The sequence below is a fragment of the Triturus cristatus genome, chromosome 9, assembly GCF_964204655.1.
Source record: "Triturus cristatus chromosome 9, aTriCri1.1, whole genome shotgun sequence".
Lineage (NCBI taxonomy): Eukaryota > Metazoa > Chordata > Amphibia > Caudata > Salamandridae > Triturus > Triturus cristatus.
In genome coordinates, this window is record NC_140592.1 from 716,161,720 (window position 1) to 716,450,077 (window position 288,358).

Genomic DNA, 288,358 nt, shown 5'->3' on the forward strand with positions numbered 1-288,358 from the left:
CTATAACATGTGTGAAACCTATGGTTTTTTCAGTGAATTTGCAAGGTTTTTTAAATGCTAATTCCTAACTATAACGTGTGTGAAACCTATGGTTTTTTCAGTGAATATATATATATATATATATATATATATATATATATATATATATATATATATATATATATATATATATATATATATATATATATATATATATATATATATGTAAAATAAAAAAACATAGGATTGAGGTACATTAGACTTACAAATTTTCATTTAAAAAACCTTTGAAATACACTTGGAAAACCATATGTTTCAGGCATGTTATAGTTAGAAATTAGCATTTAAAAAACCATAGAAATTCACTGATGACGTTACATATATCATTCATGACATGGTCAGTGACATCACTGATGACATCTCAAATGACATCACTGATGACATCACTGATGACATCATCCACGTGAAAATCTGATGCATCTCCTCACACCTGAATATAACCTTTGATACATCCACTCTAAAATACAGACTACCATTTTTGAAAAAATAGAAACATCAATACCAGTTACTTAATATGACTGATTCCTAGGTCTACACACACATCCACTCATTCACCCATACAGTCACTCATACATTCAGTCACACATCAATACAACACTATCAAATGCACTCATACACCTATACAGACACTCACACACTGCCACATATCCAGAGTTACTCACACACTTAGTCAGTCATGCAAAGAATCAATCATACTTCCATTTACTCACCTATACAGTTATACAGACACAACCTCACTTATTCATACAGATACTAACACATAATTACTCTCTTATAGAATCACTGATACAAATACACACTCATCCATGCAGCCACTCACAATTACTGATCTCACTTATAGTTATTTATATACACTATCACTCACATATACTGCCTCTTACATATGTAGTTACTTGCACATGTACTACTGAGACATCCATTCACTCACCAACACACCCATACACACACTCACCCACCCATACAGCTGTTTCCACATGCACTTTTGAACCCATACACCCAGTGAATCAACCACTCACACATCTATGCACAGAGTCACACACCTCCCACCCACACACACACTCAGGCAGCCATACAAATACTCAGGCAAGCAATCAATAACCCAGATAGGCACTCATGCAGCTACTCACCAACCCATTCAGCAGCTTACACAACAACAGACAGACTGATATGGACTTTCACACAGTTTAGTCACTAACCCATGCATTCAGGAAGACACATTTAATCACTCACTTATACAGTCAGTCCGTATCTACTAAATCCTCCATACAGACACTTATACGCCCACTCATTCCTCAATACAGCTTGGCATAAATATAAAACAAAATTAAACTTTACAGAAACACCCAGTCACTGGATGATGTCATCAGCGATGTCACTGACTATGTCATGAATGATTTAATATGTGACGTCATCAGCAGTGCATTGTGGGGGTGCAAGTTATAGTTAGCGGAACTAACTATAACGCCGGAATTTCTATGGTTTTGTACGAGTGAAATGTCCAATTAACTATGACGTTCCTGAAACCTGTGTTTTTTTCAGTTAATATATATATATAGTAGTTATAGTTACAACCTATTATCCATAGGAAATCCACAACATTCTATTTAGAGTAACTTTGGCGCTGGTTGACGAATCTTCGCGAAAATTTCAAAACTCGTGGACCGCTCTGGTTCGCTCCTGTCCTGAGAGTCTCAGGGTGATTCGTCAAGCGAGGGGCGAGAAAAAAGGGGGGTCCAAAAACGTGTTTTCCCCATGCAACTTTCCATAGGGACCTTTAGTCGAAGCTACAGCCCGAACTGCTGAACGAAATTACACCAAATTTGGCAGAAAGGTAGACCTTCAGAGTCGTGCCTTTTGCTTAAATGGTGTAAATCCGTTCAGTAGTTCCTGAGAAAATCAAAAGTAAAATCACATATATATCTGGGCGGAGCCTAACCACACATCTCATTGTGAATTTTACAGTGAGTGATAAAAGGTTATACTAGTGTATGATGAGGTGTATCAGATTGTCACGGGGATGATGTCATTTGAGATGTCATCAGTGATGTTACTGACCATGTCATGAATGATGCAATATGTGACATCATCAGCAGTGCATTGCGGGCGCACGAGTTATAGTTAGCAGAACTAACTATAACGGAGGAATTTCTATGGTTTTGTACGAGTGAAATTGCCAGCTAACTATAACACCCCTGAAACCTATGGTTTTTTCTGTGAATTTCTAAGGTTTTTTAAATGTTAATGACTTCTGCCTGCTACCATAGCAACAGGTCATGGAACACTGCTGTGAGCAGAGAGGTCATAAGTTCAGCACACAATGTTTCTAATCCAAAGAGCAAGAGTGCTTGACTTTTCAAACCTAACAGCAAATCCAAAGTAATGTTCTGTGTGAACACATTTTTCTGAACCAATACAAAACATGCTTGTAAAAATCTAAACATACAGTCTAGTTTTAACTGTAAAATGGTTTGAATCAGCCAATCAGTTCTTTTTAAAAAAAAAAAAAGTATGTTAGCCTCCATTTTACATCTATCTTTCTTTTCATATTGCCATTCTACTGAAAAACACCTTCTGAGTGCATCCAGATCTCCTTGAAAGATGTTCACAGTGTGGATTGTAGGTCACAGCTATGTCTTCTGGAGTGAAAAGTTTGCAGAAAAAAGAGGTAGTGTGAAAGACCTTGCTTTGCCAAATGTAGACATTAAATGGATTGGTCAGAGAGGGTTAAAGTGGCTCCAATTAATGCCTTTGGTGAAAACCTTTCTACATCTCCCACTGCCTAACCTTATTATTGTGCACTGAGGTGGAAATGACCTAGGCACTTTAACTGGGGTAGGTCTGGAAATGCTTATTAAGGACACCTTTGTGCAATTGATGTCACTCTTTCCACAAACTGCCTTTGTATATTCTAATATATGCCAAAGGCAAAAGTGGAACTGGTCCAACCAATATTGTCCGCAGATTGAGAAAGCAAGAAAGCACGTCAATATGTCTGTTTCTGCTTTCCTCAGAGACTAAGGTATGGGTTCTATATACCACAACAACTGGCGTTACAACATGCAAGACATTTATAGAGGAGACGGTGTAATTTCAATGATGAAGGGAACAGAGTCTTCCTCTTGAACTTTAGACTCTGCATCGGTACTTACTTATAGGTACAAAAAACACTCCATGAACACAACGGCTCTTTTTAGAGCCAACCAACATCCAAACATTTCATTTTGATTTTTAATTCTATTTTTTTTATTTTTTTTCCCGCTGTACGCTTACCGTACGCGTACCCCGCGATTTAAAAAAATATATATTTTTCACACTTCTGGGTCCTTTTTGAACCCCCTGCAACTCTCTACCTTGCCCCCTTTTCACATTCTCCACCTTTGTTTTTTAGTGTGAGACACACAAAATGGCGGCCGACACTTCCTGATTTCGACCGACTGGAATGTAACAACCAATCAGAAATACGCTCGTGCACGGCAGCGTGCGCGTATGGTAAGCTTACCGTACGCGCACGGTGCGCGCTTATAGATATATATGTACTTTTAACTGAAATATTCTCAGGAACCACAGAACAGATTTACTTCAGATATTCAAAAGGCACATCCCTGACCTGAGGACTACCTCTCTGCCAAATTTCAAATAATTCTGTTCAGCCGTTCGGGCTGTACCTTGGACTAAAGGTCCCTATGGAAAAATGCATGGGGAAAACGCGTTTTGGGACCCCCCTTTTTTCTCGGCCCCCGCTTGACTAATCCCCCCGAGACTTTCAGGGTAGGAGCGGAGCGCCCCACCAATTTTGAAAAATGTGCGAGGATTCGTCAACCGGCGCCAAAGTTATTCAAAATAGAATTTTCAGATTTCCTATGGAAACATGGTCCTAACTATAACTATCTACTGGAGACCGCCAGTAGATTATATATATTACCTACTGGCGGTCGCCAGTAGGTAGTTATAGTTAGGACCACGTTTCCATAGGAAATCCGCAACATTCTATTTTGAATAACTTTGGCGCCGGTCGACGAATCCTCGCGAATTTTTCAAAATAGGTGGGGCGCTACGCTCCGCTCCTACCCTGAAAGTCTCGGGGGGATTCGTCAAGCGGGGGCTGAGATAAAAGGGGGGTCCCAAAACACGTTTTTCCCATGCATTTTTCCATAGGACCTTTAGACAGGGCTACAGCCCGAACGGCTGAACAGAATTACTAGAAATTTGGCAGAGAGGTAGTCCTCAGGTCAAGGAAGTGCCTTTTGTAGGTTTGGTGTAAATCTGTTCAGTAGATTCTGAGAAAATAGCCTTTAAATCAATATATATATCTGAGCCAGCTTACGGTGCGCTTACGGTACGCTTACCGTACGCGTACGGTGGCGTGCGCGAGCGCGATTCTGATTGGCTCTTAGATCTTAGTAAACATTCGAATCGGCCGAAACCAGGAAGCGGCAGCCGCCATTTTCTCTCTCGCACTGAGAGTGATGTTTAAAATATAAAGCACAAAAACATGTAAAGGGGCTGTTTAGACAGCTCCCACACACATAGCCATGTTGAGGGAGTCCCCAAAGATCCCCCAAGGCCAAAAACGGAATTTTTATTTTTTCGCTAATTTCGCCGATTACGCTTACCGTACGCGTACGGTAAAAAATTATAAAAAAAAAAATATATATCCACACTCTCCCCACCGCGTGTGCAATTGCTGCCTGAAGTGCATCAATTGTGCATGGCTTATTGTAGCTTAGATAAATTAAAATATTTTAAAAAAAAATAATAAAAAAAAAATGTATCCACACTCTCTCCACCCCGTGTGCAAATGGTGCCCGAAGTGCACCATTTGTGCATGGCTTATAAAATATACGAAAAATTAAAATATTACCTTTCTAAAAGAAGTGCATCATATGTCCTCCATGTGCGCACGGTGCGCGAAGCGCATCGTGCGTACATGGCCTATCTAGCGTAACGTGGGCACGCGGTGCGCGTAGCGCACCGCGTGCCCACCGTGCGTGCACGGTGCACGGCACTAACTGCGTAAAGTGGGCGCGCGGTGCGCGAAGCGCACCGCGTGCTCACTGTGCGCGCACGGTGCGCGAAGCGCACCGTACGCGCACGGAACGAACTGCGTTAAGTGGGCGCGCACGCCACGAATGGCGTAAAGTAACTTAGCATTTAAAAAACCGTACAAATTCACTGAAAAAACCATAGGTTTCACACACGTTATAGTTAGGAATTAGCATTTAAAACACCTTGCAAATTCACTGAAAAAACCATAGGTTTCACACATGTTATAGTTAGCGGAAATTTTACTGATAAAAAACCAATGAAATTCCCCCGTTATAGTTAGTGCAGGCAACTATAACTCACGCGACCGCAATCTTCTGCTGATGACATATGTGTCTTTATGAAAAAAAAAATATTTGTAATATATGTATAGCTAAAAATGTATGGAAGAAGACATGGGCAAATAAGTGTCTAAATACAGTATTAGCATCAGCAGAGGATTGCGGTCGCGTGAGTTATAGTTGCCTGCACTAACTATAACGGGGGAATTTCATTGGTTTTTTATCAGTAAAATTTCCGCTAACTATAACATGTGTGAAACCTATGGTTTTTTCAGTGAATTTGCAAGGTTTTTTAAATGCTAATTCCTAACTATAACGTGTGTGAAACCTATGGTTTTTTCAGTGAATATATATATATATATATATATATATATATATATATATATATATATATATATATATGTAAAATAAAAAAACATAGGATTGAGGTACATTAGACTTACAAATTTTCATTTAAAAAACCTTTGAAATACACTTGGAAAACCATATGTTTCAGGCATGTTATAGTTAGAAATTAGCATTTAAAAAACCATAGAAATTCACTGATGACGTTACATATATCATTCATGACATGGTCAGTGACATCACTGATGACATCTCAAATGACATCACTGATGACATCACTGATGACATCATCCACGTGAAAATCTGATGCATCTCCTCACACCTGAATATAACCTTTGATACATCCACTCTAAAATACAGACTACCATTTTTGAAAAAATAGAAACATCAATACCAGTTACTTAATATGACTGATTCCTAGGTCTACACACACATCCACTCATTCACCCATACAGTCACTCATACATTCAGTCACACATCAATACAACACTATCAAATGCACTCATACACCTATACAGACACTCACACACTGCCACATATCCAGAGTTACTCACACACTTAGTCAGTCATGCAAAGAATCAATCATACTTCCATTTACTCACCTATACAGTTATACAGACACAACCTCACTTATTCATACAGATACTAACACATAATTACTCTCTTATAGAATCACTGATACAAATACACACTCATCCATGCAGCCACTCACAATTACTGATCTCACTTATAGTTATTTATATACACTATCACTCACATATACTGCCTCTTACATATGTAGTTACTTGCACATGTACTACTGAGACATCCATTCACTCACCAACACACCCATACACACACTCACCCACCCATACAGCTGTTTCCACATGCACTTTTGAACCCATACACCCAGTGAATCAACCACTCACACATCTATGCACAGAGTCACACACCTCCCACCCACACACACACTCAGGCAGCCATACAAATACTCAGGCAAGCAATCAATAACCCAGATAGGCACTCATGCAGCTACTCACCAACCCATTCAGCAGCTTACACAACAACAGACAGACTGATATGGACTTTCACACAGTTTAGTCACTAACCCATGCATTCAGGAAGACACATTTAATCACTCACTTATACAGTCAGTCCGTATCTACTAAATCCTCCATACAGACACTTATACGCCCACTCATTCCTCAATACAGCTTGGCATAAATATAAAACAAAATTAAACTTTACAGAAACACCCAGTCACTGGATGATGTCATCAGCGATGTCACTGACTATGTCATGAATGATTTAATATGTGACGTCATCAGCAGTGCATTGTGGGGGTGCAAGTTATAGTTAGCGGAACTAACTATAACGCCGGAATTTCTATGGTTTTGTACGAGTGAAATGTCCAATTAACTATGACGTTCCTGAAACCTGTGTTTTTTTCAGTTAATATATATATATAGTAGTTATAGTTACAACCTATTATCCATAGGAAATCCACAACATTCTATTTAGAGTAACTTTGGCGCTGGTTGACGAATCTTCGCGAAAATTTCAAAACTCGTGGACCGCTCTGGTTCGCTCCTGTCCTGAGAGTCTCAGGGTGATTCGTCAAGCGAGGGGCGAGAAAAAAGGGGGGTCCAAAAACGTGTTTTCCCCATGCAACTTTCCATAGGGACCTTTAGTCGAAGCTACAGCCCGAACTGCTGAACGAAATTACACCAAATTTGGCAGAAAGGTAGACCTTCAGAGTCGTGCCTTTTGCTTAAATGGTGTAAATCCGTTCAGTAGTTCCTGAGAAAATCAAAAGTAAAATCACATATATATCTGGGCGGAGCCTAACCACACATCTCATTGTGAATTTTACAGTGAGTGATAAAAGGTTATACTAGTGTATGATGAGGTGTATCAGATTGTCACGGGGATGATGTCATTTGAGATGTCATCAGTGATGTTACTGACCATGTCATGAATGATGCAATATGTGACATCATCAGCAGTGCATTGCGGGCGCACGAGTTATAGTTAGCAGAACTAACTATAACGGAGGAATTTCTATGGTTTTGTACGAGTGAAATTGCCAGCTAACTATAACACCCCTGAAACCTATGGTTTTTTCTGTGAATTTCTAAGGTTTTTTAAATGCTAATTTCTAACTACAACGTCTCTGAAACCTATGATTTTTTCAGTGAAAATATATAGATAGATAGATAGATAGATAGATAGATAGATAGATAGATAGATAGATAGATAGATAGATAGATAGATAGATAGATAGATAGATAGATAGATAGATAGATAGATAGATAGATAGATAGATAGATAGATAGATAGATAGATAGATAGATAGATAGATAGATAGATAGATAGATAGATAGATAGATAGATATTCGGCACTGGGTAGTTCTAGTTTATGTCAGCATTTCCATAGGAAATGCCTTTTTTTGTTTGCTAAACAAATCTTCACAAAACTTTCTAAAAACAAAATTCTACTTTTTGTCTAGTTTGTGCATGGAAAGTTTCGGGGTGATCCATCAAGCACAAGGCAGTAAAAAAAGGGGGTTCCAAAACACAAAACCTCCATGCATTTTTTATTGACTTTAATGAACATCACTACCATATAAACTGCTGAACGGAATTACATCAAATTTGGCAGGAAGCTAGATCTTGGTCTTGAAACTGTGCTGGTTGTGATTTGGTGTAAATCCGTTCATTCGTTTTTGAGATATTAAGCTAAAAAACATATTCGTATAGCTGGACGGTTGGGTTCGAGAGACTCCCATGAGAGTCTCTCGTACACAGTTTGAAAAAATAGAGACTTCTAATTGGCCCAAGGTTTTTTTTTTTTTACCTTCTGGCAATTTTGCTCTTGCGGGAGCAAGACTCTGATTGGCTGCCTGCAACATGAGGGAAAATGTTGCAGTCTGCCATTACAGAATTCGGGGACTTAATCCCCTGTTCTGAGGTTAGTTTAGATGCACATAGAAAGGGGACCCCAGCAACAATTAAGAGCTCCAGAGGGAGTATAGATGAGTTCAGTTTATAAAAATTATATGAGGGGCAGGGTAAGAATTCCCTTCCCCCATATGCCCTGTGAGGAGATGGGGCATTGGGCCCCCGAGCAACCACCAAAATAATATATATATATTTATTAAATCGCAATCCTGTGGGACTCTCAGGACCACGAGTATTTTCTAACAAACATTAAACATCTGTCAGCGTTTAATTATATATATTATTATGGGAAGGGGACATGCAGCCGTCCCCGAGCTACGGTTGGGCACTGGGGACCCCATCCCCTTGGGCCAAGTATATAAAAAAGGAGAGGGTGCATTCACCCCCTCCACGAGCCTTAAGAGGCCTGGGACCCCGTCTTAGGAAGGTAGGATTTGCTGAGGGCATTTCATTCCAGAGCGGAGAGAGTGCAATGAGCACGATAAGGCCTATGGGCCCGCCGGCAAAGGCGAATGGTAGGCAAAGGGGAGTGTTGAGAGAAGTGCGGAGAACCTGTAGGTAGAGTATTGTAAGTGTAGTGGCAGGCCAGGGTGTTCTGGCAAGAGAGTTGAGTTTTCAGCTCCATTCGGTTCAGAATTGGGCAACAAAATTGGAGGTGCATCCCGCAGTGAGGGTGAGGGGTGACGATGGAAGATCTGTGTAGACGAGGAAGGGATCACCACGTTAAGTGGATGGTCCGTGTCATTAGGACTAGGATTTGAGATACTCTGGGTGAGTTTCTTAGGGTCAGCCTTTTGATGGAGGGTAGTGTCGGAAGAGTAATTATTTGAAGATGATCTCAGGGTAAGTGCCTCATCACACAGATTGCAGTGGACTTCATTAATTGCAGTATAACTGAACGTTGAGGAGAGAGAGCCGGAGGTGACCATCTAGAGGGCAATTGTATAGGGTGAGTGCTGGAGGGTGAAACTAGGTTGCTGGTTGTGTGCGGTGGAGATCGAGCATTGGTGATAGTAGGAGAGTATGCAGTCAATCTTGAGTAGGGTGGGGCAGGGCGCTCTAAGCTATGAAGTGGGTCCATGTTAGAGGTCCTGTGATTGACTCTCATTAGCAAGAGTGGTGAAGGAGTACCGCTAGGAGGAAGGGCATCAGCTCTAGGATTCGTTGAGGCGGGACTGTGAGAGGGGCCTGCAAACCTAGGCAAGGCATGTGTATTATCAAGGATAGTATTAGAAAGGTTGCACGTTAGGGAGGGCACGAGAGAAGTCTGTAAGGAGGGTATGGATCGGCAGTGTGTTTCAGAGGACGTGATAGGGTTGATGGAAGTATTCTGGGGGGTCTGGGGGATGGAGGACTTTTAGGAGGAAGACGGTGAGATTGTTCAGGGAGAATGAGCTGTGTAACGGGGAGAGGCAATTGGGGTGTTTGGCCCAGTTGTGTGAGCAAAGTGGCCATAGTACTGAAATGCATCTCAAAGATGTTGAGGTGAGGGTCAGATGCTTGTATGAGTATATTCCCAGACCTATATATGGATATATCAATTTCCCCATTAAACGAAAGGGACGGGTATGTCGTCAGTTTTATTCCATACAGAATTTAGATTGTTTTAGTGACAGGAAGGTGGAGAAGGAAGATGTTTTTCCATTTAGCCGAATGTTTGGAGTAGAATATAAAGTTGGTTTTCTTTGTGGCATTAGCCAGGCTGAGCTAGGTATCCACTATTAGGGTTTCTGGGTGGAGTTTCAGTAATTTAGGTTTGAGATTTTTCTTAGCGTTCTTTGAGATATTTATTGGATATATGATGCTCCATGAGTTAGGGCCAAGACTCACAAGAGCACAGTCAGGGGGATTGTGAGGGGGTTTTGCTGGAGACATGTTCATTACAAGAATAGTATAGTTGCAGTCTTATGCCTGGGAGGCTTCTGTTAGAACGCCACGCTGTAATGGGATTGCCACTACATATATAAAAGAGCTAAAAATTAATTTCAGAGCATTAGGAAAAGTCAATATTGGGCATCTCACTGACTTTTCCGTTTAGGAGTGGTTATGCAGAGGAGCACCTCTGTGGTGGATGAAGACAAAGGGTTAGCAGGAGCCATCAGGAATTAATACTGGGTGGGGGGAGAAGAAAGATTCTTTTGTTACAGTGATAGAACCAGTAGTTGATAATGTGGGTTCTGTGAGTGAAGGGTTGTGGAACACCTAGAGTACTGTTGAAATATGTCCAACTATTTACGGATCGGTAGAATTCTTCCTAGTGAAATGGGTAGGGAGTCTTTCTTCTGTTTCAAGGAATTGTGCCTGCTTAAGGAAGAAAGAAAAGAGTCCTACTTCAGTTTTTATTAAGACCTGAGCTTAGTGAGGCCTTTTTCCCTTTCAGTAGGGCTGCAGATTGCTATCTTGGGAAGCCAAGCCTGAAGGTAGAGTGAAGGGAGGTACTCAAAATGGAGGGCAAGTTATGGCCCAACACAAAAGGACCCCCACCCAGGGGCGATCACAATGTCACGATGTTCACAAGAGAAAGGAAGAAACACTCATGCATGCTTGAAAGGCTTTCTCCCAGCATATGATTTATTCCAATTTGCCCTCACAGGTGAGTACAACATGTGTTGCATGGAGACTGCACCACCCCTCAAAGTAAAAAGGGGGCCACAAGGCCACAGAACTAATCCAAGTCTGTTGATGGAGAAACAGACATGCATAATCGCCAAATAATTATTTCTTCAGAGGCCCACTGGAGGGCTAGAAAAAGGAAGTTAACAGCTTAAGAAAGCGCAGAACCTACTAAAGGTAACAACTGAATTGAAAGGCAGGATAAAACCCACTGGAGGGAAACAAGCTTAGACTACATGTCACAGTATGCAACGCATGTTGTACTAACCTGTAAGGCCCACTGGAGGGCAAATTGGAATAAATCACATGCTGGGAGAAAGCCTTTCAAGCAACACTGCACAGCCTCGTGAAATGCCTGTGACCAAGGAGCTGCTGCTCCAAAACGCATTAGACTTTGAACAATTTCTGAAATAAAGAATGCTGGTTTGCTTTAATTAATCTGTTTGAGAGTGCATCTTCAAACAGAGGATAATTTGAAAGCATATATAAAGCATATATATGAGGTTTGGATTGGTTGACTGGTGGTATACTTCAGCTTTTCTTGAGCCATTTCTTTGGCTTTTCTCAAGTAAGGAGAGTAAATCTACATGAGATTATCAACTTCAATGCAATGTAAGGAGTGTTATTTTTGGACATTTTGAAGGTACTCAATCTAGGAGGATGAAGAGACAAGTCTCCCCAGCCCTGAATTGAATTGGCGGTCTCTTTGCTGTACAGCAATACTAGTTCACAGAGGAAAGCCCTGTAACTTGCCAGGTTGCCGCCGTTGGAGGGGAAAGCAGGAGCAGGACAGGACCACAGGCCCCAGGCTCCCTCATGACTGCCACAGCCGCAGACGCCCGCATAACGCGCACGGAGGCACTTTAAAATCTCAGCAGGGCTCCCACAGCGCGGGAAGCCCTGTAACTTGCCTGGTTGCCGCCGTTGGAGGGGAAAGCAGGAGCAGGACGGGACCACAGGTCCCAGGCTCCTTCGCGGCCGCCACAGCCGCATCACGCACCCGGAGGCGCTTTAAAATCTCAGCAGGGCTCCCGCAGCGTGGGAAAAGCGCGGGCGTGTCCAGGCCGCGCCTGGCTAAGCCCAGGCCAAGGACGGGCCCGTCTGCGCCCATCCGAGGTTGGAAGAGGCTGGGCCGGGCCACCCCTCTTGATCCTGTGATCGGAAGACATAATTCACCTTTAAGACTAATTTAAAACGTTATGACTTTGCACCACGGTATAACGGCATAATAAGCGAAATGGGAAAAAGGAAATTGGCAGTAACAAACAAGGAGAAGCCCGCGGTTAAAACAGCACCGATAACAAATTATTTGAAAAGCGCAATGAGTATTATTAATAATGAGATTGTCCAGGTGGAGGAGAAACTAGCTGCAACCAAAACGGCATTGAATGCCGTCCAAAAAGAGACTAAATCTGTTGCGGTGGAGGATGGTGAAGATAGCACTGGTTCCGAGCTTGAAGCACAGGTCTCAGGCGCCTAAAATGGTAGGACAAATAGTAATCCCATGGATAATAGCTTTGACTTTTCTAACTTACCTACGACAGATTTTGCAATTAGGCCTGGACCCTGTGTATTGACAATTTCCCCATAAATATCGGTAGTATCCAACTCCAATTCACCAGAACTGATTTCACCACCTGCAAAGAGGCGTAAGCAGCAAACTGCACCAGCAGCGTTAAAAAACAGCTTTCAGAAATCCAAAAGAATGGGGAAGACATCAAAAACAGAATGAAAGAAACTCTCTGAAAGGTCTTGAAGATGCAGCACTACATATGCAAGGCTCAGAGACACTCTTCAAAAAGTTACAGGGGAAGATAGATACCATCGAGAGATGAGTCATGTCTGAGATAAAAACAGTGCAAAAAGATATCTCTACACTAATGGAACTGGTCTCAGCTTTGCGGACTTCAAATGTTAACAATATATGCCCGAGACCCACGTCTAATAGGAAGGATAATGAATCACAGCAAAATGAGCAAAGCTGCAGTGGTGAAGTAGTAGAGACTAATAGACATCAACCCCCTGTATTGCAAAGTAAGGAAGTACCAGGATCTTCTAGATTACATTCAGCTACTAATAGAATAAATGGCAATCTACAAAATGGTAAAAATAATACTCAACTGATTGATAGCCATCATCGATCGAAGCCGCACCAGGGGGGGATCTTTTAGCTTGCCCCACCAAGCTACCCCCTATGTTATTGTCTTAAAAAATGTCCCAAGACTTCGTGAAAACTTTATTGAAACATCTGACTTACTGAAGAAGGTTGTACACTAGTTCTCCAATAACACCCACTGTAGCCCTAGGCTTTTATTCCAAAAAATAATCATGTTAAGAAGAGTAAGTTGGGTGGGTAAAGGGGAAAAGTTATGTGAGGGGGATTGTATAGTAGTAAATTTCCGCCACCCTGAAGTGGTAGGACGTGTAGGTCTCAGCAAAATATTCTTGGCGATATGATGACTGTAACAACGGCATTATTGCTTTACCTCTTGGATATTTCTACAGATCTAGTCCTGACCCATCCATTCAAATAGGCAGAACGAACTACACCCCTGTTAATTTTAGGTTACCACTTATGCTAAATAAGTTTGCCCCCCTTGAAAGTTGCAGCGAGGTTGATTGACTGGATTCAAAAACCATAAATTTAGATGATAGTTTTTTTTTCTCTAAATCAACTAGTTATACCTAGGGAAGAAGTATGTAAGACAGTGGTGAAGTTGAACGAAGGTAATCCCTGTATCCCTTTAAAAGGAATGGAAGTAAACCCTATGGAAGCGCTGCAACTAAATGTTTGTAGTGATCCAAAGGGCGTTGCTTGGCTGGCTGCAAGATGGCCGCCCTCTGAGTGGGCTCTGCCGGCCAAGCTTAATAATCCGGCAAAATCCTGCAGGCATCCGCACCTTACCTGCACACCAACGCAGATTGCTGATTCCGTTTCATGAGAGGTGCCGAACCATCACACTGCTGACTCCTGGCTGGGTTCTGCGGCGGAGTTACACCATCTGCAACCGTTGATAGGCCTACGTTCTGGAGCCCGCGAGAGTCTGCCTTTCCTGATCTGGGCCGTGGCGGCCTACTGGCGTCACACACAGCCGATGCCCGTTCTGGGAGGGCGATCGACATTACCGGGTGAGTGTCGCCACCTCTGGGGCTTAGCTGGCGGGGTAGGGGGCCCGCGGGCTGTTCCGCCTGGCCCGGGGGGCCGCAGCATAGGCACCAACGCTCCTCTACCGTCTAGGCCGTTCCCTGCAGCTGCCGCGGGCACCCGGGCTTGGTGATGCGAGTGGTAGGCCCCCGTGGCTCCCTGCTGGTGCTGCCTCAGTTTGGCGGGCGCCCCCCTCCTCCACTGACTGCACTTCTGCCCCGCCGAGCGGGAGCTGTCTGCTGATGTCGTCCGCCTGATCAGCGCCTGGCCCATCTATTTAACCCACCTCCCCCGGCCCCGGTGCTCCCATCGAGGGCTGTGTTGCGGGGATCGGGTCCCGGGCCTGCTGCTGCCCCGCTGGGCCTTTAGCCTGGCTGTTGTTTGAAAAGGGGTTGTGCTGCTGGGGCTTAGCGTATCCACCCCCACACCAGTGCTGGGCTCTTCTCGCTGCCTTTGGAGCCTACACGAGTGAGATCTCGGGTGGAGAGCCTCTACTCCTTTGCTGCCGGGCACTGTAGCCCCAGCGAGTTCCTGGGGCAGTGCTGGCCCCGGGATTATCCTACCACTGCGTGCTACACCTGGATGTGCCTTTTTCGACTAGCCTGACCCCTTGTGGACTGTTGAGCGCCCCAAAATCTTTTGATCCCTGGTGTTCTGTGGCCTGGACTTGCGGTCCGGTGAGCGACGAGCGGCCATTAACGACCACCTCAGGGGCGTGGTGACTGTCAGCTCCTCTGTGTCTCCCTTACCTCGCTCTCCATGACCTTGTGAGACTGGCAGTTCTCCTGCGCAATGACCTTCTGATGCTGGCTAGGGCTCCTGCTGGCCTTCCTCCTCTGCCTGTTGTTAAAGCGGGAGGCTGTCAACATAGAGACTCTGGTTGCTCTACTAACTCGCGGTCTTAGCCGCTCATTGCTTCGCATTTTCCAAGGGGTCCTCTCTCCGGAGTGCAGCGGCCCCCATTGTGGGGGTTTGGTTTGGCTTTTATTCATCTCGTACCATCTGTTGCAGGCGGACAGCGTGCCCCTGTCGGCATTTGCTGCCCACTGCCTCTCGTAAGCCTTACTTCTGTCAGCTGGGTCTATCATCATGGGGAAATTGGACCCAAAACAGCCCAAGATAGCTTTTGAGCTCCGAAGGTCCTCTCGACAGGACGGTACTGGCTCTGAAGGCGCCGACTCTGCTGCCACCATGGACGTTCCCCCTAATCAGGATGACGACCTTAAAGCCATAATGCTTGATGTCAAGTCAACCGTAACTGGTATCGCGACTCAGCTGGACCAACTATCAGCCCGTCTGGACTCAGTAAATGCCCGTGTTGACTCCCACGACAATCGTTTAGTCCATGTCGAGTCCAGGGTGTCGGACTCCGAGGATGCTGCCACTCAGGACCATCAGAAGCTCCTCCAGGTAGATAAAATCTTGGCGGTCATCCGGGAGAGGAATGAGGATTTGGAGGCCTGCTCCCGCCGGAGCAACCTCCGCATCACGGGCCTTCCGGAGTCCACCAACATCTCTCGGATGGAGGACTTTGTAGAACAACTGATCAAGGAGCTGTTCGGCGATGTCCTCTCCCCGGTGTTCATTGTGGAGAGGGCACATCGTTCTCTCGGTCCGCGTCCTGGTCCTGGGCTGCCCCCGCATCCCATCATTGCTAAAATCTTGAATTACCGGGATCGGGACGCCATCCTCCGTGCGGTACGGTTATAGCGCAGGCAGACTGGCTATACTGCTGCAACCAGACGAAGAAGCTGTCACCAAATTACCGACTTCGTCTGATACATTTCAAGTATTTGCACAGGCTGTACCGCACCACCGCTCAGCTCCACAAGCTTGTGCTCATTCCAAATGACACTTGTATGCGTTGTGCTGCCCTCGTGGCGGATTTCACACATTTAGCATGGCTATGCCCTAAGGTCTTCGACTTCTGGCGGGGGTGTGTTTCACTGTCTCGGACATTACCAGCACTATAGTGCATCCCGACCCTCCCCTTTGCCTTCTTGGTTTTGTAAAATTCTGTCCAGATGCTTCTCAGTGCCTGATAGCGATGCTGCTGGTCCTGGGCAGGCGTAGGGTGGCTATGTGTTGGGGTCGCAGGCCTGCTCCTAGAGTAGAGAGCTGGCTGGAGGACGCTTCTCGGTGTCAGACTCTGTTAACGGAGTTCTGGGACTTACTACCCGCCAAGCCCCGACCCATTGACATTTGGGGCCCTCTGGTAACCTACCTCCACTCCCGCACCCCTCCCAGCGGCGCTGCTTCTCCCGCGCTCCCTGCCGGCCCTGCGCCCGCGGCTGCCACCGGTGTTGACAGGTGACTGCCTCCCCCCTCCTTATAGGCCTCCCCCATCCCGTGGCGCTTCCCACTGTTGCCATTACAATGTGTGATCCCCATGTGGCAAGGGACCTTCGTGCAAAGATGATCATCACCCTGTTTTGCTAACTCTAAATTATATTACAGAGTATTTATTTATTTTATTTAAACAATTTATAGAGCCCGCAAATACCCGTGGGTGTCTCGGCGCTACGGACAATATGGGGAAGACGTTATTGAGGTGCTCATTGATTAAAAAGCCACGTTTTTATAAGTTTCCTAAAGGTAGTTAGTGTTGGACATATTTTTAGGTGTTGAGGAAGAGAATTCCATAGCTTGATGGTGGCAATGGTGAACATCTTGTCACCCCAGGATGCCTTATATGTGCGGGGGACCTTTAGCAGGTTAGCAGTTGAAGAGCATAAGGTTCGATGGGGCACATGGGCACGAAAGGCTTTTTTCAAAAATTCTGGTCCTGAGTTGTGAATGGCCTTAAAGGCAATGCAGAGGGCCTTAAACTTGATGCGGCTAGGTATTGGTAGCCAGTGCAGATTGCGAACCACCGGGGAGATTGAGTTGTACTTATGAGTCCTGTTATTAGTCTGGCGGCGGCGTTCTGCACCATCTGCAATCTCTTGATGATCTTTTTTTGGGCATTCAAAAATAGGCCGTTGCAGTAGTCAATTTTTGAAAATACTAGCATGCTAACCAGTGTTTTTCCTGCATTAGGGGGAAGGAACGGAAGTATTTTTTTTATCATTCTGAGGGTAAAGAAAGATGATGAGACAATGGTGTTTGTGTGGGCTAGGAAGGATAGCTTGTCATCAAATATGACCCCTAGGTTTCTAGCTTTGGGTACAGGAATAGGTGGAGGTCCCAAAGTGGTCGGCCACCAGGTAGGGGACCAAGTTGGATGTAGTTTGCCAAATATCACTACCTCCGTTTTGTCGGAGTTGAGCTTTAGGCAGTTCTCATCCATCCAGGAACTGATAGCAAGCATGCCAGTTTGGAAATTGGCTGCGATTGCTTCTCCGTCTTTGTTGATTGTACGCACCAGCTGTGTGTCATCGGCGTAGGTAGTCAGCCTAATTCCATGGGTTTTAATTACCTTGGCCAGGTCCGACACATTGATATTAAATAGTGTTGGACTCAAGGATGATCCTTGTGGCACTCCACACGGGAGGGTAAATGGAGGAGAGTTAAATTCGCCGAGACTCACCAACTGAGAGCGATTAGACAGGAAGGAGGCCAAAAGTGCCTTTGCTTTAGAGTTGACACCTAAGTTTGAGACACGGTCGATCAGGGTGGCATGATCGACCGTGTCAAAGGCCGCTGATAGATCCAGCAATATCAAAATTGCTGATCCACCATGATCCCTAGCGGCTCTGATTTCATCTGCTGCCTTAATAAGGGCAGTTTCCGTCCCATGACCCCTTCTGAAGCCAAATTGTGTCTCATCTAGAAGATTGTTTTCTTCAATGTAGTCAACCAGTTGCGTATTCATTACTTTTTCAAAAACTTTAGCTGGGAAAGGGAGGTTTGTGATAGGGCGGTAGTTTTTGGTGTCCAGTGGGTCTAGATTCTGCTTTTTCAGCAGCGGTTTGATTGTAAACCGAGACAGAGTAAAGACAACCCCCATTGCAACTAATATTAAAACACAAGGTAAAAATGGGATATCGATAAAGTGGACAGGCATAGATCCCACAATTTCTGTAGAGAATATAATGCAAAAAAAATGACAACCATATAAAAAATGTTTGGATACATTATCTAGTAACATAGATATTGATTCGGCCTTCCAAAACATCTCTGACTCAATCTCTAATGAACTGAAAGTTAAAAATAAGAAAAATAGCGATGATTGTCCGCGTTGGTACAACCATCACTGTTCTAGATTAAATAGAGATTTGAAGGAAGAATTAAAAAGTAAACCAAGGAATAGGGAAAAAAATTGTTGGCTTCAGAGGAACTATAAGCAAGCCTTAAAGTTGAGAAAAATTGAAATAAGGGAGAACACTTGGGATAATCTGATCCAAGCAGCCGAGACAAAGAACTCTATCCTCTTCTGGAAAACTATCGATCAGCCCCCGTTTAAAGACTCTTCTTCGGCAAGGGTTGACACACTAGTTACACCAGCAGAATGGTTAATTCACTTAAAAAATATATTTAATCCCTCACAACAGTTGTTCGAAATTGAAGAAAATCGCTATATTACTTTGACAAACAATCCCAAGATAGAAATAATCACCAGAGAAGAGATAAATATAAATACAGCTTTAAAAATAGTGCAAGTGGGAAGGCTGCAGGGCCGGACGGGGTCCCAATTGATGTTTTTAAACACAATGAAGAACTCTGGTCACCCATCTTAGTTAAATTGTTTCATGCTATTATTAATGGGGTGTTACCATCAACTTGGGCAGAAAGTGTGATTGTCCCTATATTTAAAAAAGGTGATAGAGGTAGCGCAAAATGCTATCGGCCAATATCCCTTCTGGATTTCACCTCTAAACTAATGGGCAGAGTTCTGCAAGCCAGGTTGGAATGCTGGATAAAAGATAAAAACATCTTAACAGATGCCCAGTATGGTTTTAGAAGGGGTATTGGAACGGTGGAGCAATGCGTAAATCTTGAGCGCTTATAGGGAAATACACACTGGCCAAAAAAGGTTTACTCCATCATTCTTTTGTCGACCTCTCTAGTGCGTTTGACTTGGTAAACCATGCCAAGCTATGGCGAAATTTAGCATAGATGGGTGCCCCCGGCGATATTATAAATTTTTTATCACAGATATATGCCCATTTAACCTCAAAAATACGCCATGGCCAAAAGGGGGAATGCACTACGCACTTTAGAGTTACTAGAGGAATTAGACAAGGCTGCATCCTCGCTCCTCTTTTATTCTCCCTCTATATTAACAGTATTGATCTTTTAATACAGAGTCTGCAAGCTGATGCCCCTGTTATTGATAAACGTGTTACCCCAGTTTTATTATATGCAGATGATGCAGTCCTAATATCCAGGACTGCAAATGGCCTCCAACTTTTGATACATAACTTTACAAATTTCATGATCAAAAGGGACCTAAAAATAAACCTGAGCAAAACATTGGTCATGACATGTGGGAAAATGAAAACAAAATGTAGAAACTATAATGTTGGGGAACTCCTATTGAAAGAACATCTACCTTCTCTTATCTGGGGTTACTTTTTAATAGCAAAGGACCATGGACTGCTCATGTAAATTCTTGTAAATTAAAGTTTGTGAGATCAAGTGAGGCTCTTTTCAGATTTTCACAGAAAATAGGGAATAAGCCTATACGCGAGATATTAAAGCTTAACGGGAGCAAGTGCATCACAGGGGTTTGCTATGGTGGAGCGCTCTGGGGTATGGCTGATATCTCCCCATTACAAATCCTCGAGAATAAGTTCTTGAGAAGGGTCTTATTGGTCCCAAATTCAACACCCACCTATATAGCACATAAGGAGCTAGATGTACCATATATGAGTGACCTGATCAATGTAGCTGCCCTCATATTGTGGCATCGAATTTGGACTAAAGAAGAAGCTCTCTTTACTAAAGAAATAATTTTGGACTGTCTTAAACTAGATTATTACAGGAATATACCATGGTTACAATATATCTGCAGTCTCTTAGCAGAGTGCAACATGGAAATACATTTCAAAGATCCCGTGAGCATCCAGGTCCATAGTAAAATGGAGCTCAAGAGGAGTTTCTTGAAATCTAGAGAAAATAAGAGGGTCACTGAACTTAGCATAAAATCAGGTGTCAAACTCTACTGTGAAGGACCAATCTTTTCTGGGACCCACCCGTATCTCATCTTTACAAGAAATGTACAGCACAAATTTTACTTGACAAGATTAAGGCTGTGTACACTTTCCCAGAGATGGGTAAGTGGAGCCGAAATCTACCAAAGTGCCCGTGTGATGGTAAAACCCCCCAGAGTACTTTGCATTTTATACTTTGTTTTAACTTTTACAGGGGCATCAGAAAATAGTTTTTACGACCCCTTTTTATCATTATTAAGCTGTACACTTACAAGTCTGCTTTTTATCATGTCTGTAATTTGAAAGATGCATCAATATGTAATGCAATTATCCTTTTCACACAGATGCAATTAAAAGGAGAACGGATCTTACATATTTGAAATTGCTAAACTATAAACTTTATTAGACAGAATTTTTAAACATCTTCCTATTATATATTTTTGATATAAAGTTTTTAAAGGTAATGTGCTGATGTTTTAAACTCAATTGTATGTACTTTGTTGACCTCTTGTGATGACCCGTAATCCATATTGTGTATACTTCATATCTAATGTCATATCTTGTTTACATTTGTAATGAAATGTGCCCCGTGAAAATCCGTGATATGAATTGTATTTTTATGATGAAATGTTTTTATCTGTAGAATGCTTTAATGGATAAATATCTATATACCGAATAAAGCTTTTTGACTTTGACGTATAGATATATTACCTACTGGTGGTTGCCAGTAGGTAGTTATAGTTAGGACCTATTATCCATAGGAAAATCATAACATTCTTTTCCCAATAACTTTGGCGTCGGTTGACGAATCTTCGCGAAATTTTCAAAACTCGTGGGGCGCTCCGGTCAGCTCCCATCTTAAAAGTTTCGGGGTGATTCAGCAAGCGGAGGCCGAGAAAAAAGGGGGGTCCCAAAACGTGTTTTCTCCATGTTAATTCCCATAGGAAACTTTAGACACGGCTAAGAGCCCGAACTGCTGAACGGAATTACACCAAAGTTGGCGAAAAGGTAGCCCTTGGTTCAGAAAGATCCCTTTTTGTTAAATGGTGTAAATCCGTTCAGTAGTTCATGAGAAATTAGAAAAAGAATAAGTTTCAATATCTGGGCGGAGCCTAACGACACATCTCATCGTGAGATCTGATTGGCTGTCAGCACTTCATCCTGGAACTACTGGCAGCCATCTTGGGACCAATATACATGATTGCGCCCCATTGAAATGCATTTTAGTGAATCGGAGATTTTGAGGGTTACCAAAAGGAGAACTGTAAAGGGTGACTTTAGTTACATTAGAATTCATTTGTTGATGGTACCATACTAATTTCAGGAATTGTGGTGTGTTCGAAGGTGATTTTACCCTGTGAAAAACCTTCTGCTGGGATATCATGAATCATGTTTGAGAGAAAACTGAAGCTAAAATGAGAGCATATTTTCTGTAAATTCACATTATCTTTCTCAGTCATGTGAGAATGAAGTCTGTCATTCTCAGTAAATTATGTACATCCAACAAGGGCAGAGACTGTCAGTTGATTCCTTTGTGTTCTACTGCAGCTTCCCAGAGTGTTCTAAAGACCAACTAGAGCGCTAACAGCCTTACTTATGACAAAAGTATGGCACACCTGAATCCATCTTGATTGGAATAAACTGGTAACACTTAAAACATTTAATTTAAAAAGGAACAAAATGAGGGGGTTCATTTTGCCATAGAAATTATGGTTAGTGCTGCAGGAAAAAAATGTAGGGCATATTTTAAGTGAGATCTCAAATCCTCTCCTATTTCATTAGAAAATTCTGACATGCAGACTGAAACCATCACTTTCAATACCAGCAGTAGACTTCCAGTTAACTCCCTGGTGAGCAGTAGCTTTACTACAGTGATCTAATGAACAACTAGAGTGCTAACATTCTGAATTTATGGCAAATGTGTGACACATCTGAATGCCTTCTTGATGGAATCAAAGTAAAAAACTGAAAGCATTTCCTACTGAGGAGACTGCAGTAAATGCGGAAATTAAGAAACTTCATAACAAATAAGTCTCCCAAGATGGCCACCAGAGAAAAAAAGAGCCCAAATGTAGCAAAACTGTCACCCAGATGTAGCCCACATATAGCCCAATGACAGAAGTTTGCAAAACACTTTTAATTTTTAGTTTTTCTGCAGTTTTATATAGTGCAGACTGATCAGGTATTGGAGCGTTACATCTTACTTATAGCGTATTTTGCACAAAGTACATGAGATTGATCTTGCGAAACATTGAAGTTTACGATTCCGTTAACCTGATGTTGCTCAGAACCGGGCTTTGTAACACCCGTTTTTACCTCCTGGTTTTAATTAATTCTCACTGTATTGTATTAGGAAAGAGGATTTACTGTTTTTATGTACACTTTTATGATCTATGTTTCTAAATCGGATCGAATAAAGTTTAATGAATTCTATGGCAGGACGGAGGCGAGGATTATGCATATCTTTCCTCACTTTTATTTGCATAGCAGTTCAAAGAAAACGTAACACAACAATCAATATACAAAAGACTACACAACCCATGAACCATTAGGGGGGTAGTCTCCAAGGCAACTATAGTCCAATCATATCACAGTCCATCGTATATAATATTGTGACGTCCCTTCCGCTTCCTCTTTCTTCACTGCTCCTCAGTTAAGTGCATTCCTTACATTCTTGGCTTAATCTGACGTTGTTGCTGTTTGTAAAGCGGTTTCTTGTGCACGTTATTAGCATTATTGCCTTGGTTTTGTTTCATATTCCCTGCGCAGCAGGCTTGACCGAGAGCGTTCTCCCCCTCGCAGTTTCTCCCGCTGTGCGCTCTGCACGCGGTGAGATCCTGTCAGGCGTGTCTGGTCCGAGCGAGGCATCTCCGTCGAGCGCTCCCGCTGGTCTTTACGTGCGTTTGGGAATCCGGTCACTTCATTAGTGTCCGCTTGATTCCTAAGCAACCCTCGCCTAATTTTGACACCACTGCGCGGTGATTTCCCCACACGGCCACGTTAGTGACCGGCGCCACCTGGTGGTGGTAATTGGTATTGTGCCTCAGTCTATTCTTATAACAGCTTCGGGGAAAGCCCAGCTGTTGGAGCACCGGCGAGGGGGCTGCCTTAAGGATTTTAAAGGCATTTGTTCTATGCTCACACCCTCTGCTATCATGTCTTCTCCAGAAGACCATTTTTACTCCTCCTACCAGGAAGTGGAGGAGGAATGGCCCCCCAACTTCTCCCTCCAGCAGTGGACCAAGCCCTCTCTCTGGCTATTTCTAGGGCGCTGGCTCCTCTTAGGGATCATGTTGATAAGCTGGCGAAAAGCATCCCTGGGGTGTTCAGTGACCCAGATCTGGTGGTGGCGGGTCCCAGTAGCTCCCAGATGGGGAATAAAAGGGCCGTTAAGCATAACGCGGGGCACTTGGAAGGATTTGATATACTAACGGAGACCTTCCTCAAGAATGCGTGAACGCTAAAACATGCACACTGCTGGGAGGAGGAGGAGTCCGGAGAAAATTGCGACGCTGTCACTATTGTAGACCCCGACGGCGAGTTTCCCTTAGAGGGAGAGGGTGTATCGGAGGACGATCTCTCCTCCGATGAGGATAAGGACTTGGGGCGTCCCTGGCATCCAGAGTCCCACTCCTCTCAGTCCCGGGTTGGGGACGGGGTCCACTCGGACATGTTCGAGCCTACCCAAATTTACCATTCTAAGTCGACGGAGTGGACCCCTGACACCAAAGGGGCAGAGTATGTGGTGGGGAAAATCCATCAACCCCTTGAAAGGGAGGTCAGGAATAGGATGAGGGGAGAATGCCCCAGGCCCTCACTGAAGGGGAAGGTGGCACACACGCCTAAAATTGATGAGAAATTATGTACCTTTTTCTCCAAGTATATGAGGGATCCCAAGAAAGGAATTGATAGGTCTTGGACGTGGTACGGTCCTTGACCCAAATTATTAGTCAGGATCCCCTTTTTCCACGGATATTGTGGCTGGTTGGGCGTACTACCCTAAACCCTAAAACACTACTCCCTGCACTACCCAAACACCACTACACTACCCTAAACCCTAAAACACTACCCCCAGCACGACACCCTACACTACCCAAACATAACTGCACTACCCTAAACCCTAAAACACTACCACCAGCACGACTCCCTACACTACCCAAACACCACTGCACTACCCTAAACCCTAAATCTACCCCCAGAACAACCCCCTACACTACACAAACACCACTGCACTACCCTAAACCCTAAAACACTACCCAGAACGACCGCCTTCACTACACAAACACCACTGCACTGCCTTAAACCCTAAAACACTACCCCAGAATGACTCCCTACACTACACAAACACCACTGCACTACCCTAAACACTAAATCTACCCCCAGTGTGACCCCCTACACTACACAAACATCACTGCACTACCCTAAACCCTAAAACACTACCCCAGCACGACCCCATTCACTACCCAAACACCACTGCACAACCCTAAACCCTAAAACACGACCCCCTACACTACACAAACACTACGGTACTACCCTAAATCCTAAAACACTAGAACCCAGCACGACCCCCTACAGTACACAAACACCACTGCACTACCCTAAACCCTAAAACACTACCCCCTACACTACACAAACACCACTGCACTACCCTAAACCCTAAAACACTACCCCAGCACTACACCCTACACTACACAAACACCACTGCACTTCCATAAACCCTAAAACACTACCCCCAGCACAACCCCGTACACTACCCAAATACCACTGCACTACCCTAAACCCTAAAACACTACCCCCAGTAGTACACCCTACAGTACCCAAACACCAGTGCACTACCCTAAACCCTAAAATACTCCCCCCAGCAGTACCCCCTACACTACCCAAACACCACTGCACTACCCTAAACCCTAAACCACTACCCCCAGCAGTACCCCCTACACTACCCAAACACCACTGCACTACCCTAACCCTACAACACTCCCCCAGCATGACTCCCTACATTACCCAAACACCACTGCACTACCCTAAACCCTACATCTACCCCCAGCATGACCCCCTATACTACCCAAACACCACTACACTACCCTAAACCTTAAAACACTACCCCCAGCATGACCTCCTACACTACACAAACACCACTGCACTACACTAAACCCTAAAACACTACCCCTACACTACCCAAACACCACTGCACTACCATAAACCCTAAAACACTACCCCCAGCACAAACCCCTACACTACCCAAACACCACTGCACTACCCTAAACCCTACATCTACCCCAAGCATGACCCCCTATACTACCCAAACACCACTGCACTACCCTAAACCTTAAAACCCTACCCCCAGCATGACCTCCTACACTACACAAACACCACTGCACTACCATAAACCCTAAAACACTATCCCAGCACGACCCCCTGCACTACCCATACACCACTGCACTACCCTAAACCCCAAAACACTACCCCCAGCACGACCCCATACACTATTGCACTACCCTAAACCCTAAAACACTAACCCAGCATGACCCCCTACACTACCCAAACACCACTGCACTACCCTAAACCCTAAAACACTACCCCAGCACGACTCCCTACACTACCCAAACACCACTGCACTACCCTAAACCCTAGAAGAAAAAAAAAACACCCCATGCCCAATCCCCCTTACCTCTCACTCCTCGTGGCTTCTCACTCCTCGTGGTTCCTGCTTCACGTAGTCTCTGAGGGGCGGTGCACGTCGTTGTGAGGAAACGGAACAGCCTCTGTTTCCTTACAACAACGTGGATGGTCTACATGTTTTTTAGAACGCATGATCATTTACCATACATACCTTTACAACAAAATTTGTTGTAAAGGCATGCGTGGTAAATGACCATACGTTCTAAAAAAATGTGTAGTGATGACTTCGCGAATCGCGATGTACAACGCATGTAAGGTAATGCATGCGTTGTAATGGTATCACAAAGTAAAAAAGTTGTTGTAATGGCTGTTTACCGATCGAAGCTGGCCCCTGTTCTTCAGTGAGACGTTTATTTGATTAATTAGCAGGAAGGAATGTGTTTTTTTTACCAAAAAGTGCATTCCCAGCTGTTGTATTGTGAAAGTGTCCGCGTGGCCTGGTTTCACTTCCGGTGAGAAAGTGGAAGAGTCTGTTTGGATCTAAAGGAGTTCTATTGTTGGATGGGGCCTTCGCGACATGTCACCAGAAAACATAGCTAATGGAAAGCGTCCTCCCTGAAGTGTGGAGCAGTGCCATGAGAGGTCAACGAGTGTGCGTCCCACCGCAGTATGACCGTACCGCGTGACCCATGTGCCGCCTCCAGGGTACGGGAGGCAGAAGCCTGATCGCAGGTCCTCTTGAAGACCATTATAGCACTAATTCTACATTTTGGTACTTGGGCATTTTAACTTTGTTGTTCCTGCCAGATACAAAGAGAAGATCCTGTGTTATTCAGTCCCCTCGTTACCTTTTTTGTGGGTTGTGGTGCTTGTCACTTTGCTGCCCCACCGGTGCACACGACTGGGCACCCCATCTCGTGTGCCATCTGCAGGGCCTCTGCCCTCGGATCACTGGTTTCGGTTTCCGGAGTGGCAACATAAACAGTTGCTCCCAAAGGACTAGCCTGAACACTTAGGTGGATATCCTCTGCACCAGCATTCCATGGAAATTCTTTCCTAGCTCTCCCACGTCGACGAGGACGTCATAATAGCAGGGCTCCGCTCGTGACACCGTATGACGTCATGTGAGCCATAAGAGGACCTCATCGGCGTTCCACCCATTTTCTCTGTGCCAACGAGGCAAACAGGCGGACCGAGAAATTTTCACATGTATACATAGTATAATAAATATATATATATTCACTGAAAAAACCATAGGTTTCAGGGGCGCTATAGTTAGTTGGACATTTCACTCGTACAAAACCATAGAAATTTCCCCGTGATAGTTAGTTCAGCTAACTATAACTCACGCGCCCGCAATGCACTGCTGATGACGTCACATATTACATCACTCATGACATGGTCAGTGACATCACTGATGACATCTCAAATGACATCACTGATTACATCATCCAGTGAATGTGTGTTTTTCTGAAAATTAAATATGTTTTATATATGCATATCTCAAGATTGATGGAAGAGTAAATGGGTATATAAGTGTCTAAATGGATGATTTTTTTGGGGAAAATTGATTATATAACTGACTGATTAAGTGTATCCTAGTGAATATATGGGTTAGTGAGTAATGTTTAAATATGTAAATATCTGTATCAGTCTCTCACTTTGTGTATAAGTGGCTGCATGGGTTGGTGAGAAGCTACATGAGTGTCTATATGGGTTATTAGTTGGTTTTTTGAGTATCAGTATGAGTATCTGAATGGTTCGGTAGGGGGTATTACTTAGTGCATAGATGCATTAATGAGTGACTCACTGTTTGTATGTGTTGAAGACAGCATGTGTGCAGGACTGTATAGGTGGATGAGTGTGTGTATGGGTTTCTTAGTGAGTGAATGACTGTCTCAATAGTGTCTTTATGAGTAACTACATATGTTTTAAACTAGTATATGTGAGTATTGGTGTATATAAGTGAGTATATGTGAGAGTGAGATATTGGAAGAGTTCCTGTACAAATAAGTAGGTGTTTCTATAAGTGATTGTTTAAGAAAGTAAGTATGTGTACGTTTCTGTAGAAGTGTGGTAGTGTGTGTATAACTGTATATGCAAGTAAATGGATGTTTGATAATTTGTTTGCATGTTTGACTATGTGTGTGAGTAACTCTATGGATGAGTGGCGGTGTGTAACAGAATGTATAGGTGTATGAGTACATATGATGAGTGAGTCCATGTATGAGTGACTGTATAGGGACTTTTGGTGAATGAGTGGATGTGTGTGTAAATCTTGGAATTACTGAATAGGTGTGTTGTAACTGGTATTGGTATGTCCATTGTTTTGAAAATGTTAGTTTGTATTTTTGAGTGTGTGAATCAAAGGTTATATTAGGGTGAGAGGAGGTCTGCCACTCTATCACAAGGATGATGTCATCAGTGATGTCATTTGAGATGTCATCAGTGATGTCACTGACCATGTCATGAGTGATGTAATATGTGACGTCATCAGCAGTGCATTGCGGGCACGCGAGTTATAGTTAGCTGAACTAACTATAACGGGGGAATTTCTATGGTTTGGTACGAGTGAAATGTCCAATTAACTATAACGCCCTTGAAACCTATGTTTTTTTCAGTGAATATATATATATATATATATATATATATATATATATATATATATCATGCTCCAGTTTGCCCAAAGCCTTTGAGAAAGGAAGTCATTTCCGAAACGCGTCAGGCCAGGCATCCCAAGATGTGATGGATGTAAGGATGTACACTGTTGTCTGAGTGCACCCTCGTCCTTTGGGCAAACTGGAGCATGATGTATTTGCGGCTGCCTACGCCGTAGAGGAGTGCACCATCGCAATTACAGCGGGCATGGAGCCGTATCGCCCGGCACACCCATGATGCAACAGCACCGAGAATTATCCATTCACGCCTTGGGACCCATCTGAGGGCATGCAGAAGGTACTCCCGCCCCACGATACCCATTTGGGACTACATTACCCAGAATGCGATATGCTAAAGACTCATTTGAGCAGCCTATGAGATGGCTCAAGACTCTTTCACAACAGCCTATCTGAAGGTGTTTTATTCAATAAATGTGTGAAAGCAGACGACGTGGTGAATTTTGTGTCCGAGCCTTTGAGAAAGGAAGTCATTTCCGAACGCATCAGGCCAGGCATCCCAAGATGTGATGGATGTAAGGATGTACACTGTTGTCTGAGTGCACCCTCGTCCTTTGGGCAAACTGGAGCATGATGTATTTGCGGCTGCCTACGCCGTAGAGGAGTGCACCATCGCAATTACAGCGGGCATGGAGCCGTATCGCCCGGCACACCCATGATGCAACAGCACCGAGAATTATCCATTCACGCCTTGGGACCCATCTGAGGGCATGCAGAAGGTACTCCCGCCCCACGATACCCATTTGGGACTACATTACCCAGAATGCGATATGCTAAAGACTCATTTGAGCAGCCTATGAGATGGCACAAGACTCTTTCACAACAGCCTATCTGAAGGTGTTTTATTCAATAAATGTGTGAAAGCAGACGACGTGGTGAATTTTGTGTCCGAGCCTTTGAGAAAGGAAGTCATTTCCGAAACGCGTCAGGCCAGGCATCCCAAGATGTGATGGATGTAAGGATGTACACTGTTGTCTGAGTGCACCCTCGTCCTTTGGGCAAACTGGAGCATGATGTATTTGCGGCTGCCTACGCCGTAGAGGAGTGCACCATCGCAATTACAGCGAGCATGGAGCCGTATCGCCCGGCACACCCATGATGCAACAGCACCGAAAATTATCCATTCAAGCCTTGGGACCCATCTGAGGGCATGCAGAAGGTACTCCCGCCCCACGATACCCATTTGGGACTACATTACCCAGAATGCGATATGCTAAAGACTCATTTGAGCAGCCTATGAGATGGCTCAAGACTCTTTCACAACAGCCTATCTGAAGGTGTTTTATTCAATAAATGTGTGAAAGCAGACGACGTGGTGAATTTTGTGTCCGAGCCTTTGAGAAAGGAAGTCATTTCCGAAACGCGTCAGGCCAGGCATCCCAAGATGTGATGGATGTAAGGATGTACACTGTTGTCTGAGTGCACCCTCGTCCTTTGGGCAAACTGGAGCATGATGTATTTGCGGCTGCCTACGCCGTAGAGGAGTGCACCATCGCAATTACAGCGGGCATGGAGCCGTATCGCCCGGCACACCCATGATGCAACAGCACCGAGAATTATCCATTCACGCCTTGGGACCCATCTGAGGGCATGCAGAAGGTACTCCCGCCCCACGATACCCATTTGGGACTACATTACCCAGAATGCGATATGCTAAAGACTCATTTGAGCAGCCTATGAGATGGCTCAAGACTCTTTCACAACAGCCTATCTGAAGGTGTTTTATTCAATAAATGTGTGAAAGCAGACGACGTGGTGAATTTTGTGTCCGAGCCTTTGAGAAAGGAAGTCATTTCCGAAACGCGTCAGGCCAGGCATCCCAAGATGTGATGGATGTAAGGATGTACACTGTTGTCTGAGTGCACCCTCGTCCTTTGGGCAAACTGGAGCATGATGTATTTGCGGCTGCCTACGCCGTAGAGGAGTGCACCATCGCAATTACAGCGGGCATGGAGCCGTATCGCCCGGCACACCCATGATGCAACAGCACCGAAAATTATCCATTCACGCCTTGGGACCCATCTGAGGGCATGCAGAAGGTACTCCCGCCCCACGATACCCATTTGGGACTACATTACCCAGAATGCGATATGCTAAAGACTCATTTGAGCAGCCTATGAGATGGCTCAAGACTCTTTCACAACAGCCTATCTGAAGGTGTTTTATTCAATAAATGTGTGAAAGCAGACGACGTGGTGAATTTTGTGTCCGAGCCTTTGAGAAAGGAAGTCATTTCCGAAACGCGTCAGGCCAGGCATCCCAAGATGTGATGGATGTAAGGATGTACACTGTTGTCTGAGTGCACCCTCGTCCTTTGGGCAAACTGGAGCATGATGTATTTGCGGCTGCCTACGCCGTAGAGGAGTGCACCATCGCAATTACAGCGGGCATGGAGCCGTATCGCCCGGCACACCCATGATGCAACAGCACCGAGAATTATCCATTCACGCCTTGGGACCCATCTGAGGGCATGCAGAAGGTACTCCCGCCCCACGATACCCATTTGGGACTACATTACCCAGAATGCGATATGCTAAAGACTCATTTGAGCAGCCTATGAGATGGCTCAAGACTCTTTCACAACAGCCTATCTGAAGGTGTTTTATTCAATAAATGTGTGAAAGCAGACGACGTGGTGAATTTTGTGTCCGAGCCTTTGAGAAAGGAAGTCATTTCCGAAACGCGTCAGGCCAGGCATCCCAAGATGTGATGGATGTAAGGATGTACACTGTTGTCTGAGTGCACCCTCGTCCTTTGGGCAAACTGGAGCATGATGTATTTGCGGCTGCCTACGCCGTAGAGGAGTGCACCATCGCAATTACAGCAGGCATGGAGCCGTATCGCCCGGCACACCCATGATGCAACAGCACCGAGAATTATCCATTCACGCCTTGGGACCCATCTGAGGGCATGCAGAAGGTACTCCCGCCCCACGATACCCATTTGGGACTACATTACCCAGAATGCGATATGCTAAAGACTCATTTGAGCAGCCTATGAGATGGCTCAAGACTCTTTCACAACAGCCTATCTGAAGGTGTTTTATTCAATAAATGTGTGAAAGCAGACGACGTGGTGAATTTTGTGTCCGAGCCTTTGAGAAAGGAAGTCATTTCCGAAACGCGTCAGGCCAGGCATCCCAAGATGTGATGGATGTAAGGATGTACACTGTTGTCTGAGTGCACCCTCGTCCTTTGGGCAAACTGGAGCATGATGTATTTGCGGCTGCCTACGCCGTAGAGGAGTGCACCATCGCAATTACAGCGGGCATGGAGCCGTATCGCCCGGCACACCCATGATGCAACAGCACCGAGAATTATCCATTCACGCCTTGGGACCCATCTGAGGGCATGCAGAAGGTACTCCCGCCCCACGATACCCATTTGGGACTACATTACCCAGAATGCGATATGCTAAAGACTCATTTGAGCAGCCTATGAGATGGCTCAAGACTCTTTCACAACAGCCTATCTGAAGGTGTTTTATTCAATAAATGTGTGAAAGCAGACGACGTGGTGAATTTTGTGTCCGAGCCTTTGAGAAAGGAAGTCATTTCCGAAACGCGTCAGGCCAGGCATCCCAAGATGTGATGGATGTAAGGATGTACACTGTTGTCTGAGTGCACCCTCGTCCTTTGGGCAAACTGGAGCATGATGTATTTGCGGCTGCCTACGCCTTAGAGGAGTGCACCATCCCAATTACAGCGAGCATGGAGCCGTATCGCCCGGCACACCCATGATGCAACAGCACCGATAATTATCCATTCACGCCTTGGGACCCATCTGAGGGCATGCAGAAGGTACTCCCACCCCACGATACCCATTTGGGACTACATTACCCAGAATGCGATATGCTAAAGACTCATTTGAGCAGCCTATGAGATGGCTCAAGACTCTTTCACAACAGCCTATCTGAAGGTGTTTTATTCAATAAATGTGTGAAAGCAGACGACGTGGTGAATTTTGTGTCCGAGCCTTTGAGAAAGGAAGTCATTTCCGAAACGCGTCAGGCCAGGCATCCCAAGATGTGATGGATGTAAGGATGTACACTGTTGTCTGAGTGCACCCTCGTCCTTTGGGCAAACTGGAGCATGATGTATTTGCGGCTGCCTACGCCTTAGAGGAGTGCACCATCGCAATTACAGCGGGCATGGAGCCGTATCGCCCGGCACACCCATGATGCAACAGCACCGAGAATTATCCATTCACGCCTTGGGACCCATCTGAGGGCATGCAGAAGGTACTCCCACCCCACGATACCCATTTGGGACTACATTACCCAGAATGCGATATGCTAAAGACTCATTTGAGCAGCCTATGAGATGGCTCAAGACTCTTTCACAACAGCCTATCTGAAGGTGTTTTATTCAATAAATGTGTGAAAGCAGACGACGTGGTGAATTTTGTGTCCGAGCCTTTGAGAAAGGAAGTCATTTCCGAAACGCGTCAGGCCAGGCATCCCAAGATGTGATGGATGTAAGGATGTACACTGTTGTCTGAGTGCACCCTCGTCCTTTGGGCAAACTGGAGCATGATGTATTTGCGGCTGCCTACGCCGTAGAGGAGTGCACCATCGCAATTACAGCGGGCATGGAGCCGTATCGCCCGGCACACCCATGATGCAACAGCACCGAGAATTATCCATTCACGCCTTGGGACCCATCTGAGGGCATACAGAAGGTACTCCCGCCCCACGATACCCATTTGGGACTACATTACCCAGAATGCGATATGCTAAAGACTCATTTGAGCAGCCTATGAGATGGCTCAAGACTCTTTCACAACAGCCTATCTGAAGGTGTTTTATTCAATAAATGTGTGAAAGCAGACGACGTGGTGAATTTTGTGTCCGAGCCTTTGAGAAAGGAAGTCATTTCCGAAACGCGTCAGGCCAGGCATCCCAAGATGTGATGGATGTAAGGATGTACACTGTTGTCTGAGTGCACCCTCGTCCTTTGGGCAAACTGGAGCATGATGTATTTGCGGCTGCCTACGCCGTAGAGGAGTGCACCATCGCAATTACAGCGGGCTTGGAGCCGTATCGCCCGGCACACCCATGATGCAACAGCACCGAGAATTATCCATTCACGCCTTGGGACCCATCTGAGGGCATGCAGAAGGTACTCCTGCCCCACGATACCCATTTGGAACTACATTACCCAGAATGCGATATGCTAAAGACTCATTTGAGCAGCCTATGAGATGGCTCAAGACTCTTTCACAACAGCCTATCTGAAGGTGTTTTATTCAATAAATGTGTGAAAGCAGACGACGTGGTGAATTTTGTGTCCGAGCCTTTGAGAAAGGAAGTCATTTCCGAAACGCGTCAGGCCAGGCATCCCAAGATGTGATGGATGTAAGGATGTACACTGTTGTCTGAGTGCACCCTCGTCCTTTGGGCAAACTGGAGCATGATGTATTTGCGGCTGCCTACGCCGTAGAGGAGTGCACCATCGCAATTACACCGGGCATGGAGCCGTATCGCCCGGCACACCCATGATGCAACAGCACCGAGATTTATCCATTCACGCCTTGGGACCCATCTGAGGGCATGCAGAAGGTACTCCCGCCCCACGATACCCATTTGGGACTACATTACCCAGAATGCGATATGCTAAAGACTCATTTGAGCAGCCTATGAGATGGCTCAAGACTCTTTCACAACAGCCTATCTGAAGATGTTTTATTCAATAAATGTGTGAAAGCAGACGACGTGGTGAATTTTGTGTCCGAGCCTTTGAGAAAGGAAGTCATTTCCGAAACGCGTCAGGCCAGGCATCCCAAGATGTGATGGATGTAAGGATGTACACTGTTGTCTGAGTGCACCCTCGTCCTTTGGGCAAACTGGAGCATGATGTATTTGCGGCTGCCTACGCCGTAGAGGAGTGCACCATCGCAATTACAGCGGGCATGGAGCCGTATCACCCGGCACACCCATGATGCAACAGCACCGAGAATTATCCATTCACGCCTTGGGACCCATCTGAGGGCATGCAGAAGGTACTCCCGCCCCACGATACCCATTTGGGACTACATTACCCAGAATGCGATATGCTAAAGACTCATTTGAGCAGCCTATGAGATGGCTCAAGACTCTTTCACAACAGCCTATCTGAAGGTGTTTTATTCAATAAATGTGTGAAAGCAGACGACGTGGTGACATTTGTGTCCGAGCCTTTGAGAAAGGAAGTCATTTCCGAAACGCGTCAGGCCAGGCATCCCAAGATGTGATGGATGTAAGGATGTACACTGTTGTCTGAGTGCACCCTCGTCCTTTGGGCAAACTGGAGCATGATGTATTTGCGGCTGCCTACGCCGTAGAGGAGTGCACCATCGCAATTACAGCGGGCATGGAGCCGTATCGCCCGGCACACCCATGATGCAACAGCACCGAGAATTATCCATTCACGCCTTGGGACCCATCTGAGGGCATGCAGAAGGTACTCCCGCCCCACGATACCCATTTGGGACTACATTACCCAGAATGCGATATGCTAAAGACTCATTTGAGCAGCCTATGAGATGGCTCAAGACTCTTTCACAACAGCCTATCTGAAGGTGTTTTATTCAATAAATGTGTGAAAGCAGACGACGTGGTGAATTTTGTGTCCGAGCCTTTGAGAAAGGAAGTCATTTCCGAAACGCGTCAGGCCAGGCATCCCAAGATGTGATGGATGTAAGGATGTACACTGTTGTCTGAGTGCACCCTCGTCCTTTGGGCAAACTGGAGCATGATGTATTTGCGGCTGCCTACGCCGTAGAGGAGTGCACCATCGCAATTACAGCAGGCATGGAGCCGTATCGCCCGGCACACCCATGATGCAACAGCACCGAGAATTATCCATTCACGCCTTGGGACCCATCTGAGGGCATGCAGAAGGTACTCCCGCCCCACGATACCCATTTGGGACTACATTACCCAGAATGCGATATGCTAAAGACTCATTTGAGCAGCCTATGAGATGGCTCAAGACTCTTTCACAACAGCCTATCTGAAGGTGTTTTATTCAATAAATGTGTGAAAGCAGACGACGTGGTGAATTTTGTGTCCGAGCCTTTGAGAAAGGAAGTCATTTCCGAAACGCGTCAGGCCAGGCATCCCAAGATGTGATGGATGTAAGGATGTACACTGTTGTCTGAGTGCACCCTCGTCCTTTGGGCAAACTGGAGCATGATGTATTTGCGGCTGCCTACGCCGTAGAGGAGTGCACCATCGCAATTACAGCGGGCATGGAGCCGTATCGCCCGGCACACCCATGATGCAACAGCACCGAGAATTATCCATTCACGCCTTGGGACCCATCTGAGGGCATGCAGAAGGTACTCCCGCCCCACGATACCCATTTGGGACTACATTACCCAGAATGCGATATGCTAAAGACTCATTTGAGCAGCCTATGAGATGGCTCAAGACTCTTTCACAACAGCCTATCTGAAGGTGTTTTATTCAATAAATGTGTGAAAGCAGACGACGTGGTGAATTTTGTGTCCGAGCCTTTGAGAAAGGAAGTCATTTCCGAAACGCGTCAGGCCAGGCATCCCAAGATGTGATGGATGTAAGGATGTACACTGTTGTCTGAGTGCACCCTCGTCCTTTGGGCAAACTGGAGCATGATGTATTTGCGGCTGCCTACGCCTTAGAGGAGTGCACCATCCCAATTACAGCGAGCATGGAGCCGTATCGCCCGGCACACCCATGATGCAACAGCACCGATAATTATCCATTCACGCCTTGGGACCCATCTGAGGGCATGCAGAAGGTACTCCCACCCCACGATACCCATTTGGGACTACATTACCCAGAATGCGATATGCTAAAGACTCATTTGAGCAGCCTATGAGATGGCTCAAGACTCTTTCACAACAGCCTATCTGAAGGTGTTTTATTCAATAAATGTGTGAAAGCAGACGACGTGGTGAATTTTGTGTCCGAGCCTTTGAGAAAGGAAGTCATTTCCGAAACGCGTCAGGCCAGGCATCCCAAGATGTGATGGATGTAAGGATGTACACTGTTGTCTGAGTGCACCCTCGTCCTTTGGGCAAACTGGAGCATGATGTATTTGCGGCTGCCTACGCCTTAGAGGAGTGCACCATCGCAATTACAGCGGGCATGGAGCCGTATCGCCCGGCACACCCATGATGCAACAGCACCGAGAATTATCCATTCACGCCTTGGGACCCATCTGAGGGCATGCAGAAGGTACTCCCACCCCACGATACCCATTTGGGACTACATTACCCAGAATGCGATATGCTAAAGACTCATTTGAGCAGCCTATGAGATGGCTCAAGACTCTTTCACAACAGCCTATCTGAAGGTGTTTTATTCAATAAATGTGTGAAAGCAGACGACGTGGTGAATTTTGTGTCCGAGCCTTTGAGAAAGGAAGTCATTTCCGAAACGCGTCAGGCCAGGCATCCCAAGATGTGATGGATGTAAGGATGTACACTGTTGTCTGAGTGCACCCTCGTCCTTTGGGCAAACTGGAGCATGATGTATTTGCGGCTGCCTACGCCGTAGAGGAGTGCACCATCGCAATTACAGCGGGCATGGAGCCGTATCGCCCGGCACACCCATGATGCAACAGCACCGAGAATTATCCATTCACGCCTTGGGACCCATCTGAGGGCATACAGAAGGTACTCCCGCCCCACGATACCCATTTGGGACTACATTACCCAGAATGCGATATGCTAAAGACTCATTTGAGCAGCCTATGAGATGGCTCAAGACTCTTTCACAACAGCCTATCTGAAGGTGTTTTATTCAATAAATGTGTGAAAGCAGACGACGTGGTGAATTTTGTGTCCGAGCCTTTGAGAAAGGAAGTCATTTCCGAAACGCGTCAGGCCAGGCATCCCAAGATGTGATGGATGTAAGGATGTACACTGTTGTCTGAGTGCACCCTCGTCCTTTGGGCAAACTGGAGCATGATGTATTTGCGGCTGCCTACGCCGTAGAGGAGTGCACCATCGCAATTACAGCGGGCTTGGAGCCGTATCGCCCGGCACACCCATGATGCAACAGCACCGAGAATTATCCATTCACGCCTTGGGACCCATCTGAGGGCATGCAGAAGGTACTCCTGCCCCACGATACCCATTTGGAACTACATTACCCAGAATGCGATATGCTAAAGACTCATTTGAGCAGCCTATGAGATGGCTCAAGACTCTTTCACAACAGCCTATCTGAAGGTGTTTTATTCAATAAATGTGTGAAAGCAGACGACGTGGTGAATTTTGTGTCCGAGCCTTTGAGAAAGGAAGTCATTTCCGAAACGCGTCAGGCCAGGCATCCCAAGATGTGATGGATGTAAGGATGTACACTGTTGTCTGAGTGCACCCTCGTCCTTTGGGCAAACTGGAGCATGATGTATTTGCGGCTGCCTACGCCGTAGAGGAGTGCACCATCGCAATTACACCGGGCATGGAGCCGTATCGCCCGGCACACCCATGATGCAACAGCACCGAGATTTATCCATTCACGCCTTGGGACCCATCTGAGGGCATGCAGAAGGTACTCCCGCCCCACGATACCCATTTGGGACTACATTACCCAGAATGCGATATGCTAAAGACTCATTTGAGCAGCCTATGAGATGGCTCAAGACTCTTTCACAACAGCCTATCTGAAGATGTTTTATTCAATAAATGTGTGAAAGCAGACGACGTGGTGAATTTTGTGTCCGAGCCTTTGAGAAAGGAAGTCATTTCCGAAACGCGTCAGGCCAGGCATCCCAAGATGTGATGGATGTAAGGATGTACACTGTTGTCTGAGTGCACCCTCGTCCTTTGGGCAAACTGGAGCATGATGTATTTGCGGCTGCCTACGCCGTAGAGGAGTGCACCATCGCAATTACAGCGGGCATGGAGCCGTATCACCCGGCACACCCATGATGCAACAGCACCGAGAATTATCCATTCACGCCTTGGGACCCATCTGAGGGCATGCAGAAGGTACTCCCGCCCCACGATACCCATTTGGGACTACATTACCCAGAATGCGATATGCTAAAGACTCATTTGAGCAGCCTATGAGATGGCTCAAGACTCTTTCACAACAGCCTATCTGAAGGTGTTTTATTCAATAAATGTGTGAAAGCAGACGACGTGGTGACATTTGTGTCCGAGCCTTTGAGAAAGGAAGTCATTTCCGAAACGCGTCAGGCCAGGCATCCCAAGATGTGATGGATGTAAGGATGTACACTGTTGTCTGAGTGCACCCTCGTCCTTTGGGCAAACTGGAGCATGATGTATTTGCGGCTGCCTACGCCGTAGAGGAGTGCACCATCGCAATTACAGCGGGCATAGAGCCGTATCGCCCGGCACACCCATGATGCAACAGCACCGAGAATTATCCATTCACGCCTTGGGACCCATCTGAGGGCATGCAGAAGGTACTCCCGCCCCACGATACCCATTTGGGACTACATTACCCAGAATGCGATATGCTAAAGACTCATTTGAGCAGCCTATGAGATGGCTCAAGACTCTTTCACAACAGCCTATCTGAAGGTGTTTTATTCAATAAATGTGTGAAAGCAGACGACGTGGTGAATTTTGTGTCCGAGCCTTTGAGAAAGGAAGTCATTTCCGAAACGCGTCAGGCCAGGCATCCCAAGATGTGATGGATGTAAGGATGTACACTGTTGTCTGAGTGCACCCTCGTCCTTTGGGCAAACTAGAGCATGATGTATTTGCGGCTGCCTACGCCGTAGAGGAGTGCACCATCGCAATTACAGCAGGCATGGAGCCGTATCGCCCGGCACACCCATGATGCAACAGCACCGAGAATTATCCATTCACGCCTTGGGACCCATCTGAGGGCATGCAGAAGGTACTCCCGCCCCACGATACCCATTTGGGACTACATTACCCAGAATGCGATATGCTAAAGACTCATTTGAGCAGCCTATGAGATGGCTCAAGACTCTTTCACAACAGACTATCTGAAGGTGTTTTATTCAATAAATGTGTGAAAGCAGACGACGTGGTGAATTTTGTGTCCGAGCCTTTGAGAAAGGAAGTCATTTCCGAAACGCGTCAGGCCAGGCATCCCAAGATGTGATGGATGTAAGGATGTACACTGTTGTCTGAGTGCACCCTCGTCCTTTGGGCAAACTGGAGCATGATGTATTTGCGGCTGCCTACGCCGTAGAGGAGTGCACCATCGCAATTACAGCGGGCATGGAGCAGTATCGCCCGGCACACCCATGATGCAACAGCACCGAGAATTATCCATTCACGCCTTGGGACCCATCTGAGCGCATACAGAAAGTACTCCCGCCCCACGATACCCATTTGGGACTACATTACCCAGAATGCGATATGCTAAAGACTCATTTGAGCAGCCTATGAGATGGCTCAAGACTCTTTCACAACAGCCTATCTGAAGGTGTTTTATTCAATAAATGTGTGAAAGCAGACGACGTGGTGAATTTTGTGTCCGAGCCTTTGAGAAAGGAAGTCATTTCCGAAACGCGTCAGGCCAGGCATCCCAAGATGTGATGGCTGTAAGGATGTACACTGTTGTCTGAGTGCACCCTCGTCCTTTGGGCAAAATGGAGCATGATGTATTTGCGGCTGCCTACGCCGTAGAGGAGTGCACCATCGCAATAACAGCGGGCTTGGAGCCGTATCGCCCGGCACACCCATGATGCAACAGCACCGAGAATTATCCATTCACGCCTTGGGACCCATCTGAGGGCATGCAGAAGGTACTCCCGCCCCACGATACCCATTTGGAACTACATTACCCAGAATGCGATATGCTAAAGACTCATTTGAGCAGCCTATGAGATGGCTCAAGACTCTTTCACAACAGCCTATCTGAAGGTGTTTTATTCAATAAATGTGTGAAGGCAGACGACGTGGTGAATTTTGTGTCCGAGCCTTTGAGAAAGGAAGTCATTTCCGAAACGCGTCAGGCCAGGCATCCCAAGATGTGATGGATGTAAGGATGTACACTGTTGTCTGAGTGCACCCTCGTCCTTTGGGCAAACTGGAGCATGATGTATTTGCGGCTGCCTACACCGTAGAGGAGTGCACCATCACAATTACAGCGGGCATGGAGCGGTATCGCCCGGCACACCCATGATGCAACAGCACCGAGAATTATCCATTCACGCCTTGGGACCCATCTGAGGGCATGCAGAAGGTACTCCCGCCCCACGATACCCATTTGGGACTACATAACCCAGAATGCGATATGCTAAAGACTCATTTGAGCAGCCTATGAGATGGCTCAAGACTCTTTCACAACAGCCTATCTGAAGATGTTTTATTCAATAAATGTGTGAAAGCAGACGACGTGGTGAATTTTGTGTCCGAGCCTTTGAGAAAGGAAGTCATTTCCGAAACGCGTCAGGCCAGGCATCCCAAGATGTGATGGATGTAAGGATGTACACTGTTGTCTGAGTGCACCCTCGTCCTTTGGGCAAACTGGAGCATGATGTATTTGCGGCTGCCTACGCCGTAGAGGAGTGCACCATCGCAATTACAGCGGGCATGGAGCCGTATCGCCCGGCACACCCATGATGCAACAGCACCGAGAATTATCCATTCACGCCTTGGGACCCATCTGAGGGCATGCAGAAGGTACTCCCGCCCCACGATACCCATTTGGGACTACATTACCCAGAATGCGATATGCTAAAGACTCATTTGAGCAGCCTATGAGATGGCTCAAGACTCTTTCACAACAGCCTATCTGAAGGTGTTTTATTCAATAAATGTGTGAAAGCAGACGACGTGGTGAATTTTGTGTCCGAGCCTTTGAGAAAGGAAGTCATTTCCGAAACGCGTCAGGCCAGGCATCCCAAGATGTGATGGATGTAAGGATGTACACTGTTGTCTGAGTGCACCCTCGTCCTTTGGGCAAACTGGAGCATGATGTATTTGCGGCTGCCTACGCCGTAGAGGAGTGCACCATCGCAATTACAGCGGGCATGGAGCCGTATCGCCCGGCACACCCATGATGCAACAGCACCGAGAATTATCCATTCACGCCTTGGGACCCATCTGAGGGCATGCAGAAGGTACTCCCGCCCCACGATACCCATTTGGGACTACATTACCCAGAATGCGATATGCTAAAGACTCATTTGAGCAGCCTATGAGATGGCTCAAGACTCTTTCACAACAGACTATCTGAAGGTGTTTTATTCAATAAATGTGTGAAAGCAGACGACGTGGTGAATTTTGTGTCCGAGCCTTTGAGAAAGGAAGTCATTTCCGAAACGCGTCAGGCCAGGCATCCCAAGATGTGATGGATGTAAGGATGTACACTGTTGTCTGAGTGCACCCTCGTCCTTTGGGCAAACTGGAGCATGATGTATTTGCGGCTGCCTACGCCGTAGAGGAGTGCACCATCGCAATTACAGCGGGCATGGAGCCGTATCGCCCGGCACACCCATGATGCAACAGCACCGAGAATTATCCATTCACGCCTTGGGACCCATCTGAGGGCATGCAGAAGGTACTCCCGCCCTACGATACCCATTTGGGACTACATTACCCAGAATGCGATATGCTAAAGACTCATTTGAGCAGCCTATGAGATGGCTCAAGACTCTTTCACAACAGCCTATCTGAAGGTGTTTTATTCAATAAATGTGTGAAAGCAGACGACGTGGTGAATTTTGTGTCCGAGCCTTTGAGAAAGGAAGTCATTTCCGAAACGCGTCAGGCCAGGCATCCCAAGATGTGATGGATGTAAGGATGTACACTGTTGTCTGAGTGCACCCTCGTCCTTTGGGCAAACTGGAGCATGATGTATTTGCGGCTGCCTACGCCGTAGGGGAGTTCACCATCGCAATTACAGCAGGCATGGAGCCGTATCGCCCGGCACACCCATGATGCAACAGCACCGAGAATTATCCATTCACGCCTTGGGACCCATCTGAGGGCATGCAGAAGGTACTCCCGCCCCACGATACCCATTTGGGACTACATTACCCAGAATGCGATATGCTAAAGACTCATTTGAGCAGCCTATGAGATGGCTCAAGACTCTTTCACAACAGACTATCTGAAGGTGTTTTATTCAATAAATGTGTGAAAGCAGACGACGTGGTGAATTTTGTGTCCGAGCCTTTGAGAAAGGAAGTCATTTCCGAAACGCGTCAGGCCAGGCATCCCAAGATGTGATGGATGTAAGGATGTACACTGTTGTCTGAGTGCACCCTCGTCCTTTGGGCAAACTGGAGCATGATGTATTTGCGGCTGCCTACGCCGTAGAGGAGTGCACCATCGCAATTACAGCGGGCATGGAGCCGTATCGCCCGGCACACCCATGATGCAACAGCACCGAGAATTATCCATTCACGCCTTGGGACCCATCTGAGGGCATGCAGAAGGTACTCCCGCCCCACGATACCCATTTGGGACTACATTACCCAGAATGCGATATGCTAAAGACTCATTTGAGCAGCCTATGAGATGGCTCAAGACTCTTTCACAACAGCCTATCTGAAGGTGTTTTATTCAATAAATGTGTGAAAGCAGACGACGTGGTGAATTTTGTGTCCGAGCCTTTGAGAAAGGAAGTCATTTCCGAAACGCGTCAGGCCAGGCATCCCAAGATGTGATGGATGTAAGGATGTACACTGTTGTCTGAGTGCACCCTCGTCCTTTGGGCAAACTGGAGCATGATGTATTTGTGGCTGCCTACGCCGTAGAGGAGTGCACCATCGCAATTACAGCGGGCATGGAGCCGTATCGCCCGGCACACCCATGATGCAACAGCACCGAGAATTATCCATTCACGCCTTGGGACCCATCTGAGGGCATGCAGAAGGTACTCCCGCCCCACGATACCCATTTGGGACTACATTACCCAGAATGCGATATGCTAAAGACTCATTTGAGCAGCCTATGAGATGGCTCAAGACTCTTTCACAACAGCCTATCTGAAGGTGTTTTATTCAATAAATGTGTGAAAGCCGACGACGTGGTGAATTTTGTGTCCGAGCCTTTGAGAAAGGAAGTCATTTCCGAAACGCGTCAGGCCAGGCATCCCAAGATGTGATGGATGTAAGGATGTACACTGTTGTCTGAGTGCACCCTCGTCCTTTGGGCAAACTGGAGCATGATGTATTTGCGGCTGCCTACGCCGTAGAGGAGTGCACCATCGCAATTACAGCGGGCATGGAGCCGTATCGCCCGGCACACCCATGATGCAACAGCACCGAGAATTATCCATTCATGCCTTGGGACCCATCTGAGGGCATGCAGAAGGTACTCCCGCCCCACGATACCCATTTGGGACTACATTACCCAGAATGCGATATGCTAAAGACTCATTTGAGCAGCCTATGAGATGGCTCAAGACTCTTTCACAACAGCCTATCTGAAGGTGTTTTATTCAATAAATGTGTGAAAGCAGACGACGTGGTGAATTTTGTGTCCGAGCCTTTGAGAAAGGAAGTCATTTCCGAAACGCGTCAGGCCAGGCATCCCAAGATGTGATGGATGTAAGGATGTAAACTGTTGTCTGAGTGCACCCTCGTCCTTTGGGCAAACTGGAGCATGATGTATTTGCGGCTGCCTACGCCGTAGAGGAGTGCACCATCGCAATTACAGCGGGCATGGAGCCGTTTCGCCCGGCACACCCATGATGCAACAGCACCGAGAATTATCCATTCACGCCTTGGGACCCATCTGAGGGCATGCAGAAGGTACTCCCGCCCCACGATACCCATTTGGGACTACATTACCCAGAATGCGATATGCTAAAGACTCATTTGAGCAGCCTATGAGATTGCTCAAGACTCTTTCACAACAGCCTATCTGAAGGTGTTTTATTCAATAAATGTGTGAAAGCAGACGACGTGGTGAATTTGGTGTCTGAGCCTTTGAGAAAGGAAGTCATTTCCGAAACGCGTCAGGCCAGGCATCCCAAGATGTGATGGATGTAAGGATGTACACTGTTGTCTGAGTGCACCCTCGTCCTTTGGGCAAACTGGAGCATGATGTATTTGCGGCTGCCTACGCCGTAGAGGAGTGCACCATCGCAATTACAGCGGGCATGGAGCCGTATCGCCCGGCACACCCATGATGCAACAGCACCGAGAATTATCCATTCACGCCTTGGGACCCATCTGAGGGCATGCAGAAGGTACTCCCGCCCCACGATACCCATTTGGGACTACATTACCCAGAATGCGATATGCTAAAGACTCATTTGAGCAGCCTATGAGATGGCTCAAGACTCTTTCACAACAGCCTATCTGAAGGTGTTTTATTCAATAAATGTGTGAAAGCAGACGACGTGGTGAATTTTGTGTCCGAGCCTTTGAGAAAGGAAGTCATTTCCGAAACGCGTCAGGCCAGGCATCCCAAGATGTGATGGATGTAAGGATTTACACTGTTGTCTGAGCTCACCCTCGTCCTTTGGGCAAACTGGAGCATGATGTATTTGCGGCTGCCTACGCCGTAGAGGAGTGCACCATCGCAATTACAGCGGGCATGGAGCCGTATCGCCCGGCACACCCATGATGCAACAGCACCGAGAATTATCCATTCCCGCCTTGGGACCCATCTGAGGGCATGCAGAAGGTACTCCCGCCCCACGATACCCATTTGGGACTACATTATCCAGAATGCGATATGCTAAAGACTCATTTGAGCAGCCTATGAGATGGCTCAAGACTCTTTCACAACAGCCTATCTGAAGATGTTTTATTCAATAAATGTGTGAAAGCAGACGACGTGGTGAATTTTGTGTCCGAGCCTTTGAGAAAGGAAGTCATTTCCGAAACGCGTCAGGCCAGGCATCCCAAGATGTGATGGATGTAAGGATGTACACTGTTGTCTGAGTGCACCCTCGTCCTTTGGGCAAACTGGAGCATGATGTATTTGAAGCTGCCTACGCCGTAGAGGAGTGCACCATCGCAATTACAGCGGGCATGGAGCCGTATCGCCCGGCACACCCATGATGCAACAGCACCGAGAATTATCCATTCACGCCTTGGGACCCATCTGAGGGCATGCAGAAGGTACTCCCGCCCCACGATACCCATTTGGGACTACATTACCCAGAATGCGATATGCTAAAGACTCATTTGAGCAGCCTATGAGATGGCTCAAGACTCTTTCACAACAGCCTATCTGAAGGTGTTTTATTCAATAAATGTGTGAAAGCAGACGACGTGGTGAATTTTGTGTCCGAGCCTTTGAGAAAGGAAGTCATTTCCGAAACGCGTCAGGCCAGGCATCCCAAGATGTGATGGATGTAAGGATGTACACTGTTGTCTGAGTGCACCCTCGTCCTTTGGGCAAACTGGAGCATGATATATATATAGATATATATATATATATATATACACACATACATACATACATACACACACACACATAAACACCACCAAAATTCACAAGTTGTAGTTCTGCAAGCCAATTAGAGGATTACCCTGTGCCATGCACTGCTTAGGACCTCACGTATTACATCACTCATGACATGTTAAATGGAATAATTGATGACCTCACTGATATCATTCAATGAGTGTAACAGCTTGCTATACATTTATCACACTGCGGGCCATATTCTCAAGGAGCCATCGCCGAGTTAACGGCACTTTAACGCAGCCAAAGCCGCGATAAATTCATCGCCCCATTCACAAGCTGGTGTTAACAGCCGATAGTACCAGTTTCCCGTGAAAGCATCCGCAAAAAACATTGCCACAGATAACCCCGGCAATTATCGCTAATGAGATGCAGAGTAGGCGTTCCCGAGCAAAACGCTGCGACAACACCACTCCTCAACATTTTCAGCCACTAGACAGATCTGCGAAAAGACCACGAAACATGCGATAAGGTGCGTTAGCTGCAGGAAACTAACACCTGCTCTGACCTGGTGTAAAGTCGGACGACAACTGGTAGCAGCCAAGGAAGCACAGCCCAAAGCCAAACATGAAGAACAACAGATGCTCCCGAGCAACTGAACATGCAGCCCGGACACCCAAGAGAGCCACAACACCTCCATAACTACCCCAACCCCCCCCCCAGACACCCGCCGCCCCCCCGACCAACACTGAGGCAGCGCAGACAAAGAGAGCTACCCTCCAAAAATGCACCAACCATACAGACCCAACACCAGAGAATATCATTGCCCACTACATGCTCAAAGAGACAACCCTCATCCTGACCACCATTCCCACAGTCTGACCGTACCAACACAGCGAACAACCAACATCCCACCCCAGACAAAGCTGATGGCCGTGCTGCACCTGTTGGCCTCTGGTATCCTCCAACCAACATCCGCCTGAGATGGAGGAGTCACACAGCCAGGCCAATCCAAGTCCCTCACAACAGCCATGGTATCCCACCATTTATACTTCGCACACGCTGCGCAGGAACAGCCTGAGACCAAGCAAGACATGTACTCCACAGCTGGCTGCCCGCACGTGTCAGGGAGCAATTGACTGTACACATGTCCCACTAGTGGCCCCTGGCAACACTGCACACAATAAGCGCCACAGAAAGCTCAGGTATCCCACCAAGGTGCAGGCAATAATGGATCACCAGGGAATCCCTGCCAACGCCACCGCAAACCATCAAGGCAGTGTGCATGATTCCCACACCTTCCGACAGTCCATCATCAACCTGCGCCACCAGGATGGCACCTATGGAATTGCACTGCTCGTTGCCCAATACCAAATGCACACACCACACTCCTCAACTCCACAATCATGCAACACACGACACAGGAAATACACACGTCACAAGCTCACATACAACATGCACACCCACCAGACACGACAGCACAACTCAATATGGGAACCTGGGCCAGCCATGTACAATAGCCATCAACGGCATGGCACCTCGGCCACACAATAGCAGAATGTCCGAAGAGGTGGGGACCAGGCATGTGCGAAAAGGCAAGTGACCTATGAATGAGACTGTACACTACGCCAAGTGTGGGCCGTGGATGTGTGGGCCAGACTGCAGTATGTAGACCACGCACATATCCATGCCGACACACACAGCTGGTGTTTGGAGTGTAGTGGACAATGACGCAACCATGTCACCCCAGCCAGTGGGGACGATCGTGGAAATGTAGCTTGTTACGTCCCCCCGTGAGCGGAGTGGGCTGGCCCAGCGTATGCCAGGCCAGCGTAGGGGTGTGAATAATAGGAACGTAACTCTGGGCATGGTCCTCTTCCGGAATGCCAAATGTCTCTGCCAGGGCGGTGCCTCTCACCCCGCCACAAGGCCGACGCCGTGAGCGGTAATACCAGCGATCCTGTGTGCCTGCTGCACCCCGGGCCGCAGGTCCCCATACCAGTCCTGCACACCCAGGCATCAATGCCCACCAGCCGACGTGCCGGTGCAAGCTCCAAGCCCGAGGCCCCCAACCTTGGCAGAGTCCTCAAACCATCACGGCCTCTGCGACACTGGTCTGTGGAACTCTTTTATCCTTGACATACTCCACCAGCATACACAGCGAGCAAGTAGGACACACATTTGGAACGGAGTCTTTCATACATGGTCCGAGTACGCACCTTATTGCAGAGTTTACTTCACTGTACTCCCTTCGATGTGGCCACACCAAGATTGTGCCTGGCAACCCAACTACACGTGTCAGTGGGTCCTTGATGACTACACCTTCGGCCTACACTGCGGCACAGCAGGCCTCACGCCAATCCATTCCAGTCCGTACCAGGCAGGACACGTTATCATCGCAGACTGAACACCCACACAGCTCTGGTGCCACTACCAGTCATCCACAAATGTAATACAAATGACATTCCAATGTCGTGTGTGAGAGATCCAGGAGGAGTTCGCTGAACCACATCTGGGCCGCGCTGACCGCTGCCTCCGGCCAACACTGCGGCCCACACATTTGTTACGGAATCTTCATTACACCATGGCAGAGAATATTAAGTATGGCTGAGTGTATGGCACTATGTACCCTTTGATGTGGTGCCACCAGGACTTAGTGGTACATCACATCCGCAAGATACTCTGTGCCCACTCGGACTACTGCTCTTGGACTACGCTGCGGGCGAGTAGGTCACACCATTCGAATTCAGTCTTGGTTTATTTATGGCTGACTTGATGTCATAGTACAGGCCTCAACGCAGACTGCATCCCCTTTCAGCCCCGGTGCCACTAAGTCTGTGCCCCCGAAACCCATGGACACTTTCTGGTTGAACTTTGGTGGCGACTGAGTCCATGGACTTGGGGTTGTCGTCGCCATCATGTCGGTGATACTGACCTCGTGGCTACAACGATGCCGCAGCATTCCACTCCACCATTTGCTGCTTCCGGACAGCTTCAACCTCTGCATCATGCCCTGGAGGACACCTTCAACTGTCCCACGCAACACTCCGCCACATGCACCTCAGACATGGATGAGGGCCTGCTCAGCTCGCGTGGCCCATCTGACTGCACCACAAGTCACCGTCTTGTGGTGGGGTGCCTGTGCCGGCAGCAGTGCGTCTGGGGCCACTAACTCTGTGCTGGTCAGGCTCGGGACCCCTTCTTCTGAGATATTGGATGGGCTCTGAGGCCATGGCCTTGGGGTCATCAACGCCATGTGTCTGTGGCCCTTGCTCTCCGATGCCTCTGGCCTCAAATGCGGCTCACCATGGCTCACACATCAAATCGAGTCCTGACCGGCCCGGACGTCGCATCACCGTAGGAGGCACACGTCACATCGCCAGGGGCAAGTCCAACCGCCAACTGCCAGTGTCGAAATGGTCGTACTGGCAGACTAACGGAGTTGCTTGCACCTGTCATGGCTGTTACGAAAGGACCCAACAAATTGCAGTTTGCGAACAGCCCTACAGACAGCAAAAAAACATCTGAAACGGACGAAATGGGAAAAAAGGAAGGAACAGAACGAAGACCTATGGGCAAAACTCCATTATGAAGGGAAGCAGAAAAACAGCTCGAAATTCTGGCAAATGGTTAAAAAAATAAATAACCCCGACCACCGGGGTCAAAACTCACACATACCAGAGGAGGCTTGGACAAAATATCTGTCATTGCATTTTAACAATGAGGACATCACAGAGGGAGCCGTAACACACATACCTCGTGCAGTAACCACGTGCCCCAAAATCGAAGGCAAAGAAACCAGCCGCATACCCACAAGACTCCAGGAAAAACATGAGAATGGATCCAAGATCTCACCTAAGCTTGATAAATTAGTACCAATGGCAGAAGTTACGATATGTGCTGACCAATGGCAAAAATTAATTACCCCAGCTGACGTACAACGACAAATAAGAAGAGGGCGATTCGCGGGAACACCGGGCCCAAACGGTATTCCACCTATGTTGTATAAGGAAGACGTGGAATTTTGGAGCAAATCATTGGCATCTCTATTCAATAGTCTAACTTATAACCAGATACTTCCCGAGTCCTGGTATGGGTCAGTCATCAGCCTGATCTATAAGCATGGTAGTAAGAAGCATCCAAATAACTACCGACTCATTGCATTATTAGATGTAGAGGCCAAATACTTTGCAGGTATAATTCTGGAAGAGTTAACAACATGGGTAGCTGAAAAATCCATTATCCCGATCACTCAAACAGGATTCTGTAGAGGCCAAGGCACCACAACCAACATCATGGCGCTGTCCCTGCTCATGGGACAGGCCAAAGAGTCTAAATCACCTTTATATCTCACATTCATCGACTACACTGCCGCATTCGATCACATAGATCGTAACAAACTTTGGCAGAAACTAAGCCACTGGGGGATACCGAAACATCTCTTAATACTACTTCACTCTAACACTTGGATTAAAATCAAACTTGGAACAGGAACACACCTTTCGAAACCTATCAAGACAACAAAAGGACTAAAATAAGGGTGCGTACTGGCTCCTCTTTTATTTAATCTTTACTTGGCTGATCTACCAGGAGAACTTGACAAATGCTCCAACCATGCGCCTAAACTCGGGTCAATTATCCTCTCCAACTTACTATATGCAGACGACTTAGTGTTAATAAGTCGAACCCCAACGGGCCTTCAACATCTTTTGAATGTTGTATATACCTTCTCTGAAAGAAATGCCCTTCAAATAAATCTTAAAAAGACCAAGGCCATGGCTGTGAATTATAAGAAAAAAAGGGAAACTCGTTGGTACCTGAATGGAGAGCAAATGGACCTGGTAACAACCTATAAATACCTGGGAGTAATCCTGGACGCAAAAAACACGTCCAAGCCACAACTTGAATCCCTACGAGGGAAGGCGACTATGATCCACCTGGCCATCAAATCACTAAAGGCAAAACTTCCCGATCTTACACTTAAACCCCTCCTTCAAATACTGCGTGCAAAACTGCAGCCGACCATCACATACGGGAGCGAATCCATGCATGGGAAGGATGCTGTCCTACTGGACATACTTATGGCCAAATCATATAGGGCCATTTTCAATCTTCCCAAATACGTTTCTCCTGCTCAGATTCGGCTGGAATTTGGAATAACTAAACAGACAATAGGAAGGCAGTGCGCGTATGCAGGAACCTGGCACAAGATTCGCACCGCTGAGAACGGCTCCCTAAGTTCCAACGTATGGGGGGAGCTATTTCGTCACCAAAAGTCATTGGCTAGAGACTATCTATTGGAATCACTTCAAGCCTTTGGCCTAAAAGACTTATGGGAAACTCCAACAGACCACCTGACCTTTAAAAAAATTGCAAAAAAGTCGGCGCGCATTATCTCAGTAATTGAAGATGAGAATGATCTGGCGAAAAGAGCGCATGGTTGGATTACTCTGGGTGATTACGGGCCAGTACAACCACAAGTATACCTTAGTACTGGCATGAAAATAAAAATCAAAGAAAGGTTTCTGAAATTACGCCTCGGAGTAATTCCTATACTCCCACATTTGCCACCTTGGGAGAGGAATAACTCCTCAGAACAGTGCCGGCTGTGTAAAACTGGCAAGGAGGACATTGTTCAAGTGATCTGTATTTGCACTAAATTGAATGACATAAGGCATAACTTACTACGCCCTTTTTTTAAGCAGTTTGGCACGCCGACTTGTAGACAAGCTGTAAAACTGTGTTTTAACCCGAAATATACCAAACTGAATTGCCAGGTCGTAAAGTTTTTCGATTTAATGTGTAAAAGACTTAAGAGCACCTGACGACAACTAAAAAAAAAAAAAAACTTTTTAAGGTTACTTAATTGATCTTAAGTACATTTTTAGCCAATGGCAATGTATCAACGAATTTTAACCCACTTATTTCGATGTTTTTATGATATTTTGTAAAGATTTTAACTAATCATGTACAAATAAACAATTACCTTACCTGTCATGGATGCCATCTTCTGCCTGATCCCCTGCTCAGCATTCCAGGTGCCACAAGCTCAGTGCACCATGAATCGTCGTCCATTACTGTTTTGGTTATGTGCTGTGGAGAGCTCACACAAAAACAACAGTTGATGGACAAATTGCAGAACAATGTCATACATTCACCCCAGTACAGAGATCTGGGCCTAAATCCACCGTCTTTTTGCTCTGGCTTGGCAGTTCGGGCTGGACTGTTCCTATGAGGCACAGGGTCAAGACTGACTTGCATATGGCTGGGTTCAAACAAGAATGGCATGGTGAGCAAAAAAAACGATGGACTTAGGCCCAGATCTCTGTACTGGGGTGAATGTATGACATTTTTCTGCATTCTGTCCATCAACTGTTGTTTTTGCATTTGTCACCCCGAGTGGGATGGGTATGCCCAGACGTGGGTCCCGTGCTCTCCATGCCACTGGAATCAAGCTATCCTGACTGAAGAGGGGTGAAACCCCGAAACCAGTCATAGGATGCTTATTTCCAGTCCAGGGAGGACCTGGCTTGGCAGTTCGGGCTGGACTGTTCCCATGAGGCACAGGGTCAAGACTGATTTGCATATGGCTGGGTTCAAACAAGAATGGCATGGTGAGCAAAAAAACGATGGATTTAGGCCCAGATATCTGTACTGGGGTGAATGTATGACATTGTTCTGCATTCTGTCCATCAACTGTTGTTTTTGCATTTGTCACCCCGAGTGGGATGGGTATGCCCAGACGTGGGTCCTATGGAGAGCTCACGCTGCATAGTCACCTCAGGCAGCGTGGGAGACCTGAGATGAGGATGAGGACGATGATGCAGGTGTGACACCCCCCACCACTGCAGCTGCATCTGGTATGTCTAGAATTGACACAATCCTAGACATTTTCATCACATGAGGGCGCTCCGCTCTGGGGCCCCAACCTCAGAGCACTGAAACTCAGGGACACTTCTGTTTGTATGTTGTGTGACCTCTGTACTTGCTCCGGCTCCCTCCATGTTGCTCAGCAGTTGACTCTGTTATGCAGGTATTTACTGTTTCCAATGCACTGGTGTCCACTGTTCAAGTTGTTGCCAGCACCAAGCATTCCGTGCGGGCTGGCTTATACTCACCTCACACCCATCCAGCACAGGAGTCACTATACATGTGACCCTGCCAATAAAGGGGCTTGGCGCACGTGCCCGTAGCCAGTTCAACATGACCTCTGCGTGTGCCCCTGTGGTCTTGTTGTATGCATGAGGGCCCTGGGCCAGAGGACATTACATTGTTCTGTGTACAGCGGACGCGGATATGCCACCGCAGGCAGCAGGTTAGGGCTTTGACATGTAGCTTTGTCGTCACCCACTCAATTCGTAAGGGGAGTGGACATGGGCTGTTTTACGCAGAGCCAACGTGGGTGTGTGACTGATATGTGCATCACCCTAGGCGTGGTTCTGTACTGGGAATGTGCATCTGCATGGGTCTCTATGGCAGTGTGGGTCTCCTTTGTGGGGTGTAGGTGGTCCCTGAAGGGTAATGGACACCCATGTATGTGATCTAGTTCACCTTTCATGGGTTCAGACCACACCCGCTCCTGTTCGGTCACCTCCTTCTGTCGTTCTGACACCTGGCATTGGGGTCCCATGTGTGGGTCGGTGAAGTGTTGTGAGACTGCCGTGCTTGCGGGTGCTTCATGCTGTGTGGTCTGTTGCAGGGCCTGAGTTCTCCTCTAAGTAGCTTGTCAGCACTGGTTCTGGTGGTTGGTTGCGTTGGGATGTCCATGGCTGTTGTAGGGCGTCGGTGTCTAAGGTGTGGTGGTCGTCTCTGGCATCACTGATGGGTTGTCTGGTCTGACCTGCTGGAGGTGTTGTTTATCCCTTTGCAATGTGAAGGGGAGATGCATGTTGCCATTGTGTTGACATTTAGGTTTGTGCATTGTTCTTGTAGACATGCAGACTCTGTGACAATGTACATTGTGACTGTTTGGGTGGTGCTGGCAATTTGAGGGGGACAGTGGACATTTGAACGACATGACTGATGTGAGGTTGTACACGTATAGATGCATCTCACAGTTCCCTGCTCTGTCATATGTGATTGGCCTGTTTCTGCGCATGGGTGGACAAAGGTGTGTCCCTGTTCTGCAGTGTTGGTGTTGCACAATGTGCCACATTGTCATGGGATGTGCTGTGATTGATATGTGTGTGTGCTGCAGTGTGTCATGGGGATGGGGGACATGGCCCTGGGTTATTGTGGGTGTATAGTGAGCTACACATCGTTGTGCACGTGTGCCATTGTGCCCATCTCCCCCCCGTCTCCCCAGTCCCTGGTCTTTACTCACACTGTCAGATCCTCCCAAGCTGTGTCCACACTCCCGACTCCTTGCACAGTCTCCACACAGTGGACTGTGGCCTCCGTTTCCTCCAGCTCCTCCTGTGGCACAGGACTCCCCCCTTCTGTCGCAGTTGCTGCTTTCCTGTTGGCAGCAGCTTTGTGCCTGGGTTAGATTTTCACTTCATGCCAGTGCCTCTTGGCCTCCTTGACACTTCGGCTGCATTCAAGTTAGTCTGATTGTGGCTCAGTTGCTGGTTGTGTTCTGTCACCTCCATGACGCTGGTCTTGTTTACCTGCGAACTGCACCCAGTCTTCCTCTTCCTCTTCTCCTTGGCCTTCCCCGAGCCAGTTGTTCCTTGCTGGTGGTCTGTGGGTCTTGTGGGGTTCACGTTGGCCTCTGCGCTCGGTCATGGTACATCCATGTTGCTGCGCACTTTGGATTGTTTCTGGTGTGTTATTTTTGTGACTTTTATAGTGCATTTTCCTGCCAGTCGTGTGGGATTTGCAGGCCTGCCGCTAGATTTCGAAGATTTTTGAATCACACTTGGCTTCACTGCAGCTTTTTTTGCGTTCGTGTTTCACATATTTTCAGCGTGGCGTTTTTAACGCGGCCATTTGATGCGTTGTCTGGTGACTATCGCATGGTGCGCCGGCTTGGGAATACCACGTTAATGCGGCGTAATTTCCCCGCGATGGACTGCGATGTTGGGAGTTGCGTTAAGTAACTTTTGCGATGATTATCACATGTTCTTGATAATATGCCCCTGAATGTATTAAGCGAGCTACCTTTAGAGCAAATTTTATATATCTACTGTACTGCTAATGAGTGTAAGCTTTTGCAACATGCTTAGTCTCCTAATGGGGCTTGTGTGCCAAGAGGGAGTGGGCTCAAGGTGAAGATTTCTTTACAAGACAAAAGCTGTATGTAGTAGAAACTTGACTACCCTTAGCTCACTAATCCCACACAAGGTCAGCTACCCGCAAATGGTTCAGTGCAGAGCAAAGGCTGTGCATAGGGCTTGGCCTCCTAAGGGGCCTAGAGTGTCTTGAGGGAGTAGGCTCTCCATGAACAGTTGCACACAGGGCGAAGGTTGTGTGTCGTAGGAGCTTGACCACCATGTCTGAAAGGAATGGGCTCTTCATGAACAGTTGAATATAGGTTGATGTCTGTAACAAACTAGGAGCTTGGCTATCTAAGGGGGCTGGAGGGAGTGGGCTCTCCATGAACAGTTGTGCACTAGGAAAGGCTGTGCATAGTAGAGGCCTGGCCACCTAATGGGGCTTTAGTGACTTTAGGAAGTGGACTCTCCTTGAACAATTGTGCACAGGACAAAGGTTGTGTGTAGAATGACCTTGACCGCCTAGCAGGCTTTAAGATCCTGAAGGTAGTTGCCTCTCTGTGAAAGGTTGCATGCAGGGTGAATGCTGTGGGTAGTAGGCGCTTGAACAGCTAATTGAGTTTCAGTGCCTGGATGGAGTAGATCTCCTTGAATAGTTCTGTACAGGGTGAAGGCTCTGTATAGTAGGGGATTAACCAATTAAAGGGCTTGGGTGCTGGAAGGAGGGGGCTCTCCGCGAACAGTTGTGCACACGGCTAAGGTTGTACATATTAGTGGCTTGGGTGTCTAGAGGGAATGGGCTGTCCCTGAAGAGTTCGGCACAGGCAAAGTCTATGGGTAGAAGAGTCTTGGTCACCTGTGAGTAAAGTGATGTATTATATGGTGTGGTTGTGACACCTCACTGTGTAATACACTCACGATACCACCTTGGGTCCTGTTCGGCTCGTTTGTAAAACCTTTCCGTCAACCCTGGGTAGCTGTGGCTTCGAGCAGCAAGGCTTTGACAAAGGAACAAGTGTAAAGCATTTATGGAACCAATCTTTTTGTTAAAGAGATTCAGAGTAAAATAACACAGCACCACGCCTACAACCACTGGCCGGCAGCGCTTACATCATATGTGATTACACAGCTGCATGCCTACAACCCTAAGGCTGGTAGCGTCAAGAGAATTGTTTCTTGATTTTACAAACACTGTCTCACAGAACTAAAATAGGAGAAATAGAACTTGAAATAAAGAACCCCACCCCTCTCTTAAACCCGCACCAGTCTAACCCCCCCCCAGGTAATGAAAGGGTACCTAGATGCAGCCTCATAGCTTCAGCCACAATGTGGGTTAAGAAGCGTCTTGCGGTAGCAATTGTAGAATTTGTAAATATTTGGGACATGTGATCTCCCTCATTTCTTTGGAAAGCAGTTGTAGAAAAGAGGCCCATAGCTCAGCGCATGACTTCTTTGCGGTCAACCACCAAGGACAAACGCTCCATAGCCAACACTAGCCATAGTTTCTGAAGTCAAGCTCTAAAATCAGGAATAACCAATGTCCCCCAATGGGATAAAATCACTTGTCATGCAGCTAATAAGGCTAACGCAATCTGTCTGCCCCTCAGAGAGCGAAGGGGAAAGGTCAAAGGGTTTGACAGCCCCAGAATGGTATATGCCGGAAATCTAGGTAGGGAAGTATAGAAAGCCTCATCCACGTTCTCTAAAACCACCTTCAAATAGTGCTGCAGTTTAGGATAATGCCATATTAAATGCACTAAAGATCCGGTCATCCCGCATCTCCTCCAACAATGTTCAGATTTGCTTTTATCCCAGCTGTGTACTCGTGCTGGCGTAAAGTACCAATACAATATCACCTTGTATGCTGATTCCATACCCACTGTGTTATGTGCTGTATGGTACGCCGGATAGTGTATGTCAGCCCATTCTTTGTCGGGAGAGTGTCCTTTCTAATTCTGCCTCCCAACGCAATTGCCCCTTAGTTTGCCTCCCCTTGTTGACTGCAGAGAGCATTGAGTATAACTCAGAGATGAGGCGCTTATCGTCTTTCTTACATACCAACCATTTTTTAAATGCCATGAGCGGCCGGGATGCCCCCCTATGGCAGGAAGGCAATTTAACCCCGTGTCTCAGTTGACAATAGGGGAACTCATCAGATGGAAAGAGATCAGTCATGCCTCAGCTGTTCGAATAGAATCAGTCCCTTTGTATCAAACAAGGATCCTATCCTTTTGCAGCCCCCTCCCTCCATCTTTCTAACACTGCTGAGTCACGCCCCGGGGGAAATCCGAATCGTCCACTATTGGGGACATTGGAGATGGAAAAGTGGTCCAGCCATTCTTGCCCACCACTGCATCCCACACCTTCATGGTTGAGAAAGTAACAGGGGAGGAATACAGTCCCCATGCCCTGTGTTTAAGGTGAAGCCAGATCTCTCGCCATACATTTGCCCCTGCCACAGATTGGTCCATACATTTCCAGTGTTTTTCAGAGAGGGGCGGATGCACTCTACTACGTATCAGAGGTTCGATGCCTGAAAATATCGGTTAATCATAGGAAGCCCTGCACCCCCTCAATTCTGGGGAGCGTCGTTTGGGCCAGCGATATGCACAGATTTTCCCTCCCCATACACATTGATTAGTGACTGCAGTTGGCCAAGCGCTTTCGGCGGTGACGCCATGGGTATCGTTTGAAAAATTTAAAAGATGCGAGGCAAGATCGTCATCTTTACAGCAGCAATTCTCCCAAGCCAGGCCATCCGGAGTCGCGTCCAGCTGTCTAGTGCTTTTGTTGTTTAGTCAAGCAAGGTCGCATAATTTAGGGTCGTGGTTCTAGGAATAGTCGGGGCAAGCTGGATACCGAGATACGAAATATCCTGTTGTGTCCATTGGAAAGAAAACTGGTGCTGAGTATTTTCTACTAGGGCATGCGGGATCGAGATTCAATATTTGCGATTTATCTAGATTGACTTTTAAGCCCACATCATCACCAAATCTGTTTAGTTCGGCGATTAATGCTGGCAGGGTAGTCTGAGGATTAGTAAGCGAGAGTATGACATCAGTATACAAGCTGACCTTATGAATGTCTTTCCCAAATCTTATTCCCTCTATTCGTGGATCTTCCCTCAAGCGTTGCGCAAAAGGCTCCATATATAGAGCGAATATATAATTGTCCCCCTGGTAATCGGGAATGCAGCGGAAGTCGCCCCATTCTCTCAGACAACGGGCCCAGGAGCCCGGTATATGCAGTTGACCCATTTTATATACTTTTCGCTCAACCCAAAGTACAGCAGAGTGTCGAATAGATAAGACCAACTCACCCTGTCGAATGCCTTCTCTGCATCTATTGCTAGAAACAGTGCTTGCTTACGTGATCTCTGAATATAGTCCATAAGATGGAAAAGGCGTTTAGTATTATCCCCCCGACTGGTAGAATAAAACCGGCCTGGTCAGGATCTACCAGGTCCGTCAAGAACGGATTTAGACGAGCTGCCAAGATACTAGCAAATATTTTCGTATTGATGTTTAATAACGAGATGGGTCGGTATGACCCACATTCAGTTGGGTCCTTAGATGGTTTTTTGATTACCAAAATAGCCGCTTCTGACGTGGAATCTGTCACCGATCCGGTCTCCAGGAGTGAATTGAATAGTCTAGTCAAGAAATTTGCGAGCTCCTGACAGAAAGCCCTCTAGAATATGGCAGAAAAGCCGCCAGGGCCCGGAGCCTTCCCAAGTTTTAGACAGGCAATTGCAGAGATTACCTCCTCTATGCATATTGGTTGATCAAATTGATCTGCTGTAGATTTTGGCAGACTAGAAAGTGAACAGTTCTCCAAGTAGGAGCAGGGGATCTACCACTGGGGGATCCTGCCCGGTATAAAGAGTGTGGTAGAAGATTCTAAAAGCGTCTATTTGCAGATCAGCATAGACCTCTCCTCCTGAGGGTCTTTTAATCACAGTTATCAATGATGCCAACGTTTTAGCCCGAAGCCTCTGTGCCAATAGCTTGCAACATTTGTTGCTGCTGAGATAAAATGTATGCTCTAGCCTGAGAAGTGCGTACTCTGCCCTATCTAGATCTAGCCGTTTCAATAGAAGCCTCTTTTTTCCCAACTCTCTCCATACTCTCAGAGCCCCCGTTTTTTTACGTATGGATTCCATCTCTGCCACCTCGCATTTGAACGCCTGTCGCTTTTTCCGACGGACCTTATTCTCTGCAGCAGAAGTTGCGATAAATTCCCCTCTCAGTACCAGCTTCAACGCCTCCCAGACAGCCACTAGGGAAGCAGTTCCCACATCATTGATCTGCAGATATTCTATCAGCTTGGTTTTTACCGCAGCCACGACTAGGGAGCCTGCAGAAGGCTTTCCCTAAAGCACCATCTTGGGGGGTTTGTTTGGCCATGATTTGTGTCGATTGTAACCGAGATTAATGCATGATCAGACAGAGATCTAGGTTCTATAGAAGAGTCTGCTAGCCGGGGCACAAGTGACTTGGAGTCAAGGCACACCCCTAATACGTACATTATTTCGTCGGGAGCGGTTCTCAAGGTCCTCAGCATGTGCCTGCAAGTCTATGTGATCTCCTCGTCCCTACTAGTGTCATGCTCCTCTAAGGTCGCCATACGCTCCCCCACTTCTTCTATATCGCGTCTGATCCCTTTCAGGTCAGTGGAAAGCTGGCCTTTCATTTCTTGGATATCCTCCTTGAGGGACGTGAACAACGCTGTCATAAATGCTTTGGTTGCCGGGCCATCAGCACCCTCAGCCGCCTCTAGCTGGCACTTCTTACTATGAGTACCTCCTGCTGGGCCACTCACCCCAGGTTGCTTCAGGAGCATAGCCTTATCTGACCTGTCCTCCTTTGCATGCGCTGTGGCCATGGCAATGTATGGCACCTGGTAATACTCCTTCAGGTGATTGAGCACCTGCTGGGTCCCTCAAATGTGTGCTCCTTCGCTAGGTCTTGCTGCGCCTGTCGCTCTCTTCAGTGCCCCTCAGGTTCTTGGTGTGGTCCCTCAAATCAGCCCCCTGTGATCACCCAGGGCGATACCGCTGTTAAACGTTTCATCCGTGGCCGATCACCTGTTGTGCTCTGCTCTTTCACTCTGTGGTCGGGACTCTGGGATTGAGTAGTGCACAGTCTCTTGATTCAAAATAGAAGTGCCTTAGGTGTGTGCTCCCATGCCTCCTTTTATCACCCTTAACTTCTGATGCCCAGGTTCTCAGGTCTCGTTTCTCCCCTCGGACAGTGCAGTATGGAATTGACCACAGTCTCACTACGGGAGGGGTGCAGGATTTCATGGGGCTACAATTTTCTCCCAAGGTGGTACGCCTGTGGCTTGGGGATCCATCTAAAGCTATGCAAACGCTTCTAGGCCGCGTGGAGGCCCGCTTAGAATGGCGGCTTGAATGTCCCTTCGGCTCCTTCGCAATGCGTAAACTCCAGGAGCCGTCGCTGTGCAGAATTCTTACCCGATCTGGTTCCCCTCCGCTGCAGTCCCTTCTGCTCCTGCAGCACCTAGCACTTCCCAGTGTGCCACATGTGGCAGTTTCTTAAAGCTTGACTTCCTCTGGGCATTGAGTGTCGAGCAGTAGCTGCGAGCTTCCAGCTTCGTCTGCAATTTCAGTGCCCCCAGAGCCGGATATTGTCTGCCTCGGCATCTGTGAACCCCCTGGCCAGTCACCGCGTGCTCCAAGTGCCTGTATCGGTTCGCTGTGAGGGAGGTCAGGTGAGCCCCCCCATGCGGCAGTGATGGCTGGCTCTGCTCCTTCCCCACAGGCTCCGCTTGCCAATAGAGCCACCGGGGTCCCAATCACTCACCCGGTGGGCCCCGGCAGGCCCGAAGAGCAGCTCACAATCCTCCTCTGGGTCAGGTACAAGATGGCAGCCGCCGATCGCCGACCCTCGTAACCAATCCCCTCTGCCACTGGCTCTTCCGCTATCTGTCCCAGAGAGAGAGGCGCCGCTCAGGAGCTTCACTGGGGGCTTGGGCACCCCCCCCAGATAAAGCCCTCATTAGCTGCAGGAACATGCAGTGTCTCCCGAAGTCCGGTCACGGGCCGCCGATGCTGGCACCATGATGGCAGCCACCAATCGCCATCTGCGATCTTCGGGAATCCAAGGATCCATCCGTGCACTCAGCGATCCGCTGCCAGGTGAGTCCCAGAGGCCCTGGGGTCGGCGCGGACACCGCAGGGCGCCAACACCCCTCCACTATACTGGACTGCTTCTCCGCCTGCCCCCGGACCTCCCGGCCTCCGTCGCTCTTCCCTGCTTTAGGCCTCACCACATCTCAGCATCCGCTTCACCGGTCTCAGGCTCAAAATCGTTGCCTCTCCGGGTCGTGCCCGCACCACCGGAGTTCTGCTTTCAGGTCTGATTCCCTTGTATGAAATTAGGACCGGGAATGGCGAGAAATGCAATGCCGATGTGTGACGGAGCCGGAGGAACACAAACGTGCGCCCTATCCAGCCACCATCTTGGCCACGCCCAGTGTAAAACATTTAGAGGTACCAAAACAACATATAAAGTCATTCAACACAAAAGAAACCCAACACCAATTTACAACAATAGATTATATTTTTTCTGAACTTTTAGACACCAAAATGAACAACATCTACAAAAGGGTTCCGGAGATATAGATTTCTGAGTAAATGTAAATCACTGAAAAATTCAAACAAGCTTTGATAACTGCAAGGTTTGTAAAACATTTTAAGAGTTGTGTTTGGCTACTCCGGCCAGAGTTGGACGACCAACTCCAACAAGGGGTAGGCCAGGAAGGCCAATAAGGAGTAGTAGGACAGTTATCTTGTGAAAAAAGAAGCCTGAAGTCCAGGTCCAAGCTCTATGTGCAAACCACCATAGACTTCAATGGAGTGGTCCTAATGCATGGGATACAGGATGCTGAAGATGCTGTGCAGTTGACAGGGATCATTCGGGGGTTTCTCCTTGCTCCATGGTCTTTGCGGTGTGACTTTGGCCACAGGGGTCGATGTCCCTCAAAGTTCTCTTTGGTCCGACAAAAGTTCAGCTGCCACTGGACTACTGGTCTCCGGTCACAGTGAAACCAGACATTCGCTATGGTGAAGGCCAGTGTGCGTTATGGACGATTAAACTGCACTCCCAACGATTCTCCCAGGTCCATCAGACTCTGGTGCAACTTTTGAGCAGCAGGGTTTGTTCTCCCAGGATGCTCAGTGGCAGTCAGTGGCGATCAAGCAATTATGGCTACTGACTTGCCAAAGTGGGCTTCTTCAGATTTTATGGACCTGGTGCTGTAACAGGAAGTCGACCAACTGTCTCTTGGAGTTCACCTCTTTTGTCTGGTGATCAGGAGTGACTTTTTCATGAGCCAGGCATCACAAGCACAGTCCTCTCTTTGCTAGCCTGCAAATTAGCAGGTGCAGTCTAGCAGTTGGTGCAGTCTCTCTTGCCAAGTCCAGGGGACAGTAGGGCAGTCCTTCTTTAGTCCTGTCTTCAGTTCAGGCATGCTCTGAGGTCTGGGTGGCAGGGATGCCGTATTTATGCACAGAAAAAGCCCTCATGAGATATTCAGGTTACCCAGTTAATGGGCTACCAGGTCCTCTCCTGCCTGATGAGAACTTCCAGCAATGTGTGGTGTTTAGCTATCCCAGAATACACTATTCTTCCCACTCTCATGAGCGCTGAACCTTTCTCTCGGTGTGTGGAGCTTAGTAGCCCACCCTAGAGGTGTGGCTATCAGAGGGCTACACGTCCATGGAAAACATGGTTTGGCAACTGGTTTCTGCTCTCTGTCCCCAACACCAACTCAACTACCTGAATGAAAGAGCAGCCCCTCTTGTATGTGACCACCATTTGCCCTTCAAGGGAGAAGCTGCCTTTTGGGCTCACACCTTGTGTGGCTGTCTGCCAGATAGAGGTATCACTTTTTCTAAAGGCAGGCCTCTATACTTCCTGCTCCTGGGAGTTGTTCAAACTTCTCCCCAGGAGGGCACAAGGCTGTCTTGTGTCCAGCATCTGTGAATGGCCACTGAAAAACTTGGGCAACAGAGTGGCAACCTTCTAAAAGTTCTATTTCTTTAGAAGTTACATTACAATCAACTTGGGCATCAAGTCAGGTTTACTGCAACGATTAATTTGATACCTTGGAGTATCAACTTTAGTAGTCCTACTCAGAAGTTAGCACAGCTGAGTTGTCAGCGTGTAAACTTCTACTCGCCAATGGGGCTACTAGCCTCTCCACAGTAAAAACGACAATTTGGGATTTTTGCTAGTAGGACATATTAAAATACATGTCCTCCTTTTAAATTTTCAGCACCCTGCCTTAGTGCTCGGTAAGCCTGCTGTAGGGGAGACAGTTATTGAAAAGGGGGTCTGAGCTTTGCCACTAGTTTACATGGCAAAGTCCAGTTAGAAGTTTAAAACTGCTCTTCCACTCTTCCAGGTCCTTAATAGCAGTTTGGGAGATATGTTTTCACATTGGCACCATAAGTGTAGCAGCCTTGGTGGGACACTTTAACTTACAGTCCCTTTGTACTCTTGGTACCATACACTGGGTGGGGACTTATAAGTATGTAAAGTTCTGCCGACTGGTTATAAGCCAAATAACCATATACTTTTAAGGGTCAGAGCACTGGCAATAAGGTCCGGGTAGCAGGCCTCAACGCACTCTGAGTTAAAAGACCAGCAGCATCAGTCCAAATCTTTGAGGTGGCCATTAGAAAATTGTATTTCCTTGCACCACCTAAGTGGTTTGAGTGCCTGGACAGAGTGGGCTCCCCGTGAACATTCCAGTACAAGGCAAAGATTGTATGTAGTAGGAGCTTTTCCATCTAAGAGGCCTTGAGTGTCTGGAGGGAGTGGTCTTTCCATGAAGAGTTGTGCACAGAGCGAAGGCTATATAGAGTAGGGGCTTCACAACCTCACAGCACTTGGGTGTCTGAAAGTAGTGAACTCTTCATGAAGAGTTGCATATAGGGCAAAGGATGTGCATAATAGTTGCCTGGCTTCCTAGCAGGGCTTTGGTGTCTGCAAGGATTAGTGCTGTGATGATGAGAATGGTGTATAACATTAAAACAAGGTTTTGAAATATGCTGTTACTTGTATTTGTAAATAAATTAGCCATTCATATATTCTTGAACAATGTCTAGTGTCCTATAGTTTTTTTTTTTCTGTGCAGGAATATCAGCATTTTTTTTAAACTGCTCTATGTTTGATTTTTTTAAAGCACTGTATCATTTGCCCTATCACATCACCTTGTTTAGAGAAATGTACAGATAACTAATTTATTGGCAAGAGTACCTTAAATTTTTCTTAATTTCTTTAGAACAACCCACTGATTTAATATACAACCTATGTAACTGTCGCATATGGTCCCTGGGTAGGGGAAATGAGCCGCTGTACACGAGAGTATGGGGGTTTCCTTTCTTTATTGACTAGTTTAACAGACAACGCAGAGGTGGTTGTGATGATGTCTTCCCCCTTTTCCAGTCTTCTTTCGGAACGCCTCCTACTGGTTCTGGCTCTCCCTCCGATTCTCCAAGGTGGAAAGATGTAAAGAAAACAAAACAAGGGGACACACGGGTGAGATGAAGGATTTTAAACCGGATGGTAAAGGGATTAAGGGAGTGAGGGATCACCGGGGCTGCCACCACGTTATATTCACAAGAACAAAATAATGAATATTCGTAGATGAATGTGAGGGGACAAAGAACGAAACGTAACGGCGTCCAAAAACACTCACACCCCTGTGACCACCCCAGCTCACACTACCCAGTCCCTCCCCGCGGAAACGTAAAGCCCAGGACTCGGTCCCATACCTTTCCCAGCCACGCTCCTCCAGGAACGTGGCGGGGCGAATCGCGTTGTCGTTTGCCTCCTGGCACTCCAGTCTCCTCGACTCCTCTCTCTCCGGTCTCTCTAACGTCCTTCGCTCTCCTCTCTTCACCACCTCTGACTCTCTCTGGTACTCGCTCTCGCTCCCCTTCTCCAATCCTTTCGCGCCTCTGTCGTCTTCCGGGTCTCCTTTACTCTCAAGTCTGTCCTCTGATTGGTCTACGGCTGCTGACGCCGGACCTGCACATCCCGCCTCCTTAAAGCTCCAGTCCACGTTAAAGGAGCCGTCAGTGTCCTGTGGTCGGGGTGGAAACGAAGAATCGTTAATGTCTCCACCCCGACCTTCCTCTGTAACGACCCCGTGACAGTAACGTATCTCTGCAACTCTTTGTATAAGTGTGCAGTGTTTAGTTTGTTATTCTAAAGTATTCTTTGGATTAAAAACTTGAGTAGTAGTGGTAATGTACTCTAACTTTTATCACAATAAATAATGCTGGTCTTCAGCTCAACGCTATTACCGTTTTATATATGCATATACATTCAGGTACTTAATGATTTTCATGTCTCTGCAGCATTTAGTATTTCTTTGCACATGTGAAATGATTTACTGCATTTTAAAATAAATTGAATAGCAGGAGCTTGGATGATGTCATCAGTGATGTCATCAATGTTGCGATATCAGTGATGTCATTGAATATGTCATGAGTAATATATGAGGTAATAGCAGTAAATGGTAGGGCATAAGTTAGTTCATTTGCTTAACTATAACTGTGAATTTCAGTGAATTTTGCGTTTAAAACATCATACTGACAGTCACTGTCACCCAACTATAACATCAAATTATACTATGATTTTTCTGTGAATTTCCAGGGTGTTTTATTTTTTATAAAGTATAGTCAAAGCTAATTAACAAAGGCAAACAAATTTTCTCTTTAGATTTTGTTGTGAATTTACAGTAATATGTTTTAATGTTACAACTTGGCGGCTTATTTTGTTTTTTTCCACCTTCCATGCTCCCATGGTACTCCTTTAGGACGGCTACAACCAGTGCAAGGCCCCAGTGGTAGTTTTGTATGTGTTTTACTTCCTGTTCTAAGTCTCACTGGAGTATCGCATAAACTGTAGAAACATTTTTAAAGTTATGCTTAGTGTAAGAGTAACTTTTATTTAAGTTTGAGTCCGGGCTTTTCTTATGGAGTCAATTAATAAAGATCCGGACAGATTTTGTGAAATTGCTCCTTTTTTGTGATGTTGAGATCTGACTGTATTGGATTATAGTACTCCAGGACCCATGACACTCATGAAAGACATCGGATTAGCTAAAATCATTGCCTTTATCCCCTTCAACCTCATTTGGGATTAGCTCTTTGGTGAGATCACATCTTGTGCTGCATTCATCTAATTGTTTTGCATTTTTTACAACTTGTTTTGGGTTGGGGGCTTCACCTTTGTGATTATGGCTTCTGGAGATGAGAGGAAGAGAGATGGAGGAGCAGCAGGAGACTGCTAGGACGACCAAATCATCTCTGGTGTTGCAATTCTTCACTATTCCTCTAGATAAGAAGACTTTGGCCATCAAAACTATTCCGTGTACTATCTGGGACAAACATTTTTCAAGAGGTACTTCAAACAGTCACATGGCACTTCATGAATGTTTAAGCACATGCGGCGTGCCACCCTAAATGACTTGAAGGAGCTGAGCGCCAATGGAAGGCCCAGGAGGGCCGGCAGCACATGGGTCATTTATTGCAGAAGGTGCAGCAAGGTTGTTATTGCCGGGGAGCCAATTGCAGAGGTGAGAGACATGGCTTCAGAACATCAGTGCCCCAATAGGGTTTTGTGTGTGCACTCCCCAATTTCAAATGCCCTGGTTTTTAAATCTAAAATATTTCAATAATACAGAAACAAAATTGTAAAAGCTTTTAAATACAAAGGGGAAATAAAGATTCTTCTTAGAACCCCCTTTTTGGTTTAAAAATAGATACATTGGATGTTATTAGTCATGTGTGTCTCGATGTTAGAGAATCATAACAGTTGACTATAGCAATCTATGCACAACAATGAAAGGTAAGTTTACTGCTATACATGGAAGTAAAAATCAAACACTTGGAAAAGTTACCCAAACCTAAAGCAAAATCTTTGAAAATCTGGCAAAAATCTATTGTTCTAACGCAGACCTAACTCAAAATACAGGTTGGTATTTATAAACTAACACAAATGACAATCACAATACTCCTGTGGTACCATACACGGTAAATAATCTATTTTTACAGGTATTTAACTGGTATTGCGGGATCAATCTAAAATTAAAAAAATATATATTATTCCACCCCAACGTCCCTTCCAAAGGACAGGGAAAAAAGGATCACGGCAATGCATAGTGACTGTTTTATACCTAAGGAAGCTTCAATGAGATTTAGTGAGTTAAAGTGTCTAAACTTACTAAAGCAAATGGAAGGGTGCACAGTAAGAAATTTGTAGTCCAGTAAAAATTCAGCGTATATATTCCGAATAAGATGTTTATTCTTTTTCTTTTTATATCTAATTTCAACAGCATCCAGCCAACACGTTTCGCTCCAATTACATTTAGAACTTTATCAGGGCTTAATATAGTAGAGCACTAGAACGTTTCTTTATATACACATCGGATGTATAAAGTTTCAACCAAATCATACATTTTTGTGAACTGGTGTGAATTTAATCATCATGTCCCGTGATACACGGATCAAAATATATAACATTCCGATATATACCTCAATAAGTATCCATTCTCCCATACAATATTGCAACAGGAAAAAAATTATTAGCTTGTTGTAAGAGAATATATACAGAACAAACACCAACCACAGCAAGTGTTTGGAGGTTGACTAGCTGCAAAGGGTTCAGTACAGGGCAAAGGCTGTGCGTAGTAGTAACTTGGACCCTCATCAATGGGATTTTGATGTAGGGCAGCGCAGCAATGTACCCTGCTGTGCTGCCCTACGCCAAAATGAAAAGGCAGGAATGCACTGTATTTATGTAACAAGGTGCATTCCTGTCCTTTTTTCCTGAGCTGGTGCCATTTCGACAGCCTAGCGCCAACCTTGGCACACTTGCACCATGGTGCAAGGGTGCCTCCATTGCATGCTGGATTGGTTTTGTGCCGAAGGGACACTTTCCTGCACAAGCAGCACACATAGAAAGAGGAAAAATCAAGGAGAAATAAACCTATTTCTCCTTGTTACGCCTCATCTTGGAAGACTTACAGATTTGGTGCTTCCCCAGGTTCACATGATTCTGTAAATCTGGGGGAGCGTAAAAATCTATGGGTTTTCCTTGGGAACATCCAGTGCAACGCCCATGAAATGCCTCCTGGGTGGAGAGTGATTTGCACTGCGTTGCCTTACTCAGGATTTGTGAGCCCACTCAAAGCCATGCAGGGTTGCTTTGCGTGGCTTCATAAATCTGATTGAGAGCACTGTGTTATAAATGTACCACTATAAGTGGTGTAAAAGTGACGCAGGGCTCTCATTAAAGCCCCCTGGCCACCTAATAGGGCAAGGTGTCTATATAGAGTGGTTTCATCATGAAGAGTGGTGCACAAGGCAAAGGCTGTGTGTGGTAGGGGCTTGGGTACCTGCAGGGATTGAGCTCTCTATGAAGACCTCTGTACAACACAAAGGCTGTACATTGTATAGTAGACTTGACCATCTGCATCTAACGGATTGCGCACACAAGGTCAGCTATCCACAAAAGGTTCAGTACAGAGTAAAGGTTGTGCGTAGTAGGGGCTTAGTCCCCTAAGAGGCCTAGGGTGTATAGAGGGAGTACGCTCTCCGTGAACAGTTGTGTTCAGGGTGAAGGCTGTGTGTAGGAGCTTGACCATCTAAGTGGGGTCAGCCTTTTAAATAGAGGCCGCCGCCTACAGTCCATTCCAGGTGTGTAAATCTGCAATTGTCCGGTGCTGAGAAGGGCTTTAAAGCAACCAGAGAGTTTTCTTTTTTTTGTTTTTCAGGCCCGGCTGCTAGGGAAGAGCTTAGTCTTAGGACTAAGTCCAGTCTTTTTTTGTGAAATGACGATCAGTGCACATGGCACGCTCACCGCATTTCACTGAAAGTCATATGAGCCAATCGGCTCAGTTTACCTTTACTGAATCTGTAATCAAGGGAACATCTCAGACGCTAAGCACCAATTTGAATGGGGAGAGAAGAATTTATTGTTCAGTTAATAAAAACTTACAATGCAACACATTTTGCACTTTTCATACATAGTATCACAAAGTAACTTTATAAAAGCACAAATTTAAAAATAAATGGTTATTCCCATATTTAAAACAATTTATTCGTAGTTCAAAACCACCTAAAAACATTCTGCCAAAGTGCATTTACAAGGGACAATATGGTCAGTGTACAGAAGATGGGAAACATTAAAGCTGGCAACAGACGGGACGTGGGTCCCTTGCTCACTTTGCCACTGGATTCAAACTAGCCTGGCTGATGAGGGGTGTTACCCCGAAACCGGTCCCAGGGTGCTTGTTTCCAGTTCAGGGAAGACCTGGCTTGGCAGTTCGGGCTGGACTGTTACCATGAGGCACAGGGTCAAGACTGATTTGCATATAGCTGGGTCTGAACTGAGGTGGCGAAGTGAGCTAAAGAACGATGATGGATTCAACCCAAATCTGTGACTGGGGGTGAGTGTATGAAAAGTTTCAGAGCTCCGTCCATCATCTCCTTATGCTTGCTAATGTAAATCAGACCTGGAGAAATATCAGCGAGATACAAATCGAACATAAGAGGGGCCAAGACACAGCTTTGTTTTAGGGCCGGCCATTGTTAATATTTTTTTCAACATTTTTGTGCCTTGGCCCAAACTAACTCTTATCCATGTATCTGTGTACAATAATTGGATCGCTCTGAGTAGAATAGGAGAAATTCCCCAATTTGATAGTTTAATCCAGAGGATGTTACTCTGCAACGCATCAAAAACAGATCGGGAGTCAACAAAACACAGGTGAAGGTTCATCGAGCGACGCATTGCTTGTTCAATTGTAAGTGCCAGCAGTTGAATGTTGATAGATGTACCAAGACATTTGATAAACCCAGTCTGATTTTTGGGCAACAGGTTTTTAGATTCCACCCAGGTCGTGATATCTGCCAGCAGACATTTGGCCAAAAACCTGGCCGCACAATCCATAAGGGCTATTAACCGATAATTGGCGGGGTCCGAGGTTTGTCCGGCTTTGTAAAATAGGGGCCATAATTGATCTCCTCCAGTTATCCAGAATTTCTTGACTCACCAGGATAGGATTAAATGAAGTTGTCAGATTCTCCGCCCAGAATTGCAGGTTCTGTTTATAAAGTGCTTGAGGGAGGCTGTTGGGCCCCGGGGCCCCGTCCCGATGGCTATTGCTGATGATTTTTTCCGCCATTATGGAGTGGACCACCATGTGCAGGACTTCTCCGGAATTATTTTGGCTAGATGTTTTTAAAGATCTGGTTACAGTGACTGTACCCCCGCACATAGCACTCAGGTGTTTACTCCAAGCTTCTTCTGAGATAATTGATATCGAGCATTGGGTTTTCCAATTGGTAGATTGGTTAACTAGCTTCCAGAATTCTCTTGAATCTTTGCATTTGGAGGCATGGAGAATTTTACACCAGTACTGGTCAAACTCGGTTTTTGTTTGGGACCATACCGCTTTTCTGTATAGCATCCTTAGTTTTGGTAAAGTCTCACTTCAGACGCTTGAGGGTGGGTTGATTCTTAATACCCTCAGAGCACGATTCAACTTCTTTTTGGCTATTGTAAGGTGCGCTGAAATTTTCCTAGGAAGAGGATTCACTATTGTTGTTTTGGCTGTTTGACGGGCAACATTTTTCTCTAGTAGGAGCATTGAGAATTGTTCCCAATGATTCAAACGATTTGGATTTGCATCAAGTAGTTTTTCTCACAGATCTCTAGTTTGATGTTCAACTTTCTTAATGCAGGCTACCGACCACTGTAGTTTTTTAAAGTTTTGCACCGTAGCATAGCCTATTTCCAGGGCAGATTGTTCCTGTAGAACAAGTTACTTACCTTCGGTAATGCATTATCTGGTAGAGACTATCTAGCTGCAGATTCCTTACCTTTGAATGTCCAAGGCGTCAGGCTGGATGCGGAAACTTTTGCTGAGCAATACCCCTTGCGAGCGACGGAGAGTGGCTCCATTCGGCTCCGCGTGACGTCGTTGATGTCGGTAGCGTCAATTATGACATTGCGGTGCCTACATAGGCGCCACCCAGGCACGAGGACATCAGTACTTCTTGTTTTTCCACGCCAGAAGCGCAGACACACGAAGTGACTAACGTAAACATGTGCAAAACTAGGGCCCTGAAAAGGTAGAAACCCTAGACCTGCTACATCAGTCCGCAAAGCGGGGAGGCATGGGTGGGCTGTAAGGAATCTGCAGCTAGATAAGAGTCTCTACCAGATAATGCGTTACCGAAGGTAAGTAATTTGTTCATCTGATAGAGACTTCTAGCTACAGATTCCTTACCTTTGAATCAGATACCAGAGCCATACCATCCCGGCGGTGGGTTGCTGACTCATGAACTAAGTCTTGCAGGACTAAGCGGCAAAGTGCCCCTCCCTGCGCACTTGACCATCAAGACAATGTTTTGCGAACACATGCAACGATGCCCACGTTGTTGCCTGACATGTCTTGGACTGGGACACCCCGAGCCAAGGGCATAGTCGTAGACTTTCCCCTGGTGGAATGGGCCCTTAAACCCTCAGGGGGCTGCTTCTTCGCCAAGGCATAACAGATTTTAATGCAGAGAACAACCCAGCGAGAGATGGTTCTTTTCTGCACTGCGTTTCCCTTCTTTGCTCCCACATACCCCACAAAGAGTTGATCATCCACCCGGAACCCTTTTGTGCGGTCAAGGTAGAACAACGCCGCTCTTTTTGGGTCCAGACGGTGGAGACGCTCCTCTTCCTTAGAGGAATGTGGGGGATTAAAGAAGGTGGGCAAAGTAATGGATTGGCCCAAATGAAATGGGGTAACAACCTTTGGTAAGAATGATGCCCTGGTGCGAAGCACCACCTTGTCTGGAAAGGACATAAGATAAGGAGGACGAGCTGGCCGACGCGGCCCCGCCCACTCAAAACTCCTGCACTGCGGCGGAATTTGCGCCGCAGTTAAGGAGTTAAATAAGTGAGAACCAAATTAAGGTCACATTGTGGCATAACAAAGGGTGCAGGTGGAAATAAATTAACCAACCCTTTCAGAAATCTATTTACAATAGGAGATTTAAAGAGAGAAGCTGGTCTGGCAGCCGCAAAAAAGCATACAGAGCAGAAAGTTAACCCTTGAGAGTTCCCAAAGCAGAGCCCTGCTGGGCAAGGGTAATAATGAACAAAAAGGACAGTAGAAAGAGGAGCAGAAAGAGGGTCAATAGACCTTTCTGTACAGTATAATACAAATGTTTGCAAACCGCAGACGTATACCGACTTAGTGGAGGGCCGCCTGGCTGCCAGAATAACATCACAGACTTCTGGAGGAAGGTCAAAAGCCATCAACTGCCAGCGCTCAATCTCCACGCATAGAGGACCATAGTTGACAGGTTCGGGTGGAGAACCCTCCCCTGCTGCGGCGACAGAAGATCCTCCCGAAGAGGCAGCCTGATCAGAGGATCGACACTCATGCTCAGAAGCTCTGGATACCAGACTCTCCTTGCCCAGTCTGGCACCACAAGGATGGCTTGGGCTTGGTCACTCCTGATCTTCTTCAGAACCCTGGGCAGGAGTGGTATGGGCGGAAAGGAGTACAACAGGCCTGGCCTCCACTTGTGACGAAACGCGTCGCCGAGCGATGGCCGCCTTGGAAACTCCAGCGCGCAATACTGCTGACATTGCGCGCTCTCTTCAGAGGCAAACAAATCTAACCAAGATTCTCCCGACTGCTGAAAGAGACCTTGCGCCACCTCCGACTGGAGACGCCAATCGTGATCCTGAAGGCATCGTCGGCTGAGATCGTCCACCCTGGCGTTCAGAGAACCTGCCAGATGTTGAACCACCAGAGTTATGCCCTGCTGTTCCAGCCATGCCCAGAGATGCAGGGCATCTCGACAAAGGTTCTACGACCCCACCCTGCCTTGCATGTGGCAGTACCACATGGCGGTGGTGTTGTCCGTGAACACCTGCACTAACTTCCCCTAGACAGAGGGAAGGAATGCTTTCAATGCCAACCGAATCGCTCGAAACTCCAACAAGTTTATATGGAGCACCGTCTCCGCCGGAGACCAGTGACCCCTGATTGCCACCTTTCCCATGTGGTCGCCCCATCCCAGAAGTGACGCAACCATCATGACTGTGAAATCTGGTTGGGGAAGGGAGAGAGGTCTGCCGTTGATCCAATCGCGGTCCGTTAACCACCACTGAAGATCCTTCCCAGTTCCTTCCGAGATCTGAACCACGTCGGTGAGACTTCCCCGATGCTGTGCCCATTGGAACTTCAAGTCTCACTGCAGAGCCCGCATACGCCACCTGGTGTGTCTTACCAACAGGATGCAGGAGGCCATGAGATCCAACAGCCTCAGAGTCAGTCTCACCGAAATCCAGGATAGAGGCTGAAATATCAGAATCATAACCTGAATATCCTGGACTCGCTGCTCGGGAGGATAAGCCCGAAACTGCACTGTGTCCAGAACTACTCCGATGAAATGGACTATCTGAGAAGGAGTCAGGTGTGACTTTGGCACGTTATTAGAGAACCCCAGCAAATGCAGGAGGTCCACCGTAGTCTGAAGGTGGGAGACAACTACCTGGGGTGAGGACGCCTTCAACTGCCAGTCGTCTAGGTAGGGGAAGACTGAAACCCCTAACCTGCGCAGATGAGCTGCGACCACCGCCATCACCTTGGTGAACACCCGAGGGACACTAGTAAGGCCAAAGGGGACCACGATAAACTAAAAGTGATCGTGGCCTACCTTGAACCGCAGGTAACAACTGTGGCCCGGAAGGATGGGAATGTGAAAATATGTATCCTGCAGGTCCAACGCCACCATCAAGTCTCCTTGGTCTAGGGCAGACAAGACCTGAGCCAATGTGAACATTTTTAATTTCTCCTTTTTGAGGAAGAGATTGACGGTCCAAAGATAAAAAATGGGCCGAAGCCCCTTGTTCTTCTTCGGAATCAGAAAGTAGCGGGATAAACAGCCACCACCTACTTCTGAAGCTGGGACCCTTTCTATAGCTCCCTTGGCAAAAAGAGCTGTAACTTCCTCTTCGAGCAACTTCAAATGATCCTCCGCCAGCTGTTCCTGAGTTGGAGAAAAAAAGGAAAGTAAGAGGATAGCCCTCCAGGACGATCTGCAAGACCCACTTGTCTGTTTAGATCTCCAGCAGGGGAGATGATGACAAATTCTCCCACCCACTGGAGTAGTGTGGTCCTGCAGAATCAGCTTAGAAGTGCTTGGAGGATGCGGCTGGTGGGGGGTAAGAGTGTGGCCGATGACTTCTGGCCTCCATTCCGAGGCAGAATAAACCACATCCACGCACTGCTTGGGTAGTCTGAGCGTAAGGGTGGCTAGGATAGGGCTGACGAGGCTGGAAACCCCTTCGTTGCCACGAAAGGGACGAATGGAAGACTGGCCATGAGGAGTGGATGAGAGACCCAAGGATCTGGCTGTAGCTCAAGATTCCTTGAACGTGACCAGGGCAGAGTCTGCCTTTTTCCCAAAAAGGCGGGTTCCATCAAAGTGCATGTCCATCAAACTGGACTGGACATATCCAGAGAAACCAGTTGTACGAAGCCAGGCGTGGTGCCTCAAGGCCACCGTCATTGAAATTGATCTGCCCAGTGAGTCAGTTGTAACCAAACCACATTGTATGGTGAATTTTGCTACAGCTCTCCAGTCCTTGACAGCTTGGGAGAGCACAGTCCGGGCCTCCTCTGGGACTTTGGGCAGCACCTGCGCAACCGTATCCCAAAGAGAATGGGGGAAACCGCAACCGTCTCCCAAAGAGAATGGGGGAAACGGCCCAATAAGCACACGGTATTCACTGACCGCAATGCCAGACTGGAGGAAGAAAACATCATCTTCCCAAATGAATCCAGTCTCTTGGATTCCCTATCCGGAGGGGCGGAAGGGAATGCACCCTGGGAAGTAGAGGCCTGCACCACCAAACTTTCTGGGGTGGGGTGTTGGCTGAGAAACTTTGGGTCGCCCGGAGCTAGGCGATGGCGGTGTGCAATCGTCCTATTCACAGGAGCCCCTGTGCTAGGCTTGGACCATGTTCCTAGAAGGACATCTGTACGTGCCTCATTAAAGGGCAAAAGGGGTTCAGAGGTGGACCCCCAGGTTGAAGCACTTTGTTCAGGAGATTAGTCCTGACCTGCACTGAGGGCAGCTCCAGTTCAAGGACCTCAGCTGCCCTCTTAAACACCATGGCATAGGACGCCCCCTCCTCAGTAGCCACTGTAGGTGGAGAGAGAATGCCAGTGTCTGGGGAAGTATCCAGACCACTGGCTTCCCCACGTTCCCCATACCAGTCCATAGTCTCCTCAGAGACATACTGGTTCTCTAATGGGTCTCCAGACTCCTCCCATTCCTCTACTGAGCCCTCCAGCACATCCACAAAGTGCACAGGCGACAACATAGAACCCTTGGTTTCTGTCGGAGTCGCTAGACGCCATTACGGCTCCGTGTCGTCGGGGATGAGGATGGGGCTTGCGCCACTAAAGGGCGACGTCGCAGGCTCCGACTTTAGGGTTCAATGCCAGGGAAGGTTGCATTGGCACGACCGGCGTCAAACCAGATCGGATCCCTGAGGCCCCACCGGTGCAAACTGCGTCAAACCCAACGGGGCCCTATCCGACCCCGCGAGACCCGAGGGCTCACCAATGGGGTCTTTCCACTCAAACATGGAGCGCATGGCCTCGTAAAAATCTTTAATTTGAGCTGGAGTCGCTCCGACTCCCGGAAAGGGAGGGAGGCGCAAAGTCGACTCCGGCTCTGCAGAACCGTGCCTAGAGCGTCGGTGCTCCTTACCTCTATCGATGACGGACGCCAGTTGAGGTGAAGTCGAAGTCCGTTTGGACTTCTTCTTCTTGTGCCTCTTACCAGAGTGTCCAGATGACCTCAAATGGGAGGAAGAGGACTTGGGGCTTCGTGAGCAGTCCCGCGACCTCTTCTTCGAACGGGACCGTGACCTCCTCGGAGTCTCGCTTAATGGTGTCGACTGCCGGGCCGCAAGGAACTTCACCACCCGCTCCCTCAAGGTCTTCGGAGCCATCGCCCGACAGTCTGAACACGAATTCAAATCGTGGTCGCGTTCAAGACACCACAGACATACGCGGTGGGGATCGGTAACCGACATCATGCAGGAACAAGTCCTGCATGGTTTACAACTTGTCATCCTACCAGACATCCCTTGTACATGAAGTCGTACTCAAAAAATGTCGACAAAAGCAGAGAAAAAAGCCTGCCAAAAAGCAGCAGAGGGGTAGCTCTTCCCGGATTGGTGCTTAACTGGCACGGAAAGAACCGACGTCCGCCCGCCTGGGTGGTGCCTATGTAGGCACCGCAACATCATAACCAACGCCAACTACATCACGTGGAGTTGAATGGAGCCACCCGACGTCGCACACAAGGGGTATTGCTCAGCAAAAGTTTCCGGATCCAGCCCGATGCCTGGGAAATTAAAAGGTTAGGAATCTGCAGCAAGAAGTCTCTATCAGATATGTAATATTTAAATTGAAACTGATCATTTGCATCTGATGGTCGCTTTCCAACCTATTGCCCAATCCGTAGCTTATAACCATCTGATATAGAGGGAGCGATACTAAGGATTAATCTAACTGCGTGGGATTTTACAGAGGGATGTGATGGCTGTGCCAGACTATCCGAAGACACCCGGCCATTCAATACTCGTAAACCCAAATGCTCCAGGTTGCTTGCCACTTCCCTGCCTGTTGTGTCAGACCGTTGTTTAAAGTCTTGAGAGGGCAGAATATGCCAAATATGGTCGATAATATCCATTATGTGATCCCTGGGCGTAACCTGAAAAAGGTTCATATTAAAATCACAAGACAAAAGCATTAGGGCTGCTGGGCTAGTGGAACATTGGGATGATATAAAACCCAATATAATTTTAATTTATTATTTTTTTCTAGTTGAGCGGGATGAACGTAAACGTTAATTATCTGCAAAGGTGACACACTGAACGGGTGGTTGGCCCAAACCTTTATCACCAGTACATTTGGATGGTCTATCTTCACTTCTTCAGTCTTGATGTCAAGGTCCACCGATACGTACAGCGCCAGACCCCCTGCAGCACACCCCATTGATTTTATTTTAATTGCTGGTTTGCTGTAACAAATATGCTGGTAGATAGATTTCTTTTTGTGCCCATGTCTCTTGCAGGAGCACTATGTGAAGTCTTGTAATAAAGGATAGAAAATCCTTATCATCCCTCTTTGCAGAAAGTCCCTCAATATTCCATGCACAGGTAGCAACGTGGTTCGCTTTTTGTCCGGTTAGCGAACTATTTTTCTGTCATTTACAAACTTTTTTGTGTGGCCCAGAAGAGAGTGCACTCGGAAGCCAAGACCAGTTATAGTTTTGGTGTGGGGCTTGGCATACCTTCCTCAGAGCTTTTCTCTTCCAGGGGAGCTATGTTGGCACTACACGATGAAATTGATTGACTCCTTGCCCCTTTTAAAATTTAAGTTGCCACTGAGTGTCGATTATTCGTAGGATTTTGTAGACTTTTAATCTCTTCGTGGTAGCCCGGTCTGTCCCCCACGCCTTCTACCCAGGCACAAACCTCACAACCTTCCAAGTGGAGAAACTGTGGATAGGCTTCCGCCTAATCTCTTGACATGTCTATTCCCCAGTTTGCAAATGCCTCCTTTTCTGCCCACACTTGGTCAGCTAAAGTGGTTGTTGCCCAGGTAATCAACGTCGGTTCTTCACCACCCAATATTGGTGCATTTAAAAAAGTGACAGAATGGATATCAAATGACTGACTTAATGTGACTTAACGCTGGTATTTCTTTGGCCATATGTATCATTGTCCCTTTATTTATTCTGTCAAAATGACCCCTTGACTTGTATTTTGGGAGAAATGTCACTTTACAGAGGTTGTTAGGTGGACTGATGTACAATGACGATGCTCTTAAACTTGGCTGAGCAAACTACTACCTGTTGGGCAATGGGTCCCTGCTCTGATATTGTTACGACACTGCACTGTCTTGCTCGAGATTCAATTTTTGTGTTTTTTCTATACCGACTTCATGGGTGGTAGACTTTTCGGTAGAGGTTAGTTTGTTTCCATCTTTAGTGGGCAGGGCACATGTATTCATATCTGTGTTTGTATTGCATCGTGCTGTATCGGCCCGGTTCTTTGGGCCGTGATGATTCTGATCTTGATCAGCCCCTGTTATAGCGGACCCCTTCTTACCCAATCAGGAGAGGGCTGACTGCCATAGATTCTGGTCCACTCATCAATCATTTACTTTCCTCATTGTTTGTCCTTTAGCTGGAGTGAAATTCGAATTAACCCCCTTTTCATCAATGCGTGACTCCTCTACGGGATCTTCTTGCTTTTCTCGCAGAATAGCAACTGACTTTATAGCTTTGCTAGAAAAATAGGGAAATCTTGCCCAAGTTGTCAAGGGTAATGTTCCTCTGGGCATTGATTAACCTTTTTGCTGTGAGTTTTCCTGAGTCTTTTACGCTGTCTTTTTGAAAGCTGGGCTGGTTTCCCTTGTGAGGCACACGTTGGCACTGAGCGTACCGCTGAGGCTCTCCTTCCCAACACGATGAGGTCTGATTGGTGAGGTGGTGAGAGACTAGCACTGGGGTCCAAGTTGGTAATCTGTCTGCTTGTTGACGGTCCTTCAGCTTCCATACCCTGCTGTTCCCTCTCCGTGCTGGTTATCTCCCCAAGACCTCATCTGCTTCAGATGACTTTCTGAGGGGAGCTTTGTTCCCAGGGCCCCTCCTGTCAGGATTAATTCACTGTGGAGGGACTGTTACGGCAGTGTTGGTTTTTAGCTGCCCCACGGACTCTGCAATCACAGTTTCTAGCACCCCTGGGAGCAGTGTCAGTTTGTCCAAAACTGGGCCACAGCCACAGGCAGGAACACACTGGACATCGAATTGTACCCTTTAAACAAGCGAGTTGAGTGCTCCAATTTTTGAGTCAATTAAACTAATGTATAGAGCCATTGTATTTAAAAGATCCACCTGAATATCAAGCTTGCTTGTTTGCTATGTCAAGGAATTAACTACTGATTGAAATGAATGAAGGAAAATCTCCCAGCTATTGCTTTCTTTTCCTTTTTCCCTGGGGTATTGACTTTGAGGAATGTCGGCCTGTATGAAAGTAGCAGAGGTACCAGATGGTTGGGGGGGGGGGCTGGCTGCACAGGACTTAGGCCCAGCAATGCTGCTTCCACTGTCTGGGTATCCCCCTGGGGTGATAAGAAGACCTTGTCTTGTTGGGCCTATTTCTCCAGGGGTGTTGTAATGATGTACTTACCTATTAAGGAGATAGCCCTATCTGTTTCCAGGTCTGACCCCCGGGTATGGTCCATACTGACCAGGCTACTCATTTTGGTCTTAGAACTAGAAGTGTTGTGGAAGATGTGATGATGCACCTCAGCTACGACCTAAATGTCCTTCCCTGGTTTGAAGATTATATTTGGCTCCTTGCCGCTTTTGGGTATTTATATAACAATTGGAGCATTAATCACTCATTCCGGGATTTTGACCAACTCCAGTTGCGATGCCCCTAGCTCACTGCTATTCTTAATCTCATGTGCTCGGATACTTTTTGTTGCCCATGATTCCCTCTGAAAGGAACCCTTTTTTATTTTAGGCCCCTCAGTGGGGACGGGCACTTTGGATCCACCTGTACGTTAAGGGCTACTTTCAGGCTCAAGTTGGACTCATCTAGCAGGAGTGGCTGTATCGAGCTTTGAAGACCGATTGTGTGAATATCCTCATGGTATATAAGTAAGGCATCAACTGGGTTCTCTACAAAGTCAGATTTATTTTGCGCTTTTCCCTGCTGTTTGTGGCTAGAAGCTAGAACTTCAGAGTGAGGAAATTCAAGCCCTTCTTACTCTACCAAGCCCGGCTCCTCAGCGTTCCTGTGAGACACTGTTTAATATTGAGCCATTAAGCTGCTTCTGTCTCCACTGAGTGGCTACTGGCACTCCTCTTGTTCTCCCTGAGCGCATGATGGAGGGATAACAGGGTTGGTAAACTTTGGGACACTGCTGATGAGAGCGGATTAGCTTGACTTGTGGCCTCCTTCCAGTGGGTCTCACTTGGCTCTGATTCGTTCTTCTGTATCGCCTCTGGCTGGCCCTTTTTCCTACACCTCACTCTGAGCAGATCCCTCCTCCCTTTGACCCAGTCCTCTAGGGCCTACTGGGGGCCGTTGCAATCTGGCTCCTTCCAGCACTTCAGGGGCTGCAGCGGAGGCAGTAACCGGAGGCAGAGTCCTATTACTCCTACTACACCCACGTCTCACTAGGATGTAGACAGGAATTAAGTAGAGAGAAGGAAAAAATTTGGCTGGCATAGAGCGACAGGAAAGTATAGAAGGCCATCTTACCTCCAGACTCCAATGAAGTGCATGAGGTCCTTACTGCCCATACAGCGTAGCCTGGAGTATAGCAGAAGTGTAGTTGAGGTGTAGCTGGAGAGTAGCTGAAAAGGCCTCTGGAACTGCACTGGAGCTGAAACTAATCCAGTTCTTTCCCCAGTTTTCACACTTTGGAGTTTAGCTTGAGTTTAACAGGAACTGTGGAACTCGAGGCCTACGAATCCATGAACTAGGACTACTACTTATTTTATTTTATTGGGAGGTGGGGGGTAAAAAAAACGTTCTGGCTCCCAACAATGAGCCACTGTGCCCACTGAGCTGGCTGGATGAGTGGGGCCCACCCAGCGAGACCGCACCTAAACCTGGTCGGGCCACCTCCGCGAACCACCTGTGGCTCCCACTCTGTGGCCGCCAACTACCAGCGGCTGCACTCACCCTTAACGCCGTGGGCCGAACCCAGCTGCCAGCTGGAATTGGCAGCAGCAGACAGACAACCTCAGTGTGACCCGCGAAGGTCGTGTAGCAACTCCAGGTAGTGGATTGCAGACACAGATTATGGGGCAGCAGGGGACTGAAGCAGGCCGTTTGCCTCGCCTCTCCTCTCGCAGTGGAGAGAAATTCCCCTTTCCTATGATTTCCCTACCTAGTGGATCCCTGCTTGGGGGTCAGCACAGAAGGGCGATACCAAAACAGAGATCCACCCACTAAACAACAGGGATAATAATTGCGGTAGAGGGAAATCGCCCCCCTTGGGCATGGGCTGTGATCCGCCCCTGGGCCCCATTAGTTTTTCTGTCACCCCTTGGGGATGGATGGTGCATTCACCTCCAATCGCCCCACTCGGGAGGGGGGGGGGGGAGAAAGCCCACTAGATGCCAGAGATTTTTAGACTGCAGTATTGTTTTGGAGGTGGGAGAGGTCCCAAATGTCATGGACATGTGCTCTTGTCATTAGAACAGTTAGTCTCATCTTTCTGTCCCTGCAGGGAGGCAGATGGGGTGTGCATTCCGTATCGGTTCCCCTGGGGGTAGAAAGGCCACTAGACACCAGGTTTTTTTTTTTTTAAGCAGCTGTATTTGGAGGGGGGGGGAGGGGCCCCTTGGGCATGGGCCTGTCTTCCCTCTCTGACCCAGGCCTGATTAGTCTTTTACCCCCTGGGGGTGGATGAGTGTTCATCCCCAATCCGCCCCATCCCCAGGGGTTCTGCAGAATGCCCACTAGACAAGACACTTTTCTGGGGGGGGGGGGGGGGGGGCAGACCTCCCTGTTCATGGGCCTTTGTTCTCCAACAGGAACCAGGGATTTTTAGACTGTAGAATTGTTGTAGGTGTTGGAGAAAACGCCTCCCTGGGTATAGGCGTGTGCTCCACCCCAAACTGGGCACATTTAGCCTTATTGCCTACCCTACCCCCCCCCCCCCCCCCCGGATGGATGGAGCTGCTCACACCTAATCTGCCCCAATGTGAAGCTGAAGGCCCCTAGTTCACCAGCAATAAGAGATTTAAAAAAAGGAAGCAGTGAGAGGGTCAACTCACCAACGCATCAGGCTGTATCCACACCCCAGAACGCACCCAACAACCTTTTTCTTTCAACCCCTTGAGGGTAGATTGAGGGAGATTACCTGCAATCTGTCCCCTGTGTGATATAAAGCCCACTAGAGACAAGCATATATTTTATTTTTGTAGAAAAATCATATTTTGTGTGGGAGACCACCCTGGTTTAAGACCTATCCTCCAGCCGTAAAACCCCTCTCCATTAGCTCTGTCAATAGGGGTCAGTACTGACACACCTGCATCCCTAATTCCTCCCTTGTTTTGTTCTTTTTTGCTTAGTTCTGTGTTACCTGGTCCTGGCCTCTCTCAGTGCTAGGTGTTAGGATAAGTGGGGAGTCCAGCGGTCAGGGGATGTGTCATCCTGTTGACATGTGTGCCGTGGCCTTTTCTGTGTTTTTAAGTTACATTAGAAAACAAGACTTGCTGTAGGTTATCTTGGTCACTCTTTGTGCACTACCGGGTCTGATGGAAGCACAAGACAGCAAAAATAGGCCTGCTTATTGTCCAACACGAGTTGTTCAGGCTGTTTTAACTAAGTAAAAAATGTTTTCTTTGTCGGAGGCTTTCTGAATGAACATGACAGTTGCAATGTGGCCATTAGGGAAATTACTTTGCAAGTATTGTCTTGAAGGAACAAGAGGAGATACCATAGCAGTAGTCTTCGAGTACTTCTTATAATCTGAACAAAAGTATTGTCCATCTTCCTGTGTATCAGCACAGGAGAAGAGCCCCTCCTCGTTTCTCAGACAACCATGCATTAAGATAAAGGTGACTGGTTCCGAATTATGCAAATTGATCAGTTGCTGGCAGGGTGCTGGAATAAATCATTCCAACTTATGGAGTAGAGGCATAACCAAATAAGCAGGGAGGCTTTACACGACTGAGCATATAAAAGCAAACTAATACAACTATGCTGTTAAACAGCTTTTCTTTTACATTTGAATAAATACATTTGCTAAAATGTGGTTTCGGATAAAAAAATCTTATCTGTCAAAGAGAAGATGGATTTGTCTCAGTTTAGTCTTTGCATATAGAAAGAAAAGAAGAAACAAGTTACTTACCTGTAACTTTGGTTCTCCAGTATTGGTAACTTTCATAGATTCCCATAGCTTGTATCATTCCCCGTCGTCGGAATGGGAGTCTCGGTACCCAAAATAACATAGCAGTAGGTACAAAAGAGAAAGAAAAAAGGCCTAGGTCTCATTCCCTTTTGTAGCATATCTACCTCTTTTTGTAAAAGAGACCGAAATAAAGCAACAACCAATCAGATTAGCCTCACCCCACAGAACCTTCTTGAGAGAACCTCAGATTTTCGTAGCCGTTGTGTAAAAGTACAACCAAACCTGCCGAGGGCTGAGCTTTCCCAGGGGAGGAGGGTGGGCGCATGGGAATCTATGAAAGTTACCAATACTGGAGAACCAAAGTTACAGGTAAGTAACTGGTTTCTTACTGCAGTATTGAAACTTTCATAGATTCCCATAGCTTCTATCAGAGTAGCTAGCAATAAGAAACACATTTTGCTTCCCTGAGACATCTCATTCTCCATAACTATACATCACATTACTTATTTTTTTTTTTTTTTTTAAACATACAAGTACCATGCAATCACATAAGAAAGACACACAGCAAAATGTGCAAGAACCATAAGAAAGGAAGGAGGGAAGAAAGGAAAGCTCACCACTCAATGGAAGAGGTTCCTCAGGACTGCCTGGCCCACAGCCGTGTCTTCCTGTGCCAAGGTCTCCAGGCAGTAATGTCTTGTAAAAGTGTGCACGCTGCTCCAAGTTGCAGCCCTGCAGATGTCTTTAATCTGGACCCCCGCAAAGAGAGCCGTAGAGGAAGCCATGGACCTTGTTGAGTGTGCTCTAATCCTGCCCTCTAGAGGCTTGTCCGCTGCAGAATGACAGAACTGTATAGCACTGGAGATCCATCGAGCAATACCCTGCTTGGACAGGGGTAACCCTTTGCGGGGAGCACTGAATGCAATGAACAATTGCGAAGATTTTCTAAAGGCTTTAGTACGGTCCAGATAAAATTTCAAGCACCGCTGCACGTCCAGCGAATGAAGTGCCCTTTCCGCCGGTGTGGACGGCTGAAGTAAGAAAGCCTTGAGAATCACCGGCTCATTTAAATGAAAGTTCGAAGGCAGCTTTGGTATGAACTTTGTATTAGTCCGTAGAATTACTGTATTCCTTTTGAATTGGAGGAAAGGTTTCTGGATTGTAAGAGCTTGTAATTCCCCAATACGTCTTGCTGAAGTGAGAGCAAGAAGGAGTGCTAATTTCCATGAGAGGAATTTCAAATCCACTCGATGAACCGGTTCAAAAGGAGGCTTCATCAGCTGGGTGAGAACCAAGTTCAAATGCCAAGTGAGAGGCGGAGGCCTCACGGGAGGAAAAACTCGAAACAGTCCTTTGAGAAATTGCTTGACAATTCTAGAGGACCAAAGAGACGGCCCAGAGGCAGTGCGTCTGTAGAGAGAAACTGCAGCCAAGTGAACCTTTACGGACGAATGAGCCAAACCTGCCTTAGCCAAGGACAGGAAATAAGGAAGAACTTGATGAGGCTGAGACAAAAAAGGATCCACACTTTGCTGATGGCACCAGATGCAAAAGCGTTTCCATTTGAGATGGTAAGTCGTTAGTGGAAGGGGCTCTAGCCTGAGAGAGAACATCCCTTATTTTGTTCGAGAGAGGAAGATCTAGGAACTCTCGCTGCTCAGGAGCCATGCTGAGAGGTGTAAGGAACGAGGATCCGGATGCCAGATCTGGCCCTGGGACATCGTAAGAAGATCCGGAATCATCCGTAGAGGACGTGGAGGGACCAGAGAAAGGTGGTGAAGCTCCGTGAACCAAAACTGCCTCGGCCAAGCCGGGGCTATTAAGATCATTTTGCATGGTTCCGTCTTGATCTTTCTGAGTATCCTCGGTATAAATGGAATGGGGGGGGGGGGAAAGCGTACACAAATGCGCTTGACCAAGCTATCGAAAGCGCATTCCCCAGCGATCCACGATGGTGAACTTTGCTTGCGTAAGACTGGTATTTTCTGTTTTCCGGGGTTGCGAAAAGATCTACTGAAGGTTTGCCCCACTGGTGAAAAATGTCCTCCAAGACCATCTGGTTTAGTTCCCACTCGTGGCTGACGGATGAAAGCCTGCTGAGCCTGTCCGCCTTTTCGTTGAGGACTCCTGGCAGGTGTTCCGCTGTGAGCGATATTCCGTGGAGGATCGCCCATTCCCAAATCCTCTGGGCCTCCTGCGACAACGGAAGAGATCTGGTACCCCCTTCTTTGTTGATGTAAGGCATGGCCGTGGTGTTGTCCGTGCGGATGAGAACCGCTGAACCCTGCAACCGCGGCAGAAATGCTTGAAGCACCAGACGAATCGCTCGGAGTTCCAGGAGGTTGATATGAAGGAGGCAGTGCTTGGGTAACCAATGCCCGCTGACCTGCAAGTCCTGAAGCACCGCACCCCAGCTGTCCAGCGAGGCATCTGTTGAGACAACGTGAGGAGCTGGATTGCTTACGAAGGATAGACCTTGGGATAAATTCTCCTCCTGTGTCCACAAGGCGGCGTCCCTCATTGCCGCAGTAATCACCACCTTGTCGTCGAAAGAGCCGTGAACTTGTTCCACTGCATGTCTAGTTGCTCTTGAAGAGATTGCATCCGTAATCTGCAATGGGGTATCAGAGGGATGCATGAAGAGATCACTCCTAGAAGGTATTTGTAACGGTGTACTGAAAGACACTTTCTTTTTTTCAACAGATGAGCCAAGGACTTCAGTTTTTCTTGTTGAGAGACGTGTCCAAGATTGCCCCTAGGAACCGTGCTCTCTTGGACGGACAGAGCGACGACTTCTCCCTGTTGAGAGTCAGACCCAGATTGCTGAACAGAGTCGTACACGCCCAGACTGTCTCCTCCGCTATTAGCCTGGACGGAGCCTTCAGCAACCAATCGTCCAGGTAGGGGAAGATTTGATAATGCTGCTTCCTGAGGAAAGCTGCTACCGGTGCCAGCACCTTGGTAAAGATCCTCGGGGCAGAACGAAGTCCAAAGGGTAAAATCCTGAATTGGAAGTGGCTCTTGGCTACTGTGAAGCGTAGAAACCTCCTGTGGGCCGGATGAATAGGGATGTGAAAATACGCATCTTCGAGAGTGGCCATGAAATCTCCCGGGTTGAGGAGACGCAAGATATCCTGGAGAGAGACCATCCGAAAGGATTGACTGATGAGATAGGTGTTGAGCTCCCTGAGATCTAAAATGGGTCGCCGGCGTCTTCTTGACCAGGAAAAACCTGGAGTAGAAACCGTCCACCCTCTGAGACAGGGGAACCGGTTCCACTGCTCCCTTGCGGAGCATCTGAAGAACTTCGAGCCCTAGGAGACGCAGATGTTTTGAAGGCATAGCAACAGGGGGCTTGGAAGGTGGTATATGAAGAAACTCCAGCGTATGACCATCTTGAATGAGGTTGAGCACCCAACGGACTGATGTTATCCGGGTCCAGTTGTGGAGGTATTGAGACACCCTGCCTCCCACAGGTGTCAACGGGGAGGAGGCTACAGTAGGCAAAGCCAGAACGCTGCTATTGTCTCTTGGAGGGGTCACGTGCCTGGCGATTCTGTTTTCCTCTAGTGTTTGAGCGAGAGAAAGACGAGGTCTGGCCTTGCCGTTGTTAGTACTCTGGGCAATACGACAGACGTCGAACCATAAGAAGAGTACCGTTGCTGTTGGTACGAGCTTCTGTAGGACGTGGTACTCTTCCCTCTGGCCCCACGGAAAGGAACTTTACAATACTTAAGATTGCCTAGAGACCTCGCCGTCTCCGTATCTTTTTTAATGTCCTGGAGGGCATCATCGACATGTTTCCCAAACAATGCCTCGCCATCAAACGGGAGGTCCAGGATCTTGTTCTGATCCTCTGGTCGGAACCAAGTCGCCCGGAGCCAGCCCTGCCGACGAAGAACAGCTGCACCTGCCAGTGCACGGAAAGCTGTAGTGGCGATGTCCATGGCGCAGCCAATCACCTCTGCCGACGTAGCCTGCCCCTCCTGAAGAATTTTATTGGCCTCCGTCTTGGCCTCCGATGGGAGCTGTTCCAAATAAGGCGAAAGGTCGCACCATATTTGGCGATCGTACCTGCCGAGGATCGCCAACGCATTAGCTGCCCGTACTAGAAGACTCGCCATAGAGGAAAACCGTTTACCCGCATTATCAAGGCGCCGGACTTCTTTATCGGGAGGGGTGGTGAGTGGTGCAGAAGGATTACGTGACTTACGTTTCGCCGCCTGGGATAGTACCGAATCCGGCTGACCAATCAAGGACGCTGGACTATCCTCAGGTGCCTTGTACTTCTTTTCGAGGCGCGGCAAAACCGGAATAACTGTAGCCGGGTTCTTCATCGCCTTCAAACCCTCGTCCCAGAGATGGTCAACAATGGGAATGGAACAAACCACTTTCCTGTAGAGCTCCTTAAAATCATACAGGAAGCATTCCGTTTGAACTGACGGCATAGGAAGCTGGAATCTACTGGAGGCTCTTTCCATCAGCTTGTGAAAACCCCCAATATCTGCCGGGGAGAATCCACCGGATCAAGAGTAGGTGAAGCAGGATCCGGGATTACATAGTCCTCCCACTCAGCACACTGATTAGACGTGTTGCCAGTATCCTGATCCTCGTCCGAGGAATCATCATGAACATCCGGGACCACTGGAGGTAAACCTGGACTGGAAATTTGCAGTTGTGAAACCACCGGAGACGGATGTCCCAGAGAAAATTCTGTAGGAGCCGACGGAGTAGGCACAGTATGCACTGTAGAGAAAGTCGAAGGTGGAGGAGGAGGAGCGTGAGAAAACCTCTTCTGATAATCCTGTAACATGCCCTGGAGATCTGCCAGGAGCGAAGAGGGAACCGCAACCATACCCTGGCCTGAGCTGTCCTGACGACCATAGGATGGTAGATAGGAGTACCCAGGCGTGTAGTCGCCCTCTAAATCAGTGTCCTGACATTTAACCAATAGTTGTGATGGACTATGAGCATAGCCACAAGAATCCTGATTATCCCCATCAGAGTCCTCTTCTTCAATCAACAGTGCGGGAGGCAAGGGGGCCACCCTCCTTGGTGATGTCATGTCAGGTGTTGTGCGTTTTAAGGAAATTGTAATTCTCTCCGTCGACGAGGTCAGACGGTACCGTCGGCGTTGAAAATGAAACCATCGTCGACGGAAGCTGCACCGTCGACGGCTGAATCGTCGGCGAAGAGATGGGCGTCGTCGACACGGTCGTCGACGAGACCGTCGACACTCCTGCCATCGTCGTCATTGTCGACGTCGTGATAGCTCTCGTGGACAACACCGTCATCGCCACCACCGTCATCGACACCCTCGTCGTCGCTATCGTCGTCGACACTCCCGTCGACGCTGACGTCGATGTTTGAATAGACGGCACCGTCGACGAGCCCGTCGACGGCTGGACTTTCTTCACTTGAGGTTTTGAAGTTTGTCGACGGAGTCTTCAGCGGCGTCGTCGACGATCTAGAGTCCTTTTCTGACTTCTCTGAAGATAGAGAAGAGGGCTTCTTAAACGCCTTCGTGGATTCCACCACTGCTGGGGCAGTAGATAGTCCTTCCCTCTCCTTTGCACCATGGTGAGGAGATTCACTCGGACTCCGGCTCTCAGACTCACGGAGGGTCTTTTTTGAGGCCTTAGCAGGGTGTTCAGAGGATGGTGAAGGAGAAACCCTATCCCTTTTCACTGACCTACGAGAGGAGGTGCCAGATGATGAGTCCTCACTATCACTGGACAGAGCACCCTTCCGTGACTTCACCTTCTGGAGCCACGTGAGAAGGCGACCCTCACGGTCCCGGAGGGCCTTTCTAGAGAAGGTGCGGCAGATCTTGCAATTCGCTGCCTTATGATCCGGGTACAGGCAATAAATGCAGTCCTTAGGCCGGTCCTCCACGTAGAGCCTCTTTTTGCCACAGGTGGAACGAGGCTTGAAAAGGGCTTTCTTCTCCTTGTCAGACATTCTTGAAGGAAAACAGCAACAAAGTTTGAAGAAAAATATTTTGAAAAAAGCAGTCAGAGTTGAAGTGAGCAGAGCTCAAAGGAGACTCCCCAAGCACAACATGCGGTAGAAAATCTGAGGTTCTCTCAGGAAGGTTCTGTGGGGTGAGACTAATCTGATTGGTTGTTGCTTTATTTTGGTCTCCTTTACAAAAAGAGGTAGATATGCTACAAAATTGAATGAGGCCTAGGCCTTTTTTGCTTTCTCTTTAGTACCTACTGCTATGTTATTTTGGGTACCGAGACTCCCATTCCAACGACGGGGAATGATACAAGCTATGGGAATCTATGAAAGTTCCAATACAGGAGTAATCTAGAAGTGTGTCTCACGCCACACACTTTGAATTAATTTTAAATATTCAGCTTCCTTTTAGTTTTACCCCATGACAGTAGGTTGTGCTCCGTCAGTGCCCTTTCTTTCAAATTTACAAAGCAAACCTAGGAGGTCACAACCATGGAACAAAACCCTTGAATGAAGCAGTTTTGTTCTTTTCTGGCTACTCATTTAACCAACAAGATAAACTCTTCTCTTACAGCTGACATAGGCCCTGTCGCAATCACCTTCTCACCTAATATTTTTTTTTTTAAAGGCAAACCTCCTGTTACTAGCCAACAAAATCTGTTTCATCTCTTTCACTCAGAGTTCCGACATTTGAGAGGGAAGTAATGTGTGCTGGCTACCATTAGAGACGAGTTCTTCATGCCTGTTGAAAAGTATATGATGGTTTGATCCTTCTTGATCTCTATGTGACTTGCGATACCATACACAACCATAATATTAATTATTCCACCTGAAAGTTCCTGGTTTGGAATATGCTGAAACGGCGTCCTGGACTCTTTCCTCTCCAACCTCACCCAGCAAGTACACCTCCAACCTTGTGGGTCAATGTGCTGTGCCTCCAGGCATCTGCCCTCTCCTAGGTATGTGCTCCTTCCTCAGCTGCTAACTCTGCTCAAAGTCCATTTCTGACTGTACTCTGACATATGCAGACATCATCTTGAAAAATGATTCAGAGAACAAACATAACATCACCAACTAGACCACATCCCAACTTTGAATGAGAAAAAGCTTCCTTTGTTTAAGTGGAACAAAACCAGTAATGCTATTCTAAGTCAACTACAGTATGGCTCTCTTCCATTTAACTCACTCTCTTGTCGAGTGCCCACTCCTATTACCTCACAGAAGGTTAATTCTGGGATCTTTATCACCTCAAATTTCTCATCCACCTTTCTTGGGTCAAAATGCAACTCTCCTCGCTTTGGAAAATTCTTCCACTTCAGTAAACCGATCATCGTATTTATCTCATAAGATGTCTTGAGGTGATTGGATTACTGCTTTGTGGGTTATTCAAGCCTTCCACAGAATCCTATGAAAAGGCTTAAAGAACTCCAAGTTAAGGGCACTCAGGTGTACCAGAACGTAGACATGATCACTTCAAACCAGCTCTGAATGCAGCCTATTACCCCGCAGTAGACTGCAAATTCAAGACACATTGCATAGTTTATAAACACCTACTGGAAAAAGGGCCTGTCTGCTTCCAAAAGAGGTCTCCCCATTACATCTGCACCAGAAACCTTCAATCAGAATCCTTGAACTGGTCCCTTAGTGTTCCATCAATCACGCACACTGCAGCCATCCCTACGAATCAAGAGTTGTAAACTTTGGATCACACTAGTGCCCCACCTCAGACCATAGCCCAACTGCCTACTTCTTAAAACTCAACTAGTCGGATCATTTTAAGAAGTCCTTTCCCTGGGTCCTCGATGAATGCCGGATAAGGGTGCTCCCAGGATCCTGCTGGACTAACAGCCACTCAGTTCCCTGATCTTTGGTTTTGTATAACTCGGGGCTCCAAAGAGATCACAACATGACAGCTAGTAATTTACAAAACAGTTAATTAAAACATAAGAACCATCTGCTCATACTCACATGAGAAGGCACGCTGGAAAGGCGGAAACCATTATAAAATTCTTTCAAGATCATTATTTAACAGGCATTTTATTTTCATACAAAAATTGGCATTTTACTGTCATACAAAAATGTTTAAAAGATTAATTAAGAAGGTAGACATTGAGCTTAAACCAACCCGGTTGAAGTAGAAGACATTATCATAAGGCACGGATTATTTTTAACTTATGTAAACCACATATCAAACATAGGGCGACCATGATTAGGAACGAAATAGGAACTTGTACTTCAAAAAAAGATAGTCTACACATCTTGACAGTGTATGTGCACATAATAAAATGAAGACAGGCACACACAAACCTTCTTTCTTGACTCATCAAACTGTACAGCACCACCTGACTTCGGTGTTCCATCGAATAGGATTCCTTTCCAGTTTTCAGCTCCAGAGGCATGACTTTAAAATTAGAGCTACATCGTCTGTTGATCTTCACCCCTGCGGTTACATCAATCTTCCCTTTTAACCCAAACCTAGGGGACCAGATATTCTCTTCAATGTCTAGAAAGTCTGTAACTTGGACGTGGCAGGATGAGTCTTCTTTTCTGGCATCACCTGGCAGCTTCATGATCAACTGGCGTTGATGGGTTTGGACAGATGTGTGGAAATAGTCATCAGCCCACTTGGTAAACGAAGGCAGGTACTCTTCCACCTCTTGTAGTATTTCCGTCTGGTTCATATTCAATGGGTACATGTTTTCTAGAAACTTGGGGCCATCGACAGTTTGAAGAGCAAGGTCTTGTAACTTGTCCTGCGCAAACCTGTGCATGGGCCTTTGTTCTCCAACAGGTACCAGGGATTTTTAGACTGTAGAATTGTTGTAGGTGTTGGGGAGAACGCCTCTCTGGGTATAGGCGTGTGCTCCACCCCAAACTGGGCACAATTAGCCTTACTGCCTACCCTACCCCCCCCCCCCCCCCCCCCCCACCCGGGTGGATGGAGCTGCTCACCCCTAATCTGCCCCAATGTGAAGCTGAAGGCCCCTAGATCACCAGCAAAAAGATATCAAAAAAAGGAAGGGGTGAGAGGGCAAACTCAACAAGGCATCAGGCTGTATCCACACCCCAGAACGCACCCAACAACCTTTTTCTTTCAACCCCCTCCTCCGGAGGGTAGATTGAGGGAGATTACCTGCCATCTGTCCCCTGTGTGATGTAAAGCCCACTAGAGACTAGCATATATTTTATTTTTGTAGAAAAATCATATTTTGTGTGGGAGACCACCCTGGTTTAAGACCTATCCTCCAGCCCTAAATCCCCTCTCCATTAGCTCTCTGTCAATAGGGGTCAGTACTGGCACACCTGCATCCCTAATTCCTCCCTCGTTTTGTTCTTTTTTGCTTAGTTCTGTTTTATCTGGTCCTGGCCTCTCTCAGTGCTCTCCATCAATAGGGGTAAGCACTGGCACACCTGCATCTCTAATACCTCCCTTGTTTTGTTCTTTTTTGCTTAGTTCTGTTGTACCTGGTCCTGGCCTCTCTCAGTGCTAGGTGTAAGGATAAGTGGGGAGTCCAGAGGTCAGGGGATGTGTCAATCTGTTGACATGTGTGCCGTGGCCTTTTCTGTGTTTTTAAGTTACATTAGAAAACAAGACTTGCTGTAGGTTATCTTGGTCACTCTTTGGCACTACCGGGTCTGATGGAAGCACAAGACAGCAAAAATAGGCCTGCTTATTGTCCAACACGAGTTGTTCAGGCTGTTTTAACTAAGTAAAAAATGTTTCCTTTGTCGGAGGCTTTCTGAATGAACATGACAGTTGCAATGTGGCCATTAGAGAAATGACTTTGCAAGTATTGTCTTGAAGGAACAAGAGGAGATACCATAGCAGTAGTCTTCGAGTACTTCTTATAATCTGAACAAAAGTATTGTCCATCTTCCTGTGTATCAGCACAGGAGAAGAGCCCCTCCTCGTTTCTCAGACCACCATGCATTAAGATAAAGGTGACTGGTTCCGAATTATGCAAATTGACCAGTTGCTGGCAGGGTGCTGGAATAAATCATTCCAACTTATGGAGTAGAGGCATAACCAAATAAGCAGGGAGGCTTTACACGACTGAGCATATAAAAGCAAACTAATACAACTATGCTGTTAAACAGCTTTTCTTTTACATTTGAATAAATACATGTGCTAAAATGTGGTTTCGGATAAAAAAATCTTATCTGTCAAAGAGAAGATGGATTTGTCTCAGTTTAGTCTTTACATATAGAAAGAAAAGAATCTAGAAGTGTGTCTCACTCCGCACACTTTGAATTAATTTTAAATATTCAGCTTCCTTTTAGTTTTACCCCATGACACTAGGTTGTGCTCCGTCAGTCCCCTTTCTTTCAAATTTACAAAGCAAACGTAGGAGGTCACAACCATGGAACAAAACCCTTGAATGAAGCAGTTTTGTTCTTTTCTGGCTACTCATTTAACCAACAAGATAAACTCTTCTCTTACAGCTGACATAGGCCCTGTCGCAATAACTTCTCACCTAATCTTTTTTTTTTTTTTTAAAGGCAAACCTCCTGTTACTAGCCAACAAAATCTGTTTCATCTCTTTCACTCAGAGTTCCGACATTTGAGAGGGAAGTAATGTGCGCTGGCTACCATTAGAGACGAGTTCTTCTTCATGCCTGATGAAAAGTATACGATGGTTTGATCCTTCTTGATCTCTATGTGACTTGCGATACCATACACAACCAAAATATTAATTATTCCACCTGAAAATTCCTGGTTTGGAATATGCTGACATGGCGTCCTGGACTCTTTCCTCTGCAACCACACCCAGCAAGTACACCTCCAACCTTGTGGTGCTGTGCCTCCAGGCATCTGCCATCTCCTAGGTATGTGCTCCTTCCTCAGCTGCTAAGTCTGCTCAAAGTCCATTTCTGACTGTACTCTGACATATGCAGACATCATCTTGAAAAATGATTCAGAGAACCAACATAACATCACCAACTAGACCACATCCCAACTTTGAATGAGAAAAAGCTTCCTTTGTTTAAGTGGAACAAAACCAGTAATGCTATTCTAAGCCACGGTTGCCGTGTGCTCATGACGGAGCGGTTCCGTCATGCCACGACCGTTGGCGGCCGCTCCGCCCACGCGGCGCTGTGTTCCCGCCTGTGCGGGGGGGGACAACGCAACTGGGCGGAGTCATGACGGAACCGCTCCGTCATGAGCACAGCTCAACCGTGGCTCATGACAGAGTGGCTCTGTCATGAGCACAGCGCCACCGCGCTGCCCCCCTGCACCCCCCAGCGCTGCGGTGGAATTCCCGCCGCAGCGAAGGGGTTAAGAAGTCCTTTCCCTGGGCCCTCGATGAATGCCGGATAAGGGTGCTCCCAGGATCCTGCTGGACTAACAGCCACTCAGTTCCCTGATCTTTGGGTTTGTATAACTCAGAGCTCCAAAGAGATCACAACATGACAGCTAGTAATTTACAAAACAGTTAATGAAAACATAAGCACCATCTGCTCATACTCACATGAGCAGGCACGCTGGACAAGCGGAAACCATTATAAAATACTTTAAAGACCATTATTTAACAGCCATTTTATTTTCATACAAAAATTGGCATTTTACTGTCATACAAAAATGTTTAAAAGATTAATTAAGAAGGTAGACATTGAGCTTAAACCAACCCGGTTGAAGTAGAAGACATTATCATATGGCACGGATTATTTTTAATTTATGTAAACCACATATCAAACATCGGACAACAGTGATTAGGAACGAAATAGGAAATTGTACTTCAAAAAAAGATAGCCTACACATCTTGACAGTGTATGTGCACATAAGAAAATGAAGACAGGCACACACATACACGTGTGTGTGTGTGTACGTGTATGTGCAAGTGTGAGTTTGTGCGTACACTACAAAAATGCAATATAGTAAACTGACAAAAATAAATAATTTCCAAAGAGTGCATAGTGAAAAAAGTGAACCCCAAATAACGAACAAATGCATAAATGAATCATTACTGTTAAAGTTCATGCTCCTGGGTGGACATAAAGTTATGTATACCACCCAACAATTTGAAGGGATATTGATTGTGTACGAGATTCTAAGTATACACACATACTAAAACATCATAATTTCCATAGAGTACACACCAAAATCAATCAGAGTCCAAGTTCAGTACAGAAATGACAGCTTGTAATGTGGCACCACGATGGCTCAATTACCATGCTGTCCAAGGTGTGCTCCGATTGGTGATGGTAAGTAAGAAGACTGATCAGGGTCGAGACAGAAGCGATCTGAAATAAGCATTGGGGTTCAGGGAAGAAATTAGAGAGCATGTGATTTGGGGCATTTCATGAGGAAAATGTTGGGATGAGGTTTAGCTGTGAATGTAGTGCATGATGGAATGTGGATCAAAGAGCAGCTCTGATCAGGTACTGAGTTCATCTAACAAAACTCTAATAGGTCACAAGGATAACTACTGAACTATTTTATCTCTTAAGGGTAGAAATTACATGTCCAACTGACCAGAAACAAAATGATGCCTGAGCTGCTTGGAAGAACATGAAACAGATTCAACTCAACAGAATTAACCTCTCTCATGGTAGGCACTACTGCAACTTCTATGCAGTTAATAATCTGCTTGGTGTGCACCTGCAGGGAGATCAAGGACCATACCTTCCTGGTTTAAATGGCAAAGCATCTTCTCCAGTGACACATAGCGGCACAGTGCCCCAGCACAGCCCAACATGACCAGCTTGTGCTTGGCCCTCGTGAGGGCAACATTCAGGCGCCGCCAGTCTTTCAAGAGATCACCTAGATGACCATCGGTGTTGCTACGAACAAAAGACACAATGATGATGCTTTTGTCCCTGCCTTGATATTTGTCTACAGTGTTCACTTCCACCAGACCGAGGGCTGGACTGTCGAACAAGTCTGAAATGACTTTTAACTGCTGTCTGTATGGAGCAATTATTCCAATATCTCCGGCCTTACAACCAGCACGAATGAAGAGGGAGGTAAATAAAAACACCAACCTGGCTTCAGTCAGGTTACTAACCCCCCCTTTCTCAGTGGTCTCTGGTGCAGGAACATTTTCAGTGTTCAAGAAACAGACTGGATTGCTGGGCTCAAGCACGTGAAGCCACCACTTCTCACAGCATCCAGTCAACAGTTCCCTCTCCAACTTGAGGTCACTAAACTTGGGCAGATGAACTGTCGCAGTGGCTACTCTTTCCGATCCACACTCAAGTTTCCCTTCATAGACCATCTTGTTACTGAGTGTCATAATTTGGCGGTTCATCCTGTACTGCACTGTCAGCTGCACCACAGCATCCTTGTTTTTTTCCAGTCGCTTAAACAAACTTTCATTCATTCCAAGATCTCGTGCTTCAGAATTGAGCACAAGTGGGGGCAGCTGCTGATGGTCGCCCACCAGAACAAAGCGGTCTGCATGGAAAAGCGGACCAAGGCAAATGGGTTGACTAATCTGTGATGCTTCATCCACTATACAAAAGTCAAATCTCCTCCGAGTGAAAATTGGATGGTTCGCTCCCATGCACGTAGTTGCAACTACAGGCTGGCTGCTGAAGAGCTCCTCCAACTGTGCTAATGAATTAATTGATTGAGAACGACATACTTCTTCCTCTGTGAAACGCCTCACATCTGGATGAACTTTCTGAGCCTGTCCCAAGCGCAAAAATCCAACTTTAAACTTGGTCAACTTTAGCAAGATGTTGTCGACGGCTGAGTGCGTGTAACTAGTAAGCAGCACACTGAAACCACAGGCATAGAGAATCCGAACCAGACTACATATGGTGGTGGTTTTTCCTGTCCCAGGCATACCCACAATGAGAGTGTAATCCTTCGAAAGCAAAACTTTCTTCATTGCTTGCTTCTGAGGCTTGTTAAGACCCTTTAAGATGTTTGCTACAGTTTCCTTTGCATCGTGAGGAAGGACAGAGCTGAGATGTAGAACAAATTGAGGCACACAGAAATCAATAATCAAATTGCGCAGCTTTTCACTGCCAGTACTGTTTTCCATCAGTTTGGAAAGATTACCTACATGTGTATCTAACCCACCTCCACCCTCATCATGATCAATACGAAATAAAGTGTCTGTGGGAAGCTTGGTCAGATTTCGGTCAAGGGTGCAAGTGATGTGCATCGTACTGACCTCAGAAACATATCCCGAAGACAATGCAAGCATATTTTTCTCTTGCCCGCTCACAACAATCCTGTCCCCAATTACAAGGTTGGTTCCTGGTAAGGTGCCACTTTTACGCTGAAAGTAGTGCAGGTACTGACCTTCTGAAATAGCTTGAACCTGTCTGGTTCGAATTAGATTTGCAATGCAGGTGCCATCTTTTTCTCTTTCTGAGGCAGACATCATCCAAATATTTCTGCGACCTTTTCTACTCTCTTTGCATTGTGCCTCCAGGGAGCACATGAGGTACCAGAGGGAAAAATACTGTAAATGTGTCGTTTTCAAGTGCTGAGTCTCTCTCTCTACAACAGGTTTCATTTCAGAAGGAATATCGTTGTCCACCATCTGTTCTTCCACAGCTCTGTTATAAAGGGAACAGTTTCTTATTTGTGAGCAATATTTACATGCTTGATGATCATTGATTATAGGGGGTAAAGGGGCTAGTTGCACCTGTCCAGTTCCGGACTCCGATTTTCTCACAGTATTGAACAAGTAAAATGCCAGCTGGTTTCGCAACTTTAAGAGTTCTCTGCGGTCCATGTGATTGGCAGGCACTGGATACATGGTACCGGTCTTGAGATAGAGCAGAAAGCCAGCTTCTGGATCTAACCTTCTTTCTTGACTCATCAAAGTGTACAGCACCACCTGACTTCGGTGTTCTATCGAATTTGATTCCTTTCCAGTTTTCAGCTCCAGAGGCATGACTTTAAAATTAGAGCTACATCGTCTGTTGATCTTCACTCCTGCTGTTACATCAATCTTCCCTTTTAACCCAAACCTGGGGGACCAGATGTTCTCTTCAATGTCTAGAAAATCTGTAACTTGGACGTGGCAGGATGAGTCTTCTTTTCTGGCATCACCTGGCAGCTTCATGATCAACTGGCGCGGATGAGTTTGGACAGATGTGTGGAAGTAGTCATCAGCCCACTTGGTAAACGAAGGCAGGTACTCTTCCACCTCTTGTAGTATTTCCGTCTGGTTCATATTCAATGGGTACATGTTTTTTAGAAACTTGGGGCCATTGACAGTTTGAAGAGCAAGTTCTTGTAACTTGTCCTGCGCAAACCCTGAAACTGTTGCCCTCTGGAAAATGTCATGAAGCATTGTACCAAGCAACATTTGACGAGATGCCAGGTCATAGACTCTAAATTTCTCACTCAGCACAGCTCTTCGCATGCACCGAATGCTGTTGGCAATGCTAGTTCCGGAGATGAGGAAGTCTGGGTACAGGATAAGAAATCCAGAGTCTCTGTCAATTATCCACATGTTGTTTGACTTTATTTCTCCTTCAAGATGAATGATGTCGCCTGGCTCTATAGGAAGAGACTCCCAGTCATTCTTCAGAATGCATGTTTCTGTGTCTTCAAAAGTCGGAGATGCTGTAATGGTGAGATGTTTCTCAGTCTGTCCGCCATATTTTGGGATTTCTTTCACAGACAGGACACAGTATCTGTTGTTCAGACCCTTGCATAGTGTGGTACCAGTGAAGGCAATTTTTTTCTGTATTTTTTCCACACATTTTGGTTCTTCTTCTATGTCGGTGAAGCTTTTCTCCATCAGTTCTTCCAGCAGCCATTCTGGGTCTGTATCCATCGTGGCACATTCAGATGTCCCTGTTAATTATCAAGTTCCACCTCTGCAATAACACTTGCCTGGAAAAAACACAAAAGATAAAATAATGAAAACATTGAACTTTCTGCCAAGAGAATATCAAAACGCAGTAGGAGAAGCTATTTGTAAAAAGATGTGTTGCAAACAATTGTAGAAATGCAACTAGCAGTCACCACTCCATGCAGAAAGACCCCTGGCCTCCTAGTAACTGCAAATCTGTCACCCATCTACATAAGAACCCCACATTATGATGGTATGAAAGAGTGTAAGCTTTCATTGTTTTGACACACACTGCATATCTTGAGCGAAAGTCACTCTCCAAGACCTCCTCCAATGTGCATACTCAGCCAAACGTAAACATAGCTGCCAATTTTCCCAGATCCACTCTTGAATATCTGCCCCAGTCCAAATTTTTCCTTGTTTGAATTCTTGGACTGGTTGGCCTGATTTACTAATGGGATAAACAAGAATACCAGGCCCAGAATGCAAAGAAAAAACACTAGACTGGAATATAAAGTCACACATGGACCTAGGAAATTTGCTGGGATGCCAGCACATGGGCAACGGCCATGTTCAGTATACACAGGCAAAACTGCACATCCTTGGCTATGACCACACACAGTCTCGGCCAATCTCTGCACCCTTCACCAGACTTCTACACCAAGCTCTGCCTGCCACAACACTGCACACCACGCCTCATATTGCAAGCCCTCTATGGGCATTTATAAGCACATCAGGTCATGCCCAGCACACACAGCCATATACTGAAAATGCTGAGGCTACACAGGCAAGCTCTGAACACTCTACCCCACAATAAACACCCATAGCAATGTTGTGCAGACTAAGTGACACAACTGAGCGAAGGTATGCAGATCTTCGGCCTCTGAGGACCAATTAGTAAACCTAGCTGCTCCTTTAGAGTGATAGGTAAGTGGAATATTAGTTCCTTTTACGCAATTAAATACTGTTTGAAGCAACAAAAATAAACTTGATCCAACATAGTTAACTGTAAACAGTTAAATGTAATAATATTTCCACCGGTTCGACAGTAAGCCCAAATGACACGAGAAAAAAGCGGATTGCTCCCTCATGGTTGCATGCTGCAATGATTTTAACAAAGGGAATAACTCTCCCGATAGTCACAAAAGCTCTTCAGTGTCATTTTAATTGAACACCTTGTATCATGGCTTTAGTTAAATCACTTTATTAAGCCAAATATGCAAGAAAAAAATTGTCATGGCATAAACCTTATATACAGGTGCACAGATTATAGTTATATTATTTATTACCATTGCTGTCTCTAGAATCATGGCACTTCTCACTTAATGATAAAAAGTAGCATATTACACTATGAACAACAGCATGCGTAAAGAATCTAAGCCACTTTTACATCTCCCATACAGACAGCAGTGGCTGTCTACGATTAACCAAGAACGCTATATATGTTTCCCTGCAGTACACTACAAAATAGTGGGCTTTTCGTCAGATTTCCTTCAGCCATTGGCTGTGCGGCTGTCCATAGGGCGAGCACAGCTCCAAGAAAAAAATACGACCCATTTGTTATTGTTTTTAGAGTTTGGAAAGACCTGGTCGTGACACTAAAAAGGACTTTGAACAAAATCATATGTATTCATTTGGACCATGGCTTTTCTGTCCTTGTTTACTTTCATTATTATTCTTGGATCATTAACCCAGCTCTAACACACATACGACAGTGCTTTCTTTTTATATTTGCTGTTTGAAGTATGTACAGATAAGGGCTAAAAATACTTGCTTGAGGTGATTTTGCTTATATGTGTACCGGCAGGGACATCAAAATACCGGTGATGCCAGTAAAAAATAAAAGTCAGTTGCCAACCATAGTTGTCCATAAAGCCACTGAATTTTGTGTACGTTTATGTGGACCTTTAAGCCATCTCCTGTGGTAACCTCTCCACCATGCTGCTCGTCCACTGCCTTTTTGCACCACTCCCAGACAACCCCTTTTTCTCTCTCCACCACCCCAGATTAGGATGAGGCCCCTGCTCTCTCCTTCCTCGTCCCCTATCTTGCACAGCAGGCTCCTATTTTGGTTTTGCCAATGCTTATTGAATTGCTTTACAAGCATGGTTTTGTAATTGTATTTATATAGGGCTTACGGCCCCTGATAAGGCATCAAAGTGTTTTTCGGCTAGTAGCGCGCTACTCCAGAACCCAAAAGGATTAGTGGTGGATTAGTATAGGGAAATATGAGTATAGTATTCGTATAGGGAGGTACAAGTTAATTTGAGCCGTGGACATAATTGTGAGATCACAGTAGTAAGTTGAGGTCTGGGATGAGTAAAGGAGAGATGGAGGAGGGAAGAGCCTGTAGAAAAGGATTAGGGAGAAAGAGAATCTGAGTGCAAAATTAGGTTTGGGACGAGCCAAGGAGAGAGAACATATGGGGGAATTTAGTAGGGTCGTTTGGGAGCTCAAAGTAGTAATCTGATGATTGGGGTGAAACCGAAGGTGTAGAGGAGGGAGGGTTATTTTGGATACCATAGTAGTAGAAAGGGTTTGAGATGAGAGAGAGTGAAGATAGAGGATACATTGATTGAGGTGTAGGGTGATGGTAGGATAGAGAAAAGCTTTTGAGAGTATTTTTTTCTTGTACACTAGGCCTAAAATAATAACTATATAGATACATGATTACATAATAAGGGAATATATGTGCTCTTGAGTCATCTACAAGCAGCAGTCAGTGCACCTGTTTGAGCATCAACGAGCAGCCCCCACTTCAGGTGCACCTAAAATGAAGCTGCACTCCTGCAGTGGAGCCTACAAGGAGCAAGCAGTCTGCACTCCGGATGGGACACCTACAAACAGGTAACGCGGACACTCGGGCAATGCTCGAGGGGCCGGTATCAGAATTCCAACTGTGGGCTGCTTTTTTGAGCAGCCTGGGGTGCCGATTTGGCAGCTTCTGCGTTGTTTGATGCCGCCAGCGGCCCAGTGGGTGCCTGAGTGGACTTTCTGGAGGCAGATGGGCACCCATTACCTCCTTTTTCTCAACGGCAGAGGTGTCACTCCCTTTCTCTTGCTCGGCCGGCCCATTAATATCTGAATATTGAGAGGGGGCCTGAGCAAAAGAGGCCTCACTTGTTTTAAGGTGTTTCACCAGTGTAAACGAATCTGTGCATTTTTTTAACCCCCCCACCCCCCCATTATTTTATAAAATTTCGCCGAAGCAGGGTTTTGCGGAAAGGCAATATGCAAATGTGGGACACTTTTTTTTAGCGTGCCCGGGCCGATTTTTAATCCCAATCCAACCCTGCCTACAAACAGACTATCCTACTGAAAAGGCAGCCCTGCTCCAGAAGCACCCACAAGCAGCCTGCGCTACTAGAAGCAGGATGTCTCCTGTAAGCACCCTACACATCTGCTGGGCACCTGCAAACTTCCTGGACTCCTGTAAAATTCACATAAGAGCTTGCAATCCTGCGTGAGCAATTTGAAACAGGTTTCATTCCTACAGGAGTACATAGAAGGAGCTTGCTGTCCTGTAGAGGCACCCTCAAGTAGCCTGCCTTCCAATAGGTGCTGCTGAATGATAGCGCACTGAATAAAAATGTTGCCTATTGGTTAATCCAATTTATGCCTCTTTCCTCCACCACCCTCACTCTCGCAGTTTCTTTTCATCACTCCTCTTTGTCACTGTTCTTGCCTTTCTCGTCCTCCCTTTGCAAACATTGACAAAGTCAAAGCATTTCATAACAGCAGCTGTGCATGTCCGCGCATATAAAGTGTCCTTCTTACATGGAGTTTTGAAAATATAAGAAACTCCATTAAACAATGACCGCATAGCCACGCAAGCGCTCTGTCCATCTTGTAAGAGTTTGAAGCTCCTGTACTTCTGGGGTGCTCTGTGGCTGCAGGCGGGTGTGCATTTTATCGTGCTTTGGATGTATTCCGGGGTTTTTATCAACGTGACCATTTATTTTTATTCTAAAATACCGAATGGAGAAATTCTAAATGATAGCCAGTTAAATTATCTGTAATACATTTTATTTAAAAAAAAAAATGCCCAAGCAGCTGCCACAGGAACGCATCATCATACAAGTAACACATTTCAGAAGTAGCAACAGCTCTCCCGGATATTTTTACATGGAGCCAGACACTGTCCACGCCCCCATTCCTTCCCTTTCCTCTTTATTTGGTCTTGATTCTTTCTCATCCTTATATTTCCTTTCCGTTTCCTCTCGGAGCTCGAGGTGCTCCAAAGGGCCAGCCTTGGCGCAAGAGCTCCATCTGCCGCTCACCTTTGTTAATTTAGAAAGCATGGCCAGAACAACAGACTGGGAAATACAATTTGCTTTCCCCAATTTCTTGAGTACACATACTTTTTGGGAGTGGTGACCTACGCACCCTCTAGTTGCATTTCTAAAACGCCCTTCAGATGTTTAAACGAGTACCAGTGAATATCTAGAAGGGCTTTTAAACATGCAGGGCGAGTTCAAAATACGCGGCCATGCCGCTTTCCATATAGTTCATGTACAGTGGCTAGTCCATTTCCACACGCTTCCGAATTATGATTAAGTGGGGAGAGAAGGTTCAGGGACTACGATCTGCCCAAACTCACTAAATGTGGGTATATCAGGATTAAGACTTGGTTCCAAACCGTATCTGACCCGATATTGCACATCAAGTAAAGCTCTATAAACGATCACGACCCTAGCTCTAAACTTATATTTTCATACAACACATACTCCGTGAAGTAGCAACTGATCCCTGTGAACTGGTGTAAAAGCTGCAAGTGTAAAATATATATACCCATATACACACACACATATACATACATACATACATAGGCCAGAGAAGCGGTAGAAAAAGAGAAGTGTCTAATTTTCTCATTATTTTGCTTGCATCTTCTAAAGGGGCACGATCATTAATTGTTAGCATTTTAATTTTGTTTCCTGGAAGCAGAACTGCGAGCAGCAGATTAAAGCTCGTCGCCGCAATGTAAATATTCTTCTGCTTGTGTCTTGCAAATAGAAACAAGCATTGGCAAAGGCAAATCGCTCCAAAAAGATGTGTGGGCAAATACAGCAGTCATCTTGTAAAGGAGTTTCAAATAACACGAAAGATGAACCTCCTTGCAGGCGTGCGTACATGATCGGTGGCAATGTTGTAAGACAGTTTATAAACGTTTTTACCAGATTGCTGCAGTAGCTACGCTGTGTATACGTGACAAGGACTGCCCAAGTGGCCAGAGTGAGTGCATATATCTTAAAACAATAGTCCAGTGAAACTCATTCGAATGTGAACATCTTGTGATTACCTTTGAGGGAGTCAAATATTAAATCCATTCGGACTACTTCAATGCTAGTATAAATCTAAAAAATAGGCCCAGGATAAACTTGGTTTCCATCAAAAATTACACTATACCAATTATATGGCAAAAATATATTTTGGCGTCAAAAGTGACTGTAGTGCAGACTGCAGTGCTCAGACTGTGCATCTATTTACAACATATAACATAAAACACACCTTTCAAGTCCCATTGGTTGTCTATTGTAGTGAGGTTAACATGCCAGACACCACAGGAAGGTAAGAAACGCCAACTTTGAGCCAGCAGCATAATGGACACTTCTCAGCTGGCCAGGGAGCCAACTGGCAAAACCAGAATGTTCAAGCAGGAACACCACCAGAATGTCAAAACAAGATTCTAGATGGCAGGGGAACTTGGAAAGAAGGGAAGGGCCAAAGCATGCACCTTAAGTACAACACATCTTCCTCCCTTATCAGAGTAAAGAAACAAAAGGAACTTAAAGTATAACAAAAAGAGAAGTTAGGAAAACAAGGATTAACAAAACGAAATCATTCAAATGTGCAGGTGCCCTGCGCCTTCACAAGCTCCTAACAGCCTGGGAGCTCCCCCCCCCAGAAATTGGCAGACACACCATTGGCATCACCATCATCCCCTCCCCTTTCACTGCACTCAGAAGGGAAAACAGTTGAACCAACATCTCGTGCTAACATGTACCCGCTGTTTCCACTGACAACACTGTCAAGAGTGACAAGATTTCCGGGGTAAGTTGCAGTATTCTCAGGCGCATGCGTAGCCTTCTGATACAAGGCCACACGACGAACATTTCCATTTTTCACCATTCTCCAAAACCACAAAGTGTGGAAAGGCACACTTAACTCTAAAAGGTCCTGTGAACTTGGAAAGGCCCTTGTTAAACCTCCCCGACCTAACCTTGACTAAGTCTCCTTTACTAATGCGAAGACTTCCAGCACAACAATCACACAAAGGTACTCCACTCACCTCCCCATCATTTGTTGGCCACTCTTTAATCCAAGTGGGGACTAGCTCAGAGTCTGGAGACCTTCCATGCATGAGCTCAAAGGGAGACTTATTGCTCTAATTGAGCTTGGTGGTGCGATAAGCCCACACCATTTCTTCCACAATTGTTTGGGCAACCCCTCCACTCACACACGCCATCTGAATGATCCCCTTGACTACAAGGTTGTCTCACTCACAAAAACCATTCCCCTGAGGGTTATACAAAGAAGTGTGATAATGTTCTACCCCACACTTAGTAAGAAAGGTTTGCATGTCACATGAAGTTAGTTGTGTACCATTGTCCGCAATGATGACGGAAGGGAGACCCTCTTCGTGGAACAAACATTTAAGAAAGGCAATAGTGCTCTCTGTGGTGATGTCCCTCACAAACTTCACACTCAGCCATTTGGAAAAACATCAATAACAACAATGGCAAACCTATCACGAGAGGGAAGCTCGTCCATGGGTCCAATGAAGTCTAAACAAATGCTGTGCCACACTTTGCCTGGGTCTCTGATGTGACCTATCTTGGCCCTGGACACCACTCTAAGCCTTTTCTCCCCTTCCTTGCCCACAGAGCATGTCTCGACCCAGGAAGTCACCTGTTCCTCAATACCAGGCCACTAAAAGTTGGCTTTGAGGCAACGTTGGGTTAAGGTCTGGCCCAAATGCCCCTCATGAGCGAGAGCTAAGAGTTTAGACCTTAGGCCAAAAGGTGGAACAAACCTGCCCCCTCCATCAGAATATTGGCACCACACACGGATATCTACTCCAAAATTTTGACAAAAGGACGTAGAGACACAAGCACACAGCTTTCACGCCTGGCACCCAACTTAACTAAGTCTATTACAGCTTTAAGAACATGAAAACCGCAACTCTGACAGAGGAACCCTCAAACACTACAGCACCTGAACTGCTATCCCTCTAATATTCTCACCCCTCTATTTCTATTGGGGTTCGTGTGCGCACTAAAAAGGCACCCTCTGTCACAATGCAAGTCCTAATTGGACCATAATCATGTAAAACAAAAGCACAGGTGCACCACACGTTAATTACAAATTACAAATGTACATGGATATAATTTGTATACAGTCTAGTACTTGTACAAAAGTTCTTTTTATTCCAAATTTATTTTCTTAAAACGTGGTCATATACATGAAAATTTCCACATTGATACAGCCGACGCGTTTCGTCCTACTTGAGGACTTCTTCAGGGCATGAAGTAGCTTTAAGTGGGATGATCACCATCGGTTCAAGCGATAAACGGAAATTCCAAAAAGAGCTGCCAAGGGAACTACCTATCTTATGTTCCCCCTGTAAGTCACAGTTATTTACTTTCTTCCGGTCAGCTCCTTTCCAGTGACGTGCTCGATGTGAATGCGCATGCTTACAAAGACTTTCACACAGAATAATAGGACTCTCTGACTTTCATATATTTGCTATGGCTTCTGTTATTCAGGAAGCCTTCTTAGGGCTTTTAGTGGCAACAATGCGTCCTCACTTGACAGTCTTTAAATTAGAGAAGCGTAAGCTTATGTTGAGTGCAGCAGTATCGGGCAATGACGTGCATTATGTGTGTGGCCTTTTGTGTGCGCTGCCACTTCCATCGCGCTGGCGCCCGACAGCTCATCAATCATGTCTGCTATTTTAGACCGTGTAAAGGAGGCCAAGCAGGGTAAGTTGTAAACGAGTAGTTTAAATCTACAACCAAGGAGCCCACGACCAGCCATCCTGCTCTCTTCGTAAACATCACACCAACTCTCCTGAGAAACCTCATCTAGAGACTGGTGCCGGAAGTGGAAAACACACTGAGTTAACATCTGTAAACATTGCGCAAACTCTGCATAGTTGGTAGCAGCCACATGGCTCACACAAATACCAATATCACATTTAAATACAACCGACAAATCATCTTCCTCTTCAGAAACAATAAAACAAAGCTACATTTAATATTGCAAAAAATGTACATAAAAATCCCTGAAGCGAGAAGGCATGGAAATATTGCGAGTAGACCTGCTACATGCATGGCAACATTTTAGAGCAGGCAAGTGGGTAATTAAAAAAACAAGCATTGGCATAGCCAATAGGTCTCACCTTTGGGAACTTGTAAGTGTTTAATTATCCAGCACAATATCCTTGGTGCAACAACTTCAAGTGTTGCATGGCTAAACACTTAAAAGGTCCCAAAGGAGAGACCTATTGGCTATGCCAATGCTTGTTAAGCAATTGTCTTAAAGTTGTGTCAGAAAAGCACTGTATGAACTTAGAATAATATTTTAGTAGACCCATAAAGGACCTAAACTAATCTTTATCCGTGAGTGCCGGGGCCAGCTCAATGGCGCCAAGTAAGTTATTTTTAGGCTTTATCCCTAGCGCTGAAATTTCATAGCCCAAATACTCAAACTGTTCCACCAAGAAAGAGCATTTCTCTTTGCGTAGAGTGAGGCCAACCTCTGCAATCCTGTGCAGCACCGATTTAATAACCTGGTTGTGTTCAACAACAGTCTTTCCAAACACGAGGATATCATCCTGAAAGAAAACGGCCTTATCAACACCGTTCAAGATTTCTGTAACCATGCACTGAAACACACTGGCAATCCCGAAAGGCAATCGTGTGAACTGAAATGTACCTTTAGTGGTGATAAACGCCCTTAGATGCTTGGAACTCTCATAAAATTTTATTTGATGGTACGCACTCTTAAGGTCAAGCTTGGAAAAGAACCTAGCATCTTTCAGGGTGGAAACAAGCTCGCCTATATTGGGCAAAGGAAAAGTATCTGCAACTACGCACCTGTTCAAAGACCTCATGTACACACAGAACCAGAGTTTGCCATCTGCCTTCTTGGTGATCACAACCGGAGATACCTAGCTAGAGGCTTCTACCGACTCAATCACCACACCACCCAACATCTCCTTTATGAGAGCCTTCACCTCATCCCTCACCACTAAGGGTACCCTCCTCAATTTGTACAGAATGGGTAAGGTGTCCTTCTTTAACACTATTTTGTCGACAATTCCCTTAAGTAACCCTAACTCTCCCCTAAAAACATTCTAAGCCTCTTTAAGAATGTCTTCCAGACACTCATCGTCCAACACCATAACTTGTGAGGGCGCCCTGAGATTCAGTATAATGTGAAGATGATATTGGTGGATCCAACCTAAAATGGGGGGGCCCATCATCTGCCACATGCACCTTGCCTGTAGTGGACCTATTGGAGAATACAATCTGAGCCTCGAAATAACCCAAAAAGTCTATGGACTCCCCCCGATAACCAGCAGGTGATATGCAGCAAAGATCTCTCTCCCCAGTTATGCTCAAACATTTTCTTAGGAATAATGGTGTACCTGGACCCTGTGTCTACCATTAAGGAAACTTGCCGTCCGTCGACTGAAAACAGAGCTTTGGGCCCGTTTCTCCTTTTATCATTGTCAACAAGGTCATCATCATCGTCAATACTAAGTATTCTGTCACTCTGATCCCTTTTCCAAACCCTACTATCTTGGATAAGGGCTACTCTAGCACGTGATCTGGTTTTGCACATCCTAGCGAAATGTCCTAACCAGCCACACTTAAGGCATTCTTTGTTTGTCGCAAAACAGAATTTAGAATCAGAAACATGCCCACTGCTACCACACCTAGAGCAGGATTTTGCAAGTGGTTTGGTAAAAACACTTTTCTTGCTAGTACATTTGTTTTTGTTCTTCAGTAGTGCTACACTACTAATATTGTCATCTCCTTGATCACTCCCTTCACACGCATAGTTATCAGGAATTTCCACTATGTCATGGCTAGGATTGTTTCTGTAGTTCTTTCATACAACACTCAGATTGTTCTAGGACCATTGCTAAGTCAAGGGCTACTTTTAACGTGGGATTCTTAGCTGCCCATAACCTTCATTGGATCTTTTTATTGTTACAGTGAATTGGTCTCTTATTGATTCGTCAGCCATGGCACCGAAATTACATTTTATAGAAAGTTCTCTCAGTCCGACAACAAATTCATCAATAGATTCTTCACTCGATGGTGGGTATAACATTTTTAACGATTCATCACCAAATTTTCTTCTTTGGCATATCTAGCTTCGAGCCTATATACTGCTTTCTTATATTCATCTGTCACAGGTTCTCTATTTGCTTGTAATGCTTGTGGGAGATCTCTGAAAATATGTTGGCCCTCCTTACCAAGAGGAGTAAAAGCGCCTTCTTCCTTTTGGCACTTAATTCTTGGCCATCTAAAGCATCTAAATAATTTGCGAGGATGATGATCCAATACTCCCAAGGTATGGAAGGAGTACCAGGTTGCTGCAAAAAAATGAGGAGGTGGCACAACAGACTTGTGAAGCAGACATAATGAGGAGTAATAAATAAAATGGAGATACTTTTAATTATAGTACCTTGGAGTGACACTGGATAAAGGTGTGCACATCACTGTGAGATACATGCGATAACTCACTCAATTAGAGGTGAGACACACTTGTAGGCAGACGAGCTTGGAATTGAGTGATTCACAGGCAAATCACAGTGTGTGTGCCAATGGAAAAAATTTAAAATACATATGGTGTGCGTATCACAGCTGAAACACGCACAGACGTCGAGAATGCCAAGCCTGAGGTGTGCGTGTCACGTTGAAACACGCGCCAATGTCGAGCACGCCAAAGTGAAGTGTGCTTGTCACCGTCGGAGCACACACTGATGCTGAGTCGAAACAAAAACAGGACGTGCAGCCTGGCGTGCGGAGGAAGCGCTCTCTGCATACTCGAAGTGCAATTTGACTTGTAAATGGCCACTGTATGCTTTGTGTGATGATGTCGAGTTAAGGCAGGTTGGCAGCTGTACTGGTGACTTGCTAAAGGGTTAGGCACAATGCCAATAGCAAGATGGCCGCTGTGTTTGGACATGTAATGATGTGAGTTGACCGGCAGGGCTGGCAGGGCAATGTCACGGGGGTCGCGCAGGAGACCATAGAAGAACAAGGAGGGTCCTCACCTCTCTTTTTTGTTTAAAAGTCTGATTTTTCTTCTTCTTGGTGTGGGGTCCCAATCGATGATGACGGAGTGATGTGGTCTGAAGTGTCCGCTGCTGGGCTCCGCCAAGGAAAACTGTACATGACATAGCAAGGACTCTCCCAGCCAGCGCAATGAAAATCGTCGCCAAAATCTGTAGTGAAGTTAATACACTGGACACCACAGGAGGGTAAGAAACACCAACTTTATTTGAGCCAGCAGCAAAATGGACACTTATCAACTGACCAGGGAGCCAACTAACATAACCAAAATGTTCACGCAGGAACAACACCAGATTGTCAATACAAGATTCTAGATGGCAGGGGAACATGGAAGGAAAGGAAGGGCCAAAGCATGCATCTTAAGTACAACTTATACAAAGTTCGTTCTTATTATGATAGTGTGAGCTCCTAGAGGGCCCCTTATATATTATTTAAATCTGTCAACCAAAGTGGAGGGATTGTCAACGTTTTGAACCCATTTAATTAGAAGAGTCTCTTAAGGACAGTCATCCGACTACCAAACCTGTATACGAGGATGACAGAAACCAGATATATCCTATGTTCAATCCTACTAAGTTACTCATTAGTATTCTTTTATACGCTACTCACCAAATTACTTGGTAGAACACTAGCGAGGCCAGAGTCCTTCCCTTAATCTCCAGTCATCCTGGGGAAAATCTGTTTGACCTGTGTTACAGTCAAACTCCAAATCATAGCCATCACCAATCCAAGGCTAGCAAGGGGGATCAACAACCACAAATGTGTGCTATTGTTGTGCCTCTACACCTGTTGACATCCAGTACATTATCAGAGGGAAGTACACTCGCTCCCCGTGCACAAACCCACTATGTATGGCGAGTAATCTTTAGCCAACATCACCCAAAGGTGTAGAAGCATCGCACCTACTCCAGAATTATAGAGTGCTTACTCTAGGTAACACAATCAATCTAGAGGCCATCACCCGTCAGTATGTGCCATCATACCATGCCAATTAGTCCATGTCAAAACCTTCACACTACATTCAGTTCCTAAACAGCACTCATGGCTGAATTCTATGGTGTTGGCTTATATTGGGAAATCTCCCAACTTCAAACTGTGGCTCATATAAATGGCTTCATCCTAAAAATCATAAGCTGAAAAATGCCTCCTAAGTTGGACATCGGTTCAAAATCCATTGAGAATTAACACACAGTATAAAAGGACTAAATACCACCAACATGAGACTCACTATGAGCGGTGAAAGCATTCACTGACTGCCGCGCTGCCATTCACGATGTGCAGACCATCGTGAAAATACAACAGACCTGGCCTAATATCTTTCCTCCTGTCTCTGGAAGCATTTGGCCGCTAACCTACAGGCCAGGCCACCATCTTAGGTGAGGGCTATAGGAGCAGCCACCTAATTGCCCAAACCTGTGTCCAATGCCATAATTCTACAACCACATACCTTTGTGTAACCATACCAGGACATTGACTCCTTTCGCAACTACTCTGACAATTTCACATAAAAAAATCGTAGCATTCACATGCAGTGTGAAGATTGAACCCTCAAATCACCTGTTGTTAAGTGTGGGAATGCTCTCCAATATAAACATTTTGTACAATGTCCCAAGTCACGTGTGAGATATCTTCATGCTAACTTCGAAACTGCTCGCCCAGACCATCAATCACTGAGAAAGACAACTTAAGGTCATCTTGCAAAATGAGAGGCTAGTGTGTGGGAAAACTCTCCTAACACCAATACCTTGCAACTCACCAATATTGTCATATCAACAGTACACCTGTTGTAAAGTATGACCAATATAGATCTTTTATACAGTGCCCCACGCCAGATGTGAGAAATCTTTATGCCAATTATGGTATTGTTCATCCCGACCTGACCAATTAAAGGCCAGCTTACCAGTTGAATCTCTAGTGAGATGGAAACACTTCTTACCGTTAAAACAGCTTATGTCCTGGGAATATCTGGTCCTCATCTTAACGACAGCAGAGTATCAATTACGGTTACATGGTATACCTTTCAGTGTATAGAGTAGGTACATCATCATTCAACTGTGAAGATCATACATATCTCCTTGGGTATACACCTGTGAAAGGTGTTTCCACATTTTTGGGAAACACTACTTTTTAATCTTGCAAAGGAGACCACTTTTTGTTACTCTTCTGAAACTACAATTAGTAACAAACGAGGGAGTTTTAAACTGCCACCATAAAATGTTAAATGGCGTACTGTAATAAGCTACACCTAACAACCCACTGTACACCTACTCAGAACAAAGCATAGGCAAAGCCACTCAGCACAAACATGCGCTATGAAACACTATCACTTAAACATGTTTTTCTTCTTCGCAGGTGGACGTTTTTTAAGTTGGTTAGGCTTCTAGTATTAACACCCTAAATTCACCCTATTTGTAGTGGCAACCTGCAGTTATCGTATAAATCCTTTTATTTCTATTGATTCGAGATTATGTGGGTGAAACATGTGTGGCAGAGTTGTAAGGGATAGCAGCTGAAAGGGGCATTTGTGTGGGAGCTTCATTTTGGAAGACCCGCAATTAATTCATACCTCATTTACAACAGAATTGGTGACAAGTGAAAAACACAACAGCAGCCCTAAATGCGTTTTTGAAGTGTCGGGGTAGCTGACGGAAAACTCTGGAAACGGAGAGTAGGTCCTTATTTCCAAGGATTACATTCCAGTACAGAGACCCACAGCTATCGCCAGTTGCTCAGGAGAAAGTCCAGAGGATCGGACCTTTCTCCTAGCAACTGGAGATAGATTCCAGAATGGAACATAAAGCACAATGAATGCAACATTGAATAAATACTGAACTATAGTACAGATACAAAAAAGGTAGAAAAAGTATACAAAACACTACATCATCTTCCCCCTTATAAAAGAAAATTAAGATAAATCATAATCATCAAAACGTGAACGTAATTTAGAGACTCTTTTAGAGAGAACAGGTTCTGACGCAAATGAATAGGTCATGCGCGAAAACACTGGGATGCAGATCCTTGAGAAACAGAAGCAGACAGCAGAGAATCACAAGGAACAACTTGTTCTTTGGGTAAAGATTGTGAAATAACACGCATCAGCAGATTGGGACAATGGCACGTTAGAATCATTAAAAACGTGCATACTAGGAGACATCATGAGAACATGAATCAACTGATTTAGCTTCATCGAGAATAGAGTCATTAACAACAGAAATATGTGATTTAAGATAAATCTCTTTCTGAATGTTCGAAAGGGGTACAAAATAGTTTTTATTCCACCACCCTCTCCCTTGTAAAAGAACAGAACTCTTACTGACACACTCAATTTTACAAGGAGAGGAGAAAATAGATTACCCTTTGGTGACTCTCACAGGTTTCTGGATGAGGACCCATGACCCAACCAGAAAATCTGATTCATGCTTAGCAGAATCAAAATAGAGTTTCTGCTGTTTTTGCTTCAATAAAACGTTGTTTCTTAAAATCACAGCATCATATGTATTAAAATCAAGCCAGGATGGTAACATTTAGCATCTGCATTTCCTTCTTCTTAATTTAAATGGAGTGAAACGAGTGGTTGAGGGAGGGGTAGAATGGTTGGCATTCATTTTGTCTCTAAGAAAATTGCTTACATCAACACCTGAAGCAAGAGCAGATTGAATGCCATCCTTTATAAAACGGTTAGCCCTTTCTACAAGTCTATTAGAAGAAGGACTATAAAGAGCGACCTGAAGATGTTTAATGTCTGAATCTAAAAAAAAAGTTTTTCATGAGAGACTAAGTGAAAGGTGTTCCATTGTCTGTTACCATTTCTTTTGGAGTACCCTCCAGGGAAAAAACAAGTTGTAGAAAATTTAAAACAGACTGGGTGGATGCTGACTCTACAAAAGAGAAATAAATCCATTTTGAAAAATAGTGAATGAGGACTATAAGAAATCTGTTACATGATGGAAGAAGGTTAAATGGACCAGCAAAGTACAGTGCCACTTTAATCCAAGGTCCATCAGGTAGGGAAACAGTATGTAATGGCTTATCAGTAGTTTTCCAGTGCTTATCAGATATGACACACTGAGGACACAACCTTACAAAGGAAAATATGTGGGCATTCATAGCAGGCCACCAATAATGCTCCCTTAATTTTTTGTAAGAGGCCGTAATACACAAATGTATTTCATGCGCTATTTTGATTAAACGAGACCTAAGAGGAACAGGTGGAATGAATTTACCATTTCTGCTGCAGACTTGATTGTCAGTAGATAGCTCTGGTGATATTTGAGCAAAGGCTTTCAAATCACTGGGAAGATTGTGCAAAGGGGGCCAACCATTTCTAACATGTTCCATGGACTTCCTTAAGAACCTCATCTTGAGAAACAGCTCCTGAGTCTTTTTCAGAAATGAGTTCACCACAAGAGGAAACAGAAGCCAAAGCTGCAACTACACATTCATAATCTTTGATGTCATCTTCAGAAGACAAAGGCAAATGCGAGAGGCAATCAGCCTTAAAATTCTTAGCACCCTGTATGTCATTTATAACAAAGAGGTATTCTTGTAATTAAGAAAGCAAGCACACTAGGCAGGATGACACTTTACCTAGGTAATTTCCTTTTAGCAAAAACACAAGAGGTTTATGGTCAAACAAAATTCCAAAAGAACAGCCCCACAGATACGTTTTAAATTTCTGGACAGCCCAGACACAAGCTAGAGCTTCCCTTTCTATGGTGCTGTAATGTGATTCAGATTACAAAAGAGCTCTTGCAGCAAAAGCAATGGTGACCTCTTTCTCATTAACTTTTTGTCCAAAAACTGCACCGATGCCCTTCATACTAGCATCAACAGAAATGGCACATTTATTACCTGGAACAAAAAGACTAAGAGCAGGAGCAATCGCTACCAAATGTTTGAGGTTATTAAAGGACTGCTCTGTCTCCTTATTCCAAAGACATTTAACACCCTTTTTTTTATTTTTTTTAGAAGATGCCGCAAAGGTAGAGCAGCAGATGCGTAGGATGGACAAATAGAGTATAAAATTCAGAGACCAAAACATTACCTCAAGGAATCTCTATCTGTGGGTACCGGTGCTTTAAAAATGGCTTTGATGTTGCTAAATCTGGGCTTAATACCACTCGGTGTGATAGTGTGGCCAACGTAATCCAAGTTTTGTACCAAAATTTACATTTCTCTGATTGTATAGTTGTGTCTCTTGTTCTGGAGAATCTTTAAAGCCCGGTCCAGAATTAATAAGTGGTCCTCATTAGATTCCGTGAACACAAGAAGATCATCTTGAAAGGCTTGGACATTCTTAAGGTCTTTAAACAATATGTCCATAGCTTTCTAAAAGACGCTGGCTGCCAAAGCATGACCAAAGGGAAGTCTTAAATACTTGAAGGCCCCAAAAGGTGTTATAATTGTGGTAGGATCTTGAGATTCGGTCGTTAAGGGTATCTGATGGTTGGCCGAATGTAGGTCTATAATGAAAAAATACTTTGCTTGACCAATATTGGACAACATCTCTTGAATGTGCGGCAATGGGTGACAATCAACTAAGATATTGCGATTAAGGGATCTCAAGTACACACATAGACGAAGATTCCCATTCCTCTTCTTGGCCAAAACGATGGTAGACACCCACTGTGGGGGTAACAATCCAGTAATGCCTTTAATTTAGAGCGAACACTGACGGGAACCAGTCTGGCTTTAAGACTAATGAGCGTGGCATTTTTCTTAAGTTTGATTTCATGTTCAAAACCCTTAAAAGTTCCCATTTCATCTTTAAAAACTGTTGGGAATTTGTGCATGAAACCAGACGCATAATTGCTCACAGAATCACTAGAAAGTAACAAAATGGGTATGTCCACCGGGACAATAGGATTTTTGTGACCCGGTTTAAAATATATGCCCAATTTAGCAAAAATCCATCCAGCCAACAAGATCTGTACCATTAACAGCCACATAGACTTTAGTATGTACAACTCTCCCTACGGTTTTCAAATCCTCAAAGAAAAAAACAAGAAGATGAATTTCTTTATCGCCAAAGGCTTTGGGACAAATATCAGGTGGATTTCGCTGAATGGTAACGGGCCACAAATTATGAAAGGTTTTGTCAGCTAAAACAGTTATGGGGGCACCAGAATCTGCCATCACTTGTAAGGATTTATCTACAATAAAGTTAGTCAAAAAAGCAATTTTATTTTGTCTAAATCTTGCCCATCGTCAATGGTAAGAAGAACATTAGATACATTGTGTGTACAATCTGTAACATTACTTTCGAAATTGTTCAAAGTATCTCCATGTTGTATGTCCACAGCATGTATACTAGTTTTACTATCCATGCTTTGTGACCTACAAAGTAGGTGAAAATGTCCAATTTTCTTACATTTGATGCATTTCTTCCCAACGGCAGGGCATTTTGGATTGTTGCCAATATGGGTTTTCGAGCCACAGCAATAACAGACAGTCTGTTTCCTTCCATCTTCACTAAATTTGAAGGTGGTGCGATCAGTGACAAAGGCAACAGACGGATGAACCTGTTGAGAGGCTAAAGCCTGGGTAGACAAAATGGAGCGCTCAATGCTTTTAGCAATGTCTATTACTTCAGAGAGTTAAGGAGTGCGACAAGTAAGTAATCGCGCTTGCATTTTTTAATAGACAAAACAATTAAAAACAAATTGATCCCTGATGAACGGGTCAACAGAATTTCCAAACTCACATGAAGCAGCTAAGACAAGTAATGCAGCTATGTACTCTTCTACAGTTTCGTCACAAGCTTGCTTACGCATAACAAAACTATGTCTTTCTAATAAAACACTTGGTTCTTCAAAAAATTGTTTTTTACACCTCTCCTTAGCTTCAATATAAACGTTCCATACAGATTCGGCAGATGGTCGAGGAATAACAAGATTATCAAAAACACATTTTCCTGCAATCCCTAAATTATTAAAAAGCAAACCAAGCTTTCTGGCTAGAGTGTAATCAAAACCATCTATAGCAACTAGGTAACCTTAAAAACAGCAAAGCCATTGCTTCCATTTGATCTCAGGTTTGCCAGGTTTCTGTGGGAATGGAGGAGGATGTAAAACATTGTGAGAAGAGGCCATGATAAGAGGAAAGCATGGAGACAGAAAATACAGTAGCAGTTACATGGTGAAAGTGAAAAAGCAATTAAAGTAGTACAAAAATGTGTAAAAATATCTGAAAAGGAAAATTATAACTAAAGTTAATCATATGAATCATGAAATAAATATATGCAAAACAGAGTCTGCTTTTCTTTTTGAAAAGATGCAATATGGCGGATGAAAGTTCCAGGCAGTGTAAAGGGTAGTAGACTAGTTTATATGTGAAGCAAAACAGGAAAGGACACCATGAGGACTCCTTCCTGACCCGAAATCTGAGGCTGTGAATCTTTTTCGGCTGGAGCAAGAATGCCGTTGCTGCAAACCGACGCTCCCACAACCAAAGGAGAAAACCACTTAGAGAGTTAGTTCGGGCTGGAGCAAGAATGCCGAAGCCGTAAACCAACGCAGCCACAGGGGTGAGCCTCACAATAGCTGGTATTAGGGAAGGCAGGGCCGTAGCGCCGAGCCAGGAGCACACACGAGGCAGAGCGTCTCGAACTGCAATGTCAAAGCAAAGAATCGGCTCGAGAGGGCTCGCGTGGGAGCAGGATACGGCTCGAGAAGGCTTGTGCGGGAGCAGGATTTGGAGAAATAATTAATCTCCTCGAGAAGGCTGACCCGGCAGCAGGATTCGAAGGCAGCTTAATTATTGAAAAAATAACGGCAAGACTGCTAATAATAAGCCTTTGCTTGCAAAAGAAATGTCACGCACCTGAACAAAGAGAGGAAAACCCTCAAGTAGTGAAAAAATTCGCCAAGAAGCAGGAGAAATGAAGGAAGAAGCTGGTGGGGTCGAAGGCAGGAACAGTGTATAAGTGTAGTCACCAAAGTTAGCACTGCCCCACTCCCGGTACCAAATGAAGTGTCTGGGTAGCTGATCGAAAAATCTGGAAATGGAGAGTAGATCCAATAGGAGTTTCTTTCCAAGGATTACGTCCCAGTACAGAGACCCACAGCTATCGCCAGTTGCTCAGGAGAAAGTCAAGAGGATCTGACCTTTCTCCTAGCAACTGGAGATAGATTCCAGAATGGAACATAAAGCACAATGAATGCAACATAGAAGAAATACTAAACTATAGTACAGATACATTAAAGGTAAAAGAAAATTTATAAAAAAAACACTAGTTATTTTTGCATGCCCAAGAAGTTGGTGAGTTTCAGGGACTAGTTGAATTTGAAGGACAAGAGGAGTCTCACATCATTAATCTTTAAGGGTAAGAGGCTTCACGCATCGCTTTTACATTTTCAAGAACTTCAAGTGAGCAAGAGATAATTTGAAGAAAAGACCATTACCTCTAATGGCTTGCCGAATCCAAATGAAGCTTGCACACTTTCTACGCTTCAGCCGCTACCCTGCGTTTCACTGACCTCATGATCGGCTACTGTCCAGCGTTTTTGATTGACTTCACAATGCAGCGCTCTATGTGTATGTGGAAGTGTTAAATTGATACACACACCTCACACCTTTAACCTAGATGTCACGCAGCGTGTCACTATTTTGTGCAAAGTGGCAGAGCGTTTACTACATATGATGAAGGCTTAGGAACAATGTAAAGGAGCGATTTCTTCTACAAGAAAAGGATTCGTAGGAACAACACTCCTTTTATAACTGTGATTTTATATTTTGTGGTATTTGTTGGGTCACAATAATAGGACTGGTGTTGGGTTTATTTGTGATATTCCAGCAGCTTTATACATTTGAGGCAATGGGTGTCTACACTGTTATTGATGCAACTAAGGCACTAATTTAAAATTCATTTTTGAATCACCCAGTTCTAAGGAAAGGGAAAAAAAAATTGTGATAGTGTTATGGGTGATATTTGGATGAAATGAGGAGAATATGTGCAAAAAACTCCTCAACTTAGCTCAAGCATTTTTGCCAGCAAAAAGCGCACCTATGATGCAATCTCCAGAGTGGAAGGAGTATTTTTGTGACGTTTGACAAAGATGACTTTACACCAGACAAGAAGAAGAAAATATTGTTATAGTGTAGGTCCTGGAGGTTTAAAAAGACGAGGGGGGGAATGTATTTTAACATGCATTGGAAGATATTGATGCACACTTTTCACCAGTAGTGTGTGGCTGTTGATAGGCATTTTCCCAACGAAATCAAGGAATATGTGAGAGTGTTGACAAGTAGGTTTCTAAGTTATGAAGTTTTGCCCTCGCTTACTGGTTTGGTACACTACACTATGGACTGATACGTGACAAGATAATTAGGCCTATTAACAAAAGGGGAGGACAGAAGGGCTTTTACAAGAGGTCCAGCATACATGCCCCAGATAGACTATTTTTAGAAAGGGTATGCAGTTCCTTAAGGGGATGGTTTGTTAGTGAGGTCAATTCTCAAATCCGTCGATATTGATTGGACTCAAAGAACCTATAGGTAGGGAAGGGGAGTTCCCATATTCGGAACTAATGCCCTCACACACCCAGCAAGCTAGGTGTCGTGCTTCATCATCTGGGCCTGCTCCTCTTCGGGCCGGCGGTGCAATGCCCGACGGGCACCCGTGAAGGGGCTCGTTCGCGGAGATCTTTTGTTCCTTGCCGTTGATTGCGCGGGTGTGAGGGGCCTGAAGGAGTGTAGATGAGTAGAGCGAGTTAAAAAAGGTTGGATAGTCTGTTGAATGTGTTTATTTAGGACAGCTGTCCACCTCATTAAAAAGTTAGAGGAAGATGGACAGTTAGTATGACTTGTATTTTTCTCTAACTGTCTCCTACTCTAGTGGTCGACATGTGTCATGCCCTAATGGCATTTCGTCAGAACCTGTGTGTGTTTCTATCTACAGTGTACAGAGGGTGATACTATCACTATCTGGGTCTGGCACCACTAAGGTGTGCCAATCGTCGCAGTGGAGCAACCTAGAGCGACAGGTACACAGCACTGGCGGTGACGGGTAGGTTACGAACCACCTCAGGCAACATGAAACTATAGCTAATGGGCTAGCCTGTGATACCGCCAAGAGCTGATTGAAGCACCAATACCTGTCGCTCTAGGTTGCTCCACTGCGACGATTGGCACACCTTAGTGGTGCCAGACCCAGATAGTGATAGTATCACCCTCTGTACACTGTAGATAGAAACACACACAGGTCCTGACGAAATGCCATGAGGGCATGAAACATGTCGACCACTAGAGTAGGAGACAGTTAGAGACAAATACAAGTCACACTAACTGTCCATCTTCCTCTAACTTTTTAATGAGGTGGACAGCTGTCCTAAATAAACACATTCAACAGACTATCCAACCTTTTTTTAACTCACTCTACTCATCTACACTCCTTCAGGCCCCTCACACCCACGCACTCAACGGCAAGGAACAAAAGATCTCCGCTAAAGAGCCCCTTCACGGGTGCCCGTCGGGCATTGCACCGCTGGCCCGACGAGGAGCAGGCCCAGATGATGAAGCATGACACCTAGCTTGCTGGGTGTGTGAGGGCATTAGTTCCAAATATGGGAACTCCCCTTCCCTACCTATAGGTTCTTTGAGTCCAATCAATATCGACGGATTTGAGAATTGACCTCACTAACAAACCATCCCCTTAAGGAACTGCATACCCTTTCTAAATATAAGATAATTAGGCCTCCCAGTAATCCAAACATACAAGACAAACTGTGGGTCAATGGTAAAGCACCACTAAAAGATGTTGTTGCTCAAGTAAACAAGCATTGGCATAGCCAATAGGTCTCGCCTTTGGGACCTTATAAGTGTTTAGCCAGAGATATTGACTTTGCCCAGGTCTTAAAGCTGTGATGTACAGAAGTCTGCAGCATGCTGAAAAGTTATAATAAAGAAGTGTCAGAAGCATTTTTGTTACCTTGTATATGACCAAGAAAGCATTATGTGCAACTGAACAACCATTTAAAAAGTATTAACAATAAATAATGTCTTGAGTTATTTTTGTCCTTTGAATGCTGGCAACTTCGATCTGCCTGTCCCAATGGTTGCTTGTTAAGGTTTTTTTGTTAAGGGGGAGGGCATACATAATAGGAGGGTGAAGGTTGGGCGTAACAGTCAGTGAGAGAGTCAGTTAGTTAGAGAGAGAGAGAGAGAGAGAAAGTGAGAGTCAGTCAGTCAGTCAGTCACTGAGAGAGTCAGTCAGTCACTGAGAGTCAGTCACAGAGAGTCAGTCAGTCAGTCAGTCAGTCACAGAGAGTCAGTCAGTCACAGAGAGTCAGTCAGTCAGTGAGAGAGTCAGTCAGTCAGTGAGAGAGTCAGTCAGTCAGTGAGAGAGTCAGTCAGTCAGTCACAGAGAGTCAGTCAGTCAGTCAGTCACTGAGAGAGTCAGTCAGTCAGTCAGTCACTGAGAGAGTCAGTCAGTCAGTGAGAGAGTCAGTCAGTCAGTCAGTGAGAGAGTCAATCAGTCAGTCACAGTGAGAGAGTCAGTCAGTCACTGAGAGAGTCAGTCAGTCACTGAGAGAGTCAGTCAGTCAGTCAGTGAGAGTCAGTCAGTCAGTGAGAGTCAGTCAGTCAGAGTCAGTCAGTCAGTGAGAGTCAGTCAGTCAGTGAGAGTCAGTCAGTGAGAGTCAGTCAGTCAGTGAGAGTCAGTCAGTCAGTGAGAGTCAGTCAGTCAGTCACTGAGAGTCAGTCACTGAGAGAGTCAGTCAGTCAGTCACTGAGAGAGTCAGTCAGTCAGTCAGTGAGAGAGTCAGTCAGTCAGTGAGAGTCAGTCAGTCAGTGAGAGTCAGTCAGTCAGTCAGTGAGAGTCAGTCAGTCAGTCAGTGAGAGTCAGTCAGTCAGTCAGTGAGAGTCAGTCAGTCAGTCAGTGAGAGTCAGTCAGTCAGTGAGAGTCAGTCAGTCAGTGAGAGAGTCAGTCAGTGAGAGAGTCAGTCAGTGAGAGAGTCAGTCAGTGAGAGAGTCAGTCAGTGAGAGAGTCAGTCAGTCAGTCACTGAGAGAGTCAGTCAGTCAGTCACTGAGAGAGTCAGTCAGTCAGTCACTGAGAGAGTCAGTCAGTCAGTCACTGAGAGAGTCAGTCAGTCAGTCACTGAGAGAGTCAGTCAGTCAGTCACTGAGAGAGTCAGTCAGTCAGTGAGAGAGTCAGTCAGTCAGTGAGAGTCAGTCAGTCAGTCAGTGAGAGTCAGTCAGTCAGTCAGTGAGAGTCAGTCAGTCAGTCAGTGAGAGTCAGTCAGTCAGTCAGTGAGAGTCAGTCAGTCAGTCAGTGAGAGTCAGTCAGTCAGTCAGTGAGAGTCAGTCAGTCAGTCAGTGAGAGTCAGTCAGTCAGTGAGAGTCAGTCAGTCAGTGAGAGTCAGTCAGTCAGTGAGAGTCAGTCAGTCAGTCACAGAGAGTCAGTCAGTCAGTCACAGAGAGTCAGTCAGTCAGTCACAGTGAGAGCGTGAGTCAGTCAGTCAGTCACAGTGAGAGCGTGAGTCAGTCAGTCAGTCACAGTGAGAGCGTGAGTCAGTCAGTCAGTCACAGTGAGAGCGTGAGTCAGTCAGTCAGTCACAGAGAGAGCGTGAGTCAGTCAGTCAGTCACAGAGAGAGCGTGAGTCAGTCAGTCAGTCACAGAGAGAGCGTGAGTCAGTCAGTCAGTCACAGAGAGAGCGTGAGTCAGTCACAGAGAGAGCGTGAGTCAGTCACAGAGAGAGCGTGAGTCAGTCACAGAGAGAGCGTGAGTCAGTCACAGAGAGAGCGTGAGTCAGTCACAGAGAGAGCGTGAGTCAGTCACAGTGAGAGCGTGAGTCAGTCACAGTGAGAGCGTGAGTCAGTCACAGTGAGAGCGTGAGTCAGTCAGTCAGTCACAGTGAGAGCGTGAGTCAGTCAGTCAGTCACAGTGAGAGCGTGAGTCAGTCAGTCAGTCACAGTGAGAGCGTGAGTCAGTCAGTCAGTCACAGTGAGAGCGTGAGTCAGTCAGTCAGTCACAGTGAGAGCGTGAGTCAGTCAGTCAGTCACAGAGAGAGCGTGAGTCAGTCAGTCAGTCACAGAGAGAGCGTGAGTCAGTCAGTCAGTCACAGAGAGAGCGTGAGTCAGTCAGTCAGTCACAGAGAGAGCGTGAGTCAGTCAGTCAGTCACAGAGAGAGCGTGAGTCAGTCAGTCAGTCACAGAGAGAGCGTGAGTCAGTCACAGAGAGAGCGTGAGTCAGTCACAGAGAGAGCGTGAGTCAGTCACAGAGAGAGCGTGAGTCAGTCACAGAGAGAGCGTGAGTCAGTCACAGAGAGAGCGTGAGTCAGTCACAGTGAGAGCGTGAGTCAGTCACAGTGAGAGCGTGAGTCAGTCACAGTGAGAGCGTGAGTCAGTCACAGAGAGAGCGTGAGTCAGTCACAGTGAGAGCGTGAGTCAGTCACAGTGAGAGCGTGAGTCAGTCACAGTGAGAGCGTGAGTCAGTCACAGTGAGAGCGTGAGTCAGTCACAGTGAGAGCGTGAGTCAGTCACAGTGAGAGCGTGAGTCAGTCACAGTGAGAGCGTGAGTCAGTCACAGTGAGAGCGTGAGTCAGTCACAGTGAGAGCGTGAGTCAGTCACAGTGAGAGCGTGAGTCAGTCACAGTGAGAGCGTGAGTCAGTCACAGTGAGAGCGTGAGTCAGTCACAGTGAGAGCGTGAGTCAGTCACAGTGAGAGCGTGAGTCAGTCACAGTGAGAGCGTGAGTCAGTCACAGTGAGAGCGTGAGTCAGTCACAGTGAGAGCGTGAGTCAGTCACAGTGAGAGCGTGAGTCAGTCACAGTGAGAGCGTGAGTCAGTCACAGTGAGAGCGTGAGTCAGTCACAGTGAGAGCGTGAGTCAGTCACAGTGAGAGCGTGAGTCAGTCACAGTGAGAGCGTGAGTCAGTCACAGTGAGAGCGTGAGTCAGTCACAGTGAGAGCGTGAGTCAGTCACAGTGAGAGCGTGAGTCAGTCACAGTGAGAGCGTGAGTCAGTCACAGTGAGAGCGTGAGTCAGTCACAGTGAGAGCGTGAGTCAGTCACAGTGAGAGCGTGAGTCAGTCACAGTGAGAGCGTGAGTCAGTCACAGTGAGAGCGTGAGTCAGTCACAGTGAGAGCGTGAGTCAGTCACAGTGAGAGCGTGAGTCAGTCACAGTGAGAGCGTGAGTCAGTCACAGTGAGAGCGTGAGTCAGTCACAGTGAGAGCGTGAGTCAGTCACAGTGAGAGCGTGAGTCAGTCACAGTGAGAGCGTGAGTCAGTCACAGTGAGAGCGTGAGTCAGTCACAGTGAGAGCGTGAGTCAGTCACAGTGAGAGCGTGAGTCAGTCACAGTGAGAGCGTGAGTCAGTCACAGTGAGAGCGTGAGTCAGTCACAGTGAGAGCGTGAGTCAGTCACAGTGAGAGCGTGAGTCAGTCACAGTGAGAGCGTGAGTCAGTCACAGTGAGAGCGTGAGTCAGTCACAGTGAGAGCGTGAGTCAGTCACAGTGAGAGCGTGAGTCAGTCACAGTGAGAGCGTGAGTCAGTCACAGTGAGAGCGTGAGTCAGTCACAGTGAGAGCGTGAGTCAGTCACAGTGAGAGCGTGAGTCAGTCACAGTGAGAGCGTGAGTCAGTCACAGTGAGAGCGTGAGTCAGTCACAGTGAGAGCGTGAGTCAGTCACAGTGAGAGCGTGAGTCAGTCACAGTGAGAGCGTGAGTCAGTCACAGTGAGAGCGTGAGTCAGTCACAGTGAGAGCGTGAGTCAGTCACAGTGAGAGCGTGAGTCAGTCACAGTGAGAGCGTGAGTCAGTCACAGTGAGAGCGTGAGTCAGTCACAGTGAGAGCGTGAGTCAGTCACAGTGAGAGCGTGAGTCAGTCACAGTGAGAGCGTGAGTCAGTCACAGTGAGAGCGTGAGTCAGTCACAGTGAGAGCGTGAGTCAGTCACAGTGAGAGCGTGAGTCAGTCACAGTGAGAGCGTGAGTCAGTCACAGTGAGAGCGTGAGTCAGTCACAGTGAGAGCGTGAGTCAGTCACAGTGAGAGCGTGAGTCAGTCACAGTGAGAGCGTGAGTCAGTCACAGTGAGAGCGTGAGTCAGTCACAGTGAGAGCGTGAGTCAGTCACAGTGAGAGCGTGAGTCAGTCACAGTGAGAGCGTGAGTCAGTCACAGTGAGAGCGTGAGTCAGTCACAGTGAGAGCGTGAGTCAGTCACAGTGAGAGCGTGAGTCAGTCACAGTGTGAGCGTGAGTCAGTCACAGTGAGAGCGTGAGTCAGTCACAGTGAGCGTGAGTCAGTCACAGTGAGCGTGAGTCAGTCAGAGAGAGCGTGAGTCAGTCAGAGAGAGCGTGAGTCAGTCAGAGAGAGCGTGAGTCAGTCAGAGAGAGCGTGAGTCAGTCAGAGAGAGCGTGAGTCAGTCAGAGAGAGCGTGAGTCAGTCAGAGAGAGCGTGAGTCAGTCAGAGAGAGCGTGAGTCAGTCAGAGAGAGCGTGAGTCAGTCAGAGAGAGCGTGAGTCAGTCAGAGAGAGCGTGAGTCAGTCAGAGAGAGCGTGAGTCAGTCAGAGAGAGCGTGAGTCAGTCAGAGAGAGCGTGAGTCAGTCAGAGAGAGCGTGAGTCAGTCAGAGAGAGCGTGCGTGAGTCAGAGAGAGCGCGAGTCAGTCAGCGAGAGCGCGAGTCAGTCAGCGAGAGCGCGAGTCAGTCAGCGAGAGCGCGAGTCAGTCAGCGAGAGCGCGAGTCAGTCAGCGAGAGCGCGAGTCAGTCAGCGAGAGCGCGAGTCAGTCAGCGAGAGCGCGAGTCAGTCAGCGAGAGCGCGAGTCAGTCAGCGAGAGCGCGAGTCAGTCAGCGAGAGCGCGAGTCAGTCAGCGAGAGCGCGAGTCAGTCAGCGAGAGCGCGAGTCAGTCAGCGAGAGCGCGAGTCAGTCAGCGAGAGCGCGAGTCAGTCAGCGATAGAGCGCGAGTCAGTCAGCGATAGAGCGCGAGTCAGTCAGCGAGAGAGCGCGAGTCAGTCAGCGAGAGAGCGCGAGTCAGTCAGCGAGAGAGCGCGAGTCAGTCAGCAGCGAGAGTCAGTCAGCAGCGAAAGAGTCAGTCAGCAGCGAAAGAGTCAGTCAGCAGCGAAAGAGTCAGTCAGCAGCGAAAGAGTCAGTCAGTCAGCGAGAGTCAGTCAGTCAGCGAGAGAGTCAGTCAGCGAGAGAGTCCGTCAGCGAGAGAGTCCGTCAGCGAGAGAGTCCGTCAGCGAGAGAGTCCGTCAGCGAGAGAGTCCGTCAGCGAGAGAGTCCGTCAGCGAGAGAGTCCGTCAGCGAGAGAGTCCGTCAGCGAGAGAGTCCGTCAGCGAGAGAGTCCGTCAGCGAGAGAGTCCGTCAGCGAGAGAGTCCGTCAGCGAGAGAGTCCGTCAGCGAGAGAGTCCGTCAGCGAGAGAGTCCGTCAGCGAGAGAGTCCGTCAGCGAGAGAGTCCGTCAGCGAGAGAGTCCGTCAGCGAGAGAGTCCGTCAGCGAGAGTCCGTCAGCGAGAGAGTCCGTCAGCGAGAGAGTCCGTCAGCGAGAGAGTCCGTCAGCGAGAGAGTCCGTCAGCGAGAGAGTCCGTCAGCGAGAGAGTCCGTCAGCGAGAGAGTCCGTCAGCGAGAGAGTCCGTCAGCGAGAGAGTCCGTCAGCGAGAGAGTCAGTCAGCGAGAGAGTCAGTCAGCGAGAGAGTCAGTCAGCGAGAGAGTCAGTCAGCGAGAGAGTCAGTCAGCGAGAGAGTCAGTCAGCGAGAGAGTGAGAGTCAGTCAGTGAGAGAGTGAGAGTCAGTCAGTGAGTTAGTCAGTCAGTGTGAAAATGAGTCAGTCAGTGAGAGTCAGTCAGTCAGTGAGAGAGTGAGTCAGTAAGTCAGTGAGAGAGTGAGTCAGTAAGTCAGTCAGTGAGAGTCACTCAGTCAGTGAGAGTCAGTGTGAGAGAGAGTGAGAGAGTCAGTCAGTGAGAGAATCAGTCAGTGAGAGTGAGTCAGCAAATTTGGTCAGTGTGAGAGAGAGAGAAAGTCAGTTAGTGAGAGAGTCAGAGAGAGAGACAGTCAGTCAGTGAGAGTCAGTCAGAGAGAGACAGAGTCAGTCAGTCAGTGAGAGTCAGTCAGTCAGTGAGAGTCAGTCAGTCAGTGAGAGAGTGAGTCAGTAAGTCAGTGAGAGAGTGAGTCAGTAAGTCAGTCAGTGAGAGTCACTCAGTCAGTGAGAGTCAGTGTGAGAGAGAGAGTGAGAGAGTCAGTCAGTGAGAGAATCAGTCAGTGAGAGTGAGTCAGCAAATTTGGTCAGTGTGAGAGAGAGAGAAAGTCAGTTAGTGAGAGAGTCAGAGAGAGAGACAGTCAGTCAGTGAGAGTCAGTCAGAGAGAGACAGAGTCAGTCAGTCAGTGAGAGTCAGTCAGTCAGTGAGAGTCAGTCAGTCAGTGAGAGTCAGTCAGTCTGTGAGAGAGTCAGAGTCAGTCAGTGAGAGAGTCAGAGTCAGTCAGTGAGAGAGTCAGAGTCAGTCAGTGAGAGAGGGTCAGTCAGTGAGAGAGTCAGTCAGAGAGCCAGTGAGAGAGTCAGTAAGGCAGAGTGAGAGAGTCAGTGAGTGAGAGTCAGTGAGTGAGAGAGTCAGTGAGAGAGTCAGTGAGTGAGAGAGTCAGTGAGTGAGAGAGTCAGTGAGTGAGAGAGTCAGTGAGTGAGAGAGTCAGTGAGTGAGAGAGTCAGTGAGTGAGAGAGTCAGTGAGTGAGAGAGTCAGTGAGTGAGAGAGTCAGTGAGTGAGAGAGTCAGTGAGTGAGAGAGTCAGTGAGTGAGAGAGTCAGTGAGTGAGAGAGTCAGTGAGTGAGAGAGTCAGTGAGTGAGAGAGTCAGTGAGTGAGAGAGTCAGTGAGTGAGAGTCAGTGAGTGAGAGAGTCAGTGAGTGAGAGAGTCAGTGAGTGAGAGAGTCAGTGAGTGAGAGAGTCAGTGAGTGAGAGAGTCAGTGAGTGAGAGAGAGAGTCAGTGAGAGAGAGAGTCAGTGAGTGAGAGATTGAGGGAGTCAGTCAGTCAGTGAGAGAGTCAGTGAGAGTTTGAGTCAGTCAGAGAGAGAGAGTGAGAGTCAGTCAGAGAGAGAGAGAGTGAGAGTGTTGGAAGGCGGACCCCGAGGAGTCGGCGAGACCACCAAGGGGAGCCCTCACACTGTACGAAGTAGCCGAGCGCTGCCGAGAAGTCTCCTGAGAGATCCTTCTCCTATCACGTACTAGCACAGTAACACCACCACACAGGACTCAAGGAGGTTGTCTTACGACAAGCAATTCTTTATCAGCAATAAAAAGGTTACGAGGTCAATATTTACACGAAGGGATCGAGGGATCCACCAAAAGTCTCAGTGTCTCTTTGGAAGGGTAGGGGTAGCGGGACAGTCTTTGGCAGGAGTGCGGTACGAGGGTACCTGGGGCCCAGTTCTTATCTTCAAGCTGGAGGACCTCCAGATCTCGGAGGGGTCGAGCCGCGACAGCGTCAGCAGGGCTCCGGCGTACAGTTCGTGGAGAGCCGCGATCCAATCAGCAGGGCTCTCAAGGTGGTTTCTGCTCAGCTCGAGCCGCGACGTCGTCAGCAGGGCTCCGAGGGAGGTTTCAGCGAGGTTGGGCCGCGACAGCGTCAGCAGGGCTCCGATGTTCCAGGTGGTTCAAAGTGTTCACAAGAAGGAGCCGCGACGCAGTCAGCAGGGCTCGTGATGGTTCCGACAAGAGTTCTTCTCCGTAGGGTCAGCCGCGATTCAATCAGCAGGGCTCTCGACTCCGGGATACAACTGCCGATCTGTGGCGGGGTCGCCCCAGATATAGGTCTGGAGCCCTTTGATGTCCGGACGCAGGCGCCCGGGGGGGGGCGGAGAGGCCGGGTGGAGGTGGCCAGACGCCCAGCAGGAGAGGCGCCAGGCCCAAGGGAGTTGCAGGGCAATCACACCTCGAGAGGGGAGGACAGTTGGGGGTCCCATCGATACTGTCCTCCGCCGGGGGCGATGAATGGTTCCTGCGGCACCCCCGGGCCAGTTCGTGGTGCCTCGATGTCGGGGCTTCGCTGGGGTCGAGGCCGGGTTGAGCGGGGTCGCACTGGCTGGTGCACAGAGTCACGTGGATGCCAACAAGATGGCGGAGCCACGAGGGGTATGCGACTTCGTGCAGCTCTGGATGAAGGGCCTCGGTGCAGTTCAGAAGGGTGGCCCGTGAAGGCCGGGGCGGGGAACGGGCACCATCCACGGGGTTAAGGACCACGCCACGAGGCCGGGTCCAACAGGCGTCCCCCCCAGCCGAAGGCATGGAGAGTCACCCATCTCCTTGGGGATTCTCCTCGTCAAGGCGGAAGAAGCGGGACAGGCCGTCGGCGTTGGCGTGGTCATTGCCGGGCCGGTGTTCAACGTCAAAGTCCATCCCTTGTAGCGAGATGGACCACCGCAGCAGCTTGGGGTTCTCGCCCCGCATTTGCATTAACCACCGCAGGGGCCGGTGGTCGGTCTGGACCCGGAAGTGGGTACCAAAGAGGTAGGGCCGGAGCTTCTTGAGGGCCCACACTACAGCGAAGGCCTCACGCTCAATGGTGCTCCATCGTTGCTCTCGGGGCAGTAGCCGTCGGCAGATGAAGGCCACTGGTCGGTCGAGCCCCTTTTCATCGGCTTGGGACAGGACGGCCCCGATCCCATACTCGGAGGCGTCCGTCTGCACCACGAACTCCTTATTGTAGTCAGGGGCCTGCAGCACCGGGGCAGTACACATTGCTGTCTTTAGGGTGTCGAAGGCTGCTTGGCAGCGGGGTGTCCAGTGCACCTTCTTGGGCTGCTTTTTGGACGTTAGCTCTGTAAGGGGGCCAACAATGCTCCCATAGTCCCGGATAAACCGCCGGTAGTATCCGGTGAGACCCAGGAAGGCCCGGACAGCGGTCTGGGTAGTGGGGGGTTCCCAGGCCTGGATGGCATCTATTTTCGGTTGTAGAGGGGCCACCTGCCCGCTACCCACTTGATGGCCCAGGTAGGTCACGGATCCGTGGCCGATCTGGCACTTGCTGGCCTTGATTGTGAGTCCGGCCCGCTGGAGGGCGGCCAGGACGGCTTTAATGTGAAGGAGGTGCTCTGCCCAGTGGTTGCTGTACACGGCAATGTCATCTAGGTAGGCCACGCTGAAGGCCTCAAGCCCGGCCAAAACCTTGTTCACCAGTCTTTGGAAGGTGGCCGGGGCGTTCTTCATTCCGAAGGGCATCACCCGAAAGTGGTAATGCCCATCCGGGGTCGAAAAGGCGGATCTTTCTTGGGCGCCGGGGGTGAGCTGGATTTGCCAGTACCCGGCGGTGAGGTCCAGCGTGCTCAAGTAGCGAGCAGCCCCTAGGCGGTCGATCAGTTCGTCGGCCCGGGGTATAGGGTGGGCGTCTGTTTTGGTCACTGCATTCAGGGCTCGGTAGTCCACGCAGAATCGCAACTCTGGGGGGTGGCCGGGAGCTGCGGCCTTGGGCACCAGGACGACAGGGCTGGCCCACGGGCTGTCGGAGGGTTCGATGACCCCCAGGGCCAGCATCTTCGTTACTTCGGCCTGGATGCAGGCCCGCACTCGGTCGGGTACCCGGTAGGCTCTGTGTCGCACGGGGGGGCTCTCCCCGGTGTCGACGTCGTGGACGCACCAGTGGGTCACCCCCGGGGTGAGGGAGAAGAGGGCTGCGTAGTCCCGCAGCAGTTGCTGGCAGTCGTTGCGCTGTTCCGGAGTCAGGGAAGAGGCGAGTTGGACACCTTCGATCGATCCATCATGGACGTTGGACTGCAAGAGGTCGGGCAGGGGCTCGGAGTCGTCCTCGCCCCCCTCGTCGGTCGCGAGTAGCAGGCTCAGTTCGGACCGGGCAAAGTGGGGTTTTAGCCTGTTAGCATGTAGGACCCGGAGGGGGTTCCGGGGGGACTCCAGGTCGACCAGGTAGGTGACGGGACTTTTCTTCTCCACTACCTTGAAGGGCCCGGTCCACTTGTCCTGGAGGGCGCCGGGTTCCACCGGGGCCATGACCAATACTTTCTGACCTGGCTCGAATTCTATGGTAGAGGAGTTCCGATCGTACCACCGCTTCATGTCCTCCTGGCTGGCCTCGAGGTTGGCTTCGGCCATGGCTCGGAACTTGCGGGTCTGGTTTCGGAGGGTCAGGAGGTATCGGTAGACGTCAGGAGGGGCGCCTTGGGGCTTCGTCTCCCAGCCCTCCTTGACCAGGCTGAGCGGTCCGCGGACCGGGTGTCCATACAATAGTTCGAACGGGCTGAACCCCAGGGACTTCTGCGGGACCTCCCGATAGGCAAACAGGAGGCACGGCAGCAGGACATCCCATCTCCGCCTGAGGGGCTCTTCCAGGCCCTGGATCATTCCCTTTAATGTTCTGTTGAACCGCTCAACCAGTCCGTTCCCCTGAGGGTGATAGGGGGTCGTGAACTTGTATGTGACCCCGCACTGCTGCCACAGGGACCGCATGTATCTGGAAATAAAGTTCGTGCCTCGGTCGCTCACCACTTCGCGGGGAAATCCCACTCGGGAGAAGATCCCCATTAAGGCCCGGCCTACCACGGGGGCCGTTATAGTTCTTAGCGGGACCGCCTCCGGGTACCTGGTGGCGTGGTCCACGAGGACCAGGATGAAGCGGTGGCCCAGGGCGGTCTGGGGGTCCAGGGGCCCCACAATATCGATTCCGACCCGTTCGAACGGGGTGCTGACGGCTGGAAAGGGCTGGAGGGGGGCCTTGACCCGACCCCCCGTCTTCCCGCTGGCTTGGCAGGTCTGGCAGGACCGGCAGTGGTTGTCCACGTCTCTCCGCATCCAGGGCCAGTAGAAGTGGGTCACCAGACGGCTGTACGTTTTGTCTTGCCCCAAGTGTCCGGCGAGGGGCACGTCATGTGCCAGGTTGAGCAGGAACTCCCGGAAGCGGAGGGGGACCACCAACACTCGGCTGGCCACGAGTTCTGCCACTTTTTGCTCACTGTATAGCAGGCCCTCGGCCCAGTAGACCCAGTGGGTGCCGGTCTGGTCCCCGTTGGTTTGGGCGGACGCTTGTTGGCGGACCCCTTCGAGAGTGGGGCAGGACTGCTGCTCTTGTTGGAACTGCTCCCGGGTGGGGCCCCCTTCGTGTCGCCATTGTGTCAGCTCTGGTAGGGCGCACGGGGAAGCCATCTCTTCGGGGGAGGATTCACTAGGTCCAGGGTCGGTGTCCGCCTCCTCCTCGCTGCTGGCGGGAGGGGGTGTGAGCCCCTCGGGCTGGGCGGCCCCGGAGGCCGAGGATGAGCGGGGGGCCCGGGCGGTCATGGACCGGGTGATGGCGCAGGCCCAGTCAGCCAGTCCCAGCATTCGGAGGTGCTCTCGTCGCTCTACTTGAGCCCAGGGGGAACTCTCCAAGTCGTTCCCCAGGAGGCAGTCGACAGGGGCGTCGTCGCGTACCGTCACCTTCAGCAGGCCCGTCACCCCTCCCCACTCGAAGGGGACCAGGGCCATCTGGCACAGGCTTTCAATGTTGTCGGCCGTCCGGACGGGGCACAGCACATTCGGTAGAATCTGTTCAGGGGTCACCAGGTGGCAGCGGACAGCGGTGACACTGGCGCCGGTGTCACGAAGGGCTTCGGCCCGTTGTCCATTGACAGTGACCTGCTGCCGGTACTTCTGGGTGTTGCTTGGGATGGGGGTGCAGGGTACCATTTCTCGGCTACCCAGGCAGACCAGGGACATGGCTGCCGGCTCCCACTCAGTGGTCCCTCGGTCGAGGGTCTCCTCTTCCTCTTCTCCTTCTCCCAGGGCCGCGGCCGCCAGCTGTCGGGGCGGGGGCCCGCCGGCCCCGTTTCTTCGGTTCAGGGGGCAGACCGGATCGCTGGCATAGTGTCCGGTTTGTTGGCAGCCGTAGCACGTTACTGGTGGCCGTGGTCCGGGTCTGGCCGGGGGCGCCCCCCTTCGGGCTAGGCTCGGGGAGAGTTGTTGCTGCGGTGGCCCTCGAGGGGGGCTCCTGGGGGCCCCGGCGGGAGGGTCTCGGTTCCTGTTCGGCCCTCCCCCTCCACCGCGCTGGCGGGGGGGGTCCGGTGGGGTTCCTCTGGTACTCCCCCATTGAGTTCCGGGGGACCCGGGAGTTGACCCATCGATCGGCCTCGACGGCGAGTTCTCGCGGGTCGGTCATTTTGCTGTCGAGGAGGTGCGGTCTCAGTTCCACGAAGCAATTGTTGGAGAGATGTTCCCACACAATGAGGTCGACCAGCTGCCCGTAGGTGGTTACTTTGCTCCCTTTGATCCACCCTTCTAGGGCCCGACTGAAAAAGTCCACATATTCCACCCATGTGGTACCCGGGATTTTCTTGCAGTCTCTGAACCGCTGGCGGTACATTTCCGCGGTTAGCCCGTAGCGGGTGAGCAGGGCCTCCTTCATGTGATCGTGGAAGGTCATCACCTCCTCCGGCAGCTAGAGCAGCGCGTCTCGACCCTCACTCAGGAAACGGCCCCACAGGCCCGCGCCCCAGTCTTTTCGGGGCACCCGATGAGAGGTCATGGCCACCTCGTAGGCCTTGAACCATTGTTGGATGTCGTCATTCTTGTAATACTCCTTGACGACCTCTTTCGGGATATGTACCTTGGTCTCGGAAGGCGGTAGAGTGTCTCTAGTACTGGGGGTGTTGGTCCCTCCGTTCTTGGCCTTGATCTCGAGCTCCTTGAGACTGCGCTCGTGCTCAAGGGTCAGTTTCTTTTCCTCCAACTCCCGGTGTCGTCTCTTCTCCTCTATCTCCTCTTGAAGCCGTAGCTGCTCTAGGGCCAGTTTCTTTTCTGCCAGCTGGAGTTCGCCGTCCAGCCGCAGTCGTGCGAGCTCTAGCTCGTGGTTCCGGACCTTCTCCCGCTCTCGTATTTCTTCTTCGGAGAGGCCGGTTTCTAGGCTCTTTCTTCCTCCGGTTGCCGGAGTCAGTGCGGTTGATGTGGTCTCAGTCAGGGGCAAGGGACCTTCTTCCTGGGAGGGGCCTGCCCCGGCCTCCAGCCATGACCTCAGAGCTTTCTGCATCTCCTCTTTGGTACCTAGGCCGGTGGTTGCAATGCCTTTGTCTTTGCAGAACTGTTTTAACTCTTTGTGCGTATATTCCTCCAGCCGTTCGGGCTGGAACTCCATTGTCGCGTTGTTTTCCTGGCTGCTCATGATACTGTTCGTTTGGATGGGTAGCTAGTGGGTACTGGCTGGTACGTACTGCGTTCGGCTCGGATCCCGTCGCTGGCCACCAAATGTTGGAAGGCGGACCCCGAGGAGTCGGCGAGACCACCAAGGGGGGCCCTCACACTGTACGAAGTAGCCGAGCGCTGCCGAGAAGTCTCCTGAGAGATCCTTCTCCTATCACGTACTAGCACAGTAACACCACCACACAGGACTCAAGGAGGTTGTCTTACGACAAGCAATTCTTTATCAGCAATAAAAAGGTTACGAGGTCAATATTTACACGAAGGGATCGAGGGATCCACCAAAAGTCTCAGTGTCTCTTTGGAAGGGTAGGGGTAGCGGGACAGTCTTTGGCAGGAGTGTGGTACGAGGGTACCTGGGGCCCAGTTCTTATCCTCAAGCTGGAGGACCTCCGGATCTCGGAGGGGTCGAGCCGCGACAGCGTCAGCAGGGCTCCGGCGTACAGTTCGTGGAGAGCCGCGATCCAATCAGCAGGGCTCTCAAGGTGGTTTCTGCTCAGCTCAAGCCGCGACGTCGTCAGCAGGGCTCCGAGGGAGGTTTCAGCGAGGTTGGGCCGCGACAGCGTCAGCAGGGCTCCGATGTTCCAGGTGGTTCAAAGTGTTCACAAGAAGGAGCCGCGACGCAGTCAGCAGGGCTCGTGATGGTTCCGACAAGAGTTCTTCTCCGTAGGGTCAGCCGCGATTCAATCAGCAGGGCTCTCGACTCCGGGATACAACTGCCGATCTGTGGCGGGGTCGCCCCAGATATAAGTCTGGAGCCCTTTGATGTCCGGACCCAGGCGCCCGGGGGGGGGGGGGGGGGGGCGGAGAGGCCGGGTGGAGGTGGCCAGACGCCCAGCAGGAGAGGCGCCAGGCCCAAGGGAGTTGCAGGGCGATCACACCTCGAGAGGGGAGGACAGTTGGGGGTCCCATCGATACTGTCCTCCGCCGGGGGCGATGAATGGTTCCTGCGGCACCCCCGGGCCAGTTCGTGGTGCCTCGATGTCGGGGCTTCGCTGGGGTCGAGGCCGGGTTGAGCGGGGTCGAACTGGCTGGTGCACAGAGTCACGTGGATGCCAACAAGATGGCGGAGCCACGAGGGGTATGCGACTTCGTGCAGCTCTGGATGAAGGGCCTCGGTGCAGTTCAGAAGGGTGGCCCGTGAAGGCCGGGGCGGGGAACGGGCACCATCCACGGGGTTAAGGACCACGCCACGAGGCCGGGTCCAACAGAGAGTCAGTCAGAGAGAGAGAGTGAGAGTCAGTCAGTCAGTGAGAGTCAGTCAGTGAGAGAGAGATTGAGTGAGTGTGTCCGAGAGCGCAGGTGGTGCAGGGCACAGAGTGAGGAGAGGAGGTGGTGTAGGTCACAGACAGGAAGTGGAGGGCACAGAGAGCGCAGGTGGTGAGGGCACAGAGCGCAGGTGGTGGAGGGCACAGAGCGCAGGTGGTGGAGGGCACAGAGCGCAGGTGGTGGGCGGCAGAGTGCAGGTGGTGGAGGTGCACAGAGAGAGGAGGTGGTGGAGGGCACAGAGAGAGGTGGTGGAGGGCACAGAGAGAAGAGGTGGTGGGCACAGAGAGAAGAGGTGGTGGGCACAGAGAGAAGAGGTGGTGGGCACAGAGAGAAGAGGTGGTGGGCACAGAGAGGAGGTGGTGAGCACAGAGAGAGGAGGTGGTGAGCACAGAGAGAGGAGGTGGTGAGCACAGAGAGAGGAGGTGGTGTAGGTCACAGAGAGGAGGTGGTGTAGGTCACAGAGAGGAGGTAATGGAGGGCACAGAGCGCAGGTGGTGGAGGGCACAGAGAGCGCAGGTAATGGAGGGCACAGAGAGCGCAGGTGGTGGAGGGCACAGCGATGGGAGGTGGAGGGCACAGAGAGCGCAGGTGGCGGAGGGCACAGAGAGCGCAGGTGGCCCTCCATTAATATTAAGCATCTATTTTGCATCTTCTAAAAGGAAGAGGGTCAATCTTTTCCATACTAAATGGGTTAGAGGTCGGTGCAACCAAGCAGCATGGAACTGGGTTAAAAAGGGAAAAATAATTTCAAGGGATGCTGCCCATCCAACATCTGATTTTTAAAAACATACGTGTAGAACAAAGGTAAATAGTCCTTTGCGAATTGTAGTTATTTCGAATGTATTTATTCATATTAGAAAGCTTGCATTTTCAAACATATTATTCGAAATTAATGTTTTTCCCACTCATGCGTTCAGATTTTGGCAGTGTTTCTGCCTGCGCGTCCTTTTTTTGCCCACATCTCTGTTTAGCAAAGGCTCACTTTCTTAGACGTGTGACCTTACGCATCTGTTTTTGCAGTTTTTCTGTTCCAGCAGCGTTTGGCTTGTTGGTAAATGTCACTTGACACTGCTGATATTTGTGCACCTGCGCATGTGGAAAACATTACTCCCGAGGGTTTATAAATTACACCGTATAATGAAAAAAATTAAAAGTGACATATGGGCAGCCTGATACCACCGATGAAAGGTGTTAAAGATTAGAAGTCAGTGCAAGCAAGCAGTATGGAACTGGGTTTAAAAGTAAAAAGTTATTTGAAGGGATTCTGCTCATCAAACATCCGATTCTTCAAAACATACTTGTAGAACGAAGATAAACAGTCCTTTGCGAATTGTAGTTAATTTGAATGTATTTATTCATATTAGAAAGCGTACATTTTCAAAAGCATTATTCTAAATTATTGTTTTTTTCACTCTTGCGTTCAGATTTTGGCAGCGTTTCTGCCTGCGCGTCCTTTGCCCACCTCTCTGTTTACCGAAGGCCCACTTTCTTAGACGTGTGACCTTGCGCATCTTTGTGTTTTTGCAGTTTTTCTGTTCTAGCAGCATCTGGCTTGTTGGAAAATGTCACTTGACACTGTTGATATTTGCGCAACTTCACAGGTTGAAAACATTACTCCCGAAAGTTCATAAATCACCCAGCACTATGAAAACAAGATCCCCACAAGGCGTGGGAATTCCTCATGGCGCTGTGCGTGTAACCTGACCCACGAGGAAAGGAATGCACCTGACAGCCTGCACGCCCCTGCTCACTCCTGCAAGCAAAACGCTGTGGGAGTGAATATTTGGCAAAAAGGTGGGACATGCGCCCACCTTTAGCCATTTGCAGGCTACAATAAGAAAAGGACACAGGCAACAGCCAACCCAGTGCGTGTGGGGAGTCAGACCCACACATAGAAGTTTCAAGCGCTTACAAGAAGCCTCGCAGAGCAGCGCATGCACGCTGACTCAGGCTAGACCTAAAAATGCAGAACTGGCAGAAGTGCAAAGGTGGTAATTAATGAAGTAGATGACGCAAAATTAGTTAATAAAATCAGTTTCTAAAAAACAAGGAGTAATAATTCCAAGCAATTTACACAGTTATAAATATGGTAAAACAAAGAATGTTTAAGACGAAAAACGGGGTCCAACAAATGTTAGAAGGTGTTAAAGATATGATAGTTGGAAACACTTGGCATTTTGCAAAAAATCAAATGTGTTCTGTGCGTGGCATTTGGGGTAATTTTGCCAGAGTATTTAAGAAAATGGATAATTCAAATGTTAAATGCATTCTTGAGGATGAAAATTCCGGCTCAGATGAGCAAGAACGTACTGATGTAAGTTGTGTTTTTTGTATTGAATATGATGTTTTGGAAGTCGAACATACCAAGAGAAAGAAGCCTGTATGTGAATTAAGTGTGGGTTGTATAATGGTAAATGTGGAGTAGATTCTGGCTCACCATTTACGATAGTCAATGTGAATGTATGGAATGATTTGTTTGTAAATGAGTTAGGAAAACATTTGGAAAAACCAAATGGTATAGCAATAAGTAACATGGGTGATAATATTGATTTAGTCGGTATTAGACAATTAGAATTTCAGTTTAAGGCTGGTAAGGCAAATTGTAAATTATGTGTGTCAAAGAATGATCCTCTGTTTTATGTAGGGCAGATCAAGATGGTCTGGGCACAATTTTAAATCCCAAAAGTCCAGACCCAGTTTTAACAGTAAGAGAGGATGATAATATTGGGAAGAAATTCATAGGAACATTTCCCAAGGTATTTTCAGCTAAAGTTGGTTTACAAAATGACTTTACTCCAAAAATTGAGCAGAAGTCCACAGCAAAACCATGTGTGCATAAAGGTGGACATAATCCAATCTCCATCAGAGAACAAGTGTCCCTGGATGTGAAGAATTTGGTAAAAGATGGCATAATTGAAGAGACTGAATCTGCAGAAAGGGTTATTCACTTGGTGGTGATACGATGACCTAATGCGAAATTAAGGGTTTGTATGGACCTTAGAGAATCAAAAAGTGAACATAAATTGATCAGTACCCTCTGCTGAGAATTAAAGAAAAGTTAGCTGCTACAAAAGATATACACTGGATTTCTACACTGGATCTAAATTCAGCGTACCACCATGTACAATTACATCCAGATTGTAAAAAATGTACAAAGTTCATCATGCATTTGGATGTTTACAATCCACAACAGTACTTTTTGGTATATCTTCAACCGAGACAATGTTTCGAAGGCTATTGAATAATCTATTTGAAGGTATCGCTGGAGTGATGTTGTTCCAGGATGACATTTTAGTGATGGAAAAAAACTAGAAGTAACCATGATGGCAAATTAAAACAGGGGTTGGGAATACTAGAAAACAAAGGGATAACAGCTGAATACAGCAAATGTAAGTTTGCTAAAGAGAACGTTACATATCATCAAGAATGGCATTAAACCCAAGCAGGAATTGGTGAAGGCAATACAGAATTCTCCAGCTCCCGTGGGAAAGGATGATGCAAGAAAATATTTGGCTTTAGTAGGTTTTACTTGAAGCATCGAAGACATTTGCCTGAAAAAACATATGCTATTCATCAATTGCTAAAAAAAAAAAAAAACGAAATCAAATTTGTTTTGTCTGAAGTATGTCAAAAAGGGTTTACAAAAATTCAAGGCTGAGATTAGCACAGCGCCCTTTCTTAAAGGAATTGATCAATCTAGCAAAAAAATACTGACAAGAATAATGAGGGTCTTGGTGCGCTATTATCTCTATTATCTCAATGTGAAGAGCAAGTTAGTGAATAAGTGATGGCTTTTTTCTCATCACAAGCATTACCTCTAACTGAAGATAAATATTCATTAACTGAAAGGGACTTTGGCGTGTGCACGGCCCTTGAATCATTTTCTTCAATTTGTATGAGGATTTGCCATACAATTAGGATCTGATCACAAGTCACTGAAAATGGTTCTTACGTCTGTGGGTTTACAAAATGCTTCTCTCAGACTAGCGAGAAGGTCTATGAATTTGTTGGATTTCAAGTATGAGGTCGTTATATATCCGGAGTAAAACCAAAAAAAGAAAAGTAGCAGATTTTTTTTTTGTATGATGCCTTTACAGACAGGGGATAGTTGTGAAATGTTTTGTGATGAAAGGTGAGTGGCTTGATTATTTGGTGAATGAAAAGATCGTTTTGACGTTAATAAATTGAAGGAATATTAGAACGAGAATACAATTTTAAAGGACATTTTGGAATTTGTGAACATGGGAAGACCTGGGGAAAAATATATGGATATGAATGATTGGGTTTTTTGGAAAGCGAGGAATGAGAGAGTAGAAAATAATGTTATTTATAAGTGGAAAAGATGTACAGCCTTAAGACATAAAATTCTAGGGTTATGCCACGAGGGACATTTAGGTGCGTCAAAAACCAAACAAAAAGTGAAAAAGTTATATTAGTTGGCGGTGATTTAGTTGGTGGTGATATATAAAGAAAAGTAAGGGAAATGTGTAGAATGCAACAGTTCTGATTAGAGTAAAAAAATCTATGTCCTCCTTTGCCTCATATTTCTACCCCTATTACGTCTTGGGAGAGAATTTGTATTCATATTATGGAAGGTAAGTTTAAGTACACTATTGTCTTGATAGATCATTTTTCTAAATGGCCTGAGGTGAAGATTGTAGAAAAAGCCAATTGTGAAAGTATGGTGCAGTTTTTTGAAATAATTAATGTGAGAAGATTAATTAAGTTCATCATTTCAGACAATGGATCACCATTTGTATCGGAGAGTTTTCAAACCTTTTTGAAAAAGAATGGGATTGTCCATGAAACCACTTCAGCCTACCATCCTGAAGGGAATAGTTTAGTTGAACACTTTAACAGGGTTATTAAGGCATTATACAGCTGGCCATAAATAACAGGTTGAAGTGGGGAAAAATGAGTTATGAAATTATGTTGGGCATTGATGTTGGGCATATAGAATCACTCAAAGTAGTGTTGTTGATCAGAACCCATTTATTTTGATGAGAGGACGTGAACCGATCAGCAAAGCTTTGTGTTGCATGCCTACTGCCAAACAAGTAGAATAGTTTCCAGAGAAGGCAAGGATAAAAATGGGGATAGCACAAGAGGATTATAAAACCTGGCTCGACAATAAACAGGGAATCAAGGTTATATCTTTGGAGGTTGGGGATTGGGTAAGTAAAAATAAAGCACATTACGTAATGGAGGTAAGTAGGTTTTCTGAATCCTTGAAAGTGTTCAAAATATTTTGTGATTCTGCAATGCTGAATGATGGGAAAGTGTGGCACAGGAGTAGGTTATCCAAGAGTAAGGGTATGTTGAATGATAGTGATGTGGATGCACAAACCCATGACTGGATGGACAGTGATGAGATTGGTAATACTGATGCTTTTAATGATAAAGTGATAACCGTACCTAATGGTGGCTGCTTCAGGATGAAGTTGGAGTGGATAACTCAAGGCTAAGTCAAACTGCAATGAAACAGAACATGGAAGATATGGAAGAGTCATAACTAAACCAAGCAGATTTAAAGATTATGTTTGCGTATACTTAATATGAAGTATTTATTCTTTCTACCACGTAATATTGATTTTGATTTTTTTCCTCTGTTTAAGGGGAAGATGTGTTGTAGTGGCAACCTAGAATCATCTTTTAAGTTATTTTACTTCTATTGATTCTACATAACTTGTGTAGAATGTATGGGAGAGTTCTGAGGAGTGTTGTTTGAAAGGGACATTCATGTGGGAGCTTCATTTTGGATGGACGTGTCTTGGGCTGCAATTAACTCGTACTTCATTTCAAACCTAAAGGGATTTCTGAAACTATTTACTATATTAAGCCGCACTACTCACAACCCTCCGTACGCTTATTCAGAACAAGCATAGTGTGACATGTAGGCCTTCGCAAAGAAAGACAGGATACAGGTAGATAGTTTAAATGCAGGTTTATTCCTCATAAGGATCCCACCCAGCAGCTGCAGGACTAATCCATCCAGTAGAGCTGTGCATTCCATAAGACATCACATCATTCCACAACCATGGCTACCCACAAATAACATGCTTCAATATATACAAGTACCTTTATATGTCACACATACCCTCCCGTAACCAACAGCAAACAAACCCGACTTATGATACACAATATATACCAGAAATATACCAAAGACAAAGCAATGGAAATAAAAGAATGCAGCTATTTAAAATCCTCCTCTAAAATAAGCCAGAGGATTACTTTTCCTGCTAGACTTTCTGGAGGACAACTCTGGTACTCCAGCTTTTACTGAGCCTCTGTGAATTACACAGAGGCTTGGCATATTCCATATGCAAGTCTTCTGTCTTAATCGCATTGGTCAAGACTTTGATAATCGTCAACAGTTTGTAGAACCCTGTATGTACTGTTTCTTAATCATGACCCAGTCTCCTCCTACCTTGACTTCCATTTTCTTGACTGACTTCCTTGCATCAAAGTTCTCTTTAAAAGCCTCCATTTTGGTAGCCTCCCATTGCTCCCAACCTTTGTCATATTCCACACATCCTGATCTTGACTCCATATCATTAACCAGAGTAGGTGGCACCAATGTATTGGGTTGTCTACCTTTAAAGAATTCAAATGGAGTCTTGCCTGCATGTGGAGACACCCTAAACGTGTCCACCTTTTTAATGACTTCCTCCTTCCAATCCAACCCACCATACTAGGACTATCCTCTCCTTCAACACACAGTTGCAGCGCTCCACCATGCCATTGATTTCTGGGGTGGTACAAGAAGCATTTCTTGTTTCTCACACCATGATCTTCAAGCAAAAGCAACGAATCCATTTTAGATACCTACTGCACCCCGTTGTCTGTGAGGATCACACCGGGTATCCCTTCCCTCCCAAACAGTTCTCTAAGAGACTGTATGACATGTTTAGTTTTTGTTCCTCTGGAGAAAGTAATCTCAAGCCACCTTGAGTAAATATCAATTAACACCAACAAGAATGACTCACAACCACCAGCATGTATGGGCCCCAAAATATCCAGGGGAACTACCTTCCACGGATTAGTGGGGCTGTAAGTGATTATCATGGGTTGAACTTTAGGCTTGATCGCTTTTTCATTCGTAGCACACAGATCACTCTCTAAAGACCCTTTCAACAGGACACCCCATTCCTGGCCACCAGTATGATAACCAGAGTCTCTCCTTGGTCTTGGATATTCCCCCATGAACGCTGTGTGCCAAACTTATGAGCTCTTCCGTTAAAGAAGTGGGAGGGACCAACCTCATACCCCTGAACAGCAAACCATATTTTTCTTACAACTCCTCCCTAACATGCCAGAACTTCTCAGACTTGTTACCACTCTTCCTACTGGCACTCCACCCCTTTCTCATTAAATCCATCACCTTCAACATTCCTTGATCAGAGGCAAGCTCCGCACGCCATTTTTCTACTGTGATACCACCATCCTTTATAGCACACGCCACCTCATCATCCTCCTCACACAAGTGAGATTGATCCTCCTCATCCACAAGCAACAATCTGGAAAATGAGTCCCCCAACCCTATTATACACTCCTGGCAGAAGTGGACTCGAAAGTTGTACTCTTGTAGGGCAACAACCCACTTAGTGATTCTGCTGGACACTGCATCAATACCTTTCCTCTTGAGGATCACAGAGTGTAATCTGTTCGCGCTTGAACTATCCCATAATAGATTTTTCAACTTCTTTACGGCCCAATGAACCGCTAATGTCACTCTTTGTATGACTGAGTAGCACCGCTCAGCCCCTTTGAGACCCCTGGAGAGAAATTTTCAGAACCACAACTTTTGTGCTGCAGCACAGCTCCCAGACCCTTCATGCTACTGTCAGCGATTAACACAGATTTGTTCCTACAGTCAAAATTCCTCAATTTGGGAGCCTTGCTCAACTTTTTCTTTAGCTCCATAAATTCGGTTTCACAAGCATCATGACACTCAAATTCAGTCCCTTCAGCCCCTTTGGGAAGCAGGCCCCTCATGTGAGCACACATTTCTGAAAGCCCTTTCACAAACTTATTGTAATACTCTGCCATCCCAAGAAATGTCATCAACTCTTCCTTATTGTAAGGGGATTTCAACTTTCGTATGGCATCAACAAGGTCTTCCTTAGGCATTATACCTTTCCTTGTGATAGTCGACCCAAGTAATCTATAGACTTCTTTTAGAATCTACATTTCTCCATCCTAGTTGTTAAATTCAACTCGTCCATTCTATTCAACACATGCCCAACCCTTTCATCGTGTTCACCATTGTTACCAAAGACCGGAACATCATTCTGCTCTCCATGGACCTCTGGAACACTGAGGCCGCCAATACCAAATCAAAAGGCAGCCTGGCATACAGAAACGTTCCAAAGGGGGTGATGAACACAATGAGATCTCTGGATGCAGCATCAAGCCTGATTTGTTGGTATGCGGACTTAAGCTCTATGGTGGGAAATACCGTGGACCACTGCAACAGCATTAACATGTCCAAAATCTTTGGCAACGGATACCTGTCCAAAATCTTGGCCAACAGATACCTGTCCACTGTAACATGTTTATTACTCTCTTTCAAGTCCACACTTAGCCGTAAACTCCCGTTGGCTTTCCTGGCTGCTACGACTGGGGCAAGCTATTGCGTTTCTTCTACCTTCCCAGTAATATCATCCCTCCTAAGCTTTTTTAATTTCGCCTCCTCACGTATAGCCACTGGTATATTTTGTACTTTCCCACAGACTGGCTTAGCTCCATCCACCAAAAGTATGTGATGCACACAAGGCAACTAAGTTTCCCCTGGAAAGTCAGTCCCCATATCATGTATAAACACTTCACTAGAGTCACTCTGTACATCCACCTCCTTCACCTCAAAGTCTTCCTTCAGTCTGATGGGGGGACAACTATTGGGATCCAAAATTAACTCTAAGACTTCTTTATTGGAACCAGCTAAGTATACTTTCCCTCTTCTGTGAGACATAAACCTTAGCATTGGCATGCATTCGTTTGTACTCAATCAGGCCCGCAAAATACCAGTATAGTTTCATAAGTTCTCCCCCATAAGCAAACAGTCTTATGTCAGACCGATGAACTTTGACACCGCCCCTTTGACATTAAGGTAAAATTCCTTAGAGACAATTGTAATTTTGACTCCAGAACCAAATAAAACCTTCGTACTTTCACCTTCCACACTCACTTCATCTAAAGGGCTGCTACTCTCACAACCATTTACTTGCAAACCATCTGCCCACACTCGAAGTCCATGTCCTCATCACTAGTGCAACATTTATCCTTCCTACACATTCCCTTTACATAATTACATTACATAATTCTCTACCGTTTCCTAATCTGTTTGGTTCCTGCAACCAAAATGATAATGTCTAGGATTGTGCTGAGCTTGGGTGAATAATGCCCATCTAACTTAGCAATACAAGCTTCATATTCATTCAAATCCATTTAATTAGCAGTTCGCCAGGCGTCGTCAAGAAAAATGGCGGTGCTGTCACGTTCTGCATGCTTTGACCGACTTTGTAAAGAGAAACCTGTAAGAAAGAAGGTTAATATCACCCAACCTGGTACCTCAGAATATATCTGTGCTAAACAGTGACTAAACGTGCATGCCACCAGTTAAAACCAAACACAGTTCAAAAGCAAAGTGCCTCTCACGCTATATATCAGGAATTCTTGGAAGTGGAAAACGTGAGTCCTACTGCAGAGCAAACTGACACGCTGAATGTCTTAAAGTTAAAGTGTGCATATCACAGACAGCCTTGCAGGTTAAGTGTGCGTGCCAGAGAAAAACAACCGGACACGCTGAATGCCTCACAATTAAAGTGTGTGTATCCCTGATAGCCTTGCAGGTGGAGTGTGAGTATCACTGATCGAGACCGGCAGATACACACCTATTCAGAGGGCCAATGTACCAGAGTGCATGTAACTGAGTGTTCAGCACCACACAGACACCTGTAGAACACGCAGACACATCCAAGAGTTAGAGCGCTGAAGTACGAGTGCAAGTGTCACTGAAGCTCGGACAGCAAAGGCACTCGCAACTTAGCCCACTCAAACCAAAATGGCCACCATGTCACGTAGTGTAGCGTGAGAGCGAGGAGAAGCAGGACTTCGCTGCTGCAGTGTAAATGGATTCACTGAAGAGACGAAGAATGATGATGCATGTTCACCGAGCTTCCGGAAAAGAATGAAGTGGAAGAACAATGGCACCTTCAGCGTGGCACAGGGAGCTGCACAATCCGCAGTAATTTCAAAAGTAAACTCTGGCTCAAGCACGCCTCGTGTGTATGCGCCAGACAGTTGCCATAAACGTCCATTCAAATTTACATGCCAGCCCAAACAGAGTGTGTGAACACCTCGTAGGAGCCAGTGTGTCCCCAATCCTTAATAGTACTCACAGACACATCCAGGATATTCCAAAGCAGGGACTCCGCACAGGCAACCCAACAGTGAGGGTGTTCATAAAGTTAATCCAAGGTAGGGACTCAACTTAGGCAATTCTAAGGTGGCAGCACCTTGAAGAACAGACGCACCCAAGACACACCTAACAGCAGGCAACATCAAATTCCAGGTACAAAATAGCATGCAGCTTAAATCGAAGACATAAAATATCTGGGCTAGGACATCCAAATCTGCTCTTCCATTAAGAGACAATATCAAGGGTTCAAAGCTGGTTGTAGGCGCCACAGTTGCTGACAACTGGCGCTGCTGGACTCTTGGTATGTTGAGACCCTCAGAATAAACTCCTTCAGATGTGAGGTTTCACATCCCCTCCTCGTCGCCAGTGTGACAAGCAGGCCTTTGTAAACAAAGACAGGATACAAGTACATAGTTCCAAGTGCAGGTTTATTCCTCATAAGGATCCCATCCATCCAACTACATCAGCAGCTGAGGCACAATCCATCCAGCAGAGCTGTGCATTCCATATGACATCACATCATTCCACTACCACGGCTACCCACACTTAACATGCTTCAATATATACAAGTAACTTTAGATGTCCCACATAGGCATAGCCATTCAGCACAAACAGATGCTGCAAAACACTATTACTTACACGTTTTCTACTCTAGAGATGGACGTTTTTTAAGTTGCTTAAGCTACTAATATTGACATCACCCTGTTTGCTTGAAACCCAACTATATCTAATTCACATGCAATAACCAAGCCATCAAAAAAGGGAAATTGGTGAGGAGTTACTGAAGTCCGTGCCATGATCTTTAAAATTCAAGGTCTTTCTCAGATCAGAAATATTTATGTTATAGCTACTTATATAGCACTTTCCATACCGCTTGAGTAACCTGAAGCGCTTTACTAGGTGGTCCTCTTGAAAGTGCTTCTGATTTTTATCAGGTTCCTGTCAACCCGTTTAGGGGAGTGTATGGTTGAAAGGGTGTTGTTAATTGACTGGGCTACATAGGATACGCTAACTACAATGTGTAAAATTTGATGGTGTGGTGGTTGCACAGCACATTGAGTGACACTGTACACAAGCATGGGTGTCGCACAAACGTATGAGAATAGATAAAGGTTCGTATGCAGCTACTTGCCTTACACTTTGGGTTGGCAATATCAAATTTGCTTGAATTATTCTAGACTCCTTGTGAAACTTGCTCAGAGTTACTTCCACTTAAAGATAACCATATGATACATGGCGACTAACCTTAAATTTCTGGTTGCACCAAGAAAATAGGGGTGCAAATCACAGCCAACTGACATATAATCCTATCATTAAAATTGAATTCTTACCTTCACGATAAAAGCCCACTGCAGACAAATTGCTACCACAGGAAACCCTCCACAGTGTGTGTGTAGACAAGCAGTGTGGGTTGATGGTGAACAGAGTGAAAAGGCATCTGTAGCTCATGTTTAGGACAGTGGGTCAACAAAGCAGTAGGACACCCTGCTTATGTTTTGGGCACCATGATACTGGATGCTCCTTTATGTTGATGTGAATTGCTAGTGATCCAGCGCGAGACCGGAGAAAAAGGGGAAAATATCTATATACACACAACTATCCTTCCTGCGTCGCAGACACGACGTCACACCAGCTCATTCACACAAGCAGTCATTGGTGGGGCCCAAAACACCAACACTCACACGTCTCCACTCACACGTCTGCACACAGGAAGGATAAATAATTCAAGCGCTGGACATGTGGGGGGGTACCTTATAACCTATAGGGAAGAAAAGTTATTTTACAAATATACATTAGCATTCACCACCTATAGATTCCTAATCCCAAACATCAAGGCACTCCACCCACTTGGTCGACGGACCAATTAACTGGATTGGTTGATGGTGATTTAGAACCAGCTAAAACACATTTTAAGACTCAGAATCCTTTATTCTCTTCATCAAAAAACCACAAACTCGTAATTTCTATTAATCAAATATTTGTTTATCTAAATATTTGTTGGAGCCGGCCTCGTGGCGTGGCCCTGTTCCCCCTCGCCAAGCCGCACGAGGTCCCCTGCGCCTCGGGGCTCCTCCATTTTGGATTGTACGTGACTCTGCGCACCAGCCTACGTGACCCCGCTCAACCCGGCCTCGGCCCCAGCAAGCCCCGACAGCAAGGCACCAACAACTGGCCAGGGGGTACCACGTGAACACTTCCCCACTCCCGGCGGAGGGAAGTATCGATGGGACCCCCAACCATCCTCCCACACCTAGGTGCGATCGCCCCACAGCTCTCCTGGGCCTGGCGCCTCTCCTGCTGGGCGTCTGGCCGCTCCCAACCCGGCCTCTCCGCCCCCCCGGGCGCAAGGGTCCGGACATCAAAGGGCTCCAGACCTATATCTGGGGCGACCCTGCAACAGGACAGCAGTTGTATCCCGGAGTCAAGAGCCCTGCTGATCGGATCGCGGCTGACCCTATGGAGAAAGACTCATCCTGGAACCACGCTCTGAGCCCTGCTGACTACGTCGCGGCTCCACCGTGCTTAAAGACCTTCACGAACCTTTGGGGCCCTGCTGACGAGGTCGCGGCCCGACCTTGTTGAACTTGCCATCAGAGCCCTGCTGACCTCGTCGCGGCTCGACCGAAGCGGACCTACCACCGAGCCCTGCTGACTGTCGCGGCTCGACCCAAGCGGAACTACCACCCGAGCCCTGCAGACACCGTCGCGGCTCTCCACGTCCGAGCTGCTTTAAGACCAGCACCTGCCGCTTCGATCCCCGGAGCCACCTTCGGCCTAACGCAAGGTCTGGCGCAGAGCTTTCCCGTACCAGGCTGGTACTAAGACTGTCCCGCTACCCTGTCCCTACAAAGACATTGAGACTCTTTCTGGATCTCTCGATCCCCCTGTAAATATTTCGAATGTGCTACTATTGATAAAGTACCTAGATAAGCAACTGATACGGAGTCCTGTGTGGTGGTGTTACTGGGCCTAGTACGATCATAGGAGAAGGACCTCTCCTAGGAGGCTTCTCAACGGCGCTCGGTTTTAACTTTGCGGTAGGAAGGTGCCCCGGAGTGAGCCCCCTGACTCCCCGGTGGTCCTCCCTCCAACAATATTGTTTGCAATTAGTCTCAACATTTATGATTAATCAAATTTTAGAAATTTAGTCAATTAATACAGATCGCAGGACATTTATATTTACCTATTCTTGCTATCTGGATTTTTCTCTAATTCATTTGGCTCTGAATAACCGAGTTTAGCTCTTAATTGTCCATATAAAGCAGGCCAAAGCTCAAAGTCCAAAAGTTCTTTGCTCAGCACGTTACAGTCCCAAAGATCTCCAAAGGACCAGAAATCGTGCAAGCATCTGTCATCGCCTGTGGGGTCAAAGAGGGTGTGCAGTCATCGAAACAGCCGAATGCCAGCCCCCTCCCTATTCTATTACTCTTTTATAATAAATTTCGGGATAACATGAAACATTTTGAGGCGACTGAGGTCGTCAGAAGGTTCACGGAGCCATCCGAGTCTGCGCAGTAGGCATTGCGCTCACGAGACGGTGGCCACTTCTGAACTCTATTTCGGACGCCATTTTTAGGTAGGCCCAAATGTCAACTTAAGCGAAACAAACACAAAAGAATAATTAATACAAAGAAATGATGATTCTAATGTTAAACCCTCACTAATCCCTTTATGTATTAGTATTTTCCTAGCATATAGCAACATTTTAAGCGATAATACTCACATTTAGGATCCAAAGAGGAACGCAAACATCACATAAGCAACATAAATCATGCGATATCCTATTACCACATGTACTACTACAAATATGCGTACATATTTTAGTTATTAGAGTTATTTTGCCATGCAAATAGCAACTTCCCACATGTAATTGGTGTATGCAAATGGTTGGTTTAGTTTCACACTGCACTCAGTTAGTAAAATTATAATCAGTAGGTTATATAGTTAGTGTTCCCATGCAAAATAGAGGAGGTATACAAAATTGTTTTACCTGCTCCATCAATCCCCCCTTTGGTGATTTTTAACATCACCACACTACCGTAAAAACATTTTAAATTTGTAAATAGAAATGAACTCAGTTCTCTTAATATTTTGTTAGATCACATGACTGTTTCTCCTGTCTCTTCTTCTCGTCTTTTTATACATATTCTCTTTCCACTCTTCTAATTCTACCTCTTCAAATTCTCTTTCTTTCCTTCTTTTCTTTACGGTTTCTCTTTTTATATTATTTCGTATTTTCCTTCTTTTGCTACATAGACATCCTAATCTAAGAATTAATACTAGAATAATCACACATGTTACTGGAAATAATATCTTACCAATAAAGGTACTACCTAGTTTTAGTAAAAAGTCTTTAATAGTAGAAAACTTTCCCAATCTTTTCCCAAATACCTTCAACCTCCAGTGGAACAATCTCCTCATGCAAATCAGTTATATTCTTTATGTACGTCTTTAAATCTTGACTTTCGTCAGGAATGCAAGTACAACAATGTTGAACTTTCAGCATTCCACAGACTCCACCCTCTTTTGCCAAAATTATATCTAGGGCAAGTCGATTTTCCATTACCATAGATCTCATGGCAACCATTTTGGTATTTACCAATAAAAATACTCCAGCAGTGCTTGATGACAAGCGATTCACTACTGTTGATACTTTTCTAATTTTATGGGCATTCAGAGATATTCCAACTGCTGGTATCAATGCTCCAAAAAATGTCTCCTACAATTTCTGACCAAGATAAAACTAGTTACTTACCTGTACACTATGGTTCTCCAGTATTATCTTTCATAGATTCACATGCTTGTATCTTCCCCGTCGTCATGGTGGGAGTCTCACGGTAACAGAATGACCACAGCAGTATAAGAAAAAACTGCATAGCAAAAATCCCATAGGGAATCATCTTATTTGGTAACCAAACCTCATCATTATTTGATCCAAGACTCAGCCAATCGGCTGCCAGCCCTGACATCACACTCCCCAGCAGAGCCTTCCTGCCTCAGATTTCCAGCCCCGAGTGCGAGACTAAAATACACCTAGAGACAATGAGGTTCTGCCTGAGAAATGGGGAGGTGGGCGGGCCGCATGTGAATCTATGAAAGATAATACTGGAGAACCATAGTGTACAGGTAAGTAACTCGTTTTTTCTCCAGTATTCAATCTTTCATAGATTCACATGCTTGTATCAGAATAGCAAGCAGTACTTATCCCAAATTGCATTTCCAGGCTAGAACCCCCAATAAACAGTGGGCTCTGCTTTTTTTTTTTTTTTTGTATAGAATGTCAACATACATTACAGTTTTCAAAATATTTGTCTAAATATACAGATACATATATCTCTATATATACACATATAAATATTCCAGGATAAATACCTTAATGAAATAGATGCCGTAGAACCGCTTGTCCCACTGCTGCATCCTTTTTCCATGCCGTGTCCAGACAATAGTGTCTAGTAAAGGTGTGCGCATTTTTCCATGTCGCAGCCCTACAAATGTCTGGCAATGACACCCCTGCGAATAGAGCCGTAGAAGTTGCCATCTTCCTTGTGGAATGTGCACGTACTTTGTCTTGTAAAGGCTTTCCAGCTTTAACATGACACAAGGAGATTGCTGAAGATATCCACCTTGAGATACTAGATCTGGAGAGTGCCACACCTTTCTTGGGGCCAGCAAAGGCTACAGAGTAGATTTGTCTTTCTGAACGATTTCGTCTTATCGATGTAAAATTTCAGACATCGTTTAATGTCCAAAGAGTGTAAAGCTCTTTCTGCAGATGTTGAAGGGTCTTTAAAAAATGTAGGCAAAACCACCGGTTCATTCAGATGAAAGCTGGAGGGAACCTTAGGAATAAATTTGGGGTTTGTCCTCAGAATCACCCTGTCCTGCCTGAATTGAAGGAATGGTTCTGCAATTGAGAAAGCTTGGATCTCGCTGACCCTTCTTGCCGACGTCAGCGCTAATAGCAACGCTGTCTTCCATGAGAGAAATTGCAATTCCGCCTTATGTATTGGCTCAAATGGCGGTTTCATTAGCTGTGCAAGAACCGTATTAAGCTGCCAAGGAACCACTGGTCTTTGAACTGGAGGGAACATTCTGAACAGCCCTCTGAGAAATTCTTTAATAACTCTTTGGGACCACAGCGATGGTCGGTCAGGAACTCTTGTGTACCTTAAAATAGCGGCCAAGTGTACTTTAATAGACATATATGAGAGTCCAGATTTGGCCAACGTTAACAGATATGGAAGAATTTGATCAGAAGAGACTAGAAACGGATGTAGATCCTGAGATGCACACCAATGACAAAATCTTTTCCATTTAGCCGAATAGGTTTTGTTTGTAGAGATTGCTTGAGATCGTGACAGAATCTCTCTGCACTCCTGAGGGATCTTTAACAGTTGGAACTCATGTTCGTGAGGTTCCATGCTGACAAGTCCAGCGATTTCAAATTTGGATGCAGTATCTGTCCACCGTTCATAGTTATCAGATCCTGCACTAATGGGAACTGTATCCTGGGTGTCACTGAAAGTCTGAGAAGTTCCAAGAACCACGCTTTTCTCGGCCACGCTGGGGCAATCAGAATCAGATGGCACGGCTCTGATTTCATCTTTCTTAAGACCTTCAATATTAGAGGAAAGGGGGGAAATGCATACGCAAACATCCCCGTCCGGCACATCTGTAGCGCATTGCCCCACGACCCTTTCTGCGGAAACCTGCTTGCAAAGTTTTTGCATTTCGAATTGTGGCGATCCGCGAACAGGTCTAACTTTAGAGTGCCCCATCTCTTGAAAACTTTGAAAAGTTGCTTTTGGTTCAGTTCCCACTCGTGAGAAATCTCGGAAGATCTGCTCAGAATATCTGCTCTGGTGTTGTCTACCCCTGCAACATGTTGTACTTGAAGCGAGATGTTGTGATCTAGAAGCCACTTCCAAATTTCTTGTGCTTGTTTTGACAATATTTTTGATTTTGTGCCCCCTTGTTTTAGAAGGTAAAACATGGATGTTGAGCTGTCTTCACAAGTACTGTTGAACCGCGAATCCTGGGAAGAAATGCTTTTAGGCCCAAGAACACAGCCCTTAGTTCCAACAAGTTGATGTGGAGCTGCGTTTCGCACTTTGACCAGTGCCCCTGAATTTCGAGCTCCTGCAGATGCGCTCCCCAACCTTGAAATGAAACATCCGACATCATTACGAAACTGTAGCTCTGTGATTTGAAAGTCAGTGCTTCCGCTAAATGATCTCTGATCTTCCACCATGACAGGGCCTTTCGGATCTGAGGAGTGATAACTATTCGATCTTCGAAGGATCCCTGCGACTGAATCCATTGCTTGACTAGCAGTTCTTGTATAGGTCTCATGTGCAGTCTGCAATTTGGTAGCAGGGGGATACAAGAGGACATCATCCCCAACAACAATTTGTGGATTCTTACTGAAACAGACTTTATTTGCAACTGTGTTGTTAGCTTTATGATCTTTTGAATTCGTTCCTCTGAAGGATAAGCCTTCGCCTCCTCCGTGCAAATTAGAGCTCCCAGAAATTGAAGGGACTGCGATGGCCCGAGATGTGATTTTTCTAGGTTGACTCTGAGACCTAGGCAATTGAAAAGGTTCATGCAAACTTGAAGAGAGTGTTGTGCTTCCCTGAACGAACCACCTTTTATGAGCCAATCGTCCAGATAAGGGAAGATTTGGTGACCTTGAAGTCTTAGATGCGCTGCTATTGGCCCCATACACTTCGTAAAGATTCTCGGCGCCGACTTTAGGCCGAAAGGCAATACTTTGAATTGATAATGGCGCCCCGCCACCATGAAGCGCAGACATTTTCTGTGATTTATATGGATTGGGACGTGAAAATAAGCATCTAAGAGGTCCAGGGATGCCAAATAATCTCCTCTGCCAATCAGAAGGAGTATTTCCTGCAGCGATAGCATTCGAAATGATTTCTTTTGGATGAATTTGTTGAGACCTCTCAGGTCCATTACCGGTCTCCATTTTGATGTGTCTTTTTTCTTTATGAGAAAGAAATGCGAATAAAAGCCTTTCCCTCGTTGAAGCTGCGGAACTTCTTCTATCGCCTCCTTTTGTAGTAGCGCTAAAACTTCTGCTTTGAGGGCTGATAGATGTTCTTGTCTCCTGTGCAGAGGAGGCTGATTTGGAGGCTTTTGTACGAACTCCAGGGTATGGCCATGTTGAATCACATCCAAAACCCATCTGTCTGTCGTTATCGACAGCCAAGCTGGATAAAATGAAGTCAGGTAATGAATGCGGCTTCTCGGACAAATGGCGGGTGCGTTGACCAAGTCATTGTCGGCAATTGGGTTGCTGCGATTTACCTCTTGCAGATGATCTTCTTCTGGACTGTTGCTGATAAGTATTTGTTGAACGAAATTGCTGATTATTTGAGTATTGGCGATATCCCTGCTGATTGTATGGCTGATATCTATTTGATTGAAAAGAAGATCTTTGCGTGAATTGTCCTCTGGATCCTCTCCTCCGAAAGGACTGGAACCTGCCCTGTTGAAGAGATCCTAGCGCCCGCGCTGTATCCGTGTCAGTTTTAATACTTTGGAGGGCATCATCTACATGCTTTCCGAATAGGTTCTCTCCGTCAAATGGCATGTCCACTATAGCTTGCATTTCTGGTCTAAAAGAAGTGGCTTTAAGCCATCCTTGTCTTCGCAGGGCCACTGCACCTGCCATTTGTCTGAATGCCACTGAGGACAAATCCATAGCGAGGTCTATGGATTCCGAGGCCGCCCTAGCCCCATCCTTTAGAATAGCAGCCGCTTCTTCTTTTTTATCCTCTGGCAGATGAGCTAGTAAAGGTGCTATATCACACCACATCTGCCTATTGAATCTGCTGATGAGGGCTAACGCATTCGAGGCCTTTATGGAAGACGCTGCCATCACCGCAAAACGCTTCCCTCCACCATCCATTCGTCTTCCCTCTTTGTCTGGGGGAACTGCTGAAGTAGAAACCGGATTTTTAGAGTTCCTTTGGGCGGCCTGCATCACCACCGATTCCGGTCGCAGATGACCAATCAAAACAGGCCAGAGAGGATTCTGGGGCTCTATATTTCTTCTCTATCCGAGGAACTGAAGCAGCCACTGAAGCCGGGTTCCTCATTACTTTTAACCCTTCCTCCCAAATGTGAGCGATTATTGGTATGGACCGAATAGATTTGCGTGAATCCTCCTTGAAGTCAGAGGAAACATTCGGCTTCCTGAACTGGAAGTGGAAGTTCAAATCTTCTTGATGCCTTCTCCATGATATCATGGAAACCTCCTATATCTTGTGGTGGAGACTGCGCCGGTGTCGGAGATGGAGACGGAGTAGTTGGGAGAATATATTGGTCCCATTCATCCTCAACCTGCGTATCTTGAAGAAGTTCTCCTTCTTCCGGTTGATCCGCGTCACTTTCCTCCAAATCGTCTCCAATTGTCACAATCGGAGGAGATCGAATTTTCTGAGAAGTAGTCTTGGGAGAGGAATGAGGTGGTTGCACCTGTGCAGGCTTATCTGAAGTTTTTGGCGCCTGAGTGTTAGCTTCAGGAAAACGCCGATAGTAGTCATTTATCATCAGTCGCAAGTCAGTTACTAAGGAAATCGGCATTGAGACAGTGTCCTCTCTACTATTAGGCTGAGGTTCTTCCTCTTAGTCATATGATTGCTGAAATGACTCATACCTCCTTGAATCCTGTGCAGGACGATCTTGAAAAGAGAAGACTTCCTGAACCTCCGGATATTCTTCATCGTCCGTTTCCTGACTCTTAATCTGAAGTTGAGACGGACTATACGCCACTCCTGAAGACTCTTCATCTTCTGACTGCAATTCCAGCAGATTAGCCGGAGGAAGCAGAGAAATCTTTGTCCAGGCCGTAAAATCTGATGATTTAGCCTTCTTCGTCGACGAGCCCGTCGACGATGGAAAAGATTTAAAAGATATTGTCTTTATTTTGGGAGACTTAAAAGATGCCGTCGACAGAGCTCCCGTTGACGGAGATCTCGTCGACGTGGAAAGCTGGATTATCGTCGACGAAGTCATCGTCGACGAGGACGAAACCGCCCTTCCCGTCGACGGGATCGTCGACGAGTTTTTCTTCGACGATGATGTCTTAGTCGTCGCCGTCAACGCAGCTGTCGTCGTCGAGATGGTAATCGTCGACGGAGTCGTCGTCGACGGTTTTATAGAAATCACAGCCGGCGACGCCCCATTTTTCGTCGACGGAGCTGAGGAGATTTCTCTAGACTCTGTAAATGTTTTAAGAGGAGTATGAGGAAGTGAAGACGAAGAAGCCCCTTTGCCTTTTGCTTTTTAAGCTTTGTGTTATCTTCAGAAGCAGAAGATTTCCTCTTTTCTGATGATCTAGATTCCTCTTCAGAGTCAGATTCTGAAGTGACCTTCTTCTTTTGAAGCCACAGCAGAAGACGTGCCTCCCTGTCACGCAGGGTTTTCGCAGAAAAAGTTCTGCAATGCTTACAGTCTTTAGGCACATGCTTTGGGTGCAGACAATATAAGCAGTCCTTCCTGCAACTGCCTCACTTCTTCCCATGTATTCACAGTGTTAGTAAACAATAAAGGACATTAATTAATTTCTCTTTCTCTCCCACGATTGACTGAGTTCTGATTACGTGCGCAATACTGAGCAATATCGTTGGCAAATTGGTTGCCAGCTGAAATATAATCATTGGATTTAGAATGCGCAGCACATTTCACCACTGCTAACTGCTTAGGCAGCTGTATCGCCTCAAGCAATTTTCCAACCACTTCAGCATTCCTTATAGGAGTTCCACTCGATGTCAAAAACCCTCTTTGGGACCAGATTTGCCCAGTCATGCACTACACCGAAGCCGTATTGACTATCGGTTATCACAGTCACTCTCACATTCTTTCCCAACTTGCATGCTCTTGTTAATGCAAAAAGTTCAGCAAACTGGGCTGATTTTACTCCTTTTAGACAAGATGCTTCCAGTACAGCTGCCGTACATACTGCATATGCTGCACTCAAAATTCCCTCATCCGTTCTCAAGCATGATCCATCCACGAACATCACATAGTCACTTTCTGTTAAAGGTACATCTTTTATATCAGGACGTGGTTTGGTACAGAAATCAAGCACTTCCAAACAGTCATGATCCACATCATCTCTGACTTCCACATTCTCAGCATCAGGTAGCAATGATGAAGGATTCACATTCAGACATCTCACAAGGCTCACATTTGTCGCACCCAAGATTACTTTCTCGTATTTAGTCAGACGACTATGCGTCATGAACTGAGTGCGGCTCCTTGTTAAAAGGATTGCCACATCATGAGGTACAAACACTCTCACAGGATAACCCATCACAATTCCTTCACTCTGTTCCAAACTCTTACAAGTAGCTGCTACAGCTTTCAAACAACCAGGCAATGCTGCAGCTACAGGGTCTAATATAGCTGAAAAATATGCAATTGGTCTCCTCAGTTTTCCATGTTTCTGTATTAACACAGAAAGTGCACATCCATTTCTTTCGCTGCAATAGAGCTCAAATTATTTTTCATAGTCAGGCATGCCAAGAGCTGGTGCTTCACACAACCCATGTCTCAATTGTTTAAAGGCCTTCAACTCTTCTTTATTTAATTCAATGGGATCTTTTACATCACTCATTGTCAAGCGTACCAAAGGTTTTGCAATCAGGGAAAAATTACTAATCCACGGGCGACAATATCCAACAATCCCAAGAAACATTCTCACTTCTCTTGGAGTCGTTGGGGCTCTCATTCCTTTTATTATCTTGATTCTATCTGTAGTTACTTTTCTCAATCCTTTTTCAATTTTGTGGCCTAAATATTGTACTTCTTTCTGACAGAATTGCAAATTCGATGGGGATATTTTAAGTCCTCCATCTGCCAAATGATTCAGCAATGCAATGGTATCCACTACACAAGCTTCTCGTGTTCTTGATAACCACAAGCAGGTCATCGATATACTGGACCAGTACCGAACTTTCGGGCATTTTTAAATCTTTTAAAGACTTTTTCAAAATCTGATTAAATATTGAGGGACTCTGTGTACCCCTGTGGGATTCAGCACCATGCCAAAATACGTTCGCCAAACCGGAACGCAAAAATCTGTTGGCTGTCAGGGTGCAATGGAATGGAAAAGAAAGCATGACACAAATCAATCACTGTGTACCATTCTGCATCGTGAGGAATCTGATACAAAATCACAGATGGATTCGGTACAATGGGACAACGATTTTAATTATTTTTCTCAGGTCTTGTACTATTCTTAAAGTTCTGTTAGGCTTTTTCAGACCCATAATTGGTGAATTACATGGACAGCTCATTATTTCGGTCAAAATACCTTGTTCAATCATTCTCTCTATTATTGGAGTGACTCCTGCAATTCTCTCGGGTGTCAATTTGAACTGTGGAATATTCGGGTAACTTACTCCTTCCTTTGCAGCAACTTTTACGGGATCTACATTTTTCATTAATCCCACATCTTCTCCTGTGAAATCCCTTACCTCCGTTTTTACTGTCTTTTTCAATTCTTGAGGCAATCCCTCGGGGTCAAATACAGCAAATGCCTCGGTAATTTCAGGTTCCATATTAGCTATAGTCATTTTATACAGTACGTCCTCATCAGGAGTCTCAAAAGCTATACCATCCGGAGTACAGAATATTGTGCAGTTCATTTTGCACAGCAAATCTCTCCCTAACAAATTTACAGGGCTTGAATCGCACACGACAAAACGGTGCATTTCAGAAAATTTCCCTATGTTAACTTTAACTGGTTCAGTGAGATATGTTTTTATCTGTCAGTTGGATACTCCAACTAGTTGGATCGTTTCATCCGAAAGAGGAAGATTTTTAACATCAGCTGACCTAACAGTTGAACAAGTAGCACCAGTATCTACTAGGAAAGGAATATGCTACTTAACAGTATGCATCTGTTCTTGGCATGTAGAGCTGCAGATCTATACACTGTGCATAGATCGCCATCTGGTGTTGGGCCTGGATGTTTGCAGTTTGTTTTTCCTCTTGGAAAGTCTTTGGAAGTCACGAGTTCGGTGACTCCTCCCTTGGTTCGTATTGCGCATGGGCTTCGGCTCCATCCTCAGATTGTTTTTCGCCAGCAGGGAAAGATGGAGCGTAGTAGTAACAGTAAAGAAACCCATGTGTGTTGTATCTAAATAAGATAAGACTGGAACGGATACAGGGGGCCAGGGAGGCGGGTGGGCGTGTATAGATCTGCAGCTCTACATGCCAAGAACAGATGCATACTGGTAAGTAGCATATTCCGTTCGAGGCATATGAGCTACAGATTATACACTGTGCATAGATTATATAGCAGTACCCAACCCTAGCGGCGACCACCGGCATCCGTTGCAGTTGTTTGGAACAGTGTTTTTAGTACAGCCTGGCCCACACTAGCTTGTTGTTTGGTTTGCACATCTACACAGTAATGTTTTGTGAAAGTGTGCGGTGTTGACCATGTCGCTGCTTTGCAGATGTCATCTAGTGGTATGTTTCCTAGAAAAGCCATAGAAGCCCCTATCTTCCTTGTAGAGTGGGCTTTAGGGCGAACAGATAGCGTTCGTTTTGCGTTGTGGTAGCAAATCTGTATGCATTTTACAATCCACCTAGCTATCCCTGATTTAGAAATAGGGTTGCCTTTATGTGGCGGAGAGAAGGAGACAAATAGCTGTTTGGTTTTCCTGAAAGGTTGTGTCCTTTGGATGTAGTAAAGTAAAGCCCTTTTAACATCCAGTGTGTGTAAAGCCCTTTCCGCAACGGTTTGTGGTTGTGAGAAAAAGACTGGTAATTCTACCGACTGGTTTAAATGGAATGGAGAAATGACTTTGGGTAGAAAGTTTGGGTTGGTGCGGAGTACAACCTTGTTCTGATGCATTTGGAGAAAAGGTCCCTGTATAGTGAGTGCCTGTATTTCACTAACCCTTCTGAGGGAAGTGATGGCCACTAGAAAAGCTGTTTTCCATGTGAGAAATTGGAGCTCACATTTATGTAATGGTTCGAAAGGGGGTCCCATTAACCGTGTGAGAACTATATTCAAGTTCCAGACAGGTGAGGGTGGTACTCTGGGTGGAATTACTCTTTTGAGGCCTTCCATAAAGGCCTTGATGGCAGGCACTCTGAAAAGTGATAGGTGCTGCCTGTTCTGTAAGTAAGCAGCAATTGCAGCGAGCTGTAACCGAATGGAAGTATATGCTAGGTTACACCTTTGTAGATGGAGTAAGTAACATATGATGTGCTGTATGGACACATTTAAAGGATTGATTGTGTTGTTGTGGAAGTAAACAACAAATCTTTTCCACTTTGCAGCATAGCATGCCCTAGTAGTAGGGCGTCTAGCTTCCCTGATAATATTCATGCAATCAGGGGGAAGGTTAAGGTATCCGAATTCTAGGACCTCAGGAGCCAGATCGCAAGGTTGAGCTGAGCTGGGTCCGGGTGCCTGATCTCTCCATGGTTCTGGAGCTACTAGGATCAGTGTTAGGGAATGCTGTTGTAGCTTTCGCACCACTAATGGAATTAGTGGGAGAGGTGGAAAAAAGCGTATGCAAATTTGTTTGACCAGTTCATCCATATCGCATTGCCTTTGGACAATGGGTGTGGATATCTAGCGGCGAAGCTTGGGCATTTTTTGTTTTCGTGGGTGGCGAATAGGTCTATGTGTGGATGCCCCCACTTCTGAAAGAACGGGTGAAGAACCTGTGGGCTAAGTTCCCACTCGTGGATCTGCTGCGTCTGTCTGCTGAGCAGATCTGCCACGGTGTTTTGGACTCCTGGGACGTGTTGGGCCAGGAGAAAGATCTTTTGTGGAATTGCCCATCTCCATATGCTCTGTGCTAATTGAGAGAGCTGTGGAGAGTGTGTGCCCCCCTGCTTTTGAATGTTGTACATGGCAGTCATGTTGTCTGTGCGAATGAGGACTGCCTTGCCTGAAATCTGCGTCTGGAAGGATTTTAGGGCGAGGAAGATTGCCAGTAACTCCAGATGGTTGATGTGGAGTAACTTCTGTTGTGGCGTCCATGTGCCCTGTGCTGTGAGATGTAACCGATGAGCTCCCCAGCCGGAGAGCGATGCGTCTGTTAGGATTATTTGTGGGACCGGGTCCAGGAACGGTCGACCTCTGGAAAGGTTTGTGATGTTCCACCACTGCAGAGAGCGATGGGTGCGACCGTCTACCAACACCAGATCTGTCAGTTGTCCCTGGGCCAGGTTCCACTGGCGCGCTAAGCACTCTTGGAGTGGACGCATCTGGAGTCTTGCATGGGGCACTATGAAGATGCAAGAGGCCATCATCCCTATCAATTGCATAAACACTCTTGCTGGGAGAGAGTGTTGACATATGAATTTTTGACGCAGAGCCTGTATTTTTGCAATCCTGGCAGGATTGGGATAGGCTATGGCTTTTGAGGTGTCTATGGTGGCACCGAGGTATTGTTTTGTGTGTGATGGTACCAGGTGGGATTTTTGATGGTTCACCGTGAAACCTAGCTGGTGAAGTAGTTGGACTGTAGCGGCGGTATGTTGCACACATTGTTCGTAGGACGTGGCTTTTATTAGCCAGTCGTCCAGATACGGGAAGACGTGAATGTGCTGTCTTCTGAGGTGTGCAGCCACTACTGCTAGGCACTTGGTGAATACCCTTGGTGCTGTTGTTACCCCGAACTGGAGCACTTTGAACTGGTAGTGTTGCCCGTCCACCACAAATCTGAGGTACTTTCTGTGAGACTGGTGTACTGGGATGTGAAAGTATGCGTCTTTCAAGTCCAGAGTGGTGAGAAAATCGTTCTGGGAGAGGAGTGGAAGAACCTGTTGAAGGGTTACCATGTGAAAATGGTCTGAATGTATGTAAGTGTTTAGAGGTCTGAGATCTAGGATAGGTCGTAGAGTCTCGTCTGTCTTTGGAATCAGAAAGTACAGGGAGTAGACCCCTAAATGTTGTTGATTTATGGGGACCTGCTCTATGGCTCCATTTTGCAGGAGGGAGATCACCTCCTGTTTTAGTAGCGCAGTATGTTCTTGAGACATAGGGCGGTGCCTGGGTGGAATGTTTGGGGGGGTAGATGTTAGTTCTAGGCAATACCCTGACTGAATAATTTGTGTCACCCATCTGTCTGAGGTGATTGTCTCCCAGACGTGAAGGAAATGTTGTATTCTGCCCCCGACCGGAGTGGAATGGTCTGGAGGGAGCGGGGGAAAGTCATTGGGTAGTAGGTGTGGCAGAGCGGGCGGTATTTGTTTTGCCTCTGCCCTTATTATTATTGCCTCTGTATCCGCCTGTTTGATAACCCTTTGTGAAGGTAGATTGAGGAGGGGATTTGTAGGACGTGGATGCACTATCCGAGGAGTAGCCTCTGCCCGTGCCTCGAAAGGAAGAGCGGCGAAAGGAGCGCCTAGGAGTATGTGACTGTAGGGCTCCCATGGATTTCGCCGTGTCAGTATCTTTTTTCATCTTTTCGAGGGCTTCATCAACTTTTGGGCCAAATAGATGATCTTGGTAGAATGGGTGGTTCAATATAGAGGCTTGTACCTCAGGTTTAAAACCTGAAACTCTGAGCCAGGCATGGCGACGGAGAAGGACACTGGTGTTTATGGCCCTGGAGGCTGTATCTGCTGCATCTAGGGCACAGCCAATAGAGGTATTAGTTATTATTTTTCCCTCTTGGATCAATTCATTGGCCCTGTTCTTGTATTTTTCAGGGAGATGGTGCATGATGGCCTCTAACTCATCATAATGCGCCCTGTCGTATCTGGCCAATAGCGCTTGCGTGTTGGCGATACGCCATATATTGGCGGCTTGTGACGCAGTGCGCTTACCCGACGCGTCTAGGAGCTTGGACTCTTTGTCAAGTGGTGGTGCTTCGCCCGACGCCTGAGAATTTGAGCGCTTCCTAGCTGTAGATACCACTAGGGAATCCAATGGTGCAGGGCCTTTAATGTATGAAGGGTCTGTGGGGGCGGCTTTGTATTTATTCTCTATACTGGGGTTTAGGACCCTGGCCCTGACTGGGTCTTTAAAGACCTCCGGTGCATGTTTAATCACTCCCTTTAACATAGGTAGGATGGCAATAGACCTATGTGCGTTGTCAAAGGTGTCTAGGAGAAAATCTTCCTCCACTGGGTCAGTATGTAACTCCACCCCGTGGAAGTGTGCCGCCCTTTGTAATAGGTGGTGAAAACCTAAGGAATCTTCAGGTGGGGATGGCCTAGATGGGTAAAGGTCATCCTGTGGGACATCTGGGATGTCCGGATTATTATAGTCGTCCCATGGGGCTGGAGATCCAGTAGGGGTGGGGTCTTGTGGCACATCTGCTGGATCATAATATGGGTCTCCTAAATCGTCTGGGACAGGAGACAAGGTTGGGGAACGATGAGGCGGGGGTGGAGAGGGTGGAGGTGGGGAGGGTGGAGGAGGTGGAGGAGGAGGGCAAGGCACTTTGAAAGGGGAGGTAACAGTGTCTTTCCTCTTGGGAGGTGGAGGTGGAGCTGGTTTGTCCAAGTGTCTCTTTTTTGTAGACCATGTCAAATGTCCAGTTTTTGGATCCTTGGTGAGTGTCTTTTGGAGAGGATCCGGTGTGAAAAGTTCTTGCGACACTGGTTGTTCGGTCGGCGCCGAAGTGTTCGGGCCGACGGCTTTTTAGGCTTGTCTAAGCCGTGCTTCTTTGGGACCTCCGATTTTTTGGTCGTTGCCAAAGAAGGCTTCGGCACGGGAGTGTCGGTGCCGAGGGCCTTGTGATGTTTGGTCGGCACCGGAAGGGCAGGTTTCGACACCGAAGGCTTTGGTACTGGGTTCGGTGTGGAGATGGATGCCGATCTTTTCTTCGGTGCCGAAGGGTGTTTTTCGGTACCGGTGGTAGGCTGGCTCGAGCCCGAGCTGCCGGAAGGCTTAATAGGCTTCTTCACCGGGCCCGAAGGCGGGGTGTGAGAAGCAGTATCCTTGGTCTTGCCTAGGCCCGAAGGCGAAGGTGTGACCGAAGCCTTTTTGGGTATCGGCGTGGGTGTGGGAGGGGGTATTGTACTCACGACCCTCTGCACCGGGGTGATGTCCTCCACATCTGAGTCGTCGGCCTCGGAAGCACTGACGAGGTCGTCGTCCTCTTCTTCGATGTTCTGCTGTCCCGGAGCTTCGACGTCGTCCCCGAAGATGTTGACTGGAGCGGAGGTCGAGGAGTGCGCCATGTTGCGTCTAGCCCTTCGATCTCGAGTATTCTTTTTAGAGCGAAAAGACTTGCAGGCGGGACAGTCTCGGGCCTCGTGTTCAGGGGAGAGGCAGAGGTTGCACACCTCGTGGAGATCGGTGTGGGGAAACTTGGACCCACATCGAGGGCACTTCTTGAAAGGAGTTCTTTCCATCAGCCGAGACCGGAGCCGGAATAGGCCCGAAGGCCGCCGTCGACGACCGGAATCGAAGAAGTGTCGAAGAGAAGGTGATTAAGATGATTTATTATCTGAAGGAGCTCGATGAGCGAGGATTTTTGCGTCGATCGTTAAACTGGGAAAGTTCGGATCCGGAGCGCGAAGTATTACATCCGAGCCCGATGGCGGAAAAAAACAATCGGAGGATGGAGCCTAAGCCCATGCGCAATACGAACCAAGGAAGGAGTCACCGAACTCGTGACTTCCAAAGACTTTCCAAGAGGAAAAACAAACTGCAAACATCCGGACCCAACACCAGATGGCGATCTATGCACAGTGTATAATCTGCAGCTCATATGCCTCGAACGTAATGTTTTCGTCATTTACCTTTCCATCCACAAAAGGGCCTGTCTGGTCTACTTCTAGAGTTGCGCCAAGTACGCACTCTTCTTCCTCCCCTCGGCACCATCAATAGTTTTCTTCTGACTCACTCTCATCGCGTTGTAGCCAATACTGCGAAACAGCACTAGCGCGCGGCAGCTTAGCTACCTGTTCTTTGTTGTAGAATCCTGTCTCATTACTGTATTTGAGGATTTACGATCTGTGTAAAAGGCGGTTTTGGCACCTGATTCTGTTGGGCAACAACCTGCTGCTGTCGCTGCGGTTGAAAACTCACCTCATTCTGCCCCTGTGAATTCAATGATGCATTATCACCATTAGCACTTGGGGGAAATTTACACTCGGTTCTCCAATGCCCTATTCTTCCGCAATTATGACATGGCGATTTCTTTTTGGCTTCATCTAGACTAATTAGTCCTTTCCCTTTCCCAATGTTAGGTTTTTGTCTCATGCCCGTACCACCTGCTTGTTCAATAAATTGAGCTTTCTGTCTCTCTGCCACTTTTACTTGAGCCTACATGGCTTTTTCTTTTAATTTACGCCGCTTTGCTTCAATCTCATCAATAAAATATTTTGCATGTCTCAGTACTTCATTTATCTTTTTATTTTGCCAATCTACTGTATGCTGTTTAATCATTTCACTTACTTCAGGTCGCAACCCATATACATATCGATATACAAAAGGACTCAAATTTTCATCACCACTGTATTGCTTAAAAGCGAGTAACAACCTCTCGTAATATGCGTGTACAGACTCTTACTTCTTGATGAGTTCTATCAATTTTTACCCAATCAGTTTCTTTAGGAGGTACTTTATTTTTCAGAAAGGTAACTACTTGTTCATGTTTTCTCATTACTTCTGGATCAGGGGCACCTGTTTTTGGATCTCTAGGATATTCTTGAGTAGGCCAACCTATTGTAATTTTACATTCTGCCCATAGGTCTGCTGGTACAATTATGTCACATAAACTATTCAAATCAATCCATAGTACTTTTGATAATTTTACAAACCTGTCTACCTGCCTATACCATTCAACCGGCTTCTCGCGCAAGCGAGGAAAGTCATTGGTGAATGATAAAATATCTTCTCTGGTCCAGGAGACATGTACATAGCCTCCACCTGGAATCTCCCTCATGGGACATTCAGTCACTACCTTTTCTTTTTCTCTTGACAGGATAAGCTGCAAACGTTTTGTCTGTTGCATCGTCTCGTTTTCAAAACCATCTACTTTTCCATTTGTCTACATCGCCCCATTTTCTCAGTACAATAACTAAGTCTTTAATCTGAGTTGTTCGTCCTGTAGTATTCAAATTTTCAATGTCCTTTCCAGAAAAGTCTACTCTGTATGGTTTTTGTAATGACTTTACCTTTTCAAAGTCAATACCCGTTTCACTTGCTACTTCTTCTAATCTTTCATGTAAATTTCTTGCTCTTCACGTTATACTTTTGCATAAAAACATTAATTCTTCATCCTGATAGGCTTTTAACTTTTCTGTGGGAATAGTTCCTACTATTAATTCTTCTAACTATTTTTAATTTGGACACATCTAAAGGTCTAGGCTCAGCATCTTTTTGCTGTAAACTCCTTAGCCATTCACTTAATTCATCAGAAGTAGGACCTACAGGAACCATTTCATTTTGTGTTTGTTCTAAACTTTTTGGTGATCCTGGTACTGATTCTGTCGTCATTATTGCTCTATTCGCTAGACTCTGATTTACTGTAAATTTTTTAAGAGTACTTTGTTCAGAAATTCCTACCGCTTGTCCCCATGAATTTTCTCTTGAACCTCTTCTTTGTATTTCATTTTCTCTATTACTGTTATAAGGAATCGTCAGATAACGCTCACTATCCTTTTGTTTATCAAAAATTGGCATTACAGGTCCTATTGTTACAGGAACAGTTACAGCTTCCATATTTTTAGTTAATTCCCTAAACTTCTCAGTTAACTCTAAAGTAGTTCTGGCTAATTCAGCTGAATTTTAATTTGCCATTTTACTAGGTTGTGTATTTTCTGTTTCTCTAAAGGGATTATTTCTTCCTACCTCATGTCGTAATGATTCAAATGTTATATTCTGTGGTGATTCTTTTACTGGGACACTTGGTGTCAATGTGGAATTTGGTTGACAAGGGGGTGGATTTTTATAAAACATTTCCTCAAGAACATCATCCTCCGACTCATGCACACCATACTTATAACCTTCTGATCCTGTATTATTTCTCTTTTCTGTACATTTTCTACTAATAGTCTCTTCAGCATTTCTCATAAGGAACATACCATCAGTCATATTTGCACTTCGCCATCTCCTCATTCTATCATCATGATTCTCTTGTCCACACGGCCTACCAAACATATATTTGTACCTTTCGCCACTCCGCTGTCGTTCTCTGTCATACATCTCATCTTCCCATTCTGTCAATGCTTCAAACTGTGTAGGTCTAGGTCTCGGTTCTAGTTTCATCATTCTTTCTCTCAAATTCCTTAATACCGATAAATTGAATGAACAATGTTCCGGAAATGCTAAAACTCCATCATCTTTTGTATACTTTGCCCAATTGTCTAACCAAATACATGTATGATAGCCATATTTCGCAACCATAAAGGATGCAGGTGATTTCGGTGGAGGAAGCAACTGTCCCTCTCTAGTCACAATCGGTTTGTCCTTTTTAAATAAGTTCTTGATCTTTCCGAACCAGGACTTTTTCTCTTTCTCTGGTGGATCGTAATACATCATTTTCTAGTATCGCTAGATTTCTCCTACGACTATCCTGTTTTATCCAATCGTAGCGCAATTCACACTAACGCACCAATTCGGAGCGTCTACGTCAGCCTGTAATTCTCCACTGCTAACGGGGCGCACTCTAACGCACCAATCAGGAGCGTCTACATTTCTTACTGACTGGCCAATCCCAGCGCGGTCTTTTCTGACATCAGCTTTTCTCGCTACTCCTGCTTCTGCTGACCCCTCCTTTACAAAATTTATCGGCAAACTTTCTTACATTCACTTTTTACTCAAATTCTGTTAGTAACGACATAAATACGCCACCATTATCTGTTTTGCTAACAAAAGGATAGTCTTGACCTTTTTCAAAGAATTTCGTCTTTCCCTAGAGCAGCACGTCAATCTGCCCTACTACGGAATCATTAAATCCATCGATAAAGTAGCACTTCCCTCTACCTTACCCTTCTAGCAAGCATTAACTAACCGTTTCTCTGGAAATAAGACACCTGTTAGAGACGCTCTCCTCCTGAGTAATAAAACCAGAGTTTCACAATTGAGTCGAATGCCGTTTCATTTACACACTTTCATACGGACAATGTAGTTCTTTCACACAGAATCCTGTCTTTCCCGAGAGCAGCGCATCAATCTGCCCTACTACAGAATTATTACACTCGTTAATAAAGTAGCATCTACTTTACCCTTCTACCAAGCTTAGGGAACACCTATTACCTTTCCAGTGATAAGCGTAATCAGAGTTCATGTGGACTCCTGTTACCTAAGACCAAAATTTCACAGGTGGCCTTCGCTACCCATACACCTCTTTCACACAGAAATGTCCCTAACGATAACACACGACGATGTTACCAAATCGAACCCAGACAATGCGTCGTGCAACTTCAATCATCACACGTTTTCCCCGTGTACCTACAGGGCAACAAGCAATTCACCATGTGACTTCACTTGCCACAAGGCATCAGACTTCCTACATCCCAGAAGTCTTCAAAAACAACATAGAACTCAACGCGACTCAACAGAGTGTTAATACATAAACCAATACTCATCCAAACATCCGTAACCAATAATCAAAATTCAAAAAAATAAAAAAAATCAATAAGCAGTGATCAAATCTATAAGCAATAATCACCAAACCAATGCAATAAAACCATCATTCTGCTACCAGAAAAACTGATCCCGCGCGAGACCGGAGAAAAGGGGAAAATATCTATATACACAACTATCCTTCCTGCGTCGCAGACCCGACGTCACACCAGCTCATTCACACAAGCAGTCATTGGTGGGGCCCATAACACCAACACTCACACGTCTCCACTCATAAGTCTGCACACAGGAGGGATAAATAATTCAAGCGCTGGACTTGTGGGGGGGTACCTTATAACCTATAGGGAAGAAAAGTTATTTTACAAATATACATTAGCATTCACCACCTATAGATTCCTAATCCCAAACATCAAGGCACTCCACCCACTTGGTCGACGGACCAATTAGTTGGATTGGTTGATGGTGATTTAGAACCAGCTAAAACCCATTTTAAGACTCAGAATCCTTTATTCTCTTCATCAAAAAACCACAAACCCGTAATTTCTATTAATCAAATATTTGTTTATCTATATATTGTTTGCAATTAGTTTCAACATTTATGATTAATCAAAGTTTAGAAATTTAGTCAATTAATACAGATCGCAGGACATTTATATTTACCTATTCTTGCTATCTGGATTTTTCTCGAATTCATTTGGCTCTGCATAACCGAATTTAGCTCTTAATTGTCCATATAAAGCAGGCCAAAGCTCAAAGTCCAAAAGTTCTTTGCTCAGCACGTTACAGTCCCAAAGATCGCCAAAGGACCAGAAATCGTGCAAGCATCTGTCATCGCCTGTGGGGTCAAAGAGGGTGTGCAGTCATCGAAACCGCCGAATGCCAGCCCCCTCCCTATTCTACTACTCTTCTATAATAAATTTCGGGATAACATGAAACATTTTTAGGCGACGAAGAGCTGTGATTGGCTGATTAGAAAACGTCCGATTTTTATTCTAAGAGGTTCTCATGGATTTTGCTGGTTCACTTCCGTAGCTCATGTTGCCCTTATGCAACAATGTTTAAGGTTTGCTTGTATGTTCCAATTGTTCATTTAGACCAGTTTTTACTGACTGAAGTTTGGCAGTCCACCAAGATCCTATCCTTGACTAGGAACACGGTGAACTGAGGTCGTCAGGAAGTTCACAGAGCCATCCGAGTCTGCGCAGTAGGCATTGCGCTCACGAGACGGTGGCCACTTCTGAACTCTATTTCGGACGCCATTTTTAGGTAGGCCCAAATGTCAACTTAAGCGAAACAAACACAAAAGAATAATTAATACAAAGAAATGATGATTCTAATGTTAAACCCTCACTAATCCCTTTATGTATTAGTATTTTCCTAGCATATTGCAACATTTTAAGCGATAATACTCACCTTTAGGATCCAAACAGGTACGCAAACATCACATTAGCAACGTAAATCATGCGATATCCTATTACCACATGTACTACTATTAATATGCGTACATATTTTAGTTATTACAGTTATTTTGCCATGCAAATAGCAATTTCCCACGTTTAATTGGTGTATGCAAATGGTTGGTTTAGTTTCACACTGCACTCCGTTAGTAAAATTATAATCAGTAGGTTATATAGTTAGTGTTCTCATGCAAAATAGAGGAGGTATACAAAATTTTGTTTTACCTGCTCCATCACTGTCTCACCGCAGTTGCTGAGACGAGTAGGGGAGAGCAGGATGGTACTTTCCTGCGGGCGGTGCTATTACTGACTAAATATACTTAAATAGACCTCGTATGTTTACTGCTTTACAAACTGTCGACGAGTTCCAGCACCACACCGAAGGACCTTAACAGGGCCATTTTATTAGATATCGGCATCTTCGTTTCTTTGTAAAGACATGTTCTGCCTTCCCTGAGATCAGCTGTGGATTACAGTGGTTTGGATAATTTAATGGTGTTTTTGCCAGCTCCAGGACATGAGTTACCTCTTTTTAACAAAGGAATCATATGGAACTTACGTTTTGGGTTATTAGTCGCACGGTTTTTCACGCAAAGGGCACACATTGCGTGCCGCCATTTTGGTTTATGTGTTTACTAATCGGTGATTTTGACCTATATATTTCTCCTAAAGTATGTATTGGTATTGTGAGGTACAAAGTTTTCCACAGAAGGCAGGAAAGTGAAGAAAGTATTGATAATTATGTTGCCGGACTAAGAACTTTATCTTTAGATTGTAATTTTGGGTCTTAAGAAGATTTAATCAGGGATCAGGTTTTTATGCATGTAAAAGATGCGTCTATACAGGAGAGATTTTGGGTTAATAGAGATGCCAATTTACAGCACCTTTTTGCTATAGTCAGAAAAGCTGGAATGTCTAGTAGAAGTGCTAAAGTTGTACAATCTGATTCTGCTTTCAAACGTAAAGAATGTGTGAGCAAGGTGAATAATGAAGGGCAAACTAAACAAGCATTGAAAATGCAAAATTAAGTTAAAGCCATTTGCTTTGCTAATAATATTGTATAGCAAAGCAAATGGCTTTATTAATGAAAGGCGAGACCTATTCAATTTTTAATGTTTGTTTAGATGGCACTAACAGTACAATAAATCCGTTTGATGTAATTTGTTGTACCTATTCAGTCTCCTAGAATCAGGCTCCTAGAACAATGGATCCATAATGCGCTTACAGGAATATCCTGAGAGACTTTTCAGTTGTTTTTTGCTTCTGGTGACATCAGTTTCAAAAAGAATACTTTGTTTTCTCCAGCATAACCCCCAGAACACGAAATTACTTAAACTCACGATGCCTGGCTAACGTTATCTGCGTCACACCCTGTCAGGAACCTAGTGAACGTCATTTCTGTAATGGAGAATCAGAATTGCAATCGTAGGGTTATTGTGAAGCCCTCTAGTTGCAATTGTTGGGTAAACGTCTAGGCGGAATTGACCCCTTTAAGATGGCCGCCCTATTTGCTAATTCTTCTGATGTACTTGTGCTAAGGCATGGATATCGCGTGATCCGAGATTTCATCCTCGGCGCGCGCGCATTCCATTGCGCACTTCAATTTGAGTCTTGACAGGAGTAGAAGTTTATTTTCGTGTCGCGCTACAGTTTTTGTCAAAACTGGTAGCGTCCCTCATAGTTAATGCACATTCTCTTCAGAAGAGTAGAGTAGCATTCAGATTAGTACGTCCTCATCACAGCTCCTCGTTTTGGGCAGTTGGTCAACTGTGCTGCCCCTTCCGCTGAGAAGTTCAAAGCTTCCCTCTGCTCGTCGAATTCCTGAGAAGCTCCCTACTGTTTCACGGCTCCGGTAGGCTACCGTCAAATACGAGGTGAGCCAGTGGAATACCGTTGTGACCAGAGACAAGTAAGAGCTAGACTTTGTAAAGACTGCGTCGTGAACACAGCAAGTTACAACTCTGTGATAATAAATGCTCAGTCTCCTTTTTTCCCCCGCCTTTCATGCGTGCTTCCCTTTTCTTACCTCCACCCTTTTTTCCTACCTGGCTTCCTTTTTGCGCGTACAGTCCTAGGAGCTGAGCATAAGAAATCTGCTTTCATTCCAAGGCTTCGCCTTCCCTCCCAGAGATTTGGAATGCAATGAGAAGTACTGACTATCGTTTCATCAAGAAGACTACTCAAACTGCTGTATGTTGTAAATCAGACTCCTCCATTGGGTAGTCGCAGAATTAGCGAGAAGGTAGGAAGAGAGGCCCATAGAAGAATTAGAGAAGTAGGTTAGGAAGGGAGTTTAACTGTTACTTTTCTCTCTCATGTGCACTAGGAAGTAGCTGTCCCTCAATCCCAGCTGCAATCTTCTGAATATACAGAAAAAGAAAGAAGAGAAGCAATACTCACGCAGAACCTGGTAGGATTCAAAAGAGAGAGAGAGAGAGAGAGCTCGATAAGGAGGAAGAAGTCAGAAGTAGGTACAAGTGTAGTATTGAAGTGTTGTCTCCCTCTGTGCATTAGGTGCTCCCGTAACATCTAAGAAAGGCGACGAAGGAGTTCAGGTCCAGCACGAGTGTCTCTTCTCTGTCCACTTCCCCTTTCCCCCGGCCTGGAGAAGCTGCTTAACGCAGTGAGCTCCGGGAGGCGGGCATTGGGAAAAAGCAACATTCTGCCTCCGTGGAGATTCCAGCGCACCTCTGACACACCCCGTTACCAATATCTATAAATCCTGTTCCAGTCTAGGATTCTGAGAGGCAAAGCGCAATATTTTCCAGAATGTTCTGGAAAGCATCCACGTCCAGTGAAATGTTGCACTCCCATCCCTGCATTATACCAGTTTATACATAAGCAATGCGGGAGACTTAGGGAGGTGGCATTTATGTGATAGCGGCTAAATTATCTATCGTGTCACCGGGGGACCCGAATTCCAATCCCAGCATTCGCCCTTGCTTGAACCGTGCGATCTTCGGCAAAACACTTCACCTCAAGAGGTGTAGGTAACAAAAAGTAGAGGCGTCAGGCCGTCTACATAAAAATGTGGTCATAGATATCGCTTGAACAAAATGTTACAGCGAAGCTAGGTTTTTTAGCACCAAGAGATTACAAACTATTTTTTAGCTCCGAGGGTTTTGGAATGGACCCCGCGCAGGATTTTATAATCACACCAGCCATTATTTACCAAAGCAGAGGGGGTGCAATGGTGCTTGCTCCGGGCAGGCACACGCAGGGAGATATCAGCAACGGAAAAAATATAAAAGAAAACAAATATACGGGGCTTCATACAAGTTATCAAGTTGACAGAGGCCAACTCTCTCGCACTCCCCTTTCAGAACATTTTAGGCATTCCATGGTAAAGTCAATGAACAATGTCTTAGAGGGCACCTCTGTACTGGCAAGGTTCATGACATTAAAACGATTCTCAAACCTGCAAAGCAATCACCGTCCATGGCGATGTGCCTAATGGCTTAAGATTCGAGGGTCTGCATGGCATATAAATATGTACAAGTTGCTGCTGAAAGTTAGTATAAACTTTTACATATATTCTTTTCAGTTTTGCTAAGAGCCAGCATGGCACTGGTGCTGCACAGCCCGGCACATTGTCTATCCAGAAATATAAAGCAAACAGACCCGTAGTACTGCAACTGTCAATTCTAGTTTGAAACTATATGCAACCAATATTTTGCTTTTATATGCCCAGCAAATACACTTCACATCTGCGGTTTGTCTCGGTTCTGCAGTCAGTGCCCGGGCCTCTCTCCTTGGCTGGGCTGTGGAAGGGGCAGTAAAACTCCGTTCTGCCTCCTCGCAGCCGCTACACCGATGGTATCACCACAGGCTGGGCTCGCTATTGGCTCCGATTACTAAAGCGATCACACCGAGCCCCCTCCTGCCTCCCGCCCAGCCCCTGCCTTACTTCTTGCTCATTTCGCATCTAGCCCGCAGTCAGCCACACGCACTCCAGCCTCTTGAACCGTTTTCTCCATTCTTGCTCCCAGTCTTTGAATTTACAACTCTGTGGCTGGTGGGAGCATGTTCCAGCAGACGTCCAAGCCCTCTTGTTTATGCAAGGAGCATGCTCCCACTACAAGCCCCAAGGAGCCTCGCGCCCCACCGGCTCACTGGTGTCTGCAGAGAGCTGAGTTTATTAGCCCTGCTTTGCGCAACACGCCCCGTGCGCGCTCACACGCTGCATAGAAAAAGAAGCGAAAGTATGCACATACAAGTTAGCAGACCATGCACAGCAGGCAGAGGTAACAGCGTGGGGTGGGCAGCGCGGATCCGGCGGCTGCCACTGCTCTGTGCAGACCCTCTGTGGGAGCACAGAGGCCTTGCATTCACGCACTGTCTCAGGGAAGGCAGGAAAGACAAAAAAAGTAAATAAGCAAGCGCAGCCGTTGCGGACCGCTCTTGTGCATGACCCGATGAAAATAAAACAAGCGCAGTGAAAGTGGCCCGCGCAGCAAATCAATGAAATAAACAAGTCACAATGTTACAAGCGTGGCCGAAACGGACTGCGGTTGTGCAATTACGTAAACAACAATGAAAAACAAAAAGAGTGCTTCAAGGCTTTGGAAGAAGATCGTGTAAGTCTGCCAGTAAACGATCCAATCCCGGTGGGGGGGCCAAAAGGCGGCAACAAGGAGGGACTAAGAAGCCTCCTTTACAATCAGAAGCCAGCGTTTTGCATTGAAGATGACGCTGGCCAATCAAAAAGATGGGCGGGGCTTCAACTCCGCCTCCGAGAGCTTCGGAATCTGTATTGATTCCAAGAAGCTCTCGAATGCCAAGAGCAGCGCATGCGCTGCTTTTGACAGCCAAGACCTAAAAAGGGGTGGCCAGAGTGTTTTCGATGTGATAGCAAGTTACTTCTTGCCAATAGTAAGCTATGTCCTGCTTTAAAGCAGAAGTGTTCTAATTGTGGAATGCTAGGACATTTCACCAAAGTGTAAATTAGGAAAAAAAGTAAAAGGTGAAGGGTGATGGTGATATTAGCGATGACAGTGATTAAAACAAAATCTTGAATGTAGACAATGTGATTGTTAAAAATAAACCTTTATGTGACATAACTATTGATGGGCTGGTTATACAAACGTATGCTGATTCAGGTTCTCTGAATTCCATTATTAATGAAAATATTTGAGGTAACCAAATTTGCTGAGAGACTGGGCAGTGTGCTTTAAGAGCTGGCTATCTCTCCTGTGGGATATTCTGCTGAGAGAATTGATGTGTTAGGCTTTCGCAAATAGGTGTTTAAGTTTGAAAACCGAGAGAGTATTGGGAAACTATATGTAGTTAGGAAAGGACCTTCCGTTCTGGGGTGGTTTGATCAAGGTGAACTTGGAATATTACTTAACTTCAATAGTCCTGAACCGGTCATGGTACTGGGTGATTGTGAGAATACAGGCAAGACTATGCTAGAATGGTTCCTAAGAGTTTTCAATGACAAGATCGAAAAATTAACTGATTTTGAACACAATATTGTATTTAAAAAAAGGATGCTTGTCCCAAGGTCTTTAAGGCAAGTAATATTCCCATGACTGTCAGGAAGGAAGCAGAAAAAGAATTTACAGTTTAGTTGCAGGAGATATTATTGAGAGGATAGAATCCTCCTAATGGGTTTCCCCAGTTGCGATTGCCAGACGGGCCAACGGAAATATCAGTTAGTGTATAGATTTAAGATACCTTAACAATAATATCCTCATAGACCAATTTATGTTACCTCGCATAACAGAGATACTAGCTTCCGTTAAGGGGGCATGGTACTTTTTCACAATAGACCTAGTCGCAGCGTACCATCAGATTGTGTTGCACAAGAGTTGCAAATTATACTGCTTATATCATTCCGGTTGGGTGCTACCAATATAAGAGAATGCCTTTTGGACTAGCGCTGGCAGCTGCTGTGTTCCAAAGACTGATGTATTCATTATTTAGTCAGTTACCCAATGTCCAGTATTTTCAGGATGAAATACTTATTTACCGGAAGGACAAAGCAGAAAACGACCAGATATTGGAAAGTGTGTTTGGAATTTTAGACACAAGGGGTTATAACTGTGAAATTTTTAAAATGCAAATTTATAGTGGAACCTGTGACATAATGAGGTAACGTGCTGTGTATGGATGGTATGAAACCTAAACCAAAATTGGTGGAAGCAATACTTTTGGCACCCGCACCTAAATGTAAAGATGATGAGAGATCTTTTCTAGGGCTTACAGAATTTTATGTCAATTACATTAGGAATTTTTCTTGTCGTTTTTCAAATTAGACAACTTCTCATGAATAAGTGTAAATTTAATTAGTGTATTGAGTGCGAGAGAGAATTTGAAGATGTCAAAATTGCCAGCGGGTAAGCCAATACCTTGTCTGGGTTTGATCCTAATCTAATTCGTGTTATCACTACTGATGCCAACTCCAAGCGGTTGGGTGCCGTTTTATCACAAAAGCTGGAGGAAGGAGGTTTTATCCCAAAAGCTGGAGGAAGGAGGTGAAGCTATCATTGCTTAAGCATCTAGAGCCCTCACTGCTACAGAAGAAAAATATTCAGTCATCAAGAGAATTTAGATTGCATGTGGGCCCTAGAGCATTTTAGCGCATTTGTGCGGGGTAAGGGTGTGATTTGAGAAGTCATCATAAACTGTTAGTTAGACTACTTACCACAGATGGTATGATCAAAGCATCTGCGCCTATTGTGAGGATGTCAATTAGACTCCAACATTTTAATATACAAAATATTTTGTGTGCCTGGAAAGGATAATGCATCAGCTGATTTTTTTATCCATAACGCCGTAACGAATGAAGCAAAATACTAGTAGTGCATGGGAGGACTATCATATCGCTTTGGTGCATGATGAAAGCATTCCTTTTATTGAGAAAAAAACCTGGGTGAAAGAGTATACTAAGGATGAGGTGATAAAGAATGTCCTGAAGTACATTAGAGATGAGTGGCCTGCCAAAGGATCTTTAAATTCTGATTTGAGGTGTTTCTGGAAAGTCCGGAATGGACTGTCCCAGGTCACTGGTATTTTATGGAGAGGTGATATAGCAGTACCTCCTCTCAAGTTAAGAAAGTCTATCACTACGCAATGCCATGACCGTCATGGAGGTATTGTACGGACTAAGCAATCGGTCAGAAATGGGGTTTGGTGGCCAGGAATGGACATGTTTTTTGAATGAGTAGTCAGGAACTGCGTTATTTCTGCAAATGCTGATAAACCGCTGAAAACCTTAAGACGTAATATGGAAGGAACCTGTATTCCTAGGAACCAGTGGGAGACCATTGCTGTAGATATTATGGAACATATAGGTAGAGAGTCCAAGTATGTTATTTCAGCTATTGATGTCTTCTCTAGGTGACCTGCCAGCAAAATTTGTTGATAAGGTGGATACAGACGCTGTCCAGCATTTTCTAGATAGTATTTTACAGGGGAGGGTGTTCCCACCCAAGTGATTACGGACAATCATGTACAGTTTTTGTCTGTGAAAGCAAAGAACAATTTTAATAGAGTGGACATGAAGCATTGCACCATGTCCCTTTCTAATCCAAGTGGGAATGGCATGGTTGAGCGTTTTCAGAGTATTCAAGGGTGCCATTCAGTGTGCAGGCATAGGTAATGATGGCTGGGAATTGAAAATCCACAAAACTGTTTTGATGTATCGCACCACGATTAATGAGATGACGGGGTGCACCCCTTTTGAAATTATGAGGTGATGGGTTGCTAGAACTAAAAAGAATCCTTCATGGTTGGTAGAGGTTTCTGCTGTCAACATGGATTTGGATGTGGTGAGGCCCAGGATTAAGGACACTCATGACATGTAAAAGTCCAATTATGACAGCAGAAGAGGCTGTGCAGGGGGTTGTGATGCCATGATAGGAATGTCTTTTAAGGCTAAGAAGCCTTGGAGAATAAAAAAAAAGGCAAGTCAATTTTTGGGACTATTTGATCTGGTGGAGGTTCTAAAAAAAATGCTGTGAGGTTGAGCGATGGTAAGGTTTGGAATCTTAATTGCATCGCTATCCTTAGGGGAGAAAAATGTGTATATTCCAAAACTCCCTCCAATGTGATTAATAATTATGGTAGTGACACAGAGGAAGACTGATTGTATCGTCCTGGGGTATGCTTGTATATAGGCTCTCAATGTCCAATGTCACTAATATTGTTTGATCCACTTCGCATTGCAAAGTATTGAGAAGATTTAGAAGGCTCTTAGTATCTTTCAGGTAGGAAGGTGTTTATTGGACCAGTGGTTTTAAAAAATGATCACAGAAGTGTGACAGTGGTTCCAAAAGAGAGCCAATGCCAGACACGATCGGACGCCCCGGTGGTGGCATCTTATTCTTGTGAATCTTAGGCAACGTGTAAAAGTATGGTATGGTGTTTTCTGTCTCTGTCAAAAATGCTGCTTCATTTTAGATGTACCCATTCAATTCTGCCTCATCCACCCGGTTTTTTATGCAGGCCATGAGCTCTGGGGAGGGGTCCCCGTCAAGTTGCTGATAGTTTTTAGTGTCTGCTAAAAGTCGTCGACATTCATGGTCATAATCACTGGTGTTGAGAATGACTACCGCTCCACCTTTGTCTGCTGGTTTGATGGTTATTGGGCAATATCCAGTACCCTTGGATTCATTGGCCTTCCCCTACCCTGATCGCTTATCGGGACACTTCCCGAGTGATCTATTCACCACCCCACCCCTTTCCGCATGAGTCCCTTTCCGCATCAGTCTCCTTTAGAGGACACTCCTATGTTTCCATCTGACTGAGTTGCGAGCCCATATGTTTAATTTAGCAAACCTGAGTTTTAATGCCCATCTCCACCTTGATTGCTACTCGGGATATTTCCCGTGTGGAATTTCATCTTAGGAAATGAGCTGCATTGCTCTTTTGGCTGTACGTACTAACGTTCCTCTGTTACGTTCCTTCATGCAAATTCGACAAGCCAATTCTCTGGATTCTTCCCTCGTTGTTTTGGCTTTTCACTATAGCAACCAGTAAAAAGGTTGCTTCGCGCTATTGGCTCTACGTGTTAGCGTCAATCAGACGCGTTCCAACCCACTATCTGCTGACTGGTTTAGCCAACCTATCCTGACCTCCGAGACGTTACACAACGCCCCACGTGACCGCGTCAACGCTCGTAATGGCTCTATTTTACTGCAGAGGACCGCCGACTCTACATCGTCGGGGTCCGTTTAAGAAGAGGGAGTGCTTAGGTCCATAACAAGTGCCTGGCTCTGCTGGCGTGAGTTCCCCCTCAACCTACAGCTAAGTACTTTTTCTTGGGAAAATCCGAGTCCCTGGCTCACTTTAACTGTAATCTTTTTTGTTATGTCTGTTTCCTTTTCTCCCTTTCCCCTTGTTTAGGGTGTGACATTTTGCCTCCACCCCCCTCACGCGACCCATGGTGCATTGAATCTTCGCACCTTTTGTAAGAAAAAAGTGTTTCTGCGTGTCCTCTCGTTTTGCCCAGTAGCATTGGTGACGGTTGGCCACTGACTTGACGGCCTAGTTCACCGCCTAGTGCATAAAGTTATTTGGGCACCTGCATCCCCCCTATTTAGAGAGAGGGATAGACTCTTTGTCTCTTTCATTAGAACCCCATTGGTAGTCCTTTTCTTCTAGCACTATTCCACAGATAGCAACACCAGTGTTCTTGTTACTGCTATAAGTGCACCTGGAATGAGCATATATGCATGTCCACTATCTGTGACTTAGATGCATATTGACGCTAACTTGTTTGTCTTTTATGTTGTACGTCTTTGTTTGTCACTACCTCTTTTCTGATCAGAATAAACTCGGTTCCTCTCTATAATTGACGGAATCTATTCCAAGTGTTTTCTGATATTTTTAACACTTACAAACCCATGGTCAGGGTGGGCCTTAGCGCGCCCATACCGCCGGGTTCCTCACACCACACATCCCTGGTCCTGATGAAAGCCTGATAAATATTCATGGAGGCAGAAACATGTTGACCACACCTTTGGGATAATATATGAACTTGTAATCCCAGTTCGTTATCCCACACAAAATTATTTTATTCATGTCTGATTGGCAATTTAAATAAAGGTCTTTTTTTGACACAATTGGGCATTTTTAAATTACACTATAATCACTTGCACCTTATCCGTTTTTTACCAGCTCCGCAGTAAACTGGCGTCGCAGCACACTAGGGTGGCATTAGGCCACTCCTGTTGGGGCCCAATGATGAAGCATGTCACCAACCAGGTTGGTGAGGGAGGGCTTTTATATAAAAAAAACAAATGGTTTTTTACATACGTAATGTTCTTATTATAAGCATGCTTGCTCATTCTTTTGTTACTGTACCGACACACTCCTCTGTTGATTGTCTAAAGCAAAACATACTGCAAAACGAAGCACCGCAACAAGTTTAAAAGTGGCACAAACTCCTGGTACAAAAAGGCTTAACAGTTGGCGGATATGTGGACGTCGCACACAATAAGTTATTACTTATTAAAGTGCCTACGTGGACAATTAAAAAAAGCACAAAAAGAGTGATTGGTTGATGAAAAAGTGAAAAGGGTGGCATGTGCACATAGCTGTGTAAACGAAAAAGAGGCGGAAAGGAGGACAGGTGAGACAATGGTGGATTAAGTGGCGGATTTATAAACTACTGTGGATTTTGAAACATTAGGAGGCTGATGAACGGAGCGGGCTTGCACGTATATGTGCTTATGGACGCTGCCCACCCCTCCTACCACAGTTTTTTGCATTTTGCCCTGTATTTTTAAGTGCGTTTCTTTGTGGAATTAAGGTGCTTAATACAGAAAAGTAGCTGTTAATTTTGTGAGCCCCAGGTTTTTGTGCGTGAAGCTTGCAGCAAGCGAAGCGGCTAGTGTATGTTGCCTGTTAGGGCTGCGGCTAAATAAGTGCCGAGCGAAAGTAAACAGCAAAGCTAAACTATGTAATAAAGATACGCCTGTGTAATATCGCGGCTCCAAGTGTTTTGGTGTGGGATTAAGGTGCCTGGAGACGGGGCTCTGGCAATATCTGTGTGCACATTTAAAGGAGAAGTGCCCAAAAACAAAGCGGCGTGAAAGCTAACCAGTGCACAGTCAAATAATATCGCGGCACCAAGTGTTTTGATGTGTAATTAAGGTGCCTGGGGACGGGGCTCTGGCTGGCACAGCAGTGAAATATGCGGTTTTATACGTAAAAGTAGCTGTTAATTGTGCGAGCCACAGCTTTCTGTGGCTGAAGTAAAGCTTACAGCAAGCGAAACGGCTAGTGATTGTTGCGCAGCCCCTAAACAGTTTAATAAAGATATGCTTGTGTGTGCACATTGAAGGAAACCCGTTGGGCATTAAAATGAAAACCGCCGGAAAACAAAGCGCTGTGAAAGCGAACACTTATTAGCTTGAAACATAATCCAAAGCTAACAATTTAATAACTATGCAGTTGTGTGTGCACATTTAAAGGAAAAGCGCCCAAAAACAACGCGCTGTGAAAGCTAAGCAGTGCCCAGTGAAATAATTAACGGCACCAAGTGTTTTGATGTGGAATTAAGGTGCCTGGTGAAGGGGCACTGGCAACATGTGTGTGCGCATTTAAAGGAAAACCGCCCGAAAACAAAGCGCCGTGAAAGCTAAGCAGTGCCCAGTGAAATAATTAACGGCCCCAAGTGTTTTGATGTGTAATTAAGGTGCCTGGGGATTGTGGAAATATGGATTTTTATGATCAGTTATGTCCCCTATCTTGGACCCCAACGGTTTCATGTATAAGTCACAAGTACATGTATGTTCCCTCCAGTTCCAGTTATGAAGACGCAAACACATGTGCGTCCACCGTCAACATGTCCTCTTTCAGATCCGCCATGAATGGGCCGGATATTCTATTCCTAAGTATGAAAGGCCACCGGCTTTATATGGTTCATTTATCCCATTTTACAGTCCAGGCGAGTAGGCCCTGATTCTGCCATTAAGCCTTTTCCTGCCTTCTGCCTCTGAAAGCTCCAGTCTGAGCTCGCATCTGTATCCATGAACTTTGTCCTACTCCCTGCGCGGCTAACGGTGCCTGACTCGGCCTGTCTGCCTGCCAAAACTGTATTTCACCTTCAAGATTATCTGCTCTGCTCCGCTCCTCATCCGATGCATTCCTGTCTAGCAGTTTAGGTAAACATTCCTCCAGCTACCGTGCAAAGGGGCCAGGCCTCGCTGTCCTCATGCAAGTAATTCATAGCCCTGTTACCATGGAATATTCCTACCCCCTCGCATCTAGTGTAGACATTTAGACGCTTGTACACGCACTAGTCAGTATAGTCAGTATAGAATAAGATTCTATCCTAAAAGACCTCTCTTTTTGGATAACACAGTTCTTTAAACATAGGATATTAGATATGATTTGGGATTAGGTTGACATAACCCCAGACTTCTGTCTCCACATGTAGAGCTAAATGTCAAGTCCCATTCTCCCCCTAGTTGCACGTCAAATCACACGTCATGCTGCTGCGCGCGCATCTCTGCCAAGTATTTTTGCTGACATTGCGAAATTCTTTCATGGAACCACCCATTTGTGACATCATACCTAATGACGTTCTTTAGTTACGCCTAGTTACACCCATTTTAGTTACGCATGTATGTCTTTATCTCTGTTATCAACTGTTACGCCTCCTGCATCTGTTTCACTGTAATGCCTCTTCTATAAAAATGATTACCTGTCAATAAAGTATTGTCCTTCACTTCCTGAACCTCCGTGGTGATGGAATATGAAGCCCACAATTCGAATTGTTATTGGAATAAAGCCCGTTCCGAATCTCTAATACCACGGATTCTGCCTCTTATTTTACTGAGCTATTCTTATTAATTTTCCGCATCAAATTAAGTACCGGTAATTAAATTATTTACCACAGGATGGGGCACTGGCTGGCACAGCAGTGAAATATGTGGTTTTATATGTAAAAGTAGCTGTTAATTGTGCGAGCCACAGCTTTCTGTGCATGAAGTAAAGCTTACAGCAAGCGAAACGGCTAGTTGAAGCTGTCCGCGATAACAAACCCATCCGATGGCTTAAAAAAACAAGCGCTCGCCAGGCATCCGCTGTTTATTTTTGCATCACGCTTTCACTTTAAAGTGAAAGCGAGATGCAAAAATAAACACGTGGAGCCCTGTCTGCTTTTTTGTCTGGCCCAATCAAAGAGCCGGACTGGCGCGTGCAAGGCAGCGTGACGAAGCTTCTGATAAGAAACTTCGTCACGACAGCCGTAATGCAGGCGAGCCAGCCCGAGTGGGCCGGTCAAAAAAGGGAAAAGGAGGCACCCTGGAAAGCTTATTCCCAATGGCGGCGCAACGTTTAACATAAACGGTGACGCAAGCCAATGGGAATAAGGGAAGGGGCTTCAAGCCCTTTTCAGAAAAGTACTCGTATGCATTAAATCTCGCTGTGCGCGCTGTGTATGTGCGCAGCAACGCTACGCGAGACCTAAAAAGGCGTCACCTGTCCCGTCAACAGAAATCCTAACATGAACATCCAAATGTCGCCAGCCCAGATTTTTGTCTTGAGCACGTCATATACAGCAGCCTATTGGAGCCGCACTGAAGGCATTCCACTGCCCTCACATTAGCATCTTATGACCAGCGCAGCACAGCAGATTTGTCGATTAGGAAAACAAATGTGGTGAGGATAGTGTAATATCTGGTGTCCAGAAGGTATACACCCCAGTCTGGTCCTTGACGAGAAACTATGAAGATTTTGAAAAAGGCACGCGGTCTCCAGTTCAGGGACAAAAAAGGACAACATTTTTAGACGGCTAGACTGAAGATTAAGCGGCATTGGAAGAGGGAGCTCTCTATCGAGGAGTCTAGTTCTAGTGACCGAAACCATAATTTAGAGAACCAAGATATCTATCAGTACATCGTTTGTACCCGATTTTTCTCTCGTAAGCAAAATCAATATTAGGTTCTCTAAATTAAAAAAATGTGTCAATTTATAAAAAAAATAAATGCTAGAGGTCCCGAATTTTAAAGCAAAGATATATGCTTGATCAGGGGCTGCTAAGCGCTATATAAATACAATATATCTATACCGTTCAAAACATCCTGCTGTTCATTTCTAGTTAAACAGGTAATCACCCAGATTTTTAAACCTCCCTCTGGAGGCGGTTGTGGTGGCTCCTCGCCTTTCTTATGTTTTCTCAAAACAAGAAACAAGCATTTGTAGTGCAATCGGTGGCGCATTGGTGAAAGTTAGAGCTATTGGCGTTGTAAATGATAATGTTTTTTACTTATGCTTTTTTGTCTGCTGTGAAGTGATTAATTAGAACACGAGAGTTCGAGCTATTGGCATTGTTAATATTTCTTTACTTACGTATTGTAGAGTGGATGTATGTGGGAGGCACTGGAATTATGTGGATAGAAATTATGTGGTATTTACAGTATTGGAATTATGTGGAGGGGGGATTGTGTGTTATGAGAGCAATGATGTGGAATCATTTTGTGCTGAGGAGTGTTATGTGGTTGAGTTTAGATATGTTGCTTGCTGTTGAATTTTGTGGTGTGATGTGGAATTATGTGGTGTGGATTGAATGTATGTGGTGTATTGTGTAATTGTCTTGTTGATTTGTATTATGTGGCTTCTTGTTGAATTATGTGGTGTGGAATGGAAACGTGTCGAGTTGATTTGTGTGAAGCCTAGTGGCATGGAGTGAAATTATGCTGATATTAATTATGTGGCATGGTGTGGGGTGTGTTTATGTGGACTGTAGCTATGTGGTATAGATTGGTTTTATGTGGGGTGTATTTATGTGAGCGAGAGATAGGCTGGGTGAAGAAAGAGAGTGGAGAGATACAAGAAAAGAGAGGGCGAGAGTAACAGAGAGGAGGAGGGGAAGTGACATGCCCAGCGCTTGCTGGGGGAGGACCCGTCCTGTAGTGAGCGACGTTTACAAGTTACAGCTCAACTTTATTTTAACTCTGTTCCAAGTCCAGTGAGGGGGAGGGAAAGAAAGCACAGTATGAAAAAAAGACAACACTATAGGAGAGAGACGCCCAGCACCGCATAAGAGTGATTCGAACACTGCATGATTGAGTGAGGGCAAAGCATTAACAAAAGAGATGACGGCGCAGGAGGGTGACAGCACTGCACGAGAGGACATTGCAACCAATTAAACCAGAGGTTTACTGGCACGTTTCCCCTTGTTGCCAATTTCTTTGTGGCAGTTTTAAAACAAAATGTATAAGTTGTCTGTCAGACTGTTAATCATTACTCTCTCTTGCGACTCCTGCTCCTTTTTGAAACACCTTGACCGCCAATTTATGGGTTCCCTGAGTAAAGTGCTCATAAACCCAGCACTGGTAATGCCCATCCTATACTCACTTGCCGCCTATTCCTCAATGTAATATCTACTATATAATAACACAGCAGCATAGCAGATCTGAACAGTACAAGATGGCATCTAGTTATACAGCATTGTCTACCATAGGATTATAACAAATAGTAGCATAGCATTACGAAACAGCACCAGCGTAACGTAGCCCAGGATCACACTGCACGACCTAGCAAAGCATCACGTGCCGTAAAACATGAGCACAACACGAAGTAGATTGTGTCTTCGAGTTCCCTGCCACCCCCTCACCCCCCCCGGAGAAGGGGGTGCATCTCCGCTGCCGTCTCGAAACCTTCCCAGTACATGCCTCGTCTGTGGGGGTGGGTGAGGCTGGGAAGATCTGGGTACCGCTGGAAATGGAAAGAGTGACACGAGAGGAAGCGAGAGATTGAGGAAAGAAGTTGCATAACTGGTGAGGTGGCAAGAGAGGTGGGCAGACAGGAAGGAAGACAAAAAGCATGTGAAAGACGGGAGAGATTTTGGAGGGGAAGAGAGACACCCAAAGGCAGGGAGAGCAGATAGCTAGATGGAAGAGAAACGTGTGAGGGGAAGGACAGCAGGAGAAAATTAGGGAAAAGGGGGCACTAGGAAGGAGGGAGAGCGTGACACAGAGGGAGGGGCAGAGAAACAGATAAGGAGAGTATTTTCACTTGTATATAGAGATTTTACAGACAAGCCTTGCAGGCAATTTTCCTCCAGGTGCTTGTTGATGACCCTAAAGAAGTTAAAAAGCTCTATAGAAAGTATCATGGCGCTGGTTTTTGTTATTGTGGATTAGGGCTTGGCAACAGGCATGGGGGGGGGGGCAAGGAGACACAACAGGGACAGGGAGGGGGAGAGACAGTTGAACCAAAAGGAGGGAAGTGCAGGCGATTTTTTATCCAGGTCCAGCATACATGCCTGATGGTGAAACTCTACAATGGTGGTATGCAATTCCTAAGTTCTAAAACTAAAGGTTGTGTATGTTCATTGGCTCCACATGGTGGTGTAGAATCAAAGAGGAATGGAGAAGAGTCTTCTCCTTTTTGGAAAAAGACCCTCACACACCCAGCCAGCTAGGTGTCTTGCTTCATCATCGGGTCTGCTCCTTATCAGGTCGGCGCTGCAATACCCGATCGGCACCCGAGGTGGGGCCTTCCTGGGGGACATCTTTATTCCTTATGCCGGCGGGTGAAGTGCGTGTGAGGGCCCTAGGTCAGTGTAGGTGATAGTAGTGTGTAAGAAAGTGGGTTAAAATAGGGGAGGTGGTCCACTCAAGATAATTTTAATGAAACGTGGTCCCTACCCTAATTAAAAGTGAAAGGGCGCGTATTTTCACTCTAAGGATGTGAAATATATGCGCTTGTCAAAAAGGTCAACATGTTTCTTGCCTCTTAATCTATTAGATGGCAATTCGTCAGGACCAGTTAGGATCTACCTACACTTATTGGTAGTGGTCAACAGTGGTGTGAAGTGAGAAGTTGACCACCATTACAGCACCAAAATAAGTGGTACCTGTAGATCTAAAAACACAACCTGTCATTAAAACAAATTAACAACATTAATGATTCATGTCACGAAATTCAGATAAAAAGGTAGAAGCATACACCAGAGTATTCATGGTGCAGTCAGGCATGCTACACATAGGTGGATAGTGGCATGCGTGGTGTGGGCACTGGATGGTGGCTAGGAATAATAGGAACTAAACAAGAACACATCGCAGGGAAGAGAACTGCATGACAAAACTCACCCCATTAGGGTCAATAATGTGTGGCATCAGTACCGGCTCGTGTAGACACTAATATGTAGTGTCCTGGTTGGTAAAATAAGAGAGAAGATAAGAGGAGAGAGCATGAGAAAAGGAATCCTCGGTGCATTGGTCAGCAGGATCGTAGCACAAACCGAGTAGAAAAGCCGCCAACAAAGCTGACCAGTGCGTCACACTCCAAACAGTCAGGCCAGAACCCCAAATGAAATCAAGACCTTTTACTGATATGTGTTTGTGGGAGGCTGTGCACTGCGAAGGAACCCAAACAGGGCGCCGGGTAGCTCACCCGACACTCACCGTGGTGAATGCAGGGAAGTATCCTGCACCCACGGCTGGACTCAAACCCAGCAACAACAAGCGTCGCAACAACTAACAAAAATGCAGACCCTGTAACAAGGAGGTGTAGACACGGAACAGCAAACAGCGGTCACGGCTGCCAGTTACACCATGACCGACTTATAGCCGGTTCCAGCCGGTAGTCAATAGGTACCATGGGGCCCGTGTTAAGACCGCCGCGCAGCAGGGCTAAACTCAACCATGCATGAGGGTGGTGACAACAAGAAGGGGAGTAAGGGCAAGGAAACAGGCATCAGAAGATGGAGTGCGTGGGCAAGCCACACGTAGAATGAGAAGGCAGGTGGGGGTCGCCACATTTGATGAAAGCGGGTGTCATGCTGAAAACTGAAGCGCAGTGCCCTAGTACGTTTTATGGCATGCACTAAAAGTGGCAGCCTTCTGTAGCTGCTTTAGAGTTATGCAGCACGGGGTGAAGTGGGAGGGGCTGGAATGTATGTTTCAGGACTTTTTTTAAAATATTTTGCGCAACAGCAGAATATAAATATACAAACCTTATGAAAGCAGCCCTTGCGCATAATACGTTTTTTAAAGAAAAAAGCTCTGAAACTCTTGACAGGTGGGAGCTGGTGGGGGGACGGATGACTGTGTCCGTGTGTAATGTAACTGGTGCTCATGTAAAGCACTCCCAATACCTTCGAGTCGAATTTGCGCTATATAAAACTGCAAAAAAAGTGCAAATGCTCCTATTGGAATATGGATTGGTGTTTCCAAAATTGTCATATTTGGTTAACTGGTAAATCCAGGGATTGTATATGAAATGCTAATACTGGGCCTGCAGAACTGATTGTGCCACCCACAGAAGTAGCCCTGTAAGAGTACCTCAGACGTGCCACTGCAGAGTCTGCCCCGCAGTTTTCACTGCCATGTCGACTTGGCAAGTGCACCCACTTGCCAACCCCTAACCTTCCTTTTTATTGCATGCGAGTCACCCCTTAGATAGGCCCAAGGTACCCCTATGGGCAGGGTGCAGTTCATGTGAAAGCTAGGACATGTCCTGGTGTGTGTGACATGTCCTGATAGTGAACTACAGTGTAATTTGTTTTTCAATGTTGAAGGGCTATCTGTTCCATAGGCTAGAATGGGAAATGTTGTGTAACATTTTACGAGTAGATCTTTCCATTGGGGAAAGATGGAGGAATGGAGTTTAGTATGTCTGAACTCAGAATGTAGAAATGCATCTTTTGGTAAAGATGATTTTGATGTTCTGCGTTTGAAAATACCACTTTTAGATGGCAGGTTTTTTCTTGCTTAGCCATCCTGTGTGCCTCTGTTGCGTTGTGGATTGACTGTCTGGCTTTGGAGTGACAAGGGCTGGGTATGTGCATTCTCTTCAGACAGCCATTTGGGGGGGGGGGGTCGAGGTGTGTCCTGCCTTTCCTGGAAGAGTCAGGGCTGGGCTGAATAGACCTAGGCTCCATTTAGAGCAGTGGAAGGAGATTTTCTTGCATCTGAATGGGCCTGGTCTGCCTTGGACAATGCTGTCTCCATCTCCTGCTGGGAAGCTGGGTCAGAGAGGACCAAACTGGTTTCGACTAATCACAAACACACTCTGCCCAAGAGAACAAGGAGAAATGCAGTGTAAGTATTGGGGACCAGAACTTTAGAACTTGCTTGGATCAGGGAACCTGCCAAGAAGAAGAGCTGTAAGAGTTGCCAGGAGGGTTATTGCCCCTCTGCTGTGCTGTTGCTTTGTTGGGTTGGCCTGCAGTTGCTGCTTCTGCCTTGGGCAAAGAAAGGACTAGACTGAACTTTTCTTGTTGCTAAGTATCTCCAAGGACTTGAAATAGAGCTTGTCTCCGGTTCACGATATCTTAGGGACAGCTGCCGCCACCGAGCCGCTGCTTGCACCGCAACCTGTGGGCACCGCACTCCACACTGCCTCGCTTCCCTCTGCACCCCTGGTCTCACCAAAGACATCGCTGCCCACTGACCGCGACACCCATGGCTGCACCATGGTTTGGGGGCACCGCTCATAAGTTACACGACGCACCGACACGTCCCACACCATCATCTGGGCCGACCAACGCCAGCAACCGGCACTGTCACCTGCACCGCGACCTGTCAACACCAGAACGAACACCGCCTCACTCTGCTCCGCAGCCCTGGTCTCACCGAAGTCGCTAGACGACTGTCACCGAGCTGCTACCTTCACGGTGCCTTGAGGGCACCGCACACTGCACCACTACGCTTCACATTGAAACCGCGACTGTTGCCACAATCAGCCCACACCAACGTGATTGGCCCCAACGGAAAGGTACTGTTTACGAGTCTGCCAAAACAGCACGACCGACAAAGTCTAATGGAATTATTGGATTCTGTTGTTTTTAGCACCGTGGTAGCACCGGACGGAGCTACCGCCTTCAAGGAACTGCATTTTTTAGGTTATTCTTGCGATGTACATATTTTTAAGTACTGTATGTTGGATTCCTATTGTTTCGGTCTTGTTTTGAATATATAAAGTATTGGATATTTTTCTAAATTGGTGTGGTGTCCTTTTGTAGTGTTTTCACTGCATTACTGTTGGTTATGTGCAAATGCTTCACACAATGCCTCTGAAATAAGCCTGACTGCTAGTGCCAACCTACCAATGCGGGTGAGCTGGGGTTATTTAAGGAGTATATCCCCATTATCCAGACTAGAAGAAAGAGCCCCTATTTGGACAAAGGCGCAAACCATTGCTAACTAGAGACCCTGATTTCTAACATTGGTTGTCAGGGGTAAGGATAGGACTTGCGTCTGCACTACAGTGATTGGTGTACACTCCTACCATATCGCAGACCACTACGTACCACATACTGATTCTTTTTGGTCTATTTTTGTCTTTCCATCTTTTTTAACTTAAACTCCCTACTGCGCCATGCCTGGTACAGCAGTCCACTCAATTGCATCCCTAGAAGTGGCCTTTGAAGAGGAAAGATTGGAAACCTACAACTCAAGGAGTTGAAGACTATTTGTAAAAACCTAAAGGTCCAAGTCAGAGGCCTCACCAAGAAGGAGGAGCTAAAAAGGTGCTGAGGGCCTGGTTAGCAGCCAGACATGCCAGTGGGCAGTCTGGAGATCTTCGTGTGGAGGCGGAGGAGCCTACTCCTAGGGTGGATGTGCTGTTTGGGGAGGGGGGGGTCCCTCCAGGCCAGGAAAAAGTGGTTTGTCCCCAGAGGAGCTGGAGGACAGAAGGAAAGCCAGGAGGCATCAGATAGAGCTTGAGAGGCTCAAGATGGAATGACAGAAGATGGTTTTAGACCATGAGCATAGGCTCAAGGAGCTGGAGTTAAAAAGTAAGTCCAGCGCGGATGGTGGTAGCAATTCCACAGTGCACTCGGACAGGATTGTGCACATTCTCAAGAATGAAGGCAAGGAATTTATAAAGGGTGATGACATACAAAGGTGGTTTCTAGGCTATGAAGCAGCTATAAACATGAATGGGGTCTCTGAAAAGCATGGGGGCCGGATTGTGGCCTCATTTCTCAGAGGAAGGGAGGGACACTTTGTTGGCTTTGGGTAAGGGGTACAACCTCACCTACATTGATATGAAGGAGGCCCTTCTCACTAGGTATGGTCTCACACCTGATAAATAGCGGGATCAGTTTAGGTCTATTAAGAAAACTGATTCCCAGACATGGTTGGAATGTATGGATTCTTTCTGCAGGGCACTAGATGGTTTCGTGAAGGGCAGCAATGTAACAGATTTTCAGGGGCTGTACAATTTGAGTGTATGGAAGCACTTGTCTAGTGTATGTTTTGCAGAGCTGTGCCAGCACTTAACTGAAAGGAAGCTGACTGACCCAATGCTATGGAGGCGGACCGCTAGGTGATTAGCAGGGTCCACAAGAAGGTGTATGGGGAAGACTCAGCCAAAGGTGGGCAGGGTCCCCAGCAGAAGAGTGGGGGGTGGGACAAGATTAAAGCACAGTAGTGCTCTAAAGGGCCCCAAACTAATACCCAGGGTAAAGGTTGCCCTCCCCCGGTAGATAATAAACAAGAGGTCTCTTTAGGAAAGCCTGCAGAGACCAACCCCCGCAAGTGATGTGTCTGTAAGCAGGTGGGTCAATTGAAGGGGGACCCCAAGTGTCCCAAGAGAGCACAGCCACTCACCGGTGGGCAGATCAAGGTGTTGGCTAGTGTAGCGCTTTGAGAGGAGGGGTACCCACAGGAGGGTGGGGATCCTGCAGAAATTACCCTCATTTCACTAGGGGACAGTGAGATGGTACCAGGAAATCAGGTGCCTGCTAACACTAAAAAATACAGCGCATCGTTGACCATCAATAGGAGGAGGGTAGAGGCTCTCAGAGATACTGGAGCCAGTGTGACCTCAGTCCGGTGTCACATGGTCACTTAGGAGCAAGTAATCCCCGGGGCATTTCACCGAATAGTTGTGTGGACAACTCACAGCGCCAGTGTATGGTGGCACAGGTTCCCTTTGAATGGCAGGGGGGTCTGAGATCCTTTGAGGGTGGTTGTGAGTCCTACCATGACTGTAGATTGTCTGCTAGGAAAAATCCTGGAGCAGTTCTTCTGGAAGATTGTTGAGAGCAGGTCTCACTTGGAGATGCTTGGGTTGCCAGAGTGGGCATGCATGACCACTCGGTCAACAGCAGCTGGGAAGGGTGATCAAAAGGACTTGGAGCCTGAAACAGAGGCCCAGGTTCCTGCCAAGAGAAAGGGCAGGGGACACGGGAAACCCGCCCCTGAGGTTCCCACGGTCCAGAAGGAGGCTGACCCGGAGGAGGATGCCCCAGTACCTACAGGGGGTCAGGTAGCTGAACTGGGGGACTTATCTGAGCTAACCCATTGGCAGCAAAAAGGTGGTCCCACCAGGGAAGAATTCTGCACGGAGCAGAAGGAATGCCCTTCTCTGGAGGGTTTGCGGCAGCAGGCTGCACACCAGGCAGCCGGTGATCAGTCTGGATCACACTGGATCTACTGGGGGAATGGTCTCCTATACAGCAAGCCTAAGGTCACTGTGCCCGGGTCAGCCTGTGTGCTAGTGGTACCCCAGAGCTTCAGGACCTTCCTACTGGGTCTGGCTTACGACGTGCCTTTGGCAGGACACTTGGGGCAGGACAGGACCTTTGACAGGATTGTCAACCACTTCTGTTCACCCCAAATGCGAGGCAGTCAGATATGCATTGTAGGTCTTGCCAGGCAAGTGGTAAGAGCGGGAAGAAGTGCAAGGCTTATCCCCAACCTTTTGCACTGGTAGGAACCCCTTTTGAAAGGGCTGGGGTAGACATTGTGGGGCCACTGGATCCCTCCCAAGACAGCCCTGGGCAACAGGTACATCCTGGTCTTGGTGGACCATGCCACCCGGTACCTGGAGTCTATCCCTCTCAGGACAACGACAGCGCCAGTGGTGGGCCGGGCATTAATGGGGATCTTTTCCCGTGTGGGCTTCCTCAGAGAGGTGGTTTCTGATCGAGGAACCATTTTCATATCTAAGTATATGACATCCCTGTGAGATGAGTGTGGTGCAACCTACAAGTTCACCACTTCTAACCACCCACAAGATAATGGTTTGGCGGAGATTCAACCAAACATTGAAGGGCATGATCAAGGGTCTAACAAAATCCATGAGGCATAAGTGGGACGTCCTCTTAACATGCTTTCTCTTTGCATAGAGGGAGGTACCACAGAAGTCCTTGGGGTTCAGTCCCTTTGAGCTTCTGTATGGGCACCCTGTGAGAGGATCTCTCAGTTTGGTCAAGGAAGGGTAGGAGACAGCTCCCAGGAAAGGGGAGATGTATTTAGCTACATGCTGGCCTACAGGAACGAAACTTCCAGCTTCAGCAATCCGCTCAGGCGAACCTGGAAGCAAGTTAAGGGAATATGAAACGCTGGTATGACCAGAATGCCACTTTGGCAGAGTTTCAGCCTGGCCCGACAGTGTGGGTCATGGCCCTAGTTGAACCTTGTGCCTTGCAGGACGACTGGGCCTTTTGAAGTGGTGGAGCGCAAAAATAATGTCACCTGCCCGGTTAATTTGCAGACTTCCTGGAAACCTTTGAGGATCCTACATGTTAACCGCCTCAAGCCTCACTTTAAGAGGTCCAAAGTGAGCATGCACTTGGCGACAGATGATGGGGAGGACGAGGAAGTTAACCTCTCCCAGATCTCCTGTCTACCAAGGAGCACTATGGGTCAGTGGAAGGTATGATCCTCTCCCCTACACTTACCCCAGAGCAGCAGAGTGACGGTCACCAATTGTTCGGACAGTTTGTCACGCTGTTCTCCCTGACCCCATGTGTTACTTACTGGTGTATCCATGACGTCGACACTGGTGACAGTCCTCCTGTGAAACACAAGATTTACAGCTTGACTGACCGGGTTAGAACCAGCATCAAAGAGGAGGTCTCTAATATGTTGGCATTAGGAGTGATTGAGCCCTCCAAAAGTCCTTTGGTCCCAAAGGCTTCTGCACCCGGTGCCACTCCTTAACTGCGGTTCTTTGTAGATTACCGTGGGCTCAATACTGTCACCAGGACTGACGTACACCCTATCCCCGAGCTGATGAGCTCATTGTTCGGCTGGGAGCTGCCCAGTTCCTCAGTATGTCCGTCTTGACGTCTGGGTACTGGCAGATTGCCTTAACCGAGGGGGCCAAGGAGAGGTCAGCATTTTCAACCCCAGAGCGCATTACCAGTTTTGGGTGATGCCCTTCGGGTTGAAGAATGCCCCTGCCACCTTTCAGAGGTGGTCAACCAGGTGTTGGCTGGGCTGGAAGATTTCAGTGCCGCCTACCTGGACGATAGCAGTGTTCATTTCCAGCTAAGAAGAAGACATGTAGCACCTCTTGGAAGTGTTGAAGGCTCTGCAGAAGGCAGGCCTCACGGTCAAAGCCAGTAAATGCCTGATCGGGCAGGGATCTGTGGTGTACTTAGGACCCCAGGTAGGAAGCGGCTAGGTGGCGCCCCTACAGCCTAAGATTGACACCATTCTGACTTGGGAGCAAACCCCCCCCCCACCCAAAACCCAGACAGAGGTGTGAGCCTTTTTAGGTCTCACCAGGTACTATAGGAGATTTGTCAAGGCCTATCGCACCATTGTTGCCCCCTAGACAGAGCTGACTTCCAGGAAGCAGCCCAGTAAGGTGATTTGGACTGATGCCTGCGAGAAAGCTTTTGATGCCCTGAACGCAGCCATGTGCACGGCGCTCGTTCTCAAGGCACCAGACTTCTCCAAGGAATTTGTTGTGTAGACTGAAGCATCAGAGCATGGTGTGGGAGCTGTGCTCGTTTTTCGCTGTTGAATGGCTGTCTGTCCCGTAGGCTAGAATGGGGAATGTTCTGTAACATTTTACCAGTATATCTTCCCATTGGGACAAGATTGAGAAATTGAGTTTAGTATGTCTGAAGTATGTAGAAGGAAATACTCACGTGTGGCGACTGGAAACATTATGACCCGCTTGCCGCCTGGCCTGATGAACTGGGATCACCACCTTAAAGTATCGAAGGAAGAAAGAAACCTCGGAATGACCATCGACTACGAGCTATCGATGAATGTACAAGTGGACAAACTAGCAAGATCAAGCTTTGTCACTATAAAAACACTGCGACAAATTTTCCCTCATTTGGGATTTCCAAACAAGGTCCAAGCTACCATCTTCCTTGTTCTGTCCAAACTCAATTACGCCAACAGCCTCTACCACGGATCACCTTTAACGACCATGAAAAGACTACAACGGATTCAGAACTTGGCTGCCAGACTACTCCTGCATACCAAACCGCGAGACCACATCTCACCTGCCTAGGAAGCCCTGATTTGGTTATCGGTTGCCAGAAGATCGGCGTTCAAGCTGCTTTGTATTACCCAAAAAGCAATACATGGAATGGGACCGCTCTTCATCAGGAATAAAATCACCAAAACACATTCAACAAAGGAACCTCCACTCTAAAATGGCACCTCTCCTCACAATCCCAAAATACAAGAAAAAAAACATGGGTGGCAAATCCTTCTCTGATCAAGCAGCCAAACTATGGAACTCTTTACCCCCCCCCCCCCCCCCCAACATAAGATCCATGAACAGCCACCTTATTTTCAGAAAACTACTCAAGAATTGGCTCTTCCCCCACATAAGCACCATACGCAAACAGAAATTTACAGCATATCCTCTGTATATAATCATTTATTTTTACAATAGATTTGTACCTATCTTTGTGTATAGCTTTGTATACACTTCAAAAACAGGGGGAGGTAGAGGGTATTAGGCTAGGTCCCCCCTCCTTTTAATCATGTACACAGAAAAAACTGAATACCGGATATGGAACCTAGCTTGGGTGGTGTTTGACCCCAAATCAAGTTGAGTTGGAAGGTATGGTTTCAGACAAGAAAGAACAATTGCTTTCTTGAGCCCCTCACTCACCAGGGTTTCCCACTGGTGACATGCTTCATCATTGGGGTCCTCTCAATCCGCTGCAGATTGAGGTGTGTTTTGACTTGCGAGATTACAAAGGAGCACTAATAAGAGACTATGTGTAGTGCAGTGTTAGTGGAGTGGATGGGAATTTAAAAATACCTGGCTAGTGGGCGAAATATTTTATACTAGCTCCTGGTCGGTATAATGAGTTAAAAGTCTCTAGTGTTGGTCAACATGTTTCGAACCTCCCCACGGCTCTTCCCCGAGGACCACAAAGGGGCCAGCCCTGTGCGTTCCACTCCTAAGTGACCTAAAAAGTGAGGTAAATAGATAATTAGTGGTAAGTGATGTGCCACACCTACTGTGTGTACACTATAATACATACGATTTTAACTCAATGGATCGTAGTATTTTAAATGAGGTTCAGAATTGCCCCATGGTCGGGAGGGGTTGAGGGGCTCGTACTCGCACTTTGAGCTGAGCACGCCTCAGCGGTGATTCACCTACTCGGACCCCCTGAGACCGCATATATTGCTTTGTATAAACATGTAGAATAATTATAATAATAAAATAAATATTAAAGTACAATAACACTTGAAAACCCGAGTTTATCTGGTGCATCTTTGGTCTACATGTACTTCTTCCATTGTGCATCTATGTACCTTCCATGTACTTGGATCTGTGTGTTCGTTACTATCCTCCTGAAAAGCATATCCAAAGCACTAACCTATTTCTCATCCTGTACCTCTATCAATATTTTTAATCTACATATACCTACCTCCTTTATGCATTTATATACTTTCAATGTACTTATGGATCTATATATTTATCACTTTCTTCTAATTCAGCATATCCAATGCACTACCCTATTTCTCACCCTATACTTCTCTCAATATATCTTCTAACCCAACTTTCTGACTCATCTCAAACTTCTTTCTACTACTCTTTCCAATGCACTACCCTATTTCTCACCCTATACATCGATCAATATATCCTCTACATCCACTCTCTCATTTATCCCAAACCCCATACCACTACTATGAACCCCAAAATAACCCTTTCTAGACTCTCCCTTACTCTACCCCTCCTTGCATCATCTGACACCTCTTTTACCATACCGATCCACAAAACAAACCTTTCTAAACTCTTCCCCACCACAACCCCTTTTTACTCATCCAAAAGCCTCCTCCTACTGCTATGACCTCCAAAAAAAAAAATCCTTTGCTCTCCTATCCCTCCACTATCTTTTTCAATCAAAATAACACACTAACATTTTCCCTTCTCAAATTTCATATTCCACTATACTAAGTCACCACTAATCCTTTATGGGTCCCAGAGTAGCGTGCTACTCGCCAAAAAAGCACTTCAACACCTCATCAGATATAAGCAAGCATTATATAAATGCAAACCTTTTTCCCTCTTCTATCCCTCTGCTACCTTTCTCTATCCAACTGAAGAACACATCCACCACTCAAACTACTTTCATATTTCACTATACTAATTTTCAACACTAATCCTTTATGGGTTCCGGAGCAGCGTCCTACTCGCCAATAAAGCTTTTCAACACCCCATCAGGGTTACAAGCGCTATATCAATTCAAACCTTTTCTACCCCAACCCAATCCTTCTCAATCCAAATAACTAACATATCCACCACTCAAATTACTTTCATATTTCACTATCCTACTTTAACACTAATCCCTATAGGTTCCAGAGTAGCGTGCTACTCACCAAAAAAAGCGCTTCAAACCCCATCAGGGGTAGCAAGCGCTATATAAATACAAACGTCTTTCCCTCTTCTATCCTGCCACTACCATTCTCTATCCAAATACCTGAATAACATATCCACCACTCAAATGACTTCATATTTCACTATACTAATTTTCAACACTAATCCTTTATGGGTTCCGGAGTAGCGTGCTACTCGCCAGAAAAGCGCTTCAACACCCTTTCAGGGGTATCAAGCGCTATATGAATGAAAACCTTTCTCCCCCTTCTATCCTTCTCACTCCAAAAACTGACTAATATCCACCACTCTAATTACTTTCATATTCCACCATACTAATTCACCACTAATCCTTTATGGGTTTCCGGAGTAGGGTGCTACTGCCCCCCCCGCCCCCCCCCCAAAAGGCACTTCAGTACCCCATCAGGGGTAAAAAGCATTATATAAATACAAACCTTTTTTCCTCTTCTATCTTTTCGAATCCAAATAACTGACTAACCCATCCACCACTTTAATTACTTTCATATTTCACTAGAAAACTTCAACACTAATCCTTTATGGGACCCGGAGTAGCGTGCTACTCGCCCAAAAAGCACTTTGATGCCTCGTCAGGGGTAGTAAGTGCTATATAAATGCAATTACAATACAATAGAAGATGGAATACCTACAGTGGTAACCACTGAATTGCAAGCAGACTCAGTCAACCCTGGGCTCACCACTAGGCCGGTCTGTGGGAGCCTGAAAGCAGAAGCTAATCCAAGCAACCACCATTGCAGAAGGAGACTGCAAGGTACACTGGTGGTACTCAGAAAGCAGAGGTTAATCTAAGTAGCCAACCTAGTTGTAAGGAATCCCTAATCGAGAGAACGCCCATACTGGTAACAACTGAATTCCAAAATGAATGGGCCAACCCTGGGGAGCTAAGGACATCGGCTTTACCAGACAGATCATAAATGCCAAACTACAAATCATCAAAAGATCTCCAACCACAGAGTAGAAAAAAACCAAATTGCATGAACAAGCCAAGTAATGATGCAGCTCTGTCATTTCATTAAAATAAGCCATTATGGTACCTGGAATACAAAATAAGGGGCAATCACAACTTTCTCATTGCACTAACTTTCTTTTTTATAACAGATTTTCTTGGTCATTTATGATACCATCATGGCAGGTCATCAGTTGAGATACATTCCTAACATAAGTTATGTAAGTGTGTCTGCTACTGATGTTCCCATCACTGTCTAGAAACCCCCTAGTAACAGTTGTAACTTCAGTGTCCCCCCCCTTCCTTCCCCCCTGCGAGTCCACATCATTAAGTAGAGAGCTAATATATATTGCATAGATTTTTGTGTATCACAGGGGTGTGGAATTTAATAAAATATCTACTTGTCCATGGGGCAGGTTGCTTCATAAATCTACTTGCCCTGTAACAAAATCCACCTGTCCCTTTTGTGCCATGTAATGCGGCGACAAATTACGGCAGCAATCTCATATTAGGGTTCTGATAAAGCCTCTCTAATTATGCCAGGGCTCGTACCAGAGTAGGGTTGAATACTAGCAATTCCCTTATGTTGCTATGTTTCTGCAGGTCTACATACTGGGTCTGAAGGCAGTGGTAAGCAATAGTTTAAGGGTTGGAATGCCCTTTTGAGTCTGTGCAAACCTACTAACTTGCATGTTTTAAGGGTTTGCACCATCTCTTTGCTAATCTTTTCCCGTACTGAAAAAGGTTGGAAATTTACTCCTGACAGTGGCAGACATAAAACATCTTCCAGGGTTGGGAAAAAAGTGGTTGGAGTAAAAGTGAACATTCAGATTATCACATGAGCAAATCTACACATGCACATTTGCTCATGCTAAAATGCAGTTCACAAATATTTTCTAGGAGTACTATTTCTTGGCTTACTTGTGTAAATTTTTCTGAATTCACGAATCTGTATATACGCACTTAATGCAAGGATATATACCATGGATGCACTTTTAAGACTTTCTTTAATAATTGGGCCTCTAATTAGGCCTGGCGTTAACCGTGACCTTTTGTGTTTAATAATAATCCTTCTCTCTCTCTCTCTTTTTCTCTCGGTCTATCAGCTGGCTTCACTGTAAGTGACAGTATACTGTTCTTTTACAAGGAGCATATTGGCACACAAAGTACTTTTGTTCAGTGCCCGGAACTGCTGTGGCAATCTGTGCTTTTTGAGACCAAAAACAATTTTTGCTTGTGCCAATGCTTGTTAGATTGGTGAGGGCCCAGCAGCTCCCAAACCGATAAGGTTTTACAAAAACCATGCCTAAACAAGTCACGCATTGACAAAACCAAAAGTCTGACCACCAATTGCAAACCTACTGGCTTTGCCAATGCTTGTTTATTTTTGTTTCCCATAATCGTATTTAAACTGGTTGCACTGATTTTCCATTCTGAATATTTTGGGGAAATTCAGCATACATCAACATGTTACTAAATGATGCTGCAAAGCTATGGTACCTAAAATCTTACAGTAGTTTAGCAAAATGTTCTTTTCCTACTTGCATTTTTTTTTAGAACATTTTATTTTGAAAGCAAAGTATAGTCACTCTTGCTTTCAAGCTTCGGCAAATATTTGCATATAATCAGAGAGCATTCTGGGAGCATTATACGTAGCCTCATATTACTAAACTTTGAAAACGTGTCTACACATTTATACTGTAACCACCGTTAGTAGTGCAGGCGGAGCTTACAACATTTACTTTTAGTGCTCACCCTAATAATAAAGGCTTTGCATTAATAAACCATAAATACATGCTTGAACAGCATTTAACACGGACACGAATATTACCTTAACTGCAGATTGCCCTTTCCTGACCCATAATGTGGAACTGTAAACTGGCAGCCAAAATGTTTGTGCTGTAGGGGGTTAGGCCTGCTTGTCCCAAGGACAAAATACACATGAAAATGTGCAGATTGCCCTTTCCTGATCCACAATGTGGTACTGTGTAAACTGGCAGCCAAAATGTTTGGGCTGTAGTGGGTTGGGCCTGCTTGTCCCAAGGACAAAATACACATGGAAATGTATTGCCCTTGACCCTAAACAATATTCGGGCTATAGGAATCCCCCTGGTATCAGCTAATGAAAGTTTAGTATGGGGGTTCATATGGTGCTAGGTTAACATGTATGTCTGTAAGGATAAGGTAAAATCTTGATTATAGTGTTGCCTCATTTATGGTCGGCAGATTTATGGTTCAGGGTCTTACCCTATTAGGTCTCATCTTCTACCTCCGGACCCACCAGATCCGGCTGTATTAGGTCATGCAATATGGTTTCCCATGCCCTGGCAATTTCCATATTCCACAGTCCTCTCTTAGCCTCCCTCATCAGGACTCACCCCTCGCATCCTGTCCATTTTAGGAGCACCGCTTTCCAGGTGGTGGCCTTAGGACTAGGCGACTTCCAGTGCCTGGTTATTTCCCTTTTCGCTAATATGTGCCCCAGATCTTCGAATCTGCTAGTGACCTTGTTTTTGGCCGTAAGGGGGGACCACCCTAGAAGACAGTGGGCTGGGGAACAGGGAATTTCTATGCCTATGGTCTCTCCTATTATGCGTGCTACCCCCTCCCAATATTCACGTAGGCGGGGGCAGATCCAGAACATGTGCAGGATATGTGCTTGTTCTTCTTCACATCGTGGGCAAAATCGCACTAACATCTTGGGGTTGCTGGCAGAAATACCAGGGTAAGCAGGTAAAGATCATGGCATATTGCTTCCATAGAGATTAACACACCACGTGGGCTGCAGCAAACCGAATCCACTGTCGTGACCTTCTCAACACCCCAACAAACCACACAGGCATACATGCACAAGAGTACCCTTATGCACTGGGGTTTTAAGATCAGCTGGTTTATAGGAAATGTATACCCCCTGCCATTGGTTAATCAGGAACCATCCCATCATGCCAGGCATAAAACTATCTCTGTTTTGCAAAGCGCAGTGGGACTATCCCCAGAATTTTTTCGGCGCAAGAAGGGGATGTTACTACAGGCCTGAGGACCACCCATGAGGAGGAAACTGTGTGACCCACTAGACAGCCCATCAACCAGGGGATGGAATGGGGCTGGCTCGCAGCTGCACTATCCACTCCCCACAACTGCCAGTGACAAGATAGACCCAACCTTCACCCAGCCGCAGAAAAGTAAGGACATAATGATATGCTCCTGTAATGGAGGGGGCTTGAATAATAAAATTGATGATGAAGATTTCAAACTGTATCTGCAGCAATTCAATGTTATAATATTAAAGGAAACTTAGCCCCAAAACCCCGTGTTGTTGATAGGATACACTGAACAATTTAGCTTGGCTGTCAAATCAAAGCAACAGGACCGTACCAAAGGAGGTCTCTCCACATACATCCTTTTGGACCTGAAGATAAAGAAATCGGCACCATATTATCAGAGCACGGTCTCCATTCAGTCCTCCTGCAGGGATGGAAAGCAGAAGGGAACTCACGCCCAATTATCATAAACACCTACTTAAATCCCAGCACAAAAGAAAAAGGACCCGAGTTTGAAAAGCTATGTGAAATTCTAACAGATATGAAGACAGCCTATGCTGACCTGGACATAATGCTAAAGGAGGATTTCAATTTGGACCTATTTTATATCATGAAGAAGCGTCTATACATTAAAAAGGATTCAGAGAAGCAATACAAGATCAAGCTCTGCTACTAATGAAACGCCCCAAAAAACTAGAGAAAGCTTGGTTTGACTATTGCTCCTCAGAAGGCTTGAGGGAGCTTAATGACAGGTTCCCTGGTGATAAAAGAACTGCATGGGAAAGGATTTTTAGGATTCACAACGGCGAGCGCCGCCTTATTCTGTTACATCAACCAGTTTCAAATCGATCAATGAGCAGACAGTGGCCATCTGCAACAAATCACTCTAGTAACGAACACCCGGATCCATTCTGAGTCTACCGTTTTCCTGTCCGATGGGCATGTAGAGAGCCATCCGGCCAATAGCATACTTTGCTGCCAATTACAGCCTCTGCGCCGGGCTCGCTCTGTGTCCAACCAACGCTCGAGGTTGATTGTACGTAACCACAAACTGGGTTCCGTGTGTTAATTGCCAGAAAAGCGCTTCAACACCCTTTCGGCAAGCCTGTCCCCAGAAAAACGTCCGGCACTCACCGCCACGAGTTCCTCCCAGGGTGCGATTCAAAGGACGGCGGGAGACTGACGGCGCGTCTCCAGGAGGTGACGTATTGGAGGGCGGAGTCCTGCTCCAGTGACACCCGGCCGCGTCTGCACACGTGAGCCGTGTTGGTAAGAGACTGGAGCGGCATCAGAGTAGTGGACGGTCAGGTGAGGCGGGAGGAGTGAGAGCCCGTGGCGGACTGCTGGCTCTGGTCTGTGCCGCAGGGTCCGTGGCCGCTACCGGAAAGGGACCGGCAGGGCGAACCCAAGAGAGAAGGAAAGGCAGGCCCTCGCTGGCGCGTGAGTCTCAGTCTAGAGGAGCCTGTGGCAGCTGAGAAGGAGAGGCTCCCCCTAGTGGTTGCAAGCGACACCGCACCATCCTCAGAAGAGGGTGTGTGGCAGTACACAGTACAGCGAAGCAAAAAAAACAACAACAAGCATTTGCAATGCAGTAGGTCTCGCATTTACGAGAATTTGAGCTATTGGCATTGTAAATGACAATGGCTTTTATTTATGTGTTGCTTTTAACACAGATACATAAAAATCATTGGAATTTGTCATTTACAATAACTTAAACTCTTCCAAATGCGAGACCTATTGCATTGCAAATGTGTTTGTACTTTAAAAAAATTAAAAAGCGTTAGGAGAGAGCATGTGAAAGCTATTTGAGAAAATAGCGCTTGGAGGTAGTAATTAAAGCCTACTGAGTAACACGAATCGGGTTCGCCTTGGGAGTTTACAAAATGAGACAAGGAGGTACTAAGGTGGGACCACTAAGCCTATTGACCTATGAATAGCCAATCTCTCTTCCTGTGAGTGGTGTGTGCCTTGGGATCTCTCTCTCACTCTGGCTGTGAGTGGTGTGTGCCTTGGGATCTCTCATCCTGTGAGTGGTGTGTGCCTTGGGATCTGCCTTTGCCTGTGAGTGGGGTGTGTGCCTAGGGATCTGCCTTTGCCTGTGAGTGGGGTGTGTGCCTAGGGATCTCTCTTCCTGCGAGTGGGGTGTGTGACTTAGAATCTCTCTCTCTGCCTGTGAGCAGTGTCTTAGGATCTCTCTCTCTCTCTGCCTGTGAGCAGTGTCTTAGGATCTCTCTCTGCCTGCGAGTGGTATGTGTCCTCTCTCTGCCTGTACGTTGTGAGAACTACTCTGGTCGTTCATGCCGTAACAATCAGCGATGCAGCGGGTGCGGTGGCACCGAGTCTCAGAGGCCAAAGGGCACATTCAACCCTTATAATGTCATGATTTCACTACACAAACAGAGGCCAGGGGTGTATTTTACGTGCTTGCACAGGGGCTCTTGACCCCCTTGGTACGAGTGGGGGACCTCCCAGTCCGCCCTCCACTGCAGGCGCGGTGCTAGCTTTGAGCTCTTTGCTCGGGAGGGGTCACATCACTAACAATAGATGGAGTTTTTTCCCCCTCCAGTCCCTCCAACTGCATCGTTTGGGCTTTGAGACACCCCCACCCCTTCAGCACACATACAAATCATGGAGGATATTGATAACCATTCAGTGGGGGCGGAGGCTTTGAGGGGGTGCGGGGTGCTGTTAAATCCACGCCTGCCGCTTCCTGTGTGCAGGCTGGAGCCCATTGTATAAAGTAGGCAGCGAATACAGTGCACACACAGGCTGGGTGCACAGGGTACGGACAGGTAGTGTGCACAGTGCACACACAATCTGCAGGTCCAGTGTGTGCACACTAGGCACTGAGAATATTGCACCTTCAAAGTGTGTAGTATATATGCATCGGTAATAAGTCCAGGGCAGTGCATTTACTAGTCCTTGACTGTACCCATGCACAAGCGATCCGTGCAGCGCATGCACGCGGATCCATCATTCACTGCAGTTAATTGTGCAGGCAAACAGACAGTGACTGTGTATATTGCGCCCATAGTCAGGACTTCAGTTTGCCTTTTTGTATTTAGTGTGCAGTGCACACACTGCATTCAGTATGTGGATACAAAGCACACAAAGATGGAACTTAACCGTCGCACCACACACAGTTAAATCCTTGCAGTACAAATAACCAGTAAATGCATACTGCGCACACAAAGGCGGTGAGCAGGCCCATTGAACTGCATGCTGGTGCGTGTTTGTGCAGTGCACATACACATTCAGCCAAAGATGGCAGAGGAAAAACGGGCAAGGGCTGGGCCATTGGCACGGCACTTAGTTTCCTCTTTGAGCATCGCACACGCACATCCAGGGAGTGAATACAGTGTACATGCAGTGAGTGCATACACCGCACATTCAGTGAGTGAACGCAGAGCACTTCAGTGCACAAGCGCATATAGTGAATGCATACAGCCTACGAGCAGCCAGGGAGTGGACCATTTGCACTAACTGCATCAACTGCCTGTTTGTCACGCATATGCAGTGAATGCATACAGGGCACACACAGACACGTATCGGACAGTGTACTAACTGCATGGATTGCCTGTTTGTTTAGTGCACACGCGCCTGTAGTGAATGCACCCCCCAGCTGGGTCCTCCGGGAGACGGGCAGAATGGTTGCTGCGTATCCCCGTCAGGCCACCAGAAAGCAGCGCATCGGACCCTGGAAAGGTTCCCGGACTGGCAGCGGTGTGAGTCCCGGTGAAGTCCTTGGCTAGGCGGCGGGCGGACAGCTTGGCGGGACCAGGCCGGTGAAGTCCTTGGCTAGGCGGCGGGCGGACAGCTTGGCGGGACCCTGCCTGGTCCTTGTTCGACGGCGGTGCAGCTCTATCGAACCCGCAGCATGAACACGCCTGAATCCTCGGAGCGGCAGAACTGCGCGAACAAAGGATGAATCTGAGTAAGGAAACCGCCGCCTTCTAGACCAAGCAGGTCACAGGCGGCTTTCCGGAAGACATGCTGGCTGAGACGGGTGTAGGAGGCTGGCCTGCCTTACTCCCTGTAGTGAGGTACTGTCAACCGCCAGCATCGTTTACTACCGGGGTTTCTTGAAGACGCCCCAGGGCATCCTTCTGCTCGCCGAAATAGTGAGTACCAACACACACTGCCCCTGCACCTGCAAAAACATACCCTAAACAACGAGCACACCCCGGCCCTTCGTCATAAAACAAAGATGGCATAAAATAACAAAAGCCTCGGAATGTTAAAAACATGTACTGAGGACGGAGCAACCAACACACTGACGAGCGCAACTCTAGGAAGTTTGATTTTGGGTGGGGGGAAGGGAAGGGAGGAGCCGGTACAATTGCCAATGAGGAGCCAGCTTTTAGCACACCCGCTTCACGCCTGTTGTGAAGACTTTTCTTATCTGCTTGTTAAATAAACAAGCAGATAAGAAAACTCTTCACGACAGCCGTGAAGCAGGCGAGCCGGTCTGGATGGGCAGGACAAAAAAGCGAAAAGGAGGCACCCCAGAAAGCTTATTTCCAATGGCAGGCCACCGTTTAGCATAAACGGTGACGCCAGCCAATGGAAATAAGTGGCGGGGCTTCAAGCCCTTTTCTAAAACTCCTCATTAGCAATAAATCTCGCCAAGCGTGCTGCGCATGTGCGCAGCAACGCTAGGCGAGACCTAAAAAACAAGCACCTGCAATGCGAATTGGTCTCGCATTTGTGGGAGCTAGAGGTATTGGTAGGGTGACAAAGGCGTCCCGGTTTTGCCCGGACAGTCCTGGTTTTTCACAAGCTGTCCCGGCAGATTTCAAGAAATTAAGCTCATGTACCGGTTTTTAGAGAGGGTCGGCTGAAAACGGTGGGAGGTACCTTTTTATGTTTTGCAGAGCAGGGATAGTTAGTAGCTGTTATAAAACAAGCATTTGCAATGCAATAGGTCTCGCATTTACGCAAGTTTGAGCTATTGGCATTCTAAATGGCAATGCCTTTTATTTATGTTTTGGTTTTTAAAACATAAATAGAAGGCATTGTCATTTACAATGCCCATAGCTTAAACGCGCTTAAATGCGAGACCTATTGCATTGCAAATGCTTGTTTATTCAATTTGGTCACTCTGTAGCTGTTACACTTTGATGTGTAGCCTTTGTTAACTTTTCCAAACCCCCAAATGTCTTAAACTGCTCTTGACCACCTACACTTTAGCATTCAACCACCCAGTTGATCTTGTTCATGCTAAGAAATTAAATACATAGCTAAAACTAGGTAGAAATTGCAATCCACTTATGAATTAACTCATAAACATAGTTTGTCCTTTGTACCAAACACAAATGGCACAATTGCTTGCCTTATAATGAATGTCGAGATCTTTTAGTAGCGGCAGGTAACTGGCCATTTACCAAAAAAAAGGCAATGCTGCAGCTGTTTGGTGGGTCCTCGAGCCAATCTTAGGGTGACCTTCCGTCCAAATGAAAGACAGCACTTGTTTAACAAGGACACGAAAAGATCAAAAAGACTAGCCTGCGATATTTATTTGAATCACCATAAAGAGTCCACATTCTACAAGAACCTCACACCTGAGGGGAGGAGTTAATGTCCCTATAGGAGGGTTCCAGGTCCCTGGGCTCACATCTTGGGAGTGGAGTGGACCAATTCATCCACTGCAGAGACGAGTTTAACCTCATGGTCAGAAGTTCGCTTCATGGCGGTTTCTCTCAGCCTTTAACCACTATGAGATAGCAAAGAATGGGCAGTGGCATTGAGTTGGGTAACAATAGACATGTTATTCGGCAACAAAAGGAAAGGCCCCTGGGGTGAACGTGTGCTTTGGAAATACACATATCCTTGCCATGGACCCTCTCCTGTAGCCTGGAGGGCAGAGCAGGTCTGGTAGGGAGTTGGACACTTGCTCCTTGTGTTGCTGCGACATGGTTGCTGCTGCTAGAAGCCTCGATTCTCATTTCATGCGCAAGCCTGCCACCTACTGGCTAGTCTTCACAATTAATCGCCGGGGCCGGTTAGTCAACGCTGTCAGTTCTTAGATGCTCCCAACATGAAATTGACCGAATAACTGGCCTCTCATCTGCCTCAGCTACTTAGACAAGCAAATTTAAGAGTGAGAAACAAACTTGCAAATGTTTTTATATTATTGCCCTTTGTACCACTGTAAGGCACCCCAAGCGCTAAAAGGGACAGGCGGGACAGAAAGAAGAAAAGTCCTCTTGCTCTAACATGGGGTATTTGGGGTCTAAATGTTAACTCACCACAGGGGCGGGAAGCTGCCATGTTTTCCTTTTGTTGCTTTACCTCGTTTCCACTTTCCTACAACCTCCATGAGCATGTGCATGGGCGGGGTGCCGTGCCATGGTGTTTGGGAGTAAGAAAGATGGTGCGGGGTGAAGTCAGCCAAGTGGCATGTCTAGGAACCAATGACAATCACAGGTGGTGTTGAATAAGCATGAGTTAGGGGCCAATCGGAGGGTGGTTGCCCAGCGACCTTACAGCCTGTCAGTTTTAGTGCAGGTCTGCCAGGGACGGTAGTGCCGCTTTGAGTCATATAAGGCCCTTGCCTCTTGGTTAGAGAGATAAACCTGTTAGATGATGAGTAGCTCCATTGTGATGAGTGCCCTTCGCAATAAACATATTTGCCTTAATCCGCCGATTGTCCGAAGAGTCATTCGTGTGCATGCTCCGGTTGGTGACCGTGCCCTTGGGTTAAGGTGACCAGATGTCAGAGATGTGCCGGGACTGTCTTGGATTTTGGACGCCTATCCCTGTGTCTTAACACTTTTGTCAAAATAAAATACATGTCCCAGGTTTGAGATACATCTATAGCGAGATGTGCATACATGCTTTCTATTTGCATGATTATGCTTCAGTCTACCCCAGTTGTTGTCGTGACGTTATTGATCAGTGTTGCAGGAATGACATTACAAGCATTGGCCGCGCGCGTGCCTCGCGCTCAAAGTTAAACAAGTAGGGGGTGGGGGGAGTGCGGCCGAGAGCGGGCAGCGTTTACCTTCGGGTGCGAGCGCGATAATTGCTACCAGATGGCCGCGCTCGCTCCCGCAAGGTAATTGCCAAACGTGCACGCGTTGCCATTCAAAGCAATGCAACGCGTGCACCTTTTTGCCTCAAAAAGGGAATCGATGGCTAAAGGTCTCTTTCCTATGCAGCGCATGCCCGCTGTGTAGGCGAGACCTAAAAAGCAATTTAATTAACAGGCATGCTACTGGCTTTAAAAATGGCATTTTATGTACATTCTTACTGCCTCCTCTGTAATTTTCTGCTAAGGAGCACTGTCACTCTGTGCACTGGGCTGAAGTAAAATTGTAGTCCTTCTTCTATTTTGGGGAAACATCCCGGTTTTTGGCTTTAAAATTCTGGTCACCCTGGGTACTGATCCTGCAAATGAGAATGCCATTTACCCATGTGTTTTGGATTAGAGTGGATTTATGTGGTGTGGAGTGGAATTATGAGGCGTGGAGTAGAATTATATGGCTTGGAATTGTTAGTTGTGGATTTGTGTGTGGTGAAATTGTGTGGAGTGGATTTAGGTAGTGGATTATGTGGCATGGTGTGTAATGGAAATATGTGGATAGTAATTATGTAGTATTGAGTGTACTGGAATTATGTGGAGTGGGATTGTGTGCCAGAGTGTAATTATGTGGAATGGCAATTTGTGTTGTGGAGTGGTATTTATGTTGTGGAGTTTAACTATGTGGCATGCTGTCGAATTTGTGGCATTATATGGTATGTTGTTAGTTTGCAAATACCTCTGAAACCTGACCCTTGAAAGGATAGATGCCATGAGTTTTGCAAAACTGTAGCCACCACATAAGAGAGAAAGGCCACATGAATTACCCAGTCTGAACGAAAACCAAAGTGCTTGAAATATGGTCTGGTTTACATTTCGTTTTTAACCGTTGTGCAGCAAATTGTTGTTTTAACAATAAAACTATTTAGTCAAAGAAACATTATTTTCCAACATAAAAACATTAAGCAAGTAAACATATTTGTTTTTGTATTGTTTAGATCATAAACCCCATGCATTTCTAACAATGATTGTAAAGAAGCTGAGACCGAATGCCCCCCAATGGTCTTTCGCAAATAAGTGTAACTGTAACAGCATGTGGTTAAAAATACTTTAACTTTTGTGTGTGTGTGTTGACTCCACAGTGTCACAGTTGTTGTATGGGGAGAGCACTCCTTTGTTGTGGTAAATTAATCCGTATTAAGCTCATAAACGGTACTGTTACTTTTTCAACAGTTTCTCAGCCGACCACTTCTACTAAGGTATGAACAAACTATTACCATTGCAACGGCTAGTTTTCTTTGCGTGTTTTCTTTAAAAGTGTGCACGACGTGTTAAATTGAGTTGACTCGCTAGCAGCTCACAAACGGCACCATTATTTACCTCTACAGCTTTACAACCGATGACCTCTCCTAAGGTATGAACAGACCTTTTCATTATATCTTGACACCCATTTCCGTAAACTTGCATTAGGACTTCAGTTCTTGATCACTGACATTCATATAATCCGGTCTGCTTTTCCATTCTTCCAGACATATGAGTTTTTTTTATACCCAGTGAACATCCAACTACACAGTTAAACAGGTAACTTGTTGTTAAACACGTCTATCTTGTATCAGAGCTATTGAGATTGAGCCCCTACCACATGATCCTAACTAGAAATATGGTGCGGTTTATTTTTCAGATCGGCCCCTGACGAAGGAACCGGCTGGTTCCGAAATGCATTGGGCATTTAGCAATTCTTTCTGCTGTGTATAAATTTTTATGTTACCACAATATGTTCAGCATATGCAACTTGACAACATGTGTATAACTGATTCTATCAATGTTATTCTTGCACAAATGACACAAATTTGTATTGGAGCAAATTGTTACTTTTTTTGAAAGCTGTCACACCTGACAACCATGTACAAAAGTTCAGAGTAAACTTTGATTTAATGCTGAAAATTAAAAACAAAAGTTTCAAACAAATCAGTGTCGCGAAGGACACTTTGTGAACAGTGCTCAGTTGTATACAGGCTCTCAACCTGTCAATACCCGGACTCCACAGTGTCAGCAGATGGGAGCGTAGATAATGAACCAAATGATTTGAGTTAAGGCAGGTTTTTTCACAACAAAAGAAGTGTTAGCATCTGTCTGCATGCTGCCCATCTGGCTTCCCGAAGAAGCACCACCAATTACATGAGTATGTTGGCCAAAAACACTGACGATTGTTCCACCGAAGCACGAAAGTTGAAGCTAAATCCAAAGTAATCAATGCAAATAAATACTTAACCCGCATGTCTAAAATTGTCAAATGGCATAATATAAGTGTGTTGGTTTTTTGCTGTTAAGAAATGTTTTTCTCCTTAAAGAGGATGTGATTGAAAAACAAAAAAAGGCTTCTTGCCCTACACACCCTGAGGTACTGCAAATAAATAAACTTACTGTCTCTTCTAAAAGTTGAAATGCCAGCTCAGAAGCCCAAAAGTGCCAACTAAATACAGTATAGAGCAACCCAATCATGCTGCACAAAAATATTCACTCCAATATTGCGTGCTCAGCTTTGCTATACGAATGCAAACACGTTACAGGAGCATTGTTTTCCATTGCATGTGTTCCTGTAATGTGCATTGCCCTTAGTACGTCTACTAAATAAACAAATAACTGGGCCACAACATGAAAAATGTAGCGGCCTTCCAAATTTTCGGAATAACATGCTTTTGAAAGCTGCTTTATTTATTAATAATGAAGTGTGTGTACTGGTGTAAATAATGTAATAAAATCAAATATTAAGTACAATGTAACTGGTCCTTTCTAAGGTTCGACCACATGCCTTCGAAAAGCCCTTTCCACAGCATTGGCTCCTTTAACGGTAGTCAGAAAACAACAGAGGAGGGGGGCACTCTGAACTGTCATTTAACTGTATGAGGGCCGGATAGCATGGGTGTAAATCTGAGAACAACCAACCCATATCTGGAGGTGTGCGTGGCAAACCTTGGCAGCCTACAGTGGATTAGCATGGGCTGTCACAAGCCCAAGTTTTAGAGTGTGGAGGTGCCCTGGCAACTAACAGAGCTGTGGGACCTGTCACACATTTTGTGAGGTATTAAAGGGTGAAGGAGGGGTCAGGGCCTGCACTCATCGATCACCTCCTGAAGTTCATAATCATCCCTGTTGATGGACGAGGGCATCATCACTGCTGCCGATTCTGTATCTCGGGAGATGTATGAAGGGTCAGAGCCCCAGAAGGCGCTGCGCTCACCTGTCCCAAATTTAAAAAATGTAGATACGTGTATAAATTAAAAACAGAAGCAGGCGCCTTTCCAGAGCTCAGCCCGGGGCCTTTCGTGCCTCAGCCAGCCGCTTCAGAAAGACCAAGAAGGCCCCTTACTGCTCCAGCGCCCTCACTTCTCTCATTCTCACTGACAAACTTTGCCTCTCTACGGCCATGCCCTGCCAGTGGCGCGATGACGCCATGGTAGCACGCAGGCACAATTTTTAGTGTGGCCTTAGGCAATTGTTAGGCAGACTTCGTATTGTCGCCACCTTGCACCCTCAGCGCTAATTGACTTAAAAGAACAACTTTGCCAAGGCGAGCGTTTATCATTATGTAGCTTCCATTTCTTCTCTATGTTTCCACTGCTTCCTATCAACAAGCATTTGCAGTGCAATAGGACTCGCATTTACGAGAGACCTATTGCATTACGGACAACGGGAGGGGGAGCACGGACACCAGGAGAAGGGGGCGAAAAGGCCGGAGGAAATGTATTGCTAACTCGTACCATACCGTGTAACACTCGAAGTAAAGGAGCCAGTAGCCATGGGAGGGAACAAATGACGACATGGCCATTATGAGGGGGGACTAACAAGCCTCATGATCAATCGGAAGGCAGCATTTACAAAAGATAATGACACGAGCCAATTAAAAACGTGGGCGGCGCTTCCACTTCATAACTGCATGCCTTGCAGAGCGGGCAGCGCATGCACGCTGCCGCTATAGGCTCGAGCTAAAAAAAGGGAGACTAACACTTAAAAGTAAGAGTAAAACAGGAGCAAAATATATACAAGACGTTGGGGGTGGCAATAAGAATAGGAGAGGCTCAAGTCCCAAGAAGGCCTTCATTCCAAGTGCTCCACTCCCTGATTGGCTTTCCCTGTAACCTTATGGAGGAACAAGGAGAACCCAGGTGCAGGCCTGGACTAGTGAGCTCCGAAATTCTGGGTGGAAGGACAGAATCATCAGCAGGAGAGTGCGGGGAGGTGGCTCGACAGGAGGACTGTGGCACTGGGTCAGAGATATATCAAGCCCCTGCCAGGGGGAGCAGGCCATAGCTGCTGCATGGATCCACAGAGGAGGGAGACAATATGTCAGTGCAAGCCCCTGAGGAGACTGAGGGAGTGATGGAACACTGCTCATGTTCTACACTGGTGCATTTCCTCAGTTCAGTCAGTTGGCAGAGCTGGCCATGGCGGCGCCAAGGTGACGGAACTGGATCGGGCTTGATAACTACTTCCTTGCTGCCTGTGAAGAGGTCGACAATGCTGGATATGGGGGAGATGAACTGTATGAACTCTTTCAGGACTTGCTGAACATAGGTGATGTGCATGACTATGATGCAGCAGTAAGGGCCCTTTGACACCCAGCTGAATCCGGATTGCAAACATTTCAAACTACGGCAAGCATAACAGCAAGAGGGAGAGGCTGTTGACATGTTCTTTGCAAGGTTATGCAAGTTGGAAAGTTCCTGTACAGGCATTGACAAACAGTTCAAGATCAGGGCACAGCTGATCCAGGGTTGTCGGTCGTCAGAATTGCGGAAACTCATATTACGACAATCTGGCATCACGCTAGATGAAATACTGATTCTCGGTAGATCTCACAAACTGGCTGACACAAGAGTTGGTGAAATGGAGTCGGCGTTAGCACGAAAAACATCCTGGTCACAACAGGCTAGCCCAGTCATGGTCAAAGAGGAAAGGGTGGAGGCTGTCAGGAAGTGGACTGGAAACGGAAGAGGGACTAACAGCGCACACACAGGAGGGACGGCGAGTGGTAACTGTGGGATAGAAATTCACCCGCCATTGGGGTGCCCAGCCAGTGGAAAACCATGTCTGAAGTGTGGAAAACTGGGTCAATTTGTGAAAGTGTGTCAGAGTGTGAGCAGAACAGCTAACACCGGAAGCAAGAACAAAACATTAGGGCAAGTCAAACAGATTGCGGAAAGCGTGGAAATGCCGAGTCGCCTAAACACCTTGTGCCAACAAATGCACCTCGTGGAGTAAGACGGCGATAAAGAGGAGGTCTTCGTGATCTCTTTTACATGGCGAACCAATCAGAGAAAATGACCACCACCCATGTGCCAACACACAAATTGGAGGACATCTAGTAACGGCACTTATAGACACAGGAGCATCCGTAAATATCCTAGATGCGGAACACTATCTCCAGCTAAAACCACGTCCACAATTAATGGCTACCAGAGCAAAAATATTCACATATGGAGGTGACACACCCATTCCGCTACAAGGAGTAATTGAAGTGGAGGTCACCCATGGAAGCATCTCATCGCAGACCAAATTTCACGTAACATAAGACAGCGCAGGAACATTACTTGGATGTCACTCGGCTGAGGATCTCGGGTTGGTGATGTTTGCACGTCAAGTCCACCAATCGCTTACCGCCGAAGTTATGTCAGAGTTCCCAGAGATCTTTTAAGGGCTCTGTTGCAGGAAGTGCGTCAAGGTCAAATTGCACATTGACCTGTCGGTCAAGCCTGTGACTCTTCGCCACAGAAAAGTACCATTTCATTTGCAACCTCAGTAAAATAAAGAAGGATGATGGATTCAGCCCAGATCTGTGACTGGGGGAGTGTCTGAAAAGTTTCTTCGCTCCGTCCATCATCTCCTTGTGTTTGCTTTGTTCGTCCTAAGTTGGCAGGGTATACCCAGACCCAGACGTGGGTCCCTTGCTCACTTTGCCACTGGACTCAAGCTAGCCTGGCTGATGAGGGGTATTGCCTGAAACCGGTCCCTGGATACTTGTTTCGGGTCCAGGGAAGACCTGACTTAGCAGTTCGGGCTGGACTGTTCCCATGATGCACAGGGTCAAGACTCATTAGTATATAGCTGGTTCTGAACTGGGGTGGCAAAGTGAGCTAAAGAATGATGATAGATTCAACCCAGATCTGTGACGGGGGGGTCTGAAATGTTTCAGTGCTCCGTTCATCATCTCTTTGTGTTCAAATTGAAAGGGAGGCACTGCCATCAGGTGGGCATGCCTGCATTTCAACATTTATCTCTGCGGGCACAAATTCCGCATGGTCACTGATCACAAGCCGCTGATACCGCTGTTCAGCGCAACAACAAGGAATGGACCTCCACGAATCGAAAGATGTGCAGTATAAGTCCAACAGTATGGTGGTCTACCGTCCAGGAGTCAATAACACGGTGGCAAGGTTATGGACAAAGGTGTAGTTTCCTGGCGTAGACCGGATGATCGAAGCGCTGATGGGAGGATGCCATTCTGGTCTAATCACAAGTGGAGAGCCACCAGTCAGACAGATAATCACTGAAGCTCTCGGCACACATCTCTCGGCGTAAGCATTGATTTTGGGAGTTTTCCTGGTGGACGAATGACCCTCCAGTCACTCCAAGTTTCCAGCTGTGTCAAGCAAGTGCTGAAGAAAATGTTTGCCATGCTAGAACTGCCAGATGAGATCAGGACGGATAATGGTCCACCTTTTCATGGCCAGGAGTTTAGAGAATACCTTCATTTAAGTATCTGACACCAGAGGGTGACCCCCCTTGGCCTCAGGCCAATGAGGAGGACGAAAGATTCATGCGAACACTAAACAAAATGCTTAGGATTGGTGTGTATCAAGGGGTCGAAATGGAAGGGTGGCTCCTTCACTTTCTGAGAGCCTGTAGACAAACGGCCCACAGTACTACTAGGTGCTTGCCAAGTGAGTTGATGAGCAAGAGGCCCGTGCGAGACCTAGTTCCAATGTGTGACCAGTGGACGCCGGGAGTGTTCCATGGGGAGGCAGCTCAGGCAAAGAGAAAGCTTTACAATGACAGGGCCAGCCAGCACTGCAGGGCTCGCGAGGTGGAGATCCGTTCAGGACATTGGGTAATAGTTAAAGAAGGGCACCCGGGATGGAAATGTAGGACACCGTTCGAGAGGGAGCCCTGGGAAGTATTGGAGGTGAAAGGAACCATGGTCACTGTCAAAAGAAGCGACCGGATGTTATCCAGGAATGCGTCATGGTTCAAAAAGCTCACAATGCCACCAGACTATGGCAGTGGTGAGGACGCGCTGACACCTCCACGGGAACTTGATGAAGAGGATGGCCCCATCAAGGGGAAGAGGTAGTGAATGATTAACCCAATGGGACAGAGGATAACAGTTCCATCGTTCAGACTACCAGTGTGCCTCGAACTGTAAAGGATGTGGCATCCCGGAGAGGACATCCCTATCTACTACGAGAAAATCCACAGCCTAGCCAAAGGCTGAGAGACTTGGTTTGCTGAAAAAAATTTTTTTTTTTTTTTCTTGTTTTCATTACAAAAGGTAATGAGGGATGTAGTGAGCCATTCGGCCACTAGCATACTTTGTTGCTAATTACAACCTCTGGGCCGGGCTCAGTCAAGAGCTGATAAAGGTTCAACCAACACTTGTGGTTGATTGCACATAATTACAAACTGGGTCTCATGTGTTTCCTGCCGCTGCGTTATAAGGCCTAGTGCGAAAGTGCTCCCATACACCTAGGGGCACTTTAAAGGGCACACTGTGAACATGAGGAAGATAAGATGGAATGAAGCCATAACCCCAGACCTCCTTAACAGCTGTGCTACATTTATGCAAATTACTTCAGATTTAAAGAACCCCATAGGCAGCTGGTCGGATCTTGTACAACATATCGCACTGCAATGCCAGAGGAGAACCCATAAAAAAGGCCACGCCCTGAAGTATTGACAAAACAGTGGCTACTGCCCAAAGTGCAGCATTTGAAAAAGATGGTGAATAAACTAATGCTGTAGTTAAGAGTCACCCTACAGTTGTCTGAATTAAAGGAGGCAGTCAAGTGTCAGAGGAGTAAACTAAACAAGCATTGGCATAGCCAATAGGTCTCGCCTTTCGGACCTTATAAGTGTTTAGTTATCCAGCACACAATCCTTGGTACAACAACATCAACTGTTGCATGGCTAAACACTTATAAGGTCCTAAAGGCGAGACCTATTGGCTATGCAAATGTTTGTTTTATGGGCCTCGGACAGCATCATTCACCCTGCGAGGCTCCTCTTCCTCCACTAGCAACTTGAACTTCAGCATTCCTAACCACTGTGCCCACCAAAAACCTTTCCTCCCACGATTATTCTGCTACCCCAACTACCTTCTCCCCGACGCCCCCATCCAGCCCACCAGAGGTAACAACTCAAACTCCCAGCTAACTGCACTTTATCTTCATGCCTCACACCACCTCTTGCCATCCAGTGCCCCCACCAACTCCTACAGGGCCTAATCTCCTGCCTGCTCCCCATAACTCCAATTCCCTGTAAATGCATTTCTTGGAAGACAGCATGGATCCTGGTCAGTTTAGCCTCCATCATCGGCACTGGGCAGAAACCCTCATCATCACTGTGCATGGCGAGCTTGCAGCCCAGGCAAGTCTAAAACTCAGACTTTCAGGTGCCTCCTTAAGCGCTCACCACCTTGGGCATGAGATACCACAGCACGCTCACTGATAGACTTCAGCATGTCACCAACACTCACGGGCACATCCTTAAGTGTCCTTCATCCCTCTAGAGCAAGCACTGAAAGCAGTCAAACTAAGCCACTTTCTCTCCAATTTCTAAAGTGATAATGTACAACTCCACATGAAAGTTTGTGGCCCCAGGGACTGCTTTTCTTAAGTCTCCAATAGCCTAGATACCATCAAAGGGTGTGCACAAGAGCAGCCTGAAATTCAATGAGCAAAGAAAATATATTACGTCTTCTTACCCAAGCCCTGCCCCATGCAATACTCCCTCACCTACTGACTGCTCTTTCAGCAGCTCTGCCCCTTCGACCCCCATGAAAAGATCCCTGGGGGGCTAGCTTGACCGTACAGGTGCTCTCAGACTGAGTGTCAGGAGCCTTTCTTCAACAATTTCTCCAATTGAGCAGAACATTCTGAAGCACCGACTCCAACATAAGATACTGGCACAATTCACAGGTACCACTGCAAGCTATACAATACACTGCACCAAATACTACGGCAATATCATTTTAACAAACTTCAGAAAGCTGAAAGCCCAGTGCCTGCTTTTGGTCCAAGTAAACGAGACACAAAATTTCTCTTGATTAAGCTGAGAGTGAAGAACATTCACAGTCCGAATGTCTGCAGATCTGTGTGAGTCCTGGGCTCTTTTTGAAACACAATTCTCACTTACACACCCAACAGTCTTTTGAACGGTGCCAACCACAAGCTGCTCTCCACACTCAAATCTTGCATCAAGTGGGAACAGCAAAAAAGATTCTAGGTGCATGAATCCAGAGTCTAGAACAATCAGTCAGACTCGGCCCACAACCCGAGCAGCAGGCCTGACTCAGCTGTCCTTTAGGAAGGACACGGATCCTTCCTCTTTCAGAGTGTAAGGGATGAATGAAACTACCTCTTAACTACACTGAGTTTCCTTTGCTGCACTTCCCGGCTGAGTGACTGTCACTTGTCTTGCACTGAACCATTGCTCATGTACAAGTCAGCGTCTGGCATTCAGGACTGTGCTTGACACATGACTTTAATCTGCAGGCAACAGAAATGAACAAGTGTTCCTGTGTATATTGGTGAGTTGCAGGCTGGTTAGTAATTGGCAAGGTTGGTATCGTAAATGACAACTGCAGTAGTAAGGCTTGCACAGTGGGGACGCGGATGGCACGCTGCAGATCCACCCTTCTCTGCCACCACCAACCTTTTGCCCTCAGAGCCCTTACAAGCCTTTTTTAATCATTTTCCTTCTTTTTAGATCTCTCCTCACCTGCTACGACATGTTACACAGTTGGCACACTAGATAGATAGCATGTTCGTCAATGCGCTTGGCTTCCATGCGCTGGGTGCCTCATGATGGTGTCACCTGGGGGGGTTACTGTGTTGTTGGATAACGCAAAGCGCTGCTTATTCTCACTGCTTTGTGCAGTTATCACAGAACAGGCGAGCTGGTTATTTATAGTTAGGCTTTCCTGTTTTCAGTTTCTATTTTTGGTAAATTCTGGTGGGGTTTTTTCAGTGTATTCCAGTGATTTCAATACCTTAAAAAAACAGTGGTTATCAGTGGTTACACATTTTCGTGCCGTTAAAAATAACCGAAACAGTGTTTTTTCTGGTGTTTATGGAACGTTTTGCTTTTATTATTGCTTGCTTTCTGCAATGATAGGGAATGGTATATAGGCAGTGTACTACATTGTTTATGGGGTCCAAACACATTTTACAAATCAATCTTATTGTAGTACAACATACAGTACTTCTTCAGTGAGTCTTTGATCATGCACACTCGCTCTTTCCTTCCTATGTAAACTGTCATCTGTGTAAAGGCCCTTTCCACATTGCCAATTGAGACAGGCAACGTCAAAACAACCAGTACACAATTTGCTAACTCTGGCCACTGACATAGCTTTCCATGCCAATACTGGTGCACCTGACGATTGTAATTTCCTGGGACAGATGCTGCAACAAATGCATTGAACTAGGTGTATATGCCCTCAGATTTATTGAAGCAGTCAAAAATGTAGCAGCACTTAATCAAAGTCCAGAGAAAATTCACCCTCACGGAAGGGATCTAGAACTTGTACAGATTTGTTGAATGAGCTATGGGATGAGTCAGAGAGTAGTGGTAGAGAATATAATGAGATACATAGGTACATGGAAGGTATATATGTGTAAGGAAGGTAATATATCTTCTCTATAGTTTGTTCACTGGGTTCTGTAGGGCAAAGAGAGACTGTGGATACTCGATTAAGCGTACTATCTAGTTTAGAAATTAGTGTGGGTGTAGAACTGTCTGTGCAGAAAATCAGTCATTACTGAGGTCAAAATGTCTCATACTGCGAGCAGCAATGCCAACCCAGTACCAAGTATGGAAGCAAAAACTCAGTAATGCTGCAGATGTGGCAATGATTGACAGTCTGCGTCTGCTAAAACAGGAGTGTCCACCACAGGCTGGGAAGGCCCAAATCACAGTCAGATCTTCAAGACCTCCTGCCAATCCGATCCGATGACTTTGCATTGACACTGCTCCAAAAATTAGGTTGCTCCCACTCTGAACTTTTCTGCAGCAGCAAATCCAATTCAGCTGGACCTGGTGTAGAAGGTATCTCGCCTTGTGGAGCGCTCTTTGACGTCAGCCTGCAGCCTTGCTCCACTGTAAGAATACGAGGTCCAAAGAAGTGACTATGTCTGGAGGTAGAAATCCTCACTAGCGAAAGTGTAAAAGGTATCCAACTGGCAAGGGACCTTCTTTGGGTGGGAAATTAAAATATATCTCAGTTAGAGATTTTCCGCCAAATGTCAATGACTTCACCCTGACCTCGCCCAGAAGCTATCCAACAACTAAGGCCCTCTTCCTGCCACAGTCGGTTGTCTTGCCCATTTGAGGATTTTTGACTTCCATTTCAACTCCATTGCGGTCTGCCATAGCTTGTGCCTAGGTACCAGTCAAATTCAACTAGATGATCATGGTTGGCACTTAAAGCTTTTTAGTGCTATTTTCACATTTAACATAAATCCAGTTTCCCTTATTGGATTTTTGTTGTTGTGGTGTCAGTTGTCATTTTAATTATTAAAATGTACTCTGTTTTTCAAAATTGGGTTGTGCTTTTTTGTGTGTAGTGTTTTGACTTTATTACTGTTTAGCACTGCACAAATACTTTACACATTGCATGTAAATTAAGCCCATCTGCTGTGTAGTATAGCTACCAGAGGTTTGAGCTTAGGTTAATTTAGTGACTTTAAGGGTTCACCCTGAGAAGGGTTACGGGTATTACTGAGATGAGTGCTCACCCCCTCAATAAATATCCTATAATGGCATGGTCATAGATTTATGGGAAATCAGGATAACCAATGCATATACTAATTTAGGCGTTATCTGTATTGTTTCCATCACATTTCTGTTAAATAGATAAAGATGGATTTGATTTCCTCCATAGTGCCTCTGATTCTAATGTTACTTAGAAACACAGTAAATCTTTGTTATTTGTGCTATTTGTGCTGAGTAAACTCTAATCCTCCGAAGTAGCGTGCTGTTCGCTGCTGCAGAGTGCTTCAATGTCTTGCTAGGGATAGTCAGAGCTATATAAATACAATTTACAGTTGAACCAAATGGCTTGAAAAATTGCATTTATTTTAACTGAACTTTTAAGGAAGACATTGGTCTTCTGTGTATAGGTAGCATCTCAAACTTGAACACATCTGCCTAAAAGCACGCATGTTCCCCGCTTTCATTTATTTGGTATTGAAGAGTGCCTCCTACTGATTGAGTCACTCAAGTTGGGCAGCATTTCTGGTGGTGGCTGTTTAGACTGCTAAACAACTGCTGAGCTGCCAGGGGTACCTAGAATCCTAGTCAGTGCCAGCATTGGAACTTTGCTATGAAATTCTGCCTCTGAGATAGTTTCAATGCATCCAGTAATTCTTCTTTCATTTCTTTTGCACCTGCACACTTTTCAATAGACACAATCTCTGAGAAACTTAATAAATACAATACTGAAAAATGCATCTTCCTCTTAAAAATCTGAACCACAGATTTCAACACGGAGTACTGCAAAGTAAATCATAAAATCTGGTGGAGAGAAATGACCGAAGATAATAAAAACATAGGAAGAGGTGTCTTATATGAATCCAATATATGCCTCATGACTGTCAGGTGAAACACCACATGAAAACTGACAAAAAGAGACGCACTGGCAATTATTAACCTGACACAAAAAAGCGGCTAAAAAGACAACACGTTTTCTGACATGGTGGAGATTAGCCCTGAGGGGGAGTGGGCCAGGATTTGTAAATCAGATGAGGCATATTCTCCATACTAATTACTAACCTTTAAAGGAGACCTCAGCGTTCTAGATTTTTTTTGCAATAATGTGCTGGTTGAATTTCACGTTTCCAGCCGCCTAGAACACAACGTGCCAGGTGACCTTGCTGTGGTGAATGATTTTCACTATCCCCTCGATCCAGTTGGAACTGGAAAACAGTTACTGAGCGGTGGTGTGGCAAGTCTTTCCCACCTGTTTTTAAGCAATACTCATCTCCCTCCTCAGTGGCGAATCCCCCCTCCACTCCTCCTTGGGCTTCCAGGAAATGTGGCCTGGGTCAGATTAAATTGCTAATGAGGTATTTTGCAGCGTAGGCCCCCAGGCTGTCACCAGCGTGACTCCCGTGCAGCACGCACTGCACAGTTCTAAGTTAAAACTATGTACGTTTTTAAGTCAGAACGAGGGCTAGTTCCTATCTGCACACATATACACATAAAAAACGGATTATATTGGCATTAAGAATATTATTGGAAAATGCACACCTAAGCAGCTGCAGGGATAACAATTGTAGAGGAATTCTCAGAGGTGCAACTATAGCCAAATTTGGGGGGGGGGGGGGGTTGTAATTCTTCCAGCAATAGGCACTCTGCCTGAGACAGGGGCTGAGTCAGCTTCCCGGTCACACACAAACACATGAAGGGGTGAAAAAGCAACAAAGCCTCGTTCACACGTAAATGTTCTTTTAAAGACCTGTGAAGTACTCTGGTGCGGCTGTGTGTGTGACCGGGAAGCTGACTGCGCCCGGGTTGACACACACAACAAGGGGTGGGGGAGGGGGCGAGGACGCTTTAGCCTTTTGAGCCCTATGGGCTTTGCGCACCTCAGAATTCTCCAAAAGGGGGTGGAGACCCCTGCGGGCGAAGACTAAGTAGCTCTTCTCCCCAGATAAAAAGGGGCCCCTCTATAAGTCAGCATGCTAACAGCCCTTTAAACACCACCCCGAGCGCCTGCACACAAACAGACCACCCGTGCACCCTAGCCCAATCAGCAATATTTATCAAGCAACACAGGGAAGCAAACAATGGAAAACCCTCAAAAAGAGCCAGTGCAGGCAGCTGGGAGGTTTCCGTTGTTCTAAACTTCACCGAGCAACCTTTTCCGTACAGTTCAGCTTTGTACTGCTTTGGCTCTCTCAAGTGGCCAAACAGTATAAGAATGTGAAAAATCAGTGACACTCGGTTTCAACCGGGTCAGCTGATTTTTAGGCAGTAGGGTACTGTCTGGCACAATCGGTTTAAACCGAATTCCGGACAGCCTATTTATAGTAAAGATTGAGGAATTTAGCAATGAGTCAGAGACAGGGAAGGAGAGATGCAATACAAAAAAGCCGAGGGGGGAGGAGAAGAAATAGAACGGCGACTGGAGAAGAAGAAGATGGCGGAATGTGATAAAGGCAGAATTCCTTGGAGCAGAGAGGAAGTAGAGAAGGAGGAGGGGGGGAGATGGGGTAGGCAGCAGGGGAAGAGATCGGAGTGTGGGGTTAGGAGAGCAGATAGAGGCTGTCTCCCCAAGCTGTGGTCTGTAAGGCTCCATGCGAGTGGTGCATGCGCAGCACAGCGAGACATCTGTTTTGCATTATCGCACACACATCTGTGCATGATAATTGAAAACAGATGTGGCCCGGGCGGGTAACCGCAAGCAATAGGCCGTGGGCGGAGCAGAGGCGGGACATGCGCCCTCCTTTGCCCAATTGCGTGCTGTCTTTCTTAGAAAGACGCACGCAAAGCCCAATAGCCTATGACGAAAACAAAACCACACGCACGAGCGTGTGGTGAGCTTTTCAAAGCCCCTTGCAAAAGTCTCGCCAGAGCAGCGCATGCCCACTGCTACAGGCTCGACCCTAAAAAGGAGCTCTGGGCATATAAAAAGGCAAAACGTTATGAATACTGGGCAAAACTCATCTGTGCCAGTAATGACAAAAATGCTGCAAGTTACTGGAGGATGAGTAACAAAAAAGGGCATGGGCCATGGAAAGCCAACAATGCAAACGTCAGCGAGCAGGCCCAGACAACTCATCTTATAAATCAATTTTCGGCCCCGATGACCAGCAGGGCAGACCAAATATTGAAAAACCCAATACATGTAGCCGGGACGAAAACATTAACACCATAAGCGAAATTACACAAAATTGCATTGAAGCCAGTGCAACAAGCAACAGGTGCCGATTGGTAAAAAAAACCTGTTTAGGCATAACTGCCTAAGTTACCACCACAGTCAGCACAGTGGTTGGTAGACACAGTACAGCATATCATGAACAATGGCGTTATGGGCGGTTCAACAGATCTTAGCTAGCAGGTTGCACACCTCACTGGGTTTTTTAGCGAAGACATTGAGAAAGTTATCAGCCAACCACACACCGACTCTGTGCCAGGCCCAAATGGGCTAACACAAGCTTTTTGTAAAAAAAGAGCCCTAGTTATGGGCCTATAGGAATATCACACTTTAGAGACGTATTCTGAGGCTAGAAGAACTGAACAACTATTGTCTGAAAACTTTGATTGATATCAAAGCTAAATACTTTGCAAGTCTTCTGTTAAACAATCTTGAGCATTGGGCCAACAATCACAGATTATCCCTTTAAATCGAATGGGATCCCGCCAACAGCAACGGCTGCCTATTGAACCTGATGGCCACTCCTTGCTGCATGCATGCTTTATTGACTTTAAGGCAGCTTTTGACCGCGTTTCAAGAAGCAGACTGGGAGAAGATAACAGCCTGGGGTATACCAACAGCGCTTCTGAGACAAATACAGCTGGTATACATTGGAACCTGGCTGCGTATAAAAGTGGGAGATGGCGGGACTTTGTCAAGGGAAATGCCAACACGGATGGCCTAAGACAAGGATGCGTTTTGGATCCCCTCTTTTTCAACCTGTTTATCTCTGCTCTCAAGGGAGCGCAAGACAAACCTCAAATGCTCAGATTCGCATGAGCAAACACTAATCCATCCTATTCTATGCAGATGATCTGGCCCTGTTGAGCCGCACCGAGTCGATTTACAGAGGCTGATAAATGCCCTTTCTGGAGAAGACCAAAATTATCATCTTTGGGAGGAGACAAAACAAACCAGGTTTTTGGCAAATGTGCCGGGTTAACATTCAAAAGGTGCCGGAATGTAAATACTTCGGGTTTAGCTGGACGCAAAAGGGTCTTTCCAGAAGCAAAAGACTTCTCTACAAAAAAAGACATATTCCATCTAAACAGCCCTGACAACCCTAGGAAAAAAGCTGTGGGGTCCTAGCATGGACCCACTCCTAAAGGTAATCAGGCGAAGGTTTCACTGGTCCTTTCAAATAGGAGCAAAATTATGCTAGGTAATGACGCCAAATTGTTAGACTCTTTGACTATAAAAATCTACAAAGGCCTCTTACGCCTCCCAAATCAGCATCGCCAGCCCGGGTTCTTCTAGAGTTTGGTCTCCTCCAGCAATCGGTGTCCAGGAAGAATGCATTTATCAAGCTATGTTATAAGTTCAGGTCAGCACCACCCAACACACTCAACAGCATAATATGGAATGAGTTCAAGAACGCTAAAGGTAAAGCTGCCCATGCCCGATATATGGATGCAAGCCTGGATGATCTATGCCTCCATGAGGCATGGAGTTTGGGAATAAACGTAAATTAGTTTAGAAAAAGGGCAACTGCAAGCGCCTGGGTCCTGGGCACAACTGCTGAAATTCTGTCCCGTGGTGTCATGCATGGATGGTTTTACCATCATAAAATAATAGGAGCAAACTGTCAAAGACACACAAAAAATAGATTTATGGCATTCAAACTTGAGCTCTTCCAACACTAGACCTTCTCCCAAAGCAGTGGCTACTCCTTTGCCACGGCGGAGGAGCGTTGTCCCACTGCTTTTCAGCAGTGTAAGAAAAGGAAAAATAAAATGATAATAACTCTGTTATTATAATTTTATTTGTTCCTGCTGTGGCAACTTGGCGGGGAGGGGCTGCTCTGCTGACAGAGGAGCAGGGGGAGGAGTGGTGGGCACTCTGTAAGTGCGCATGAATGTTTGACCGGCTGTCTTGGGCTGACCAAACAGTCATGCGCACTTTGCATGTTCTCCACCCAGGCTGTGTTACAGCCTGGGTTGAGAACATGCCTAGGCTCCTACTACCTGTCTGAGCACCGAACCATGGTGCTCAGACCAAGCACAACGCTGCAAAGCAGCATTGTAATTGGCTTAAGGGGGCCGGGGTGCTTTCTGCTTCTGTTCCAGCCCGGGAGAGATGGCGAGGAGAGACGCTGTGGTAAGGTAGGTTTATTTTTACTTTTATATGTACTCAACCGATACCTCCCATATGTCTCCCCGCCTGCCACCCCGATCCATGATAGCCGCCACTGTCCCAAATTGGCTAACTCATCCGCAAGAGACAAAATGTAGGCTATGTATCAAACAGCAGGAAACCCTACTTTACATTATATGTTTGTGTCCTGCACTTCTTGAACAACGCAGGCAGCTGCTTCGCTGTGTTAGTTAAGAATAGTACTGTTATCTTATAAGATCAGAACTGTCACTTTATAAAATCCGCAAATTTCAATAAGTTTAAGCTTTTAAATGAAACTTTATTTAAAAAAAAAACCCTTAGAAGGATTGTTGAACTGAGTTTTATGCCCGCTTGGCTGTATTGAGTACATTTAATCATTCTATTTCAGTTATATTATAAAGATTTTAATTAATTATAAAATGATCTAGTCCTAGAATGCTCAGGCAAAGTGTTTGTTTGTAAGCGTTTGAATGAATTAATGAAATAGATTTGTAAAGCGCAATAGAGCTGCTCCAGAAGGAGTGACCCAGTGCTAAGTGATGTAAGAAGCAGCTAAGAAGAGTAGACTGAAAGAGGTATCTACCAACATTAGATCTCTATGAAAGGGTGGGTCATCAAAAGGCTTTTGAATTTGTTCCCTGAAGTGACACATCTAATGTGCTCAGGTAATAGATTCCAGAGCTTTGGGGGCCAAAAAAAGAGAAAGAACATCCACCTACTCTGGTCTTGTAAATATTAGGAGTGCAAAGCAGGTTGTAGTTGGCTCAGCCTAAAGCTATGCAGGGAAGGGATCTTTTTATTTTATCACAGATCTATTTTGGTCCTATCAGTTGTGTGGCCCTGAACGTTATTGTCAGGGCACTGAACTGTATTCTTTGCTTGAACGGCAGCCAATATCTGCTTTTTAAGCCGTTACGAATAGATTGCCTTTTAGGGATGTTCAGCACTAATCTGGCTGCCACAATCTGGACCCATTGCAATCTTTTTATAAAAGCTTGGAGAGACCCCAGTAGCGGCAAGTTGGGATGATCACATCTAGACGTGATCAATGTGTGAACAATGGTCTTTCTGGAGTGTTCTAGCAGGAACTTGAGGGTGTTTTGTAAGGTTTTCTGTAGGGAGCAACAGGCTCCTACGGTAGCATTAACAAAAGGTTTGAAAGATAGAGCATTGTCTAATTTGACCCCCAAATTTTTCACAGAGGTAGATGGAACCAGGGAAAGTCCCAGTTTAGAAGGCCACAGGTGGGTCAAATCCAAAATGGATGAGGAGCCAAATGCCAAGATTTCAGATTTTTGGGTGTTTAAACAAAGACCGCTTTTATGCATCCAATCTGCAACTGTAGATAGGCAACCCTGAAAACTGGTTGAAACCGAGGTGTCAAGGCAAACATCAACTCGGTGTCATCAGCAGAAGACAACAAATAACAACAACAATACCAGTACTGATACTTTTCTTTAGACTCGCATTTAATTACGAGAGAACATATTGAGAGAAAACAACATGAACCTTAGACCTCTCTTTCCGTCGAGTTAATCAATAAATTCCTTTATTCATTTTATCACACCTTCAATTAGTGATTTGTCGAATCTTCAAAAAACAACACACTATTATATCTGCAAATTTGTATAAATTACACTTACATTCTTTACATACTCCATCCATTCTTTTCCATACATTTCTGTCCCAACTCATTCACTACCCACATCAGACTATACACCCAAAACATACATCCTCTCATCTCTCAATACCATAATTTGACAATCTCTAAAATTTCTTCCATACAAGCCATAGGAATATGCTAAACAAAGTCGCCACTAAATTTAACAATTTGAATTGATTCGCGATTCTTATGGCCAAAGTAAAGGTCTACGCGTTTCAAACCCCCTCCAATCACGGGGCTCTCATCAGGACCTGTTAACTAAAAACAGAGAAACTTTTTCAGGGACACCAGACGCCCACTACCTCTTAATGTATATAAAGCCATTATTCACAAGTTGGTTTACCTCAATCAGACGGTGGATAGATCAGCCGATCTATAGCACAGGACAAATCTAAAAACGGAACACAAAACCGCAACAAAAAGGACCAGAGTCCGATGGCAATTTCAAATCAAGGTATGAACACACATTCTCTCCAATACCTTCGTGACTTGTTTACATTATAGGTTTCTTTTTCTCTTACTAAATTGAGCGGTGTCATATTATTTCAATTCCTAAAAGGGGAGAAACATCTTATTACTATTTCAGCCAAATACTATTTATTTGGAGCATATCCTCTGCAGTTTGTTGTTGCCATAACTTACTTGAAAAAGCATGGATGCAATATCAGCTCGTTCTCTTTAGTTGTTTGGGGAACCGTGTTCAAGGTGAATGATGATGATCTCATCACCAGCTGAAACAATACAAATACGAACGGAGCTTGAGCCGATTCTTTATCATAAAATGCATGGCGATTTCTGGAAAAGCTCGTAACTGATTCTCGTACCTTATTCCTTTATCCAGCGGATGTTGCTCTTTCTCGCTTTGTGCGGCGGTCTCACTCCCGCCGGTTGTATTCACGCTTCTCGACGTTGGTATTTAACTTCACGTATTTCCTGATTGGACATCCTCACGGGAGTTGTAGTTTTTTGAAAAAAGAAGAAATGCTGTTGCTTTTATTTTCCCGTTCGAGCTCAAGGGACCACTAATTTATTTGCATGAAAAATATTAAAAATATGTATATTCTAAATTGGAATGATGAAAATTAAATCCATGTTTAATGGCTGAAGCAGATTAGGATCGCCACTCTTAACGTGATCGTTTTTTTGAAATCTAATTAGGTACAACTTTTTTGAAAAATTGAATGCACCTTGCCCTTATTGATGGATTAATTTAACTGAAAGACAATCACGGGAGCTAGTGGTGTGAATACAACTGGACTTATCCCAATTTGTAGGGTTCTGAGAGCTCATTCAATCCATTAATGGCTGTGTTGAATTTAACTATCAGCATCGCTTTTCTTCTTGCCAATTTTGACTCTAGATCTCCTCCTCTCATATCCTGTTCTACTTTGGAGATCACTGTCCATTTTAGATCTTTTATTGAATGGTTGTTAGCTCTCCAATGATTAACCAATGGCGCCGTTTGAACATTCTTGTTGGTTCTCGATTTATGTTGGGATACTCTTATTCTGAACTCTTGATTCGTTTTTCCTATGTACAATAGGTTGCAAGGGCAACGGATCTCATATATCACATATTTACTTTTACAATTAGTAAAGGATTCGTGTTTCCAATAGATTGAATTATGTTAGAACAAGACTCCCTCTTCAGTGGACTCACAACAGATGCAAGTACCACATTTGTGATGGCCAAGTACTGGCGGGAGGCCTACATAATCTCGTAGGATGTTTTGTTTTATTGATGGCATTGCTGCTCGCACTATTTGACCCATCTTTTTTTATTTTCCATTTCTGCAATTGCTGACAAAATGTTTTTTTCAAAGATTATCACTTCTTTTGGAAGTTTATTGGTCGGAGGACAAAACAAGAAATCAGGTTAAAAACCTTTTTTGCTGCAAATCCATACACAGAAATTATGGAGAATACAGGCTTAAAGAAAAAATCCTTGTTTTGTCCTCCGACCAATAAAATTCCAAAAGAAGTGATAATCTTTGAAAAAACATTTTGTCAGCAATTGCAGAAATGGAAAATAAAAAAAGATGGGTCAAATTCAACACATCTAGATCACAAATGGAAGCACTATCAAACCTCCAAAAAGACAACTCTATTATAATCAAGCAAGCCGACAAAGGCGGCTCTATTGTTGTATGGGACACATCTGAGTATACATCAGAAGTAATGAGACAGTTGGGAGACATAGAATGCTATAGAAAAATCAACAAGGATCCAACATTTGAGCTGCTAAACTTACTTTTTCCAATACTTGAAAAAGGATTTCAACAAGAATTTCTTACTAAAAAAGAGTATGAGTTTTTGCGAAATAAGAATCCGAGGACACCTCTATTTTATGTCCTTCCAAAGATACATAAAAATGAAACTGCGCCGCCTGGTGGACCCAATATATCAGGTTGTGAGTCACTAATGGAACCAATCTCCAAATTTGTTGAACATTTCTTAAAACCATTCATTCATGAGGTTCCATCTTCCTTACGAGACACGACTGATTTTATCAACAAATTAGTCTCAGTAAGTTTTGAACAAGATACACATCATTTAGTTACATTGGATGTAGTATCTTTATACACACAGATACCCCAGGATGACGGTCTGGCAGTGATTTGTTCTTATTTGGAAAGCAGACCAAGACCAACAAGAGTTCCAACAGAGTTTATCATGGAACTAGCAAGTTTTGCTCTAAAGAAAAATTACTTTAATTTTAATTGAGATTTTTACTATCAAGTAAAAGGAGTAGCAATGGGATGTCCCTTCGCCCCTGAGTTAGCAGTTCTTTTTATGGCCAAATATGAGGAGAAATTCATCTATAACGATAACCCATTTTTCCAATTCATTGGAAAATGGACTCGTCATATAGATGATATATTCATGGTATTGACTAGCACTGAGGAAAATCTTGGCAAGTTCCATCATTGGTTGAACGACCGAACTGAAGATATAAAATTCAGTATGAATCATTCAAAAATAAAGATTGCTTTTTTAGATGTCGAGATATAGCCAGCTAAAAATGGATTGGTCACTACTTTATTCAAAAAGTCAACTGATCGAAATAAAACGTTACATTTCTCAAGCAATCATCCCAGGAATTTAACGGAGAACTTGCCCGACGGGCAATTCCTATGAGTGAGACGTAATTGCTTATACAAAGATGAATATATGCTAAATTTGAAAAGAAGAGGCTACCCCAAATTTTTTTTAAAAAGGGCCATGAAAAGAGCATGGTGGACCCCTCAAGAAGCCCTAATTGAAAAAAAAAGAAACCACCACTGGAAAGGATAGTTTGTGTCTCAACATTTTGTCCAAACTCGAATGTTTTGAAGAAAGTCATCAATCAAAATTGCCATTTGATAAAGAATTTAGATAATTCTTTAAATCTTAATCCGCTCTTTGCCTTTAAAAAAAGATCGCAGTTTTGCACATCAAATAGTGCGAGCAGCAATGCCATCAATAAAACAAAACACCCTACGAGATTATGTAGGCCTCCCGCCAGTACTTGGCCATCACAAATGTGGTACTTGCATCTGTTGTGAGTCCACTGAAGAAGGAGTCTTGTTCTTACATAATTCAATCTATTGGAAACACGAATCCTTTACTAATTGTAAAAGTAAATATGTGATATATGGGATCCGTTGCCCTTGCAACCTATTGTACATAGGAAAAACGAATCAAGAGATCAGAATAAGAGTATCCCAACATAAATCTAGAATCAACAAGAATGTTCAAACTGCGCCATTGGTTAATCATTGGAGAGCTAACAGCCATTCAATAAAAGATCTAAAATGGACAGTGATCTCCAAAGTAGAACAGGATATGAGAGGAGGAGATCTAGAGTCAAAATTGGCAAGAAGAGAAGCAATGCTGATAGTTAAATTCAACACAGCCATTAATGGATTGAATGAGCTCTCAGAACTCTACAAATTGGGATAAATCCAGTTGTATTCACACCACTAGCTCCTGTGATTGTGTTTCAGTTAAATTAATCCATCAATAAGGGCAAGGTGCATTCAATTTTTCAATAAAGTTGTACGTAATTTGATTCCAAAAAAACGATCACGTTAAGAGTGGCGATCCTAATCTGCTTCAGCCATTAAACATGGATTTAATTTTCATCGTTCCAATTTAGAATATACATATTTTTAATATTTTTCTCGCAAATAAATTAGTGGTCCCTTGAGCTCGAACGGGAAAATAAAAGCAACAGCATTTCTTCTTTTTTCAAAAAACGACAACTCCCGTGAGGATGTCCAATCAGGAAATTTGTGACGTTAAATACCAACGTCGAGAAGCGTGAATACAACCGGCGGGAGTGAGACCGCCGCACAAAGCGAGAAAGAGCAACATCCGCTGGATAAAGGAATAAGGCACGAGAATCAGTTACGAGCTTTTCCAGAAATCGCCATGCATTTTATGATAAAGAATCGGCTCAAGCTCCGTTCGTATTTGTATTGTTTCAGCTGGTGATAAGATCATCATCATTCACCTTGAACACGGTTCCCCAAACAACTAAAGAGAACGAGCCGATATTGCATCCATGCTTTTTCAAGTAAGTTATGGCAACAACAAACTGCAGAGGATGTGCTCCAAATAAATAGTATTTGGCTGAAATAGTAATAAGATGTTTCTCCCCTTTTAGGAATTGAAATAATATGACACCGCTCAATTAAGAAAGAAAAAAAGAAACCTATAATGTAAGCAAGTCACGAAGGTATTGGAGTGAATGTGTGTTCATACCTTGATTTGAAATTGCCATCTGACTCTGGCCCTTTTTGTTGTGGTTTTGTGTTCCGTTTTTAGATTTGTCCTGTGCTATAGATCGGCTGATCTATCCACCGTCTGATTGAGGTAAACCAACTTGTGAATAATGGCTTTATATACATTAAGAGGTAGTGGGCGTCTGGTGTTACTGAAAAAGTTTCTCTGTTTTTAGTTTACAGGTCCTGATGAGAGCCCCGTGATTGGAGGGGGTTTGAAACGCGTAGACCTTTACTTCGGCCATAAGAATCGCGAATCAATTTAAATTGTTAAATTTAGTGGCGACTTTGTTTAGCATATTTCTATGGCTTGTATGAAAGACATTTTAGAGATTGTCAAATTATGGTATTGAGAGATGAGAGGATGTATGTTTTGAGTGTATAGTCTGGTGTGGGTAGTGAATGAGTTTGGACAGAAATGTATGGAAAAGAATGGATGGAGTATGTAAAGAATGTAAGTGTAATTTATACAAATTTGCAGATCTAATAGTGTGTTCTTTTTTGAAGATTCGACAAATCACTAATTGAAGGTGGGATAAAATGAATAAAGGAATTCATTGATTAACTCGACAGAAAGAGAGGTCTAAGGTTCATGTTGTTTTCTCTCAATATGTTCTCTCGTATTTAAATGCGAGTCTAAAGAAAAGTATCAGTACTGGTATTGTTGTTGTTATTTGCTATAATGGAGGCTTAGCCTTACTGATTTGAGCCCAAACCCAGTTTTGTTATCAGCAGAAGACAGCACACTGAAGCCCCACTCTTGAACAATAGCAGCTAGCAGCAACTGGAGCCAAATAGATATTAAATAGACATGGGCTTAACGCTGAGCCCTGCGGACCACCACATATGATCTCACAAAATTCTTATGTAAATTGGGGGGTGGGTGACTGCTTGCGATTGGAGAAGGATTTGACCCAATTCCACACTGTGCCAACAATTCCTCCCATTTCCAGTCTTTGCAGGAGAATGTCATGTGACTCCATGCCGAAGGCCCCTGATAAATCCAGCAGAAAAACAATGGTGTTTCTGCCCACATCAAGGCAGGTTTTGATAAACTTGCCTACCTCTAGCTGTCTCTGTGCTAAAATCAGATCTGAACCCTGAATGTGAGGGATGTAGAACATTGTTTGCTTCAATGAAATTCGTAATGTGATGATTAACTGTAGATTCCAACATCTTCCCTCACGCCGGAAGAAGGGAGATTGGCCTGTAGGTAGCAGGAAAAGGAGGGGTCCAGATTCGTTTTTATTAAGAGTGGAAGGACTAACGCCTCCTTCCAACATGTAGGCACTGAACCTGAATTAAGGGAAAAGTTAAAAAGAGTATATCTGTAGATTCAAGGACTGATAAGCCTTTTTGAGGATGTGAGGTGGGCAAAGATTCAGCAGAGTGCCAGAGCAAGCTTTTAGGATTAGACTCTCTGGGCCAGGTGTATGACCATTCCGTTTTGTGGGTCGCAAGTTGCGATTTTCTTCGACTCGCAATTTACAGCTCGCAAAACGAAATGTACTAATGTGTCGCAGACACATTTAGTGATTCCCAATGGAGTCTCAAATTACCTGCCTCATCAATATTCTTGAGGCATGTCGCAATTTGCGACCCATTTGGAGTGGCCAGCACTCACAGAGATGGTGGCATGCGCCATCTCTGTGAATGCTTTTTAAATAAAGCAGTTTTTTTTTAACTGCATCCCGTTTTCCTTAAAGGAAAATGAGATGCATTTAAAAAAGAAAAATGAAACGTTTCTGTTTCATTTTTTAAGGGCAGGCAGTGGTCCCACAGACCACTGCCTGCTCTTAAAAAATATTTTCGCATATATTCACAAAGGGGAATTGGTCCCCCGGGGACTATTTCCTAATTTTATGACTGTCTTACCACCTACTTAAAGTAGGTGGTAATTTTGATTGTTTTGCGACCGTGTTTGGGGTCGCAAAACAATTGCGCATACCAGTGTGACTCGCTATTAGGAAGAGATGCCCTTGGCATTCCCCTTCCTAGTACACGGCGACTCGCAAACCCTATTTTGCGAGTTGGTAATAGGTTACCGACTCGTAAAATAGGGTTTGTACATACCACAACCCGTTTTAGTGGTCGCAACCGGCCCGATTTTCCATTTACGACCATTAAAAAGGGTCATACATTTGGCACTCTGAGTCCTCTAAGAAGATACTTCAAAAGATGAGCTAAGACTGTTCACAGTATGAGAAGTAGGTTCAGGAGTGTCCAGCACAGTATATTTAGCGTTAGAAAATTTTGAGTTAATATTAGGCAGCTTGTTGTGAATAAAAACTGATAAGTCATCAACGAAGTCCTGTGAAGCAGGCGCAGATTGGTTTCGTACTGAAAGATACAACAAGGGATTAATAATTTTAAAAACTGCTCAAAGAGTATTATCAGCTTCGTTGCTTTTGTTCAGTAAATAAAGATGCTTTGGCTTTTAATAAGAAAAGATTCTGAACTGTTTCAGAGTGGTTTTGTACCAGTTTTTCTTTCTCCAGGAAGTTGCTTTGCCATTTCCTTCCTAGGACTTTACACTTGTTTTTCGGATTTCAGTGAAGCGGAAAACCAGAGCCCACAGGTAAAAATCCTTCTGTTTTTGCCTAGTCTTCGAGGTCTTAAATCAAGAGTGCTCTTGCGATTTAAATTAAAGGAAGAGACTGCCAATTCGATATCAACCTGTTGGTTAACCACTATTTGAAAATAGACCATGTCTAAGGTGGAATCAGTAATAGAGTCCCATGGGTGATAGAAGGATGGCTCCTGTTGTTGAGGAGCCCAAGAAGTAGGTAGCTTTAAACTGAAAGGTACTAAAAAGTGGTCAGTCCAAGCAAGAGGGACTGTAGAACCAACTTCAAGAGTGGAGATATTGGGTGAAATGACATTGAGCGTGTGCCCCCCCCCCCCCCTTATGAGTTGAACCCTTCACTCTCTGCACAAGGTTGAGATCGTGCAAAATTTCAATGTAGGTTGCAATCACATAGAATCACAAAATCATCATGTTGAAAACTAAGGGACAGAATTGCCGTTGGTAATAGATCGTCAAAGTTGGTGTCAGTGTGGGGGGACGATAAATGAGAACGCCCGAAATGGAGAAGGTGTCAGAAACTTTGATAGTAAAGGAGAGAGCTTCCGCGTCCAGGGGCTTACTGGCGCAGAGGAATTTGGTCTGATAAATCATGGCTATCCCAAACTCTGTTTTGCCTACTCTATCCAAATGAGAAATAGAATAATCACCAGGAATAAGGATGGCAAGGGCATGGCCTGAGCAGGAATTAAGCAAAGTTTCGGGGAGAAAAACAATATCCCAGTGATTATCCTGTAAAATGCTCCAAATCTTGATCTTATGTTTGGGAAGGGATCTTACGTTGATTACGCATAGTTTTAGAGAGCTGTTTTTCGACTCGATAGGATTAAGGTTAAAGACATAGTTTTTACTGGTCGTGGGGACAGGAGAGGCATCAATAGAAAAGGAAAAGACACAGAAAGAGCCCAAATAAATTCATTGACGACTTCACCCAGGATGCTGAACTCACAGTGCGTGCCTCCTCAGACGGTGGGGGGAGTGAATAAGAATCTTAATGAACTACTCCGTGAGTGCTCCTACCATGCAACATAACTGAGTTCACCCCCGTGTGAGGAGGCACCCCAGTGAGTTCGGCATCCTGAGTGAAGTCATCAATGAATTTATTGGGAGTGTGAGAACCGCCGCTGTTGGAGCTCGTCGACCACATAGGTCATGGATTATACAAATCCAAAATGCCCTTCCATAGGATGGATATCTGCGAGGTTCCTGCGAATAACAACCAACGGCAGGCGAGGGGTTTGATACTCAGTAACAAGAGATTGTAAATATATAACAATTCCGGAGTGAGATCCGTGCACGATGTTTCCGGGTGCATTAAAACAAGATGGCTTATGAGGCATTGAGGCCCATTATGCAATAACATCAGATGGAAACACCGACTAAGGGGTTTTTGGATGCTCGGGGACCATAACAAATTGAGCAGAAACTATGCGGTCGACCTATAGGTTGGAATTCCAACCAGTGAGCACAATAACTGGACAATTTAAACCAATAGCACACTGTGTATCACTATGATGTAATAACACTAAGGAAGGCATTACACCGAAATGCGTTTGTTTAATTAAATCTTATTGAACCACCCCGCGAGTGCTCCTACCATGTTTTTGAGTTTGCAACATAACGGAGTTCACCCCCGTCTGAGGTGGTACCCACTGTGAGTTCGGCATCCTGGGTGAAGTTGTCAATTAATTTATTTGTAGTGCCAGAATCACCGCTGTTGGAGCTCTACGACCACATAGGTCGTGAATTATACAAATCCAAAATGCCCTTCCATAGGATGGACATCTGCGAGGTTCCTGCGAATGACAACCAGCGGCAGGCGAGGGGTTTGATACACAGTTAGAAGAGATTGTAAATATATAACATCATGAGGCTGCAATTCCGGAGCGAGACCCGTGCACAAGGGGCCAGTTGTACGACCCTTGCATTTAGAGCCTCGCAAATTGTGACTCATTGTGAGTTGCAAATTACGAGGCACTAAATGAAATGTAAAACAGTGTTATTACACTGTTTTGCGATTCCCAATGGGGTCGCAAATTGCGAGGCTCATTAATATTAATGAGCCTTTCCCAATTTGTGAGCCCATTGGGAATGCCAGCCCTCCCAGGGATGGTGGCCTCCTTGGCTCAGCAGACCACCATGTCTGGGACTTCTTTTTAAAAAGCAGCATTTTTTTTTTAATGCGGCCCGTTTTCCTTAAAGGAAAATGGGATGCATTTAAAAAAAAAAAAAAGAAATGAAATATTTTCGTTTCATTTTTTTAAGGGCAGGCAGTGGAACCTTGGGACCACTGCCTGCCCTTAAAAAATATTTTTAGAGACAGTCACAAAGTGGAAGGGGGCCCCTGGGGACCTCTTCCAAATTGCGACTGCATTACCACCCTCTTGAGGGTGGTAATTTGTGAGTGGTTTGCGACCGCAATTGCAGACACAAAACATTCACACCTAGCATTGCGGACGCAATTAGGAAGGGAACGCCCCTGAAGGAAGATGAGAGGCAAGATGGCGGTCGTCTGAGACCGTAGGTGCGCACAGAGCACTGAGAGCTAAGGATGTCAGTAATGCTGCCCCAGTTAGATCGGGATAATGAACACAGCATTTTGTAATTCAGACCCACATAGCCCACCCAAGTCGGGCAAAGATTACCTGCGGATTTTAGGAACAATTATCGGACTTTCTGTTCTCCGGCATCTGTTTAAGATTGTTGCAGGAAGCACCAAAGCTTGTCAAGAAAGCTCCTACCTGTCTGGGACATCCGCTGCAGGCGTTATCCTCGGAGAGATGGTCGTGACCACTGGGATGGGTCCCAAGACTGCGGCGGGGGCTGCCAAGGTGAAGGCTGCCGGACAGGCACGAGGAGCATCAGGAGCATCTGGAGGGACTACAGCGCCGGGATTCGCGGCTGCGGAGGCCATTACAGTACCGATGGAGGGTTTGCCGACTCCGGCCCTGGCTCAAACTCCGCGACGAGGGCGACGAGTGATGGCGGCCGACCCGGGTCTGGAAAGGAAGGGAAGAGGCGGAGCGATACAGCGGGGACGCCCGGCCGGCCCTACAGTGGTAGACCTGTTGAGAGGTCCCACCGGAGGGTTAGTTCCGGGTCGCGAGGGGAAGCACAGGAGCAAGGCTCGCCTCGATCCAGTGCTAAGCGCTGCGGGAAGCACAATACAGGGTGGAGGAGATCCACCCCTCCAGGAGTAAAGAAAAATAAGAGAACCAGAGCAGCAAGAACGGAGCGGGGAGTCTGAGGTGGAGAAAGGGCACAACGATGGGACACCCAACTCGGAAGGTAGGGGGGTCCCACCCCAACTGCTGATTCTGAATCCCACGGGGGGTGCGCAAAACTCACTGCCCAAAACTTTAATAGGGCGAATAGTTGGGGGATCCCCGGTGGGCCTAGAAAATACAGAAAAGCTAGCGGTGGGCGGAAGTGGGGGTGATACACAAGTGGATGAACAGTGTACTTTGTCCATCCAACCACCCAAAGGCAATTTCAACCCCGAATGTGCAATCCGCCCACAAGAAAACTATACCAGCAGGGTCTTGGATAGTGGTGGCCAAGCTGAGTTGGATAAGGAACCCAGTGATTTTTTCTTTTCTGTATCAGATGGGGATGACGATGAATGGTCAGAGGATTCATCAGCAGACAGCACCAACCTGAGTTATAGTGACTGTGAGGAGGTAGGTGGTGCTAACTGCAAAACTGTGCAGAGGAAAAAGAAGAAGAGGCAGGGAGGGAAAGAGCTGGCTTGGGACTATACTCCTACAAACCAACTGTCCAACCCTATACCTACCTCCCAATCAATATCTGATCCCTCAGAGCCAATTTCACCATCCCTCCGAACTTTGGAGGCTATCTTCCAGGCTATATCTATGCACCGCGAGGAAACCCGTCAAGACAGTCGCAAGGTCCAGCTCGCCATGCGTAAAATGCAAGGAGTTGTCCGGAAATTGTCTAAAACCTGCAGTACATTTGGGGAACGCTTAACTGAACTTGAGTCCAGGATAGTCACTACAGAATCTGACCTTGCCTCAAAACATGCATTGGTAGATTCACATGAGGCACAACTGGTTGATGTTAGATGGAAGCTGGAGGAATTTGAGAACCGCCAGCGGAGAAACAATCTGCGGGTTCCTGGTGTACCAGAGGGGGTCCAGGGTGCCGATATACGCTCATTTGTTGTTGATCTGTTGCAAGACTCCTTGCCTGAAATTCCTGGGTGGAACTGGGCATTAGAGATTCAGCGGGCCCATCGGGTCCCCTTTGTCCAGAAACAGCCTGTAAGTGCGGGGGCTCTCCCCCGAGCTATTTTGGTTTATTTTGGCAACTTTCTGTTGCGTCAAGCCGTCTTTGAAAAAGCAAGGCCCGACGCAAAAAGGTCCAGAAATGGGATATCTTATTTTGTTCGCCCAGACTTTTGCCACTCCACCGTTGAAAGGCGGTGACGTCTGCGGCAGCTCATTAAACCATTTCAAGATAAAAAGGCGCAAGCCTTTCTTAATAACCCTGCTTCCTTAAAGGTGATTTTTGCGGGGCAAACAAAGTTCTTTATCTCAGAAATAAAAGCCAAAGAATACTTGGACGGGCTACCCAGTTAGGAGTTGGCCAGACATTAATTCATATCAGGCAGTATATAGCTTGGGGCTTTGTGGGTGGCACGAAGTGTGAATTATTGTGTTTTTTCTCTTTTTTTTTCTCACCTTGGTGGTACATTAGATGAGGCACTAACTAAATGTGGGGAACTTCGGCTAAAGGATCCAGCATCTAGTTTGGGTACACAGTGGTTCACAGAGTTAGGGCTCTCAGTCTCGCCACGTGTCGCACATCCATTGCAATCAGACTCAAGATTGAGTCTGCATGCCTCATGTGGGGAGGTGGGGATTTTCGAGGGGTGGGTGGGCAGTTTAGCGGGTGGGATGGGAGGGGAAAGGGGAGGGGAAGGGGGGATGAAATGCTTGGGGAAAAAGAACATATCTAGAAAATATAAGAAAATAAGGAGACAATTAAAGGAGGTAAATAGGTGGCAGCAAGAGAGGCAAGAACCTAAGGGTGGAATGAGCTTGAGTAGGCTCCATGGAGGAACTAGGGAAACCGAGTTAAAGTTAAGATGGGGAAGATAACTATATGTTCATGGAACATCGCTGGGTTGAATGACAGGGCAAAGAGGTCTAGATATGCTGAATTGATCAAGCTTAACCGCACCGATGTAACATGCCTACAGAAGACACATATTCCTTGGAGTAAAAGAGAATTATTAAGAATAGCAAGATATAACCTATTAGCATGTACAACCCAGACATCCAGTATACGTGGCGTGGCTGTTTTAGCGAAGACGTCTCTGGGTATCACCAAGCGTAAACTAGTGGATGCCCTGGGCAGATGGGTGATTGTACAGCTTCCTATGGGCGGTACTGTTTGCACAATTTATGGATCTAATCAAGATGATCCTCAGATATTAGAGGCTTTGGAGATTGAACTTGCCACTTGGCCAACCCCGTTGATTCTGTGCGGGGACTTTAATATTTCTTTGGATCATAAACTTGGTAATCAGGGCTCAGGGGGTTATGCGGGTAGAAAGCCACGAGTCTATAGGGCTTTTAACTCGTTAAAAACTAGTCATGGTCTGGTGGATATTTGGGCTACGAAGAACTCTACTAATCCTGGGTTCACATTCTTTTCCTGTCCCCATAAAAAATACGTCAGGATTGACTATTTTTTATGCACAAGGGATTTAGTAGGGCAGGCCGGGATTAAGAAACTCCCCAAAATAATTTTCGATCATAACCCTCTGATTTTAGAATTGGAAATTGCCAATTTTAAAAGATCACGCAGCAAATGGACCTTCGACAGGAAACTTCTTGTCAACATTGAATACATTAAATATATGAAAAAGTGGGCACAGGAATTTTTCGATATAAACAGGTTTAGTGCCAGCAGGGGGACAGTTTGGGACTCTTTTAAGGCCGCTCTTCGAGGTGAGACTATTTCTTTTGTCAATAGGGCTTGGAAGCTTCAGGAAAAAAAGAATTGTCAACTAATGCAGGATTTAGCGAGGGCCGAAGAACAGCACATTTCGCAGATAGCACAGGGACGAGGCGGGGATCAAACTCAGCTTCGGATAATCGCACTGCGAGCGGAACTAACCAACTGGCTAACGCAGAAATCTGCTGAGGAGTATCAATCTCATCGGAACAGTGTCTATGAAACAGGAGAACAAGTTGACAGGAGGTTAGCGCTCTGTACCAGGCAGAAGATCTCTCTAAATGCTATATCTATGATTAAAATAAATGGGCAAGTCTATACCGATCCACAGGAGATAACTAGGGGTTTTCAAAATTACTACCAAGTCCTGTATCAAGATGACATTAACAAGAGTCGGGAAGAGGTCTCTCAGGGTATGGTAGGGCTGGTTGCCGATACCAATGTTGGGGAGGGGCTGGACGGGCCCACTAGAGAGGAGTTAGAGGCAGAAATCACACTCGAAGAAGTTGAACTTGCACTGTCAGGAATGGCTTCAGGGAAAGCGGCCTCTGCTGTTAGATCTATTCAGGGGTGTACAGTATAATGGAACCCGCCCCCCCCCCCGAGTCTTGGAAAGAGACAGCCATTATAATCTTCCCAAAAAAAGGGAAACCGGTGGATGACCCATCCTCTTATCGGCCGATTTCCCTGATCAACTCCGACACAAAAATCTACTCTAACATTTTGGCTAATCGACTGGGGAGAGTCATAGAGCATCTGGTTTCCCCATGGCAACATGTGTTTATCCCTGGTAAAGGAACAACGGACCATACCCGAAGAGTTATTTCTCTTTTTGATATTGTAACCAGGGTGGGGGACCAGATGGCTATGATCCTCCTCGATGCCGAAAAAGCCATTGATCGGGTGTCCTGGGAGTATCTATGGCAGATATTGGAACTTTATGGTTTCGGCCCTCACTTAATAAAGGCTATTAAGGCAATGTATTGCCAGCCAAAAGCACGATTACAACTGATGGGGAAGGGGGGGGAGTCTGGCAATATTATTATATCAAGGGGGACCAGGCAGGGTTGTCCCTGCTCCCCTATTTTATATCAACCCCCTTGTGGCCATGCTGCTGCCGAGTCCAAAAATTGAGCCAATAATTACCGGTGGGTTTGAGACAAAAGTATTGGCTTACGCGGATGATATCGCAGTTTTAACGGTGAACCCTGCTGAGGCGATCAAAGAAATTAGTAGGATTGCAGAAGGCTTTGGCCTTCTCTCTGGGTATGCCTTGAATGCTGGGAAAACTATAGTTTTATGCACACACAATATTTTTAGTAGTAGTATAATACTTTATTCAATATAAAAAATCATAAAAGTACAAGCATAATTGATTCAACAATAAAAATCCGTCATTTTACAACAAGTGGCAATATAAAAATAGGTATTTAAAAAGGGAATATGTACAATAAAAAACCATAAAAAAACACTTCCTATTGAGGCAGAACAAATACAGCATATATCTCTAAAGGCCTAGCTCTTGGTAGGCCTTAGCAGTTTAGTACGCGTCGACCAGGCGCACCCCAGAAATTTAGCTACCCCGCAGACCATGGCAAGGGAAGAGGCATCGGTTAAAATAGTACGTAGCGCCACCCTATAATCCACAAAACCCAGATTTCTACAGATTGGGCTAAGCCATTTCCTCCTTGCCGCCCTATAGACCGGGCACGCAAAGAGGAAATGGGAAATGGATTCATTGGGGGCGTAGCACCCAGGGCAGTGGGCGGATGTTACGTTCTGATTTTTCCAACCTGCTACCAAAACGTTGAGCGGGAGGGTACCTAACCTGAGCTTCATAAAGAGAATTCTGTCTCGTGGGGATTGTATAAAGTCGAGATACTGCTCCGTTTTAGCATCAAGCTTGTGCTCCAGAAACTGATCGGTAAGGATCCCTCGGTTGGGGTTTCGAGCTTCCTCTCCCTTCACCCAATCCCAATAAGCTTTTTTAATAATTTGCTTTGCAGGTGGAATCTGGTGGAACTGCTTTAGTTTACAAATCCATTTGATCTTGTTTCCTGTGTCTAAATTGATTATCTCATTCAAAGCAGCACAAAAGGGGGTGGTGATGGACGGAGCATCAGAACCAATCAAACACTCACACCCAGTCTTTGCAGTTCGGGCTGGACTGTTCCCATGAGGCACAGGATCAGACTGATTTGCATATGGCCATGTCTGAACTGGGGTGGTAGAGTGGGCTAAAGAACGGTTGTGAGAAGTTGGCCTGGTATATGCTGTTCACTAGTTCTAGTGACCACCTTGTACCATGCCAAGCAACCCTTATGGTGTGGTTGTAAGTCAACCTTTTTGGACTAGCTGCCCTAGTGGTAGCGTAGGCTAAGCAGTCTTTGAGGCTAAACTCGTGAAGCGTGTTAAGCCAGCTGTTTTACCAAATGCAACCCCCTTTTATACCAATGAAAGGACACCACACAGATATATATTCAAAATATATATGTATTTATTTATCAAAGTAACCCCTAGTCTCTTTATGAGCACAGGAGCACAAATCGTCAAACAAGATTATCACAGAGTACACAGAAGTTGCACTTTATATGGATAGGCCCTGGTGGCCACTCAAACCATATACTAAAATAGTGGTATAAGTACCACGAACAGAAAAGGGAAAAGGCCTAGGGCCTCTAGAATCGCTGGGCCTACAAGGAGCTAACGTCAGTTAGTGACCAGGAGGTCCACGGGTGGCGTGTGCAGAGCAAATAGTCACACGCGTGCTCCCATAGGTTTCAATGGGTGCGTAAAAAGTACAAAGTTACTGCAAAAGGAATCTTCCGGATGACCTAGGAACTCAAGATTTGGAACACAGGCACTAGAGATGTAATACTACACTCGGGCACAGGTGTGCCAGCTTTACCTCACCCACAGGAAGCGGGTGCATAGGCCTCGAAGTGCGTCGGGTTGCTTCTATCTGTTCCGTGGAGCTTGAAGACAAAGATGCTGCAGGCGGTCGGTCCGGGAGAGATGCAGTGGATCCAAGAGTGGATCGGAGATGTTGAAGACCTGTAAGCAGAGGGGACAGTGTTCACAGTCACTAGCCAGTGACCAGCGTGGCACCAGGTGGGTACCAGGCGATGTCGGGTGCAAACAGGTGATGAGGGGTAGCTTGTCTCCGCAGCCACGTGGTCCCTGAAGGTCGACGACGTCCAGGAGTCGGCTCAAGAGCTGTCCCACGCAGGCTCTCGCTGTCGGCGGTGTCGGCGACTTGATCGAAGCAAACAAGCCTTGGCAAAAGCAATTGCAGGAGGATTCGGAAATCAGCTGTTGGTTCTGACCAGCAAGGTCAGAGGGATTGCTCCTTTGGAGGGGAGCAAGGGCCAGTCTGGAGCAACCAGACCAGCGGTGTTTGTCGTAGATTTCGTCGCCAAGATGGCCACTAGCCAGCGGGCCAGCAACCGGTTAGGCGCGTAGAGTGGCAAAATGCAGAAGGGCCCCACGCAGATCGTGGAGATGCTGGAGGGCTCACCTTTGGTGCAGATGCTGCTCGAGGGTTGGGCTTCTCAGGACCCAAAGCACAACTTGGAGGGAGCCTCGGTTGTTGCACTGGTCAGCTTGTCGTAGTCGTTCCAAGATGGCTGGCTCCACGTGTCTCGGTGCCTCCACGGGTCTCCTCTTTGCAGGGACTGTGGATCGGGCGGTGAGAGGTCTGGAGGTCCAGGTCTTGTCAGTCTCTGGGCTCGGGCTCCGGCGGGAGGCGGTGGCAAAGCAGACGTTGATTCGCTGGATGGTGCTTGCGTTAGCAAGGTGGTCACTCCCTGACCACAGGGGAGATTTTCTTCAGTCTTCTGTGCAGCAGAATGTCGAAGTTCCCGTCTTCTTCTTAGTTTCAAGTTGATTCCAGGATGTCTGAAGTCTTAGGACACAGCTCCTACCTTTATTCGGATTCTAGGGGCCGGACTACCTGCTAGGTCCCTCCCTATGGGTGGGACCAGGAAGGGGGTGGTTACACCCCCAATCCTTTGTCCAGCTCGCCCCAGGCCCGGGACTGGTGTGCCCCAGGACCGGTTTGAACTGGCATATGCACCGAGGCTCCTTGTGAGCCACAGGCATGTCTGGTTTCTTTCAAGCCCTACCTGACCAATACACAAAATCCTGTCTGGGGTGGTGCACGCACCTCCCCTGGCAGGAAACCCTTTGTCCACACCTCCCAAGCTGGAAGGACTCCCAGCAGCAGGAGGGCAGACTTGTGTCTGTGGTGGCAGCATCCATTTTGTGGAGCTGAGGCTATGTCTGATTTTACCCGGGTTTCAGGTACTGTACATGTCGTGTCCCTCTAGAAGGGTGGAATGCTAACCCCGTCGCCAGAATTGGCGAGGGGTTAGTATTCCAATTCGTATGACACCTTACTCGACATGTTTTGATAAAGCCAAACCAAAGATAGCATTTAACCGCGAGGTTCATAATGCACTTAAGAGTATATGGTATGACGATATCTGGAAACAGTAGAAGGAAGTTGTTCCGACCACTGCAGACAGGCTCAGCTCATGCCAGAGCACCATCTCACATGGAACCAAGCACTCTGCCTTCAGGATTGTTAAGGCCTGCTATAGGAGTGACTTATAGGTTACCAGGTGTCCCATTTAAGGTTAGGTATAGGTATACTACACCTAAGTAAGAGGTGATTACACCAACTTACCCCAGCTGAGTGATCAGCCAGTTGTGTCAAATCGTTAGGCCAAGCCTGGGGTGGCATAATACATGCTGCAGCCCTTGGCAGGCCTTGGGTACACCAATGCCCTGGGTACCTAGTGTACACTGGTACAGGGGCTGACAGGGTGATCCACTTCCAATTGGTTATGCACCTAGGGTGCATAGTTTTAATTTAGTAGAGAGAACAGCAGGCTGGGGGTCTGATTGGCAGGCCCACAGCCTCAATATGTCAAAAACCAGTGAAGCAAAAAGCAAAAAATTTGGGGTGACCATAGGATAGCAGACCCTACTCTCCTACACAACCCCCCCCCAAACGCTGGGACATTAAACTAGCCTTGACCAGTCTCGTCTTCATGTCCTAAGTGGAAGTACCTGGAGAGACCATCTGCATTCCCATGGTCAGTACCTGGCCGGTGCTCCACTGTAAAGTCCATCCCCTGTAGGGAAATGGACCACCTAAGCAGTTTGGGGTTTTCACCCTTCATCTGATTTAGCCACAAGAGGGGCTTATGGTCGGTCTGAATCTTGAAGTGAGTGCCAAACAAGTATGGCCTCAGCTTCTTCAGGGCCCACACCACAGCAAAGGCCTCCCTCTCAATAGCTGACCAATTCTTCTCTCTGGGGGTCAACCTTCTGCTAATAAAAGCAATGGGTTGGTCTTGACCATCTACATTAAGTTGTGACAGCACAGCTCCCACACCCAACTCAGAAGCATCTGTTTGGACAATAAACTCTTTGGAGTAGTCAGGACTTTTCAGGATAGGTGCAGAGCACATGGCCTCCTTCAGGTCATCAAATGCCTTTTGACAGCTTACTGTCCACTGAACCTTTTTGGGCATCTTCTTGGATGTCAGATCATTAAGAGGAGTCACAATGGACCCATAGTTCTTAACAAACTTCCTGTAGTACCCAGTCAAGCCCAAGAAAGCTCGAACTTGAGTCTGGGTGGTTGGAGGGGACCAGTCCTTGATGGATTGTATCTTACTCTCCAGTGGTTGAACTTGGCCTCCACCTACAAGGTGGCCCAAATATACAACCTTACTCTGCCCTATCTGGCACTTAGTAGCCTTGATAGTGAGGCCTGCCCTCTGCAGGGCCTCAAGAGCCTTCTTCAGGTGGATCAGGTGATCCTCCCAGGTGGAGCTAAAGACAGCAATGTCATCAAGATATGCTGCACAAAAGTCATCCAACCCAGTAAGGACTTGGTTCACCAGCCTTTGGAAGGTGGCAGGTGCATTCTTCAGACCAAAGGGCATCACCACAAACTGATAATGCCCACCTGGGGTTGAGAATGCTGTTTTGGCCTTAGACTCCTCAGCTAATCTGATTTGCCAATAGCCAGCTGTTAAGTCAAATGTGCTCAAAAACTTTGCAGAAGCTAGTTTGTCTATGAGCTCATCTGCCCTTGGAATAGGGTGTGCATCTGTCCTGGTGACAGCATTGAGTCCTCTGTAATCCACACAGAACCTCATCTCTCTCTTGCCATCTTTGGTGTGAGGTTTGGGGACCAGAACCACTGGGCTAGCCCAGGGGCTCTCTGAGGGTTCAATGACACCTAATTCCAGCATTTTATGTACCTCAGCCTTTATACAGTCCCTGACGTGGTCAGGTTGTCTGTAAAGTTTGTTCTTTACAGGCAGACTGTCACCAGTGTCCACAACATGGGTACACCAGTCAGTTTGACTAGGTATCAAGGAAAACATATGTGAAAATGATTGTAGAACCTGTCTACATTCAGTCTGCTGATGGGCAGTGAGGTTGCCTCCAAGGGTCACTCCTTCAACTGAGCCATCTTCAGGGTTCTGAGACAACAGGTCTGGGAGAGGGTCACTCTCTTCCTCCTGTCCCTCATCTGTAGCCATGAGCAAGCCCATGTCTGCCCTGTCAACATATGCTTTAAGCCTGTTAACATGGAGTACCCTGTGGGGACTCCTGGGAGTTCCTAGGTCCACCAAGTAGGTGACCTCTCCCTTCTTTTCCAGGATTGTATGGGGTCCAGACCATTTGTCTTGGAGTGCTGCTGGGGCCACTGGCTCCAACACCCATACCTTCTGTCCTGGCTGATACTCAACCAAGACAGCCTTTTGGTCATGCCAAGCTTTCTGTAAGGCCTGGCTTGCCTCAAGGTTTTTAGATGCCTTCTCCATATACTCAGCCATCCTGGAGCGGAGACCAAGTACATAGTCCACTATGTCTAGCTTAGGCTTTTTGAGAGGTAACTCCCATCCTTCCTTCACCAAACACAGTGGGCCTCTCACAGGGTGCCCAAACAACAATTCAAAGGGGCTGTAGCCAACTCCTTTTTGTGGGACCTCTCTGTAAGCAAACAGAAGGCAGGGTAGAAGGATATCCCATCTTCGCCTGAGCTTTTCAGGTAATCCTTTGATCATACCCTTTAGGGTCTTGTTGAATCTCTCAACAAGCCCATTGCATTGTGGGTGATAAGGGGTGGTGAACTTGTAGTTGACACCACATTCCTTCCACATAGCTGTCAAGTATCCTGACATAAAGTTGGTACCTCTGTCAGATACTACCTCCTTAGGAAACCCCACTCTGGAGAATACTCCCAGCAGGGCCCTGGCCACAACAGGAGCTGTAGTGGTCCTAAGGGGAATTGCCTCTGGATACCTGGTGGCATGATCCACTACCACCAGTATAAATCTGTGCCCAGATGCAGTGGGAGGATCCATGGGACCCACTATGTCTATTCCCACTCTTTCAAAGGGGACCCCCACCACAGGTAGTGGTATAAGGGGGGCCTTTGTTGTGCCACCTGATTTGCCACTGGCTTGGCAGGTAACACAGGAGCGACAAAACTCCTTTGTATCTTCATTCATATGAGGCCAGTGAAAGTGAGGGACAAGCCTGTCCCAAGTCTTGTTCTGGCCTAAGTGTCCTGCTAAAGGAATGTCATGGGCCAAGGTAAGAAGGAAGCCCCTAAATTGCAGAGGTATGACCAACCTCCTGGTTGCACCAGGCTTGGGGTCTCTAGCCTCTGAATAAAGGAGCCCTTCATCCCAATACACTTTATGGGTACCTTGAGCATTCCCAGCAGCCTCAGCAGCAGCCAGCTGTCTGAGGGGTTCAAGAGAGGGACAGGATAACTGAGCCTGCCTCAAGTCAGCCCTTGAAGGTCCCCCTGTCCCCAGAAACTCAACCTGGTCAGGTTCAAGCTCTTCAGGGACAGTTCCTTCAGGGTCCTCTAGATCAGCTTCCTGGGAAGGCTGATCATCACTCTGAGGCAGGGGGGAAGGCACAGCCTTGACCCTCCTGTTCTTCTTCTTGGTAGGTGCTTGGTCCATTGTTCCAGGATCCAAGACCTGTGGTTCAGTGAGGCACTTTTTGGCCTGTGACCTGGTCACAGCAAGGACATGTGATGATATACCTAACATCTCTGCATGAGTCCTGTACTCCACTTCTGACCATAGAGAACTCTCTAGGTCATTGCCCAACAAACATTCTACTGGGAGGTCTGCACTAACCACAACCCTTTTGAGGCCAGTTACCCCTCCCCATGAGAAGTTAACAACTGCCACACTATGTGAAGTAGTGGCATTGCTGGCATTGGTCACCAGGTAGTTCTCACCTGGTATGTACTGTCCAGGGTCCACAAAGCCTGGTGTCACCATAGTGACACTGGCACATGTGTCCCTGTAAGCTTGAGCCACTTTTTCATTTATTAAAGGAGTCTGTCTGTACTTGCCCAGGTTACTGGGGCTCACAGTCAGGGACAAATCAATGTCCCCATCACAGATCAAGACTGCCTGTGTAAGGGTTCTGTCTAAGTCAGAATCTCCTTCAGTTCCCATAGTGATTCCCACTACACCCTTTGTCTGGGGACCAACACTGCTAACAGTAGTACTGGGAGCAGGTGCCTTAGGGGCAACAGTGTTGGGGGCTCCACCCTTTTTGCAATCACTAGTCCAGTGAGTTGTATTTTTACAATGATTGCACCAGGGTTTCTTCTGACCTTCTTTCTTCTTCTTGGACTGTTGGGACCCACCCTCCTTAGCAGTAGTTTGGGGCCCTGTTGAAGACTTCTGGTCTTTAGGTTTCTGATCTCCACCCTTTTGGTCTGTTTTCTTCTGATCACCCCCTTGGCCCTGGTTCTGGTTCTTTTGCTTAACCCTGGTTCTGACCCATTTGTCTGCCTTCTTTCCCAATTCTTGGGGAGAGGTCAGATCAGAGTCAACCAAGTGTTGATGCAGTTGCTGGTTTTGACAGTTATTTAAAATCTGCTCTCTCATCATCAAATTATACAATCCTGTAAAATCAGATACCTTACTTCCCAGCAACCAACCCTCCAAAGCCTTAGTGGCACATTCAATGTATTCAGACCAGTCCTGAGTCTGTGTCTTTTGGGTGTCTCTGAACATTAACCTGTACTGTTCAGTGGTTAAGCCTAACCCATCTACCAGAACACTCTTCAGGACTCTGTAGTTTCTGACATCCTCTTCTCTAACAGTGAGGAGTCTGTCTCTGCCTCTTCCTTCAAAGGAGAGCCAGAGGATTGCTGCCCACTGATCTTCAGGAACCTGCTGTACTTTGCAGGCTCTCTCAAGAGCAGTTATCCATTTGTGGATGTCATCCCCACTTTTGTAGGGGGGCACAACCTTAGACAGGTTCCTATTGTCAAAGACCCTATCTTTGTCCTTAGGGACAATGCTGCCACCAGTGGGTATAGACCCACTCTCTCTAGGTTGCCTAGCCTTGTTCAGTTTTTCTTCCATCAGGGCTACTTCTAGCTCCTGCTTCCTGATCCTCAGCTGGGCTTCCTGCATTCTGGCCTCATGTTCCCTCCTCTGAGGGGTGGTCATCCTTTTCCTGGAGTGACCTTGAGAGCCTCTAGAGCCATGGGAAGCATTGGAGTCACCTGAGCGATTCCTTTGCCTTCCCAGCCCTGTGTTAAGTCCACTGGGGAGATCCAGTGGGTTGAACCCACTGTCAGTCCCCAATAGCCTTGGTTTAGCTGGGCCAAGTTTAACACTTGGCACTGGGCTAGTTCTCCCTTCATCCTCACTACTGTCAGTATCCTTTTCACTCTCATCCTCTGTGGTAGGCATCCCATCTAAGGGGTGACTATTGGGAAGGGGTACTTCAGTGGCATCTTCAGAAGGGGGGCCTCCTGTTCCTGTCCCTAAGGGGGCTAACTGGGAAGCTTTCTTGAGTGCTCTCTGATTCTCATCATTCTGTAAGAGCTCTCTGAGCTCAGCAGAGTTTGGGTTCTTGGGCTGTTTAAGGCCTCTAAGAGTTGCCAAATGCCTGAGCTCATTCTGATTAAGGGTAGCAAAGCTGGATGGTGCCCTCTGGGGGTCACTCTCAACAGAGATGGGTACAGTGGACCCCTCTGCCCCGGCCATTGCTCTTAAGTGTGGGTGGATGTGTTGCAATCTACCTACACTTGGGTTTACCTACTAAACCTATCTAGTAGTTGTAGTCAGGGTGTGCTACTCCCTTTGCTCTACAACAACTAAGTTCAGTAGAACTTATGTATATCTAATCTTGTTTTATATGTACCTACAGGTACCTATGTGATCTTTCAATTGGTAACCAAGAGATTACAATGGTAAAACACAGCAAGCTCAAATCCAACCGCTGCTCACCAATGTGAGAAGTTGGCCTGGTATATGCTGTTCACTAGTTCTAGTGACCACCTTGTACCATGCCAAGCAACCCTTATGGTGTGGTTGTAAGTCAACCTTTTTGGACTAGCTGCCCTAGTGGTAGCGTAGGCTAAGCAGTCTTTGAGGCTAAACTCGTGAAGCGTGTTAAGCCAGCTGTTTTACCAAATGCAACCCCCTTTTATACCAATGAAAGGACACCACACAGATATATATTCAAAATATATATGTATTTATTTATCAAAGTAACCCCTAGTCTCTTTATGAGCACAGGAGCACAAATCGTCAAACAAGATTATCACAGAATACACAGAAGTTGCACTTTATATGGATAGGCCCTGGTGGCCACTCAAACCATATACTAAAATAGTGGTATAAGTACCACGAACAGAAAAGGGAAAAGGCCTAGGGCCTCTAGAATCGCTGGGCCTACAAGGAGCTAACGTCAGTTAGTGACCAGGAGGTCCACGGGTGGCGTGTGCAGAGCAAATAGTCACACGCGTGCTCCCATAGGTTTCAATGGGTGCGTAAAAAGTACAAAGTTACTGCAAAAGGAATCTTCCGGATGACCTAGGAACTCAAGATTTGGAACACAGGCACTAGAGATGTAATACTACACTCGGGCACAGGTGTGCCAGCTTTACCTCACCCACAGGAAGCGGGTGCATAGGCCTCGAAGTGCGTCGGGTTGCTTCTATCTGTTCCGTGGAGCTTGAAGACAAAGATGCTGCAGGCGGTCGGTCCGGGAGAGATGCAGTGGATCCAAGAGTGGATCGGAGATGTTGAAGACCTGTAAGCAGAGGGGACAGTGTTCACAGTCACTAGCCAGTGACCAGCGTGGCACCAGGTGGGTACCAGGCGATGTCGGGTGCAAACAGGTGATGAGGGGTAGCTTGTCTCCGCAGCCACGTGGTCCCTGAAGGTCGACGACGTCCAGGAGTCGGCTCACGAGCTGTCCCACGCAGGCTCTCGCTGTCGGCGGTGTCGGCGACTTGATCGAAGCAAACAAGCCTTGGCAAAAGCAATTGCAGGAGGATTCGGAAATCAGCTGTTGGTTCTGACCAGCAAGGTCAGAGGGATTGCTCCTTTGGAGGGGAGCAAGGGCCAGTCTGGAGCAACCAGACCAGCGGTGTTTGTCGTAGATTTCGTCGCCAAGATGGCCACTAGCCAGCGGGCCAGCAACCGGTTAGGCGCGTCGAGTGGCAAAATGCAGAAGGGCCCCACGCAGATCGTGGAGATGCTGGAGGGCTCACCTTTGGTGCAGATGCTGCTCGAGGGTTGGGCTTCTCAGGACCCAAAGCACAACTTGGAGGGAGCCTCGGTTGTTGCACTGGTCAGCTTGTCGTAGTCGTTCCAAGATGGCTGGCTCCACGTGTCTCGGTGCCTCCACGGGTCTCCTCTTTGCAGGGACTGTGGATCGGGCGGTGAGAGGTCTGGAGGTCCAGGTCTTGTCAGTCTCTGGGCTCGGGCTCCGGCGGGAGGCGGCGGCAAAGCAGACGTTGATTCGCTGGATGGTGCTTGCGTTAGCAAGGTGGTCACTCCCTGACCACAGGGGAGATTTTCTTCAGTCTTCTGTGCAGCAGAATGTCGAAGTTCCCGTCTTCTTCTTAGTTTCAAGTTGATTCCAGGATGTCTGAAGTCTTAGGACACAGCTCCTACCTTTATTCGGATTCTAGGGGCCGGACTACCTGCTAGGTCCCTCCCTATGGGTGGGACCAGGAAGGGGGTGGTTACACCCCCAATCCTTTGTCCAGCTCGCCCCAGGCCCGGGACTGGTGTGCCCCAGGACCGGTTTGAACTGGCATATGCACCGAGGCTCCTTGTGAGCCACAGGCATGTCTGGTTTCTTTCAAGCCCTACCTGACCAATACACAAAATCCTGTCTGGGGTGGTGCACGCACCTCCCCTGGCAGGAAACCCTTTGTCCACACCTCCCAAGCTGGAAGGACTCCCAGCAGCAGGAGGGCAGACTTGTGTCTGTGGTGGCAGCATCCATTTTGTGGAGCTGAGGCTATGTCTGATTTTACCCGGGTTTCAGGTACTGTACATGTCGTGTCCCTCTAGAAGGGTGGAATGCTAACCCCGTCGCCAGAATTGGCGAGGGGTTAGTATTCCAATTCGTATGACACCTTACTCGACATGTTTTGATAAAGCCAAACCAAAGATAGCATTTAACCGCGAGGTTCATAATGCACTTAAGAGTATATGGTATGACGATATCTGGAAACAGTAGAAGGAAGTTGTTCCGACCACTGCAGACAGGCTCAGCTCATGCCAGAGCACCATCTCACATGGAACCAAGCACTCTGCCTTCAGGATTGTTAAGGCCTGCTATAGGAGTGACTTATAGGTTACCAGGTGTCCCATTTAAGGTTAGGTATAGGTATACTACACCTAAGTAAGAGGTGATTACACCAACTTACCCCAGCTGAGTGATCAGCCAGTTGTGTCAAATCGTTAGGCCAAGCCTGGGGTGGCATAATACATGCTGCAGCCCTTGGCAGGCCTTGGGTACACCAATGCCCTGGGTACCTAGTGTACACTGGTACAGGGGCTGACAGGGTGATCCACTTCCAATTGGTTATGCACCTAGGGTGCATAGTTTTAATTTAGTAGAGAGAACAGCAGGCTGGGGGTCTGATTGGCAGGCCCACAGCCTCAATATGTCAAAAACCAGTGAAGCAAAAAATTTGGGGTGACCATAGGATAGCAGACCCTACTCTCCTACAACGGTGATGGATCAAACCCGGATCTGTTGACTGGGTGTGAGTGTTTGATTGGTTCTGATGCTCCGTCCATCACCACCCCCTTTTGTACCGCTTTGTTCGCCATAAATTGGCAGGGTATGCTCAGATGTGAGTCCCTTGCTCACTTTGCCACTGGATTCAAGCAAGCCTGGCTGAAGACGGCTGAAATGCCAGAAACCGGTCCTAGGAAGCTTGTTTCCGGTCCAGGGAAGGCATGGCTTGGCAATTCGGGCTGGACTGTTCCCATGAGGCACAGGGTCAGACTGATTTGCATATGGCCATGTCTGAACTGGGGTGGCAGAGTGGGCTAAAGAACGGTGATGGATCAAACCCAGATCTGTTGACTGGGTGTGAGTGTTTCATTGGTTCTGATGCTCCGTCCATCACCACCCCCTTTTGTACCGCCTCATTCAAAGCAGCGGCATAGCTGGCCAATTCCGGGATGCGTCTCAAACGAACCCAGAAGAGCAACGGGCGCAATCTTGCTATATCTTTAATAGAGCGCTTACCCAGGTCCTTACGAAGTGGTATCGGGGGGGTGGAAGGTGGAAGAGAAACCAGTCCTCTATGGAAATGGTTCTCAGATTTCTCCAGGTCACTGATATTCTCGAACCCCCATAATTCCGACCCGTATAGTGCTGAGGGTAGAGCTTTTCCATCGTAGACCACGAGGGCCGGGACTACTGGTCTACTGAAGGAAAGCCGCTGCTCTCTTAAAATTGCCCCTGCCACCCTCTTATGGTTAAGGCGCATTTTAGCTAGATGACTGTTCCATTTCATCGAATTGTTGATCCGGATGCCCAAATAATCAAAGGATTCTACAGTATCTAGTGGCATGCCATTAAGTGTGATGCCGTTCCTGAAACGTTTAGAAGGGGATAGTGTCATCAGTTTTGTTTTAGTGGTGTTAATCACTAGGCCCCGTGCATCGCAGAACTGGCTGAACCTATCAAGCAGCTTTTGTAGGCCACTTGGACTTTTTGACATCAAAAGGGTGTCATCGGCGAAGAGGAGGATAGGGGATTTCTCCCCTGCCAGGGTTGGGGCATCTGATGGGTCCTCTCTCAAGTGGTCGACCACCCCATTTATAAAGAGGGAGAACAAAGTTGGAGCCAGCACGCAACCCTGGCGTACCCCCCTATTCACCGCCACCCTTTCTGTCAGCTGACCCTGGTTACCCCATCTGATTTTAGCGTAATTCCCCTCATGGAGGCGCTTGATAATATCAAGAATCAGAGGTGGGAAGCCTAAGTCAGACAGCACCTACCAAAGCTTGGCACGAGGGACCAGGTCAAACGCAGTCTTAAGATCAATGAAGGCCAAATATAGGCTACCTTTCCCAATGACCACTACTTTTCAGTGGATCATGTAAAAACAAAAGACCTGATCCATCGTGCCCACCCTCTGTCTGAATCCTGCCTGAAAGTGCGAGAGCACGTTGCCATCGTCCATCCACGACCTTATCCTCATAAGGAGGACCCTGCCAACCACCTTCTGTATTACGTCGATTAGACTAATCGGCCTGTAATTGGCAGGATCCTTCCTATTCCCCTTTTTGTATATGGCTACCACTTCGGCACCCTTCCAAGAATCCGGGACAGGGTGACCTCTAGCAATTAGATTCATTATGAGCAAGATGAAGTCGGCCCATAGTTTTGGTTCATGCAAGAGGAAATCACCGGGGATGCCATCAGGGCCCGCCGCCTTTCCTAAAGCTAACCCAGTGATAGCAAAGGAGACCTCATTGATCGTGAAACGATGAGATGGTCTAACGGCCTCAGGCGTCACGTCTAATGAGGGGCCCTCCAAAAGTAGAGGGAGCTTCTCACAATTAAGAGATAAAGTACTGTCAACGTCACTATACAGACCAAGGAAATGTGTATGCCATTGCTGTTCCATAATGTGATTAGGCATCGGATCAGCGCCCTTCCGACTACCTTTGTCAATAAGTCCCCAAAACACTGTGGCATCTTTCAGAAGGGAGGTGGATTTAAGATCCTGCCAATGCGCTTCTTCCCAAATTCGCTTGGCTTGCTCAATGGTCCTAGCATACTCTTTCCTGGCAAATCTAACAAGGGAGGTGTTGTTACTTTGTAAGGCCACAGATAACATGCGTCTCTTTTCCCTACATGCACTTGAATACCACAAGTTGGAAGGCCTAGGGATTTTTTTATGCGTACAAGACTCCGTGGTGGTAAAAAACGTTCCCAACTTTTCTATAGTTTCTTGGTAGAAACAGAGAAGGGGAGAGTTCTGTACTCCCTCAAAGGTCTCACTGAGCAGATCAAGCTCTAGAGACTTCTGCTCTATGAGATCTCTTATGATGCACAGTTTATCCTCCTCATGTGAGACCTTGTGCCATTTAAGGCGTTGGTTACAGTTAGAGGCACCACTTCTTTTGTTGACAATCTCGCTACGTTATGGGACCTGGAAACAGTCCAGTTATTACTCAAATGCATACATAGCGGATTGTGGTCACTGTCCTGGGACGGTATAACTTCCATATCCAATAGATCACACCAGAGCCGTATATCCAGCAGGATGTAGTCAATCCTTGACGGGCAACTGGGCCTATTGTATGTGTTGGCCCCGCTCAAATCAGAGCGTGTCCTGCCATTTACAGCTCTTAAATTATGCTCCAGTGTTAGGGCGCTCATTTGTATGGCCCTTTGGGTCCACTTCTTAATTGGGGCTAAACTGAGGGGAGGAATTGCAAATTTAATGTCCTGCTCGCCAGTACCCAAAACATCCTCATCACACAGTTTATAAGTACAGTTAAAATCCCCTGCCACAATAGCTACTGAGTTGGGATTAGTGCTGGACAACTCGCTCTCTAATGCTGCTATAGTTGTAGATGATTGTACCCCGGAAGACCCTCTAGCATATACATTGAATATTTCCAAGTTAAAACCATTTTGGGGGCCTTTCACCGTCAGGTGTAAAATATCATTTGAGGGGGTTGTATGCATGATAGTTGACCAATTTAGGGAGGTGTTTAGCCAAATATGGAGCCCCCCTGCTGGTCGACCTTTCCCTGAGCTTGTGGCTGGGATAAAGTAGGTAGCAAACCCAGATTTGTGGAGGGGAGCCAGACTCCAAGTCTCCTGAAACAGACAAATATCTTGGCTATCTATAAAATCATTCCACTCTGGGATCAACAATTTTTTTTGCAACCCTGCTATATTCCAGGAGAGAAAGCGGATTGTCCCTATACTACTGCCCGCAGACCGAGCACCTCTATCTCTTATATGCCTAATGCAGTCAACCATTGGGCTCCCCAGCTCCACTCTGCCTGCCCCCCTATTGCTTAAACAGGAGGCTACATCGTCTTAACAGGAGGCTACATCGTCTTAACAGGGGGCTACATCGTCAGACAATATTGTCTTTAACGACTCCAAAAGAGCAACCTCGGCAGTATACCTTGGGGTTGAATTAGCGCCAAAGTGGAACAAATTAGCAGAATTAATTTTGAACCTTTGATTAAAAATATAGGAAATGAATTAAGGAGGGTTAATGGGCTACATCTGTCAATTATTGGGCGGAGGAACTTTTTAAAAATGACTATGTTACCAAAAATACTATATCTGTTCCGGGCAATTCCCCTGGCCTTAGAGGATAATCTATTGAGGGCGCTGGAATGTATTTTTTCTAGTTTCTTATGGCAATACGGGAAGGTCAGAAGAGCATTGAAATATGTAGCATTACCCCAGGACAGGGGTGGGCTCGCAGTTCCCAATATTACTCTATATTACTGGGCAGCTTTTCTACACCAGATGACCCCCCTATTATCGGTAAACAATACTAGGGAGCCAGCGCAGGGTCTAAAAATACCTACAGTCTATGAACTTTCCAAGTGGAAGGAAGCCCCCGGGCTGCTACTGCGACAATTGGAACCTAGCTACTATCAATCAATCAATCAAAAGTTCTTTATTCGGATGTTAAAAACACCATAAAATAGCATATATACACAATATAATTTTTTTTAAAAAATCAATTAAATCAACATCATAGAAACATTTGATGAGGGGAAAAAGAACATGTCACATAATAGATACATAGCTTCTTGGCATCACAGTTTAAACCAGTCCTTTAGTTAGTCTTAATCTCAATGCTACTTTAATAAAGTTCAATATACAGCACAAGGTCAATGGATCAGCTGCCCTTTGTAAAAACATTAGCGCTGATTTCGCTTGAGTCAGGTTGGCCTTTTTCAAAATAATAATTAAAAAACTTCGCCTTGGAATGGAGTAATAAGAACAAAAGAATACAAAATGAAGGGTGTCCTGCGGAGACAGATTGTCGCAGCCGCAGGCACCCTTCTGCTCAATCGAAACAGTGTAGCCTTGTGGATCAGCTAATAAATATGATAAAAGATTGAACCTAAAACGAGATATTAAAAATCTGTCCTGAGCATTATACATTAGGCAAAGATAGGGTTCCATTCCCACAGTAGTCTTGATAAGGCTATGTGCGTTCACTGACCCCTTAGTCCCTTCTTCCAATGCTCTGCTAGCGTTTCTTTGGGCCAGGAACAAGCTTTTTAACAAGGGTTTATCCTGCGCTCTGATTACTAATGGGTTAGTGAAGAGTTCTAAATGACCCAAACTCTCCAAGGTGGCCTTAACATACTGAAACCAGGGTATATTCATCCATTTTTCTCTTCCTAGACAGTCACTCAATATTAGCCTACTTATCTTAGCTTCTGGGATTGACCAAATATTCAGCCACGCTGAAATGGGTCTATACTTGACCATGTCTTCAATGTAGGGCCTCCCTAGCTCTCTATGGGCAATGATAGCTGGGGTACTCTGAGGGATTTTTAGTATAGACCGAAAGATTTTATTTTCCTCCCGCTGTAGTTGTTTAGTATCTGCGAAGCCCCAGACTTCTGCTCCATACAGAGCTTTAGAACAACAGATGGAGCTATACAGACACATTACTTGTTCTGGGGACCATCTTCCTAGCCTTCGCCCGTAACTAGTCACTGCACCGTTTGACGATATTAGTTTTCCGCATCTCTCTTCTATCAGGGATGTGAATTTTAACCTTTCATCGAACAATATCCCTAGATAGGAGAAGATCTGCACACTTTCCAATGAGTGAGTCCCAATTCTGTGTGTAAACTTGGACTGGGATTTCTTGCCTGCCATCATTACAAATGATTTACCAAGGTTTACAGAAAGGTCTAGAGTACCCATAAACCTTACGAACCCATCTATTAAAATCTGCATAGAGCAGGACTGGAATTTGACGCGTGCCAATTCTCGGGCAGTCAGTGTTTAAGGCAATCAGGATCTGCTCTAGGTTGTTGATATAAAGAGAAAATAAAAAGGGCGCAAGTATGCACCCCTGTCTCACCCCGCTAGAGCACACAAAAGCTTCAGTGAGGCCCCCTTCAGTATTATAGCGTACCCTAGCTGTTGTGCCTCTATGTAACTCCCTAAGAATTGTAATCAGTCCCTGCTCAATCCCAAGTAGGCTCATCATTAACCACAGTTTGTCCCTATTTACATGATCAAAGGCAGCCGCCAAGTCCATGAACCCTAGATGAATGGATTCATTACTTGTCATGGTATACTTGGCGACTAACATGTACAGGTTCAGACATTGATCACTGGTTGACCTTCCCGATCTAAATCCATATTGAATGTCCGAGATGATGTTGTTATCCTCGGTCCATTCAATTAGTCTATTAAGGATTACCCTTCCCAGGATCTTAGCAGAGACGTCAATCAGTGAGATGGGCCGGTAACACTGGGGGTTATCCCTGTTGCCCTTCTTAAAGATGGTAACAATAGTGGCGGTCGACCAGGTTCGCGGCAGACCGAACCTAATTGCTGCATTTATTACCCTAGTCATTAATGGGACCCATAACTCTACATTACTAATGAACAAGTCGGGTGGCACCCCATCGGGACCTGGTGCCTTGTTTTTTGATAGCGTTACAACAAACATGCTTGATTCCGGTCCAGGGAAGACATGGCTTGGCAGTTCGGGCTGGACTGTTCCCATGAGGCACAGGGTCAAGACTGATTTGCATATGGCCATGTCTGAACTGGGGTGGCGTAGTGGGCAAAAGAACGATGGATTTAACCCAGATCTCTTGACTGGGGGAGAATGTCTGCATTGTCAGCATTCCGTCCATCATTTGTTTGTTGTAACGCTTTTCGCCCTAAGTGGGATGGGTATTCCCAGACGTGGGACCCGTGCTCACTACGCCACTGGAGTCAAGCTATCCTGGCTGATGACGGCTGATAGCCAGAAACCGGTCCTAGGATGCTTGATTCCGGTCCAGGGAAGACATGGCTTGGCAGTTCGGGCTGGACTGTTCCCATGAGGCACAGGGTCAAGACTGATTTGCATATGGCCATGTCTGAACTGGGGTGGCGTAGTGGGCAAAAGAACGATGGATTTAACCCAGATCTCTTGACTGGGGGAGAATGTCTGCATTGTCAGCATTCCGTCCATCATTTGTTTGTTGTAACGCTTTTCGCCCTAAGTGGGATGGGTATTCCCAGACGTGGGACCCGTGCTCACTACGCCACTGGAGTCAAGCTATCCTGGCTGATGATGGCTGATAGCCAGAAACCGGTCCTAGGATGCTTGATTCCGGTCCAGGGAAGACATGGCTTGGCAGTTCGGGCTGGACTGTTCACATGAGGCACAGGGTCAAGACTGATTTGCATATGGCCATGTCTGAACTGGGGTGGCGTAGTGGGCAAAAGAACGATGGATTTAACCCAGATCTCTTGACTGGGGGAGAATGTCTGCATTGTCAGCATTCCGTCCATCATTTGTTTGTTGTAACGCTTTTCGCCCTAAGTGGGATGGGTATTCCCAGACGTGGGACCCGTGCTCACTACGCCACTGGAGTCAAGCTATCCTGGCTGATGATGGCTGATAGCCAGATACTGGTCCTAGGATGCTTGATTCCGGTCCAGGGAAGACATGGCTTGGCAGTTCGGGCTGGACTGTTCCCATGAGGCACAGGGTCAAGACTGATTTGCATATGGCCATGTCTGAACTGGGGTGGCGTAGTGGGCAAAAGAACGATGGATTTAACCCAGATCTCTTGACTGGGGGAGAATGTCTGCATTGTCAGCATTCCGTCCATCATTTGTTTGTTGTAACGCTTTTCGCCCTAAGTGGGATGGGTATTCCCAGACATGGGACCCGTGCTCACTACGCCACTGGAGTCAAGCTATCCTGGCTGATGACGGCTGATAGCCAGAAACCGGTCCTAGGATGCTTGATTCCGGTCCAGGGAAGACATGGCTTGGCAGTTCGGGCTGGACTGTTCCCATGAGGCACAGGGTCAAGACTGATTTGCATATGGCCATGTCTGAACTGGGGTGGCGTAGTGGGCAAAAGAACGATGGATTTAACCCAGATCTCTTGACTGGGGGAGAATGTCTGCATTGTCAGCATTCCGTCCATCATTTGTTTGTTGTAACGCTTTTCGCCCTAAGTGGGATGGGTATTCCCAGACGTGGGACCCGTGCTCACTACGCCACTGGAGTCAAGATATCCTGGCTGATGACGGCTGATAGCCAGAAACCGGTCCTAGGATGCTTGATTCCGGTCCAGGGAAGACATGGCTTGGCAGTTCGGGCTGGACTGTTCCCATGAGGCACAGGGTCAAGACTGATTTGCATATGGCCATGTCTGAACTGGGGTGGCGTAGTGGGCAAAAGAACGATGGATTTAACCCAGATCTCTTGACTGGGGGAGAATGTCTGCATTGTCAGCATTCCGTCCATCATTTGTTTGTTGTAACGCTTTTCGCCCTAAGTGGGATGGGTATTCCCAGACGTGGGACCCGTGCTCACTACGCCACTGGAGTCAAGCTATCCTGGCTGATGACGGCTGATAGCCAGAAACCGGTCCTAGGATGCTTGATTCCGGTCCAGGGAAGACATGGCTTGGCAGTTCGGGCTGGACTGTTCCCATGAGGCACAGGGTCAAGACTGATTTGCATATGGCCATGTCTGAACTGGGGTGGCGTAGTGGGCAAAAGAACGATGGATTTAACCCAGATCTCTTGACTAGGGGAGAATGTCTGCATTGTCAGCATTCCGTCCATCATTTGTTTGTTGTAACGCTTTTCGCCCTAAGTGGGATGGGTATTCCCAGACGTGGGACCCGTGCTCACTACGCCACTGGAGTCAAGCTATCCTGGCTGATGACGGCTGATAGCCAGAAACCGGTCCTAGGATGCTTGATTCCGGTCCAGGGAAGACATGGCTTGGCAGTTCGGGCTGGACTGTTCCATGAGGCACAGGGTCAAGACTGATTTGCATATGGCCATGTCTGAACTGGGGTGGCGTAGTGGGCAAAAGAACGATGGATTTAACCCAGATCTCTTGACTGGGGGAGAATGTCTGCATTGTCAGCATTCCGTCCATCATTTGTTTGTTGTAACGCTTTTCGCCCTAAGTGGGATGGGTATTCCCAGACGTGGGACCCGTGCTCACTACGCCACTGGAGTCAAGCTATCCTGGCTGATGACGGCTGATAGCCAGAAACCGGTCCTAGGATGCTTGATTCCGGTCCAGGGAAGACATGGCTTGGCAGTTCGGGCTGGACTGTTCCCATGAGGCACAGGGTCAAGACTGATTTGCATATGGCCATGTCTGAACTGGGGTGGCGTAGTGGGCAAAAGAACGATGGATTTAACCCAGATCTCTTGACTGGGGGAGAATGTCTGCATTGTCAGCATTCCGTCCATCATTTGTTTGTTGTAACGAATTGTTTTTTGATAGGCCCTCAATTCCCATGGTTACTTCAGCTAGGGTAAACTCAACCCACTGTTCCTGCGGGATAACAACTTCTTCGGGGGCGACAATCATCTTCTCATGGTTATATAAGCTCTTAAAGTGTGAGACCCACTCCTCCGGGAGGATATTTACACCAACCTCCGGGGTGCGGCTATCATGAAAGCAGGGTTTATTGATTGTGCTCCAAAATTTTGAAAGATCCCTACTTTCTGCTGCCTCCCTTAGATCGGCCCACACTTCCCCCTGAAGAACTAATTTCCTTCGTTTAACCACGGCCTTATATTTTACTCTGCACGGAGTAACCCTGTCTATATTCCTGGGCTTCTGTTTTAGGCTGCTTTTTAGTTCTCTAAGGGCCCGTGAACAGTCACTATCGAACCATCTTGGTTGATTTGGGATTCTTTTTGCAGTTCGCGTTGGTAAAAGCCCATCAACCAGACTGGTAATCCTCCCAAATGCACTTAATAATTGTGGCCCCTCGGTTGTCATGTCAAGACATTCTTCAATGGGCTGTTTCCCTTTCTCAATTAGGGCTCTGTAGAATGCTGAACACCCAATCTTGGCCCACTTGAGCCGCCTTCCTTGGTCTGTCGCCTTCACTAAACCTCCACCCACTGTGCACGTCCTGGGTGAAACCTGGTACTGCAATTTCATTATTAAAGGATTGTGATCACTAAATGGGTTCCACTCAATTCCAACCTCTAAGATCCAGCACTTGAGGGACCTGGAGACTAAAAAATAATCAATAATTGACGAACACCCTCTCCCTTTGAAAGTCGGGGGGAGGGTGCCGTCACTTCCCATGGTCATCATGTCCATTGCGTGTTCCATGTTGTGACTAATCAAAAGCTTACTCAGGACTCTACCTTCCGGTGTATGGGCAAAATGGGGACCTTTTTTAGAGGGACAGCGTGACCAATCAGAGCTTATTGGAAACAGGAAAGGGCATAAATGAGTATTTAGATCGCCCATAATTATGTGAAATGGATGCATTGCTCCATTTGCATATGGATAATCCTTACTCAATATCGAGTCTAATGCTCCCAAAATGCCATTTTCCTCATTACCCTCACCCTGATTATATATATTGTATAGTATCAGGCCAAGTCCTTTCCCCTCGAATCTTACGGCTTGTACATTGCGGGATGGACTTAATATATTTGACCATTTACCTTGCACCCTCAAATCCACATATATAGATAAACCCCCCATAGCTCTGCCAGAGCTGGGTTTTAAGGCTGGAATAAAAAAGCATTTAAAACCCTCTATATGAAAATTGCTATTTTCAGTAACCCAGGTTTCCTGCAGGGCTATTACCTCGAATTTTGTAATATATTCCCTCCACTCCTGATTGTGAAACTTGCTTGCCAATCCAGCCGTATTCCAGGAGATAATATTTAAACCACCCTCTATCTTCCTTGCCTGACCCGATCTATGAACAGTGTCTTGTACCCCACCTAAGCCTCCCTCCCCTCTTATTCCCTCGTGCCCCTGGGGTGTTCCACCATCCTCTATCTCACTTTCCGCTCTATCGGGGCGTGATGTATCTCCACTGATGATATTTAGCTGATCAGCGGACTCGACCTCCCTTGTTTCCGGTGATGGTGCTAATTGGTCTGTGTTATGCGATTGCCACGTAGTTAAGTGGGAGGTAGCCTGTACTGTATTCAGCGGTTCATCTGTCTCAACCCTCAAAATGTTAAATTCCCCTTCATTACTTTGATGTATCATTACGACAGAAGAATGGGTTAGTCAGTCATTATCCTCTAGGGACATGAGGGGGGTGAATCTATTATCCCACATAGCTAAGTCTACTTCCTGCAACCCCATCCTTACTCTCTGACATCCTTGAATTACATGAGGATTTATACGACTTATGTCCCTTTGTCTACCCTCATGATGTCTTTCCATATTTGGGGCAGATTGACGAGGATAAAAATAGTCCAGGGGTAGAGCTTTTATAATCCTGCTATGTGTTGCTATGTCCTCTCTTAGGATATATTTAACCACACTACTGTCCCTAAAGTTGATAATGATGCAGTTTCCGCTGATATCTTTATGCCTGTTACCAAGCCAGTTCACCCTTCTGACTAAAAGGATCTCTCCATCTTTCCCCTGTGGCAAGGGTTTATTACAACTCAGCCAATGTATGACCTTGTTTTTCAGTTCCTGATGGGACTCCTTCTGATCGCCCTTAAGTTCTGGAACCCCTGTGAGAATCACTACTAGTGGGCATGCCTCTGGCGGTAGATTTATCGTTGGGAGGGAAACTAAGGGTGCTAACCTGAGCGCACTCGTTGATTGACAGGGCACTTGATTCGTTTGAATTGTGTTTGGGGGACTTAAATAGTCCCTTGATGTGACATTTGGGTCCTGCCCTTGCACTCCCTTTTGCTGGGACTTCCCCTTTTGGCTTGTGGGCTTCATCTGCTGCATTATGTGAACCTCTCGTGCTGAGGTCTGTATGGCTTGGGCTTGTCTCTCCTCTAAATTGCTAGGTTGTCCCTCATCCGATGAGGCACAATTGGGACCACTAACACTAGGAGTAAAAGTGGCATCCGATACTGGCTTACATGCCCTGTCCCTACTTTTTACTTCGTTGATTATCTTATCCAATCTACTCACAAGTGGTTTAATCTGGCTGGCTATGAAGGTTTCCAGTTGTAATTGCAGGTCAGCCATAATTTGCGACAACCAGAGTGGTGGGATTGCGTGTTGTTTAGGCTCAGCCTCCCTCCCTGTCCCAATTTTGGTTTTTGTTATAAGTGGGGCATTGCCAATTTTAGATCTCTTTGATCTAGCTTTCGTTGGGCCGGCTTTACGTTTCCTACCTGCCCCTGTTGGTATACCCAAAGTTTGGTCCCCCGTGTCCCTTTCCGATGTCTGCTGGGCACATGGGAGATCCGGAGCACTCGACTCTGGGGTTTGGTGGGGGGAAGATTCCACTCTCTCGCAGACTATCACCTGTGTTGGGGACGATATCTCTAATATTGGGGTCAGGGATAGGCGTCTCTCAGTACGTTCTATTTCACTAGAGACCGCTCCTATGGCTTTTTGCAACATACGGTCAATTGCCGTGGGTTGGACTTGTAGGGGCAATATGCCGTCTTCCATAGTGGACGGCTTTAACTGGGTAGGTAACCTTAGTTTTGATTTGGTTGAGCGTGTTCTAATTGTACCTGCCATGCTACCTCGGTTATACCCTTTAAATCACCTGGTGGTATGTAACAACTTATGCTCCCACCAATCACTCGACAACCCCTACAGGCTTTCCCGTGACACCCGTATGCGTCTTCAACACCCCAAAAAATCACCAGCTCCTTTATTCAATGTCTTTTTGTACCTTCCAGATTGCTCTAGCCACACTCGCAAGTCTATATTGATTGGAATCCCAGTAACTTAATTTATAAAGGGAGTCAGTCCTGGATACTTGCTACTGGTTCTGTTCTGCTTGACAAGTGCTTTCAGGTGAATGTTTACTCACAGTTCGATAGGCGGGCTTCCCAATCCTTTGTTCCCAGTCACAGTATCGCTGTTAGAGGGGCGGCCCAGCCCTGCCTCTTCCTGACACTGACGGGCAAGGACGGGCCCACCCTTGGCCCGGGCGCTGCCCGTGCGCGTCCCGCGCTGCGGGGGCACCTGACAGCCTTTATGCAGGTCCGGCGCGGCCGCGTAGCGTCACTGGCGTGCGCGGCCGCAAAGAGTGCTGGGAAATGTAGGCCGTTCCCCTCACGGCGGCGTTTGTCCTGGATGATGCCGTTCCGCTGCCACTGCTGTTGAGCCGTTCCCCTCACGGCTATCGAAGGCCAAAGAGGCTCTGGCCAAAGGTGATGCGTCCCGCGCTGCGGGGGCACCTGACAGCCTTTATGCAGGTCCGGCGCGCCCGCGTAGCGTCACTGGCGTGCGCGGCCGCAAAGAGTGCTGGGAAATGTAGGCCGTTCCCCTCACGGCGGCGTTTGTCCTGGATGATGCCGTTCCACTGCCACTGCTGTTGAGCCGTTCCCCTCACGGCTATCGAAGGCCCAAGAGGCTCTGGCCAAAGGTGATGCGTCCCCCTAGCTACTATAAAAAGGTGCGGTTCAAAGTAATCTATAGCTCTTGGAAAATCTGGAAGCAGGTTTCTAAATTGATGGCAATTCTGAGAATCTCTAGATACACCCCCCTACGGCATTTGCAACTACTGCCCCGTTTGGCTAATGATGATATGGGGAAAAAGTGGGAAAAATATGGGATAGGATCAATAGGGGACTTCTGTGGGGGAGGACAAGATTTCCAATTTCCTAGGCTACAACAGATGTTCGGAATCTTAGACAACCAATACTTTAAATTTATTCAGATTAAGAACATTCTTACTATATGTCGCCCCAAGGTTACGCTAGAAAAGATACCACTTTTGGAAGTAGTAGCTAGGGAAACATGCAGAATTAGAGATTTCTATAAAATGCTTCTCAACAAAATCCCGGATGACCTAGAAAAAACGGAGGCGTCCTGGGCAAATAAATTGGGAAATCCAGATGTGGATATTTATATGTGCCTTGCCTTATCCTCAAAAATGTTGGTATCCTCAAGCCTAAAAGCACAACTATATAAAACACTATTTAACCTCTATTTTACCCCTGCTAAACTTTATCTTTGGGGAAAAAGGGCAGATGACAAATGTCCTAGATGTGGTTCAGGACCCGCTACTTTGATACATATGTTGTATGAATGTGAGAAGCTGGCTCCACTGAAAGAAGGGCTGCTAGGTTTTTGGGAGGCACGGTTTGGTCTTAGGTTAGAAATAACTCCAACCCTGCTGGTTCTCGGCTACGATAGTACGTTGGCTCGTAATACCGAGCAAGAATACGGTCTGTTTCTGGGGGCAGCGGTATTTAGGATACTACTAGCTGCAAGATGGAAAGATGCCGAGCCACCAAGCTTCTATATGTGGCTTGCCAGAATCCTAGGAATATATAAACAAGAGCTGTCCATATATTCATGTCGTGGCAGACAAGCTAGAGCCCGGGGGAGGAAGATCTGGGCACACATGGTAGAATGGAGCAGAGAAGTAAGGATGGAGTAGAGGGGGGAAAAAGGATGGGGAAGAAAGGAAGTGAATATTATCTTGAGTAGTTGTAATGAAATCTTTGATGCTCTTTTGATCCTCCTAAGCTAACCTTTCTAGGATCTATCTATCAAACTTGTACATTTTAATTTAATTGTCCGTTGTCTCCTTTTTCATTCTTTGAATCTGTATGTATTTGTATTTATATTTTTACTGGATATGTTGTAATAAAAAAAAAAAAAAAAAAAAAAGGAAGGGAACGCCCCTTCCTAATTGCGACTCGCAATTCCTAAATATCGAGTCTCAAATAAATTACGACTCGCTATTTAGGAATTGTACATGGCCAACAGTGATTTTGCATGCGCAAATGGGTTCGCTAACCCGTTTGTGCATGCAAAATCACGTCATACATATGGCCCAAGGTGGCTTATGGGGCATTGAGGCCCATTATGCAATAACATCAGATGGAAAGACAGACGCAGGGGTATTTGGACACTCGGGGGCCATAACAAATTGAGCAGCAGCTATGCGGCTCAATGTCCCTGCTTAATGCATCTCCAACGTCCAGAGTGAAAACGAGTGACTTGATCTCAGAACCATGTTAGGTGCCGATGGCCACAAGACCAGGATCTCCGTTGTCACTGTTTGCCTTTGCCCTTCCAATGAAGCCATTAGTAGCTACTGTGCAAAGGTGGAATAAGCACCTGGGTATATACCTGAAAGTGATGAGTCATGTAATTTCACTATATGCAGAAGATATTCTGTATCTCGGAAACCATTTTGTGATTAGGTCAAAACTGACCCTTTGTTAAAGTGATTCAACCACTAGCTCTTGGAATGGTCTGAGAATGCCTCCTCATTTATTTCTCCCAGGCAGCTTATTCCAGCAGTAGTCTATATTGTGTCTCCACCCTGCTGGTTTTAAACCTCAGAGTCCATAGGTTGATAATTCAAGGGAATATGCAGTTAGTGTTGGTGCCCATAATCAATACCGATCACAAAAGTATTTGGCCAATCTAATTAGTCTTGGAAGTTTGCTTTTTGAACCCTCTCTCTGCACTAATAGCGCCACCACCCTGCCTATGTCAAAGTGTGGTGTTAGGTATTTGGTCTCAAACTGCGGTTGACTCTTTGGCCAACTACCTTATAACCCAGAGATGTTTCCAAATGAGTCCAGAGTGTTAATAGACTGTGTCAGGCTACTCTCTATATAACTTAGGCGTGTCACTGTATCATTTGCTAATAACTTTGGCATTGTTTGATGAATCTGCATGAAACTTGGCATACAGTTAGGAAGTTAAGCCTCTAAACACCAACGTTTATTCCTGGAAAGGTGGTGCAGTATATTGAGGAGGAGAACAACCTCCAGTTCAGCATTGCTGTGTTGCTCCACATGGAATGCATAACTGGTGTGGGACCGTCAATGTCCCTAAATTGGAAAAGCAATGGAGGAAGACAAGTAATAAAAACATTGTTCATAGATTTGCAATGGCCGTTTGCCACTACAGTTTGTGCAGTATACTGAGGAAAGAAATTAATATAATCCAAAAGAACAAAAAATAACCATCCAAAAACAAGAAAACTACCCACATTACTTCATAAATTACAATCCTACATTCTTCCAGCCCTGCAGCCAACGCTGCTGCACTTGATTAAATGATTATGCACAATGTGGGTTTGCTGGCACGCAGGGTTGTCTGAAGAGTCTAGCTGCAAGTAGGCTCTGTGACCAATCCCTGCTATAAATGGCCAAGGATCATGTACAGTCCATGGAGGGGCAGGCACATAGCCTGGCGTCCAACCTGCACTGCATACAGCCAAAGGCTGTTTGCAGCCTAAGTCGAACAACCCTCTGCACATAGCCTCTGGCCTTTCACAGTTTGTTGGTGGTACCCTACTTTGAACTTCTTAAGACAATGCACATTAGAGAGGAGATTGACTTCTTAGAAGTTGTGATATATATGATTAGAAAACCTTGAAATTCACTAATAAAACAGTTGAAGTGAGTTTGTGGTTAGCTTTGATCATACCACTTGAATCTTTGTATAAATTCACTCTGAAATTCTCTTTGAAAGTCAAAGATGTGTTTATAAAATAACATTAAAAACCTGCTGAAATTCATAGTTCATTTTACAATTTAAAACTCACACACCAGTTGTGCAAACCGTACTTATCACACCAAATGCAATGGTTATGATCTGATGATATTTGTACCACATGAATAGTAAAACTTCACACCATTGCAGCACAAAAAGATCATGCTGTGTCCAAAGTTGTTTGATTTTTAATATTAATGATTACTAAATGTTTAATGTCATCCGACTCAGTGGTTGGAACGGTTGAATTGGAAATTCAATTAGAAATTCAACAATTTTGTCCTAACATCAGCTTATGAGTTGTGAAAATACACACATTTTCATCTCGAATGCAAACTTTACTTGATGTTTCCCTGGCTTGTGTACAATCACATAGCCGTACCCTTGCAGTCACAAACCCCACCTCTGGATATGAGGGGGCATCTTAGCTTTTGGGTTTTCAAAAGATTGTGACTAACCCCTGGTGGTCTGTGATGATAGTGAAACGTTTCCTGTATAAAACACATGAAAATGTTTGCAGGCCCACACCACAGCCAGACTCTCCTTCTCTAGCGGAGAGTAGGCATGTTCTGTTTCAGACAGGCTTCTACTGCCATAGACTACAATGTGTCTCTGAGTATTCGGATGGCCATTGTGTTGAGCAAGGATTGCCCCCAGCTACACCGGGTTCGCATCTACTGTGATTTCTGTACATAAATTGGGGTCCAAGTGGGCCATTTCAGTAGCATTCTCATTCACATGTTTTATGTCTTTGAAACTTTGGTCACTTTCAGGAGACCACTGGAATGGGCCATTTTGCTTTGTTTACAGGCACATGCATCAAGCACAAAACCGGTCGCAAACGGGCAGATTCTCAGAATCTGCCCCTTTGCGACCGGTATTTTTGCATTTGGGATGCATCATCCCAAATGCACAAATCGCTATTTAAGGAATCTCAAAATAGCGATTCCTTAAATAGCGATTGCATTTAAGTAATCCCTAATTGAGATTCCTTAAATGCAATGCATTACAGTTTTAAAAATAGCGATTTCGCTATTAGCGTGAGCAAATTACCATGAGGCTGGACTTCATGGTAATTTGCGAAAACTTAGAAAAATGCACTTATTTGCATTTTTCTAAGTTTCATGTTGCGCACACACATGCCCTTAGAGCATGTGTGTATGCAACATATGTGCAGAGTTAACATACATGGGTGCAATAGGGTGTCATTTTGACACCCTTGCACCATCGAAATTGCGGGAGCAATTTGCGAGTACCTACTGGTACTCGCAAATTGCTCCCGCAATCTCTAATTCATTCCTATGGGCCTGGAGGCCCATAGGAATTAATGGGAAGACATTCCTTAATTGCGACTCGCAATTTGCTAGTCGCAATTAAGGAATTTGTGGGAATCGCTATTTCTTTAGCGATTTCTACATGCATAGGGTTTTGCTATTCCTTAATTGCGATTCCTTAATAATCGCAATTAAGGAATCACAAAACCCTATGATGATGCATGTGCCTAGTCTCTTAATGGGGCACTCACTGTAGAAAAGTCTTGAATGTATCTTGAGCGATCACTAACCATGCCTAAGAAGGATCGCAGCATGGTTACATCTTGTGGGGGGAAGCAGATGACAGTACTTGCACTTCATCTAGTTCAGGAATCATTCCTCCATCAGAGAATATGTGCAAAAAGAATTTGTGTTTGGCTTTGTGAAACTCATACTTTGCTGCATTCTAAGTGAGACCTGCATAAGAAGTAGTTGGCACACTTGTGTAGGGCTTTGTCATGCTACTTTTCTACTGTCTCAAATACCAGTAGGTCATCACTGTAAGGGGACGCATGGGTGACAGGTTGAATTACTTGGCGGATGACATCCTGAAATATCTCCGCTGCCGAAGATACTTCAAAACTTAATCTTTTGTATCTGAACAAACCAACAAAAAGTAGTAATGTACCTACAGTTCTCTTCCAGCTTTAGTTGACGGTATCCTTTGTTCAGGTCAAGACTGCAGAAGACTTTGGCTCCGTTCAGCTGCATGTTTATGTCCGCAATGTGGGGACCAGGATATCTTTCTCGTTTGATTGCTTCATTGGCCAAACGCATATCAACATTAATGCACACTGCACCTCCACTGTCCTTTTTGGCACCACAACTATGGGCGTAATCCATGGCGTAGGACACGTTGAGTGTTCAATAATGTCATGTTTCAACAAGGATTCTTGTTCTTTTCCAACAGCGTCTTGTATGTGGAAAGGGACTCGGCAGTGCCTTATGGCAACAGGTCGAAAGTCCCCATTAGTATGAAGTTGCACTTTCATTATCTTGAGCCTTCCTAGGCCATGAAACAATGATGGGAACTGACTCACAATTCCAGACTGAGTACAGATTTTGTAGTTGAGCGATATCAGTCCCATGTTAGCAGCAGTGAAGAACATGAATCAGCGCTTGCAATGAAATTTTTTATGTCTCATGGTTGCTGCAAATAACCCTTGTAACAGTTTGGATGCAGCCCTTTTGTATACCTTTGTGTTTGATGGGTAAGACATGGCACAGAAGATAAGCTGTTAAATTTCTCTGCTGGCATGATATTGATCAATGCACCACTGTCTGGAATGAAGGTTATAGGGCAACCGTTCACCTGTAATGTAATTTTAGGACAGTGTCCAAATGAAACGTATTGCTCCGTTTGCTGCTTCGCATTTGACTTGTGATCTTTTTTGCAAGTAGCTAATCCTACATGTTGTGAGAAGGTGGCCTGGTATATGCTGTCCACTAATTAAAGTGGGCACCCTGTACCAGTCCACACAACCCTTATGATGTATGAGATCAAAGATAACCTTTAGAAAGCTATCCTAGTGGTAGCTGTGGAGAGCAGCCTTCAGGCTTAATTATGAAGAAATGTAAAGCAGCTTGTTTTACCAGAATATCACCTCTTAAATAACTAAATGAAGGAGAACCACACAGTAGTTATACAAAAATATGTATTTATTAATATAACACTCTACTATCCTCTGCACAAGGATATAACACAAAGCACACAATACAACATCAGTAGAACAGTTGTAAGTAGCACAATACACAGTGGGCTCCAGGGGGAGACCAAACCATATACTAAAATAGTGGTAGAACAGTCACGACTGAGATCAAGACAAGGTCTGGATCACATAGAATCGCTGGGACCCCAAGGAACCATCCAAGGTGAGTAGACTCGGACTCCACAGAGGTCGGGTGTAGTGTGGGAACACAACCGCGGGCTTCGTCCAATTCTATGGGGAAGTTGTGGTTACACTTTTGAAGTTTAGGGACCCTTCTAGAAGGACTTCGAGCGAGCCCCTTGGAACTTAAGAGTTTGAAGAGCCAACCCACCCTTGAAAACCGTAGTACCCGAGTTACCTATCCCAGAAGAGCTGGGTGCATAGCTCTGAAGTGGCGCCGGAAACTCCTATCGTTCTCAATGGAGGGCTGTGAAGAAGTACTGCTGCCGTGAAGGTGAAAAGGGTCCCGTGGAATACAAGCCTGGATGCTGAAAGGAAGGAACCTGAAAGCAGAGGGGACAGAGTCTGGGTCACTTCAGAGTGACCAGGGGCTCAGGAGACAAATGCCCACCGATGTCGGGTGCTTCAGGTGTGAGGAAGGGATGCTTGACTCTGCAGCCACGAGGACCAGGAGATGTCGAGGATGACCAGGAGCCTGAGGCGAGCTGTCCCATGAAGGATGTTGAGTGCTGAGGGGGTCAGTGTCTGGCTGGAGCACCAACAAGCCTTGGCAAAAGCAACCCACGCAGGAAGGCCAAACTGGTTACGGTGTGGACCAGCAAAGTCCAGGGGACTCACCAAGCAATGGGGAGTCAGGGCACATCTGGAACAACCAAGAAAGCCCACGAGAAATCAAGATGTCCCTCAGGAGGACCCACAAGCCGAATGACCAGGAGTCGCGAGGTGACCTCCAGCAAGATTGCCAAATACTGGTCCACGGAGCACTCCGTGCAAGGAGGCTGGAGTTCTTTGGTGCAAATACTGCTCAGGGTCAGGCCTACATGGGGTCCAATGCACAAGCTCAGGAATCGCCAACAAGCATATGCAACTGCAAATGGACGCTGTGCACAGGGGTTCGAGTTATGCAGTCCCCATGAGAGATACTAGCCTCAACCTTGATGAGAGGGCAAATTGACCTCAGGACCCTCAGAAATCCACCTCCTGTGTTGCTGAAATCTTCGGAGTCCGCAGGAGCTCAGGAGCTGCAGTCTGGTCAGTTGCGGTTAGGTGCCTGCAAATGCAGGGGAGTGACTCCTTCACTCCAATGGAGATTCTTCAGTTGTCTTAACCCCTCCGACGCGCATGACGGAACGGTTCCGTCATGCACGTCGGTTGCGCTGTGCGCATGACGGAACCGTTCCGTCATGGCCCCGCCCGCGAACGGAACCTTCAGCGTGGTGCGGAAATCCGCGCCGCGCTGAAGGGGTTAAGTGCACCACAGCTTCTGCACGGAGCCTGTATGGAGCAAAGGCACAAATTAAGCTTCGGACGGAAAGGGGGACGAAGTCGAGCCCAGTCGAGGTCCAGCGAAGTCCAAGGTGTCCAACGGTCGAAGGTCAGCGGTTTCTTCTTGTAGAATCTTGTCCACGTAAAATCTAAAGTCTTACAGCCAGGTAAGCTCTTTTGTACCCACGGGAGAGGGTTGGACAGATTCATGGGACCCTCCTAGGGGAGGGGCAGGACAGAGGGTGGCTACACCCATGTGCTTTGTCCAGTTTCGCACCAGAGCAGGAACCAATGGCCCCCTGAACTGGTTTGAGTTGGACAATCCACATGGACACCAAATGTGGCCCAAATGCAGACTTTCAGGCACTCTCAGAGTGTACCCACCCATCCCCAATACAATAAATCCTGTTTGGGAGGTGGTCACACCTCCCTGTGACAGGATGCCTATTGTGCTGACTTCCTCTGATCGAGCTTGGCTCAGCAGCAGGAGGGCAGAAATGTGTTTCTGGTTGACAGCATCCATTTTGTGCTGTCCGGGTCGAGAAGGCTGGTAACGGTTAGACCAGTGACCCCCACGAATCTCGCTTCTAAAGGGTGGAATCATACCTCCCACACCAGTTACTGGTGTGGTGGTATGATTCCAATGTGTTTTATACCAAACACGATATGTTTCTATGCAGCAGTTTTCGAGATAACATTTACTGCGAGGTTATAATACACCTCTGCCTATATGTCCGGCTGAGTCACAGACAACTCGGGAGAATGGTTTACGAAGGCTGCAGAGAGGCTCTGCTCATGCCGGGGCACCCTCTCACATAAAACCCAGCACTCTGCCTTCAGGATTGTTAAGGCCTGCTATAGGGGTGACTTATAAGTTTTAAGTGTAGTGACCAATAGATATAGTGAACCTATATCTAAAGTAAGTGGTGCAAGCCCCATCTTATACAGACTGCAGTAGCAGACCTAGAGTTCCATTTTGTATGGCCCCTCATGGGTGGAATAATACATGCTTCAGCCCATGGGAGGCCTCTGGGGTATATATGCCCTGGGTACGTGTGTATTATATACTAGGGACTTATAAGGGTACCCCAGTATCCAATCTGGAGTGTACCAAAGTACATGTATGTCAATTTAAGGGCGAAAGCAGATAGACTGAGGTCCTGATTAGCAGGATCCCATTCAGCAGTGAGATATCAAGTAAAAAGTGGGGGTAACCATAAAAACAGATCCTACTTTCCTACACATCGTTCTTTGGTCAATATCATCAACGCACATCCGTCTTCTTCACTGGTGCTTAATAGTGACGTTGAAGATGTCTTGTGTGATGAATTTGGCGACTATCGACTTTGTTTCTTCTTGTCGTAACTGCTGTTGCCGTTTGGTCTTGTGGGTGTGGCGAGAATGCTACTGGAACCTTCTGGTGCCCATTTTCTCTTCTCGCTGTGATGCATTTCGTTTCTCTTTCACTTTGCAGACCATTATGAAGTGTTTTTCTTTCCTGCAGCCCTTGCATGTCTGTCCATTGGCTGGACAATTACCTTCATAAGGGAAATGAAAACCCAAATCGGAAGCATAACTTTTCTTTCTTTGGAGATGTCGACTCGTGCCAATCTGTTCTGTGTTTATGCTTAAATTTCATGATCAACGCTGATTCATTGCATGCTGTTCCTGTTGCCATATCAGCAGCAGTCAATCTGCTCATTCTTCTGCCCTTTGTGCCATTAGCATTTTCTCTAAACCGAGTGTCTCTCTCAGCATGCATCTTCTGAAAGAGTCAGAGAGACATCCATCAATGACTCTGAGGTGTATGGCTTCATCATTGAAATCACAGAACTTACATTGTTTGAGAAATGCATCAAGTCTCTCAACAAACTCGTCCATCATTTCACCAGCCTGTTGTCATGCTAGGTTGAAGATGTACCTTTCATAATCGACATTCGGCATTGCTTTGAACTTGGCTTCCAGTGTTTCTTTTATCTTGGTACAACATTGCATCAGTTTGTGATATTTAGCACTTTTTTCACCCCATCACTGGCAAGGTTTTGTGTTTTTTTTAGATATTTATTGATTTTCTTATTGTTTTTTTCTTCTAACCATTGAAGTAATTAAACATTTCAATCCATGCAACCCACCTGGCACCGATGTTCTGTTTCTTCACCATGTCAAACAAAAGTTATGGCTTTAGGAATGTAGCCGTGTCGTACTTTGTGCTCCCTTCTGTCGCCATGTCGTACTTTGTGCTCCCTTCTGTTGCCATGGAGAGCCTGTGCTTTTCAGGTAGCATTCTTGGCGCACAGCAGGACTGGCAACCTCTCCACGTAACACCCCTGTTGTATGGGGCTGGTTGCCCCGACCGATTTTGACGTTGTATAGTACTTCACTTGCTCATGCGGGTAAGCACGTTTCTGGTTTTGTACCTGATTGTCTCTGCCTTTAGCATTTGCTTTGTATGGATGATTGCTCTGGACTATAGCACCGCACAGTATCTCTTCTTTCGGCCTTACCAGCAAATGCTGGTGGGCTTTTTGAATGTGCTCCTCCGCAGACCCTTCTACTTCTTCAGTGGCGGTGTATGGACTGGAATGGAGCTTTGACTCCACATACACCAACCGCAGGTTGCTATGCATCGATTTATGGCACATGCAGCACTTATGAGCAGGTTGCTGTACCTTTACAAACTGTCAGGGAGAGCAATCTTGATTCTTCGGGCATGTATTCCCTACCCGTTGCAAGATGTAACATCATCCCCAGCCTGAGAACATGCAAATGAAATACGCCGCACACAGAGCTCTGCAATGTGCGTCTTTATTCTTCAGCATATAACCACACACTGCACACATTGCATCGTACCTTTTATAACCACACCTTAACACCTCCCAGCAGATTATGTAATTCTTGTTTAGAGTCCACCCAGAACAACAAGGGTCAAAGCACGCATAATCTCAAGACACTACAGCAGCGAGTTTTCAAGGCCTGGTGGAGGAGCAGAATGTGTGGGAAAGGTAGAGACTTCCTATTGTAGGCACATGTTTGGCCATAAAGGATGACAAAACTTGGTGCCGGTAGCTGTTACAGATGCTGCTTGCTCGATTAGTGTCTGGCGGATTGTCCTACCAGGCAGGATTTAGCAGCGGTGTCTGGGAGATGATTCAGGAACGAATGTACTGTTGTCAGTTGCACTTGTAAAACTTAATATGGTACCTATTGTAAAGCACTTTGAGCCAGATGACGATGCTTTTTAGCGCGCGCAAACGGGTCTTAGACCAGTTTGCGCACTCTAATAAGCATGGGCCCATGTACAAACAGTATTTTGCGACTCGCAAATAAATTGCGACTCACAAAATACTGTTTTGCGACTCGCTATTAGGAAGGGGCGTTCCCTTCCTAATAGCGACCGCAAAGCTATGTACCAATGTTTTTCGACTGCAATTGCGGTCGCAAAACACTCGCAAATTACTACCTACTTCAGGTAGGTGGTAATGCATTCGCAAATGGGAAGGGCTCTCCAGGGGACCCCTTCCCCTTTGCAAATACATGCTATATTATTTTTTGAGATCTGGCATTGGTCTCAGGGACCACTGCCTGCCCTTAAAAAATTAAACAAAAATGTTTAATTTTTTTGGGGAATGCAGCCCGTTTTTCTTTAAGGAAAAAGGGCTGCATTTAAAAAAAAAAGCTGCTTTATTTAAAAGCAGTCCCAGACATGGTGGTCTGATGAGCGCAGCAGGCCACCGTCCCTGGGAGGGCCCACAAATTGCGAGAGGCTCATTAATATTCATGAGCCTCACAATTTGAGACCCCATTTGGAATTGCAAGCAGTGTTAAACACACTATTGCACATGCCAAATAGCTCCTCACAAATTGCGAGTCACAAATGCAGCGCAATTTGCGAGACGCTATTTGGTAGGTCGCACATCTGGCCCTATGTAAAATTGTGCAAAATAAAATGTGGATTCTGGCTGTCACAAAAATCTAACCACTTCCTTTAAGTAAGCCCAACAATTCTTTGATAGCAAAAACAGATCCCAATCTAGTGATTAAATTGTACAGCGTGAAACTAGAAAATCCCTGCTTGGCCTAATTGTGTGATCCTAGTCAAATATATTATTTCACTTTGCATCCTTTTTGTTCAATATTACATATTAGAGCACTTTCAAATACTTCTCCTTTGTTTGAAATAATAGTTTATAAAGTTGCTACATCTATACTAAGAATCTATGCCATGATTTATGCCTCTTTGTTCACGTACAGCATTGTCATCAAGGCCGGGGATGGAATGTTTCTCAGTTCATGTTTAAATATTCCCAATTCTCACTTTTGCAAGCCTAACTTGTATAATCTAATACATTTAGTGCACAAAATTGGACAAAAGAATTCCACTCTCAGTGAATTTTAAATATTACAAAAAAAGCATGAAATGTGTAGTAGACTGTCGTGACGCATTGTCACAGGGACAGCACGACAAGAAGGGAAACCAACAACCATGTTTATTAAAAGCCTCCAAAAAGTGCTCTGTGCTTAATCTAAGACAACTAAGATAAAATCTATGCTCAAAGTTGGCTATCCACTTTAGGTATGGTTCTATTCTTGCTGTTGTCATAACAACTGAATGTTTTAAATTAGTATCCATTATTGGTGCATGAGTCACCCTCATTTCCTGTCTGTCCATAAAATGCATTTTCAATCTGGATATTAGAATTGTTTTCAATTTTATCATGATAGTAAAATCAATGTGGGACTCCCAATTCAGAAAAAAATGCTTAACACTAAATAGCCAAGGGATCAAATTCATATTATCCAATTTAATGCAGTATTTGAGAATAAAGTGAGAAAGTTTGGCTTCGGGGGTGGGGGGGTGGGGGTAAGGAGGGCTGCATTTCTCGCAGAGTCTTCCAGATAGGATAGACCTAATTCTGAGTGCAATTTTTGGCTTGCTGTATGTGAGAAGGTGGCTTGGTATATGCTGTCCACTAGTTAAAGTGACCACCTTGTACCATGCCAAGCAACCCTTATGGTGTGGTTGTAAGTCAACCTTTTCGGACTAGCTGCCCTAGTGGTAGCGTAGGCTAAGCAGTCTTTGAGGCTAAACTCGTTAAGCGTGTTAAGCAGGCTGTTTTACCAAATGTAACCCCCTTTTATACCAATGAAAGGACACCACACAGATATATATTCAAAATATATATGTATTTATTTCTCAAAGTATCCCCTAGACTCTTTATGAGCACAGGAGCACAAATCGTTAAACAAGACAATGTTATGATATACAGAAGTTGCACTTTATATGGATGGGCCCTGGTGGCCACTCAAACCATATACTAAAATAGTGGTATAAGTACCACGAACAGGAAAGGGAAAAGGCCTAGGGCCTCTAGAATCGCTGGGCCTACAAGGAGCTAACTTTAGTTAGTGACCAGGAGCTCCACGGGTCGCGTGTGCAGTGAGTAAAGTCACACGCGGGCTCCCATAGGTTTTCAATGGGTGCGTAAAAGTTAAAAAGTTACTGCAGAAAGGATCTTCTGGTTGGACTACGATCTCAAGATTCAAAACACAGACACTAGAGATGTTTCTCTACACTTGGGCACCGGAGTGCCAGCGTTACCTCACCCACAGGAAGCGGGTGCATAGGTCTCGAAGTGCGTCGGGATTCTTCTATCGATTCAATGGAGCCTGATGACAAAGATGCTGCAGACGGTCGGTCCAGAAGAGATGCGTTGGATCCAAGGGTGGATCGGAGTTGTAGAAGACCTGAAAGCAGAGGGGACAGTGTTCACAGTCACTAGCCAGTGACAGGCGTGGCACCAGGTAGGTACCAGGCGATGTCGGGTGCAAACAGGTGATGAGGGGTAGCTTTTCTCCGCAGCCACGTGGTCCCTGAAGGTTGACGACGTCCAGGAGTTGGTTCACGAGCTGTCCCACGCAGGCTCTCGCTGTCGGCGGTGTCGGCGACTCGAAAGAAGCAATCAAGCCTTGGCAAAGACAGGAGTCGTGGAAAGAGAGGAAAGCTGATGGTTATGACCAGCAAGGTCAGAGGGGCTGCTCTTTTGGAGAGCAGCTAGGGCCAGTCTGGAGCAACCAGACCAGCGTCGTTGATTTTCAAATAGGTCGCCAAAATGGCCACTAGCCAACAGGCCAGGGACCGGGCAGGCGCGTCGAGATGCAAAGTGCAGAGGGGCCCCACGCAGATCGTGGAGATGCTGGAGGGCTCACCTTTGGTGCAGATGCTGCTCGGGTGTTGGGCTTCTCAGGACCCACAACACAACTTGGAGGGAGCCTCTGTCGTTGCGCTTGCAGCTTGTCGTCGGTCTTCCAAGATGGCTGGCTCCACGTGTCTCGGTGCCTCCACGGGTTCCTTCTTTGCAGGGACTGTGGATCGGGCAGTGAGAGGTCTGGAGGTCCAGTTCTTGTTGGGCTCTGGGCTCAGGCTCCGGCAGGAGGCGGCGGCAAAGCAGACGTTCAATAGCTGGTTGGTGCTTGCGTTAGCAAGATGGTCACTCCCTGACCATAGGGGAGATTTCCTTCAGTCCTCTGTGCAGCAGAGCGTCGAAGTTCCCGTCTTCTTCTTGTGGTTAAGTTGATTCCAGGATGTCTGAAGTCTTAGGACACAGCTCCTACCTTTAAGCGGATTCTAGGGGCCGGACTACCTGCTAGGTCCCTCCCTATGGGTGGGACCAGGAAAGGGGGTGGTTACACCCCCAATCCTTTGTCCAGCTCGCCCCAGGCCCGGGGCTGGTGTGCCCCAGGACCGGTTTCAACTGGCATATGCACCGAGGCTCCTTGTGAGCCTCAGGCATGTCTGATTCTATTGAAGCCCTACCTGACCAATACACAAAATCCTGTCTGGGGTGGTGCATGCACCTCCCCTGACAGGAAACCCTTTGTCCACGTCTCCCAAGCTGGAAGGACTCCCAGCAGCAGGAGGGCAGACTTGTGTCTGTGGTGGCAGCATCCATTTTGTGGAGCTGAGGCTATGTCTGCTTTTACCCGGGTTTCAGGTACTGTACGTGTCGTGTCCCTCTAGAACCCCGTCACCAGAATTGGCGAGGGGTTAGTATTCCAATTCGTATGACACCTTACTCGACATGTTTTGATAAAGCCAAACCAAAGATAGCATTTAACCGCGAGGTTCATAATGCACTTAAGAGTATATGGTATGGCGATATCTGGAAACAGTAAAAGGAAGTGGTTCCGATCACTGCAGACAGGCTCAGCTCATGCCAGAGCACCATCTCACAGGAAACCAAGCACTCTGCCTTCAGGATTGTTAAGGCCTGCCATAGGAGTGACTGATAGGTTAATATGTGTCCCATTTAAGGTTAGATATAGGTCTACTACACCTAAGTAAGAGGTGGTTACACCAACTTACCCCAGCTGAGTGATCAGCCAGTTGTGTCAAATTTGTTAGGCCAAGCCTGGGGTGGCATAATACATGCTTCAGCCCCTGGTAGGCCTTAGTTACACCAATGCCCTGGGTACCTAGTGTACACTGGTACAAGGGGCTCACAGGGTGATCTAGTTCCAAGCGGTTATGCACCTAGAGTGCATAGTGTTAATTTAGTAGAGAGAACAGCAGGCTGGGGTCTGATTAGCAGGCCCACAGCCTCAATATGTCAAAAACCAGTGAAGCAAAAAGCAAAAATTTGGGGTGACCATAGGATAGCAGACCCTACTCTCCTACACAACCCCCCCCCCCAAACGCAGGGACATTAAACTAGCCTTGACCAGTCTCGTCTTCATGTCCTAAGTGGAAGTACCTGGAGAGACCATCTGCATTCCCATGGTCTGTACCTGGCCGGTGCTCCACTGTAAAGTCCATCCCCTGTAGGGAAATGGACCACCTAAGCAGTTTGGGGTTTTCACCCTTCATCTGATTTAGCCACAAGAGGGGCTTATGGTCGGTCTGAATCTTGAAGTGAGTGCCAAACAAGTATGGCCTCAGCTTCTTCAGGGCCCACACCACAGCAAAGGCCTCCCTCTCAATAGCTGACCAATTCTTCTCTCTGGGGGTCAACCTTCTGCTAATAAAAGCAATGGGTTGGTCTTGACCATCTACATTAAGTTGTGACAGCACAGCTCCCACACCCAACTCAGAAGCATCTGTTTGGACAATAAACTCTTTGGAGTAGTCAGGACTTTTCAGGATAGGTGCAGAGCACATGGCCTTCTTCAGGTCATCAAATGCCTTTTGACAGCTTACTGTCCACTGAACCTTTTTGGGCATCTTCTTGGATGTCAGATCATTAAGAGGGGTCACAATGGACCCATAGTTCTTAACAAACTTCCTGTAGTACCCAGTCAAGCCCAAGAAAGCTCGAACTTGAGTCTGGGTGGTTGGAGGGGACCAGTCCTTGATGGATTGTATCTTACTCTCCAGTGGTTGAACTTGGCCTCCACCTACCAGGTGGCCCAAATACACAACCTTACTCTGCCCTATCTGGCACTTAGTAGCCTTGATAGAGAGGCCTGCCTTTTGCAGAGCCTCAAGTACCTTCTTCAGGTGGATCAGGTGATCCTCCCAGGTGGAGCTAAAGACCGCAATATCATCAAGATATGCTGCACAAAAGTCATCCAACCCAGTAAGGACTTGATTCACCAACCTTTGGAAGGTGGCAGGTGCATTCTTCAGACCAAAGGGCATCACCAAAAATTGATAATGCCCACCTGGGGTTGAGAATGCTGTTTTGGCCTTGGACTCCTCAGCTAACCTGATTTGCCAATAGCCAGCTGTCAAGTAAAATGTGCTCAAAAACTTAGCAGAAGCTAGTTTGTCTATGAGCTCATCTGCCCTTGGAATAGGATGTGCATCTGTCCTAGTGACAGCATTGAGTCCTCTGTAATCCACACAGAACCTCATCTCTCTCTTGCCATCTTTGGTGTGAGGTTTGGGGACCAGAACCACTGGGCTAGCCCAGGGGCTCTCTGAGGGTTCAATGACACCCAGTTCCAGCATCTTGTGTACCTCAGCCTTTATACAGTCCCTGACGTGGTCAGGTTGTCTGTAAAGTTTGTTCTTCACAGGCAGACTGTCACCAGTGTCCACCACATGGGTGCACCAGTCAGTTTGACTAGGTATCAAGGAGAACATATGTTGAAATGATTGTAGAACCTGTCTACATTCAATCTGCTGATGCTCAGTGAGGTTGCCTCCAAGGGTCACTCCTTCAACTGAACCATCTTCAGGGTTCTGAGACAACAGGTCTGGGAGAGGGTCACTCTCTTCCTCCTGTCCCTCATCTGTAGCCATGAGCAAGCCCATGTCTGCCCTGTCAACATATGCTTTTAACCTGTTAACATGGAGTACCCTGTGGGGACTCCTGGGAGTTCCTAGGTCCACCAAGTAGGTAACCTCTCCCTTCTTTTCCAGGATTGTATGGGGTCCAGATCATTTGTCTTGGAGTGCTGCTGGGGCCACTGGCTCCAACACCCATACCTTCTGTCCTGGCTGAAACTCAACCAAGACAGCCTTTTGGTCATGCCAAGCTTTCTGTAAGGCCTGGCTTGCCTCAAGGTTTTTGGATGCCTTCTCCATATACTCAGCCATCCTGGAGCGGAGACCAAGTACATAGTCCACTATGTCTTGTTTAGGCTTTTTGAGAGGTAACTCCCATCCTTCCTTCACCAAACACAGTGGGCCTCTTACAGGGTGCCCAAACAACAATTCAAAGGGGCTGTAGCCAACTCCTTTTTGTGGGACCTCTCTGTAAGCAAACAGAAGGCAGGGTAGAAGGATGTCCCATCTTCGCCTGAGCTTTTCAGGTAATCCTTTGATCATACCCTTTAGGGTCTTGTTGAATCTCTCAACAAGCCCATTGCATTGTGGGTGATAAGGAGTGGTGAACTTGTAGTTGACACCACATTCCTTCCACATAGCTGTCAAGTATCCTGACATGAAGTTGGTACCTCTGTCAGAAACCACCTCCTTAGGAAACCCCACTCTGGAGAATACTCCTAGCAGGGCCCTGGCCACAACAGGAGCTGTAGTGGTCCTAAGGGGAATTGCCTCTGGATACCTGGTGGCATGATTCACTACCACCAGTATAAATCTGTGCCCAGATGCAGTGGGAGGATCCATGGGACCCACTATATCTATTCCCACTCTTTCAAAGGGGACCCCCACCACAGGTAGTGGTATTAGGGGGGCCTGTGTTGTGCCCCCTGATTTGCCACTGGCTTGGCAGGTCACACAGGAGCGACAAAACTCCTTTGTATCTTCATTCATGTGAGGCCAGTGAAAGTGAGGGACAAGCCTGTCCCAAGTCTTGTTCTGGCCTACGTGTCCTGCTAGAGGAATATCATGGGCCAAGGTAAGCAGGAAGCCCCTAAATTGCAGAGGTATAACCAACCTCCTGGTTGCACCAGGCTTGGGGTCTCTAGCCTCTGAATAAAGGAGCCCTTCATCCCAATACACTTTATGGGTACCTTGAGCATTCCCAGCAGCCTCAGCAGCAGCCAGCTGTCTGAGGGGTTCAAGAGATGGACTGGTTAACTGAGCCTGCCCCAAGTCAGCCCTGGAAGGTCCCCCTGTCCCCAGAAACTCAACCTGATCAGGTTCAAGCTCTTCAGGGACAGTTCCTTCAGGGTCCTCTAGATCATCTTCCTAGGAAGGCTGATCATCACCTTGAGGCAGGGGGGAAGGCACAGCCTTTACCCTCCTGTTCTTCTTCTTGGTAGGTGCTTGGTCCATTGTTCCAGGATCCAAGACCTGTGGTTCAGTAAGGCACTTTTTGGCCTGTGACCTGGTTACAGCAAGGACATGTGGTGATATACCTAACATCTCTGCATGTGTCCTGTACTCCACTTCTGACCATAGAGAACTCTCTAGGTCATTGCCCAACAAACATTCTACTGGGAGGTCTGCACTAACCACAACCCTTTTGAGGCCAGTTAACCCTCCCCATGAGAAGTTAACAACTGCCACACTATGTGAAGTAGTGGCATTGCTGGCATTGGTCACCAGGTAATTCTCACCTGGTATGTACTGTCCAGGATCCACAAAGCCTGGTGTCACCATAGTGACACTGGCACATGTGTCCCTGTAGGCTTGAGCCACTTTTTCATTTATTAAAGGAGTCTGTCTGTACTTGCCCAGGTTACTGGGGCTCACAGTCAGGGACAAATCCATGTCCCCATCACAGATCAAGACTGCCTGTGTCAGGGTTCTGTCTAAGTCAGAATCTCCTTCAGTTCCCATAGTGATTCCCACTACACCCTTTGTTTGGGGACCAACACTGCTAACAGTAGTACTGGGAGCAGGTGCCTTAGGGGCAACAGTGTTGGGGGCTCCACCCTTCCTACAATCATTGGTCCAGTGAGTTGTATTCTTGCAATGTTTGCACCAGGGTTTCTTTGGACCTTCTTTCTTCTTCCCTTTTGGCTGGGACCCACCCTCGTTATTACTAATTTGGGGCCCTGTTGAAGACTTCTGGTCTTTAGATATCTGATCTCCACCCTTTTGGTCTGTTTTCTTCTGATCACCCCCTTGACCCTGGCTCTGGTTCTTTTGCTTAACCCTGGTTCTGACCCATTTGTCTGCCTTCTTTCCCAATTCTTGGGGAGAGGTCAGATCTGAGTCAACCAAGTGTTGATGCAGTTGCTGGTTCTGACAGTTATTTAAAATCTGTTCTCTCATCATCAAATTGTACAATCCTGTATAATCAGATACCTTACTTTCCAGCAACCAACCCTCCAAAGCCTTAGTGGCACATTCAATGTATTCAGACCAGTCCTGAGTCTGTGTCTTCTGGGTGTCTCTGAACATTAACCTGTACTGTTCAGTGGTTAAGCCTAACCCATCAACTAGGACACTCTTCAGGACTCTGTAGTTTCTGACATCCTCCTCCCTAACGTTGAGGAGTCTATCTCTGCCTCTTCCTTCAAAGGAGAGCCATAAGATTGCTGCCCACTGGTCTTCAGGAACCTGCTGCACTTTGCAGGCTCTCTCAAGAGCAGTCATCCATTTGTGGATGTCATCCCCACTTTTGTAGGGGGGCACAACCTTGGACAGGTTCCTATTGTCAAAGACCCTATCTTTGTCCTTAGGGACAATGCTGCCACCAGTGGGTATAGACCCACTCTCCTTAGGTTGCCTAGCCTTGTTCAGTTTCTCTTCCATCAGGGCTACTTCTAGCTCCTGTTTCCTGATTCTCAGCTGAGCTTCCTGCATTCTGGCCTCATGCTCCCTCCTCTGAGGGGTGGTCATCCTTCTCCTGGAGTGACCTTGAGAGCCTCTAGAGGCATGAGAAGCATTGGAGTCACCTGAGTGATTCCTTCGCCTCCCAAGCCCCTAGTTAAGTCCACTGGGGAGATCCAATGGGATGATCCCATTGTCAGTCCCCAATAGCCTTAGTTTAGCTGGTCCAAGTATAACACTTGGCACTGGGCTATTTCTCCCTTCATCCTCACTACCATCTGTATCCCTATCACTTTCATCCTCTGTAGTATGAATCTCATCTAAGGGGTGACTATTGGAAAGGTATACCTCAGTGGCATCTTCAGAAGGGGGGCCTCCTGTTCCAGTCCCTAAGGGGCCTAACTGGGAGGCTTTCTTGAGAGCCTTCTGATCTTCATCAGCTTGTAAAAGCTCTCTGAGTTCAGCAGAAGTAGGGTTCTTGGGCTGTTTAAGGCCCCTGATATTTGCCAACTGCCTGAGCTCATTTTGATTTAGGGTAGCAAAAAGAGTTGGTGCCCTCTGGGGGTCACTCTCGACAGAGATGGGTACCTTGGACCCCTCTGCCCCCTCCATTGCTCTTAAGTGTGGGTGGATGTGTTGCAATCTACCTACACTTGGGTTTACCTACTAAACCTATCTAGTAGTTGTAGTCAGGGTGTGCTACTCCCTTTGCTCTACAACAACTTAGTTCAGTAGAACTTAAGTATATCTATCTTGTTTTATATGTACCTACAGGTACCTATGTGATCTTTCAATTGGTAACCAAGAGATTACAATGGTAAAACACAGCAAGCTCAAATCCAACCGCTGCTCACCAATGTGAGAAGTTTGCCTGGTATATGATGTTCACTAGTTAAAGTGACCACCTTGTACCATGCCAAGCAACCCTTATGGTGTGGTTGTAAGTCAACCTTTTCGGACTAGCTGCCCTAGTGGTAGCGTAGGCTAAGCAGTCTTTGAGGCTAAACTCGTTAAGCGTGTTAAGCAGGCTGTTTTACCAAATGTAACCCCCTTTTATACCAATGAAAGGACACCACACAGATATATATTCAAAATATATATGTATTTATTTCTCAAAGTATCCCCTAGACACTTTATGAGCACAGGAGCACAAATCGTTAAACAAGACAATGTTATGATATACAGAAGTTGCACTTTATATGGATGGGCCCTGGTGGCCACTCAAACCATATACTAAAATAGTGGTATAAGTACCACGAACAGGAAAGGGAAAAGGCATAGGGCCTCTAGAATCGCTGGGCCTACAAGGAGCTAACTTTAGTTAGTGACCAGGAGGTCCACGGGTCGCGTGTGCAGTGAGTAAAGTCACACGCGGGCTCCCATAGGTTTTCAATGGGTGCGTAAAAGTTAAAAAGTTACTGCAGAAAGGATCTTCTGGTTGGACTACGATCTCAAGATTCAAAACACAGACACTAGAGTTGTTTCTCTACACTTGGGCACCGGAGTGCCAGCGTTACCTCACCCACAGGAAGCGGGTGCATAGGTCTCGAAGTGCGTCGGGTTTCTTCTATCGATTCAATGGAGCCTGATGACAAAGATGCTGCAGGCGGTCGGTCCAGAAGAGATGCGTTGGATCCAAGGGTGGATCGGAGTTGTAGAAGACCTGAAAGCAGAGGGGACAGTGTTCACAGTCACTAGCCAGTGACCGGCGTGGCACCAGGTAGGTACCAGGCGATGTCGGGTGCAAACAGGTGATGAGGGGTAGCTTGTCTCCGCAGCCACGTGGTCCCTGAAGGTCGACGACGTCCAGGAGTCGGTTCACGAGCTGTCCCACGCAGGCTCTCGCTGTCGGCG

At 46.3% G+C, this 288,358-nt stretch overlaps 1 protein-coding gene across 2 annotated transcripts; it reads right to left on the reverse strand.

Moving 5' to 3' along the window:
• Nucleotides 1–94,726: 94,726 nt before the first annotated feature.
• On the reverse strand, nucleotides 94,727–202,866 carry DNA2 (DNA replication helicase/nuclease 2). 2 transcript variants are annotated; one of them, XM_085625891.1, is made up of 2 exons: nucleotides 202,732–202,866; nucleotides 94,727–99,021 (listed from the first exon to the last, which is right to left on the reverse strand). In XM_085625891.1, exon 2 carries the CDS (start codon nucleotides 98,960–98,962, stop codon nucleotides 95,795–95,797), a length of 3,168 nt encoding a protein of 1,055 aa, XP_085482017.1. In that variant the 5' UTR covers nucleotides 98,963–99,021; nucleotides 202,732–202,866; the 3' UTR covers nucleotides 94,727–95,794. The 2 variants fall into 2 exon arrangements, with proteins under 2 accessions (XP_085482017.1, XP_085482018.1); XM_085625892.1 differs by lacking the exon at nucleotides 202,732–202,866 and adding an exon at nucleotides 202,519–202,645.
• Nucleotides 202,867–288,358: the final 85,492 nt, after the last annotated feature.

Bases quoted from the DNA above. Each gene is read 5' to 3' on its own strand.
- DNA2 (XM_085625891.1), bottom strand. From the start codon at position 98,962: ATGGATACAGACCCAGAATGGCTGCTGGAAGAACTGATGGAGAAAAGC.